General features: G+C 37.2%; 1 protein-coding gene and 1 pseudogene across 2 annotated transcripts; one reads left to right on the top strand and one right to left on the bottom strand.

Annotated features, from left to right (window-relative positions):
- Positions 1-54561: 54561 nt before the first annotated feature.
- Positions 54562-55074, bottom strand: LOC100985528 (nucleoporin Nup43-like; annotated as a pseudogene).
- A 41704-nt stretch (positions 55075-96778) lies between these two features.
- TET2 (tet methylcytosine dioxygenase 2) lies at positions 96779-229881 on the top strand. 2 transcript variants are annotated; one of them, XM_003829967.4, is made up of 11 exons: positions 96779-97107; positions 140426-140571; positions 183906-187360; positions 191366-191456; positions 192858-192951; positions 193594-193802; positions 209566-209716; positions 211703-211792; positions 219685-219822; positions 222664-223018; positions 225140-229881. In XM_003829967.4, the coding sequence occupies exons 3-11, from the start codon at positions 183952-183954 to the stop codon at positions 226609-226611; spliced, it is 6009 nt and encodes a 2002-aa protein (XP_003830015.2). In that variant the 5' UTR covers positions 96779-97107; positions 140426-140571; positions 183906-183951; the 3' UTR covers positions 226612-229881. The 2 variants fall into 2 exon arrangements, with proteins under 2 accessions (XP_003830015.2, XP_034814857.2); XM_034958966.3 differs by lacking the exon at positions 140426-140571 and having other exon boundaries at positions 96789-97107.
- Positions 229882-288358: the final 58477 nt, after the last annotated feature.

A 288358-nucleotide genomic window follows, 5' to 3' on the forward strand; every position in this document is an offset into this window, starting at 1 on the left:
GCAGGTGGATCACTTGAGCTCAGGAATTCGAGACCAGACTGGACAACATGGCAAAACCCTGCCTCTACAAAAAAAATTAGCCGGGTGGTGGTGCCTGCCTGTAGTCCTAGCTACTTGGGAGGCTGAGGCAAGAGGATCATTTGAGCCTGGGAGGTGGAGGTTACAGTGAGCTATGATCTCACCACTGTATTCCAGACCGGGTGACAGAGTAAGAGCCTGACACAAGTAAAAGCAAAACAAAGCAAAAAGATAATGAGAAAATCTTAAAAACAGCCAAATAAAAAAAAACACTTTTTTAAAAAGAAAGAATAATAAGAATGATATCTAAATTCTTGATAAAAACTGTGGAAGCCCAGAAGCAGCGCAATATTTTCAAAGTACTGAAAGAAAATAACTGCCAAACTAAAAGTCTATGCACTGTGAAAATATACTTCAAAGGTGAAAATACATTTCAATTGAGAAAAGAAACAAAAAAAATCCAAAAAGTTTGTTCCCAGCAGACTCACACTATAATAACTATTAAAGAAATTTTTCAGGCAGGAACAAAAAATAAATAAATATAAAATAAAAACATGGAAATGCAGAGAAGAATGAAAAGCAATAGAAAGGTGGAAATGTGGATAAATCTAAATGAATGTTGACATACAAAGTATAATATTAATAGTTTCTTGGGCTATAAATACATGTAATATTAAAATAAATGATAATGATTACACAAGAGAAGATGGGTGCAGTGGCTCATGCCTATAATCCTAGCACTTTGGGAGGCCAAGGCGGGCAGATCACTTGAGCTCAGGAGTGTGAGACCAGTCTAGGCAACATGGCGAAACCTCGTCTCAAAAAAAAAAAAAAACATTATACAAGAGGGCAGAGTGTAATACAAGATGGTCAGCTAGAAGTAGCTATGATGCATGCTACTACCAGAGAGGAATTAAAGGGGCGAGTAAATATAGCACATTCAACAGAAATATCCAGATATTCACACTGGGACTGATCAGGGGAACAACTCGACCCACAGAAAATGAAAAGCAGGGCAGGGCGACAGTGCACCTGGGAGCGACTCAGAGCCTAGAGAACCCCCTCCCCTAACCAAGGGAAGGGGTAAGGAAATGTAAGACTCCAGGAAACCATGCTTCTCCCACGGATCTTTGCAACCATTGGATCAGGAGATCCCCTTGTGAGCCCACTCCACGAGGGCCTTGGGTCCGATGCATGGAGCTGTGTGGAGTCTCAGCAGAGCAGCTAGTCAGGCATGCAGACAGACCCAGGAGCTTTACATACTCTGGCGCTGGATCCCTGACAAAGGTGAATACAACTCAGCCAAGGCAAGAGGTCCATACATACCCCTGGGAAAGGGGCTGAATCCAGGGGGCCAAGTAACATCCGTCTGCAGGTTCCACTTCCATGGCCCCTCACAAGAAAAGATCTACTGGCTTGAAGTTCCAGCTAACCACTGGCAACAGGGTAAAGCCTGCCTGAGATGGGACAGAACCCCCAAGGGGAAGGGTGGGCCACCATTCTTGCTGTTTGGACGACTCAGCCACTCTAGCCTGTGGGTTTTGGAGAGTCCAAATGGCTGGGATGAGGAAGCACCCCCTGTACTGCAGCACAGCTGCTTTACCAAACGTGGCCTGACTACTTCTTTAAGTAGTACCCCAATCCATTTCTCCTCACTGGGCAGGACCTCCTAGCTGGGGTCTCCAGCCACCCCCACTGGTATTCTAGGACAGAGCTCTGATCTCTCTCTGGGACAGAGTTCCCAAGAGGAGGAGCAGGTTGCCACCTTTGTTGTTTGGGCAACTCAGCCATTCCAGCCTGTGGGATTTGGAGAGTCCAAACCGACAAGGGCAGAGGCAGTTTGCCAGCATCGCACCACTGTTTTGTTGAGGAGTGACCAGATTGCTTCCTTAAACAGGACCCTGATTGATTCCTCCACAGTGGGCAGTTACTCCCAACCAAGGCCTCCGGCCACCACTGCCCAAATTCTATAAACAGAGTTCTGATTTATCCCTGGGACAGAGTGGCTGTGGGGAGATGTGGGCCACCACCTTTGTTGTTTTGGCTACTCAGCTGGTCCAGCTTATGGGCATTGGAGAGCCAAATCGATCAGGAGCCAAAGGGATCCCCAATACAGTACAGCTGCTCTACCAAAATGTAGCGAACCACTTCTTTCACTGGGTCTCTAATTCCGTTCCTCCTGACTGGGTGAGATCTCCCAACCAGGGTCCCCTGCCACCTCCTACAGATGCATTTGGGCCAGCCAACAGGTCAATACCCCTAGGACAGAGCTCCCAGAGGAAGGAGCAGGCTGCCATCTTTGCTGTTTTGAAGACTTCACTGGTAATACCTTTAGGTATTGGAAAAACTGAGGTGACTGGGGCCTAGAGTGGACCCCCAGCAAACTACAGCAGTCCTACAGAAGACAAACAAGAACAACAACGACAAAAACCCACAGAAACCCCATTCACACCCCATCAGCAACCTCAAAGAGTGAAGGTAGATAAGGCCACAAATGAGAAAGATTCAGTGAAAAAACGCCAAAAACTCAAAAAGCCAGAATTCCCCCTTTCTTCCAAATGACCACAACACCTCTCCAGCAAGGGTTTGGAACTGGGCTGGGGCTGAGATAGCTGAAATGACAGAAGTAGGCTTTAGAATGTGGGTGAAAACAAACTTGACTCAGCTAAAGGAGGACATTGTAATCCAATTCAAGGAAGCTACGAATCATGACAAAACAATGCAGAAGCTGACAGCCAAAATAACCAGTATACAGAGGAATATAAATAGCATCATAGAGCTGAGAAACACACTACAAGAACTCCACAATGCAGTCACAAGTATTAATAACAGAATAGACCAACTGAAGGAAAAAATCTCAGATCTTGAAGCCCATATTTCTGAAAAAAAGACAAGCAGACAAGAATGGAAAAAAAAGAGTGAAAAGAAATGAACAAAACTTATAAGAAATATGGGATTATGTAAAGAGACCAAATCTATGACTGATTGGGCTACCTGAAAGAGGGAAAATGGAAGCAATTTGGAAAATATTTAAGGGTATCATCCAGGAAAACCTCCAAAACCAAGTTAGACAGGCCAACATTCAAATTCAATAAATGCAGAATACCCCAGTAAGATACTCCACAGGAAGATCATCCTCAAGAAACATAATCATCAAATTCTCTAAGGTTAAAATTAAAGTAAAAATGTTAAGGGCAGCCAGAGAGAAAGGCCAGGTCACCTACAAAGGAAGCCCTAACACTAACATTGGACCTCAGTGGAAACCCTACACCCAGAAGATATTGAGAGCCAAAATTCAAAATTCTTAGAGGAAACAAATTCCAACCCAGAACTTCATATCCGGCCAAACTAAGCTTCATAGATGAAGGAAAAATAAGATCCTTTTCAGACAAGAAAATGCTGAGGGAATTATTTACCACCAGACCTGCCTTTCAAGAGCTCCTGAAGGAAGCACTAAATATGAAAATGAAAAATCATTACCAGCCACTACAAAACACTGAAGTATACAGACCAGTGATACTCTGAAGCAACCACATAAACAAGTCTACAAAATAACAAGCTAGAATCATGATGACAGTATCAAAACCACACATAACAATACCAACCTTAAATGTACATGGGCAAAATTCCCAGTTAAAAGACATACAGTGGCAAGGTGGATTAAAAAAACAAGACCCATCAACATGTTGTCTTCAAGAGACCCATCTCACATGCAAAGACACATATAGGCTCAGATAAAATGGATGGAGGAAATTTTACCAAGCAACTGAAAAACAGAAAAAAGCAGGAATTGCAATCCTAGTTTCCAACAAAACAGATTTTAAACCTTTTTAAAAAGACAACGAAGAGCATTACGTAATGATAAAGGGTTCAATTCAATAAAAAGAGCTAATTATCCTAAATATATATGCACCCGATACGAGAGCAACTAGATTCATAAAGTAAGCTCTTAGAGACCTTCAGAGAGACTTAGACTCCCACACAATAATAGTGGAACACTCTAACACCCCACTCATAATATTAGATAGATAATCAAGACAGAAAATTAACAGAGATATTTAAGATCTGAATTCAGCTCTGAATCAGGTGGTCCTGATAGATATCTACAGAACCCTCCACCCAAAACAATAGAATATACCTTCACATTGCCACATGGCACTTACTCTAAAATTGATCACATATTCAGAAATAAAGCACTCCTTAGCAAATATAAAAGAACTGAAATCATAACAGACTCTTGGACCACAGCACAATCAAATTAGAACTCAAGATTTAAAAATTCACTCAAAACCATACAACTACATGGAAATTGAACAACCTGCTCCTGAATAATGAAATTAAGGCATAAATCAAGAAGTTATTTGAAACTAATGAGAACAAAAATACTATGTACCAGAATCTCTGGGATGCAGCCAAAACAGTGTTAAGAGGGAAATTTATAGCACTAAATGCCTACATCAAAAAGCCAGAAAGATCTCAAGTTAACAACCTCACATCACAACTAAAAGAACTAGAGAATCAAGAACAAACAAATCCCAAAGCTAGCAGAAGACAAGAAATAACCAAGATCAGAGCTGAACTGAGGGAGATATAAGAGACACCCTTAAAAAGATCAACAAATCCAGGAGCTGGTTTTTTTCAAAATAATAAAATAGACTACTAGCTAGACTAATAAAGATGAAAACAGAGAAGATTCAAATAAACAATCAGAAATGATAAGGGGGATATTGCCACTGATTCCACAGAAATACAAACAACCATTAGAGAATATTACAAACACCTCTATACACATAAACTAGAAAATATAGAAGAAATGGATTAATTCCTGGGCATATACACCCTCTCAACATAGAACCAGGAAGCAATTGAATCCCTGAATAGACCAATAATGGGTTCTGAAATTGAGGTAGTAATAAATAGCCTACCAACCAAAAAGAAAAAGCTGAGGAGCAGACAGATTCACAGCTGAATTCCACTAGAGGTACAAAGAAGAGCTGGTACCACTTCTACTGAAATTATTCCAAAAAATTGAAAAGGAGTGACTCCTCCCTAACTCATTCTATAAGGCCAGCATCATCCTGATACCAAAACCTGGCAGAGATACAACAACAACAAAAAATTCAGGTCAATATCCTTGATGAACACTGATGAAAAAATCTTTGACAAAATACTGGCAATCCAAATCCAGCAGCACATCAAAAAGCTTATCCACCACAATCAAGTTGGCTTCATCCCCAGGATGTAAGGCTGGTTCAACATACACAATAAATAAATGTAATTCATCACATAAACAGAACTAAAGATGAAAACCACTTGATTATCTCAATAGATGCAGACAAGACTGTCATTAAAATTTAATATCCCTTCATGTTAAAAGCTCTCAATAAACTAGGTATTGAAGGAACATACCTCAAAATAATAAGAGCCATCTACGACAAACCCACAGCCAATGTCATACTGAATGGGCAAAAGCTGGAAGCCTTCCCCTTGAAAACTGGCACAAGACATGTTTGCCCTCTCTCACCACTCCTATTCAACATAGTATTGGAAGTTCTGGCCAGGGCAATCAGGCAAGAGAAACAAATAAAACAATTGAAATAGGAAAAGAGGAAGTCAAATTATCTTTGTTTGTAGATGACATAATCTTATAACTAAGAAACTCCATCATCTCAGCCCAAAATCTTCTTAAGCTGATAAGCAATTTCAGCAAGTCTCAGGATATAAAATCAATGTGCAAAAATCGCTAGCATTCCTATACATCAATAACAGGCATGCCGAGAGCCAAATCATGAATGAACTCCCATTCACAATTGTTACAAAAAGAATAAAATACCTAGGAATACAGCTAACAAAAGACATGAAGGATCTCTTCAAGGAGAACAACAAACCACTGCTCAAAAAAATCAGAGATGACACAAACAAATGAAAAAACATTCCATGTTTATGGATAGGTAGAATCAATGCCATGAAAATGGCCATACTTCTGAGAGCAATTTATAGATTCAATGCTATTCCCATCAAACTACCATTGACTTTTTTCACAGAAGTAGAAAAAAATAAAATTTATGGAACCAAAAAAGGACCTGAATAGTCAAGGCAATCGTAAGCAAAAAGAACAAAGCTGGAGGCATCACACTACCCAACTTCAAACTACACTATAGGGCTACAGTAACCAAAAGAGCACGGTAGTGGTACAAGAACAGATGCATAGACCAATGGAACAGAATAAATAACCCAGAAATAACACTGCATACCTACCACCATCTGATATCTAACCTTTGACAAACCTGACAAAATCCAGCAATAGGGAAAGAACTTTCTATTCAATAAATGGTGCTGGCATAATTGGCTAGGTATAGGCAGAAAATTAAAACTGGACCCCTTCCTTACACCATATACATAAATCAAGCAAAGATGAATAAAAGACTTAAATATAAAATACAAAACTATAAAAATAACCTAGAAAAAAACTCAGGCAATACCCTTCCGGAAGCAGGTATGGGCAAAGATTTCATGATGAAGATGCCAAAAGCAATTTCAACAAAAGCAAAAATTGGCAAACAAGATCTAATTAAACTAAAGAGCTTCTGCACAGCAAAAGAAACTATCAACAGAGTAAACAGACAACCTACAAAATGGGGGAAAATTTTTGCAAACTATGCATCTGACAAAGATCTAATATCCAGCATCTGTAAGGAACTCAAATTTACAAGAAAAAAGCAAACAATGCCATTTAAAAGTGGACAAAGGATACGAACAGACACTTATGAAATTAAGACGTACATGTGACCAACACACATATGAAAAAAAGCTCAACACCACTGATCACTAGAGAAATACAAATTGAAACTACAATGAGATACCATCTCACACCACTCAATGGCTATTATTAGAAAGTCCAAAAACAATAGATGCTGGCAAAGTTGTAGAGAAAAAGAAATGATTTTTACACTGTTGGTGGGAGTATAAATCAGTTCAACCATTGTGGAAGACAGTATGAGGATTTCTCAAAGACCTAGAGGCAGAAATACCATTTGACCCAGCAATCCTTTTGCTGAGTATATACCCAAAGGAATATAGATCAGTCTACTATAAAGACACATGCATACTGTATGTTCATTGCAGCACTGTTCACAATAGCAAAGACGTGGGATCAACCTATTATATGTCCATCAATGATAGACTGGATAAAGAAAACATGGTACACATACACCATGGAATACTATGTAGCCATAAAAAGAAGCAAGATAATGTCCTTTGCGAGGACATGGATGGAGCTGGAGGCCGTTATCCTTAGCAAACTAAGAAAGAAAATCAAATACTGCATGTTCTCACTAAATGATGAGAACACATGGACACATGGTGGGGAACCACAGACACTGGGGCCTGTTGGAGGGTAGGGGTTAGGAAGAGGAAGAAGGTCAGGATGAATAGCTAATGGATTCTGGGTTTAATATCTGGGTGAGCAGATAATCTGTGCAGCAAACCACCACATTCACCTATGTAACAAGCTGCATGTTCTGCATATGTACCTCTGAACTTAAAATAAAAGTTGGAAATTTAAAAGAAGAAGAAAAGGACTAAAAAGCCATGATTCTAAGTGTTTACCTTGAAAAATAGAAAAAAAAATGAAAAAACCCCAGATAAGACTTTTTTAAATTGAAAACAAATGTAAAATATAGAAAATCGACAATTGCCAAAGATAAAATTCATAAAAGTTAGCTTCTGGGCTTTGGTAATTTTTTTAAATTGCTGGTTATGTGAGTGGGTTTACTTTGTGAAAAATCATCAGTCTCTGCACTATGTTTTATACACCTTTATGTGTAAAAAGTTTACTTAAAAAATAATAATTTTGAAACATGGTCAGGAATTCTTCTTTCCAAGCTGCATCTGCCGTTTGGTAACATCTTTCCAGCACTTTGAAAGAGAGCATAATGAGATACTCAAATTCTGTCTTTGCAGATCCTCTCCTGTTTCACCATTCTTCTTCCAAGTCTCCCATAGCCTCATATCTTCATTACCCAAGGCCAGCTTTCCTGAACTCATCCTCTAGGGACTCTGACTGAAAAATCCCTACAGCATGCCAATATGCCTCACTGCTACAGGAGTAAGACTTTCTAAGATTTGCCCATTTTTTTTCCTTCACTGAAATGTACTTATCTCATAACATTAGGCCAAAAGCAAAAAAGTTCTGTGATCAAAGAAGTTGAGGGAACACAGAATATTTTATCCCCATCCTGAGGTTCATAAAACACATATAGTTTATTAAAATGCCCAATGAGTCCTGCAGTAGATAAACTTATCTTTATTTACTCCAACATTTTCAAAATGAACTTTACCATAGAAGTCTTTTTTTCACAGCCTGGCATGGTGACTTACGCCTGTAATCCCAGCACTTTGGGAGGCCAAGGCAGGCGGATCATCTGAGGTCAGGAGTTTGAGAACAGCCTGGCCAACAAAGTGAAACCCCATCTCTATTAAAAATACAAAAATTAGCCAGGCATGGTGGCAGGCACCTGTAGTCCCAGCTGCTCGGGAGGCTGAGGCAGGAGAATCACTTGAACCCGGGAGCCAGAGGTTACAGTGAGCCTAGTTCACACCATTGCACTCCAGCCTGGGTGACCAGAGCAAGACTAAGTCTCAAAAAAAAAAAAAAAAAGTCTTTTTTCACATCATCACATCATAAAGCCTTTTCATTTATTCAAATATTTATAGAGCGCCTAGTATGCCAAATACTAATTTCTGTGCTGGTGATAAATCCATGATCTCCTGGAGTTTAAGCTCTCAGTAACGACGGCAGAAAGTAAAGACTAAATTCATACATGATTTCAGGTAATAATAAACATTATGAATAAAAATTAAGCAGGGTGTGGTGATTAAACAATGACAACTGAGGTTGGAGTATAGGAATCCACAAAACAAAACTTTGGAAATTCTGCCTTAGTGTGTAACCATGTGCTAACTGAAGTAACAAAGTCCCTTTGGAGAAGGTTTGCGAAAACCTTCAACACTCTCTCTTCAATTAGTGTGTGTGAAAAAGTACAAGGATACTTATTACCTGATCTTGAAGACCAGTGCTATTGATAGGGACTTCTGGCCAGCTAGGAGAGAAGGTAGTGTTGTGCAAGACGTTCAAGAGACTCGGGGCCCCTACAATTATACTTTGTAGATGGAACTTACTCAATGCACTCCTAAGGCAATTGCCCCTTCCTAGAAAATTGGAGAAGTGTAATGGTTGCGCAGTTTCCTGAACACACAGATCTCAGCTGCTTAATTTATTTTACAGTGTTTTTTATTAGCCTATAGTTGACTACTATAATTTTTCCTTTCTACAGACATGGAAACTGGATTTCCAGGTTTCATGCTGTTCCTCACATAATAAATCAGGTCAATCTATGAATTCTTTTGTTCACTATTTCACAATACCTATTTGATATCGGCTGTCTGTGTAGCTCTGTCTCAGGTATGCAAAAATAAATGTGACCCAGAGGAACTTACGAGCATATTATAGTCAGAAGGTCAGGTACTTTCCCTTTGTGTTTCCCAGCCTCTGTCTTAAGAAATCAGTAAAGCCCTCACAAACAGATGTAATTCATTTGTTTATGACTTTCCCAGGCCACACAGAACACAATAAACAGAGTATATATATGCCTGAGATATATTTAGAGTCTTCACCCAAGAAGGCTTTGGATGGTTTTTAAATACTGAGGGTAATGATAAATACAATAATTTTTTGCCAATCAATAGAAGTACGATATTACAAAAACAGAACTTCTCCTTATTCTTCTCACTGGGAAGGATTTGCTCAGCAGCATAACTTTTAACACTCTTACGACTTAAAAGAAGATACTCAAAACTGGTTAGGGCAGATAAAGCATCGATTCTAATCCACCACCTGAAGTCATATGACTCATCTGAAGCAGAAGTGGAAAAAAAAAAATCTAGACCAGGAATCTCAAATTATCACAGGCAGCAAAGAAAGTCAAAATGATTGTACTGATGAGTCATCCGCCATCTGCTTCTCTTCCAGAAAATGTAAGTCAAGGTACAGATAAGCAGGAGTAAACCAACATCAAGAAAATGCAAACCACAATGTTCTTCTAGAATGATAGAAGGAAATATGAAGTGTATTAAAAGCTAACACAAGGAGATTAGATTGACTCAGAACCTCACTGAGCAGGCTGGGAAGATAATAGGTTTTGTAAGACCCAATACCTGCAGTAAATGATATGGGAAAGGGAAGGAGGCCTATACTATGGCTAAAAAGGGAACTGAAAGCCAAGAGACTCAATAGGTGAGTTCCAGTTTACCAATTTATTCTTCCCACTCCATTTGCTGACTCAAGTTGCAATACAGAAGATAGGAAATCTCATCTTCCTAACAAGAAGACTCCATTCCTATGAGGAAAAATAAGCCGAGAGTCCACTTGAAATCTCTTCTTGATACCTCCACATCCATCATCCCTCTCTTACGATCCACTTTTGGCTACCTTACTAGAACAGAGAACTGTTCTGTGGAATTATTCATTCCATTGCTCTTGTTTTATATTGATAGTTTAGCACTCATCTTACTGTATTACAGGGCATTATTTGTACTTTGTCTCTTTAATATATATAAATTCCTTCAGTCATGTGTCATAGCAATAGCTAATTAATACTCATTATTTTATCCTACCAATCTTTATTGAGCACCTACTATGCGCCAAACACTGTTCTTGGGGCTTATGATATATTAAAAAACAAACTATGATCTCTGCCTTTGTGAAGCTTACATTCAAGTGGGAGGGAGGAATAGAAAATAAACATCATAAGTAGATATGCTAGTATGTTTGAAGATGATAAACATCACTGAAAAGAAAAACAGTAGAATAAGAAAGATCAGTAATGCCAGAAGGTAGTGTTGGGGAAGGGGTAGTTTGCGGCACTAAAGAGGACAGTCAGAGTGGGCTTTATTGAGAAGGTGAGATTTGCCCAGACTTGAAGGAGGTGATGGAGTTAGTCAAGTGAATTTTGAGAACAGATGTATTACACTTTCTTCTTCAAGCTCCATCAAGGACTTTCAGCCAGTGCTACCTTGAGACTCAGGAGATTTGGTAAGTTCACCAAGCTGCCAGAACACTTGTTTTTGGCTCACATAATATATTCAGTGAGTAAGACTTTAGTCATTTTGTTACTATTGTGTGACATGGGAGACTGAGAACAGGAACAGAGAAAGGAGAAGCAGCACAGCACTCAAGAGTGGGGTGGGAATGGGGAGAAGAGGGACCTCCACTCTCATCTGAATCAAGAAAGATTCTGGAAATCTTGTGGGTAGAATGAAGTCAGCCCTTCCTGTTTCCTAAATGTCCTTCCTTGTGATGAGTTTTAATTATCTAAACCTGTCATAAAACTCTACAGAGTCTCTTTGTTGTCTTTAAAGGCTTCTTTTTGCTGGCTCTTTTTATTCATTCTTTGTTTCTGTGGTGACCAAAAGGATCAATCTCAGCTATATTTTCTGGAGAGGCCCAGGAGAGGGAATTCCAGTTTTGTTGTTCAGTTTCAGCCCTGTACTAGTTTTATAAAATTATATCTATTTTGGGGGGCTCTTTCAAAGAAAGTGTAACTAATCAAGATATATTTGAAACTGTACTCATTCAATTAAAAATGCTTATTAAGCGATTGACAGGTTTCAGGCACTGACTGTGTATTAAGCATACAAAGATAAGGAAGATATGGTTATACTAGAAGTAAAAACCTATCCTTAATAATATTCTGGGGCAGCCGGGTGCAGTGGCTTACACCTGTAATCCCAGCACTTTGGGAGGCCGAGGTGGGCAGATCACAAAGTCAGGAGTTCGAGACCAGCCTGACCAACATGGTGAAACCCCGTCTCTACTAAAAAAAATACAAAAATTAGCCGAGCATGGTGGCATGCACCTGCAATCCCAGCTACTCAGGAGGCTGAGGCAGGAGAATTGCTTGAACCCAGGAGGTAGAGGTTGCAGTGAGCTGAGATCACACCACTGCATTCCAGCCTGGGCAACAGAGGAAGACTCCATCTAAAAAAAAAATAAAAATAAAAATAAAAAATATATGTATAAAATATTCTGGGGCATTGCATACCACAGGCCAGAACAAAATGACCCCAAGTTATAGGAAAACAATAAAACAGATTTGTCATACTCTAGAAATAATTCGGTCAAAAGTACTAAACATTTTTTCAATGAAACAAGAAAAGTCATGTTCTTACTGATGACTATTTTACTACTGTGATTGTCTTTTATGTAAAACTTTTAAACCCTAGCAACATTAGCCATTCCTCCTGGTTCCTGTTAATAAGTCTGTGCTTCACTGAACATCCTAATCACCCACATTTACCATCACTTTACCATGAAAGAGGAAGAGAATGGTGACTTCACAAAAGTCAATAAAGAAGAAGTGGAAACAGTGAAGTGAGGGGAAGCCTCAAGGCAGCAACTAAGAACAACCTATAAGCACAGAGAATAATAGTGGTCAGGTTTTTAAAGACCACAGGACCTCTGGGAGTGACTCATTTGGAGAGCATACTATTTCTGCCTTTGACTCCACAGTGAGCTCTGCCCATACGGTGTTGGTGGTGTTATTTTATGTAAGATGTAGCTCAGTTGCCAAAGAAGTACATGTTTTCCTCAGCCCTATATGACTTAAAGATCCCTCTAAAACTCAAATTAACACATAACGTGTAAATCACATATACACAGTGTTTAGTGTCATATCATAAAATGTTTTTGCATCAATGAGCTAGTTGTTACTGCTTCTGCAGTAACATCTTCTGCAGAGGGAACTGCAGATATGTGAGTATAGGAGAAAATAAACATATCCCTCACAGTCTGCTTTCTTTGTTTAATTCATTCGCTAGACTCATCATTCTAAGGAGGATTTTGTGCTGCTCTTGTTTTGCTGCTGGGCCTATCCTGTTTCCATTCCCAAATCAAGTATTCCTGGAATTTAAGGTATCACTTTACCAGCCTGACCACAAGTTCCCCATTGTTTCCTCTGCTCTGCTCATGCCCTGGAATAATGCCTCTCCCTGGATACTAAATTTACTGACCCTGCCTAGGACCCAGAGAAGATTGATGAGTCCTCAGCCCGTGCATGTCTTCAAAAAGGTAAGACAGACCAGCAAAGCAGTAAAATGACAGACCCATTGTTTGAGCCCAACGCTGGGACTTCCCCTTTTGTATAAGCTGAGTCACATTTTTCCTGTTGTCAACTTGAAGCCTGTTCGTTGATGTACGATAGGACTATCTTGCTGATATATAAAGCCAGGCAGACAGGTTTCCTTGCATTTGTTTGCCTTACCTTGGACCCTTACCAATTAGAAACTGTCCACTGGCCAAAAGAGATAAGACATGGTTTATTAAAGCTCAGATACTACATTGAATGAAATAATTTCTGACAATTTTCTTCTGTTAAAGTGCTATCCGAGGTTCCTGCCTTGTGCAATCTTACTGATTTTGACAGAGGTCTTTTGGGATGTATATGTGCATTTTATTCTTGATATCTGTTCAGTTGACACGTTTTAAAACCACAGATATATTTGATTGGTTGGCAAATTGTGAAAACAGGAAGTCAAATAATGGAATCAACTGTGAAACAACCATAACAAGTGAAGCTTTTCTGCTTAAGTGCCAAGATGGGAATACTGTTATGAGTAACAAACAAAATGAAATGATAATGTCAATATAATTCCAACAGGAAGAGTGAGCATCTGGACTGCCCTAATCATCATATTTCCAGTGCTTTATAACCAATGAAATGGTTTTTACATTTTACTCTCCAATATTGTTGCTAGGCGTGATAAAAAAAATCTCCAAAATTGAGAGAGGGATGTGGTGACATTTTCTAGCTAGGAAATATTTGAGATTTTTTCTTTTTAGTCGGACAATCACCACTTGCATTGGACTTCAAAAAAAATACCTTGCTGGGGCCAGGCGCAGTGGCTCATGCCTATAATCCCAGCACTTTGGGAGGCTGAGGTGGGTGGATCACCTGAGGTCAGGAGTTCGAGACCAGCCTGGTCAACATGGTGAAACCCCATCTCTACTTAAAATACAAAAATTAGCTGCGTGTGGTGGCGGGCGCCTGTCGTCCCAGCTACTTGGGAGGTTGAGGCAGGAAAATCACTTGAACCTGGAAGGCGGAGGTTGCAGTGAGCCGAGATCACGCCATTGCACTCCAGCCTGGGTGACAAGAGTGAAACTCCATCTCAAAAAAAAAAAAAAAAAAAATCTACTGATTGCTTACTCCAGAACAGGCACTGCTGTAAACACTAGGGTTATGAAGGTCATGGCAAATTACCTTCTTGCTTATAAGCATTTGCACATTACACCAAGACTTTTCTTCTAATGCCTCAAGGTTTCCAAGTACCAGTTCTCCTGTGATAGTCATTCTTCCATGGTGAATTTTCAAAAGGTTATCAAGCAGTGTAAATAAAAAATATCCTCAAATCAATAGATATGAGGAACATAGGCAAATATTAGAATAAAATGAAAGAGACGATTTTTAGACAAAGACCAGGAAATACGATCTCACTAGTATGTATTAAGTTTATAAAACTTATTACTTCAAAAATTTCAGAAACATAAACGAATTTTAAAGACACCTGAATAAACTTGAGGCAGGACAGCTGTTAGCAGTAGAATGAGGGAAGGGTGGAGCATGTACCATGCCACAGATGGGAAATCCTGTTCTTCCATCTTCCATCTTCTGAGAATTTCTATATGAAATATGTTATGGAAATGATGGCATGTGCTATCTATTCAGACAATTGAGTTTTTAAAGTATGATCAATATTTCTCAAGGTCTGCCTCTGCCAGAAAAGAATTTAAAATATTACAATGGGACATTTTAATGTGATCTTGTTGGAGGGAGAATTAATGAGGACTTGGCACAATTGATTGTTAGAAGATTAAGTCACAATGCATATATTAATCTATTTAACCTTCAAACACTGTTTTAAGAGACTGTTTTAGGAGAAAGTACTTTTGAGCCAGTTGGATATTTCAGTCAACCTTAATTATATTCAGAAATCTAACCCTAGAAATGTAAATTTAAAGGTGGAAGAACAGAAAGACAAACTACTCTAAAGCTCTCATCTTACAGATGAAGCACAAACAAATTAAATGAAATCCAGAGGTTACAGCATTTATACAGGGATGAAGCCAAGCCCAAACCTAGGTCACCTGGATACCAAGGCTTGTCTCAGGTCTCTGCATGGACAAGGAGATGAAATAAAACTGCATCCAGAATTATCCAATTAGCCTGTATCTCTTATTGTGAAATGATTCCATTTGGGTACAGAATCAGTCACTAATTGAAAAAAACACTGCATTGACTTTCAACTGATGAATCTGCCCTAAGAGGTGTTACACTTGTCATCATACCCATAGAGTATTACAGCACTGCTTACCAACTCTGTACTAATCAAACAATCATTTTTATTGTTTCATAAAGGTGAAAAGTAAAGAAAAACTCTTAGTGAAAAAGCCCTCCCAAAGAGAAATCCAGGGAAAATAGCAATAATAATGCAAAATATTCAACTATATAATTTCCAAGACTTTCACTTCACTGTGTAGTCAAGTAACACTATTATTCATTTCACAGCTATAGATCAATTTGCTCATGTGTGAAACCTATGAAATACAACCATTTTCTCTTCAGATGAGTAATCCTGGTTTGAGTTACCCATACAATTTCATAAAAATACATTATTCCAGATGGACTCCAGTTGCTGGGCAGATGGAAATGCTTAAGTAAAAGACTAAAAACTTCATTATCCTAAATTAGGTAGTCAGAGAGAAAAAGTATGAATATAACTATAACCCAAATAATTTTTAAGTTTTATGAATATTTTTAAAAATTCTACTTTCAGGAGAAAAGAACTTGAAAAATAATTGCATATATTTAAGTATTTAAAAAGTATATACTTTTACAGTCAAGTTTTTAATCAATTAGTTGTAGCTACCATAATTATATTTCTCATAGTCACTTTCCATTTTTACATACTGAGCCAACCTGTCCATAAGCCAAGCTCAGGTTTATCTCATTCCTTCAGTTGATTGGACAAGATTTCCCCACAGGCACAGGTGCAATTTCTGTGAGCATCACTGCTGTGACTGTGATGGTTAATGTGGGAGTCTTGTCTACCTTCCCACATAGCTTACCTGTGCTCATTGTCATTGCATATGACATTTCTGGATGTACATTTCTATCTAATGAGAGACTGCTGCTCAGCCCATTCATATTTATGCTTTGGCCAGTCTGACAGAAGTTAGTCATAATGGGCAGGACAATTGGTGTCCCATGGTCAAGAGCTCCGTCCCTAGCAGGATCTAATATTGTTCCAGGAGCTTCTTTGGACCTCTAAAAACTTCACTGAAATGACAGGTCTCTAAAACATCATGAGGTTTATCTCCCACACTCAGGCATTGCCACCTCTTACTGCAAAGGAATGAGCCACCTCTGTAAACTTTGAACATTCAGGGATGTATACAGAGCCAAAATCCTCTGGGGGAATCTACCCATTATGTCTTCATCCCATGTTTTAAGATCCTAGGTTTTCATCCATGGTCTGCCTTGGCTGAGCATCTAAGTATCTCTGATGCTCTGGAATTCTACTTGTCAAATCCTGGAGTCTGTTTTTCAGCTGTTCATTATTCCACTGCAGGGGAAAAGAGACCCTTCTTAAATCACCAGAGAGGTTCTCTAACTCTTGCCCTTAGCATTAGTTTGTTAATCGTTCTCTGTTTCTCATTATCCCATTGCAGAGCATCAATATAACAGTAATGCCCAGCCAACACTCTGTCCTTGTGCTCCCCACTGCCATCTCTCTTTCAAATCCTTGAATCATTAGGACTGCAAGGGTATTTTCCATTGGGATGCTTCCTCAAGTCACCCCTGATGAATTGTTCAGCGATTGGATTTTCACTTTGTGCCAGGGACTATCTAGGCCCCACATTCCTCTCATGATGCAGTCCTCCTTGCCTGCCGAGAAATGAGTGAGCCAGGCCCCAAGCTCCATCTTGCCACTTGACTTATCAGAACATGTTTGGTTTCTACCATGTCAACTCAGGTCAACCCAGGAGGAGCTAACAAAACAGGATTACACATGTAAGATATATATTGGGGGAAACTCCTGTGAAAGATGAAGAAGGAAGGGGCAGGAGTAGAGAGGGCCTTCAGACCACAGTGAAGAATTGGCTTCTGTAAAAAGAGAAACAGAATGTTTGTAATCCTGGTCCAGACCATCTCTAACTCTGTAACTCTCCTATTTCCACATCTTTTGACCACAAAGTTGTTAGAAGAACTGGAGATCGATGTACATGGGAAGGCCCAGCTCAAGCTCTGTGCAGAGTGGGTCCTTAGCAACTGTTACGTTATGCGTTCACTGCACAGAACAGGGGAGTAATAAGCAGAGTCCTGGGTTTCCTTCAAAGAAATGCAGTGACCCTTATTTCATGTGTAGACAGGTAGATATGGAGGCTGCCCCTCTCTGCATCTACAACAAGCCCTGTTTCTCATTAGAGTCAACGTTGAACACTATGTTTTAAATAACACAAGGAAGAAAACAGGATGCACTTATCTCCTTAGACATGACCTCAAAATGTATTCTTCTTTATAACTGTTATTACTAACTAAAATACATCCTTCCTATTCTTTCTTTGGAAAGAAGAAAAATAAGGCTTGTGATGGAAGGTAGGATAAAGCCAGCACGTATTGAGTGCTGATATGTGCCAGGTACTACTTTAGGTACTTTATGAATGTTTTCTTTCTTCATCCTTACACTCTTTGGAGTTAGAATTATCCACACCTTACATAAGAAAACAATCAAGGTTATGGAAATTAAATAATTTGTCCATAGTATTGCAGTTAATTATCAGAAATGACTATTGACTCTGAAACTTTGTATATTTCAGTTTTGCAAAAATCTTATCTGTGAGGTGGACTTTAATTCAAGAATTATAGAAATGTTTTGGTTGAAATAATTTTTTTAATAAAAAAGAATTTTTTCCTATGTTATGTATTTAAAATCTATAATGAATTTTGGCCCTATCTCTGTTAAAACCACATTGTTTTAAATACTTAGTTGCTCATAAATCTATTTCTCCTCATTATAAACCCTTGAGGGAGACTATTATATCTAATTCATCTCATCCTAACCAACTAAAATTAGGCCTAAATGTCATATGCACTCAATTTATGTATGCTGAGCCAAATAGGATAATTCAAACAACTCAGTTCACTTTTCTGCTAATTCTCCACTTACTCTGATACAGCAAATTAGAATGATAGACAGGAAAACATATCCTCTTCTTTATTCCATGGGACCCATATCATAGTGGACAGCCTCTCTCAAAAAAGCCTTAGAACTCTTCTATTTGTTGAGAACCCATAGTTGTTTAACTAGCTTGTCCTGGCTGAAAGATAGATGTGGATTATAAGAATCAACAGGAAATCCTCATTGCAGGTACACATCTCCTAAATTTCCCCACTATGCAGAGAGATGGCCAATTATTATAGAAGCATAATTACTATAGAAGTTGTAGCTACCATAATTATATTCTCATAGTCACTTTCCATTTTTACATACTGAGCCAACCTGACCATAAGCCAAGTTCAGGTTTATTCCATTCCTTCAGTTGATTGTACTGGATTTCCCCACAGGCATAGGTGCAATTTCTGTGAGCATCACTGGCCAACATGGTGAAACCCTGTCTCCACTAAAAGTACAAAAATTAGCTGGGCATGGTGGCCCGTGCCTGTAATCCCAGCTACTGGGGAGGCTGAGGCAGAAGAATTGCTTGAACCCAAGAGGCAGAGGTTGCAGTGAGCCAAGATTGCGCCACTGCACTCCAGCCTGGTTGACAGAGTGGTGAGACTCCATCTAAAAAAAAAAAAAAAAAAAAAAAAAAAAAAAAAAAAAAAAAGATAAAAGATAAATGTAGAGTACTTGTGATTTGGGGAAAAGATCATGAAAGGTAACCTTACAAAACGTGACCTTTACAGCAACTTTCAAAGTTTATGTTATGGTGAAGAGCATAGGCTTTGGACACAAACCAGCCTTAGTTTGAATCCTGTCTGTGACACTGAGCTGTGTGACCTTGGACAAGTTACTTAGCCTCTCTAGTCACAGTTTTCTTGTGTGTAAAACAGAGATAATAATAGTGCTGTTTGAGAATTAAAAGGAAGACAAAATGTAAAGCACTTAGCACATGGCCAGCAGATGATAAATACTCATTAAACAGGAATTTACTGTCATTATTATTTTCCTGTGCATGCAACTAGCTGCTTCATGTGTCTGAGCTGAATGATAACAACATTGGAATTCACAATTTTAATAGATCTTTGCATTCCCACAGCATCTTTTATCTCAGAGGACCAAAGTTCTGGAAAATATTAATTCTCGTCTGTTATGTTTGTACTAGTAAAGGCAGGAGCACATACAATGGCCTAGTTATTAAAAAGAACTATGATATAAAGCGCTAACTCCACATGCACAAAGTTATACATAAAACCTTAACAGAATCTAGGTCTCTCATCTTGCATTCCTCATTAATTGTATCAGATTGTTTCCAGTGGCTAAATATTATTTATTGGCAGTGTAAGTCAATGCTGCTGATATATTACTCTTTTGGGGAGTGTTTGTTTTTTGAAAACTGCTCTCAAATTTTCTAAATGTGAATTTAAAAGTCTGTCAGTCTATGTGCCGATAACACAAGACAGATTGTAAATGTAGCGGGATGCAGTCAAGTCAAACAAATCCAGTGAGAGCGCCAGAAGTCTTTATTAGGACTGCTCCTGTTCACAGGCTTTGCTAATGATGGAACAATTGTTTGTGCTGATTTGTAGCTGGCATTGATATGCCGGCAGCAACACTTTCATCTAAAATCCAGCTCCAAATTTTTTTAATACTGTCAATGAATTTGCTGTGTCTGCAAAGAGCAACTCCAAAGAACCTTTCTAAATAATAAGAAATGGGAATATTCAAGCAGTCTTTAATTCTAAATCCAGAGTGTTAGTTGAAATATACAACAATTTTTCTCTTTGTCATTGTTTTGTCATCTACTGGGATGCCTGCATCTCAACAACTTGTATGAATTAATAACTAAACATAGCTTTAAAATGCTGAAATTGGCAGATGTTGAAGGGAAGTAAATGCTGAACTGCAGAAGGATATTCCAAGATTCCAAACTTATCTAACATTTTCTTCACAAAATAAAAAAATGCAAATGTGCTCTGACTGCTGTTCACATTTACTGTGGGGACCAGTTTTTTTTTTTTTTAATCAAACAGCACCTGCCTCTCTATTCAGAGATGTCTGCGTGTGGGGATAAGTGCAAACAACAAAGGCTTCGGCTGTGGCAGAGGCTGCATCATTTTCTTGGAACTTGCCATTATGTTTCAGGTCAGAGATTGAGGTTTGGTGCAGGGAATGGAGCTTTTAATATCAGGTGAATGGATTTTTATAAGAGGTTGGGAAGCTTTGGGTCTTAAAGAGAAAAATGGTGCTTTAAAAATAGCCATATTTCTTTTGTACTGTAATTATCAGTGCATGACCAATCATTTTTTATTCTGTCTGTGTGGGCGAAAGGAAATATCCTCTACCCATCTCTGTGGGCTGGCCATTTGAATAAGTCAAAATGTTCCCATATTTAATCAGTTTATTGAGAATATATAATTTAGCTAGAAAATTGATCCTGAAACATCACTTTTAAGGGAGCATGAAAAATGATACAAATTCATCAATTTTTTAAGAAGTCATTGTCGTATGTTTGCTGCTTAAACAGGTAATGTGGAGTAAATCAGTGATTTTTTCATAATTTCTATTGAGAAAAGGTTCACATTGTGTAAGCGACAAAATGTCTGAAATAGGAATAATCAGCCTTTAAAAAAATAGAATGGTAAAAATATGAAGAAACAGAAGAATAACTTCAGCTGATCCCAGCTCTAACATTGATGGAGAAAGCCCAGGCAAATCACTTAATTCCTCTTGAGTTTCCATTTCTGCATCTATAAAGTGTAAATGGTAAAATGTTCCCTTCCAGGACTGTTGTGGACAGGAAATGAGAAAATGTTTGTGACATACTTTGCAAATGGTAAAACATTTTAAGAGCATCAGGAAGAAAAGGAGAAGTAAACGGGATGATAATAATAATTACAATATGTAACAATTATAATGACAATTATAATATTAAATATAATTATTATTATTAATGAAAATACTAAATCCTGCCCAGAAGTGCTAGAAATTGGTAAATCCTCAGACCATGTCTTCATTATGTTCTTAACTGGAGGAAAAGGAGACATACATACTCTGTAATCCCACATGAAAAAGTGAAGTCTATTATAACTGAAGTGGACTGCAGACTACATTAACACCTGTTCTTTGAAAGAAACTCTTAAATTAAAGTTACAGCTTTCTGAGAGCTTTTTTCAAAAGCAAGTGTAGGCTAAGAGTATCCTATTCTTGAAATGGCTTGTTAGGGTTTCAGACAACCTTTGCCCACAAAACAGGGGAGTCACATTAACTTGCTAAGGTTGCATTTCTCTTTCGTTAGATCAGTCACTCACATGTTATGTAGGGTTACATGAAGTCATCAATCAATGACAAGCATTCATTATCACATGTTTGCTCCAAAATACAAAGCTTTAAACTGTTCCAGGAATAAAAATTTTTTAATAGCATCCTTTAAAAGTTGCAGGAATTATGGATAGAAAACTATTGTACATTTTTGCTACTGAAACCAACATCCCAAGAAAATAAAATACACTTTTAATAGTAGATGCTCGAAATATACAACTTCCCACACTCACTTTCTGGGTAATAAGTTGTGTGCCGAGAAGGTAAGGCAGTTGGTGGTTGCTTATGAAGAATTTATGCACTACAGCTCATCTAGTTAGAGATGAGAGAAAGATGCAACTAGCATATATAGGTTGCCAATTCTTCCTCCTCCTCTAGTAGTTGTATATTATCTGCCTAGATAAGCTAGAAATATATTTCCCCAAATTTCTTTCCCTATATAGTCCTGGGTTAGTGTTGGCCACAAGAGGAGTTTAGATGAAATTTGGGAGGGGAAATGTACCAACAGCCATTATGCTCAAAAGATCATTGTTGCTCAAGGCAGGGAGGAACAGACAAAACGAGAAACTGGCAGTTTTGTTTCATTCTGCTCATCCTGACCCATGTCCCTAGCTGAATGCCTGTGCAGCCAAACAATAGCAACATTAGGTTACCAGCAAACCCTTTGCAGCTGAACTCAGAGGCACTAGCCACAAAGATCCAGCAACCTTCATCAGACTTCTAGCCCAGTACTATTTATTATTTTTTAATTTTTGTGGGTACATAGTAAGTATATGTATTTATAGGGTACATGAGATGTTTTGATACAGGCATGTAATGTGAAATAAGCACAACGTGGAAAATGGGATATCCCCCTCAAGCATTTATCCTTTGCGTTACAAACAATCCAAATTACATCCTTTAAGTTATTTAAAAATATACAATTACTATTGACTATAGTCACCCTGTTGTGCTATCAAATTGTGTTTTTATTCTTTCTATTTTTTTAATCCATTATCCATTCCCACCTCCCCCCTGCACTGCTCTCACATCCCTCACCCACCTCCACCAACTATCCTTCCCTGCCTCTGGTAACCATCCTTCTTCTCTCTATGTCCATGAGTTCAATTGTTTTGATTTTTAGATCCCACAAATAAGTGAGAACATGGAATGTTTGTCTTTCTGTGCCTGGATTACTTAACATAATGATCTCCAGTTCCATCCATGTTTTTGCAAATGACTGGAACCTAGTACTATTTCTGCTTCTACTCTAGCAGTTGGACATGCATGGCTTCCTGCAAACTCTAACTCTTTAACTTGCTTACCCACTCTAGACCTGGTTGAAGTCAGGTCCACTTATCAACACAAGTCATTTGAAGGTATTTGGTATAAGGGGAAAACATGGGCTTCAAAGTCTTACAAATCTATTTATTCATCCTCTTTCCTCTTCTATCTGTATGACTTTAACCTCCTTAAGCCATATCAACCTTCAAAATAAATGGTAAGAAATCTTGCCTTGGTCCTAAGTGAAAAAAAAAAATTCTTTCATGAGAATCTTAATCCTAAATTAGTCTTCATGTAAATTTGAGGCTAGAATGCACTCTACCTGTATAAGCCATAAAAACCCCAAGCTCAGAATTGAAAGTGACCCATGGTGGTTAGTGCATCCGAGGCACAGGAAAAGAGAAAATACAGCAACTTTTCAAAGGAGAGCTCCTTAAACCCAGGACACAAAGTATTTCCAAATAAATTTCTAAGAAACATGAGATTACCATAAAATTTTTTTAAATAACCCAAAGAAACTAGTCACCATTAGCAAGAGTCAGCAGAAACAATAAATAAGAGAATCTGACCTTCAGATCTGCAATTTTTGTGATATTATCTATATTTAAATTTTAAAGAATGTATTTAAATTTCTTAAAGAAGTATAAGAGATTGTCAATATTTCAGCAGATTTGATAAAGGAATAGAACATGAAGAAACAGAAATAATAATCATTGAAAACTCAATGGACAGGTTAAGCTATAGGTTATAAATGACCAAAGAAAGACCTCAAGCTTTGATCCAGAATGCAGCACAAAGGGACAGAATATGAACAAGAGGTTAAAGGACATAAAGAACAGAGGGAGAAGTTCTAATATATATGTAATCAGTGCTTTAATAGGAGAAAATTGAGGCAGACAGACAGGTGACATTCCAAGAGATAATGGTTGAGATTCTTCCAGAAGTGAAAGGTAGCAATCCTTACACTCAAGAAACCCAACTAATCACATGAGCTAAAATGAGAAAATAAAAGTTTTATTTGGCAACAAATGTAATGGCAATATATTTAATAATATTTGGTTTAGGTAACAAGATACATTTTTTATTTTATTTATTTATTTTATTATATTATTATTATTATTATTATTTTGAGACGGAGTTTTGCTCTTGTTGCCCAGGCTGGAGTGCAATGGCATGATCTCAGCTCACTGCAACCTCTGCCTCCCAGGTTCAAACAGTTCTTCTGCTTCAGCCTCCCAAGTAGCTGGGATTACAGGCGTGCGCCACCACGCCCAGCAAATTTTTTGTATTTTTAGTAGAGACGGGTTTTCACCATGCTGGCCAGGCTGGTCTCAAACTCTGGACCTCAGGTGATCCACCTGCCTCGGCCCCCCAAAGTGCTGGGATTACAGGCATGAGCCACCATGCCTAGCAGTAGCAATGTATATTAAAAGATGGAATGAAATTTTAATTTCTAAGAAGTCACCAAAAAAGGACGAGGCAAATGCAAATGAGGCACTCACTCTTAGCGATGTGCAAGTGCAGGGCTGGGGCTCTCAGGAACCTGACAGTGAGGGCCTGCCTTAAATTTTGCAACCTGAGTCTCTCACGTGCCTCACTCTTGTCCTGATTCTTAGAGACAAAAATCTGCGTCTGTGATCTAATATGCAGAATTGTCTAATTAAATATACTTTTAAAATATAGTGAGCTGTTGTATGAAATTTATGCCTATCTTTAATCTACTATGTTGTGATCCTATTTACATTTGGTATAATGCAACCATTGCAAATGTAGTTTGTTGAATTTAACAATGTAACCACCTCAATAACCAAGATACAGAACATCTCCATCAGCCAAAAAATGTCCCTTGTAGTATTTTGCTCTTACCCGCCCCCACCCCTGATCCTTGGAAACCACTGACCTGCTTTCTGTCATTATAATTTGGATTGACTTTTGCAGTTTTATATAAATGGAATCATAGAGTATTTACATTTTGTTTTTAAATAATAAGATACTAAAAATATCTAAAACAGCAATTCTCTAAAAATGTCACATAACAGATATGGGTTATCTTTAGTTGCAAGAAGCAAAAAAACTTACTTATTCGATATATTTATGGGGTTTTTCCATTCACACTATTTTTTTAAGTATTCGAGAGATTTTAGTGAGCAATATAAAAACTGTGACTCGGCAGGGCGTGATGGCTCACACCCGTAATCCCAGCACTTTGGGAGGCCGAGGTGGGTGGATCACCTGAGGTTGGGAGTTCGAGATCAGCCTGACCAACATGGAGAAACCCCACCTCTACTAAAAATACAAAATTAGCTGGGTGTGGTGGCACATGCCTGTAATCCCAGCTACTCGAGAAGCTGAGGCAGGAGAATTGCTTGAACCCCGGAGGTGGAGATTGCGGTGAGCCGAGATCACGCCATTGCACACCAGCCTGGGCAACAAGAGCGAAACTCTCTCAAAAAAAAAAAAAAATTGCAACTCAATACAACAATATTGCATAAGACAACTTGAAACAAATTAGCAGAATTATCATTTTTTACACTCTTAGTTAACTTGCATTTAGCATCAGCTTTTGTTTTTATCAAAGGTTTCATCATGGATTTAAGTTAAATTCTAAAGATACATAAAAATAAAAAGAATCTTTCACTCTACAGTAATTAAACTCAACACCAGGGCTAGAGGTATTCAACTGAATGACCAAATCATAAATACAATTATCTTATATCAAATGATTCCTGTGCATGGCCACTCAATACATTTTATAAGACTCAAAGTGTTCCGTGTGAAAGAAAGAAATAATCATACCATCACTTAATTTAAACATTTTTAAAACAAAAATTAAATATTCACTTAATTTTCTATGACCCTCTGTTTTTTAATGGAGATGTATTACCTTTGAAGATTTTTTTATAACATGTTTTCATAAACATGCCATCCAAATAAAGAATTTTTAAAGCATACTAGAAATCAAAACAGATACCATTGCTATTTTTAAAGAACCCCCTGTGACATTTTCACAAACCTTTGAGGATTTTCAAACCACAGTTTGGGAAGGAAAAATTAATGTGTGTTTACAGACCACTCATGGGTCCCTAATTACTGTGTGTCAGCAAATAAAATAGTCTCTTTTGTTAGTTACCTTCTTTGAAGTCTCTGTATTATTTGATGCCATTTATCAGACCACTCCTTCTTCCTCATAATTTTTTATTTCAAGCCAACATTGTATTATTGCTACTCCAACCTGTCTGGCTGATCTGTCTCTGCTCCTTCAGAAGCTTCCCTCCTTTCTCCATGGCTTTTCTTACCACTTCATGCTTTCTTTCATTTGCTTAATCCTCCGTACTGATCCTGGGCATGTTGTCCCAGTTCTGCTTCATCTTGCAGGCTGCATTTCCTGGGTCCCCTATTAGCTAGCTTCATTGACCAAAGGCAAGGACTAGAGAGAGAAAGGAGGCACTGGCAGGAGACACTGAGGGAAGGATAAAGGATGGGAAGAGCCAGGATATTTCTCTCCCTCCCTCCCTCTCTCTGCTTTGGGTACCATGTCTGATGTCTTGACTGGAGCTGGATGCCTCAAGATAGCTTCACTCACATGTCTGACAATTTTTTCTGGCTGTTGGCTTGATTCTCCTCCATAGGACCTTTTGTCTTTTAGTAGGCTAGACTGGGCTTCTTCACAGCATGGTGGTCTAAGGGTTTTATGAGGCAAGACTAGAACTGCAAGACCTCTTACGTAGGGGATCCAGAACTTACACAATGTCCCATCCACCACATTCTGTTAGTCAAAGCAAATCACAACGCCAGGCCTTATTCAAAGGGATAGAAAAACAGACTTTGTTTATTGATGAGAAGAGCAGCAATATGACATTACAAAAGACATGAAAACAAGGGGATGTAGTTCATTGGAAGCCATTATTATAACAATCTACCTCGCTGAGTCCCTGAGTTCCAGAAACAGCACCTCTCTCCTAAACACAGTGTATACTATTCCTAATCTCTGGGTTGTTCCCCATTTGTCTCTTTTGCTCCCTTGTCACCTGTTTAACCAACTCCTTGCATTAGATTGCTTCTGGTTTCCTAGTTTGACTGTAAATGTGCATCTACTTTCTTACTTTAACAGTGATAACTCTTAAATCTGGATCTGAGTTCTAGATTTTAAAGTTCTAGAGTTCTGATTTCTAGATCTAAATCCTATTCTAAATTTCCAAAGGCCTTAGGGTATTTCCACTTTAATTTTTTCTTCTTCATCTCAAACCCAGCATATTCAAAACTGAATTCAGAATTCTCTCCCCTGGACAATGACTCTTCTCAATTTCTCTATACTCTAAACCAGGGGCCAGATGACTATAGTAAGCAGCCAAGTCCATCACTGCTAATTTTATTGGAACACAGCCAAGCTCATTCATTTTTGTATTGTCTACGTCTCTTTCACTCTACAATGGCAGAACCGAGTAGTTGCAACAGAAACTGTGTGACCTGTAAAGTTCAAAATACTTACACATCTGGCCCTTTACAGAAGGATTTCCCGACCCCTGTTTTAAGGCTCTGATCCTGTCTTTTTCTTCTGTATGTACAATCAGGGACCAAAGGTTATCAATTCAGTCCACATTCTTCATTTCTAAATTATTTCCATATTCTTTTATCTGTCTCTCCCTGCTTCCATCCTAATCTATTCTGCATATTTCAACTAAATTGATTGTTGCAAAATACCATTTTAATTCTGTCACTCATCTACTAACAATTCCACAGTGACTTGTTTTTATTACAAGTCACTGATCATTGCAAATTCAGCATCCTTCAACCAACTCACCTCACTTTACCCAACAAAATCTAATTTGCACTTTCCCCAAGCCATCTTCTCCAATCAGGTGCATCTTCTCTTTCTTCTCTTACTTGACTTCAGAACCTCTGAATGTAGAAATTCTGTTTCATTGCTTATAGCTCTAGCACCAGGCACAGTGGCTGGCATATGGTAAACAGGGAATACTACTGATTTTTTTTCTACTTCTGTCACTTTATTTATATGCTGCCTCTACTTAGTACATTCTTTCCTTGCTTTCCTATCTATCCAACCCTCTCTACTGTCTCTAGTCTCATATTTTCTCTAAACTGTTCTAAGCTTAATGATCAATTTTTTATTCAAATTCCTGACACTAAAAATTTATATCATCCATCTCTTCACTGCCTCAATGCACAGGGAGATATAGAATTAGCCACAATATTGATTCTTGAGACAGTAAGAACATGCCATCTATTTATGCACAATTTCTAACATCCTTTCCCATACCTCACACTATCCTTTGAGGTATTTCTTCTTTGGGATTTGTCCAAAGTTACAAGGCTTCATAATTATTAGGAGCCAAAGTGACAATCTAGATTCTAAATTTATACATTCTAAATTTATAAGGCTTTCTAGGAAATTTCAGATGAATTGTATGATAGAAGGTTTTATTCTAGAATCTTGTAAATTGAGATATACGATATTTCAGATGTGGCAAGAAGAAAGAGTTGAGAGAAGTATATAAAAATACTTATTCACAGGTTATTACTCAGAAGAGAAAAAGTTCACTTACACAGAATCTAAAAGTTACAACCTGTATTTTCAGTGTTTGTGAACAAAATTCTGCAACAATACAGATATCCCAGGAAACCAGCTCTTATGACAGTTGTGTGCTGGAGCAATTTCCTACCCAGCTTAAGGGGACAGATTGTTAAATATTCAAGAATTTTACAAACCAAGTGTCAAACCATTGGCAACTTGAAATCACCCATCATATGGGTATTTTCATCAAAATTGGCAAATGCAGTAAATCAAGGTTTTTTTCTTAACAGTTTTCCAGCACATCACTGATATATCTATATCCATATCCATATCTATATATATATATATCTATAGCTATATATATATAGATATGGATATGGATATAGACACACGCAAAATATGAGGAAGAGAGAGACAGAGCACAATTATAGTTACAAGAGGAATAATGATTGATAAAAACACACATTAGTGTAGACTTTTCTGTATTCCAGGCCATGTTCTAAGCACTTAGCATATATTCAGGTGTGCTACAGCCAGCTAGTACTAGCTTACAAAAGCCAATGGTACACATCTCTTTCCCAACTCCATGTTCAGTGGCCTCACACTGGTAGCTTGAAATCAGCCATAGTGGGAGTATTTACACCACAGAAATCATTAAATACTGTAAATCAGGAATTTTTATGCAGACAGCCAGTTGTTAAACATTCACCAGCACATCACTGTTCTTTAGCCAGACTTTTATAAGACAGCATATTCACTTTTGGCCTCCAAAATACATTATTCAGTACAGTTTGATAAACAAGAAACCTGTGCCTAAGCAGAGGAAAGGGAAGAAAACATATGAGATTAGAAAAAGTGAGGGAAGACTTTGAGTTTGGTACAACTAGTCTGTGATAATAGAAGGGCTAGGAAATAAACACATTACCTTCCTTCTACCATAGTAGCTTCTGGGAAAGGTTGGCACTATGTGCTTTCCATCATGCTGGCTGTCTTAGCACATTTTGTGCTACTATAACAGAATACCTAAGACTGGGTAATTTACCGTGAACAGAAATTGATTGGCTCACAATTCTGGAGGCTGCAAGTCCAAGATTGAGGTTCTGGCATTTTGCAAGGGTCTTCTTGCTGACTCATCCCATGGTGGAGGGCAGAACAGCAAGAGAAGAAAAGAGAAGGGGAGGGAGAGGGAGAGATAAGGGAAAAAAGAGAGAGAAAAAGAGAAGGGGGCCGAACTTACCCTTTTATAATAAACCCACTTCCAAGACAGTACCATTAATGTACTCATGAGGGTCAGAGACCTCATTGCCTAGTCACGTCTTAAACGTCTCACCTCTTGACACTGTTACAATGACAATTAAACTTCAACATGAGTTTTAGAGGAGACATATATTCAAGCCATGACACTGGCCCTCCCCATATAAACCAGAATTGCGAATAGTTCAATCATTTGACTTCAGTTTCTTGAGAACCGCTGACTCTTTTGATCAGATAACAAACACTCTTTGCCATCAATAAGTAGGTGCTTCCTAAACCCAGCACTTTGAATTTGGCCAAGTTCAAAGTGCAAATAAAGTAGGGGAAAAGGTGGGACAGAGACAAGGGGAGGAGAGAACCACAGTAAGGAAAGAAATTAAGGATAGCACCTAGAATGGGATGAGTTTCTAGAGTTAAGTTTTCACTATAACTAGGGCTTCCTTGATGTTTTGAAATCAAAAGTGATGCCTGCATTTGCCAGTCTTCCTTCCGTCCCCAGCAATTCTCAGTATGTCTGTGAGAGAAATCTGGGCCAGTGCATGCAAGGACAATTATGACAAGCTTCTTCTGTCATAGTTTTGCAAAAGGAGAAAACTTCTACATGTCTAGGCCTCAGAAACAAAAGTTAATTTTCAATTCAAGTTTACATTTCCTTTAGGGGAAGAGCTGTCCAGTGAATTAGATAATTTTCAAAATTTCCTAGCAGAAATAAAAATCCAAGTTAAAGAAGGAAAATGAAAACAATTACAAATGGTAAGTTATCTGCCATGAACAACAACTGCTGGGTCTTGAAAGTAGGAGAGGGAGGTGTACGGCTTAATTAGGAAGTGTCCTCCCAGAATACCAATGGTCTCCCAGCTACTCTGCTTAGTCTGCCACAGACCATTGCCTTTCTTCATAAATCTAAATTAGCATCTGCAGCCACTTTCCTAGAAATGAAGATTTTAGCTCAGTGCTTCATTTTGAACACCCACTGGTCTTGAACTAAATTTAAATCATGAATGGAGTATTATTTAAAGGTTGATGATCTTCACACAGCATCACTTTAGCAATGAAACTAAAACCCCCTGAACTAAATTCTGCTTTATAGCCAACAGTGCCATGGTTAGGTTCCAGTTTAATAAAATTGTCTTGCTTTTGTAACTTTAAATGCCTTTAGACATTTTTTTCAACATGCTATTGGAATGTATACAACATTGAGCATGAAGTGATTAAACAATAAAACCTTGAGCTAATTTGCAGGTGGGGTGGATAATAGAGTCCCATGGGAAGTGCCATGGTCCTTCCCAAATTGAGGGAGGAAAGGTAGAGTCTCTTTTCATCTCTAACTTCAAACAAGACCAACTCTTTTGTCCCCAAGGGGATTTTAAGCCTCCATTCCAAAGGAAACACTGATTCCACTGAGAAGATTCAGGGTCCAGTGCGATCGCAAAACTTAACTTCTTTGTTATGCTTGTGAAAGCTAGAAGTAGAGTCTGTTAGTCTGTTCTTTCACTAGTATAAAGAAAACCTGAGACTGGATAATTTATAAGAAAAGAGGTTTAATTGGCTCACAGTTCTGCAGGCTGTACAGGAAGCATGGCTAGTGAGGCCTCAGGAAATCTACAATCATGGTTGAAGGCAAAGGAGGAAGCAGGCGTGTCTTCACATGGCCACAGCAGGAGAAAGAGAGATGGGGAGAAGGTGCTATACACATTTAAACAAACAGATCTCATGAGAACTCACTTAATATCATGAGAATAGCACCAAGGGGGATGGTATTAAACCATTAGAAACTGCACCCATGATCCAATCACCTCCCACCAGGCCCCACTTCCAACACTGGGGATTACAATTTGACATGAGGTTTGGGCAGGGACACAGACCCAAACCATAACACAGGAGTTATGCGTGGAAGGGTGTGGTTGGGAAAGGACAGGTAATCTTATTGTTAGACAGACCCAAATCTGCAGAGCCCAGAGATGGTACAGACCTTTTATGTTTCAGTCTATAAGCATTGGCCCTAAGGAATAGCCAAGGCAGTTTCTTGTTGTGCTGGGTCCCGGAAAGAAGCTGTACATCCTACAGACTTTTCAGCTAAAGTTGGGCATCTAGAATGTGATTTTTTTTTATTATACATTAAGTTTTAGGACACATGTGCACAACATGCAGTTTTGTTACATGTATATACATGTGCCATGTTGGTGTGCTGCACCCATTAACTCGTCATTTAATATTAGGTATATCTCCTAATGCTATCCCTCCCCCCTCCCCCCACCCCACAACAGGCCTGGGTGTGTGATGTTCCCCTTCCTGTATCCATGTGTTCTCATTGTTCAATTCCCACCTATGAGTGAGAACATGAGGTGTTTGGTTTTTTGTCCTTGCGATAGTTTGCTGAGAATGATGGTTTCCAGCTTCATCCATGTCCCTACAAAGGACATGAACTCATCTTTTTTATACCTGCATAGTATTCCATGGTGTATATGTGCCACATTTTCTTAATCCAGTCTATCATTGTTAGACATTTAGGTTGGTTCCAAGTCTTTGCTATTGTGAAGAGTGCCACAATAAACATACGTGTGCATGTGTCTTCATAGCAGCATGATTTATAATCCTTTGGGTATATACCCAGTAATGGGATGGCTGGGTCAAACAGTAATTCTAGTTCTAGATCCCTGAGGAATTGCCACACTGAATTCCACAATGGTTGAACGAGTTTACAGTACCACCAACAATGTAAAAGTGTTCCTATTTCTCCACATCCTCTCCAGCACCTGTTGTTTCCTGACTTTTTAATGATCGCCATTCTAACTGGTGTGAGATGGTATCTCATTGTGGTTTTGATTTGCATTTCCCTGATGGCCAATGATGATGAGCATTTTTTCATGTGTCTTTCAGCTGCATAAATGTCTTCTTTTGAGAAGTGTCTGTTCATAACCTTCGCCCACTTTTTGATGGGGTTGTTTGTTTTTTTCTTGTAAATTTGTTTGAGTTCATTGTAGATTCTGGATATTAGCCCTTTGTCAGATGAGTAGATTGCAACAATTTTCTCCCATTCTGTAGGTTGCCTGTTCACTCTGATAGTAGTTTCTTTTGCTGTGCAGAAGCTCTTTAGTTTAATTAGATCCCATTTCTCAATTTTGACTTCTGTTGCCATTGCTTTTTGTGTTTAGACATGAAGTCCTTGCCCATGCCTATATCCTGAATGGTATTTCTAGGTTTTCTCCTAGCATTTTCATGGTTTTAGGTCTAACATTTAAATCTTTAATCCATCTTGAATTAATTTTAGTATAAGGTGTAAGGAAGGGATCCAGTTTCAGCTTTCTACATATGGCTAGCCAGTTTTCCCAGCACCATTTATTAAATAGGGAATCCTTCCCCATTTCTTGTTTTTCTCAGGTTTGTCAAAGATCAGATAGTTGTAGATATGTGGCATTATTTCTGAGGGCTCTGTTGTGTTCCATTGATCTATATCTCTGTTTTGGTAGCAGTACCATGCTGTTTTGGTTACTGTAGCCTTGTAGTATAGTTTGAAGTCAGGTAGCATGATGCCTCCAGCTTTGTTCTTTTGGCTTAGGATTGACTTGGTGATGTGGGCTCTTTTTTGGTTCCATATGAACTTTAAATTAGTTTTTTCCAATTCTGTGAAGAAAGTCTTTGGTAGCTTGATGGGGATGGCATTGAATCTATAAATTACCTTGGGCAGTATGGCCATTTTCATGATATTGATTCTTCCTATCCATGAGCATGGAATGTTCTTCCATTTGTTTGTATCCTCTTTTATTTCATTGAGCAGTGGTTTGTAGTTCTCCTTGAAGAGGTCCTTCACATCCCATGTAAGTTGGACTCCTAGGTATTTTATTCTCTTTGAAGCAATTGTGAATGGGAGTTCACTCATGATTTGTCTCTCTGTTTGTCTGTTATTGGTGTACAAGAATGCTTGCACATTGATTCTGTATCCTGAGACTTTGCTGAAGTTGCTTATCAGCTTAAGGAGATTTTGGGCTGAGACGATGGGGTTTTCTAGATATACAATCATGTCATCTGCAAACAGGGACAATTTGACTTCCTCTTTTCCTAATTGAATATGCTTTATTTCTTTCTTCTGCCTGATTCCCTGGCCAGAACTTCCAATACTATGTTGAATAGGAGTGGTGAGAGAGGGCATCCCTGTCTTGTGCCAGTTTTCAAAGGGAATGCTTCCAGTTTTTGCCCATTCAGTATGATATTGGCCGTGGGTTTTTCACAAATAGCTCTTATTATTTTGAGATACATCCCATCAGTACCTAATTTATTGAGAGTTTTTAGCATGAAGGGCTGTTGAATTTTGTCAAAGGCATTTTCTGCATCTATTGAGATAATCATGTGGTTTTTGTCATTGGTTCTGTTTATATGCTGGATTACATTTATTGATTTGCATATGTTGAACCAGCCTTGCATCCCAGGGATGAAGCCCACTTGATCATGGTGGATAAGCTTTTTGATGTGCTGCTGGATTCGGTTTGCCAGTATTTTACTGAGGATTTTTGCATCGATGTTCATCAGGGATATTGGTCTAAAATTCTCTTTTTTTGTTTTTCTCTGCCAGGCTTTGGTATCAGCATGATGCTGGCCTCATAAAATGAGTTAGGGAGGATTCCCTCTTTTTCTGTTGATTGGAGTAGTTTCAGATGGAATGGTACCAGCTCCTTCTTGTACCTCTGGTAGAATTCGGCTGTGAATCCGTCTGGTCCTGGACTTTTTTTGGTTGGTAAGCTATTAATTATGGCCTCGATTTCAGAGCCTGTTTTTGGTCTATTCAGAGATTCAACTTCTTCCTAGTTTAGTCTTGGGAGAGTGTGTGTGTTGAGGATTTTATCCATTTCTTCCAGATTATCTAGTTTATTTGCGAAGAGGTACTTATAGTATTCTCTGATGGTAGTTTGTATTTCTGTGGGATCGGTGGTTATATCCCCTTTATCATTTTTTATTGCGTCTATTTGATTCTTCTCTCTTTTCTTCTTAGTCTTGCTAGCAGTCTATCAATTTTGTTGATCTTTTCAAAAAACCAGCTCCTGGATTCATTGATTTTTTGAAGGGTTTTTTGTGTCTCTATTTCCTTCAGTTCTGCTCTGATCTTAGTTATTTCTTGCTTTTTGCTAGCTTTTGAATGTGTTTGCTCTTGCTTCTCTAGTTCTTTTAATTGTGTTGTTAGGGTGTCAATTTTAGATCTTTCCTGCTTTCTCTTGTGGGCATTTAGTGCTATAAATTTCCCTCTACACACTGCTTTGAATGTGTCCCAGAGATTCTGGTATATTGTGTCTTTGTTCTCATTGGTTTTCAAAGAACATCTTTATTTCTGCCTTCATTTCGTTATGTACCCAGTAGTCATTCAGGAGCAGGTTGTTCAGTTCCCATGTAGTTGAGCAGTTTTGAGTGAGTTTCTTAATCCTGAGTTCCAGTTTGATTGCACTGTGGTCTTAGAGACAGTTGGTTATAATTTCTGTTCTTTTACATTTGCTGAGGAGTGCTTTACTTCCAACTATGTGGTCAATTTTGGAATAGGTGTGGTGTGGTGCTGAAAAGAATGTATATTCTGTTGATTTGTAGTGGAGAGTTCTGTAGATGTCTATTAGGTCCGCTTGGTGCAGAGCTGAGTTCAATTCCTGAATATCCTTGTTAACTTTCTGACTCGTTGATCTGTCTAATGTTGACAGTGGGATATTAAAGTCTCCCATTATTATTGTGTGGGAATCTAAGTCTCTTTGTAGAGTGTGATATTTTTGATGTATTATTATGCTTTTGAGGGGTGGGAGAGAAGGAAGAGGACCTATAAAAAGAAAAATCCCACCCTGTCAACCTAGGGAAGAGTCAGAATTACCTAGAGGAGTTAAAGGGGACTTAACAGAGCAAGGTTCTACTTCATTTTTGTTTTTCCTCCCCACTTGAAAATATAGACAACTCAAGTCTCTTTAATGCACAAGTCAAAGGTAATGGTGCTGAAACAAGAAGCAAGCATCTCAACTCATGGTAGAACTTGAGCTAAGAACAATGGGGCAGACAAACAGAGAGTGTTCACCTGGCAAGTGTATGCCAACCTTCCACATGGTCTTGAGATGTGAGGCCACCATGGGTAACTTAAATGTCCACTTGAACGATTCCAGCATCTTCCATATTGGGTATTAACAAGATCAGCTTTTCCTCTAATATCTGATAGTATCTAATATTCTAAAAGTGCAGAATTCATCACTGGACGACATGGATACATTCTGAAAAATGCATCACTGGGCAATTTTGTCATTGTGCCAACCTATTATAGGAACCTAGATGGTTTAGCCTACTACACAAATAGGCTATATGGTATAGCCTATTCTCCTAGGCTACAAACCTGTACAGCATGTTACTGTACTGAGTACTGTAGGCAGTTGTAACAAGATGGTAAGTATTTGTGCATCTAAACATAGAAAAGGTACAGTAAAACTATAGTATAAAAGATAAATGATAGTGCACCTATATAGGGCATTTACCATGAATGGAGCTTGCAGGACTGAAAATTGCTCTGGGTGAGTCAGTGAGTGAGTGATGAGTGAATACAAAGGTCTAGGACGTTAATTACTATACAGTTCTGTAGACTTTATAAACACTGAACACTTAGGCTACACTAAATTTATTTCAAAATTTCTTCAGTAATAATCTTAGCTTATTGTAAATTTTTTACTACATAAACATTTTAATTTTTCCAACTTTTTGACTCTTTTTTAATAATATAGCTTAAAACACATTATACAGCTATACAGAAATATTTTTTATATCCTTAGAATTGTTTTTTACTTTTTGAAATTTTTGTGTTAAAAACTAGAACATAAACACCCATATTAGCCTAGGCCTACAGAATAATCAATATCTCTGTTTTCTATCTTCACATCTTGTACCACTGGAAAGTCTTCACAAGCAATAAACACACATAGAGCTGTCACCTTCTATGACAAGAATGTCTTCTCTGGAATACCTCCTGAAGAACCTGGCTGGGGATCTTCTTGAGGAGGTGTCACTCTTCAGAAAGATGTTCATGATGGTTTGTTTGGTTTCTTCCTGGTTTTCATTACAGATTTGCTTGGAAGCAGATAATGCACCATGAACATTCCTCTCTATAAATGAAAATCTTTCAGTGTTAGGGCCCATGTTTTCAAACTTTTTAAGGAGATTTTAAGCTCTGCAAAAGCTTCTGCTAAACCCTTTGCTGCGAATATTCTTGGAGGTTCTTCTTTTTCTTCTCCTTCAGTTTCCTTTTCTCTTGCCTCTTCTTCAGCTATGCATTTCTGTTCCAGTTCCAATTCATTAGTTAGTTCCTCAAGAACCACCTGCAGGAGCTCCTCGATATCATCCTCATCCATATCCAGGTTAAAGTTGTTTGCCATCTCAACCACAGACTTGTTAATTTTTGTAACCTCATACTTAACAATTTCTTTGAAATCACAGGCAAACCTTTTGAGTGTCTTCTTCCAGATGCCATGCACACACTTTTTGGTAACATCACCTGAAGCCCAAGCAGGGTTCTTGATGCAGTCATAGGTATTGTAACCCTTCCATCAGTATTTTCTCAGTGTCTAGTTGCAGCAGCATCCTGGGCAAATGTCTTCCTTAAGTAGTAGACCTTAAAAGCTGTTATAACTTCTTGACCCCTTCATTGAATCAAAAAGGTGGTTTTTAGAAGGGAAAAGATCACTTTGATATTGGAATAAAGATCATCAATAAAAGGAAAATGTGTGGGAGCATTATCAACAATAAGCAAAATCTTTAAAAGTGTTTTTTCCAGACAGTACTTCTCCATGTCACTGGCATAGCAATTCAGGAAGGCATCTTGGAAAGGGAAACGGGTCACCCATGAGTTCTTATTGCTATTATAGTACACTGGCAGCATGTGCTTATTGATATTCTTAAAGGCCTTGAGTTCCCATTGTGACAAATCACAAAGAGTTTCAATTTTTAACCTGCTACACTGCCCCCAAGAAAGACTGTTATCCTGTCCTTAAAAACCTTGAAACCTGGTATTGACTTGGCCTCTTCATAGATCAAAGTTTTTTCAGGCATCTGTTTCTAGAATAGGAGGTTTCATCCGTATTGAAGATTTGTTCTGGCAAGTAATTTTTCTCTACAATTTGTTTATCTAGAGTTTCCAAAATTTTTTCAGCTTCCTTCACATCAACAGCCTCAGACTCACCTCTCACTTTCACATTATTTAATGAATAACAATTATTGAATCATTTAAACTACCCAGAACTAACAGTAAATTCAACATCATAGTCAGGTCTAGCCATTTCTTTCAACATCACAAGCTTTTTGTTTTGGTTGTGATCATCAAGATGCTGAGAGGGATATGCTTCTGTGTCTGGTCTTCAATTCAGGTCAGTAGAAGTTTCTTTCTCCATATCTGATAAATGCCCTTCTTGAATTTGTGTTAGTTTTGTTGCCTTTAATGAAACAGATGCTTTAACACCTTCCATCATTTTGCTCTTGTCCTTCAATATGGTAGCCATGGTCCAATGGGACATGCCTGACTGACAGGCAGTAACCACCACTGATTTTCCACCTTTGTAGTCCTTCATCATTTTTAATTTCATTTCCAGGTCATTTACTCAATGTGGCTTCTTACTGACACCATTCACCATGGATTTTGTACACTTGGGGCCATGATGAACAAAACACAAGATTAAGTCAAGGATAAGAGAAAATGATGCAATCAGGAGATGCAGTAAACATAAGATGTATGAGGCTGCTAATAGCATAACACGATATACTATTTTACAGTAATAAGCAGAATGAGTACAGTCTAAAATAATAAAAAATATTGTAATACATTAGCCAGTAATATAGTCATTTATTATCATTATCAATTATTATGTACTGTACATAATGGTATAGGCTATGCTTTTATATGACTGGCAATGCAGTAGGTTTGTTTACACCAGTATCACCACAAACACATGAGTAATGTGGCATGTTAGGGCTTTATGGCTACAACATCACTAGGTGATAGGAATTTTTCAGCTCCATTATAATCTTATGAGACCACTGTCTTATACGCAGCCTATTGTTGACCAAAACATTGTCATGCAACATATTACTATATATTGTATCAAATGTTGAAGAACTAATGTACAGCATGGAATGTTCAAAAATATATGAAAAGTAGCTACTATGACCTCGGAAGCTGAGGAGAATTTCAGGGATGCTCAGACAATTCTGGACTTCAGAGAAATAGACATCCCATTCTGTCAGAAACAGAACAAAGGTAGATTTCTTGCTGATATCCTGAAGATTGTTAGGAGAGGAAAATGAGACCAAGAAGAGTTATAGCCAGGCTCTACAAATGTCTCTGGCATCAACAAATCAATATATAATTTGAGAAACCCAATGTAATATATGACTAATCATCAAAAATCTGTTATATTTCTAAATACATTACTGTGTGTATGTGTGTGTGTGTGCATGTGTTTACAGAAACCCTGAAACAGAATGGAGACAAAGGTATTACTGCTGCTATCAATCAATTAATAAAAACAGTATGAAAAGTCCATTACTATCTGTACTTCAGTTTCATGTGCTGGATAGAAAGAAAGAAATATTCATGAGTCAATTGCTGTATTTTCATCCATGATATCATCTTTGATCGTCATCCGAAAATAGCCAAAAGTGATCATTATAATCACAAAACAATTCCATAGGGTTCTGTAAAGTTTAAAACAGTTTCTTATGTGTTATTTAATTGCATAATAGCACTGTGAGAAACACAGGCTATCAGAGCAGAAATAGCAGCCCTATGAAGAAAGAGGAATGATGAAAAAGAAAGAAAGGAAGGAGAGAAATGTGAAGAGGGGAGGAAAAAAAGAAGGACGGAGAGGAAAAGCTGCCTATCCATCACTTGTTATAATTGGATACCAATCTTAATCTTCATGTCTCCTAACAAGTCTTCCAAGGGTCAAGATCCACATAGTTCTTTTTACTCTCCAGTAATAATTGCTTTACAAATTGTAAGTAATATTATTATCATCATCACCAATCTTAGCTAGAAAGTTTTCTTATAAACTCATATATAAAGTTGGGGAAGCTTCAGAATAAACAGAGCACAGTGAAGCACAAAGTTGAGGTTAAAAAAGCAAGCAACAAGCACTAGCTTTCTCTATAGTCATCATCTTTCTCCCTGACGCGCTGTGTAGCTAAGTAGTAAGCTTACATTAAAAACGGGATTGTAGAGTGAGTTTGCCTGAGAATGCCTCTCCAAGACCAGCCTAGGAAGTGCAAATCCCTCCCATTTTGTCCTCAGTTCAACTCCCAAGATTCCCAACCTCGGTGTGTGAGTCACATTGCAATTGCCTACGATATGCATCTGCACGGATTCCTTCTGCTTCAGCAGGGAATTTCAAGCTCCTGCCTGCCTATAATGAAGAAGAAAATTAGTGCGACAACGTGTCCGGATGCTGAAAAGCTGGCAGCCAGCAAAACAGTAGTGCATTTGGCTAATTTTCTTTTCCAGGGCTTTTTACTGTAAAGAAAATTGGCCTCCATGGATTAAAAATATTTCAACATTTGCATCCCTTTCTTGAGTCTGATCTCTTTGTTTCCATTTTAATATGCCGTGGGAAGTTTCCTGTGAAAATGTAAACAAGCTTTGTGTTTATTTTAATCACTTTTTCCTCCTGTTTTCGGGCTGTAGACAACCCCAGCCCTTACTCAAATTCTGGTGGTTAGAGTAGAACACAACCAAGTTGTAACCCAAGCCTGTCCTTTTGTAAGAGGAAGTGGTGGGATAAATAAAAGGAAGGCATTTCCTAAAGTAGCTGAGAGTCCTATTAACTGGCTAAAGAACTAACTCCTCAATGAAGAATTAGTCAACTGAACTAGTTTAAGAAAACCTTTGAGGTGAATAATTCACAGCTTTGGAACATAAATACCTACCCAAGAAGGAATCTTTCCTTTTCCTGTTAATCCTGAATATCGTATCTCTACTTTGCTTCTGGAATCACCTTGAAAGTGTTGCCATCTTCAGTGTTTCTACTCCCTCTCATCTGATTGATTAACCCACTATAGTCTAGCTTCTATTCTTACTACCTTACTGAAATTTACAAAGACAGATGTCAACAATGATCTACTTTTTGTATAAGTAATACATTATGATCAATACAGTGAATGTTTCTACTACCTATTTTACTGGATTTCTCTGTTGTATCTGAAGATGTAAACCACTCTCCTTTGAGAATTTTGTCTTCTTTTGTTTTCCATGGCATCGTGGAAACCTGATTCCTTTTCGACATTGCAGATCATCAATCCTTAGTCTTCTTCACTGAATTATCTTCCATTGTCCTCTTGAAATAGGAGTTATATTTTATAATCTCATTCATTCTCATCTTTTCAATATCACCTCTATATAATTTTCCCATTTATATGTCTAGCCTAGACTTCCTTCCTAAATCCTTACATCTTGATCTGCACGCTTTGATTCTAGCAGTGCTATTGTGAACAATTCCAAACCACCTCCTGCTGCCAAAATCTCACCTCAAGTGCTTGCTTCTCTTGTCTTTTCCTGTTGCGACTCAAGTCCTTTTATAATGTCATAGAAGCATTTTTGCCCACTTAAACAAGAGCAGCTCACAAGACGGAAGTCAGAAGGTAAATGTTTCAGACTCCCACCTTTCAGATGGGTAATTCTTGGAGGCTTTCTTTGTTTTTCTCAAAAGTCCCTTGTTGCCTAGAGCACTGACCTCAATAAAGTACCCTTACACTGGCTCTTCCTTTTTCCCTATTTCACTTTCCCTCTGTGACCACTCAGGTTTTGTGAGATCACTTGCCAAACCAACTACTTATGGCCAAATACCTTTTTTTAATAGATTTTATTTTTTAGACCACTTTTAGTTTCACATCAAAAGGGAGCAGAAGATACAGAGAGCTCACATATATAATGCTTGTCCTCACATATGTACAGTCTCCCCCATTATCAACATCCTGCCCCACAGTTGAACATTTGTTACAATCCATGAACCTACATTAAAACATCATTGTCACCCAAGGCCTATCGTTTACACTAGGATTTACTCTTGGTGATGTATATTATTATAGGTTTAGACAAATTTATAATGACATGTGTCTACCATTATAGTGTCATACAGAGTTATTTCACTGGCCTGAAAATCCTCTGTGCTCCTCGACCTATTCATCTCTTCCTCCCCATAACCCCTGGCAACCAGTGATCTTTTTACTGTCTTCATAGTGTTGAATTTTTCAGAACGTCATATAGTTGAAATCCTGTAGTATATAGGCTTTTAAGATTGGCTTCTTTCACCTCATAATATGCATTTTAAGTTTCCCTCATGTCTTTTCATAGCTTGATAGCTCATTTCTCTTTGGTGCTGAATAATATTTCAATGTCTACATGTACCACAGTTTATCCACTCACCTACTGAAGGACATCTTACTTGCTTCCAAGTTTTGGTAATTATGAATAATCAGGCCACAAAAATCTGTGTGCCCCTCATGTGTTTCCCCCATGCTGTTCTCGTGATAGTGAGGGAGTTCTCACAACAGCTCATGATTTTAAGTTTGACACTTCCACACTCTTTCTCTCTCTCTCTCTCTCTCCTGCCGCCATATAAGAAGTGCCTTGCTTCCCCTTTGCCTTCTGCCACGACTGTAGGTCTCTTGAGGCCACCCCAGCCATGCAGAACTATGAATCAATTAAACCTCTTTTGTTTATAAATTACCCAGTCTCAGGTAGTTTCTTTATAGCAATGTGAAAATGAACTAATGCAAATACCAAGGATAATTGCTGGATCATATGTATGATAAGAGTATATTTAGTTTTTTTAAAAATAAAATTGAGACAGGGTCTCACCATGTTGCCCAGTCTGGTCTCAAATTCCTGGGTTCAAGTAATCCTCCCACCTTGGCCTCCCAAAGTGCTGGAATTACATGCATGAGCCACAGTGCCTTCCTGGCCTATTTACTTTTATAAGAAACTGCCAAACTGTCTTCCGAAGTGGCTGTATCATTTTGCATTCCCACCAGCAATAAATGAGCATTCCTGTTGCTCCACATTCTCACAAGCATTTGATGTTGTCAGTGTTTTTGATTTTTGGTTATTCTCATTGATGTGTAGTGCCATCTCATTGTCATTTTAATTTGCATTTCCTGAATGAGGTGGATTATCTTTTTATTGTTTATTTACCATCCATATATCTTATTTGGTGAAGTGTCTGTTGGGGTTTTGGGCCTATTTTTCAATGGTACCCAAGTTCTTATTTTAGGCATTGCTTTAAGGGAAACCAAAAGATAATTGGTACCAGCAATGATCCTGCAAAACAGAAGAATGAGATCCTATAACTAGATTGTTTACATTTAGATGATACCAATAATTGAATGACTGGTAGTAAACAGGATGGTGATAAGACCTAACATGCAGTACCATTCAATTATTAAGACCAGCCTATCCAGCATGGTGAAACCCCATCTCTACTAAAAATGCAAAAATTAGTGGGGCATGATAGTGCACCCCTCTAATCCCAGCTACTCGGGAGGCTGAGGTGGGAGAACTGCTTGAATCTGGGAGGCGGAGGCTGCAGTGAGCCGAGATCACGTCACTGCATTCCAGCCTGGGAAAGAGCAAGACCCCACCTCAAAAAAAACAACAACAACAACACACAACTCTCATCTGTAGTGGATGTGACAAATACAGAGGAAAAGAAAGGTATTGCATTCATTGATATTGGGCAATAGTAATTATAAGGATTATGGAATTCAATGGCTTTCATTAAATGCCTTAAATGTCTTGAAAAAATATGAGTATGAAATAAAAATAATATGTCGGGTTCAGCTATGTCCTGTGAAGTGCACCCTGTGAAGATCAGAAGACCTCAATGGATGGGTAAAAAGAGACCTTCAACTCCTACAATCAAAGGGTAGTTCTATGCTGAAAGTCAGGTCAAATGTTTAAACCTTGTGAAGACACTGAATGTGCAGCCTTGAAAAATCTTCAAAGCTGAAGACACAGCCATAATAGGGGAGTAGTAAAATCCTAAAACCTGATATGGGGATATTTGTAGATTCATTACACCAGCATGGCACATGTATACATATGTAACTAACGTGCACATTGTGCACATGTACCCTAAAACTTAAAGCATAATAATAATAATAATAATAATAATAATAATAATAAAAAGAAAAAAAAAGATTGAACCCTAAGTTCTCCTGGATCCTCCAGACTGGCATAAGCAGCCACTGCCCCTGCCAGAGAGGAGTCCTTCTTACCTGGAGATATTGTCCAGATCTCACCTGAAGCAGATGCCTAGCAAGGTGATGTTTCTTCCTCCATATCCACTATTGCCTTTCCTTCTAGCTTCCAAACCAATAATTAAAGTCACATATCAGGGTACACTAAGTGGGGAAATACAATCCCTCTTCCAGAAAGAAATAGCTTATTCACATTTTGTATTACTGGCTTATATGTTCTGGCAGAAATTGGTAAAATATGTGTGGGAGTGGATTTTGAGGGTTAAGCTGGGCAGACAGTATATAAATCTGAATAAGGGAGAGGTTGTTGACATTGGAGTATTCTTTCATGACTCAGGATTTAATGCCTTGGCAAGAACACCTGGATCCACTCCTAATACAGAACTGGGATCCCTCTTTGAAACTTAGTCACATTTATGGCCCATAGTAATAATGGTGGAGATGCTGAAACTGTGTTGGCAGAGTATTGGAGAAAGATTTAGAAGTGGGAGAAAAACTCACTCTGACTGTGTTCTTCGGAAGAACCCAGAAGATACGCCTTTACTAACAAAATAAAGAATAAACTTTATGGGAGAGTAGCCAGTTATATCTTTGAAAATTTCAGTGGTAGCTCTTCTCTGTAGGACAGGGTAGATAGAAGGAAATGATGTCATGGTGGAACTCATTTCCTCTCTATCAATGGCAATGTAAAATTCCAAAGCATCAGATACGAGGTTGCAACACTTAACAGTCATAGGCAAGGTGGAAATAATAACCATAATAGGCAGCAAATCTACAATGACCATCAGGAGTCAATCAAGAGTGAGGCAGATGGGCTGCTGACTACAGACAAAAATCAATGGCTGGTAAACAGAAGACTGATCTCAGCTGCTACACTGGAAAATCACAATTATTCATCAAGTTTCAAGCTTTAAGATCTGATCCAATTCTCAAAAAAAGAGTCATTAAAGAGGATAATGTTCACTGCAAGGAAAGATCCCTAAAGGTCCCCTTAAGGAAGGTATATTGTATATACTGCTACAGCAAATATATACAGTAAACATGCTCCAAATTCATTATCTGAAGAAACTGACCACTTACCAGACTAAGTTATGCACTGGGGAAAGAGGAGGACTCTGACCTTTCAAGGACTATTAGATATATTCCTAAGCTGACAAAAATACAAAGAGACATGCTATGTTGTCATACCTCACTACCTCAATTAGAGTGGGGCTTTTGAAGGTCAGATGAATCCTCTCCAAAGACTATCTCACAATGAGTTTGCATACCCATTCTGTTGTTATTTCCCCTGTGCCTGAGTGTACAATTGGGATGAATATGATTAGCAGCTAACAAACACTCACTCACATGGTTCCTTGAGCTGTCCAATGAGAGCAATTATTATATGAAAGGCCAAGGATAAGGCTTTGAAGTTACCCTTACCCACTTAAGATAGTAAATCAGAATACCATGCTCAATGAAAATCCAAGCTTAATGCTACAATCAAGATGTAAAGGCACAGGTATTGTGGTCATCGTCATATCATTGTCTGGTTGACATCATTACAGATAATAGCTGATTACCATGAAAATACCAAATGAGACCCACAATTGCACATCTGTGTCAGATGTGGTATGTTGACTAGAACTGATCAACATCACTTGTTGATCAGGCAGTGGCAGTTGGTATGTAGCTATTAATCTGATTAATATGTTCTTTTCAATCCTCATCAATAATGAAGATGAAATAAATTCACATTTATGTGGAAAGGACAGCAATGCACATTCACTGCCTTGTCCCCAGGCTATGTTATTTATCCTGTTCTCTGTCTAAATGTAGTACAAAGGGAACTAGATCATCTTGACATTCTAGAGAAAATTATGCTGGTCTACTATATTGATGAAATTATAATGAACAGGAAATGGTGAGTAGCTCTGTTACCATTGTCAAATCATACATTCCAATGAGTCAGAGATAAAAGCTACAAAGATTGAGGGGCTGCCACATACTTTGAAGATTTTTAGGAAGCCAATAGCCTGGCACATATTTGAACATGTTCTCGTGTACTCCAAGAAAAAAGACAAGCTATTGCACCTTGCAACCTTGCAACTAAGAAAAAGACACATTCAGTCGTGCAACAGATGCTGTCAGTGTTTTGCACAGAACATCTTATTATTTTCCATTTCTTTGCTTATAGGTCTGACTTCTAATTGCCAGCACTGTAATTTTTTGCTCGAAAGCTCCCTTTCTGACCACCAGACTATGGAGAAGGCCAGAAATGCCCAATAATTAATTCCTCCCAAGATTAATCCTCAATTAGTGACTAATAACAGTTGGTGGATACTTCCTAAGTACTGCGTTTCACAAAGTCTATAAGAGTTCCTAAGAAGGATTAAGCTCTAGTTGCCCTCAGTGATAACTTGCTTGAAAATTTTATCTTTATGAGATGCAACTCACATAGTGCTCAGAGAGGAATTTATAGTTGTAAACACCTATACCTAAAAATGAAGAAAGAACTCAAATCAATAATCTGAACCTCTTCCATATGAAACCAAAATAAAAAAGAGCAAATTAAACCCAAAACCAGAAGAGGGAAGGAAATAATGATAATTAGAACATAAATAAACAAAATAGAGAATAGAAAAGCAACACAACAAAACCAAAGCTTGGTTCTCTGAAAAGATCAATAAAATTGAGAAATCTTTAGCTAAAAAAAGAGAATTACTGAAACAGGGAATGAAAGAGGAAACATAACTACTGACCATAGAGAAATAAAAAGTAATCTAAAGAAATACAGTGAACAAATGTATACCAACAAATTAGATAACTTAAATAAAATCTACAACTTCTTAGAAGGATACAAGGCCGGGTATATGCCTGGTGGCTCATGCCTGTAATCTCAGTACTTAGGGAGGCAAACGTAGATGGATCACTTGAGCTCAGGAATTCAAGTCCAGCCTAGGCAACATGGCTGTCTGTCTCTATACAAAATACAAAAATTAGCCAGGCATGGTGGTGCATGACTGTCATCCCAATTACTCAGGAGGCTGAGGTGGGAGGTTCACTTGAGCCTGGGAGGTCAAGGCTTCAGTAAGCCAACATCACACCACATACTCCAGCCTAGGGGACACTATGAGACCCTGTCTTAAAAAAAAAAAAAAAAAAACACAAATGACTGAAATTGCATCAAGAAATAGATTGAACAGACTTATAATAAGTACAAAAAAATTGGTTAGAAATGTGGAAACTTCCCTCCATGAACAACCCGGATGTAAGCGTGGGCAATGTTGCAAAACCTCATCTCTGAAAAAAAAAAAAAAAAAAAATCAGCCGGGTGTGGTGGCAAGTGCTTGTAGTCCCAGCTGCTTGGGAGGCTGAGGTGGGAGGATTAACTGAGCCAAGAAAGGTCAAGGCTATGTGATCAGGGCACTGCACTCCAGTCTGGGCGACAGAGTGATACTCTGTCTCAAAAAAAAGAAAAGCCTAGATTCAGATGGCTTCACTGGTGAATTCTACCAAATATTTAAGGAAAAATTAACACAAATCCTTTACAAATCTTCTAGTAATATAAAAGAAAGGAGCATTTTCCATCTCATTCTATGAGGCCGGTTTTACCTTAATAGCAAAACTAGACAAAGACAATAAAAACTATAAATAAAGACATAAAAATTCTCTATAAAATACTAGCAAACCAATACTAGAATCAATAAAAAAGATTATAGACCATGAACAAATAAGATTTATTCCAGGAATACAAGGTTGTTTTGATATCCAAAAAATCAATTAATGTAATATCCAATATTAATAGAACAAAAAACAAAATCATATCATCTCAACAGATACAGAAAATGCATTTGACAAAAATCTAATACTCTTTCATGATGAAAAAGAAATACTCAATAAACTAGGAATAGACGGGAACTTCCTCAATCTGATAAAGAATATCTGTGAAAAACTTCATCTAACATTATACTTCATGGTAAGACACTAAACTTTTTCCCCTTAAGATCAGGAACAAGACAAGGATGCTGACTTTTGCCTCTTCTACTCAACATTGTACTGGAGGTTGCAGCCAAGGCAATTAGGCCAGAAAAAAAAATGTATACAAATTGGAAAAAAAGAAGTAAAACTACCTCTATTTTGGGGTAATATGATTTTGCATATAGAAAATCATAAGGAAATTTAAAACTAGCAGAAATAATAAAGTCGAAGATTATATGGTATAAGGTCAGTGTGCAAAATCAATTGTAACTGTGTACACTTGTAATAAATATGAAAATGAAATTAAGAAAACAATTCCACTTATAATAGCATTAAAAAGAATAAAATACTTAGAACTAAATCTAACAGAAGTGCAAAAAATGTATACTGAAAACTAGAAAATACTGTTGAAATAAATTGAAGAAGAATAAATAAATATCAAGACATCTCACGTTCATAGATCTGAAGACTTAGTATTGTTAAAAAGGAAGTATTTCCCAAATGTATCTGTATACTCAGCAAAATATCTATTAAAATCCCAGACAACTCCTCTGCAAAAATTGGATATGATTCAAAAATGTATACAAAAATTGAAGAGATCCAGAATAGACAAAATAATCTGAAAACAAAAGAACAAAATTGGAGAACTCATACTTCCCAATTTCAAATATAATCATAAAGCTAAAGTAATCAAGACAGTGTGTTGCTGATGTAAGACTAGAAATATAAATAAATAAAATGAAATAGACATTCCTGAAATAAACTCTCACATATAAACTCAATTGATTTTCATCAAAAGTGTCAAGAAACAGCAATGGGAAAAGAACAATCTTTTCAACAAATGGTGCTGGGATAACTGAATAACCAAAAAGAATCCAAAAATTGAATTTGGACTCAGACTTTTTACCATATATAAAAATCAAGTCAAAATGAATTATAGACCTAAATATGATAGTCAAAACTATAAAACTCTTAGAAGAAAATTTATTTGAGAAGATCCTCATGACCTTGACTTAGGCAATGATTTATTTGACCCAAACCACAAATGACAAAAAATGATAATGATAAATTGGACTTTATCGAACTAGCAAACTTTTGCTCTTTGAGTGCTACTATCACACAAATAAAAAGACAGCTCTGATGGTTAATTTTATAAGACATTTTTCTAGATCATGGTACTCTGTTGTTTGGTCAAACATCAATCTGGATGCTGTTGTGAAGGTATTTTTTAGATATGATTGATATTTAAAGCAGTAGACTTTAAGGAAAGCAGATTTATCCTTCATAAAGCAGGTGGGCTTTATCCAATCAACAGAAGTCCTTAAGAGAAAAGGGTCCTGGGAAAATGAAGAAATTTTGTTTCTAGACTACATTCCTATTCAAGACTGCAACATCAACTCCTGACAGAATTTTCAACCTGTCAGCCTGCCTTACAGATTTCAGACTTACCAGCCCACACAATCATATGGATCATTTTATAAAACAATCTCTCCCTCGGCCGGGAGCAGTGGCTCACATCTGTCATCCCAGCACTTTGCGAGGCAGAGGCAGCCGGATCACGAGGTCAGGAGATCAAGACCATCCTGGCCAACATGGTGAAACCCCGTTTCTACTAAAAGTAAAAATAAAAAATTAGCTGGGTGTGGTGGCGCGTGACTGTAGTCCCAGCTACTCAGGAGGCTGAGGCAGGAGAATCGCTTGAACCTGGGCGTTGGAGGTTGCAGTGAGCCAAGATCACCATTGCACTCCAGCCTGGCGACAGGGCGAGACTGTGTCTCAAAAAAAAATAAAATTAAATTAAAAAATAAAAAAAAAACTCTCCCTTTCTGTTTCAACCTCTCTCTCCAGATATGTGTGTATGTATACATAATGCTAGAATATACTGCAAGTTTGATTCCAGACTACAGCAATAGAGCAAATATCACAAATAAAGCAAATCACATGAATATTATGGCAGACATATTCTCCAGTATATATAAAAGTTATGTTTACATTCTACTTTGGTCTATTGAGCAGTAATGTTATATATCAAACATGTACATACTTTAATTTTAAAATAGTGCTTAAAAGTTCTAACAATCATCTGAGCCCTCAGGAAGTCATAATCTTTGCTGGGGAAGGGTCTTGCCTCCATGTTGATCACTGCTAACTGATCAGGGTGGTGGTTGCTGAGGATTGGGGAGGTGGTGGCAATTTCTTAAAATAAGACAACAATGAAGTTTGCTGCATTAATTGACTCCTCCTTTCACAAAAGATTGCTCTGTTGCATGTGATGCTGTTTGATAGCATTTCCATTTCCCTACAATAGAAGCTCTTTCAAAATTGGAGTCAACTCTCTCAAGTCCTGCTGCTGCTTTATCAACTAACTTTATGTAAAATTCTAAGTCCTTTGTTGTCATTTCAACAGTTTACAGCGTCTCCACCAGAAGTATATTCCACGTCAAGCAACCACTTTCTTTGCTCATCTACAAACAACAGTCCTTCATTCATTCAAGTTTTACCATGAGATTACAGCAATTCATCCACTGAAGTGGAATCTTCAGAATCCACTAATTCTAGTTCTCTTGCGGCTTCAACCACATCTGCAGTTACATTCTCCACTGAAGTCTTCAACTCCTAAAAGTCATCCTTGAGAGTTGGCATCAACTTCTTCCAAACTCCTTTTAATGTTGCTATTTTGACCTCCTCCTGTAAACAACAAATTTTCTTAATGACATCTAGAATGGTGAGCTCTTTCCAGAGGATTTTCAATTTATATTGTCCAGATTCATCAGAGGAATCACTATCTATAGTAGCTATATGCTAACAAAATGTGTTTCTTAAATAAGACTTGAAAGTGAAAATTACTCCTTGATCCAGGGGTTGCAGAATGAATGTTGTGTTAACAGGCATGAAAACATTATTCTCCTTGCACATCTCTCTCAGAGATCTTGGGTGACCATGTGCATTGTCAATGAGCCGTAATATTTTGAAATAAACCTCTTGAGTAGCAGGTTTCAACAGTGGGCTAAAAATATTCAGTAAACGGCCGGGCATGTTGGCTCATGCCCAAAGTGCCTGTAATTCCAGCACTTTGGGAAGCCAAGGCAGGTGGATCACCTGAGGTCTGGAGTTCAAGACCAGCCTGATCAACATGGTGAAACCCTGTCTCTACCAAAAATACAAAAATTAGCTGGTCATGGTGGCACATCCTGTAATCCTAGCTACTTGGGAGGCTGAGGCAGGAGAATTGCTTGAATCTAGGAGGTTGAGGTTGCAGTGAGCCAAGATCACACCATTGAATTCCAGCCTGGGCAACAAGAGTGAAACTCCTTCTAAAAGGAAAAAAAAAAAAGTCAGTAAACCATGCAGTAAACAGATAGGCTGTCATCCAGGCTTTATTGTTCCATTTATAGAGCACAGGCAGAGTAGATTTAGCATAATTCTAAAAGGCCCTAGGATTTTCAGAATGGTAAATGAGCTTTGGCTTCAACTTGATGTCACCAGTTGCATGAGCCCCTAACTAAAAAGACAGCCTGTCCTTTGAAGCTTTGAAACCATGCGTTGACTTCTTCCTGGCTATGAAAGTTCTAGATGGTATCTTCTTCCAATGTAAGGCTGTTTCATATACACTGAAAATCTGTTGTTTAGTGGAGTCAACTTCATCAATTATCTTAGCTAGATGTTCTGGATAACTTGTTGCAACTTCTACATTAGCACTTGCTGCTTCACCTTATACTTTTATGTTATGAAGATGGCTTCTTTCCTTTAACCTCATGAACCAACCTCTGCTAGCTTCCAACTTTTCTTTCTTTTCAAAGAAAATAAACTTCAGATGTACTAAATAATTAAATTCCAAATGTAATCATTGTATGTAAAAAACGAAACCATAGAATAGAAGGAATTGCTGTTTAACATTTATATAAACCTAGGATAGGGACAGCATGATGCCAGGAAAAGGAATTGTAATGAAAGAAATTGATTGTTTTTACCACAAAATGCAAACTTCTATAAAAAGCACCACCAGTAAATCCAAAAATAAATTGAAAAACACTTGTATCATATAACCAAAGGCAAAAATCTTCTTATATAAAAAGATACTGTAAATTAATAAGAACATTCCAAACTACCTCAAAAAGTGAAAATGGCTAAAGATAAGCAAGTTTTTGTGTGTGTTTTTTTGCTTGTTTGTTTTTGAGACAGAGTCTTGCTCTGTCGCCCAGGCTGGAGTGCAGTGGTGCAATCTCAGCTCACTGCAACCTCCGCATCCCAGTTCAAGAGATTCTCCTGCCTCAGCCTCCCAGATAAGCAAGTTTTAAAAGAAATACAGATTAAATAGACATTATAGCATTAATCATAACAGTGAGAAGCTAGAAACATGAAATAATCAATAATAGGCAAACAACTGAAATAAATGATACACATACCTATACCTTAGAATATTAAGTAGCAGTTCTTCAAAATGATAATAGAAAAAAATGTGTTTACCAAATGTACAAGAAAAAACAAACCCATTATAAAGTGGGCAAAGGACACAAACAGACACTTCTCAAAAGAAGACATTCATGTGGGCAACGAACATATAAAAAAAAGCTCAACATCACTGATCATTAGAGAAATGCAAATCGAAACTGCAATGAGATACCATCTCAGGCCAGTCAGAATGGTGATTATTTAAAAGTCAAGAAACAACAGATGCTGGTGAGGTTGCAGAGAAATAGGAACACTTTTACACTGTTGGTGGGAGTGTAAATTAGTTCAACCATTGTGAAAGACAGTGTGGCAATTCCTCAAAGACCTAGAGGGAGAAATACCATTTGACCCAGCAATCCCATTACCGGGTACACATCCAAAGGAATATAAATAATTCTATCATAAAGATACATGTGCACATATGTTCATTGCAACACTATTCACCATAGCAAAAACATAGAATCAACCCAAATGCCCATCAATGATAGACTGGATAAAGAAAATGTGGTACATATACACCATGGAATACTATGCACTCATAAAAAGGAACAAGATCCTGTCTTTTGCAGGGACATGGATGGAACTGGAAACTGTTATCCTCAGCAAACTAACACAGGAACAGAAAACCAAACACTGCATGTTCTCACTTATAAGTGGGAGCTGAATGATGAGAACACATGGACACATTGGGGGAACAACACACACTGGGGCCTGTCAGGGGGGTAGAGGGGGAGGGAGAGCACCAGGAATAACAGCTAATGGATGCTGGGCTTAATTCCTGGGCGATGGTTTGATCTGTGCAGCAAACCACCATGGCACACGTTTACCCATGTCACAGACTTGCACATCCTGAAAATGTACCCCAAAACTTAAAATAAAAGTGGAAGAAAAAAAAAGATTAGAGTTTGTTCAATGTGTAAAACCAATTAAAAAATAATCTATATCTTAAAAAAAAGTGTTTACTGCTAGGGAATGTGCATTCCCAACAATAGCATGGATGTTTTCATTTTTTATAAAAAATTATATATATTGACAGATAGGAATATGAAAATAATATTGTCTATTTGAAATTGTATTTAAAATTTTCTTTTGACTGTATTTGCTTTTTCTGCAATGAATTGCTTTCATAGTAAAAAAAGTCTTTTAAAAATTAGTCCCAGCAATAAAACCATAGACAGATAAAAAATCCAGCAATCCCTGAGCGTAAGGTGGCATTTTAAAAATTGAAAATATTTATTTGGACAGAAAAGCAAAACTTTATCATAATTATGAATATTGTAATTATAAAGTAAATGAACACTTCAATCATGTAACAGTTGTGATTTATTATTAAGGTTTTAGGTCTATAATACATTTAAAATTTAATGAACTTTGGAAAGACAATATCATAAAATTGTCTTAAAACACTACGTTAAGTAATTATTAACATTGCAGATAAGGATAAAGATGGCAAAATTCTTTACTCTTACCACATCATCATATAATTATCACATTTGTTATCAAATTTTAGTTTGGAAGTCAGTCCACTTATCAATATCAAATTCTACTTTGTTGCACAATGTCCAGTTTAGCAATTTTCAACTATGTTGTGAAATTCAAGAAAAATAAAGTTGGGTCTAAGCAGTTGACAAGAGTTCTGCTCGAAAACCTATTCTTACAAAAGAACTTGTCAAAACATTTTTATCTTTAAAAATTTTTGAATGCAACTATTAATGTTTCACTTTTGCTCTACTCAATTTTGCCTGAAAAAGTTTATTAAAATTATTAAGGAAATAAAGTGTAGAAGGATTATAGAAAATATTTTCAATAAAAAGAATAATCATTAACACTGGTAATTGCCACTAGGAAGGAGTATACATACTGATAAAAATTATAGAAACCTGTTGGTTGTTCCCATAACTACCACTGATGTTAAGTCCCACAACATCAAAAATGAAGAAATAGTTCCATGAGCTGTCAGTAATTGTCTGAAGGCAATGTATTATTCATCAGCACCAGAATCCCTCTGAAGTTCTTCCACATGTTCTCAGTTTTTTACCATTGTTCATCTATCAGATACTGCAACTGTTCTGGGAATATCCAACTAACAAAAGCCAAAGTTGGGCATTGACACTAACGGTCGCTTACTGATGTTTCCCCTGCAAATCTCACATTTTCTGATAATAAAATTTTGCACAAAAGGTAGAATTCAAAAGGCCGATTATACATTTATCTAAAATCTTATAATTACAGTAGTTTCATGAAAAAAGTTGTCCAGTAGTATAAATTGCTTCTGCATCAGTTCCACAAACAAGACAAGGACCAAAAACATCCAAACGGTTCACAGGCAGGGTTGAGAAGTAACCTTGTGATTTCAATTTGGTCTTTTGTAGGATCAGTGCTGAGCCAAGAACTTTGAGAGACTGGTGAACATTAGCTTGGTTACTAATGCTATGGGACAAAAAAGTTCTAGCTCTTCCTCCTTGGTGAAAGAGTGATGGTACAACTGTGGAAACATCCCAGTGCCAGAGGAATTCATCTTCAGAACAATAAATGGAGGATCTGGGTTGGATGGGTGAAAGTGAACTTCCTACATTTTAGCTTTGTAAGCCTTCAGCACAGATACAGGCATAGTACCTTGTCTAACATTCCAAATACTCAACATTCCATCCTGGCCACCAGTAGCTACAACATGCTGTTTGATGAGATTTCTATCAACACAATGGACTGGCACTCAGTCACCAGTCATGACAATATCTGAGAAGGCTCATTTCCTTGTTGTGTGCAATCCCACATTTTTAACTATCCAATCGAATTTACAGTAAGAATCTCTCAGGAGTTCGAAGAACGATTACAGCATGGAGTATACTACTATCTGCATTGCCTACAGTTCTTACAGCTTCCTTGTGATAAGCTTTGAGGAGATTTATTCAACCATTGTCTCCAACATTAATGATTTCTGGGCTGTTGCACACAACACCTGTACATGGTGCCCTGCTACACAAAGGACTTTCTGGGCCTATGTGGTAGTGAGCTGTAGTTCACCACTGGTTGACTGAAAGAGTCTGGTTATTCAGATGATGAAGGAAAACTGATACACCTCCTGTTGATGAAGCAGCTACAATTCTTTCCTGGTCAGACAACTGTCAATCCATTATATCACCATGATGTCTAATATCACGCAATAATTGATTGTCTCCTTCAAACCCTCTATCAGAGTCCAAGTTTCCAAAATCTCCCATAGACCGCAGTGAAACATAATTTTCCCCATTGTCCTAAGAGCCCATAGTGAACATCTCTGCAGTCTTCAAGTGCCCCAGAGGACTGGTCACCAGCAGGTTTTGCAGATTTTCTGAGACACAAACAGCATACAGCAGGTACAGCAAGAAGCAAGCACTGCTTCCAACTTCTCTTCTGCAGCTTCCTCACCTCTCTCAGTCTTTGTAGAATTGAAGAGAGTTAGGGTCTTGCTCTGGATTAGGCTTTGGCTTAAGGGAATGTTGTGGATGGCTTGGTCTTCTATCCAGACCAACTAGAACTTTCTCCACATCAGCATTAAGGCTGTCTCCTTTTTTTATTATTTTTCATGTGTTCACTGAAGCAGCACTTTTAATTTCCTTCAAGAACTTTTCCTTTGCATTCACAACTTGGCTAACTCTTTGGCACAGTGGCCTAGCTTTCAGCCTATCATTGTTTTTGACCTTCCTCTCTCAGCAAACTTAATTATTTCTAGCTTTTAATTTGAAAAGAGAGGCGTGCAACTCTTCCTTTCACTTGAACACTTAGAGGCCATTATAGGGCTATTTCAATATTATTGTGTTTCAGGGAATAGGGAGGCCTGAGGAGAGTGAGGGAGATGGGGGAATGGGTGGTTAGTGGAGCAATCAGAACATACACAACCTTTATTGATTAAGTTTGCCATCTTTTATGGGTATGGTTCATATAGCCCCCCAAAAATTACAATGCTATCATCAAAGATCACTTATCACAGATTACTATAACAGATATAATAATAATAATAATAATAAAGTTTTAAATATTGTGAGAATTACCAAAATGTGACACAGAGACACAAAGGGAGCATATTGCTGTTGGAAAAATGGCATTAATAGAATTGCTTGCGGCAGGGTTGCCACACACCTTCACCTTGTGAAAAATGAAAGCTCTGTTCAGTATAATAAAGCAAAGCACAATAAATGGAGGTATGCCTCTGTGTGTGTCTGTGTGTGTGTGTATGTGTGTGTCCTATTGGTTTCCTTTCTCTGGAAGACACTAATATAACAACCTAAATAATAGAAGAAAATATTTGTAAATTATTAAAGGTGGCTTTTATCTAGAATATATTTTTAAAGTCTTACAACTCAATGATAAAAAGACATCCTAATTTTTAAAATTTTTTAATATACTTTAAATTCTAGGGTACACGTGCACAATGTGCAGGTTTGTTACATAAGTATACATGTGCCATGTTGGTTTGCTGCACCCATCAACTCGTCATTTACAATAGGTATTTCTCCTAATACTATCCCTCTCCCAGCCCCCCACCTCCTGACAGGCCTCGGTGTATGATGTTCCCCGCCCTGTGTCCAAGTGTTCTCATTGTTCAGTTCCCACCTGAGTGAGAATATGTGGTGTTTGGTTTTCTGTCCTTGTGATAGTTTGCTAAGAATGATTGTTCTAACTTCATCCATGTCCCTACAAAGGACATGAACTCATCCTTTTTTAGGCTGCATAGTATTCTATGGTGTATCTGTGCCACATTTTCTTGATCCAGTCTATCACTGATGGACATTTGGGTTGGTTGCAAGTCTTTGCTATTGTGAATAGTGCCACAATAAACATATGTGTGCATGAAGACATACTAATTTTTTAAATGAGCAAAGGGTTAAATATACATTTCTCCACAGAATATATATGAACCACCAACAAGGACATGAAAAGTACATTATTAGTAGTAATTAGGAAAATGCAAAGCAAAACCACAATATAACACTTCACATTAACTAGGATGACTAAATTCAAGAAGACAGCAATAACAAATATTGGCGAGAATGTGGAGAAATTGTAACACTCATATATGTTGATGTGAATGTAAAATGATGCGACCATTTTGGCAAATAGTTTGGCAGTTGACTGTTTACTGTCAAATATGGAGTTATTATATTATCCAGCCATTCCATTCCTTGGTATGTACCCATGAGAAGTGAAGACATGTCCACATAAAAATTGGTACATAAATGTTTATAGTAGCATTATTTGTATTAGCCCAAAACTGGAAACAACCAAAATGTCCATCAACTAATGAATTGATAACTAATACATGGTATATCCATACAATAGAACATTGTTTGAAAATTAAAAGGTGAAAGCAGTTACTGTCTGCTGCTAATGTTTCCACAAGAAAAAGTCTCTTCACACTTTCTGTCTGTCTGATTGTAGCAGCCTGAGATTGAATAGAGGAATACAGGGGGGAAAACCCAGAAAGAGAATTTTTACAGCTCAGGAATAATCTTGTAAACACTAAAGAGCCTGTTTTACTACAAAGAAAAACCTAAAATTTGGTTTACATGAGAAGTGTTGGGAAATAGCTCCTCCTGTCCTAACCTAGCTGGTTACATTTGTAAGAACTTAAAGGCTAAAGCTAATTAAAAGCAAGCCAATAATAAAAAGAAAAGGAAGAACATAAAAAGGAATGAAATTCCAATACATCTTACAACTTGAATAAAACTTGAAAGCATTATGTGAAGTGAAAGAAGTCGGTAACAAAAAACAAATATTGCATGATTCCATTCATATGAGATGTCCATAACAGTCAAATCTATAGAGACAGAGAGTTGATTAGTGGTTACTAACAACTGGGTTGAACAGTGAAGAGAGAAGTGTAAGGAAGGGTGAATGACTGGTAATAGGTATCAAGTTTCTTTTTGGGGTGATGAAAATGTTCTAAAGTTACATTATAGTGACCTCATTCCATCTTACTTGCCATCTATCTTCATAAATAGCCCTGTTTGTGTTTTTGCCAGTTTCCTCCCTCCCCAGCTTCTACTTTGATCTTTCTATTCCTCTTGTTTCTTCTAGTCTTGCATCACAATCCAAGCTCCAAGCACAAAAACAAATTATCTGTTCCCAACCTCTTTGAATCAGAAGCATTAGCAATTATATGAACCATCATTTGCCTTGGGTCCACCAAACCAGCCCCAATTCCTGTGGCCAAATCTGCGGATACAGTTATTTGGAGTTTGGAATTTATACCTTCACAACTCTATGGTTAGGTTCTGTGAATTGCAGAGAGTCTAATCAACTCATGATGTAGCTAAAAATATACCATCCAAGAACTGAGTTACAAGTCCCTGTTATCTTTCAGTCTGACTTACTGGAGACTCTGAAGGAGGGAAACCAGAGGAACAGCAGCTTTTACATCCAGGAAGATGGTGCTCATGACAACAGCCATCCATACATAGTTGTCCAGAAAGCATGTTGCCAGTGTGAGCTAAAATTTCTTTCCTAAATACCCAAAATGGCACATCTATCCTTCATTTGCCCTGGTAGAAGAGCTTACGTAACCAGAGAAATGGTTCTAGTTTCCTGTTTCAGAACTTTGGAAAAAGCTTCTTAGAAAATATGAGGAACAAGGACTTATTTTCTGTCTTAGTATGCTGTTCTATGGGATGATAGATGTAATCTGTGTTTCTTAATCCTTGTTCCCACTTTTGATGCCAAACAAAGTAACCATGGTTGACACCGAATGTGGACTTTTGAGGCTGTCTGACTCCTCCTAAGAGGCTGACTCTACCTCTTCCTCTTTATTTGCTGGTTATTTTAATATGACTATAGAATCTGTTCTAACTAGATAATAAATAAGAGAGCGGAAGGAACAAGGACATAAATTTGCAAAAACTAAAAAAATATGAAGTGCACAAGGAAATTGATTGAAGCCACCAATGCCAGGGAATAAATCCTATGCTACTTCACCATCAGTGTGCCAGCAGGGTATTGATTTCTGGATGCACGATGGGGAAATTAGTGCCGGCTCCAGTACGGTTGTGCAGCAGTAACAGCTCAAGGAGTATCTGGGGAGACCTTAATGACTAAGAGAGCTTTGGGAACTTTCTCTGGGAATTTTAAAAATAAAAGTAGTATAATTCTTCATTAAATTCTAAGTAGTTGAAATATCTGCTTTTGGAAAAGCCATAAATATAAAAAAGTCTCATTTGATCCAGAAAAAGTTCCCAGGATTGAGATATAATTCCTTAGAAGTCAGCCAAGAGTGAGGAGAACAAGCTTTGTACTTTTAAATAAACTATCTCCCATGGGCCCTAAATGGACACAGCATCTGCAGTCCCCAAAAATGTACATACTTGATAGAGAACAATATATTACATATATTTCATAAATGCATAGAAAGTTTTAGAAACAATTAGATTAAAAACAGACTGTGTTCCAAAATGCCTTTGTATGTCAGTCAATTGGAATTAGAAAACTTTTTCCCCACTAAATCCATAGTTCATGTTCCCAGGTGAATCCTAGAAATTCTACTTAAACCATATGCAGTTGAAAATGTGGACTAAGTCCCAAGTTCTTTGGGTTCTAAGCTACTGTGACCTCTGAGGGTAGGGACCAGAAAAAGAGAAGCTTTCACAGTAGCCCAGGAATATGGTTCCTATGGCAGCAGACATAGATAGATAGATAGATAGATAGATAGATAGATAGATAGATAGATAGATAGATAAACAGGTTAATGAATGGATGTACAGCAAAGTATACATGCTATCCAAATCCCAACATGACATGTTGAACCTAAATTTTTTCTATTTTATTTTTTAAAAAATTAACGTAATGCAATTTTAAATAAAATTGCTGCATATTCAGAGTTTCCTTTTTCCATTTCAATGCTTATTTTCCTTTATAAAACTAAAATGCAGATCTTTTATCCAGTAGCACTTTTATCTGTGGCCCAAGGACCCCACCAATAATTTAACACATATCATCCTTTAAACGTAAAAACAGCTGGGTGCAGTGGCTCATGCCTATAATTCCAACATTTTGGGAGGCCAAGACGGGAGGATTGCTTGAGCCCCTCAGTTCAAGACCAGCCTGGGCAACAAAAATGTTGCCTGTCTTTACCAAAAGTTTTAAGAAATTAACCAGGCATGGTGGCACACATCTGTGGTCTCAGCTACTTGAGAGGCTGAGGAGGTCGAGGCTACAGTGAAACAGATTTGCACCACTGCACTCCAACCTGGGCAACAGTGTGACCCTGTCTCAAATGATAATAATAATAATTAGCCTTAGCCTACCTTTTCCTTACAAAGGTTTTTACTGCTGTCTCTTTTATCACCTTTCCCTTGAAAGTTCCTGACAACTTGAAACCACTTATTTGCATGTAGTGAACTGCTTAATACTTGTGTTAGGGTATATCACAGACCTCTGCCTCAGAAAACAAAGTCACATTTTTATGCTCTTCAACAATAAATCCTCTAAGCAAAAATGTGGCATTGCCTTACATGTTTAGATTCATACATAAGATTCCCTACATAATTTGTGGTATAATGGACATGGGATATAAGATTCTGGAATTTTATGCAGCATCTAGAAGACCCAAAAAGAATGTTTAGGATTTCTCTTTCCTATCATTCTCATCTTTCTTTCTCTGTCCAAGTCTTTCCCCCAGAACACTTGCTCAGCCAGGCATTCTTCCTGAGTTGCCCTCTTACACTTCATTTTGCAAGCAGGACATGTTATTGAGATAAGGCTTTGGCTGACTTACATTCCGGCCAAACTGTAATTACCTGCCGTGTAGCCTGCTTCCCAAAACAGTAGGGGAAATTTTATTGGAGATGCCAGTCATTTTTGTACAAGTAGCCACCCCAACATGTTAGTGACCATTTCATTCTCCATATTGTCAGAAAAATCTGTGTATTAGTGTCAAACTTAATTCAAGGTGCACCTTAAGTCCTCAGTACCTCGCCAGTCTCAGGAGGCCCTTTATGCCTCTTTCCATCTTGAGGTAATCTTCATTTTTAGCCTACACAAAGCTGAGAAAGAGACAAATAGGGGGACAATTTTGTGAAAGTCAACCCAAATCTTCCAATTTTTTAAGTATCATTTCCTATTTGCCATTAATTCAATAGAGGGTCACTCACTATGGTGTTATACATTATTCACCAAGTATATTATATTACAATTCTTCCTTTTAGAGGTTTCTGAAACAGTCAGGACTTAGATGATCACCTGAAAATTTAATCCTTTGTTAGGTCAACCCTGATTGATAATTCAGATCATATGTCATACACGTGGCCAAAATTTCCATTTTCTATTTTCTACTTAGTTATGGACTATAGTATAGTTATATCTAGCCTTAATGACCTTTTGAAAAAAATTCCTTTGTAGCAATAGCCATATAGACATTGTTAGTACTTTAATGAAAATGATGACCAAATTCATCATAAATGAGGCATGCAGAGTTTAATTTAGTGCTATTTTCCATTTTTCTTTTTTGTATTTTTTTTAAGAGATGTCTCATTATGTTGCCCAGGCTGGTCTCTAACTCCTGGGCTCAAGCAATCCTCCCACCTCAGTCTCCTAAAGTGCTGGGATTCTGGGCATGAGGAACCATGTTTAGTCTTTTCTATTTTTAAAAGAAGGGTGTTCGTTGGTTGAAAATATCTGGCCCCTAGCAGATACTAGTAACTTAGTTCTGTATAGAGAAAAATGATTTCATAATCATAGACGATATAAACTATGGACAACCATCTTGCCAATTCACATTGGCAAGAAGAAACAATGTGATCAACCAATGTAACTGTGAATAAAATTTCTGGGGAAGTCTCACCAGAAGTGGCAATCCTATTAGAATGGAAGATATGGCACCTTTGTGAAATGGGGAAATTTTCAATATGAGGCAAAGTTAGTTTGGGATGTCTATTTGCATTTATTTACTGGGTAACAATAAATAAAACATTCAAACCAATTTGTGCCTCAGTTTCCATATTTGTGAAAGAAAAAGAATGGCCTTTGTGTTTGAAACTCTTAAAATCAAGAGAGACAGTGTATCACAGTGGTTAGGTGCACAGCCCTGTGCATTCTGATTCTTCCTGTTACTAAATGACCTTAGAAAAGTTACTCAAACTCTTTGTGCCTCCAGTTTTGCGTTTGTAAAAAGGGATGATAATATATCAACTTTTAGGGATATTGTGAAGATTAAATTAATGAATGCATGTAAAATGCTTAGAACAATGTCAGGTACAAAGCAATAATTCAATGTATGTTAGGTCTGCAGCAACAGTCATCAAAGCAAGACTATCTTTTTAAACCAGATGCTATACCTAATGAGGTGTTCTTAATTCTTTGTTGTCACATATTTCCAAGTGCTTTCCAATGAGTTCTCCTATATCTCTGAATATTATTTCCAGGAAAATATTAAATTGAAACACAGTGAGAGCAAAGAATATATGCTGAACTGAAAATCAGGATATGGGATCACTTGAATTTTCCCCACCAATTGTGACATTAGTAACTTGGGCTCTCGGTTTCCTCATCTGAAAAATAATGGAAGTAAATTAAGTATGTCTAAAGCCCCTTTAGCTTTAACATTCTTTCAAATAAGACTGTATTTGGTCTTATTATCCTGAAATAATTGGAATGACATTTTACAATAGCCATTCTCAATATGCATATTTGCTTAGGTATGTTAAGCTCTTTTTTTTTCTTTTAAACCTCAAATTCAAGGTTTGTGTCAACTAAAATAGACAAAATCTTATGAATGTTGAACCAGGAATGTGACAAAATGCATTTTTCCACCATAGAGTCAAAGTAAGCATAATATACTTTATCTAAATGAACACATTTTAGTAAAAGTAAAGTTCTGATTTAGGGCAACTTGGAAAATGAGAATTTCAGTTAAGACCTGCCTAAAGGAAAGGAAGCTGAGGAAATGAGCGAGAGAACAAGTATAATTCTTAAAGGAGAATTTAAGTTACACTTTGGAAAATACTTGTAAAAACAGAGTTGTCTTTGCAGGGAGCACATCATCTTGAGGGGAAGTGCTACAAAGTTAGAAAAAAGACAAATAACACCAAGCAAATTACAATTTTTAAAAATAGTATTATCTCAAGGAAACAGATGAGAGCCTACAGGGAAGGGGAAAAGTTAGTAAGAAAAGAAAATAATAAAAAATATAAAACAAAAAGTTGTCCCAAAAATCTGATGAAAGAGAAAAATAAGGAAATAGCACAGAGATATGAGAGGAAAAAGACATAAAAGAATGACATACATGGAGTCATAGTGTCAAAAATACATTAATCTGACAGTCAGAAAGACAGCTTCCATATTCCAAAAAATAAGGTGGGGGTGGAGGTGGGTTGGCATAAGGAAGAGCCTAGAATGTTCAAAAATATGAAAGACAAAAAAGCTAGGAAACTGTTCTGATTAAAGGAGACTAAAGATAATACATAACCCTTGATAGAATCCTAGATTGTGGAAAAAAAAAAAAAAAAGACATGGGGACAATCAGGGACATTTGGATATGGATGGATTGTATATTAAATAATAGTATGTTAATGATAAATAGTCTGAGTGGCAATGGTATTGTAGTTATATGTATACATACATATATATAGTATGTAGGTTATATATAGATGTCTTATTATAAGGAAATAGAGATATATGCTGTGGTATTTAGGGGTAAGATGTCTGCAACTTACTCTCAGCCTTTTCAGGGGGAAAAAACGTAGTATAAGGAAAAGGAGACAAAGTAAATATGGCAAAATGTTGACAATTCATGAATGTAGAGGGAGAATCTACAATGTTCATTGTCCTATTCTTGTAATCTGCCTGTAGGATTGCAGTTTTCAAAATAAAAAGTTTCTCAAAATTAAAAATAACAAAATCTTGCAATAAATAAATTCCAAAGCTGTTTTAAAAAAGCAAAAAAAAAATTATGTAGCATAAGCTACCTTGCTCAACCCTTGTCCATCATCCTTCTCCACTACAACTTCGTCAAAGAGAGAGTGTGTAAAACCAAATTATTACTAATTATTGATTAGTTCTGCAAATAAGAACCCTGAATTCTTTAGAGGTTAGTGCTCTTCTTATCATTAGAACCACAACAGTTCTCTACTGCCAGTCTGGACAGAAGCAGTTACTTTGTGGTATCTATTGGGTAACATTGAGAGGAAGAAATGGGAACCTCTAAATGCAAATTAAGCCTGTGGTTAAAAAAAAAATTAATTAAATAAAAAAATAAGCTAACACAGGAGAACTTTTTTTGTCTCACTAAGATAGTTGTGTAATATCTTGAGTGGACAAGCAAGGAGGGGTAATTTAACAGATATAGCAATGTGTCTTGTGTGTTAGGCATATATGGTGGAGAATAGACTGGTTTTGGTAGTCTATCTCTAAAAAGAGAAGTATAGGTAACTGAATGTGTTTTAATTATTTGAAAGATTTACTTCTCTAACAATCTAAAAACTGAAAACCTTTAAAAGGAACCCTCCCTAAAAGAGGAGGATTTTTTCTTAACGAGGAAGCATTCTATCATTACATTCAGTTTAAAATTACAATGAACAACTCTGGCAAATATGAAAAGGGATGATGCTCCTATACATTGGTGGTTTCAGCATAAATTGGTACAATATTCCTGGTAAATAATTTGGCAACAGGTTTCAAGAGTCACAAAAATATTCTTATCTTTTGATCACTTTTTATCTTAAGAAAAAAAAGAAAACAAAAGAGAAGAGTAAGAGAAAGGGAAAGGGAGGTGAGAGGAATGAAGAAAGGGGGATGGAGGGAGAGAAGGAGGGCAGGCAAGCTGTGTATAGATGGTCATTTCAGAATATTTATAGTTTAAAAAAGAGAAAGGAAGAAAGATGTTCAGCAATAATGACATATTTATATAATGCATATCAACATAAGCACGTATAATATCTTTCAAGCCTTAAGACTGAACAGGAAGAAAAATGCTAACATAGGGATGAGTGGAGTATATATAATTAAAAATGGCATCCATTTGATGATTCATCTATGTAAAGTCATGTAAGCATAAGGAGAAGGTAATTTGTTTGATTATGAACAGGACGGAGTGAGGTTTATCCTTTTTTTTTTTTTTTTTTTTTTTTCCAGAGAGTCTTACTCTGTCGCCTGGGCTGGAGTGCAGTGGCGTGATCTCGGCTCTCTGCAACCTCCACCTCCTGGGTTCAAGCAATTCTCCTGCCTCCATCTCCCAAGTAGCTGGGATTACAGACACCCACCACTACGTCTAGCTAATTTTTTATATTTATAGTAGAGAAGGGGTTTCACCATGTTAGCCAGGCTGGTCTCGAACTCCTGACCTCATGATTCACCCGCCTCAGTCTCACGAAGTGCTGGGATTACAGGCGTGAGCCACCTCACCCAGCCGGTTTATCCTTTTAAAGTCCCCATTGCTATTGTTACAAGAGTAGAGTTTAGTTAATTGCTTTCTATTTATGACAGGGCATGGAGTGCAGCAAAGTCTACCAAATTGAATACAGTTTTGGAGTGTCGACAAAATATGAATTTCCTTTTCACTTCTGCAGACTATCCATATGAAATTATATTTAATCTGTATAACTAACTCCTCAGTCTATTCCGCTGTAATAAAGCATCTTTTCAAGAAATGAAAATAATATCTACATGATTAGAAAAGCTGTTTATGCCAATTTGATGAAGCATTTATTTTAGGTTTGCACCTATATAGTGTGGTTTTGGAACTGGCAACACTTCTATTTCCATCTGTCATTTAAAGCAAGCTTGGTTTAGAAGAGCCACATAGTGTGCTAAAGGTTAGAACAAAGACTCTAGAGCTAGGTCAATCTGGGTTTGAATCCCTTACATGCCTTCTAGTTGAGTATCCTTGGACAAATTTCTTAATATCTCTCTGCACTTCCATTTTCTCATCTGTAAAGTGGGTAGAAAAATTATGCCTACTTTATAGGGATATCATGAAGATTAAATGAGTTGATGCATATGAAGTTCTTAATACAGTACCTGGCATGCAGTGATGTTAGCTGATCATCAGGGATTATTGGTTCTTTTTAACCCACTGCTTTTATACAATGAACAGTTAGGTCTAAGGGTGATCAAATTAAAGCACATCTTTTAATATTGTGGGGCTTGGGTCTATATTTAGACTCATTTCCAGAATAGTCTCATGGCCAGAATTTAGACGCAGCCAGAATAGTCAATGGCTAATATTTTTTGAGGACATCTTCAGTGCCATAGTTCTATCATCACATATTATATTAAACGATGTAATATTAGTGTTGTGGGGATATTTTTTCAGGAAAATTATGTAAATTTATGTCCAGATACATTACTTTTTGAATTTCATAGAACATATATGATTGAAGGGAAGCTGAAGAGTAAGTTTTGGTTTTCTTGAAACCACTACTGAAAAGAGTTCACCTCCATAATGCCTCTTGCTATATTCCCATTATTCAAGGTCTATCTAGACTGCCCCAGAAGATTTTCAGACATTTTAGGTAATCTACACTTCTTGGTTTTTCTAGAGAAGTCAATCGGGGAATCATGGGAATTAATCTAAACTTATTACAGGAATTATTCTAATTTTCTAATCCAGGAAGGTGAGAATGGACCAGGAAAACTTCTCAGTAAGAAGCAGAAAGAATTTGATGCTAAGAAAGAAGATAAGTACACAGATTGCATTCTGTTTTTATTTACCGAGCAGTCCTGAACATTTGTAATGCACAAAGCTGTATACAGGCACAGTATAGAAACAAGTGGCACCATCTTTGCTCTCAAGTAGCTTATACTTCACATGACAAAAAGATATGCATGCACAAATATATAGCAAACGAGGAAATGCATACAAAATATCGTCCTATCGAAGCATGATTTTGAATAAGCTTTAAATCCTAAAAGATTCATTCCAGCAAGTATTAATAGTATTTTGGTTCTCATTAGTTCTACCAATAACTTGGGTCTTGAACTTTCAACACTTCATTAACTGAAAGAAGAGGCTGGGGTAATCACTGTTGCAATAGCATGACTGCTATTTTTTTTTCTCTTGCAGCCACCAACTGATAGCTACAAAACTGCACTTCCTAGAGACATGTTGAGAGAGGTTCAAGGCTCAACAGAACTTACCCTTTTGCTGTCAGAGGTACAATTAGATGCTTGATGTAGCTCCCAGGTTAATTACAAAGTGAGCATTACATTAGATTAATAAATGCTGAGGTTGATGCCCTTGCAATGAGGGAAGACAGTACCGAATAATTCAGCTCACATTTTCTGGTCGGCACTTATCAATGTTAGTTATTTGGCAGGTCAGCCTGACCTGGGTTATGTCACAAAAAGCCACATGGGGCAGCTGTGGAAGCAAATCAGTGATCCTAGCTCAAGGGTTGTACAAAGCATTTTGTGCACATTTAACAAGTTCAAGTACCATACAATACATGCTGGTTTTTCCCTGGGATTAAAAGTAAATACGTTTTTCCACTTTTTAATTGGCCAAATATTTTATTGAAACATTTAATTGAAAGTAATCTCCAAAAGTATTTCCAAGTTCCAGAAATTTGAACAGTACGCTGATAGAATAAAGGAGGCTATTACTGTAAAACTTCTTTCAGTATATATAACCTATATCCACAGTACATCAGAAAGCAACTCTGCTTGAGCATATAAAAAGTGATGTCTAAGTAGGAAAAAATTTGGCACTAGGCCAGGTGTGGTGGCTCACACCTGTAATTCCAGCACTTTGGGAGGCAGAGGCGGGTGGATCACTTGAAGTCAGGAGTTTGAGACCAGCCTGGCCAACATGGTGAAACCTCGTCTCTACGAAAATAACCCAAAAATTAACCAGGTGTGGTAGTGAGAACCTGTAATTCCAGCTACTCAGGAGGCTGAGACATGAGAATCGCTTGAACCTGGGAGGCAGAGGTTGCATTAAGCCGAGATCATGCCACTATACTCCAGCCTAGGCGACAGAGCAAGACTGTCTTTAAATTTTTTTTTTAATTGGCACTTTATTTTATTATAACAATAGAAATGACAGTACAAAAGTTCATCTTTTCTGAATAGAACAATGACTAGCATATTGTAAGGTCTTGATAAATATTCCTTGAATAAATCTTTGGCTAGCCTGAGAAAGTAGAATTCATTTGGCATTTATACCTAATATTAATTTCCTGATGATTTACACAAATATTTTAGGGTCAAGTTTTGAAACCCCAATAACCTAATTCCTTACTATTCCACAGTGTGGTCCACAGACAAGCACCAATATCACCTGGGAGCTTGTGAGATCTGCAAAATCTCAGGCCTAATTAATCAGACCTGCTGAATCAGAATTTGCACATTAAAGTTTGATAAAATCTCTTTCAAAACAGGTGAAATAAGGCCGGGCACGGTGGCTCATGCCTGTAATCCCAGCACTTTGGGAAGCCGAGGTGGGTGGATCACTTGAGATCGGGAGTTCGAGACAAGCCTGACCAACATGGTGAAACCCTGCCTCTACTAAATACAAAAAATTAGCCGGGCGTGGTGGCGGGTGCCTGTACTCCCAGCTACTCGGGAGGCTGAGGCAGGAGAATTGCTTGAACCTGGGAGGCAGAGGTTGCAGTGAGCCAAGATCGCTCCATTGCACTCCAGCCTGGGCAACAAGAGCAAAACTCTGTCTCAAAAATAAATAAATAAATAATAAAACAGGTGAAATAGTCCTAAAGTTAAGATCAAAGCCCTCTTTAAATAGAGAAACACAAGGGAAGTAGATCTTAAAATATGGTAATGGAACCAGAAAGGATGTTTGGAAAGTGCAAAATATTACTTACATATGTGATGTGGCAGATATATACTGTCAAACGTTCATACCCAAGTAATTATTGTGACCTTGAGTGAGTTCCTCAACCTCTCTTGCAGTTATTTGTAAAAGAAAAAAGGCAAGTTCGAAAACTTCTAGTTCTAATGTGACTTTCCTCTTGTCTTCAAGTGCTTTGGGTCTTATTTCCCACAAATTAACAAAAGCATCCCTTTCACCCTACGTCATACCAGTTTGGCCACTGTGTGTGCCTCTTGTCCTAATTTTTACCTAGCCCTCACCCTACACTACTCTGCCACACACCTGAGACATATGCTATAGGCATTCTGGATATACTTTTAGCCCATTAAATGTGAAAACAGCGTTTATTCTGGAAAGCTCTCTTCGTTTCAGATAAATCAGAAAGACATTTACTCATATATATTATACATATATCACCTGATTAATTGGGCAAAATGAAATGAATAACCCTTTTAATATCCCCTTTTCAACACATATTCCCTTCTGTTATACTTCTAACTATCGTTGGGGAAACAGGAGAGATGTCTTCTTTTTTCTCTGCTCTGTAAAAATTTTTAAAGAAATCTTTCATAAAGATCTCTTTTGTATTTTTTAGTTTTATATATTTGTTCTACTAACTTAATAAGGTATTTTAATGGAGATTCCGTAGAAAAACAATTGCTAGCAGAGCTTTAAAGACAGTTTAAGTACTTATATCCCTAGAGTAGAGGAATATTGTATGACATGATTTAAGAAAACCATTGCTAATGAACATAGTCATCAGCAGATTTTGACTTAAGGGGCACTGAAAAATCCTCTAATCTTATCTTCTCTTCCAAAATATACTATCTGCTGGGACCTTCTATTTGCATAGTACGAAGACAAAGAATTACTAAGCCATATGGCTTCAAGATAATCCTGATGTGGTAACTTAAAAGATGTCATCAAAGTCTTGCCACACCTCTCATCAGGAGGTGAAATCTATTTCCACTCCCCTTGAATCTAGACTGGCCCTGTCACAGACTTTGACAAATAGATTGTGGCAAAAGTGATTATGGAACTTCTAAGAGTAGGCCTTCAGAGATCTATATGCTTTCTCCCTCTTGGAATGCTCTCTATTGGAAGTGAGCAACCATGCAAGAAATAACAACTACCCTGAGTCCACCATGCAGGGAGGAAGCCTGAACTAACCTCATGGAGAGAGAGAGTGTGTGAAGGAGTACAGAAGGGCCATACCTGTGAGTAAAACTTTCTTGGAACTTCCATTTCAGCTCCACCACCAGATAAGCACAACTGAGCGAATGACACCAACCAGTGCCAAGAGAAGCAGGACTACCCAACTACACTTTGCCTAAATTCCTGATTCACAGAATTATAAGCAAATAAAATGATTGTTTAAAGCACTAAGTTTTGGGTTCATTTGTTATGCGGCAATGAAGAATCAAAACACCTGGAATCCAGTTACCTTCTCTTTTATTATCCACATGGTCTCTCTCCTGTAGTGTCGCTGTTTTTCCTGACTAGCTTTCTCATCCTGCTGTTACACCCTTACTAGGAATTTCTCTCAGAAATATCCAGTTAAAATTCCGGAAGGGAATAAGCTGGTTGGCTTTGCTCATTGTCTCACTTTTCTTGGGCAGAACCTTTTGTACCAATCCATTTCATCAGCATTTTTATGGGTGAATCTTAGCTGACCAGGTACCGACTCTCGTCAAATTACTGTCTGACTCTACACAAGAAATATACAAAGAGCCTGGTGCTGCTTTCCTGAGCAGGACAGTTCATAGGGACATTGAGCATGGTTGGCATCTAACCTGGTTATTCTGAAGATTTCATGATTAAATTCTCAGTCCTATGAATTAACCAATTGTCCAGTGTTAAAATACAGACACCCCCTGCACACATGAAACTGCTCATCAATTGTTTAAACTTTAATATATGTAAAAGGTGTCCAGTAGGATCTAGCTGAATCTGAGCATTAATGCTGGAAAAGGAGGAGGAGGCCTGAGATCTTTGGCTGCTTGGTAGAGTAAAGGTGGTAGAAAGAAGTCAACAAGAACTTAAAGGAAAGATCAAAGGACAGTGAAAGAACATTTTTCCTAGTTTTGCCTAGAGCAGGCTTTTGATTAAAGGTAGAGTGCTGACTCTCTAAAGATAGATATCTAAAAGGATTCTTCTAGATACATGAGAGCACAGGAAAGATTGTGCAAGGGCATAAATATGAGCATACTATAGTGATTAAGACCATGTGACATTAAAGGAAGAGGAAGATGGAAAAAAAGATACATGAAGAATATAAACAAGAGGTTGGTGCCTAGAAAAAGAGGAAGATAGTAGAAAGTTTGGGAAGTATAGAAAGTATAAGATCCTTTAGGAGTTGTTCTTTATATACTACTATTTGCTAAACTTCAATGTTTAAAATTCAGCATTTGTAGAGCAAGCGTAGGTATACAGCTATAATTAAATTCTAATATGTAATGGTCTGTATACTTCCAGAAGTTTTCAGAGTTTTGAATTGATATTCCATTATAAATTTTTTAGGAATTCACCATTTGTAATGTACATGTCTAGCAATAATTCTTTCCCTCAGCCCCACCCCGCAGATCTTTATATGTCTGGTAATTTCTCATCATTCAGGCTTTCGTTGAAACGGAAATGCCTCAGAAAGCCTTTTGCTTTCTTAACCATCCTTGGCAAGAAGAATTCCATGATGGACCCTCCAGGTTCCTAGCCTTGATATACACACATCTCTCAGTTATTCAGTAAAACACACTAAAGTAGCTGTTGCTGTAAAGGAAGTATGGAGATGAAATCAAGGTCCCAAATCTATTGACCTTTAAATAAAGAGATTAACCGGGTGGAACTGACCAAGTCATATGAGCCCTTTAAAATAAGTTTTCTCAACCACAGTGAGATACGACCTCATAGCTCTTACAATGGCTATATCACTGGGCATGGTGGCTCACGCCTATAATCCCTGCACTTTGGGAGGCAGAGGAGGGTGGATTACTTGAGGTCAGGTGTTTGAGACCAGCCTGGCCAACATGCTGAAAGCCCGTCTCTACTAAAAATACAAAAATTAACCTGGCATGGTGGAGGGCATCTGTAATCCCAGCAACTCAGCTAAGGCAGAATAATTGCTTAAACCCAAGAGATGGATGTTGCAGTGAGCCAAAACCACACCACAACCCTTCAGCCTGGGCAACAGAGTGAGACTCCATCTTAAAAAAAAAAAAAAAAAAAAGACAAGCGATAACAAGTTCAGCTAATTTAATGTATAGCATGCCAATTATAATTAATAACAATGTAACATATACTTGGAAATTGCTAAAAGAGTCGATTTCAATGTCCTCACCCCAAACAAATAATATATGAGGTAGTAGATATGTTAATTAGCTTAATTTTGTCATTTTACAATGTGTACATATATCAAAATATATTGTACACCATAAATATATACAATTTTTATTTATTCATTTAAAAATAAGTAAAAATAAAAATGGGGCTTATACTTTAAGAAATTGATTTTGGCCAGGCACAGTGGCTCACGCCTGTAATCCCAGCACTTTGGGAGGCCGAGGTGGGTGGATCACCTGAGTTCTGGAGTTCGAGACCAGCTTAGCCAACATGGTGAAACCCCATCTCTGATGAAAATATAAAAAATGAGCTGGGTGTGGTGGAAGGCTCCTATAATCCCAGCTACCTGAGAGGCTGAGGCAGGAGAATCACTTGAAGCGGGGTGGTGGAGGTTGCAGTGAGTCGAGATCGCATCATTGCACGCCAGCCTGGGCAACAAGAGCAAAACTCTGCTCAAAAAAAGAAAAAAGAAAAAAAAACTTGATTTTATCTGGCTGTTTGAAGAAGTCAGAGATGTGAAGTTTGTGAAGGTTATCACATGCCATTGCTGACAAAGATGGAGGAATTCAAGGAAGGTGGCAGGCTACTGGAGCCCAGGGTAGCCCTTGGCTAACAGCCAGCAAGGAGCAAGGATCTCAGTCCTACAACTACAAGGAACTGGATTCTGCCAGTAACAGCAATGAGCTTGGAAGCAGAGTTTTTATTTCAGCCTTGTGAGACCCTGAGCAGAGAACCCAGCAATACCATGCCAGACTTCTGATCTACAAAGCAGTATATAATAAATGAGTGTTTTTTAAATGGCGGAGTTCATGATAATTTGTTACATAGCAACAGAAAACTAATTTACCATCCTAATCTAAAATAAGACCCCATAATCACACTCCAGTCATTATTATACATTAGTTTGTTTTTCTTTCTTCAAAAATATATATAATAATTTATGTATTATATATAAAACATAAAATTAATATTTATTTGCTTGCTTGCTTGCTAAATATCTCTTCCCTAATATTATATTAGACAATAAGCTTAGTGAGGGAACGTAAAAGGTACCCAATCAATATTTACTTAAAAAAAGATAAATGCCTACATTTAAACAAATATTTTTCAAAAAAAGGTTAATCAAATCTCAGAGATACCATCCCCCCAAAAAAATTTTTTAAATATGTCTTCTAGGCCAGGCGCAGTGGCTCATACCTGTAATCCCAGCACTTGGGGAGGCTGAGGTGGAAGGACTTCCTGAGTCCAGGAGTTCAAGACCAACCTACGCAACATGTTGAGACTCCATCTCATAAAATAAATTTGTTTTTTAAAGTGTCTTCTACTTGTCAGGCCTGCTATAGTTGTCCCTTAAAGACCTACATATACTTCCATAATGTATGAATTTCAATTTATACTCGGAGCTTAGCAAAATGGAACACACATAAAAGTTAGAAGTTACAATTGGAAAGGACTCAGCTGATTATGTATTCCACCCTCAATGCTGTTTAAAAAGAAAAAATATATATGAGTCTTCATGTAATATGGAATGTCCTGACAAGTTTCCTAACAAATTATTTCACAGACCAACAACAGAAATCGCCAAGAAAAATGTCCACTTACTTAGGGTAAATCTTTCTAGGTTTAATGTTCTTTATTAACATCTCTGTTGTTCTCTCCTGGGTTACTCACCCTCCTTCTCCAACCTTTTCTGTGCTCCAGAAGCTGGCCTGTAATTAACTATATCAACAGACTCCCACATCCTCTACTTTCTAGTAGATTTAGTCTAGTCCTGTCCAGGAGAAATTGTGTGATATGGTATGATATTATGTGATATGGTATGATATTATGTGATATGGTATGATATATGTATAAATAGTTTTTTAATTTTAATAATTTTCTAAAAATTTAAATTTTCTAATAGTTATGATTTAAATTAAAAAGCAGGTAAAAATAATATGTGTATATCAATATATGTAATATATTGATATATACATATTTAATATGTGTTAATGTTTAATAATAATGTATATCAAATATATATGTCCATACTATTGATACCATTTTTATTTAACATAAAATTATTAAGGTGATATTTTACATTCTTTTTTCATACTAAGTCTTCAACATTTGGGATGTATTTTACACCTAAAACCACATTTCAGTAGACACCTGTGACCAGGCTATCGTATCAGGCAGTGCAGTGTAGCCCAGAAGAAGCCCTGTCAATGGATCACAGAGAGGGCCAAGAATAAATGTGGGATATTTCTTCCCCTGATTCCTTTGCTGTGGCATCACCTCAGACTGGCACTGTCCTCCATCCTAACATCATAATTCCTTTCAAGGTGGGATAAACTACACATCTCTTTCCTCCTGGGTTCTGGTAACCATTTTCTCACCTTTCCCCTTGAGCCTAGGGGTGATAATAGCATTCCCCTTTGTGATTCCTATAAACATTTTCCAAACATCTGTAATATTTCTATATAAAACCCTTCTCAAATTATCATAATGTGAATATGCCCTCTATTTCCTCCTGGGACCCTTTCTGATTCGTGGCTCTTTTGTTGGGATTTTTCTAAAACCTTTGAGGGCTGTATTCCCGATATTTCAAGAATGACCAATTCTGAGTATATACTCATCAAATGATAGCGTGGTATACCTAACAAGTATGCTAATAAGCAGAATAATTAAATAGAATTTGATAAACTAAAAAATTGCTTAATGTAATTTATAAAGGTACAAAACAGGAGTATATATTCTCTATTCAATGACAATTGTTAAAAAAAATAGCTGCATGGAAAAGTTGCAAGGTTTTTAATAGAAGCTTTAAATATATATATATGTATTTTTTTTAATGGAGTTTCGCTCTTGTCACCCCGGCTGGAGTGCAATGGCGCGATCTTGGCTCACTGTAACCTCCGCCTCCCGGGTTCAAGCAATTCTCCTGCGTCAGCCTCCTGCGTAGCTGAGACTACAGGCGCCCACAACCACGCCCAGCTAATTTTTTGTATTTTTAGTAGAGATGAGGTTTCACCGTGTTGGCCAGTCTGGTCTCGAACTCCTGACCTCAGGTGATCCACCCATCTTGGCCTCCCAAAGTGCCAGGATTACAAACGAGATCTTATATTTTATGGATAAAAGTATCTACTTCCAAAAAGGATGTGGAAAAAAATAAAATAAAAACATTCATTTATCTCACATAGATATTGACTCTATTTGTCTTATATAGATATATTCTAATTTTTTTTTTCTTGAGGCAGAGTTTCACTCTTGTTGCCCAGGCTAGAGTGCAATGGCACAATCTCAGCTCTGCCTCCCGGGGTCAAGCGATTCTCCTGCCTCAGCCTCCCGAGTAGCTGGGATTACAGGCATGTGCCACCATGCCACGCTAATTTTGTATTTTTAGTAAAGATGGGGTTTCTCCATGTTGGTCAGGCTGGTCTCGAACTCCCGACCTCAGGTGATCCACCTGCCTCGGCCTCCCAAAGTGCTGGGATTACAGACATGAGCCACCACGCCCGGCCTATTTTAATTTTTTAGACAAAGGGTCTCAGTCTGTCATCCACAATGGTGTGCAGTGGCATGGCCTTGGCTCACTTCAAGTGATTCTCCCACCTTAACCTCCCAAAGTATTGGGACTACAGGCACATGCCACCATGCCCAGCTACTTTTTCAATTTTTCATAAAGACATGGTCTCAGTATGTTTCCCAGCTCATCTCGAACTCCTGGGCTCAAGCAATCCTACAACTTCAGCCTCCCAAAGTGCTGGGATTATAGGCATGAGCCACCACTCCCAGCATAGTCTTATATTATTGATTTCTAAGGTGTATCTATATTGAGAAGGATTGTTAACTAGTTCCAAGAAGGAAATTATACATAAATATCTTTTTCAGTTGTAATCTTTGGCATTTTTAAAATAAGAAAACTTACTCTGTTTCCCTCTGTGGAAGAAGAGAAGTTGATCCAATTGTGTAGCCTAATCCCTCACGTAAGCTGTTTAGGGACAGTTTCTGAACTCACTTTTGGCCCAAGGGAAATGGCATGTCTCTTTTATCACAAACTCTAATCATAATTTTATTTTTTTATGAAACAGAAAATTCAATTGTTTACACTTCTCTAAAGAAAACCAGACATTTCAGTAAAATATTTGCCTTTGAGGTTGTTTTTCTTGGCTAAAGGAGTTGTCCATGAAACAGATGGAAAAATCTATGCTAAAATGAAAAGTAATTGGAGTATAAGTTGACCTTAACCTAATGTGATAAGAACATTTCTTTTCTAAAAAGTAATACGATTATCTTTCTTAGGGATCAGTAAATAGTAACCGCACTATTGAAAAATATATTTGAATGAGATTCTGGGAAGCACAGTAGAAACAAAAGCACTTACAAAATCAGTTTTCTAAGCTAAACTCCATTTGTCTCACTGAAGCCAGCCAATCCCCTCCATGTTTTGAAATAGTTGGCAGGTGTCCCTAGGACCATGACATTATGAGTATGTGAGGGTAAACTTATGCTTAGATAGTGGTTAAAATAGAATGGGGAGTAGAGAGATTACTTTCTAAGCTGGAGTCTTCACTAATATATATGTGGATTCACATGAAGAAACTTAGATTTTTAAGGACAATCACTTGTAAAACCACAAGAGGGTTACCCCAAACCTTGGTCACTTATAACTAGCCACATAAGCCGGCTTTTGAATATTAGACTCTGTCAAACAGTAAATTAGGCTTCATGCTTATGAGCCTCTGCTTCTGCTCAAAGGAAAACATTAATCTAGATTAGTAAGCAATTAGATTGTTGAATAAGCTGTCTCAAGAATATTTCTACGCTACATTTACAATCCATTTTTTCTAAAAACGGGTACAATGAATTACCTGAAATACTCTCTGAGAATTGTTTATGCAAATATCTCTTGGTCAATCATTCAGCAATGACCCAGATTTTTAGATCACTCTTCCTCAGTAAAATGTCTTGAGAATTACAGAGAAAAAAAAAGACATTGTTACAGAGAAGGAAATCTTGTGGCAAGAAGCATTTGGGGCTGAAAGGTAAGTAATAAACCAAAATATACATGGGTTAGTATCCTGACACTAAAAGATTATGATGGGAAGCCAAGATAGGCATTATAGCATCAGAACTTTCTAGGTTTTTCTCATGATAATGAAATTATGTGATTTTTACAACCGATTTCATAAATATTAGACCTAATGTTGATAATTAAATTATGTGGTTTAACACATATTTCTATAAATATGAGACCTCAATTTTCTAGGACCTCAGAAGAATAGAAAAGCTTGAATGCAATAAAATGGAGGAGACAATTTTTTATCTTTAATATGAGCTTACTTTATATCTGCAATAATGCATCAGTAAAAGATATATGAAACTCCCAGGAATAATCATATCAATAGAGATTTATTCTAAGGAGTAAATTATTCTCAGTTATACATTGAGATGGAATTGTTTCTAATAACTCTGGGGAAAAAATGTATTTAAAGGAGTTGTGTCATCTGCTTAAAGAAGTTTGGTGACTTTTCCAAAAACTAAGAGATAACTAGAAAGTGGTAAACTGGTGGTAACATTGTTTGGAAAACAAAATGCAACTTTCTTTTAAGGTAAAAATTATGTCTGAATTTTTTTCAAGATTATACAAAAAGTCACTAAAAACTGACTCATTTTCTCAAAATTATATTTCCTAAAAGTCTTCAATAAGAAAGATATTTTATTATTGGATCATGTTACACAATTATCTCTCATAGCAAATGTAAGCAGAGTTAGATTTGGTCTCATTACAAACATTTGGTACAAACATAGGTACAACTGACTAGCTGACTGAGTATTCTTATTTATGACTTTTAGAGAGTTAGATGGTGTTCATTCAAGATTAATTACTCAAAATTTGTTCTTTAAAAATCTCAAATCTGATCACATCCCAACCCTGCTTACATCCATTTCATGACATCCCATTGTTGTTGGGTTAAAGACTCTTTAGGTTGGGAAGGACATAAACCCAACAAAAAGTAGATTGCCCCCCAAAAAAGGGGAAGTGGAAGACGGATTGACTAGCATAGTGAAAACTTGCATAAATAGGTCATCTTCATGTTTAGCTAGAAAAATGAGCTCAAATGATATCACCAGGATTCCATCTCACTCTGCATTTCCCAGCTCTCATTTGGTCTATTTTAGCTCTGTTGTCAGGTAGGTTCTTCATTCATGATAGATGCTAGAAACTCTAAGCTTACATTTTATGTTTGCAACATCCCAACAAAGAACTGAGTCTCATTTTCTCTGATTTAACTGATTTAGCTATGATCCTGTGATTCAGATATCTACAATAAATCAATCACTAACATCACAGGGATACAATGTTCTGACTATCCAGGGCTGTGTCAATGTTGGCCTTGAGGCTAGACGTGAAGTCAAATTCACCTAGTCACGTGTAATAAACGTAGGGAGAGGAATAGTTCCTCTGGGAAAATCAGGCATGAACCTAGGAGAAATGGATTCTGAATAGGCCAAAATTACATATTTATTCCAGTTTACCTCTTGGCTGCACAAACTCATGTATCTATATCTTTACCTAAAAATTCAAAAAAACCCAAGCCTACATTAAACAGTAATATCATATGTAATCAAAAAAATGTATCAGCATCACTTCAGTTTTATTCAGTTGCTGCATCCAGCCTGAGTCCAGATTCTACTGTTATTGTGCCTTTCTCATGGTCCAAAAACCTATCTTTAAATGATACATTTGACCGTCTCCAAGAAATCTAATATGCATTTATTTGGAGGAAACAAAATAACTATCATAAAAACTCCTACTTGAAAAAGGGGATTTGGGTGGGAGGTGGCAGAAAATGATCACCGTTCTTTAGCATATATACTATCCTGCTAGACAGGAGCAGCAACAACCCCTTGTCCTGGTCTTGAGGCAAATTCCTTGGTCAGTCCTTCAGTCTGCTTTTGGCTCTGTCTTTTGGGATGCCGTTGTTGCTTGTCCTTTATGGTCACAGCTGCCAAAGGCACTGGGGATACCCACTTTCTGGTTATCATACCCTACTGATAGTGCTGTTTCTGTTGGTATAGATTTAGGATCTTGACTGAGTATTGCCTCAGGGGTTGAGCAATCATAGCACTCAGTTTACGGGTATTTGCATTTCTCTGGAAACCTCTGTTCCTTAAAAGTTTACTAAACTCTACAATCTGTTTCAAGTAAATTCAGTTTGTTTACAACAAAACTGAGTTAGTATTGCATTCTAATCCTTGATTCCAAATTCCAAATTTGTTGTTTCTGTCTTCTAAGTCTCAGTGCTCTGTCTCCCCAGGTAGGCAGAATTCCTAGTTTCACTCATAGCTTCCAATTTTATTCTATTCTCCCTGCCTTTGCTAACACTAAATTTAGATGAGAGTGAAGCAGAAATGCTGCTGACTTTTGGCTGGCTTGTCTATCAGGACAAGGGCCGAAAGGGCTGCTCTTAGTGTTTTCACTGCTTCCAGAGAAGCCAGCTTTTAATGCAGCTGTTTCTTGCATGTAGGACATCATTAAACTCTACAAAAAGGAACAAACACATTTCTGGGGCTTTTTTTCATATACATCCTTTAATCTTCGGCCTCAGTGGACACATGGTCTGAGCCCCAAGATATAAAAGACAGGTTAATCAACATCTGTGTCAATTTCTCAGCTAAAGAAAGAAGGGTCCTCATTGCCTCTTTACTACCTGAATTGAGCCAATTCCACATTTAAGGGTCTGTTACTTACAATGCTTCAAATCTTGCAACATTTAAAAAATATACAAATCAGGACTCTTTCAGATCTAAGTGACTAAAAAAACCTCAAACAGGCTTGTTTGGTGAGAGAAATTTTCTGGTTCATAAAACTAAAAAGTTATGGAGTAGATCTGCTCAATGACGTCAACTTGACTTACCTCTTATCTCTCTGCTCCTCTATCCTCTGTGTTGTCTACGCCACAGAAAAGGCATTTCCTTTGAGAAAATGAGTTTTTTCCTTCTGGCTGCTAGTAGTATTAGGTTTACATCCCATCACATCAGCATCCCCAGCACAAAGGGAATACTTTTCCCCAACAACACAAGCAGAAGGCCCAGAACTAACTTTATTGGTTCTTATTGGCCTAGCTTGGGTTGTATGTTTTCCTTTCTTAGTAATTTCTATGGTGAGAGGAGGATTATTCTCCAACTGGCCAAGGCTGGATTAACACATGTCCAGATTTAGGCCGGGCGCAGTGGCTCATGCCTGTAATCCCAGCACTTTGGGATACTGATGGTGAGAATCACTTAAAGTCAGGAGTTTGAGACCAGCCTGGAGTTTCATCAACATGGTAAAACCCTATCTCTACTAAAAATACAAAAATTAGCCAGGTGTGGTGGCGCATTCCTGTAATCCCAGCTACTCAGGAGGCTGAGGCACGAGAACCTAGGAGGTGGAGATTGCAGTGAGACAAGATTACACCACTGCACTCCAGCCTGGGCTACAGAAAAATACCCTCTTCCCCCCGCAAAAAAATGCCCAGCTTTGAAGCTGAAGATAGAGAACCTGAGCCTTGTGGTTTGAAGGTTGGCTTTCCAAGGATAAATCATAGTGTTATAACTTGACAAAAGAGGGGATAGATCTTGAGTAGGTAAAACAATAATAATTTTTTTAAAGACTCAATGTGTCATATAAGGCCGTGGATGATCTGACCCCTGCCTGTCTTATCTGCCTTATCTGATTGTAGTCTCCTGCTTACCCTTTGGGCTCCACCCCACTGGCCTTATGTCATTTCCCATTCTGCTTGTGGACATTCACATGGGCAATTTCCTCTGCAAAAAGCAAAGCTCCTTTCTTCAGGTTTCATTGGATTGGTTCATTCCTACAAATTTTTCAAAGGTCAGCCCAACTATCACTTCCTCAAGGAAACGTTAGGTTGACTCATAAACTGGCTTGTATCCCTCCTGTTATCATCCCCCAAAGTCTCTAAACCTTTCATTTATATCTCTTACCATAATTGTAATTTAAGTTCCTAATTGGGTAATTTTAGCTCCATGAGGACAAAATTTCTCTGTAAATTTAAAAATATGGTATTACTGAATGGATAAATGAAGGCATGAGATAATGGGAAAGGTGAAGGAGTACATAGGTGCTGAAAGTTATTACTTTGTTTTTCCCATCGATCTATTTCTGGATCTAGTTTTTCATCAGCTCTCTCTTTCTTTTGTATATCAATACCAGTATCTCCCACTGTGGGTTGTTCACTATGGTGTAACAGAGAAAATTAGTTGTAAAACATAACACTGCTATGAGGGTAATTTGAAGCAAAACATTGTCTATTTCAGAAAATGAGCACTTTACACTGGTGCTCATCATCTGAAATGGATAAACCTAGGTGAAATGCTAGTTCAGTGATTTACCAGCTCTTCTGAGACAGAGTCTGGCTCTGTCACCCAGGCTACAGTGCAGTGGTGCAATCTTGGCTCACAGCTCACTGCAACTTCCACCTCCTGAGTTCAAGTGATTCTCCTGTCTCAGTCTCCCAAGTACCTCAGATTACAGGTGTGTGCCACCACACCCAGCTAATTTTTTTGTATTTTCAGTAGAGATGGGATTTGCTATGTTGGCCTGGCTGGTCTTGAACTCCTTGCCTCAAGTGATCCACCTGCCTTGGCCTCCCAAAGTGCTGGGATTACAGGCATGAACCACTGTGCCTGGCCATTTACTAGCTCTTTGATTGCAGGAATTTATTTATTTTCTCTGAGCTATTACTTATCTGTAAGCTGAGGATAATAATATCCACCTTGCATAATTCTTACAAGACTATGAAGGCAATACAGTCATACCTCAGAGATCTTGTGGGTTCAGTACCAGACCATAGCAATAGAGCAAATATCACAATAAAGTGAGTCACATAATTTTTTTTGTTTCCCAGAGGATATAAAAGTTAAGTTTACACTATACCATAGTGTACGAAGTGTGCAATAGAATTATATCTTTTAATTTTTGAATATTGCTAAAAAATGCTAACAATCATCTGAACCTTCTGAAAGCCATGATCTTTTTGCTGGCAGAGGGTCTTGCCTCAATGTTGATGGCTGTTGACTGATCAGGGTGGGGGTTGCTGAAGGGTGGGGTGGCTATGTGTGGCAATTTCTTAAAATAAGAAAACAATGAAGTTTGCCACATTGATTGACTCTTTCTTTCACAAAGGTTTCTGTGTAGCATGTGATGCCGTTTGATAGCATGTTACCCACAGAACTTCTTTCAAAATTAGAGTTAATCCTCTCAAACCCTGCTGCTACTTCATACACTCAGTTTACATAATATTCTAAATCCTTTGTTGTCATTTCAACAGTGTTTATAGTGTCTTCACCAGGAGCAGATTCCATGTCAAGAAACCACTTTCTTTGCTCATCTACAAGTAACAACTCTTTAGCCATTCAAGTTTTACTGTGAGATTGCAGCAATGCAGTCACATCTTCAGACTCTCCACTAATTCTAGTTCTTTTGCTGCTTCCACCATGTCTGCAGTTACTTTATACTGAAATCTTCAACTCCTAAAAGTCATCCTTGAGAGTTGGCATCAACTGCTTCCAAACTCCTGTTAATGTTGCTATTTTGACCTCCTTTTGTGAATCACAAATATTCTTAATGGCATCTAGAATGGTGAGATCTTTCCAGAAGATTTTCAATTTACATTGTCTGGATTCAACAGAGGAATCGCTATCTATGGTAGCTATACGCTAACAAAATGTGTTCCTTAAATAATAAGACTTGAAAGTCAAAGTTACTCCTTGATCTAGGGGTTGCAGAAAGAATGTTGTGTTAACAGGCATAAAAACAACATTATTCTCCTTGCACAAGTCTCCCAGAGCTCTTGGGTCACCAAGTGCATTGTCAAAGAGCAGTAATATTTTGAAATAAATCTCCTTTTTTTGGATAGTAGGTTTCAACAGTGGGCTAAAAATATTCAGTAAACCATGTAGTAAACAGATAGGTGGCCATCCATGCTTTATTGTTCCATTTATAGAGCACAGGTAGAGTAAATTTGGCATGATTCTAAAGGGCCCTAGAATTTTCAGAATGGTAAATTGGCATTGGCTTCAACCTAAAGTCACCAGCTGCATGAGCCCCTAAGAAAAGAGTTGACCTGTCCTTTGAAGCTTTGAAGCCATGCATTGACTTCTTGTCCCTAGCTATGAAAGTCCTGGATGATGTCTTCTTCCAATACAAGGCTGTTTTGTCTCCATTGAAAAATCTATTGTTTAGTGGAGCCACCTCCATCATTTATTTTAGCTAGATCTTCTGGACAACTGCTACAGTTTCTCCATCAGCACTTGCTGCTTCATTTTGTTCTTTTTTTTTTTTTTTTTTTTTTTTGAGACGGAGTCTTGCTCTGTCACCCAGGCTGGAGTGCAATGGCACAATCTCAGCTCACTGCAACCTCTGCCTCCCGGGTTCAAGCTATTCTCCTGCCTCAGCCTCCTGAGTAGCTGGGACTACAGGCACATGCCACCACGCCCTGCTAATTTTTGTATTTTTAATAGAGATGGGGTTTCACCATGTTGGCCAGGATGGTTTCGATCTCTTTACCTCGTGATCCGCCGGCCTTGGCCTCCCAAAATGCTGGGATTACAGGCATGAGCCACCACGCCCGGCTGTCATTTTGTTCTTTTATGTTAAGGAGATGGTGTTTTTCCTCAAACTTCATGAACCAACTTCTGCTAGCTTTCAACTTTTCTTCTGCAACTTCCTTACCACTCTCACAGACTTCACAGAGTTGAGGATTGTTACAGCCTTGCTCCAGAGTAAGTTTTGGCTTAAGGGAATGTTGTGGCTGGTTTGATCTTCTATCCAGACCAATAAACCTTCCTCCCATGTGAACAATAAGGCCATTTTGCTTTCTTATCATTTGTGTGTTCACTGAAGTAGCATTTTTAATTTCCTTCAATAATGTTTTCTTTTTTTGCATTCACAACTTGGCTAACTGATGTGAAAGGCCCAGCTTTCAGCCTATCTTGGCTTTTGACATGCCTTCCTCACTAAACTGAATCACTTCTAGCTTTTAATTTAGAGTGAGCTGTGCAACTCTTCCCCTTGAACATTTAGTGGCCATTGTAGGGTTATTACTTGACCTATATTTCAACATTGGTATGGTCTAGGGAATATGGAGGACCCAGGAGAAAAAGAGATAGGGAACAGCCAGTCAGCAGAGCAGGCAGAACACTTATTGCAATTAAGTTTGCCATCTTACGTGGGTACAGTGTTGCAACCAAAATAATTACAATAGTAACATCAAAGATCACTGATCACAGATAATTACAACAGATACAATCATAATGAAACTTAGAATATTATAAGAATTATAAAAATGTGAAACAGAGAAACAAAGTGAGCCCATGCTTTTGGAAAATGTACCAATAGGCTTGTTCAACTCAGGTTGCCACAAACCTTCGATTTGTAAAAAATGCAGTATCTGTGATGTGCAATAAAATGAGGCACAATAAAACAAGATATGCCTACATATTCTTTGGGCCCAGCACAAGCAATATTCTTATGATGATTCTTGGATCACAGAACTGTCACTGCAGTGGCAAGCATAGATTTAAAACCGTAACCATCATTGTACATCACCCAGATGAAGATCCTTTTGCCAGTGTAAGAAACATGGCGGCCAGGCGCCGTGGCTCATGCCTGTAATCCCAGCACTTTGGGAGGCTGAAGGGGGCCGGATCATCTGAGGTCAGGAGTTCAAGACCAGCCTGGCCAACATGGTGAAATCCCATCTCTACTAAAAATACAAAAATTAGCCAGGCATAGTGACAGGCGCCTATAATCCCAGTTACTCGGGAGGCTGAGGCAGGAGAATTGCTTGAACCCAGGAGGTGGAGGTTGCAGTGAGCCAAGATCGTGCCATTGCACTCTAGCCTGGGGACAAGAGTGAGACTTCGTCTCAAAAAAAAAAAGAAAGAAAAAACATGGCATGGGAGGGGGAGGGCACAATGAAATCAACTATTTTAGCCTATGTCAGTAACTATGGAGACTATACACCAATTCTGGAGAGGCATGTGGTGAAAATTCCCTCAGGTTTTGGGATTTAATCTATAAACTTACCTGAACCATAAAAAGAAAACTTTACACTGAGTCAATTGGCTCTGGAAAACCAAAGAATTTCTGTGACTTGCTTTATTATGATACTCTTTTTATTTTAGTGGTCTGGAACCAAACCCATGGTATCTCTCATACTTTCTTATCAGACAGAAGAAATGTATTGAAACCATCCTCTTTTATTGCTTAAGGCAGAAGGGGGTGAGGTTTGATGGGTTTAGTCCTTTGTAAGACCTCTCCTCTACCTCAGTTTGTCAGTAGAGTGATTTTTTAAAAGACCCAATTTTTCAGGGACCTTATTCAATATATTATCTTTTCTTTCCTTTAACTATGCACCTCAGTTTGCTCTCTCCCATTAGCATTTAGACATGCTCAATTCTTTCCCATCTTAAAAAATTCCTTTCTCAATCTCACATCCCCCTGTAGCTACTCTGCTATCTCCTTCCTCCTCTCTGTAGCGAACATTCTTTAAATAGTCATCTGCACTCACTGTCTCTACATCCTCACTTCCTGTTTAGCATTCAACCTCAGGCAATCTGGCTTCTGTCACCACTGCTCTTCTACTAAAACTCATTTTGCCAAGGATTGCAATGAATGCACCACCATCCAAGGGATACTTCTTATTACTTGTCTCAGGTGATAGTTCAGTATGTGGCCCTGCTAATGCTCTGTCATGAAGCATTTCCTTAATTTGGCTCCCATAAAACCACACACATCTGGGTTTCTCCTTTAGGGGCTCCTCCTCTTTCTCTCGAACCTCGAGAGTGGTGTTCCTCCGTTTCTCTTCTGGAGTTCCACTTTTCTTCTCCCTCAGTGTATGAGATTATTTTCCTCAACTGCCATCTTTATGCTGATGATTCACAAATTTCTAACTCCAGTCTGGATCATTTTTCTGAATTTCGGGCTCAGATACCCAGCTACTCACTGTGTATCTCATAATGGATGTCCTTCCAGTGCCTGAAACTTAACTTGTTCATCGTGATTTCTTCTTCCCACAACCCCCAAACTCCTACTCCCAGGTCCTTCTATCTTCTTTTTATCTCCAGTGAAAGCCACTACCAACCATTTTGTCGGCCAGGTCAGAAACCTGGCTGACATCCTCAATCCTGCCTCTGCCTCACCCTGCTCCAAGGTAGTTACTGTGCTCCATTCCTGCTACTTCTGTTAATACCTCTGGATCTACCCATTTCTATCTTCTCTATTATTGCCTAATTTCTCATCTAGACCACTCTAATTTTTCTACTCTCTCCTCATAGGTGTCCTAGCCTCTGTTATTGTGTTCTCTCAATCCATTTTCCCCACAGCAACTACAAAAATATTTTCAAAGCCCAAATCTAATCATTTTCTTCTCTTTTCAAATCGATTATTGATTTCTCAGTCCACTTAAGCCACAATCCAAAACCCTTACCATGATTTAAAGTAACCCTCATAATCTGATCCCTGCAAACTGCTGCATCCCAATAGTATGAACTCTTCCTCTTTACTTTCTGTAAGGCTTTTGGAATTAATTTTATTTCGTCAAACATGTCATGCTCTCTTATGTCTCTAATATAGATACAGTCGTTTATCTAAAGCAAGCACTTTTCTCTGACTTACCACTTGGCCTGAATAATTCCTATTCATCCTTTAGATCTCAGTTCAAATGTTACTTCCATGGAAAGATCTCCCTGAACCTACAAGGATGAATATTAAGCACCCTTCCTATTGCATCCTGGCATACTTTTATTCACATAACTCAAAATATAGAACAAGGCTGGGAAAATAGAGCATGAGAAATGCCACTACTAATGTGAAACAAGAATGAAGAACAAATATGTCATTCTTTCTTTTTTTTTTTTTTTTTAGAAAAAGACATTTATTCAGCGTCACGATCTGACTATTACATTTAGCAATCAAAGCATGGGTGCAAAAAAAATCTACATTAAAACCCTTTGTTGGAATGCTTTACACTTTCCACAGAACAGGAACTAAAATACCCTGTTACACAATTAGTCACAAATACAGTCCTCGAGTTTTTTGCCCATACACATGAGTATTTGTCTAAAACATGTCTTCTTTGTAGCAGCTAGGCCCTGCCACCACTGTGCTTGGCTGAGTTCACAAATCTGTTGTAACCTGTAGCTTCCCTGTCATTCTTATAACACACTTGTGAGAGACGTTCTATGACAGTATTTCCATCTACTTCTGATCCTTCTGTATTTTGGGGATTTCCTGGGCAGATCTCCATGATGACACAGTTTACTCTGTTTGATTTTGGTCACACACTGATTAAACTGTCTCTCTAGAATGTAGAAATCAAAACACAAATGACACATTAGTCTCTTAATGTATCACCATAAACTATGATAAATTAGAAATTCACATTTGAGCAACCATTTATGTAATGGAAATGAGAATAACAAGCCTTCATTTCTACAGTTTTTTTTTTAACAAAAAAAATTCTGTAAATGTGTCCTGACTAGGTTAGATTTTATTCATCTCAAATTCTGTGGTAAGCTCCTCCCTCCTCTCAATTCATGGCACATACCTTTCAGGAGCAAAGCAATTCAAAAGTCCCAACTAAAAGTGGGACCTATAACTATTTCCTTTGTCACCCCACAGCTATGATTTTGAATTTTATAAATTACTACAAAAATTCACATCTTTCCCATTGGCTCCCATCAATAAGTCTCTCAAAAGTAAAAATGTATGCTACCAAGTAAAGTAATTATTGTTTCCAAAAGCTAATGATTCTATAATAAATACATTCTACATTTGCCCTTTTTCTAAAGATATTGGATATGCAATAAGCATTATTGCTCGGTAAGCAGCCTTGTTGGAGAACATTATTATTTACCAGAATTATATGAAATTTTTCTTTTCATGAAATAGTTTAGAGCAAAATGTTTCACTCATTCCAGATTGTATGCATCAAGTTTCATTCTGAGTTTTTGTTTCATTAGAAAATATGTGAATTTGAAACTCTAAACTAAATCCACCAAGCCCCATCCCTCCAGCCTTAATCAATAAAAAGGGGAATTGTTTCAATAAATTTCAAAATAAAAAAAAAAACTTTTCATAAAACTTTCAGTTTATAAACTTCTGGTCTAATGATTTTTTCTCATTACTCACACACACACACACACACACACACACACACACACACACACACACACACAAACTTCTCTCCCTCTAGCTCTTTCTCTCTCCTCTCTCTCCCCTTCATCCAAACATCTTTCTCAGTTGCTTTGAAGGGGAGACAGCAAGGAAGAGCTCCAAACATTTTGTCTTTCATGCCTTTGAATAACTTATTCTTTCCCTTAGAAATGCTTTTAGGGAACAGATTAACTTTCATCTCACATTTGGAATAAACAGAATTACTATCACAGTGGATGGCCTACTTAAAAAAAATACACAAAGCACTCTCTTCCTAAATGTTTCCTTTACTGTAGCATTCTCCTCTATCTGTGTGAGCACAGGCAAGGAATGAAAATGTATCAACCTATGATACAATGTCACAAGTTGGTAAGAGCTTCTTTTCTGCTTTCAGGAAAGAATTAAAGTTGGCTATTTCCCTTTAGTTTGTGGAAAGAATACTGAAGAAAACTTGAATTTGAGAATTTATCACTTGCTGTGTCACCCTGGGCAAGTTCTTAATCTCTCTGACACGTTCCTTCATGTATTAAACACATGTTCCCTGGTGTTAAAAAAATAAAATTCAATAAAATGGAAATTATAATGGTCTTACCTGTTTTCAAGATTACTGTAAATACTAAATGACATAATGCATTTTAAAGGTTTTTTGTAGGTTTTCAGTAGTGGAGGCTAGACTACAATCTTGGATCCTATCGTATACTTATTGCCTAAGTTTAACACTTCCAATAAGTGTGTTTTTGGAGTTTCTCTTTCTAAATTTTTTGAATATCTATTTTTGACCTCACACTACCTTTACCTTTAACAGCAATTCTCACTTATCAAAATTATGACTTTACTGTTTCACCAATTTTAAATTTAGAGACTCTCTCGTTCTTGTTCACTAGTAGACAGTGCCTATTGACATTGTGTTACTAAAGGGGTTTCAGAAAATTTTCTTCATTAAAATATATCATCATCACCCTAGGATCAGCATGCACCTGACCACTAATCCATGCTAAAGAAACCCTTCTTCAATAGTTCTGTCTTGCATCTTCCTATCCAGTCAAACTAGGGCCAGTGTTCATAAGATTTCAGAGAACCTCAATGAAATGCTCCTTTGGGATTTGTTTTTGCTATTCTGATGTGTGTGTGTGTGTGTGTGTGTGTGTGTGTGTGTGTGTATGTGTCTGTGTGTGTGTGTTTTCACCTTCTACCCTAGCCTGTCAGAAACCCCTGTTTTGTGGTCCCTGCTTGGATATAATTTATTCTCTTGAGTATACAAGTCATTGTGAAATGCAGAACAATTGCCTGGCAACCAACCCATGTTCACTTTAGTGGTATGCCTAATTACTAACAGATCAAGGTTTTCTGCCAAATCATAATAACATTGTACTCTGAGATATAACACAAGAAAACAAATTAAACAGAGGTTGGTAGTGCAGAGCTTCGCAGGAAACTACTTAGCCTCTCATGCTTGCACAGGCTTTGAGTTGGATCTGAGTCAGAGCTCAATTTTCCCACACATCTCCAGAAAATATGAAAACACACTTTAGAAGATTTGAAGAAAATTGGATATCAACTAATAGCTACCTTACTTCCTTTTTAATTTGCCTTCTCCATATAGGGTGTCTGTCGGAAAGGGAATAATTTAACTTACTGGGGCCTAAACATTGTTTAATCTCTATAGGTCTTCCTTCCAGGAAGAATTGTACTAACTGTTAGCATGATGCCAAATAATAACACTCATAAACTATTGCATGACTATTATTTTGGAAAAAGAAAAAAAATCATATTCAACTGGTCTAATTGCCAAGATTATAGGAATGGCTTAAAAACCTTAAAATTTCTGACACAACTCCATCAGTAGAATTTTCCCATGAGAATAACAACAACAACAAAACAGAATATTCTTCACACATGGAACTCAGGCCATGTCCAGTACTTCTTTCTCCCCACTGCTTCAGGGCATTGTTCCTGTCACTTACATTTCCCCCTAATCATTCTTATTCACTACTGATGATCTGAGTCATTCTTCAGCTGCTAATTATGTCTTCCTCAATTTTTTGACCTATCACAAGAGAATTCAGAAATATTTAATCAATATGAAATATCAAAAGAGTTAAAGGCAGCTTTGCAGGATCTTTGCAAAGGAAAGAGTTCCACTATACTATAGAGAGATATATAAAGTCTGTTCTTTGTCATAGGATGTTCTATGAATGATAATATTGTGTGCCTGTTAACTATTCATAATAGGTGTAAACACTAAATGTTTTTATTGCGTTCTCACACATTAAGCCATCCCAGTGATTTTCAAGCACAGTTTGTACATCACATTGTGAATCATTCAAAAAGTATTGTTACTCCTGCCCCATCCCAGACCTCCTTAATCAGAATCTCCAAAAGGCCTGCGGGGGTAGAGGAGGGTAACCTAGTCATGCATATTTTTCAAAAGCTCCCTAAATTAGTTTTTGTTTTCCTAATTGAAAGATTTGGTGGTATCCCATTCTGAGCATTTTATTAATATCACCAAAGACCCGTCCGATTAATGATTTCAGTAGATGGCGCTCTTTCCACCTGCCAGCTTCCTTGCTTGGCGGAATGAACCCTAAGCCATTCATAAAAGTCAAGGGCAGGTCAAAGGTGCAATTCCGCGCCAATATTGAAAACATACACTAGAACTTACCTTTGCAAACCAATTGTTAGTCAGTTAAGACACATGTTAAAGTGGTTGTGGGGAAGGGGTACAGTATCACATTTGCTTATTACATGAATGTAATTATTCTTCTGAAGAGTTCAAGAATGTCAACTCCCTGGCACAAAATTGGAAACTAAAGAAACAGAGTAGAAAGCAATGATTTTTTTTTTATAAAGTAGAGATTTGGACAAAAGAGGTTTTTTTTTTAAAATATGAGAAAGATATAGGAAATACTGATGTTACTGCTATACAACATACTGTGTGAAAAACTTATGATGGGGCAAACATAGATGTCTGTATCTGCTAAATTGGGAGACAGCACCAGGTAGCCTGCAAGATCATCAGCTTTAGAGTCAGCTAACCCTGATTGAGACAATTCTTCCCGCTATTTTATAGCAACCAAGTTACTTAGCCCTTAATTCTCAACAAGATATTACCTACTTTACTTGGTTATAATAAGCATTAAATTAAAAGAGATAATGAATGTAAAACAATTATTTCAATGCTTGGTGCATAGCCAGTATTTAACCAATAAACTTACTTTTGGAGTGCTAAGTAAATGTAGGTGCTGAGTTTTTAATTGTTTAAGTAGCAAAGGATAATAGAAAATTAACATGAGGTTTTGAAGGGAAGATTCCTTTACCAGTCAGTGCTAATAATGGTGAGAAAAAAATTAGAGGAGGATAAGCAGGAAAAAAACAGAAGGTTAGCTTTGGTATAATAAAAAAGGCCTAAACCTTAATTCACAAAATTTAGATTTGTAAGGTGCTCTCTATTTACAGGATGTCTGACCCTAAGTAAATCAATTAATCTCATCTTTAATATTTATATGATGGAAATTACATTAAATAAATCACTTAACCTCACCTTTAATATTTATATGATGGAAATTACATTAAATGCCATTTTTAATATGACATCATTTTGCATATTAAGTCATAATAATACACATAAAATGCCAAAAAACTAGAGTCCTATAAAATGGTGCTGAGGTAATTATTAATAGTTAAATTTTATTGATTACTGAAATTCATCAATAAAGTTAAAAATTATTCTTTCAAAATAAAATGAGATACTAAGTGAGTTAGTAAATTTGGATGAGGACAAAAAGAGTAGTTACTGGATTGTGAAGTCAGAATTTATGAAAAGAAAAAGTATTCCCTAAAATTGTAAGAGATTGGTATTAGCAATATTTGCAATAATTGTGGAGGAATTTCCATGATGTTGTCCCACTAATGATTCTAATATTCTTTCATTTTCTTTTTGAGACAGAGTCTTGCACTATCACCCAGGCTGGAGTTCAGTGGTACAATCATGGCTCACGTGGCTCACAGTCTTGAATTCCTGGGCTTAAGTGATCCTCCTCAGTAATATTCTTTCTATAATGCCTTTGCCAATACTTTTCAGTTTATCTTATATTCTACTTTGCCCCCATTAAATTAGTACACACATTGGATAGTTCCTGATTTCATTAATTTAATATTATATAATTTGTATTTTTTCTTTAAAATTTTCAAATTATATAAAGAAAAATTAACCAAATAAAATCAGATTAGGAAAAAAGTAACTAGAAATCATAAGAGATTCTATCGAGATTCTCATCATATTATAATCCCTGGGTTTAGACAATAATTTTTATTAATAATAATTTATATTAATAAGCTAAAATATTATATCTCAATATGTCATCTATTGGAGACTGTTAAAACTTAGTATTCTGTGTTAAATACGTACCTACATATAATGTGCAGTAATGTAACCAAACAAAATAAATAAGAAAGCTTTTTAACCGCAGTGACTGCTATGCTGTTTGATGGTCAATTGTCTTTTAAGCATACAGAGAATCTTTATCATGTTATACTTCAGAAACATGTTTTTGGAGATGGGAAACAACAGGCCATGATTTTATGTTTTTGTTAAACCACTATAATTCTTTCAAAGCAGTGTATATCACAACTATTTCTCTGTGTTGAAGAGAGTATCAAGTCCTTAAAGAAAAATGTAATCCCAGCACTTTGGGAGGCTGAGGTGGGAGGAGCACGAGGTCAGGAGTTGGAGAGCAGACAGGAGAATTGCTTGAATCCGGGAGGCGGAGGTTGCGGTGAGCAGAGATCGTGCCACTCACTCCGTCCTGGGTGACAGAGTGAGACTCCGTTTCAAAAAAAAAAAAAAAAGAAAGAAAGAAAGAACATTTTCTATTCTGCAGGTGGGAGGAAATGAAGAATGCACCTATTATTTTTGTGTTAGTACAACATAAAAAAAATTTGCATTGTAAAGCAAACTACCAGCATCAGCTCTTTAATGGACAGCAGCAGACAGGAAACTGCCTCCACCCTAAGAGACTTAAAGACTGAGCAACTGAGTTAGATAGCAGGTGCGCAGGCCAATCAAGTCAATTTTCTAACACAGAGTAGCATGTTGTGGAACTTGTTCTATTAGTCTTTTTTCTCTGTTAAGGAAGCAAGGATCTCTCTGTATGGAAGCAGTGCTGCTATTTCTAGTTTGAGGAAAAAAATGGTAAAGAATTTGATAATTGTTGTTAAAACAGCAAATTATATTTTAAACATAGATTGTCCACACCTATAGGAGGAGGAATCTCAAGAATGCACACAATTAATAAAAGCTGGTTCTGAATTACCCATACAAGTGCGCACTGCGTTCAGTAAACAACTGATTATGCAAACTATATCCTTTCTTTCCCAGAAATAGCAGAAGGAAGTTTTTCAAATCAAAAAAAAAAAAAATCTAACTAAAATATTTTATACGTGAAGGCCTGCAGAATTTTACTTCCTTTTGCTGTTGAAAAATCACAATAGCCAAGAGGAGTAATGTATTTTATTTTAAATTTTAAAAAGTCATGATGGTTAAGGGTAGAGTGGAGGTGCAGAGAAAGAAGTTGGCAAGAAAATGTTCAGGGCCTGTTGTAAAACCAACTGCAAGCCAAACATGATTCCAAATAGGCAAGAACACCCTGTTACAACAGAGAGCAGTTTTCAAAGAAGAAATGAGAGGGAGGTGACCTGAAAGATCATTTCCCAGTTATAACTAAAGGAACCTACGGATACTTTTATATTAAACACATGCTAATATAATATTTTCCACATATTATTAAATGTAAGAAGATATATAATTATATACTTCTATAGTCAGAAACAAAATAACTCCTAGAAGTAAATGGTTTGTTACTGTAGTAGTAGTAACTACCTGGGCACTTACCTAGTGCTCTTATTAAAAACTCACCACAACCCTGCTGTCTTACAGGTTGTTGAACAGATTGAAAGAAACCGATACCGACAGAGTTAAGTAAAATGCACAAGGTCACACTGGAAAAGATAGAGTTAAGAGTCACTCAGCTCTGTAAAACTCCAAAGCCCATGTTTCAACAACTCTGCAATACTGTGCACTGTATAAATGTATGTTGTGGTCTTGAGAGAACTTTATTTCCTAGACTTGAAAAATACATCACAAGCCGGGCGCGGTGGCTCACGCCTGTAATCCCAGCACTCTGGGAGGTCAGGAGTTCCAGACCAGCCTGGCCAATATGGTGAAACCCCGTCTCTATTAAAAATACAAAAAATAGCTGGGCGTGGTGGCGCACACCTGTAGTCCCAGCTACTCGGGAGGCTGAGGCAGAAGAATCGCTTGAACCCGGAAGGCCGAGGTTGCAGTGAGCCGAGATCGCGCCACTGCACTCCAGCCTGGGTGACAGAGAGAGGCTGTCTCAAGAAAGAAAGAAAAGGAAAGAAAAGAAAGATAGAAAGAAATAAAGATCACAAAGAACTTTCAAACAGCTTAGATTTTAAAGTGCATTAACAATTTCCAAGACCTAAGTGACACTTTAGTGTACAGCTAGAAAACATGGAATGTCATTCCCACCTGAAATGTTTAAGGGAAAATGTACTATTTTCCTTAGTTTGTGCAAAATCTGAAATCTGAGTCAACTTTGTTTCAAAATGGAATAAACAAAGTTTGATTGGACCCACTAAACATTCTTCTTAGCAACAATGCGACACTTGCAAGGAGTTCCCTTTTTTACACTCTTCAAAGAGGAAATATTCCGATTTCGTAAAATTAGGGCTTCGCTTTTAAAAAAATTACAGACCAAAAAAAGTGTGGTTACACAATATAACTAGTATTGACTTAAGGGTACTGTGATCACCATGCAGTGATCCCATAAAAGATGTGACCAAAATACCCACTTAAAATTTGAACGTCAGTCATGTAAGAACATGTAAAAGATGAAGGGAATATTTCAAAAACGACTATCTGACGTAATATGATACTTACTATGACCCATATGGGCTTTGTTCTTCATCTCATCTTCAAATAAAAAGTTGATGATTAGAAAAAGGAGCATTAGAAGGGGAAGTAACACTACTCGGCAATAGAGAAAAACTCCGGTCAAAGGAAGAGCATAGTTACAGAGCTCCGAATGTCAGGGAAAATCAAGCATCCGTCATTCGGAATTAGCTCTGTATCGGTCGGTTTCTTCATTACTTAATTGTACGGGGGGGGAAACTACTTCAAAGTAGAGGCTCTTACGAGAGGCAACTTAAGCATTTGAAAGTGCAGGTTTATTTCCTCCTAGCGAGAAGTAGGGGGTCACTAGTGAGAAACCCATCTTCAATCTGTGAGACGCCCCCTTCTACTCAGCCCACGTGGCTAAAGTAAACAGAAGGTGGGCCGGGGCGTGGAGAAACAGAACTCGGTCAATTTCCCAGTTTGTCGGGTCTTTAAAAATACAGGCCCCTAAAGCACTAAGGGCATGCCCTCGGTGAAACAGGGGAGCGCTTCTGCTGAATGAGATTAAAGCGACGGAAAAGGGAAAAGAGAGCGCGGGCAAGGGGATCTAAAGGGAAATAGAGACGCGGGCCTCTGAGGGTAAGGTGGGCGCAAGCGGAGGTGTGGTGCGGGGAGAGGTGCCAGTGGGTGGAGGCGGGGGCCAGAGCGAGGGCACGTGCGGGTACACTCCGGAGGAGGTGGGTGCGCGCGGGGGCGTGTGCGCGGGACCTCGAAGTGGTGGAGTGCAGACCAGCAAAAAGTTTCAAAGGGAAATCTTAGATGTCACGTCCTTGTCCAGGCACCCGTGCCATCCCAACCTCCCACCTCGCCCCCAACCTTCGCGCTTGCTCTGCGTCTTCTCCCAGGGGTGGAGACCCGCCGAGGTCCCCGGGGTTCCCGAGGGCTGCACCCTTCCCCGCGCTCGCCAGCCCTGGCCCCTACTCCGCGCTCGTCCGGGCGCACCACTCCCCCCGCGCCACTGCACGGCGTGAGGGCAGCCCAGGTCTCCACTGCGCGCCCCGCTGTACGGCCCCAGGTGCCGCCGGCCTTTGTGCTGGACGCCCGGTGCGGGGGGCTAATTCCCTGGGAGCCGGGGCTGAGGGCCCCAGGGCGGCGGCGCAGGCCGGGGCGGAGCGGGAGGAGGCCGGGGCGGAGCAGGAGGAGGCCCGGGCGGAGGAGGAGAGCCGGCGGTAGCGGCAGTGGCAGCGGCGAGAGCTCGGGCGGCCGCCGCCGCCTCCTCGCGAGCGCCGCGCGCCCAGGTCCCGCTCGCATGCAAGTCACGTCCGCCCCCTCGGCGCGGCCGCCCCGAGACGCCGGCCCCGCTGAGTGATGAGAACAGACGTCAAACTGCCTTATGAATATTGATGCGGAGGCTAGGCTGCTTTCGTAGAGAAGCAGAAGGAAGCAAGATGGCTGCCCTTTAGGATTTGTTAGAAAGGAGACCCGACTGCAACTGCTGGATTGCTGCAAGGCTGAGGGACGAGAACGAGGTCAGAGCGCTTCTCTTATGCCGCGAAACTCTCCCTTTCTTCTCCCCTTCGCTTTTTCTCGGGCTTCCAGGGACTGGGGAGCAAACCCTGTAGTGTCACCCACAAATACCAAGAGGGAAGAGGGAAGCTTCACAAATTACTGGAGCCTCTTCAACATGGCTGACAAATATAGTTTTAATTCCCTCTACCCCTTTTAAACCTGTAGTTCTGTGTTCTCTTCTCTCCTCCTAATGCTCGTCCCCTCATCTCCCAGAAAACTTACCTTTGTGCCTCCGACGAGCCGGTTTCCCGGCCTTTTTTAATCCTCAGAAAAGTGATTTTTAAATTTGCTTTCCTTTCTAAAATAGTTCAGCTTTGGGGGCACTACTTTTCCCTTTAATCCTCTTCCCCTGTTTCTTTCGTGTAAGTGAAACGAGTCTCCCGTTTATCCTGAACAACCTCAGAGAGAACACTGATAGGGTGTTTTTCGACCCTTTTATCAGCTGTAGGGTCTGGGTCTGGGTCTGGGTTTGTGTCTGCCTCCTCCTACCTTCTTATCCCCCTTTAGGGGGCTGTACGAAGTGAATGTCACAGGGAGTGGAATTGGAGTACACTGAGTGGGGTTTTTTTTTTCCTTAAGTCCGCGCGTTTTGTTAGCGGCGCTGAGTGAAAGAGGAAAGAATAGTTTCTCTGGTTCCCCAAACAAGACCAGAACTCACTTTTCTCAAGGTACATAAGTCAGCGCTGGGCTGAGCCTTCCAGCCTGGGGAATGTATGTAAGAGAATTTATGGACAAATCTGTGTCCCGGCTTTGTGCTTCTCCCGAATCAGCTTCGTTTGGTTCCTTGGTAAGTGACAGGCAGACACAAAGGCAGGCGCAGGCCCGGGGAGGGGGCGGGAGGGGGTGGGGAGCGCAGCGTTGAGAGTTGCAAGACTGCAAGGTCAGGGGCGCCTAAAGAAATGAAACCCAATCCCAGCAAAGAAGTGAAGAGCAGATTTATAACAGTCCCATCCAAATTTCTCTTTTGGCTTCTCTCTTTGGTCTTTCATCTCTCTGCCTTTCTCTCTGTGTCTCCTCTCTACTCTTTTCTTCTCTCTCTCTCATACACATACACACACACACACACACCTCACTAGCATCTTGCTGAATCTTTTCACTGGGACTGCTTGTCTAGTTTTATTAAGCTAATAGGGTTTGTATGGAGAGTTTTCTACCTATGACATAATGAAGTGTGGCCTGGATAGCCTCCTGGAAAGGCCAAAAATGAAATATAAGTGTTATTTGCTGGTTATTCCCCTCATGATATACTTTTAATTACATTGAGGGAGTTCTCCCTTCTTCATCTAATGTTTAAGAATTGAGAAAAGGCTTATTTTCCAGCGGTAAAATTTAGTGCATAAAATTTAGTGAAATATTTATATATTTACGTGTCTAGGGAGTGGAATACATTCATGAATTTAATATCTCAAATCACACATTGTGCTTTTTCCCCTTCAGTCAGGGATTATAATGGGAAACCCAAATTCAAAGATATTCATCAACAAATGATCCATCATAGGAATATAAGATTGTATCTTAAGGGAAGTTGGGATTCACAGAGAAAAGACATTGGTTTGGTTTGGTGTGATACTGTGGGTATTGTTGCCTGGCTAATGAAATCATTACATTTGCATTTTAATGGAAAGTTGAAATACTAAGGGGAGTTATGTTCTTTTACATGTTTATATGTGTGCTTAATAATGTTTGGAATAGAATATAGATTTAAACACAATAAATATTGATTTTTTTAAATGTTAATAAGCAGAGAACTGTTAATGAAGTGTTGGATAATCAAGCTGAAGTTTAGAAGACAATTTATAGGATTAAAAAATGAATAGAAGGAAAAACACAATAATAGATATTTCTCCATAAGTCGAATTTCCAAAACTATTTGTCCTCGACAGTTCACTTTGTAACTTTCTATTTTGATCTTTGTTAATTTAATGTAGTTTGCTTTAATCATTGATACGTGGGGTTCTTTCACATGATTACAAGGGAGAAGCATTACTCATCTCTGTGGAATAGAAACGGTTCATTGGTTAGTTCTTATTTGCCCTAAAATTAAAAAAAAATTAGGATTTTACCATTAATGCTGTTCATGGTGAACTATCGAGAAAACTATGGTTGATTATTCCAGCAATTCAGAATTAAAAACAATTCCTTTTGCTAACAAACTAATATTTACTTTTTGGGGACAACTTTTCAAATGTTGTGGTATATACTGTCTTCAGGCTACTCAACTAATAATAGATACAACATTTTCCATTCAATAAATAAGGATAACTACATTGGTTAATAATTTTGAATACAACTATGAAGGCTTGTTTTTTCCTGTCATCAAATTTAGATTCTTGTTATTTTGTGCATCCTACTTTTATGCTGAAAATAGCTGCTAATTAATACTGTATAAAGTATTTCAGTGATTATAAGGAAGAGATGTGTATGTTAGTCACTTTATCCTTTGTTGGAAAAGAGAAATTATTTTAATAAGTATGGGGTAGTTTACAATAAAAGACATAACCTCAGTTCTTTCTTTACCATATATGTGATCATACTACCTAGGTGCTCCAAAAATTCCATAGGACTGTCTTGGGTTATTGAATTTTAGGAACATGATAATGGACAATAACAAGATAGATAGCTTTTCTTAACTATGACATTGTTTTGCTTATTTTCTTATTGAACTAATCATTAATGAGAAATTAAGTTGCAGTGAGAGAAGTCCCTTGCTTTGTTTAAATTGTCATATTTGCCAAACTCTTCTTAAGGCTTTAATTAGGTCTGATGTGCCAGTTTATGCCAGAAGCCGGAGGAATTGATATGATTTTGAGGCAGTGGCACATGGTCCTACCAGACATTGGCAAGTGAACATCACTTCCAGAACAAGTGAAGTGCACCTGCCAAGGAGTTGTTATGAAAGAATTCCAAAGTCCTTATTGGGCACTGGTCTTGTATTAGGTAACAACAACTGGAGTTAATGTTTTAGTTTCACTTGTTGAAGTTAAAAGTTCCCTATCAATTCTTCTAAGACTCCACCCCCAAACAATGTTGTAAGTCAAATGTCACTATTGAAATGTATTTCCTTAATTACTGACCTCATTAAGAAGCCCTTCTTATGATTCATAGGCACACCTCACAGAAACTCTATTTTCCATCCTGCCCAAAGTCTGAGTAGGTAAATTCTTATGAATTCTTATGAAATTACCTTGAAATAAAATATCTTCAAAAGTTATGGATGCTAGACATTGTATAATGTCAATATTTTAGAATATCTAATATTTAGAAAATCTTAGATCTACTTTTTATGCTTTAATTGCTTCTAATGCAAGTTAAATTGTTTTTGTTGTTATTGTTTTAATAGAATTTCATAGTCTTATCTAGCAATTTCTAATTGCTGGAAAGAGTCATCTTTGTTATATAAATAACCATGTAGACTGTTTTAATGTAATTGTTTCCTACCTTGGGAACAGGCTAAAACTTTGGACCAGCTGTCAGTATTTGTTCATCAGAATAACACTTTGTCAATGATTATTCTACCATTGCACAGTAGTTCTTAAGGATAGTAATGCCAGCAGCAATAGAATATCTCCCAAGCCAACTTTACAATTGGAGCCTTCACTGTGGGAAAGACCAGTTGCCAAGTAGAGCTGGTGGTTATCTGGGAAACTGTGCTGAAGAACACAACCACAAATGATTTTGCCAAATATACAGTATTTACTTGGTCTAGATCTCCAATTTCTATTTCTACTCACTGCCAAAACTGAGTGAATACTGTGACATTATTGAAGGAGGTTATGCAGTACATCTGTTGGTTTGGTGTATAGTAGGAGAGAAGGGTTCCAGGAGGGAAAGGGGAAAGTGAGAGCATGTGAATCACTGTGACTACAATCCAAAAAGAATTATGTATGTCTGCTATTTCCAGCATTATTTTTGTCCTATATTGTACGTTGCAGAGACTTGCTGACTTAAAATAGATATATAATCTTTTTCTCAAAAGAACAGATATTTGGTTGTCCATTCCAAATAACAAATTTTGGATGGGCATGGTGACTCATGCCTGTAATCCTAGCACTTTGGGAGGCCAAGGTGAGAGATCACTTGAGGCCAGGAGTTTGAAACCACCCTGGGCAACACAGTCAGGCCCCAGTCTCTACAAAAAATTTAAAAAGTTAGTGGGGCATGGTGGTACATTCCTGTAGTCCCAGCTACTCAGGTGAATGAGGTAGGAGGATGGATTGAGCTCAAGTGTTCTAACTTATAGTGAGCTATGATCACACCACTGCGCTCCAGCCCAGGCAAGAGGGAGAGACCCTATCTCAAACAGCGACAACAACAAAACCAAACAAACAAAAAAGCACATTCTATCAGCTTTGATTTATGTTTTCATTTGTAATGACATGTAGTTAAATGTGTCATACTTCAAAAAGAAGAAACAGATAGTAGGTGGATTTTCAATATAATATATATTAGATATAGATAATATATATTTTCAATATATAATATATGTAAAAATAAATTCAGTGATAATATCATCCTACCTGCAGTTTTAAGAATTCAGAACTCAGGCCAGGTGTGGTGGCTCATTCTGGGAGGGGAAGGCAGGAGGATCACTTGAGGCCAGAAGTTCTAGACCAGCCTGGGCAACATAGTGAGATACCTGTCTCTATTCAATAAAAATAAAAATAAAAATAATTCAGAACTCAATGCTTTATACTCACTGAAAGTTGTTCCTCTAAACTGACTTGAAATCATGTTCCGAATAAACTGAGAATTAAAGTAAGAGACGAGGCCGGTTGTGGTGGCTCTTGCCTGTAATCCCAGCACTTTGGGACGCCAAGGCAGGTGGATGACCTGAGGTCAGGAGTTTGAGACCAGCCTGGCCAACATGGTGAAACCCTGTCTCTACTAAAAATACAAAAATTAGCCGGGCATGGTGGCACACACCAGTAATCCCAGCTACTCAGGAGGCTGAGGCCCGATAATCACTTGAGCCTGGGCATGGTGGCTCATGCCTATAATCCCAGCACTTTGGGAGGCCGAGGCAGGTGGATCACCTGACGTCAGGAATTCGAGACCAGTCTGGCCAACATGGTGAAACCCCATCTCCACTAAACATACAAAATTAGCTGGGTGTGGTGGCACATGCCTGTAGTCTCAGCTATTCTGGAGGCTGATACAGGAGAATTGCTTGAACCCTCCCGGGAGGCAGAGGCTGTGGTGAGCCGAGATGGCTCTGCTGCACTCCAGCCCGGGCGAGGCAGAGAGACTCTGCCTCAAAAAAAGAAAAATAATAATAATAAATAGGAGATGAATAAATTGGGATAAAGTGTTTTTGAAGGACAGTCTAGGATATAAAATGAACTGGTTGTTTGACTAAAAATACTACAAATGTTTCTTTCAAATTACATTTCTTTTTTGTCTATTGGAAGGTAGGCACTGATTTCTATGTCTTTCTATTCCCTAATAGAACCTACTGTTGACCTCTCAGTCAATATTTAATGGATGATATAGAACTAGTGAAAAACCATGCAATTTAACTAGAAAAAAAAAGTATAATCTATTTTCTTTTCCTTTTTCTTTCTTTTTTTTTTTTTTTTTTTTTTGAGACGGTATCTTGCTCTGTCACCTAGGCTGGAGTGCAGTGGCGTGATCTCGGCTCACTGCAACCTCTGCCTTCCAGGTTCAAGTGATTCTCTTTCTCAGCCCCCAGAGTAGCTGGGACTAGGAGCGTGCCCCACCACACCTGGCTAATTTTTCTATTTTTATTAGAGACAGGGTTTCACCATGTTGGCCAGGCTGATCTCGTACTCCTGGTCTCAGGTGATCTGCCTGCCCGGGTCTCCCAAAGTGCTGGGATTACAGGCATGAGCCACTGCACCTGGTCTAATCTATTTTCAATGTATAAGAGAAAAATAGTGTTAAGTGTCTTGGTGATGGTGGTGATGGTAGGAGTAATGGTGTGTTTTCCTTACATTTAATTTCTACAGGCTATGGCAATTGCCCTATAAAAGCCACCCATTTTAAGCACAAAAGTGAATGGTTTTTAGTAAACTTATATGGGATCATATATTTTTAATTGAAATATTTTTTGAGTTAATTATAGATTCATATGCCATTGTATGAAATAATACAGAGAGATTCCACGTATACTTGCTCAATTTCCCCCAGTGGCAACACTTTGCAAAACTATAATATCATATCACATCACATGCAAAACTATAATATCATATCACAACCATGATACTGACATTGATGTGGCCTACTAATCTTATTCAGATGTCCTCAGTTTAACTTGTACTCATTTGTGTGTGTTTTGTTTTATACCATTTAGTCACATGATCACATATTTTTAAACCTTTTTTTCTCAAAACAGAGAAGTTTAGCACAAAAGTTTAGCAATTTATCAATCTTGTGATTGTGCTGTTATGCCATATTAAAATGTGTGTCAGAATGTTTTTGTTTTCTTAAAAGTCCTTTTTTTGATAGAATGGCCTTTATGTTAAAAATATTTTAAGTTGTTTTGTGACAGTGTAAGTTGATGTCATTTAATTCTCATCACAACCCTAGAGATAGGTATTATTCTTATCCCTGTTTATGAGTGAGGAAACTGAAGCCCAGTGAGGTTAAATAACTTCCTTAAGTTCATACAGCCGATACATGGCTTAGGCTTAGCCAGCATTTGAGTTAAGCAGTCTGTCTCTAGTGCCAAATCTTTTAATCACTATATTATACTTCCTCATTATCATTGATAGCTGTAAAAGTGTATAATGTGGACTATGTAGAGAAAGTCATAAAAGGAGATTTAAAATGCATACAGTTGTTCACATGAAAACTTGTAGCCAAATGTTCATTACAGCATTATTAATAATGGTAAAAAATGGAAACAACCCAAATGTCTATCATGTCATGAGTGAATAAACAAATTGTGGTATATCCATACAGTGAAATATTATTAAGTAGTATAAAGGAATGGATTATTGATAAATGCTGTCACATAGGTGAATCTGAGAGGCACAAGAAAGGCCACATATGATATGCTTTCAATTTTAAGTAACGTCCAGAATAGGCAAATCTAAGGAGACAGAAAGTTGGCTAGTTATTACTAGGGGCTAGGGATGGGAGGGAGGTGACTCCTAATAAGTATGAGATTTCTTTTGGTGATGATGAAAATGTTCTATAATTAGATAGTAATGATTGCCCAACTCTTTGAATATGCTGAAACCCACTGAATTATATGCTTTAAAAGGATGAATTTATTGTATGTGAATTATATTTCAAAAAGCTGTTGTTATAAAAATGAATATAGTTGAGTTATTTGGTTTATGTTATGTCAGAAAATATCTTACATCTCATGCAAAAGAAATGCAGGAACTATTTGGATTGAATGAGGCTAAGCATATCTTTCTAGGAAGATGGCATCAAGGAGTTTTGTTATGCCTGTAATCCTGGCACTTTGGGAGGCCAAGGCGGGAGACCAGAAGTTTGAGATTAGTCTGGGCAACATCCTCTTATAGATGAGAAGGATACTTAATCACTCAAAAGTTGGCATTGTGTTTTGTGATAACAATAGCCTTTAGAGCTCATATGGGAAGATTCAATAGATAGTGATAGGTTATATGACTTGGTAAAGAGGGCTTAATGTATAGGTGCAAGAAACTTTCTCAGATGTCTTTAGTTACCTAGCCATTCAGTTCAGGAGATGTAACCCAAGTGTTAAAAGGAATGTGACTGGGTGCGGTGGCTCACACCTGTAATCCCAGCACTTTGCGAGGCGGAAGTGGGTGGGTCTCTTGAGCTCAGGAGTTGGAGACAAGCCTGGGCAACATGGCAAAACCCCATCCCTACAAAAAATGCACAAATTAGCTGGGTGTGGTGGCACATCCCTGTAGTTCCAGGTACTTGTGGGGCTGAGGCGGGAGGATGGCTCGAGCCTGGGAAGTTGAGGCTGCAGTGAGCCATGTTGGTGCCCCCACACTTCAGCCTGGGTGACAAAATGAGACCCTCTCTCTCAAAGAAAAAAAAAAAAAACTATAAAAATTGCTGTTCTTGTTTAAATTACTACAAAGTGCAGTTTAATCTAGAAATAATAACAAATTACTAGATTTGGGGGGTATTAATGTCTTATCTATATGAAAACAGAAGGGCAATGCAGGGCAGAGAATAAACTTCAAAACTTTGAGTTTGTTAACTGTTTATATCTCCACTTGTCATGTTTCAGATTTTAAAGTTAAAATGACAAAGTATCTCATAGGGTTTAAACAAGTGACTCTTTTCCTGTTAACTGATACTGTGGCATGTTGAAGATGTAAAATAAGGTTGAAAAGGAAATTGCTTTGCAGCAGTCTTCATAATGCCAGGACAAAGTGAGAAACAGGGTCAGAATGATGATGGCTCTCCATCTTTGCTACACATGGCTGCAAGTATTTACAAATACCAGCAGAACTTCTACAAACCACTTAAAGGTAAAATGAGTGCAGATTTTTAACACTAGTCCCTATGGAACTATGACTTGTAGTTTTGGACACACAGGGTGAATTACTTGGGGTTGATTGTATTTGAATTTCTAACCTTATGTAATTCTGGATACCAGACATTCTTGTTGTGCAATGCTTCTCTCCCTTTTTATTCTCATGAGAATGCTGGGTTGCAGCCAGTTGGATCCCATACCTTGGGACCATGACTGATAACTGGAGTGGAGAAAATTCACTGATCTGGAAAGGTTGAGCTTTAGGGTTCAGAGACTTATTTAAGGTACACATGTGATTGTACCCAATAAGGAAGTATATTGGCTTTATATAATTGTTATGATCACTTGTTCAATGAGTAACTATAGAATTTTACTTTTTAAGAGTATGATCATAGCATCTACTTGTAGGTTTGTTGAGTATGTTTGACAAGCCCAAGATAGATGCTCATGTTAGACCCATTAAGAAGTTGGTGTAGTGATGGTTATGGAAAGCAGTAAGATAGAATTTAGGTTCTGTTCTCCTTACTGGAGAAATGAGTAGCTTACTTGTCTTCACTCTCTCTTGTTTCTCTCAAAACTTTGTGAACCACCTCAGCTGACTATAAATTTTTGTACTAGTATCTCCATAATTTTAAAAAAGTTGTTCACAAGTTTGACTGTAGTACTTCATCTTTGCTTTTTAATGCACTTCCAAAAAATGTAAATCTGTTCTCGCATATTAGGAACATTTTGATTTGTTGTTTATTTTTAGCTTTGCTTTTTATAAGTAATTTATACAGAAGATACACCATATTCAAAAGAAGAAAAATGGGCTGTGAATTTTTGCTGATGTACTACTCTCTTCAAAGGGAATTGCCTATGTTCAGGCATAGAAATGCAGGCAATCTGACATTTAGGTATGCCATACAGAGTATTGATATTTTTAATTTGCTACTTTTAACATTTTGAGATTTGTCACAGTTTGTTCTGTGGGTGGGTAAAAGTAATGGTAATTTTAATTACAGTTGTCGTGCCTCATTAGCCATTGCTAAAACCTGTCTTACCAAATCACTTATTTTCTTGATGCAGTGTTAAATCTAGCTTCTATGTCCAGGTTATACATTAATGAGAACATTCACCCATCTCTCAAATGGGTTATTATAGTATTTTCTCCTGAAACAGATGATGCATAAAAAAAAAGTAAAAAAGCTTCAATAGGGATAATGAAAGCCAGATAACATAGCATGGTATATGAGTTATTCCTCCCGTTTTTCTTACCTGTCTGCACTAAGAAGGGCACCCATTAAAAAATACCATAATTATTAGTTGTGCTGCCTCTGAAGTAGAGCACCAGAATGTGAGAGTAATACAATGAGACCACACCCAGATTCTATCCATAACATACTGTCCTGGTCTTATTAATTTTTTTAACCTGTTTGTTCTTTTAGCACTTTTCCTGCTTTTGTTTGAAGTCTCTTGCTTTGAAGTTATAGAATTTTTATATTTGCCATTGGCTGTAAAGTTATCTCAGCTCTTTTATAACTTTTCATTATATTTGCATTAAAAGGATCACTTTGAGCACCCTGTAATTAATTCAGATGATTATTAGCTTTTTTGTTTGTTCTACTGTGCACTCTCCTATATACATTATAACAGAAGAAAAAACCATTTCTACAAATACAGTGTCTGATAGTTCATCAAATCAGAGTGAGCATCTTAAAAAGTGAATTATTAAAATATTAATTCATTTACATTCCTATTTTAATGTACCAAATGTAACTGATGAAAAGAAGAATACCATAAATGGGTACCTTTCAAAAATGAAGGAAAAAAAAATCTCACAACTAAAGATTCTTACCATATAAATTATTTATTTTAGTAAATAATTATTTTAGTACAAACAGATACATTTTAGCAGGAAAAAACATACTTTAAACCTTGTTTTACAGATTTTATCTTTCTTCCAATCTAGCCACCGAAATGGTTTTTTCTCCAGTGAAGTTATATTATCTACATAAGTTGAATTTAAAACAAGGTTGTATTTTAATTTTGCAGTTGTCTGCCACATTACGCTTGTGGAAAAACACTGGCAGAAAGCAAAGCTAATAGACATTTTGCTGTTGGCTCACCTTATTAATGGCTAAGATTTAATTATGTATTTCTACTGAAAAGCAAACTTGAAAAAGACGTTTGGTTACTAACTGTGGGAACTAAAAATTTTTATTTATTTTTATTTTTTATTTTTTGGTAGAGTCTCACTCTCTTGCCCAGGCTGGAGTGCAGTGGCATGATCTTGGCTCACTGCAGCCTCCTCCTTCTGGGTTCAAGCGATTCTCCTGTCTCAGCCTCCCGAGTAGCTGGGATTATAGGCACCAGCCACCATGCCTGGCTAATTTTTGCATTTTTAGTAGAAACAGCGTTTCGCCATGTAGGCTAGGCTGGTCTCGAACTCCTGACCTCTAGTGATCCACCCCCTTCTGCTTCCTAAAGTGCTGGGATTACAGGCATGAGCCATCGGCCTGGCCAACTTATTTACTGTTACAACTTACTTACTTTGAAACAACTTATTTACTGTTAAAAAATGTGGTTCTTATTTCAAATAAGATTTTATGGACATCAACTAATTTTTTAAACATATATTGTAATTTTAAAACATTTTTACCAACGTTTTTCAAGAGCATGGGAGATCTAGGGTATGGCATTTTAAAGTGACTTTAAAGACACTTCTTGGGTTTTGTTGAAGTCAGAATATTTTTTAAAATACAATGAGTTTAATTTACTACTGACGGTTTTTCTTTATTTAATTTTTTTTGCATTGTTATAATTAGTCATGCCTTAATCCTCAGGGTTTTTGGGAAACTATATTTAGGGGTTAAAAACTTAGTTATTGACATTGTAATTTTTCTCAGTATTGGTAAGAATTCAGGTGTTTAAGGAATGGAGTTTACTTGTTTTCTGTTCACAAACCCATTGTAAAAGATATAATGAATGTAGATGAAGGTGAAATCCGAGATAGGAAGAGAGGTAAAATACTCCTTTTTTTTCCTTCACCCAAGGAAAGCCATTGAATACTGAATGGGTCATGTTGTAATTTAATTGGGTGTAAATTATAACTTTGTAAATCATTTGCCTACTTAGTGTATATCTCTGGTTTTTATGTAATTCATCTCCTATAATATCTCAGTTTACACTGAAGTAAATAAGCAAGCAAGAATAAGTCCTGCAAATAGAGGAAGTAGAAAGTGCATTCAGAATGCATTGCTGAAATTGTAAAACTGATCCTAAATTGAATTAGGTAGAGCAGTTAATTTAGATTACAAGAAATGCAACAGGAAAAAAATATTACAGTTCTTCCTCTTTTTTGGAAAAAAAAAAAAAAGAAAAGACAAATAAGTCACCCTTAGTGATAATTCCTTGACATCTGTATGCTCATTTTTAGGGCCAAAAAATAGTAGGCTTCTCTTTGGAAATTGTAGACGCTTTCTCTCCTTCCAGTTACACGCGGTCACATCAACATTTGACACGTGGGTACCGTGCACGTGGCAGTATTTACAAACACCATCCTAGGATTCCAGAGACTCTTATGTAACAGTGGAGAGAGTAAGCTTTGAGTATCTGTGGGCGGAGGAATCAACACAGTTTAATTCATTGTCCGGGAGCCCTTGTCTGGCTCTGATAGGGTCATGAACCAAAGATCAAGGTGTTTAGGTCAGGATATTCCCTAACGCATGGTTTTCCTACCAAAGCCTCAAAAGCTGTGCCTAAATACAAGATTAATCTTTTTCTTTCTTTCTTTCTTTTTTTTTTTTTTTTTTTTTTTTTTGAGACGGAGTTTCGCTCTTGCTGCCAAGGCTGGAGTGCAATGGCGCCGCGATCTCGGCTCACTGCAACCTCCGCCTCACCGGTTCAAGCGATTCTCCAGCCTCAGACGCCCGAGTAGCTGGGATTATAGGCATGCGCCACCATGCCCGGCTAATTTTGTATTTTTAGTACAGACGGGGTTTCTCCATGTTGGTCAGCCTGGTGTTGAACTCCCGACTTAAGGTGATCCGCTTGCTTCGGCCCCCCAAAGTGCTGGGATTACAGGCTTGAGCCACCGCGCCCAGCTAAGATTAATCTTTTTATGCCCTGCAGCAAACAACTAGTCATGCCAAACCATTTTTGTGATTTGGGGAAACGTGAGCAGATGATGCTTTGGATCTGATTATAATTCACAGTGCTCTTGTAATTTACGTGAGATTTGCATACCTGCCTCCCAGCCTCACAAAATGCCTTTAAAAAATTACATCTTGGCCAGGATGGCTCACGCCTGTAATCCCGGCATTTTGGGAGGCCGAGGCGGGTGGCAAGAGATCGAGATCATCCTGGCGAACACGGTGAAAACCCGTCTTTGCTAAAAATACAAAAATTAGCTGGGCGTGGTGGCGGGCGCCTGTAATCCCAGCTACTTGGGAGACTGTGGCAGGAGAATCGCTTGACCCCGGGAGGCGGAGGTTGCAGTGAGCCGAGATCGCGCCACTGCACTCCAGCCTGGCGACAGAACGAGACTCCGTCTCAGAAAAAAAAAAAATCTTAATATTTGTATGCATCTTAAAAAGCAAGAGAATTCATGATTGACTTCCCAAACTAAACGGTCTGACCAGAAAACACTCAAGAAAACTCTTGGTTAATCATGCTCCTTAGTATACCATTATACCTGCCTCTCCCCTTTCCCCATCCTCTGTAAATTCTCTCAACCTTCCTTCATTTTTAATTTCATACCAAGATCTAGAGCTAAAACAACAACAACAAAGCTTTAAGTCTCTATATTTAGGGAATGTGCCTCCTATCCCAAATTGATTTTTAGAGCTTTTCATTTATTTTTATCAATACAAAGCAAGTCGAAATAAAAAAAAAAGGCATCAAAAATTTAAGTGTCTAACCACGTATATTTGGTATATGTGTACTGGTGCTATTTATTAGCTGTAAGCAGACTGGTTTGAATATTTAAAATATGAACAGAATTTGAGTTCTTTTTGTATTGCATCTAAGGATCATTTGAGATGGATGTCATCATTTATCATCCAAAATAGAAGCCTTCTTGCCTAACAAAGAATTGTAATTAGATCATCAAAGATGAAATTTATAGTAATTGAAAAGTTAGCTCATTTGACTGCTTCTTTCATAGAATATGTTTTTGTAATTACACTACCTTTCTAAAGATAGGAAAAATCAGAGTCTCTGAAATGTAATACTATAAATGAAATATATATTTTTTTAAATAAAGGATCTTTTCCCAAGAGCTAAACCAAGCACCAAATCTGTTTTTTTGGGGTTTTTTGGTTTGTTGGTTTGTTTGTATGTTTTTGACAGAGTCTCCCTCTGTCGCCCAGGCTGGAGTGAAGCGGAGCGATCTGGGCTCACCGCAACCTCCGCCTCCTGGATTCCAGCAATTCTCTGCCTCAGGCTTCGGAGTAGCTGGGATTACAGGCACTCGCCACCACGCCCGGCTAATTTTTGTATTTTTAGTAGAGACAGGGTTTTACCATCTTGGTCAGGCTGGTTTTGAACTCCTGACCTGGTGATCCACTCGCCTCAGCCTCCCAAAGTGCTGGGATTACAGGTGTTTTTCTTTAAGTAATACTTGGTATAAGAGAACTTTATATCTGGAATAATTTAAATATTATCTGACCGAATCTATTATTCACATATAGAAACTCAGGTTTTAGCCATTTAACATCTAAAGCTGTTCTCATTTAGAGGAAATTACCAAAAGAGTGACTCATTTAACTAACAATAAAATCTAAGGATAGATATTTTTTCATTCTGTTGCAGAGCAAAAGCAGCCTTCTGGATATGAAAAGATATTACTTCTTTAGTGTTTATTACTTATAATTTATTGTACATTTCTGATACACTGAATTAAGATGCGATGAGAGTAGGTTGTAGATTTTTAAAAGTTCTTATTTGCGTGATTTATCTACTTGCTTTTTTAGTGTCGGACTATAAATGATGTATTTCTCTCAATTATCCTCGGCCTAAATAGTAAAAGCTTGGGTGAAATTACTTATGAGTGTACTTTTCCTGCACAGAGCAGAGCCATTACTGAACACTCTCGAGCTTTAACAAAAATCATCCTATCTTATATTAGAATATTAATATTTTCCCTCTTTCTCAGACCTTTGTTTCACAGTAAATCATATATGGATATAAGCTGCAAGTGCTCAGAATTTGATTAAGGCTATAAGTTAATTTCTACTAAAAAAGGGATTCAAATAGAACTTTCATTTGGCTGTACTGTAGTTTCACTTGAAGGGGCAAGCATGCAATAAACATTGACTTATTCAGTGCATAGGCTGTCTTCATAAAGATGAGACTGAGTGACAGTTGTCTGTGTATTATAAAATATCAGAATGGTAGATTGAATCTGATGCATACCAAGGAGCAATGTGGAAATTTTAGGCTGTTCGTCTTTTTTCAGTTACTACTAAGTGTGTGTATGTGGTGTGTATGTGTTTTGAACTTTTCATATTTAAGCTGAATCCTCTTTGGTAGAAATGGTTAAATAGACTATAGTAAAAGTTTCTGTCTATAAATATAAAATGAAAAAATACTGATATCTTGCATTTTCCCTAATATATTGAAAGTGCACAGAATCCTTGGGGTCTTTTGTATAAACTGTTTTTATATGGTTCCTGTAGAAGACAGCTGAGGCACCAAACACACACACAAAACAAACAGCTTGCTTGGTGATGATAACATTCGTGCAAGGGAGTTCTCTCTTGCGTAGCAGTCCCAGGTTACCCTAATGCCTTCCCACATGGTCAAACACATGGAGCTTTCATATTTACACACAGCTCCAGAATTCTGAAGCCTGCAGTTGTTTATCAGTGGGATACAGGGAGAAAGAGTGGTGTCTATCTTACTAACTGTTTAATGACCTGGATCATGAATACTGATACAGAATAAGAAAGCACTGGCCTGACTGCAGGGGAAACATGGTAGATGCCTAAAGGAGGCTTTTCCCTGCCCCACATTGTTTATTTTAAACTATCATTACCACCTGAAAGGAGCTTTTCACTTTGAACTTAAAATAGTAGCTTTTAACCCTGACAAGCAAGTAGGCACTTTAGTATTCAGGAACTGAAGGTGACAAGCCCTGAGGAGTGTTACTCTCTTTCATAACCAAGCTGACTCAAACTCTTTAGAAGCTAGTATAGTAACTTAACCATCTCTAATAATGTTGCTGCATGCCTTCATAGAAACAGTTGGAGCAAGAGCTGCATTTTCTTTTTTTTAAGTGTTTATCTATTATTTACATTTTATTTTTGAAAACATGCCATTCCTATTACATATAGAAATACTTCCCAAAATCACTGTTTGTATAGAACTATTTTGCTTAACATTAGGATTCTATTGAAGAGCCTATATCTGCAATAATACGGGGAGAAAATCCCCTTTTGTGTGATAGATTAATGATAAAGAGAAAGAAAAGGTGAGAAGTAATTTTGGAAAATATGCAATGATAAACTAGTGGTATTTATTGAACTAAACACCAGCAGCTGTGCTTAGCATGGATAATTGCCTAAAAGGATGAGAAAAAAAAAGTAAAAATCAGGAGACTATAAATTTTTCAGTGAAGAATAAATTTTCTGTCACAAATTATGAACATTTTAAATATGTATTTTAAACTTTTTCCTACTTGTAACAAATTATCAGACTTTTTAATCTACCTTTTTTGAGCTTTTCATCTTTTTCCCTGAATTATAGATTTAATTCTGTGTATGTATGTGTGTGTTTGAATATATTTTTATATTTTAGATCTAGATTTGTAAACTAGAGCTGTTTCTAACTGCTTATAAGACATTGCCACCTGGATTGCCACCACCTTCACTCCAGCATTTCAATAAACAATTCATCAAAAACATAGTTTATTTTCAAACATAGAATCATGGATTGCTACAAGCTGAAAGGACTTTAGAGACTCAGTAACCCCATTCCTTGCATTTACAGATAAGAAAACGGAGGCATGGGAAAGTAAAGTCAGTTGCCTCAAATAGCATAACAAGCTATGTATATTTCTAATAATAGCTGCTATTGATTAAGTTCTTATGTTGGGTTAAGTACCATGCTAAGCACTTTCCAAAGATTATCTAATTCTTACATCATCTATATTTTTGTTGGTGCTATTACTTTCCCCACTTTACTAAGGAAGAAACCAAGACATGGGGTTAAATAACTTCCCTATAAATTTTGAATTATCTTTGGCATCATCTCCCTATTTGCAAATCTCCATTGTCTCTTTGTTCGTAATCAATGTAAATCAACTCTTAAACAGTTGGATGCCAACAAGCAGTCTGGTGTTTGGAGCTCGAAAGTTTCAAGAGAGTGTGTGTGTGTATGTGTGTGTGTGTGTGTGTGTTCCAGCTTTGTTGAGGTATAATTGACAAACAGTCGACAAAACTGTACATATTTAAGGGATACAGTGTGATGTTTTAATATACATTGTGAAGTGATTATTACTATCAAGCTAATTCACGTCCATCACCTCTCAGTCATTTTTTGTGTTTACGGTGAGAACACTTAAGAGCTACTCAAATGTAGTCAAGGATACCATACAGTACTAACTGTAGTCACCATGCTGTACATTAGATCTCCAGAATGTATTAAATATTCATCTGGCATAACTGAAACTGTGTATCCTTTGACAAACCTATTTCCCCTACTACCCAGCCCATGGCAACCACCATGTTACTCTCTGTTTTATGAGTTCGACTTCTTTAGATTCCACATATAAGTGAGATCATGCAATAGGAAGATCTAGTTTAGCATCCTGACTTTCCTTTTTATTAGCTGTGTATGTCATATTCAGGTTGCCTTAGCATTTGTGAATCTGCTTCTCTACCTGTAAAATGAGAACAACTAATAATTCTTATCTCATGGATTACTGAGAGGATCAGATGAAGTAACATAAATAAAACATCCAGCATGTTACTTGGCAAAATTGTAGTGATTGAATAAATATTTGTTTATTCTTCAAGCATGTGTTGAGCATCTATGTATCAGGCAAGAAGAGAGCCATCATCTTTACCCTTCTGGAATATACAGGCTCATAGGAAATAATCAATGCTTTGATCTTTTTTTAAAGCATAATGAGATGAAAATTATAGGACTCATAGACTGGTCAGTTGAGGAATTTCCCAGGATGCTTCCAGCCTCTGCTCAAAAGGTGTGAATTCCCAGTTGCCTGAATAGGCGCCAGAGTTGGCATAGCTTTCTCAGGATTGGGACCTGACAGGGAGATTGCACAAGTGTAACAGCACAGCCTCTGAAGATTGGCTCAAGGGGGAAGAGATGAAGGATTACTTCCATCCCTTTTATTGTTTCAATCAAGATATATATTATGAGCTCATAGTACCATCCTTTCATGATCATCCTTTATTGTCTTTATTAGATACAATGAAAAGATACAAGTTTGTCCATAGAAATATTGAATGATAGCAGGCATGATTTAAAAAGTACTAAGGACTATAGATATTACTGTTTTTCCTCTATTTTATATCATATTTTCAGGAAGAAGAGACAACATTTTGGCATACCTTGCTTAAAGATAGATGATAGCCGGGTGTGGTGGCTCAGACCTGTAATTCCAGCACTTTGGGAGGCCGAGGTGGGCAGATCACCTGAGGTCAGGAGTTTGAAACCAACCTGGCCAACGTAGAGAAACCCCGTCTCTACCAAAAAATACAAAAATTAGCCAGGCGTGGTCGTGGGCGCCTGTAATTCCAGCCACTCAGGAGACTGAGGCACGAGAATCACTTGAACCCAGGAGGCAGAGGTTGCAGTGAGCTGAGATCGTGCCATTGCACTCCAGCCTGGGTAACAGAGGGAGACTTCGTCTCCCCCCACCAAAAAAAAAACATAATTGTCTTGGTGTGCTAATCAGGAGCTTCCTGTGAGAGTGGAAATTCCTTACATGGCAGTGTCATGAAATTTTAGGCCCATGTGAAAGATGTTTTTGAGTGTCTCTTAAAATAGTTAACAGTTTAAAAATACATTATTTATGTGTCAGAAACTGCTTTCATTGAGATTGAAGTTTCTTTGAGAACTAGGATCATATCATGTATATCTATTGAATTTCCCACAATAATTATCATGCAAGCAAATGAATAGCAGACCCTCAATAACACTTACTGATGATTATTGCCATGTATAAGTTGGGATACTCTTGAGTACCTTTCTAAGTCTGCATTTAGGGAAATACAGAACACAAAATGAAATGTTTGGTTGGTTGCTTAGTTTCCACAGTGACTTTTCAAAATATATAGGAGCATGGTAACAAAACTATTTTAAATACTACAATCTTAAGTATGCCTTTATTATTCTTACCCACAATAATGCATTGCTTTAAAAAATTATTTATCAGTGTCAGACCATACCTTTCTGAGTCTCTACTATGTAAGATGTGAAAGTTAATATTCTTCGATTCCAGCTACTTTTCTTTTCCTGCCTTCTGTCAACTCCTGTGTTCCATATCATTACTTCTTATTGCTAAATTTATAATATTTATATTCTGGTTTGCATCTATAGTTAATTCTCTTGTGCTTCATTTCTCAGTGCTAATTGAAAAAGAAAACACATCACTTACAATGCCATGATTGTAATAAATAAAATTCACTGTAACACCTAGCAGTATGGTTGAACATGTAGAAAAGGAAAAAGTGATCCTGTGACACTAAAACTTAGCTTGTTCTAAGGATGCTACTTTAAGCATTAGGGTAAAATGGATTCCCTTTTGCTAAATTCTTTCAGTTCCTCAAAATTCTGCCACATTTTTGTTTCTTTCACATTTGGACTTAGATTTTCCTGTAAGCATTCAATTTTTCTTGAAAATTTTAATTGCATTTTTTTATTCTTGTTGACAGAAGAAACATTTTCATCATATCACAATTTTTTTTTCAGATTTCTTAATTATACCATTTGATGAATGAAATACACTTTCTTCTTGAAGTCTGATTTTTCTGTTCTAATTTAGAGTTTCTTCTCATTTTTCTCCTGGCTATGTCTATTATTGCTTTAGTCTCATGTCTTTGTATTTGATTATTATTTTTCTTTTTACTACTGTTTTTCTTCTTACAGAAAAAAAAGAAAAAACAACAGGGGTTTTTACAAATATTGTGCTGAGTCTTTACATGTCCAAAATGCCTTATATTTTTCCTTATAGTACATTCATAAATTATTGTGATTAGAACCATAAATTCAAAGTAATTTTCTCTCAGAGCTTGGGAAACATTGGTACATTGTTACCCTTCATCTAGTATTGCTTATGAGATAGATATCTGATGCCAGTCTGATTCTGTCTTTTTTAGATAACTTTTTCCCTATTCATATGTTTATTAGGATCTTTATCTTTTCACTTCTGAAATTCCTCCAGATATGGCTCTGTTAAAATGTATTCTTCTCAGCACTTGATGATTCCGTACAATCTGGAAACAACTGCCTTTATTTAGCTTAAGGTACTTTTCTTCCGTTGTACCTTTGATTATTTCTTCCTTCTTTTTTTCACCCTATCTTTATGAAACTCATGTTAATGGTGCATTAGAACTTGTGAACTGATTTTTCTTATTTATTAAATTCCATCACATATTTTTCATCTGTTTATCTCTGTATATTTTATTTTCTCAACTTTTGATATTTTTGTTAATTGAAATTTAATTTCCAAAAAGTCCATTTTCTATTCTCTGATTGATTCTTTTTAATGGTAGCCTATTTCGTGGCTCAAATCGTATAAAATGTGTTAAATTTTGTGGGAAAATTAGGCAAACAAAGAAAATTAAATTTTACCTAACTATATCTAAAAACAATACAACTAAACTTAAGAAAAGTGCATATATGTGTACACATATACATATGTGTGTATATGTGTACACATATGCTACATATACATGTATATGTAGTATATGTACATGTATATGTGTGTGTATGTATATACACATGTAGTATATCTATATACATGTATATGTACAAAGAAAAAATATATAATAGTTTCACTGTACTTTATTTGCTCCCCTTTTAAAAATAACAGTGCTAGAGTTCATGACTGACTAATTTTCAGAACTTGGTGTGTATGGTTGTTTATTAAGCCCTCAATAATAATGCTTTAGTATTACAGTGCCCAGGCATAGTCAGTGACTGTGCTAATAGTCCTAGCAGTAGCGGTTCATCCTGTACAGATCTAAGGTGTAACTATTTTCATTTCTGGGCCCTTGGAGATTCTTTGCTCGTCTTCATATCTTTTACCTATCTTGCTGTTCAATAACAGGTAATAGAAAAGGAGATAAAACTTAAATGTCATCATTTTCCACTGCTTAACAGTCTTTAAAAATAAATGTGAAACCCATAAGGACATAATCTTGCCTAGCTTTAAGGAATGAAGGAAACAGTAGAAACAACAGAGAGAAAAGGAATAACTGATCCTCCAACATGTTCTGTTGACTCTACCTGTAAAGTATATTCAGGATCTGACTATTTCACACCATTTCACCAATTTCCATCTCCATTCAAACCACCTTCATGTGTTACTTTGAAAAGTGCAGTTTCCCTGTCATGGGTTTCCCTGTTTCTAGCTTTGCTCCCCCTTCTTACCTCACCGTGGGTTTTTACCCAAACAAAAATTCTAGTGATCATTTAAAAATTAAGTCAGGTCATGCCTCTCCTCTGCTTAAAACCATTCATGGGTCTCTGTTTCACTCAGAATATAAGCCAAAGCCCTTTTCATGACCCACCAGTCCTCAAGTGAATTGGCTGCTATTTGTGTTTCTGATTCCATTTCTTGCCACTATTCTCCCTCATTCTATTCTAATTTCCTTGGTTTTCTTGCTGTCCTGGCAACAAGAAGAGCATCCTTTTTCCTCCAGGCCTTTGCACTTGCTGTTCCCTCTTCCTGGAGCACCCTTCCTTCAGAGAGCCACAGGTATTGTTTCTATCTTTCCTTCTAATCTCTCCTTGAGTGTTACTTTTTCAGAGATAAATTCCCTAACCATTCTATCTAACAGAACTCTGACTATTGACCTTGCTTTATTTTCTCTCTTTTTTTTAAATTTTATTTTTTTATTCCCATAGGTTATTGGGGAACAGGTGGTATTTGGTTACATGGGTAAGTTCTTTAGTGGTGATTTGTGAGATCTTGGTGCACCTATCACCCGAGCAGTATACACTTCACCCTATTTGTAGTCTTTTATTCCTCACCCCCTTCCCACCCTTTTCCCCTGAGTCCCTAGAGTCCATTGTGTCATTCTTATGCCTTTGCATCCTCATAGCATAGTTCCCACTTATGAGTGAGAACATATGATGCTTGGTTTTCCATTCCTGAGTTACTTCACTTAGAATAATAGTCTCCAGTCTTATCCAGGTCACTGCAAATGCCATTAATTCATTCCTTTTTTATGGCTGAGTAGTATTCCATCTTATAAATATACCACAGTTTCTTTATCTACTCACCGATTGATGAGCATTTGGGTTGGTTCCACATGTTTGCAATTGCAAATTGTGCTGCTATAAATGTGTGTGCAAGTATCTTTTTCATATAATGACTTTTTTCCACTGGGTAGATACCCAGTGGTGGGATTGCTGGATCAAATGGTAGTTGTACTTTTAGTTATTTAAGGAATCTCCACACTGTTTTCCATAGTGGCTGTACTAGTTTACATTCCCACCAGCAGTGTAGAAGTGTTCTCTGTTCACCATATCCATGCCAACGTCTACTATTTTTTGATTTTTTTATTGCCGTTCTTGCAGGAGTAAAGTATTGCATTGTGGTTTTGATTTGCATTTCCCTGATCATTAGTGATATTGAACATTTTTTCATATGTTTGTTGGTCATTTGTATATCTTTTTTTAAAATTGTCTATTCATGTCCTTAGCCCACTTTTTGATAGGATTGTTTGTTTTTTTCCTTGCTAATTTGTTGGAGTTCCTTGTAGATTCTAGATATTAGTCCTTTGCCGGATGCATAGATTGTGAAGATTTTCTCCCACTCTGTGGGTTGTCTGTTTACTCTGCTGACTGTTCCTATTGCTGTGCAGAGGCTTTTTTGTTTAATTAAGTCTCACCTATTTATCTTTGTTTTTGTTGCATTTGCTTTTGGGTTCTTGGTCATGAAGTCTTTACCTAAGCCAATGTCTAGAAGGGTTTTTCTGATGTTATCTTCTAGAATTTTTATAGTTTCAGGATGTAGATTTAAGTTTTTGATCCATCTTGAGTTGATTTTTATATAAGGTGAGAGATGAGGATCTAGTTTCATTCTTCTATATGTGGCTTACCAGCCATCCCAGCACCATTTGTTGAATAGGGTGTCCTTTCCCTACTAATTTATGTTTTTGTTTGCTTCATCAAAGGTCAGTTGGCTGTAAGTATGTGGGTTTCTTTCTTGGTTCTCTATCCTGTTCCATTGGTCTCTGTACCTATTTTTATACCAGTACCATGCTGTTTTGGTGTCTATGGCCTTCTAGTATAAAGTCAGGTAATGTGATTCTGCCCAATTTGTTCTTTGTGCTTAGTTTTGCTTTGGCTCTGTGGGTTCTTTTTTGTTTTCATATGAATTTTAAAATTGTTTTTCCTAATTTTGTGAAGAATGATGGTGGTATTTTGATGGGAATTGCATAGTTTATCAACCCTTGGCAAAGTGTTTCTGCTTTTCTTAAAAAATTTTTATTGTCTGCTTTCCCCAGTAGATGTGAGTTCTATGAGATGAGGAACATTGTTTGGGTCACTGACATGTATTGTCAGCATACCAAACAGTGGCTAGCACATGGTGAGCACTCAATAAATATTTGGTGAAAGTTGCAGTGAATGAAAATGGTTTCTAAAATGGCAATGACTATAGTCCCAGCTACTCTGAAGGCTGAGGCAGGAAGATTGCCTGAGTCTCAAAAGTTTGGGGTTGTAGTGCACTATGATTGTGCCTGTGAATAGCTGCTGCATTGTAGCCTGGTCAACACAGTGAGAACCCATCTCTTTAAAAAAATGGCAATGAAATAATCTTATTTTTACTGCTTTTCTCTTTAAGGCTGCCAGTGTTGTCTTTTCTCTGCTGATTTATCCTCATTGGAAATTGAAGATAGATAAAATATCCATTGATTATTTATAGGTGAAATTAGGCTTTTGGATCCATGAGGAATAGCTGAGACAATCTTCCAGGAGCTTCTGGAGCCGAGGAAACATTGGTCACTAAAATACCATTTATATTGGCAACTGTACTCTTTTCCGATGCTAGTGTTTCAATTACATTGTGCGTTTAAAAGGCTGTTGCGGCTACCTCAAAATATAAACATGATGTGCGACACTACTTGTTAGTTTTGAACAACTGATTTATAAATAGACTTAGGGTGCTCAAGCCTCCTGCAAGATGAGCACTGCCTGTGTTCTTCCTTCTGCTTGCTTTATTTCAGCTGTGTGTCTACCAACTTCCTCCTCCTTCTACACTAGGAGAAATTGCACTGTTTCCAATATCTTTAACATCTGCTATCATGATGAGAAAATATCTTTTCTGGATTTGAAATACCTTCTTCATTCATTTTTTTTAAATGGCGGAAATAAATTCATAGTGTTTTGAGTGCAGTTTTCTTCCTGCTGTTATTGCTGGCTCAATATCCAGGAGCATTTCAGTGTTATTTCTGAGCTCCATGATGGGAGTTCCATTTCTGTTTTATTCAAAGTGTTATCTCCAGTGTCTAGCACAGTGCCTGGCACATTATAAGCCTATGTTTATCTAGTGGATGTAGACCAATACTATTAAAGAATTATCATTGCAAAGATTTAGTGGCATGAAAAAATGATAATGATTAATGCTCTACTCCATGCTAAGGAAATGAAGTGCAAATTGTTCTTTATTTTTCTTCCAAGTATAGAGAACTTTCTGAAATTAAAGAAGCATTGATTAATAAGTTTTAATATATGTTATTGATCATAATAATATGTAATCATATAACCAAATAAGATAACACAGGCCATCTTTTGTTCTTTAAAAAATGACAGGAAGATTAGAATAAGAGAAAAAATTAGAAGTCAAAACAGTTTTCTTCAAACCAGTAGTGTAACTTACTGAGATATCTTCTGTAATCCTTAAATTCTGTATTGGTGCTACCAAGATGCAACTCTTGAGCTACAACTGCCTCTTGATAAAGGATGCTGGTCCCTGCTGCCAGTGTAATGTTTGCTCATTTACAGTGGAATGTACAATATAGTACCTGGGATGGTGAAGAAGGTGAAGCAACAAATTTAAAATAGCTGTGGGTAAACCTACAGAAACAGACTATTCTCTTTCTTCCAGATTGCATTATTCATTTTCATATGCCTGCCTTTATCTGCTTTGGAAGCCTATTTCCTAATCTTCCAAGATTTATCATCACCTTCATATGTCCATAGCATGCATTTCTCAGACAGGTAAGATAGAATTGGTATATATTTGGTATAGCAAAAAGTCAAGGTTGTCTTTAGATTATATCCTTGGTTTTTCATGTGGTACTGGGGAGAAAGCCTACTGTTTCTTCATCTATAAAATGAAGGACCTGGGCAAGATAACATTCTGTGAAATTTCACTGAACTTTGAGCTCAGCAAAGTAGGGATGCGTGTGTGTGTGTGTGTGTCTATTTGCAATGCATCACAGACCTTAAATAAATACAGTTGACCCTTGAATAACATGGAGGTTAAGAGCACCAACCCCCTGCACTGTCAAAAATCCACATGTAATTTTTGACTCCCCAAAAACTTAACTACTAATAGCCTGCTGTTGACTGGAAGCCCTGCTGATAACACACACAGTTGACTAACACATATTTTCTATGATATGTATTGTGTACTATATTCTTACAATAAACTAAGCTAGAGGAAAGAAACTGTTATTAAGAAAATCCTAAGGTAAAGATAATATATTTACTATTTATTAAATGGAAGTAGATCATCATAAAGATCTTCATCCTTTGTTGTCTTCACCTTGAGTATGCTGAGGAAGAGGAGGAAAAGGATGGGTTGGTCTTGCTGTTCCAGGGGTGGCAGAAGTGGAAGAAAATTCACATATAAGTAGATCCATGCAGTTCAAACCTGTATTGTTTAAGGTCAACGGTATTTGTTACATTGCATTTTGTAAGTGACCTTGTTAATTTTTTTCAATGAAAAAAATAGTGTTCCATTCAAATGCCTGTATGTTTATAAGAAACATTTCAGAACTATGAAAGTTGAATTCAAGGTTTCTTGCAGATTGTTTGTATACTTTCTGTAATGTTTGTCAGATAATGAGAATACTAATGGTCTTACAACTTGAAACTGATTAACTGATTAACTCTTTAAGCAACTTAAAAAGAAAATCTTTCAGTGAGGAAAGAGTATTCATCAGAAGTATTCTAGTAGATGACATATTTTTGGTAATGAAATTGATATGGGCAATTAACAGCTTTTTCCAAGTTGGCTCTGCTGCTACTCTCTTATTATACAATGATACTATTTTTCAGAGCAGAAAGCAAATTAGTTTTATTTTTATAAACCAAATTTTAAATATCCCTTCAGAGAATAGAAAATATGAAAAAGTATTTGCTTCTCAGACCTCTCAACAATATAAATTTTCTTCTTAAGAGGAAATTTATTCTTGCATGCCAACACAAAGGATAAAAAGTTTACCTGTCCTTAGTTTCTAAGAGGAAAATGTGCATAAAATTTCCATCTGCTGTGTGCCAGTTACCAAAACGATAAGTTCCAACTCAATCTTGGTTGGGTGTGGTGGCTCACGCCTGTGATCCCAGCACTTTGGGAGGCCGAGGTGTGCAGATCACGAGCTCAGGAGTTTGAGACCAGCCTGGCCAATATGGTGAAAACCCGTCTCTACTAAAAATACAAAAAAAAAAAAACTAGCCAGGCATGGTGGTGTGCGCCTGTAGTCCCAGCTACTTGGGAGGCTGAGGCAGGAGAATCGATTGAACCTAGGAGGTGGAGGTTGCAGTGAGCCAAGATTGCACCACTGCACTCCAGCCTGGGCAAAAGAGGGAGACTCTCTCTCAAACCAACAAAAAAGACTCAATCTTACTAAAAAACTGCAGAGAAGAATGAGTCATTTTAGTCAATAAAGGAAATAAAGAAATTCTAGTTTTGAAAATGACATAATTTGCTACAAGAATGCAAAGGTGATGACATGTTGAAAAAAGGGGTTTGCTCATTTGTTTTCTCTACTACTCAGCAAATGCAGGCCAGGAACCCATTTATTCAAATATTTATTACATGGTAAATTAAAACATTTATAAAATTAGGCTCATATTCTTAGAATTCCTGTTAACAAAGTGACATATAAACAAGATTATAATCTAATGGAGATTAATATTGGTTGAGAAAAATCTTGAGACTTCTTCAAGACTTCAGTTTAATAAAATATTGACTTAGGTAGAGATATGTGAGGAAATATATATTTTACCCATGCATGCAAAAATGATGTATGTATTTCTTAAAAGAGTAGGTAGCAATGACTTCAAAGGACCATAGCTATCCCTATCAACATATATATTAACAAAACAATTAGAAACATGAGCTTAGTTTGCTAATTATATTTCTACCCAAAGTCTCAATTTGTTCTGTAGCTATACTGTTCATATATAAGTAAAATTTTAGGGGTATCAGAGAGAGTTAGAAAAGAGCAAATACATGTATGAATTTGATAAGCCTATCCCTTAATTTGATAGATCTTAAAAGATATTTTATCACTGCATTCTTCCAAAGAAATGTATTTGTACATTGCAAAACAACCCTTTTTGAGAAGTAGACTATGATCACAGATTTTCTTGCCACTAGTATTTCCTAAGATTTATTTGGAATAGAAGATCGATATTTTTCTGGGATGACATATGGTTAAAAAGTAAAAAAACAAAACAGAACAAAAAACTCTTTAAAAACACGACAAGTAAAAAGCTGAATAAATTGGAAAATTAACGAATCTTCTTAGATCTGTCAGAAAAATGAGATTATAGGGCAAACCACTGCATCAAATATTAGAGAAGCAGGTAGATAGAAAGAATCACAACTTAGTGGGGCAAAAACCTACAAGGAAAATTTTTGTGGGAACCGGTGCCAGGTAGGAAAACATGAACTGTAATTGAAAAAATGTTCAGTGTGGGCGGTTGTTCAGTGTGGCAAGTCTGAGGGTTAAAAACTCCAGGAGGACTCACTTACGGAAGGGCCTGTACTTTTGTGAGTTTAACCTCTAGTAGTGTTCACAGTGACTACTGGAGAAAATTCCCTAAGGGGAGAAGAAAAGGAACCATCTTGAAATATGTCAGAGCATTTTGTTGGACTCAAGCCTGCCCTCAAGTGAAACTATTTTACCAGAGCCTAAACTTTTGGGATTTTATAAGAGCGTAACCTCCCAAAGGGAAGGGAAATACCTAAGTTCAGCCCCCTTTTAGCTTTCCACATAGGGAAAGGAAAATATATAACTCTGGACAACTCAAACCATCCTGTCCACGTTAGGGGGCCTAGAGGAACTGAGAAAACTGGTGAAGTTCATAGTCCATGGGTACAGTTTCACCAAAGAGGGTGACCAAATTATAAGGCTACAGAATGCTTCCCTTTCCCACACCTTTTACTATCATATTACTAAAAGCCTATTTGCAGCAGTTTCTTTTACTGAGTATATCATGTCTGTCATTCAACCAAAAAATTATAAGGCATGCTAAAAGGCAGGAAATGCAGTTTGAAGACACTGAATAAGCATCAGAAGCAGAGTCAAATATGGCAGTGACATTGGAATTATCAGACCAGAAACTTTATAAAAAACTATGGTTAATATGGTGAGGGATTAAAAAAATGACATACAAGAACAGATGGATAATGTAAATATAGAGACGGAAATTTTAGGAAAGAACCAAAGGGAAATGCCAAGTATCAAGCATAGTGTACAGAAATGATTAAAATGCCTTTGATAGGCTCATAAGTAGATTGAACATAGCCGAGGAAAAAATCTTTGAAGTTAAGGATATGATAATAGGAACTTCAAAACTAAAATGCAAAGAGAAAAAAGACTGTGAAAAAAACAGAAGAGATTATTCAAAAACTGCAGGAGAACTACAAAAGGTATAATGTACGTGTAATGGGCATACTAGAAAAAGAAAGAAAGGATTAGATGCAATATTTGAAGCAATAGTGTGTGAAAATCTCCCCCAATTAATGTCAGACACCAAACTACTTCTCCAGAGAGCTCAGAGAACACCAAGCAGGATAAATGTCCCAAAACTACTCATGGGCATATTATATTCAAACTTCAGAAAATCAAAGATTAAAAAAATATCGAAAGAATCCAGAAGGAAAAAACACCTATAGAGGAGCAAAAATAATAATTTTATCTGACATATCCTCATAAACCATACAAATAAGAGAGTAGAGTGAGACATTTAAGATGTAGAAAGAAAAATCCGGCAGTGTACGATTCTGGACCTTGCAAAATTGTCCTTCAGAAGTTAAGAAATAAAGTCTGTCTTAAAGAAACAAAAATTTCAGGAATTTGTTGCCAGTGGACCACCCTTGCAAAAAATGTTTAAAGTTCTTTAGAGAGAGATAAAATGATACAGGTTAGAAACTCAGATCCACATAAGGAAAATAAAATTAGGGATATAGTAGTATTCCCCAACTTGATAAAGAAAATACACAAAAAACCTACAGCTTACATCATACTTAATTTTTAGAAACTCAAAGCTTTCCTGCTAAGATCAAGAACAAGACAAAGGTGTCTCCTCTTACCACTTTGTTTCCTACTGGAAGTGCTACCTAATGCAATAAGACAAAGGAAAGAAAATGAAAAGCATACAGATTCCGGAGGAAGAAATCAAACTGTCTTTGTTCACAGATGACAGTTGTTTATATGGAATATCCAAAGGATCAGAAAAAAGAAAACTGGAACTAATCAGTGATTATTGTAAGGTTACAGAATACAAACTTAATATAAAGAAAGCCAATCACTTTCCTATATACCAGCAATAAACAAGTGTAATTTGAATTAAAAACACATTACCATTTACATTAGCACCCCAAGAAATGAAATACTTTTGTATAAATCTAACAGAATATGTACATGATCTATATGAAGAAAACTACAAAAGTGTAATGAAAAATACCAGTGAACTAAATAATGAAGAGATGTTACATGTTCATTGTCAAGATGTCAGTTCTTCCCAACTTGATCTATAGATTCAGTGCAATGCCATTAAAAAACACAGCACGATATTTTATGGATATCAACAAAAGGATTCTAAAGTTTATATGGAGAGGCAAAAGAGCAGAATAGCCAACTCAGTATTTGAGGAGAACAACAAAGTCAGAGGACTGACACTACCTGGCTTTAAAGCTTACTATAAAGCTCAGATAATCAATGTAGTGGGTACTGGTGAAAGAATATTCAAATAGACCAATGGAATAGAATAAAGAGCCCAAACAAACCCATGTAAATATAATCAAATGATCTTTGACAAGGGAGCAAAGGCAATACAATGGAGCAAAGATGGTCTTTTCAACAAATAATGCTGGAAAAACTACACATTAACATACAACAACAAAAATTTTTTAAATCCAAAATGAGTGTAAACACAGATCTTATACCCTTTGCAAAAATTAACTTGAATCATAGACCTAAATGTAAAATGCAGAACTATAAAACTCCCAGAAGATAACACAGGAAAAATCCTAGATGACTTTGGTATGGCAGTGACATTTTTTAGATACAGCTCCAAAGGCACGATACATGAAGGAAATGATTGATAAGCTGGACTTAACTAAAATTTAAAACTTCTGCTCTGTGAAAGACAATATTAAGAGAATGAGGAGACAAGCCACAGATGGAAAAATTATTTGCAAAAGATACTTCTCATAAAGGACTATTGTTCACAATGTGCAAACAACTCTTACAACTCAACAGTTTGAAAATGAACAACTCAACTTAAAAAATGAGCAAAAAACCTGAACAGACAACTCCCCAAAGAAGATACACAAGTGTCAAGAAAGCATAGGAAAAGATGGTAAACATTATAGTCATTAGGGTATTGAAAATTAAAACAACAATGAGATACCGCTACATACCTGTTAGAATGGCTGAAGTCAGAACACTGATGAAACCAAGTGCTGGTGAGAATGTGGAGCAACAGGAACCTTCATTCATTGCTGGTAAGAATTCAAAATGGCATAGTCACTTTGGAAGACAGTTTGGCAGTTTCTTACAAAATAAACATACTCTTCCCATATGATTCAGCAATAGCACTCCTTGGTATGGACTTGAAAACTTATGTCCTGGCCGGGCACAGTAGCTCACGCCTGTAATTGCAGCACTTTGGGAGGCCCAGGCAGGTGGATCATTTGAGGTCAGGAGTTCAAGACCAGCCTGGTGAAATCCCATGGTGAAACCCCATCTCTACTAAAGATACAAAAAAGTAGCTGGGTGTGGCAGTGTGCGCCTGTAATCTCAGCTACTAGGGAGGCTGAGGCAGGAGAATCACTTGAGCCCAGGAGGCGGAGGTTGCAGTGAGCTGAGATCGTGCCATTGCACTCCAGCCTGAGTGACAGAGCAAAACTCCATCTCAAAAAAAAAAAAAAGCAAAAACAAAAACAAACAAACAAAACTTATCTCCATATAAAAACCTGCACACATTGTTTAACAGCTTTACATAATTGCCAAAACTTGGGTGCAATCAAGATATCCTTTAATATTTGAGTGGATAAACTGTGGTACATCCAGATGTAAGAATATTATTCAGCACTAAGAAATGAGCTATCACATCATAAAACGACATGGATGAAACTTAAATGCATATTATAAAGTGAAAGAAGCTAATCCGAAAAGGCTAAATACTGTATGATTCCAACTATATGACATTCCGGAAAAGCCAAAATTATGGAGACAGTAAAAAGAGCAGTGTTTTCCAGAGGGAGGAATGTATAGGCAAATTTTTAGCGCAGTGAAATGAATCTATGTAATACTATAGTGGTGGATCCATGTCATTATACATTTGTCCAAACACGTAGGATGTAACCACCAATAGTGAACCCTAATGTAAACTATGGGCTTTGGGTATGAAAATGCATCAATGTAGGTTTATCAGTTGTAACAAATATACCACTCTGGTATGGGATGTTGATAATGGGGAAGGTTGTGGGTGTGTGGGGACAGGGGTATATGGGAACTTTCTACTGTTTTACTGTGAATCAATTTTACTGTAAAGTTTATTAATGTTAAAAAAATTTAATGCACATGTACCCTAAAACTTAAAGTATAATAATAATAAAATAAATTTAGGCAATCTGAAAAAATGTTAATAAAAAAGAAAATAAACTAGTTGAATGTATCTGTTCATTTTCATACTGCTATAGAGTACTGCCTAAGACTGAGTAATTTATAAAGGAAAGAGATTTAATTGACTCACAGTTTAGCATGGCTGGGGAGGTCTCAGGAAACTTAACAGTCATGGCAGGTGACTTCACAAAGTGGCAGGAAGGAGAAATGAACGCAGAAGCAACTACCAAACACTTATAAAACCATCAGATCTCATGAGAACTCACTCCCTATGATGAGAACAGCATGGGGGCAACTGCCCCCATGATCCAATTACTTCCACCTGGTCTCTGCCTTGACACATGGGTATTATGGAGATTATGGGGATTATAATTCAAGATGAGATTTGGGTGGGGACACAAAGCCTAACCATATCAGTGATAAAAGTATGTCTTTTCTTTTATGGGGTGCTATAGTGTTTCATTTCAAGTTGTCTTTTTGACCTCCATTTTCCAATTTCTGGTTAGGAAAAATAACTTTGTCTCCTCCTTAATTGACCCACAACCTTGTTTGCAATGAAGAATCAACACAAATCTTTCATTAAAAGAAATAGGGGAGGTGATAGGGGGATATCCATGAGTGTCCATGGGCATAATTCAGTTGCCTTCATTCAATGCCAACGATACTGCAAAGCCTACAAGGCAAATTCATGTACCTACAGACAGACTCCATCCTTTTTCTCAAAGTATTCAAGATAAAAAATCTTGTTTCATTTTATGTGAGGATTTTTTTCACCATCTATCCTCATAAAATGAAAAATATCCTCTTCATTTGGGAAATGAGTGCTTATAATAGAAAGTAATTTGTAGTCAGCTGTTACACTTAGATGATTTGTGTCACCTCTGACCTGCTTTCTGATAATGCATGACTTCATTCATGGCTCTCTAGGTGACCTGTGTACCCTGACCTGGCATAAACCTAGAGTATTAAGTCATTTCAGTGGCACATGTTTGAGGGAAGATTGACATCCCACTGGAAGACTATCTACAGTGAGATCCTCTAAAGCAGCTGCATTCCTAGTGAGGCATGATTAAGTTTATCCCACTATTAGGTTCTGGAGTATAACTTGTCATGCCCAAGAGGAAAGTTTTTCTAGCATGCAGAGTATCTGGTTTTTAATGGCTACTGAGCTGAAATAAAATGTGCCTACTAAGGGTTGTTCATTTGTCTGTCTCCCTTCTTTCACTGTTTTTTTTCTTGGAGGTTACAGTAGTTATGCCTTTCTGGTCAGCTGGCTGTTGACCTATCATAGAAATGACACTTTCACATCTTCAAGTGTAAGGAATTAGATGTTCCAGCCTTCACTTAGTTTCTCATCCAAAATCAATGACAAAACTTTCAGTATTGATTTCTCATGGCCTATGAACCTGAGTCAACTTGGCATAAAGGACTTTTCAGACAAGCTTCTCTAAATGCAGAGTCAGTGGCTTCTTTTTGCCAAACTCCACTTTGCTCAGTGATAACATTAAAATGGTGATTTGATTCATTCCTAGTCTAAAAATACTTTCTCATATTCCAAAATCTCAGTCATTAATACATGGAGGAAAATACAAATTATTACATGCCTGTGCTTCTCGGCTGTTGTAGATAGATAAAATATATACAATTGTGTTCTATAATTATTGAGTTCTTTTAAGTTTTATCTTTTTTTGTTTTACTAGGAAGCAAAATTATGTTTATTTCAGAGCTTATTTACTGCATTTAGAATCTCATGACACTTAAAAACCTTTCTAAAATGTAAATATTCTCCATGATCTCCATGGTCACAAACAGTATTTCACGTTCTAATTGATATTGCCATTTTATCATTTTTTTTTTTTTCTTGGAGACAGTCTCACTCTGTTGCCCAGGCTGGGATGCAGAAGCACGATCTTGCCTCACTGCAATCTCCACCTCCTGAGTTCAAGCGATTCTCCTGCCTCAGCCTGCCGGGTAGCTAGAATTACAGGCATGTGCCACCACACCTGGCTAATTCTGTATTTTTAGTAGAGACAGGGTTTCACGATGTTGGCCAGACTGGTCTTGAACTCCTGACCTCAGGTGATCCACCCACCGCAGCCTCCCAAAGTGCTGGAATTACAGGCGTGAGGCACTGCATCTGGCCCTTTTATCTTTCTTTTAACTCAAATCCTCAAATTTATCCCTCCATGTGAAGTTGCCTTCCCTAATTATGTACTGTCCTAGTTTAATCTTCATTCCTTGTTTTATAAAACCAAGTTTAAAAATAGTCTCTGATTCTATAAATCATCACTCTTATGCTCATTTATATTTCTATCTAGAATATTTTAAATCCTTTGTAACAAAGTTTCTACTATGCAGTCTACCTTTCTCAGCTACGATCTATATACTCCTTGGCCATGTCTTTTGTTATTGTGTGTGTTTGTCTTTGTGTGTGTCTGTATAGTAGTGGTTTGTAAATTCTCCATTTAGTCACAATATGCTTTTTGAGGATTTTCCTTTTCCTGGGAATTTCTTGATGATTTTTATTTTGTCATGTGATGAAGAATGTATGTCAAAGCACCACTGCAGAAATAGTGCTTTTCTATTTACTTGCACTCTTCCATCTTAGAAGAGCTGGTGATAGACAACCGACTCTTCTTTTATCTTGGTTTCTACAACACAGAGGTTGCTAAGCGACTTTAATCCCTTTTAACACAGGACAATCAACAACAAATTCCTGCTTTCTTTAGATTCAGATATTTCACTTAGAAAATCTAGCAAATAAAAAATGGTTTAAAACTTCTTTAAAATGTGTAATTCTGTACAATCTCCTACATCTGTAACCCCTGCCCCAAATATTTTTTACTTATGCTATTTCTTGAGCATTATGATATGCTTATTCATAGGCAATCAACTTGTAAGTAGCAATAGTGTAGCCCCTTCTAGGAAATCAAAGATGTGAAAATCCAGTTTAATGTGATAATGAGTTACTTTGATGAAAAATACTATGTCACAATTTGTTATAAAAATACTCATTTGGATTTCTGATTCACTTATATTACCCTCCAACCTTAAGTATGATTAAATTTATAGCTTTTTATACTACTTTCTTTATTTAGGGAGAAGTGTATTTAAATTCTGTTATCTCGGTTATTACTTGAAAGTTCAACCTCATACTTTCATTTTTATATAATTTTAATATTATGAAAATATTTTATGTAATTTTATGTATAATTCGAAAACATTTTTAAATATTGCATCTTTAAATTTTTATTTCTTTTATCAAATTTTCCCTATCATTTGTTCTCTGGCTACAACCAAAGTTAATAGTTACATTTTTTTCCAATGACAAATGGTAGATTTCCAAAGACTTGTAACAGTTGCTTAATACTTTTTTATCCCTTATTTAAGAATCATGCAAACAACCGGAGCTGATAGGCAGCAGGTGCACATGAGCGTGGCTGTGCTGATGGTTACTGAAAGATTTCCAAGGTAGCTAGTAATTCTGCTACCCTAAGCCACTATAGCTCCTTCCCCATTACTCCCTGGGTCTACCCACCATCCTGCAGCTAGAATAATAAATGGCATGTAGGTTCCTCTAGGATCCTCCTCCAGCACTATGTCTCATGCCTGGACATATGAGCTGTTAAATACTTTGATTATCACTCCTGTGTGGTAAGGGAGACGTCTATTTGTCGTAACTTGATGTTTCCTAAACTACTTTTAAGATTACCTTATGATAAAAGTAGACACTTGCAATTTTGCAGAATGCATAGTTTGTTTTTAACAAACCAGGTAAACATAACTGCAGAGTTTTCCTGTATGTTTTGAAATCTTTTAAAAAGTATTTTTTATTTGCCTTTCTATTAGAAATAGATTAGATAAAAATTTCCTTGTTTCAATTTTTAGAATGAAAATTAGAGAATATTGTTACTGAAGGAATTTTTTAAAAAATAGTGACGGATCAAATGTCAGCAGCTTTATACTATAGTGTAAAATTTTATTTTGTAGTTTGCCATCCCATTAAGCATTAGAATTTTTATAATTGATCCTTTGATGTTTATATTCATGATATTAATGTAATGTCTTTAAACCTTAGCTCATATAGGTCATATGACTTAAAGCATCCTTAGATGAAGATATTTGGGCTATAAATAATTTATGACATAAGTGATTTAAAAATTCATTCTTTCCATCCATTTTGAAGAAATTGTAAGGTAGGGTTCATGTATACCTAATACTTATCCCCCCAAAATACGAAAAATAAAATCATTTTTTAAATATCTGGGTTAATGCTATAGATTGGAAGCAGTTTTTAAAAAGCACTTAAAGTCTACCAGTTTATTGATCCTCAATCTGTGGCTGTTTTAAATGGATGCAATTAGCAGTTCAGTCTAAGAGAACCATGGTAGTAGACTCATTACTCCCCAGAAACCATTACATCATTTTGTAATATTAAATTACTAAATATAAGGAATAGAATATATATTGTAAAAATTGCTTTGGAATCAATAATAAGTATTGTGGCTATCAATTATAGTTATATATTACAATGTAAGGGATATCCTTTTATAAACTTAATATCACACAAGTAGACTTAGAATAATTCCATTAATATAATTTTGCTTGTGTTTTTATACCTATTCATTTCAATAACTCTTTTTCCTATATATATTTTTTATCTCAAATTCGATAGTATCTAAATCATGGAATCATAAAACCTTAAAGCTGGGTTGGAACAGAAATAATACAATTTAACATCTTATAGGCTCTCTAGTCCTCAGTTTCCCTAAGTGATCGGCTCAAGATCATGAATTTATGGAGGATTACAGTCAGAATTAGAACCCAAGATTAATTTATACTTTGTTATCTCCTCTACAGCCTACCCCCTTAGTTTGCCTGTGGGTTTATGGAAGTTACAGGAGAGACATTCTGAGATTCAGCTAAAAACCTAGCTCCCAATAGAATTATTGTCCTGTAGTCAGCCGCGCAAATACAATCACAAATACCTGAAGTTCCTTGTGTGAAGAAAAAGAAAATGACTATTAAAGCATCAAAATCAATGCAAGTTACCTTTCTTTGCCCCTTTCTTCCCCTTTCACTCCTTTCTTCTCCTATACTACTTGAAATTTCTAGCGGGGATCTCTAAAATGCCTGGATGTTAGGAATGGTAAGTCTATTGTAGAGAATTATATTTTCTATTTTAGTGGATGAAAAATAAACCATACTTAAGAGGCTTTTCAAAGTTAAGATTTTGAGCACACCCTTCATTGGCCCAGTCTCTGACCAGTGAGGTCAAGTATTAGCCAGTGTCAGAATGTTGTGAAAAGTTTGTGTTCCAGATGCAGAATTTTTTTTTTGCGTTTTCTGTGTGATGTTTATAGGGTATTTTCTTCTGAAATGTTTTCCATCTTGGTTTTTAAAAATATCTATTATTTTAAAAAATATTCCCTCATAACTTCTTTTTATTTTCGGAAACTATATAAATTGATCTGATAATCTATACACAATGCCTTGTGAATTTATACCTGTACCTCTCATGTTCCAGTGTTTGGTTCTTAAATAATCACTTTGTATAATGGAAATACTATGTTAAATTGTTTATAACTGGTGGTTGATATTTCAGCCTTGTTTGGCAATCGTAGTTATGTAAAGACTGTTGATTAGAAACAACCTCATATGGTGTATGCTTGTTTTTATCTTCATGGAATTTGTTCTGCAAACACTGAGTTCTTCACTGGGAGTCACCACTTTGTCTATGTTAGGAGGAGCAGGAAGTGAATACATTTAAGGTCTTTAATTTTCTTCTTAAAACTTTGACTACTGTAGTGGTTTTTTAAAGCATTAACAGGAGAATAGCCATCACTGCCAAGTAGCTGGCATTCTGAAATAGCACTTCCCTTTAGGCACTGTACAGTTGGAATCATTTACTTGCAGAGAGGTGTGTGTGTGTGTGTATTTATGTGTGTACTCATGTGTATAAGAATAGGAGAAACACTTTGTGGGCATATCCTGCTGAGGTGAGTAACGTGCTGATTAGTGAATTCCAGTCTCACCCCATTTAAACCTGGAGGAGAATCACATCAAGCACAGAAGCAGCCAAGGCAGCATTTCAACAGGAAGGAAACATCTATTACTGGGGCTTTGAAGAAACATGCCATGAAGGTGTACTAATATCACAAAGGGAAGGGAAGGACTAAATTCATCATGATAAACAAAGTCCCTTTTTTGTAACGGAAGTGTTTGATGATGTTTGATCAATGGTGGATCTATCTCTTGAAAGGAAAATGCATTTAAACCCCAAATGGAGGATTCTTATATAAGGTGCCTAGCTTGTAATGATATATTCATGTTTATAGGTAGAGTGACTGGTTTTTAGAGAAGAGGTTTTTTTTTTTCCTTCATTTTTTGAAAGAAAACTTGTCTGTCTCTAGGCTTTGAAATGTAGAATTATTTACCTTTCCCCAAAATGAAATGTTTCACTGAATCTCCTACAAGCTTGTGGAGGCCATGAAGCATGTTGAATAAGAGCACAGGCTCTGGAGGCCCTGCCACCCACAAAGGGTGTGCTAAGGTAAACAACTGATAGTATTTTGAAAATTAGATGACTTAGAATCCATTCAATAAATTTTAGCTATTTTTATTGTCTTTTTTTTTCTAAATCTATTTGGAAAATATTGCAGATAAAGTAGATAATACCTTCCTAAAACACAGTGAGACCAGGCTCAGTGGCTCATGCCTATAATCCCAGCACTTTTGGAGGCCGAGGTGTGCGGATCATGAGGTCAGGAGATCGAGACCATCCTGGCTAACACGGTGAAATCCCGTCTCTACTAAAAATACAAAAATTAGCCAGGCGTAGGGGCATGCGCCTGTAATCCCAGCTACTCAGGAGGCTGAGGCGGGAGAATGGCGTGAACTGGGGAGGCGGAGCTTGCAGTGAGCCAAGATCGCACCACTGCACTCCAGCCTGGGCTACAGAGCAAGACTCTGTCTCTAAAAAATAAAAAATAAAAATAGAACAGTGAATAGTTTATAAAGATAAAATAGAATAGGCTTCAATTTAGGGAACAAAGGAAAATATGTTTAGGAATGATATTATGCTCAAAATGATTGCAACTTTGATGGTGAAGTGTATTTTATTCAATTAAAAATGTAGATATGGCTGGGCGTGGTGGCTCACACCTGTAATCCCAGCACTTTGGAAGGTTGACGCAAGTGGATCACTTGAGGTTAGGAGTTTGAGACCTGCCTGGGCAACATAGTGAGACCTCATCTCTACAAAAAATAAACAAAAAATGTGCTGGGTGTGGTGGTACATGCCTGTAGTCCTAGCCACTTGGGAGACTGAGATGGAAGGATAGCTTGAGTCTGGGAGGTCAGTGCTGCAGTGAGCCGAGATCGTGCCACTGCACTTGAGCCTGGGTGACAGAGCAAGACCCTGTCTCAAGAAAACAAACAAACAAAAAAACAAAAACAACAGTAGATATGTGTGTGGGAATGAGAACATTTAAATGTGCTCATCCGCTTAGATTTTTCTTTAACCCCCTTCATGGCCCTTATCTTAACCTCTGTCTTCAGCACTACCCTTCATATGTTTGTTCTGTTTTATCTTCTAAGTGATTTTTTTACAACTCTCAATGTATCATGGCAGAAGGAAAACTCAATGTATAAGCTGACTGTATTTTGCATTTTCTTTTTTCTTTTTTTTTTTTTTTTTTTTGAGATGGAGTCTCACTCTGTCACCCAGGCTGGAGTGCAGTGGTGCGATCTCAGCTTATTGCAACCTCCGCCTCCTGGAGGCGATTCTCCCGCCTCAGCCTCCCCAGTAGCTGGGACTACAGGCTTGCACCACCATGCCTGGCTAATTTTTATATTTTTAGTAGAGATGGGGTTTCATCATGTTGTCTAGGCAGGTCTCGAACTCCTGACCTCAAGTGATCCACCTACCTTGGCCTCCCAAAGTGCTGGGATTGCAGGCATGAGCCACCGCGGCCTGGCTTCATGATCCAAAATAGCATCATTAAGCTTCTCTTTCAAAACATGTGTATAAGCCTGTGAGTCATCACTGTATTTATCAGAATATTATCATATTGGAGACTTTCCGAAGCTGAACAAAGCCAGAATTACTGGCTACTAAGGAACTATATTCTAGCAAGAGACTATTCTATTTGTTGGGGATCACCTCTTTTTACTAAAGGGGACTGTTTTGGGCATATAAAACTAGAATTCATGGTTTCTCCTTGATAGTTTGCCAGCTTGATTCCCAGTCAACCAGATAACTGCTGGTAGTGACACTCATGTCCTCTAGGACTCCCAATCTTGTGCCAGCTCAGAGAGGGAAATCCCCCTAGAACTGCTCACACCATTCCAAGAACCACAAGCATCACCTTGGTATAGTTAAAAATGTGATACCAACTCAAATTCTGATAAAAACAAGTTCTATAAAGCTTAATAAAGATATATTTTTTACTTTTTAAGTTTTGTTTTACTATTTTAAACAGAAAACAGAAGGTAAAAACTCCTCTGCCTTCCTCAGTATTTGGTTTGTCAGTTGCTGAACTCAGATTTAAGAGTCTAATCATATACAGGCAATAACCCTCTTCTAATCTTAATAATGTTTCTTTGATCATTTCTTTAAAAAGAAAAATGAAATAGCCTATTGACTCCAACCCTGACCTCCTGTACTTCACCTGCCTGATGAATATTTATTTGGAATACATAAGTTTTTTCAAATGCATCATGTCAAGAATTTGTCATTTCAGATTCCTTTCTAGAATTATCTATTTATCTGATTAATAGCATCATTCTTCCAGACAACCAAACTCAAAAGCTTTATCACTATAATTGAATTTCTTTTTTCTTCTTACATTTAAAATGTTACTAAATGCCATTCATTTCTTTATCAGTAATATTTCTGTTTGATCATTTTATTTCATTTATTCTGCCACCCTCTCATTCCAACTATTGCTTATACTTGAGTACTGCAATAAGCCAATATCTTGCATATGATTATTTATAACACCTAAATCTTCTACCACTTCACACTCACTGGGATGGATATAATTTTTAAAACATACAATAACAGGTGTTAGTGCGGATATGGAAAAATTGGAACCCTGACACATTGCTAGTGGAATGTAAAAAGGTGCAGCCACTTTGCAAAACAGTTCGGCAGTTCATCAAAAGATTAAGCATGGAATTACCATAAGACCCAGTAGTTTCGCTCTTAGGGATTCCACTCTCAAGAGAATTGAAAACATATGCCCATACAAAAACTTATAAACATTGTATATCCATGTTTGTTGCAGCGTTATTCACAATAGCCTAAAGGTAGAAGCAACCCAAATGCCTACAGATGGATGAATGGATAAACAGAATGTGGTATAGACATACAATGGACTATTATTCAACCTTAAAGAGGAAGAAAATTCTGACACATGCTAGAAAATGGATGGATCTTGTATACATTCTACTAAGTGGAATAAGCCAATCACACAAAGAAAAATATTATGATTCCACTTACGTGAGGTACTTAGAATAGTCAAATTAATAGAGGCATACAGTAGAATAATGATTGCCAGGGGTTGGGAGGAGGAGCAAATGGGAAGTTATTGTTTAATGAGTATAGAATTTCTGTTTAGGAAGATGAAAAAGTTCTGGAGATGGGTGGCAGTGATGGTTGCACAGCAATGTGAATGTACTTAATGCCACAGAATAGTATACTTAAATATGGTTTGAATGGCAAACTTTGTTACATATATTTTATCACAATTAAAAAGTTTGAAATGAATATCCAAAGAAGCATTATTTATGAGGCTATAAGTGGAAGTAACCCAAAAGTTCATCATTGATAGCTAAAGGAAACATGGCATGTCAAAACAGTAGAATATTAGTCATACAAAGGAATAAAGTACAGACACATGCTACAACACAGATGCACCTTAAAAACATTACACTAAGTGAAAGAAACCAGACATAAAAGGCCAAATTTTGTATGGTTTTATATATATAAAGTCGTTCAAAATAGGAAAACCCATAGAGACTGAAAGTTGATTAGTGGTCACCAAGGCCCGGGGGAGGAATGAATGAAAACTGGCTCCTAATGGGTACTGGGTTTTTTGGGGCGAGGGGGACAGAGTGATGAAAATATTGTAGAATTTGATAGTAATGATAGGTGAGAGTGGTATAATTTTTTTTAATATACTAAAACCCACTGACTCATATACTTTACAAGGATGTATTTTATGGTATGTGAATTATATCTCAAAACACCCCTTAAATCTTAACGTATGGCTTTTATGATGCCATGTTTCTAAAGAAGCAACGTGTCCCAGTCTCAGCTTACTATTTCTAGGCATGTGACTTTGAGAAAAAATTAAGAGACCTCCCTTCTTACTCTGTAAAATGGGAATAATAATAATGATGATAACAATAATAATAATGATCTTACCAGATTTTTTTGAGTGTTAAATGAGGTAACATGTAGTGCATCTAGCATAGTGTCTGGCATTTACCAAGAACCCCGGGAACCTGAGCTTCAGCTGCTTCTGATACTATTCCAGATACTATTTCAGGATATTCCAATACTGTTTCCATATATTCAGGACAATGGACCAACTCCTTTAGCCATTTTATCAAAACTCTTTAGATTCTGTTTCAAATCGGTCTTTCCAAAGTCTTCTTGTGCTCCTTTGTAGACACTCTTCAGAGAGAGCTTTTTAATCTCCTCCAATTTGCTGCAGCTGTATCTGTGCCTCAAAACAACGCTTTCTCCCCATTCCTCTTTTCTCTCTGCCCTTGGAACTCTGTGGACTTCTCTCATGTTTTTAACCTACTCCCTTATATCAGTGCATGTCATCTCCACTTATTTGTAGTACCCAATATTTTTACTACATCTTTGACCAATTAAGTCTTACTTGGGTTATGTTTTTAAAGTAGGTATCTTATTAGATGGTCCTTTTAAAGTATATGTCCAGTCTCTCCAGCTAAATTAAAACCCTTAAGCACAGAGACCACATGTTATAATGTTTTACCTTTTCCATAGCACTTAGCATGTTACCTTGACATGGCATGTACTGAATGAATGCTTGCTATTTATGAGTTTAGTTAGTGCCACATCTCATGAAGTACAGGGACTTAATGATTCTCAATCCTGACTTCATCTTACAGTCACCTGGAGAATAAAGTTTCCTCTTAGCTCAACAAGTCAGAATCTCTGAGCAAAATCCTCAACTTCTTACCTAGGTGATACTCTTGTAAGCCACACTGTGAACCACTGGATTCAACAGATGAAGTAATATAAGCCACTGGCTCTTAAACCTCGTTGATTATTGCAGTGAAGATGTGAAGACTAAAGATGCTTTGGGCATGGCAAAGTGTTCTACAGATATTAGAATTGTTATTATGGTACATTTGAGAGTGTCATTGCTTTGAGAAAGATCCTCTAAGTTTTTTAACAGCCACAGTGTAATGGAAATATCCAATTATAGGTATCCAAAACCTTTTAAACTCTTTATATCAGGTGTATATACCCTGTTCCTTTTTGCTAACTTAACAATGTTCAAACTCTGTCTTCTCTAGGCTGGCAAACATTCAGCAGCACACCCTCTCAAGATTGTTTACTTGCCTTTGCTCCTGTTGAGTTACAACGCTTGGAAGCAGGAGATGGGCTCAGCAGCAGCCAATAGGACATGATCCAGGAAGAGCAGTAAGGGACTGAGCTGCTGGTAAGACAGTGGAGACAGTTGACACTTGTTTGTCAAGTATGAATTTATTCCTAATTTAATGGTTAATCTCTCTCCCAAACTTCAACTCCAAGTTACCCTGCACCCTCTCAAATACTTTTCTTTATTGTCTATGCTTAGGACACATGGATTAGATTGTTAAGATTTGTGAATTTACTAAAGTTGTGTGCTGACTTATGTATAGCTGTATTTTTCTGGAGAAAGATTTGTATCAATTCTCAATGTCTATGGAGTTTTTAAAAAGAGGTAAGGATTATTCAAATGTAACTATAAACATAAGAAAATGTGATATCTATAACCAGTTGTTACAGTATTTATCGCCTCCATTTTGCTTCACTTGTAGCCACTTCGTCTCAATCTTGTTAAGGACCAAATAAATGGTATTTGTGGTTACTTGCTGATCTGAAAAGTGAGTACCTCCTGCACCTGGCTAGTCAGTCTTGTGACAATTTGGTGCCATAGAACTAGCAGAGAACTAAATTATGGAATGGCAGATCTCAGGAGCAGCTATGTGATTTTACATATGGTTTGTTTTTAATGGATAGAGACAGAGTCTGGCTATGTTGCCCAGGCTGCTCTGAAACTCCTGGGTTCAAGCCATCATCCTGCCTTAGCCTCTTAAGGAGCTGGGATTACAGGTGCATGCCCCCAGGCCAAGTTCATATGATTTTCTGAAAATACAAAAGAAAGAGGGAGACACAAAATACTTTTTAAATCATGTTTTTATAATTATCTTAATAAAAATCAATTTGCTCTGAATGCCATGACCTGCTGAGTGTCCCAACCTAAGGGTTGTCAGACCGTTTTCTCATATATGCATGTATAGAAGTAGGGAACTAATATATTTTTGTCTAAAATGTTTAAGATGAAGATGAGAATGAATTCTACAATATATAATTTTGCCTGAACTATATAAGACAGTTAAAATTATAGAGATATTGCAGGAGAGACTCTGGATTAGATAGAAAAAAGGAAGAATTAGGCTTTTTTTTTTTGTCTATAATCCTTTTAGTAGGTAATTCAGCTTCAGTTTCACTAAATCTTGTTTATGCATTCAGCATAACAAATCTTCTAATAAGCCTGTATAGCTCTAATCTCTGCCTTACTGCAGACACCTGAGGATATAAGTATCCACTCTGCCACTTGATACTTCTTAGAGACTGTTCTGGTGCTGAGAAATCCTTTCCAGTGTGTCCTCAGTTGAACTCCCATGATTCCTGGATGTTGCCATTTTCAAGACACAGGGCAAGCGCATCTGTCTAGATTACCTCTCTACCTTGGGAATTTTAAGTCACTCTGTGAGGGAAAGAGAACTCAGTATAGTAGTAACTCTCAGAATGAAAATTTTCCCCTTGCATGTTAATATTTTTAGAGTAATCATTGTCACTGAAAATAGACTTCCTCTTTCCCCTCTCATGCTGGAAAATCTTAGGTAATTATGAATAAAGTATTCTTTACTTTTCCCCTCCTCCCTTGATGATTGCTTTACCTCACTCTGTGAGAACTGTGACTACTCATTCTGCTCTTGTCTTTTACATGAGAACTGAGAGCGCATTTTTAAGATGGAATTTTCCTCCTTAATGAAGTCATAACATTAGTCAGAAGGTTTTCTCTTCTTGAACGTTAAGCCTGGGTAAGGAATAAAGTGCAGAAGTTTATGGAAAATTATAAGATAACTTAAAAAAAAAACGAAGACAACAAATTAAAATGTTAGCCATTGAGGGAAAATGTTTTACAGGCAGCTCTCTGAGGAGTTCTTCCCTCATATCTCCTCAAAAATCTTGTTTTGCATTTAATTTTTTACAGTTGGATAAGCTCAGCCCTTGACATATTTTCAATAGCAAATAAGCCTAGAGTTTATTTTTAGTACATTTATTAGGAATGTGTTCTTGGGAAAATTATTTAACCTCTGTAAGCCCTGCTTTATATGGCAAAGAAGAAAGTAGGTAATAATAGATAATAACAGGATTATTTTATGCATTACCTGTACATTGCCCAACATATAGTAAGTTCTCAATTTTGTATTGGTATTTGTTTTATTATTAACCACTTTTATTAATGTTGCTTTTAGTTTTTGAAATATGAATTCATTCAAAAATATTTCTTGAGCACCTGCCAAATACCAGGCACTCTTCTAGGAACTAGAGTGGCATTAATGAGTAAGAGACAAAAATCTCTTCCCATGTTGAGCTTAGAATCTATTAGAGTAAGAGACAGACACATACAAAATAAAATGTATAATATACTAATACCAAGAAGTGCTAAGTATAAAAATATAAAGCAGAAAAAGGAAATTGAGTGGCAGGGTTAGGTAGTAATTGAAGATATAGTAGTCAAGTAAGGCAGCTTCAAGAGAAGATTATGTCTTAAATAAAAATCTGATAAAGGTATAGAAACAAGCCATGAAGTTATCTGAAGGAATTGCAGGTAGTGGAGAACAGCCAAAAGACCTGGAGTAGTAAAAGGTTTTATGCAGAGTGATTTAAAAAGAATCACAGTATCTTATACATCAGTAAATATTTACACATACACTTAAGTAAGTGATATGGACAAGAACTTTGGAAGTTGAATAGCAAGGTCCATCTGGACTATAACAGAGGAGGCTTCACAAAGGAAGGTGACAGGGCATGGCCTGGATCCTGAAGGACAGGAAGAACTGGGATCGATAACAAAGAATGACATCCCAGTGGAGAGAAGTGGAGGGGAAACAGCATGAAATGGAGTGAAATAAGAATGTTGGCCTTTAGGGCAGGAATGGGCCAGGCAGAGGGCAAGTGGGAAGCAGGAAAAAGGCGACCTTGTATAGAGTTCATGTTGGCAAATAGAGAGAAGATGGGAAAGCATGGTAAGGCCAAATTTAGTAAAATCCTAAAGTCAAGCTAAAGATTATTGCATGCTATCCTGAAAATATTGGGGAATAATTAGAGCAGATGAGTAGAAAGGTGAATTCTTGTATTTAGCTATATCATTATTTTTACAAATTTAAACAAATAAGGAAATGGAGGCAGTAGTTGGAGTAATTTAGGAGATAAATTGAAAATGGATTTTGTTAAGAGAGAAGGGAAGATAGATTTTATATATTTTAAGGAAAAATGAGGATTTATTTGCTGACTGCACGTAAGAGATAAAAGAGAGGAGTCAAAGATTTCTCTAAAATTTTCAAAATGATTAATTATGTGTTGGTATTAAAAGAAATAGGGAAGTTGAGACATATGAGTTTGAATTCAGCATGAGTCAGTTAAGACAATCAGATGCAGATATTCTTAAGGCAACTAAAGTTCATTTGATATTTGTCATATAGGCTGAATTATGTTTCTAAGAGCTGTTTTTACTGTGCATTAAATCCGTCTAATACTAACATAGTACAAAAGTTGTATGCTATCCAAATTTTGTATTTTTATAACAAGTTGGAGAGACAGAGAATCAAAAAATTATTGATTTGGAACCATTAGACATCAGCTAGTCCAATTAGTTCATTTTGTGGAAGGAAAAAGGATACCCAGAGATGTTACATGACTTTATAGCCATGCCTTTAGCTATTATGTAACTTGGTCTAGCCCAGGTCTCCATACTGAGACTCTCCTCCTGCTAATAAAAAAATAATTAAAAAGTATTAGTGATTTGTATTTTGCCAGCTTGCTTGTGGAGAATAGGATTAGAAGGTTTGACTTGCCTGTTAGCACTCTCTTGTAGCCATTTTTCTAATTAACATAGACACATTTTATCCTTTCTCATGAAACAGATCTAACTTGTTTAGAAGCTTCAGTCTTCTTGATTTAATTAATCACTTTCTCCACCTTTAGTCATTGTTGAAGTTTCCTGATTTACAATGTTATCTTTTTATCTTTTCAGTAGTTTAAGGAGGAATGATATTTCTACTGTTGTACTATTTTTCTGTTTATCTTTCAGAAGAAAAATAGCTTTTCTTATTGGCCCAAAAAACCATCACCCTACAGGAAATAAATCACACTCTTTGCTTGATTTTCCTGATCTGGCTACTGATTTCTCTTCAAATTTAAGTCAATACTTAGACTTTAAGACTTCATTGTTACTTCCTTACAGGTCATTCTTATGAACTAAAATCCATAGTCATTGTTCTAGCAAGCCTGAGCAGTTTATTCTTTGAGTCACAGGATTATAAAAGAAAAAATAGACCTTAGAGATCATAATACAGTGCTCTTCAAACTGTACTCTTCAATTTTTCTACTACTCATCAGTTGTTTTTTATTCTAATAAAATATAATTACCTAGCAAGTGAGCAGACATGTATTTACAGTAGCTTTACAATTCTTTATACACTTCTTTACTCTCTCCATTACACATGCCACATGGTATGATACAAGTCATAACTCAACTATGTGAAAGCAAAACCACTCTTATACATGGTGTCTTGCATATATGTTAAGGCCCAGAGTGGTATCAGTAGTCTCTCTGTCCCAAGAGACTGAATTAAACAAGACTGTTGACATTCTTGTGGCATTTATCTGACAACCTTGGCAATCCCTAAATTCACAAATAGCTGTATAGCATTTTTTGCATTTAATGCATATCCACATATGATGTGTCCTTTGATTTTAGAACAAGTAAAGCATGCTAAAATAGACTGCACCTTATGAAAGTCATTTTCACTATTCTTGTGTTTCAGTTTCCTCATCAAAAGGTGAAATATCAGCTGCCTCTATTGATCTCAGGATCTTTTAAGTAGAAATGGAAGAGTCTTAGTGAAAACAGTTTGTATTCTGAAAGAAAATTGGATGTAAATACAGGCACTAAAAACGTTTATTCATCTTTACAGATGTTAATCTGACCATTTTTCTCAAAATGTGAAAATAGTATGGATTTTCTTAGCTCATTTAATATTGAAAGACTAGAAAAACAAGTAATGATGTTCTAGAAGAATCTATGATCATATAATTACAGTTGTCCTTCAGTATCTGTGGGAGATTGGTTCCAGGACCCCCCCATGGATATCAAAATCTGTGGATCCTCAAGTCTCTTATATAAAATAGTGCAGTATTTGCACATGATTTACATATACCCTCCCATATACTTTGAATCATCTCTCGGTTATTTATAATACTACAATGTCCATGCTATGTAAGTAGTTATTACACTGTATTGTTTAGGGAATAGTGACAAGAAAATTAATCTGTACATGTTCATTACAAACACAGCAATCCATTTTTTTTCTGAGTATTTTGATCTGTGATTGATTGAATCCACAGATGCTGGAATCCATGAATACCCATGGGGGGCTGACTATAATGTTGTCTATATGCGTAGCAATTTTGTAATTCTCAACCAAGGACACGTATAGTCCTTGAATCTTGGTAGGAGTCTTGGGGACTTTTCTTAAAATATTTTGGCCATCTTCTCAAGATCTTGACTCCTACCCCCACTTGTACATGTGCACATACTTGTGCACACTCACACACAATACCCTTCCTTAAGTCCTGCTCACCAGCTTGCTTCCTATTGCATTGAGAGCGTTCAACTTGTAGACCAAGAACTTCCACCATATTTTTCCACCTCTACCCCAAAACACAGTTTAGACATATCCATTCTTTTCATTCTTCAGAGTCATCTCACCACTTCCATAAATTATTTCCTAATTGTTCCCTCTGCCTCTGTTCTTTTTTTTTTTCTGATGATCAGTTCAAAGTACCTCTGTATGACCATTCTTAAGTGCAAATCTGACCATCTATACCCCCTTCTTAATATCCTTTCTTTTATGGATACCCATTTCAGACTTTATTAAAGGAGTGGAAGCTTCCCCCTCCCCACCTCACCACTTGAAGTTTTTGCAATTAGAATGGAGTTTATCTGGTTAATGCAAAAATAGATGTGATGTAGAATTCTTGGGGACACCTACTTATCCCCTTTTCAGAGTGGCCCTGAATAGCTCTGTGAACCCAGGAATCTGAAGAACTCAGAACAGAAAACCATCAGCCTACAGAAAGTAGATCAAACTCTATGCTTGATATTCCTGATCTGGCTCCTGGTTACTCTTCAAATTCCTCCTTACTATATTGTCCCTTCAGATATGTAAATCTTTACCGTGACATCATATTTTACACATTGAACCTTTGTACCGCTGTTCCTCTCCTGATGAACTTCCCTTTTCTCTTAACTACACAGCTCAGATTTCTCATAAGGGAAGCTTCATATTTGTTGTGGCACTGTTGTTCCTCAAACATCCTACTTACTGTAGTCATTTGTTTATGCTTGTCTCCTTTGCAGATTCTGAAATTCCTAGGGCAAAGGCTGCATCTTGTCTTCTTATTACTAATATTTTACACAGTATCTGGTTACATAGTAGGCATTCAATCATACAATTTAAAAGAAGAGGTTGACTTTGTGATCTTTTTCATATGCTTTATTTCCCTCTCCCCCTACTGGCAACTTCTTTCTACTTCTTAAAATAGATACAGCACTTGCCCATTAAGTGGAGGGAAGAGGTGTGGGAGTCGAGTAGTTGGAACTTCAAGTGTCAAAACATGATAATCTCATTTGCAAAGTTACATTATATCAGAGCTTGAACCTCAGAGATACTTAATTATAAGTAACACTTGTGGAACATTTGATACCTACATTTTTTTCACTAAAGTATCCTATCAAAATTAAATGTGTTGCAGTTGAGATTTGTGAGGTTTTAGCTATTTAGAGACTTTAGGGATATGTTTAGTGTTCTAATTCTAATAGTATTGATGAATATAAATGTTTCACTGTAGAAAGAGAAGTTTGAGAGCTGTTGTGAATGATATTTGATGTCTATTAGGTGATAATTTCTGATGACTAAACATGCTCAAGACCTTAGTGAGAAATACATGAATACAGAAAATATTTTGAAAATTATGAGAAGTTTATCATTGATTATAGATTTTCTTATCCAGCAGTTTTTGGTTGTGTTCTGTTTTTCTCTGTCAGAGAAGCAGAAAGTGGTCAGTGGACTTTAGAATGTAGGCTCTTGTAGGAGGCCATATGTTTGAGAGTGCTGTCCAGGTGCTTTGTGATGTGGCTGAGAATGGATGCAGGCTTGCAGGGAAAAACTAATACTGTAGATCTCCAGAGAGCATTTTAGGAAAGACTTCTAAGCTTTAGGTTCCCTGACCAAAGAGTAAAAAGTGATTCTTAATATCCATAGCTATAGAGGAAAGTAAATACACTTCCCACATCAAATTTAGAATTAAATATTTAGGCATTTCAAGTGTATTTCATTTAGAACAAAATAAAATCATATATTCATTAATGAAATATAAAACCAGATGGTCTCTGAAAGGTTTTTCCCTTTACTCACTTTCAGAGTAAGGCGAGGAAGAGTAGTTTTCTTTTTTAATTTATATTTTAATTGTCCCTTTCTGTTTTTCCAAAAGTTTTATTTTTTGAAAGTGAGTCACCTTTTAGACATTTGAAAAATTAGAATTACTATGATGTTTATTCTATTAGTAAGTCTTCCTAGAGTAGCAAGGTAGAAAAGCATCTCTGAATGCCTACATAGGAAGTATTTAATAAATGTTTTTTGGGCCAGGTGAGGTAGCTCACTCCTGTAATCCCAGCAATTTGGGAGGCCAAGGCGGGTGGATCACCTGAGGTCAAGAGTTTGAGACCAGCCTGACCAGTATGGTGAAACCCCATCTCTACTAAAAATACAAAATTACCTGGGGGTGGTGGTGCATGCCTATAATACCAGCTACTCGGGAGGCTGAGGCAGGGGAATCGCTTGAACTCAGGAGGTGGAGGTTGCAGTGAGCCGAGATCGTGCCATTGCACTCCAGCCTGAGCAACAAGAGTGAAACTCTGTCTCAATAAATAAATAAATAAATAAAATACATAAATAAATGCTTTTTGATTTAACGAAGGTGTCATTGTCCTATGAAAAGGAAAACTATCAAAATATATTTTTTAAAACTTAGCTTTTGATAATGATATGGAAGATATTTCTCTTAATTAACCTAAGTCAGAAACTAAAATATGTTATAAAATGCTAACATCAAATATTTGAGACCAGTTAAAGGAGACAGAAGGAAGTTATGGAGAAAGAAGCAGTAGCCAGAAAATAAGGGCAAGAAAATGTTTTCTAAATTTATGAGAATCAGAATGTTTACAAAATTGCTATTGTTATCATCTGGAAAAAATATGCCTTGTAGGCTGAAAAAATGAACATTCCCTTTCCATACCATGCAGGAACCTTCTTTACTGCATTCCTAAGAGGACTAGTCTAGCACCTAATTGGATACTTGTGGTAATATTTGGGAACTCACTGATCTGGTACATCAGTGTGGGAGTCGAGTAGTCAGAACTTCAAGTGTCAAAACATGATAGTCTCATTTGCGAAGTTACACTATATTAGAGCTTGAACCTCAGAGATACTTAATTATAATTAACACTTGCAGAACATTTGATACTTAAATTTTTTTTTCACTAAAGTGTCCTACCAAAATTAAATGTGTTGCAGTTGAGAGTTGTGAGGTTTTAGCTATTTGGAAACTTTAGGGATATGTTTAGTGTTCTAATTCCAATAGTATTGATGAACATAAATGTTTTACTGTAGAAAGAGAAGTTTGAGAGCAAGTTGAGCAAGAATCTGTCACTCTAGGTCTTCTACTCTTTATTAAAGAATGTTGGATTCATTTATAACTTACTGGTCCCTTAAATATTAAAGTTTGGTGTTTGGTATCTTAAACATGATTACATCCTTATAGGGCTCTCTTCTAATTGCCTGGATACTGCACATCTATTAATACAGTCTCAAAGCACACTTGCTTTTTTGATAGTAAGAGCATACGATTTAATCACATTGAAGCTAGTCCGCAAAGGTTTTTGTCTTTTTTTCAGGCAAGCAGCTGATGAATGAATCTCTACTATCCTTCACTTTATGACTGTGATTTTCTAAATAAATTTTGGAGATTTTAACTTACAATTTATTAATTTCCATCTTGTTTCTTCAAGTCCCTCCTTTAAGTCTAAGGAAATTTATGGAAATCTTTTTCCATACCATCAAGTGGCTTATTTCTTTTTAACTTTTTTTCCTTGAGTTCAGGAGTACATGTGCAGGTTTGTTGCATAGGCAACCTTGGGTCATGGGAGTTTGTTGTACAGGTTATTTCATCACCCAGGTATTAAGCCTAGTACCCATTAGTTATTTTTCCTGATCCTCTCCCTCCTCCCACCCTCCACCCTCTGATAGGCCCCAGTGTGTGTTGTTCCCCTCTGTGTCCATGTGTCCTCATCATTTAGCTCCCACTTATAAGTGAGAACATGCAGTATTTGGTTTTCTGTTCCTATGTTAGTTTGCTATGGATAATGGCCTCCAGCTCCATCCATGTCCATGCAAAAAAACATGATCTTATTCTCTTATATGGCTGCATGGTATTCCATGGTGTATATATAACACAGTTTTTTTAATCCAGTCTATTATTGGTGGGCATTTAGGTTGATTCCATGTCTTTGCTATTGTGAATAGGACTGCAGTGAAAATATGTGTGCATGTGTCTTTATAATAGAATAATTTTTTTTTTCCTTTGGTATATACCCAGTAGTGGGTTGCTGGGTTGAATAGTATTTCTGTCTTGAGGTCTTTGAGGAATCGCTACACTGTCTTCCACAATGGTTGAACTAATTTACATTCCCACCAATAGCATATAAGTGTTCCTTTTTCTCCGCAACCTCACTAACGTGTTATTTTTTGACTTTTTAATAATAGCCGTCCTGACTGGTGTGAGATGGTATGTCATTGTGGTTTTGATTTGCATTTCTCTAATGATCAGTGATGTTGAGCTTTATTTCATATGTTTGTTGGCCGCATGTATGTCTTCTTTTGTAAAGTGTCTGTTCATGTCCTTTGCCCACTTTTTCAATGAGGATGTTTGTTTGTTTGTTTTTCCTGTAAATTTAAGACCGTTATAGATGCTGGATACTAAACTTTTGTCAGATGCATAAATTGCAAAATTTTTCTCCCATTCTGTAGGTTGTCTGTTTTCTCTGTTGATAGTTTATTTTGCTATGAAGAATCTCTTTAGTTTAATTAGATCCCATTTGTGAATTTTTGCTATGAACTGGATCTGATATAAGCATATGTTTAATTTTAACTCCCAGGTCACACTGTTTTTTTTTGTTTGTTTTGTTTTTGTTTTTGTTTTTGTTTTTTTGGAGATGGAGTCTCACGCTGTCACCAGTCTGGAGTGTGGTGATACAATCTTGGCTCATTGCAACCTCCGCATTCCGGGTTCAAGCAATTCTCCTGCCTCAGCCTCCTGAGTAGCTGGGACTACAGGCACACACCACCATGCCCAGCTAATTTTTGTATTTTTAGTAAAGATGGGGTTTCACCATGTTGGCCAGGATGGTCTCTATCTCTTGACCTCGTGATCTGCCCACCTCAGCCTCCCAAAGTGCTGGATTACAGGCTTGAGCCACCACACCCGGCCCCAGGTCATACTTTTAATCAAAATGAGAAAAAAGATTGACTTCACTGGAATGCTTATGTCTTGTTTTATATTCAAGTTTTAAGTTTATGTTCTTGAGATTATTACATCTTGAGTTACTTGATAATACCACAGTTGAAATCCATGTTGTTGAATCCTTCAACCCCTTGAGGACTGAGAATTCCCTTTAATTATCTGTCTGAATCATTAAATACTTGTAAATCAAGAGTTCAATTTAGAAATGTTATACTTGATACATTTTTTAAAGCTGGATAAATTAACCTATTAAACAAAATTATCTCTTCTTCAAAAAAAGGCATCACTTCCCCCACAAATGTGTAATTTAGGAATTGTTTTCTATTGGAGTGGTTCACGCTTATATATTTTAGTTGCTCTAATGCAAGGTGTTTCCTAAAAAGTTTAAGGAAAGTATAACTTTATTTTCATGTATGATAGTAAATAATACAATAGGGGGTGCATTTGTGCTATGCTTGTTTCTGTTCCCATTTCAGTGCTCAATTACTGTAGCTTCTAATAAATAAAATTATCAGTTGCTAACATTTAAATCAAACAGTTCCACAAGTGGAAGTATTGCTTATTTGTGAGAGTTGTGTTTTTTTAAACTTAACCTTACTGAGGGGTTTTAAGGACTGCCAATTATAGATTGTACTAAGCAAAGTTCAAAGTAATAGAAGGTTACCAAGTTGAGGCTAGAATTCAATTAGTGCCAATACAGTTAAAATGGTATCATTAACAGAACATCTTCATCCAGGACCTTTTTTTTTTTTTTCAGACAGGGTTTCACTCCTGTTGCCCAGACTGCAGTGCAGTGGCTTGATTGAGTTGATTGAGGCTCACTGCAGCCTCAACTTCCCAGGCTCAGGTGATCCTCCCACCTCAGCTTCCAGAGTAGCTGAGACCACAGGGGCGTGCCACCACCCCTGGCTAATTTTTTGTATTTTTTGTAGAGACAGGGTTTTGCCATGTTGCCCAGGCTGTTCGCAAACTCCTGGCCTCAAGCAATCCACCTACCTCGGCTTCCCAAAGTGCTGGAATTATGGGAATGAGCTGCCACACCCAGCCCCTCCGGAATCTTTAGATTACCAACTTCTGTCTTCCAGGTTTTTATGTCCTTGGAAATTTATGCATATTTTTAGAGGTAAGACCCATCCTCATCTTCTTCCTAATCCTTGACATATTGTGAACACAGATATATATACAATTAAGTAGTTCCCTGAGTTACAAATATACTTAAATATACTTTAACTTATTATAGAAGGCTTACAAAAACTGTGGATAAGTAACATATATTTATCTCAGTTAATGAATAACTGATGCTGAAAATAATGTGAATGTCAAATTAGTTCTCTTTTTTTCTAGCCCTCACCTTTGAAAAGCCTGAGCCTCTGAGATGTGAGATGACTGCTGTAAAGTGAAGCAGCAAATTTCTAGAGGCTGGGTTCACCCTTCAGGTCCTCTAAATCCTAGGTCGCTTCCCACTACTACATACTACCCTAAAAAATCTGTAATTCACAAATTTATTTTTTAATCTTTTTCATAACTTATTAAATTTTTATTGAACAAATACAGGAAACAGTTTTAAATTACTCATTGCTCTTGAATACATTGGTGATTATTTTTCTTCTCTGAAATTCTGTTTTCCTTAAAGGCAGTCATTTTTTGGTCTCTTCTAAACGACACTTAGTATTTTTAGTAACATCATAACTTCAGTGGCCACAGTGAGCCCTCATTTTGCAACATAGGCCTACTTTTCATATCTGGCTTGCCTTTTATTATTTATAATTTAATGAAAAGAAAGTACCACTCTTTCCATAGTTTTGTAATAGAATTGCTGTCAACAAAGTAGTGGATGCACTATGTTATAAAGATTTCATTGTGAAAACATGAAATGGCTGTTAACTATACATCAGGCAAAATAAAAACAGGAAATATAAACATTTCCTGGAACAGGGCAGAGTATGAGTAAATAAGGTATCAAATATAATTGGATACCTGGCCAAATATTTTTAAATGTCTTAAGAAATGTCACTGGAAAGACTGGAGTACTTGGATTTGTCTCTTATTCTTATTTTGATTCCTAACACTGTGCTTGGCACATGGTAGGTAATTAATAAATGTGTGATGGATGAATAATGATTATCATTCAATTAGTGACTAAGAGAGTTGGAAAGGGCTATCAATTTCAAATTGGTTCCTTTAAGACATTTTTACGTAAGATTTGGGAGAAAAGTAAAAGAGCACCATATGATTATGCTTTACTAAGAGCTGCTTCCATTCCTACATTGACCATGTGGACTCATATTTGGCCTATATAATTACATTAGAATAAACAAAGCACCAAAAGTTGGAAAAGGAAGTAGTAGTAGGAGAGGGTTTTAAGCTATGTATTTACTGGGAAAAAAAGTCATGTTTTCTTTTTTAAAAATGTTCTAAACAATACTGTAATCAGTTGGGAATTGAATGTGCTTTGTGTCAGACAAAGGTCTTTGTATACAATACATTACATTTTGTATACCAATACATTACATTACACAGAAGGGAGTGCCTGGCTTTGTATACAATACATTACATTTTGTATACCAATACATTACATTACACAGAAGGGAGTGCCTGGCTTTGTATACAATACATTACATTTTGTATACCAATACATTACATTACACAGAAGGGAGTGCCTGGCTTTGGGAAACACATCTACCTAAACTCTTAACATAGCACGATGCTGCCATACAGTAGGTAATACCAAGACAAATCAGGGCCGTTATTAACAACCTTGAGGAAATGTCTTGGGAAATATTTAAATAATTTTTGTTTAATTATAATAAGGAATATACAGCCTCTGTGAAGTCATCCCAAACTCTTCGAGGCAAATTTAGTCTCCTCCCACCCCTGTTTTTTAATGTTTCTAAAGGGTGTTATGTATAATCTATTAGAAAACTGGCCAGGTGCAGTGGCTCATGCCTGTAATCGCAGCACTTTGGGAGGCCAAGGCGGGTAGATTACCTGAGGTCAGGAGTTTGAGACCAGCCTAGCCAATATGGCGAAACCCTCTCTACTAAAAATACAAAAATTAGCCAGGCGTAGTGGCAAGTGCCTGTAATCCCAGCTACTCAGGAGGCTGAGGCAGGAGAATCTCTTGAACCCGGGAGGCAGAGGTTGCAGTGAGTTGAGATCGCGTCACTGCATTCCAGCCTGGGCGACGGAGTGAGACTCCGTCTCAAAAAAAAAAAAAAAATATATATATATATATACACACACACACACACACACACACACACACACACATACATACATTAGAAAACTAATTACATTGTTTTCTTAAAATGTTTTAAGCATCTCTCTTCCTCAAGGACAAGAATCTTGAATCCTTAGTGCATATGAGGTACCTAATAGATATTTAAATGAATAATGAGCTACTATTGCCTAAAAATATTAGACATCATGTAATATCAGGCCTACAGTTGATAGAAAAAGTATTCTCAACTAAGAATAATTTACCAGTGGAGAAAACTGTTAGTTTTCCCTTCTTTTTCTTTGCTTTATAAAATTTAAATGACATTAAGAGTTACATTTCTTGGAAAATTGAATATCTGTGGGACAATGGGCTCTGGGTGTAATTGCAGGATAATTTGAAAAGTTTAAAGAATATTTTCCATAGGTATAAGTTTATTTAGGCTCTGTGTCTCCTCTTGAGATGACTTTAGCAGTATATATTTCCCTGGAACACCATGCACTCTAGGTTTTCTAATTTATTCGTTTAAAATACATGGCATTTTACTACGTAAATATTCTCTGTATCCGTAGGTACAGCACCTCTGTGTACACTAAGTGTATGTATTTTTTTTAAATTGCCTTAGTTTTGCTATTCACTAGATTATTTTCCAAGGAACCTACTCTTAGATTTATTAAGCCTACTATATATATTTTGTTATTAACTAATTCTCTTATTTTTAAAAATTACTTTTCCTTTCTTTGCTTAAATTTGCTTTGTTTTCCTAAATTAGTGATTTGGAATACTTAATTGTTTTTATTTTGTTTTGTTTTGTCAATAAAAGAGTTTTAAGACTCTAGTTATACTATAGCTATAGCCAATGCATTTTGAGAGGTGCTTACATATTACAATTATTTTCAGAAATTCCCTATTTCAAAGCTTTGCTTTCTTTGAACAAAGAGTTATTTAGGAAAAGAAAGGAATAAAAATCTCAACTTATTCTCCACATGACTAGCTTTATTATTTGCAGTATTCTGTTTTTTACTTCTTGTAATACTTCTTTATATTTTGTTGTGGAATTATGTCACCTAACAATATTTTCCTTAACTTCTTAATTTTAGCCTGTTTTCCAAGTTAATCATTTATCTGTTGTTTCAATGAATACCTAAGAAAATTTTCTTTGTCAGGATAAGGCACATGAGGTCTAAGATTTATTTCTAGAACAGTAAGCAAATCATTTCTGAAAGTGTGTTCTTCTACTATTAAGTAACATGTTTATTTTTGTCTTTTAGTTGAAGTCCCCCCCCAACCCAATAGGTACTATTCTGATTTGTTCTCCTATTCACACATTCTTGAAGGAGAGCTGATTTATCTGTACCCACAAAATTATAATATAATTTTCTCAGAGTGTTCAAAACATTGTCTTTTTTATTTTTCTTTTTTTTGAGTTTTTCACTCTTGTTGCCTAGGCTGGAGTGCAATGGCAGGATCTCAGCTCACTGCAACCTCCGCCTCCCGGTTTCAAGAGATTCTCCTGCCTCAGCCTCCCGAGTAGCTGGGATTATAGGCATGCACCACCACTCCTGGCTAATTTTTTTGTATTTTTAGTAGAGACGGAGTTTCTCCATGTTGGTCAGGCTGGTCTCGAACTCCCAACCTCAGGTGATCCACCTGCTTCAGCCTCCTAAAGTGCTAGGATTACAGGCGTGAGCCACCACACCCAGCCGAAAACATTATCTTAATGGAGCAAAACGTTATCACCGACAAACTTTTTTCTATTGAAAATACTGCTTAAAAGATCAGGTCATGCCCACCCCACACCCCACACCCCACACCCTTTGTATTTCTCTTTTACTTGTCTTGGCCTCTAGTTCAGATTTATAGTTTGGTAATGTCTGATTTTCTTTTTTAGTGCTTCAGCCCATCTGGTTGAGGAACAGCTCTATCCCACTGGGACCTCTCCCTTTCCTCATGAGTGATGCCAGGGTCCTGCTGCCCATAAGCATTCTGTTTGCTGAGTTGGTATATATTTCCTTTCCCCAGCTTCGCTGCCTTTGGCTGCTTTGTGATTAAGTAAGACATACCCATGTTTCCTAAAGCCTCCTTCGCCTTTAGTCCTTGATGCTGGGGACCTTTTGGTTGGGAAGACAGCTTCCTTATGTCAGGGTGAGCCTGCTACACAAGTATGTAACTCAGACAGTGACCTACTGTTGAGTTTCTGTTTAGTGTTTCTTTGTCTCCCTCAAATGGTACAAACGTGGAGGGCTTCAACTACAGTCTACCTCTCTCCTGTTGGTTTTGTCTATCACAACCCATGCCCTCCAAATAAGAGATGATGGAGCAGTCTACTTATTTTCCGTAGCACTCCACAACTGACTTTAAAAGAGGGACTGGGATTGGGCTCTTAGTGATGACTTTTAATGTGGATTCATCTGCATTTTCTCTAGAAATTCTTTAAACTCTCTGCCTCTCAGCTGGCACTATTCCATGGTATTTTAGTGCTAATGGGAGATCTTTTCTAATTTTTGTTTTTCTTTGACTGTTTAAATCATTTACTGGAAAGAGGGCTTAGATATCTGCTCATATGCTCCTGCTAGTCTACAAGTCCTCCAGCCTGATTTTGTTCATGAACATGATGGAAATAAGCTTCTTAAATGCCTTTAATATTGGATACTGCTTTCAAGGAAATTTAAAATAGCAAGCAGGCTTTCAAGAAGAGAGAATAAATTATCAGCCAGTCTCGCAAGAACAAAAATAAGCCAAGTCATATAAAACAAGTTTGGAGTAAACTTGTTTTTACATTTCAAATTCGAGTTGAACTCTTCAAGTGAAGCTTCAGAGATATAAAAAACTTTAACTGATAAAGATTCCAAACATTAATATATGGAAATGTATGAGCTCACTGAAAATTTTACATAAATTTTACTAGAAGAGGTGACTGACCAGTTGCTTTTATAAGATTCTCAAAAAGATCTCAAATCTTAGGGACTAATACTGTAAGTATATGGGGAAATTAAGACAAAGATTTACCATCTTGTGAGTTTCTAGTTTGGATAATGAACTTAATTTCACAAGAAATTGCTTTAGCACAAACATGAAAACCTTAAGCATGAGAACTCTCCTTTTGAAGTACAAAGGGAGACTAAAGTGAATAACTCAAACTGGAAATGTAGAAAATTGAATTTGCTATGATTTGAAGTCCTTTCAGAATAGCCAACAGATTTTAAACAAGAGTTTGTATTGCATACTTTCTTTGGGATATACATTGAAGGAGAAAGGAGGAGGGAGTTTTAAAAGACAAGTGGAAAGCCCTTTCTGCTTATTTTGGCTATGGCTTCCATTTCAGTGTCTGTGTTTAAGGGATCATAAAAGGAACTGGAAAGATTGGTCACAATGGCAACTCTGTACCTGTATGATTTCGGATGTGAAAAGAGTTTAGCGATTTCCTTGTTAACCTATACTGCTGTGGAAGTCATTCATTATGCAGTTAGGCATTAGCAGAATAAATAAAGTTCATAGCTCTAGGAACCAAATTTAATTTTATCACTCTTCTGATTTAGAATATTTTCATATGCTTTCATATGTCCTACAGACAATAAGAAGATAGAATCAATACTTGGTGATTGATAGGTTATTTTTTAAAAGGGAAGAAAGAATTAAACATCCATGGTTTCTTTTTAACTAACTGGGTGGATGATAGTATCCCTCACACCAGTGGGGAGTATAGATGACAGGTTTGGAGTGAAAGACAGTGAATTCCATTTTGGATAAGTTGAATTTGAAGTGCCTATGGAACATACAGGTACAGATGACTAGGAGACAATTGAAAATCCAAATTGTGAACTCTGCTGAAGATTAGAAGTACAGATCTGAGATTAAATTGCTACTTGAGTTCATGGGAATAAAATAGGTCATTCTGCAAATGGTTATCTCAATATCTTCCTGGTCATCTCTTGGGTCACCTTGCCGACTTTTCATTCTCTTTACAATCTCTAAATTCTCATGTTTTTAAGGCTCTCATCTTAGGCCAACTTATCTTGGGTCACCTTGCTAACTTTTCATTCTCTTTACAGTCTCTAAATTTGTGCTTTTAAGGCCCCATTCTCAAGCTGGCTTCTCTGTTTTGGTGGGAACTGGTAGCAAACATCCATTTGTAAACAACCCAAATGGCTAGCATTGAGCAGGACTCCCCAACATACTCCTCTGAATTACATTTTGAGTTATCTGAAGGATCAATATCTCAAACTAGGAAACTCTAGCTTTCTCATTTATTTTCATCATCTAATTATTTTTCTTGCCTTTAAGTATAAGGGATAGAGACTTGATTGATTTTTATGTACAACAAGTTAAAAAATTTAATTAGGCATCTTTGCCATTTAATCAGTTTATACTTCTTGAATCTTTTCCAGTCATCAAAGTTGCTGAGCATGCGCAGCTTTACTTACTAGCTTATAGCATGAAGAAGAGTAAAATAGGAGTGGATAAAGGCACAGTGGTAAGTAGTCAGTGTTTCCAATTAATCTCAAAGTTTAGGATTATTTAGCGTGAATTCTGTTCTTTGGTGTCTTCCTGCTTTTTGACGTGGTAACCTGCCATAACAAAAGGAAACAGCAGGAAACTTGGTACCAATTAAAACAGTCTTCTTCCCCCAAAGAACGAACTGTCAGCAAACAATCTCAAATTCAAAGTGATAAGTGTTTTAGAGTGAAACAAGGATAAAGAGACAAGGCTATTAAATTTTAACATCTGCTGGAACACAAAGCGCATACCAGTAGAATTAAGTTTGGCATTTAATAAGATATAATTTGCACATCAGAAATGAAATAGATGCCTCAAGGCATGGTATATATATATATATATGTTTGAGCAAGGGGCACTTCTAGCAAAACTGAATACACTGGTATAAATGTCTGCGTGAAAATTTTTTTATCCATTCACTTTTGGTGTGTATTCCAGCTGTGAGTTATTCAACCAGGCTCACTAAGTTTGAGTCTGATTAATAACATTTAAGGTCACATCTGATTAACAGTATTTGAAGTTTGAATTTGTTCTAAGATGACTCAAGCGCAATAACATTTTCTATATCAAAATGAATTTCCATCCAAATAGGGAGGAAATCTGAAATTTCTGTTCCAGTGTTGACTGAGATGCTCTAGATGAGCCTGGACTCAGAGCTCACCAACTGGATCTTTATGTTAAGTAGTCAGTGGGGTTGACTTCTAGGACTAGAGATCAAAATGTTCTACACCTCTTGATATAGGTCAGTGGCTGATGTAATGTGCTTCCAACAACTTTCTTTTAACTAAAACAGTACATATACCAAGTTGGTTTGTCACAATGGAAACAAAACAGAAATCTGACAACAGATTTCTCTAATTTTTTGTGTGTATGTTTCTGAATGGAGCTAAAATACATAATTTTACTCTTCCTTGGTGAAGATGCTTTTATAAAAGAGGACGTGTTTAAGAAAATTAAGAAATGTTGTAGGTAGCCATGAAAGAATTATTTTAAACAGAATTAGTATAGAGGTGTGAAGATCTACTGAAGGGTGATAAGTAAGTATGGAAGAGATGGTGTTCAGCATTGGGCTTCAGTATGAATAGGTAGAAGATGAGCAAGGCTTAGAGACAAGAAGTTCATTCAATAGGCTGTTGCGGTTATCCAGCAATGAGATGGTGACAGCATGAGCCATGGTAGTAAAAGTAAGGACATGGATAATTTGTGGGTTCTACAGACAATAAGAACATAGAACCGATAGGTTATTTTTTAAACGGGAAGAAAGAATTAAACATCCTTGGTTTCTTCTTAAGTAACTGGGTGGATGATAGTACCCCTCACACTGATGGGGAATGTAGATGACAGGTTTGGAGTGAAAGAATGAATTCCATTTTGGATAAGTAGAGTTTGAAGTGCCTATGGGACATACAGGTACAGATGACTAGGAGACGATTGAAAATCCAAATTGTGAACTCTGCTGAAAGTTAGAAGTATAGATCTGAGATTGAATTGCTACTTGAGTTCATGGGAATAAAATAGGTCATTCAGTAAATTGTTATCTCAATATCTTCCTGGCCATCTCTTGGGTCACCTTGTTGACTTTTCATTCTCTTTACAATCTCAAAATTCTAGTGTTTTTAAGGCCCCAATCTCAGGCTGGCTTCTCCAACTGTACTCTTACTTGGGATGATCTTATCTAGTCATGGGGCATTAAATACCATTGGTAGGTTAACACAGTTGACAGTTTTCTCCAGCTTAACTCTTGCTGATTTCCTGACTTGTACACTCAACTGCCTGCCTAATATCCCACTTTAATGATAATGTACATCTCAAACTGAGCTTATTCGAAATAGAAGCCTTAACTTTTCTGTCAGTCATATTGTTCCCATTTACCCATCCTAACAAATAGCACCATCATCAACCTTTTAGCTCAAGACAAAACTCTAGGCATTATCTTGCTTTCGTTCCTTTCATGTACTTTCTCACATCTAATCCATTACCAAGTTGTTCTGTTTCTGCCTTCAAAATGTGTCCTAAATTTATCCATTTCTCTGCTACTGCTATTCTCTAGTTCAGGACATTATATCCTTTCTCTTGTATTACTGCAGTCTCTAAACTTCATGTATCTATGTTTTATACTTTTAATTCATTGTCTATACAGCTACCAGAGTGATTTTTTAAAGGTCTAAATCAGTTCATGTCACTGCTTTATATATAATGCACCTATGGCTTCCCACTGGATTTAAATAATAATCTTAACACTCTACTCCTCCATGGCCTTTACATACTTCTAGCCGCACCTCAAAACACTCCTCTTGTTCACTGAGAACTAACTAGACCAGTTTCTCTTCTCCTCAGCTATATCATGCTAATTTATGCTTCAGTGCCTTTTGTACTTTTGTTCCCTCTAGCTGGATCATTCTTCCAGGTCATTCTATCATTGGCTTTTTCATTCAGTTCAGATAGATATCAGCAAATCAAGAGAGTCTTTCCTTACCTGCTCTATCTAAATAGTCCTGTTTTAGTCCTCTTTATCTCATCACTCAGATTTATTTCCCTCATAGCACTCATCAGTCTGAAATTGTTTGTTTATTTGGCTACTTGTTTGTCTAGATAAACTTCACTGGTGAAGGAATCCAGACTATCTTGTTCATCCCTACATCCCTAGAACCTAGAACAATATGTTAAAGATAAATAAATAAATAGATGAAAGAATGTTGAAGAGAAGAGGGTCCAGTCCAGCCCCCTGAGGTGACCAGCATTTAGGGAATAAGCCGAGGCAGAGGAGGGCCATTAAGAAGGAGCAATGAGAGATAGAGGAAAACTAAGAACAAGGTGTCCCTAAAGTGAGAGTGTCCTAACACAGGTCTAAATGAAAGGATAGTTCAGAAGAGGGCACTGCAGCTGGCTGAAAGAGAACAAGAAAGGCTGTAAGGTGGAGGTGAATTTTTAATTGAGCCGTGAAAGATAGGGAAATTCTGTATGAAGGAGTAAATGGAGGCATAGAGGCATAGAGGCAGAAGATGCATGCCTGTTTGGGGAATAGTCATCCCATTTGTCTTTCACATATCTCATTTAATACTTCTCATTTAATCCTTTTAGTGTTAATGTTGTCACTAGATTAAAAAACAAAGGCTCCATCAGGATCACACAGTAAACAGAAGAATATGGATTTAAATGGAGATCTATCTGACTGCAAAGACTACTTACTGTAACTTAAGTCATTGAGATTCCTTATGGGCACCTCATATTCACCCTGCATATAACAGTATCCCAATGTTGGAATGAGGTGCGAATAAGCAGGGTAACAATAGAAACAGATATTCTCACCTTGATTATTCCTTTGGTAGCTTCAAGGGAAATTGAGTTTGAGGATAAAGTAACTCTTCCCATGTCAGCACTTTATCTGTCCTGAAACATGAGAAATTCCAAATGTTCAAGCCATGCAGTTTTTATCTAGTCAGATGGTTGAGAAGTCCAGGTTACCCATAGTTGTAATGAATACCTCCTCTTTATCTTCTTAATGTTCTGCTTTGCCAAATGATCTATAAAGATTACTCAGTGTACCTTTCAGATTGAGGTCCAGCAGACTTTCAGAACATTACATTTAATTACAGAAATCCAACTAATAAAATAGTAAGCTCATGTTAGTTTCAGGTGTTGATTTGTTTTTAATGTAGTCAATAATGTTTACATATAATGACTGGCAACTTAACAGAGTTATAATACATTATTCACCTGTATTTGCCTTTATTTGTGTGTATACACACATATATACACGCTTTAAACTAGAGTAAAATCATTTATGCATACTAAATCAAATTTGAGAGTCCCCAGATTTTCAAATTGTGTATGGCTGGTCTGTATTTTCTAGGACTGTCCTTTCTGGTTTAAGTGAAATTAAAAATTGAATTAATGGTATTAGTCTCTTTTAATTTTCTATTTTTTTCATGATTAAAAAATATTAATTTCCAGCCAGGTGCGGTAGCTCACGCCTGTTATCCCAGCACTTTGGGAGGCTGAGGCGGGTAGATCACCTGAAGTCAGGAGTTCAAAACCAGCCTGGTCAACATGGTGAAACCCTGTCTCTACTAAAAATACGAAAATTAGCCAGGCATGGTGGCACGTGCCTGTAGTCCCAGATACTTGGATGGCTGAGGCAGGAGAATCACTTGAACCCAGGAGGCGGAGGTTGCAGTGAGCTGAGATTGTGCCAGTGCACTCTAGCCTGGTCGACAGAGTGAGAATCTGTCTCAGAGGAAAAAAAAAAATTAATTTTCCCCATTCCCCCACCCACCCACCAAAAGACTCCATTGGAGTTTTATTTTACAAATGCATCTGCTCATCTACTTCTTTTTAAGTGCATAAACTAGTTTTACAAGCTTGAGTTTAAATCTTAACTCCTCAATTCTTTTTCTGACATAGAAATATACAGGTGCATTATGAAATAGCTAATAGTGACTATTTTCTAGGGCTGTAACTCAATATTTATAAGCATAATGATATAACCTGCTGAAGTTTGACACATCAGTATAGTTCTTTTGTTATTCTAAGTCATAAAGGCAGAATTTGGAAAAATTCACAGCTTTTCAAATATGCAGAAGAGGAAAAACTGAGAGGAAGCATACTAAAATTTCTTTAGCCAATTTTAATCAAGTTGAGTTTGAAACTTACAGGATTATGCTTCAAAGCTTGTAATGATCGTCACAAGTAGCCTTATTCAAAATGACACACTAATTTCTACCACATCTGTACTCTTCTCATTGTAAGATGTTACATATACCTATGCTTGACCAAATGGACTTCCTGCTATTTTAAGATATTTTTCTGTGTTTTAAGTCTTTCTACAAATTTTCTCAAGCATTTCCCTTTACCTAGGATGTTCTTCTTTCACTGCAAGTGAAGACATTCTAAAAATTCCTAAAGCACACTACCAAAAGCCCTTCATTTGGATGACTCACCTTCCTATGAGTCCCCATAGTTGCATGTCTGATGGCATTTATTTTAACTCTATGATCTACTTCTAAATTAGATAAAAGCTGTCAGAGAGGACTATGACCAATTGTCATTCTGTTTCCCATGGCACCTAGTACAGTACTCTGCTCACAGGCTCAATAAGTAATGAGTTGAACTACGTTTTTTTAAGGCAGAGTCTCCCTCTGTCGCCCAGGGTGGAGTACAGTGGTGCAATCTCTGCTCACTGCAACCTCTGCTGCTGGGTTCAAGTGATTCTCCTGTCTCAGACTCCCGAGTAGCTGGGACTATACCACCAGGCCACCATGCCTGGCTAACTTTTAGTAGAAACAAGGTTTCACCATGTTGGCCAGGCTGGTCTCCAACTCCTGGCCTCAAGTGATCCACCTGCCTTGGCCTCATAAAGTGCTAGGACAAAAGTTTGCCATTGTCATGATATGATATATATTGGTTTTTGTCCATGGTTTCTGGTTCATAGCTCCAATATCCCTTTTTACAGTCTTTTGTTAGAATGTAGGGTGTGTTGGACCTCGGGGCAGGCCTTAGAAAACAATCTCTCCTGCCTTCCTTTCACTTGCCCCCCGAGGGAGATTTTTTTTTTTTTTTTTTTGAGACAAGACTTCCCTGTGTCACCCAGGCTGGAGTGCAGTGGCGTGATCATAGCTCACCGCAGCCTCAGCCTCCTAGGTTCAAGCAATCCTCCCATCTCAGCCTCCCAAGTACCTGGGACTACAGGCACATGCCACCACACCTGGCTTTTTTTTTTTTTTTTGTAGAGAGGAGGTTTCGCCATGTTGCCCAGTCTGGCCTCCAGCTCCTGGGCTCAAGTGATCCACCCACCTTGGCTCAAACCACCACACCCAACCCTGAGGGAGATTCTAATCTTCCCCACCCTTCTGATTTTGAGTCTTAAAACCCCAGAGAAGGTCCCACCCTTTGCACTGGGGAAAGGAATGCGATGATCATGAAGCCTCCATAAAAACTCAGGAGGATTGAGTCTGGGGAGCTTCTGGATAGCTGAACCAGTGGAGGTTCCTGGAAGGTGGCTCATCCAGGGAGGACTTAGAAGCTCCGTGCACTTTCCTTATACTTCACCCTAAGCATCTCTTCATCTGTATCCTTTGATAAACCAGCAAATATAAGTAAGTGTTTCTTGAGTTATGTGAGCTGCTTGACCAAACGTATTGAACCCAAAGAGGGTGTTGTGGGAACCCCAACTCGAAGCTGGTTGGTCAGAAGTTCTGGAGGCCTGGATTTGTGACTTGTGTCTGTGGCAGGGGCATCTTGGGAACTGAGTGTTTAATCTACGGGGTCTGACACTGTCTCCGGGAATTAAATTGGAGGACACCCAGCTAGTGTCTGCTGCTTGTTATTGGGGAGAAACCCTCACACATTTGGTCACAAGAGAGAAGTTTTCTGTTTTGAATACTGTTGTGATGTGAGAGCAGAGGAAAAATGCATTTTGGAGAGGTTTTTTCCTACACAGCCATAGGCAGTGATAAGAATATGATGCTTTTTTCCAGAAAATGCTACATGAGACCTTTTTATAAAATCTAATTTTCTTCAACTGAGTAGCATTTAAACTAAAAAGAATAGGTTATTTCAGTGTCTCTCTGTAATAACATCTTACAATCACTTGTCAGACCATGAAATAATGTTCTAGAAAATCAGTGAAAGAGCTTTTTAACTTTGTGACATTTGACTTATATTTATTACCAAAAAGCCTGAATTATTATTCAACATTATAATTTTATTTAAAATTTAAATTAGAGATGAAATACTTGTAAATGTTTATAAGATTGGTAGCTGTGTGGGCTTCCAGAGTTAGAAATGCCTCTGAGAAAAGATTTAGAGTTTTGAAAGTATTTTGAAAAAAGAAACAGAAAGGAATACAACATTTTCCCAGCACTGCTTCAATAATGCAGTCTTCAGCATCATCTCAAAGCAATAACTGCAGTACAGATGAGATCAGCCAATTTTTTTTCCCCCTTATCTGCAGTGATTTTACCATCTCTTCATGCTACATCTTACCACAAAGAGAACATTGAAACATGGGAAAGAGTTTGCTTTGATTTCAACCAGAATACCAACTCATTTCTGGGGTTCTAAACCATAACCTTTTTTAGCAGAGCAGTGTAGAATTTTTATACAATACCATAAATGGTTGGCCTGAGTAACATTTTAACTGTAAGTCAATACCTTTGAAGAGACATGTCTGACAACTCAGAGTTCTATTTTCTCCATGTGTGACTAAAGTACCTTTTCTATTAAGAGATCAACCACCATTTCCTTCTACTCTTTGTTCTCCCCTTAAATAAAGTTAATTCAGCTTCAAAATATTTTATGATCTTGATTACGAACTGTGGGTCTTTAGAAGACAATGTAAAACATTTCCATGCTGTGAATATTATTAGAGCTAGTATACTTGGAGTTTGGCTAGTATTTCTGGGGGAAGTAGAAGAGGAGACATAGAGTGCAAATGAGTATTTTTAAAGCCACGCTGACTAAAACAAAAGGAATGTTTTATACATGTTTATTTCATAGTACTTCTTTGAAACAGGTCGGGGGGAGGAGAGTTAAAATATTGCTTTGAATTTTAATCAAAGTTCTTTCATGGAATTGTTGGTGCTTCTGGTAATAACAGTTCTATAATCTTTGTGAGTTAATCTGAAATGTTCTTTTTCTTCATCATAATTCAGTGCTTGTCTTAACTGGTGGACTTTTATTTTATGGTATCATGTTTATAAGATGGCAACTAAAATCAGATTTTTTATACTCCTAAAAGATGGATACGATAGAGGGGAAAGGGGGTAAGCTACAACTTTTAGGTTGTTGGTGATATTTGAAGTGTTTATTGCTTCTGATTTACATTTATATATTATATTCAAATATAAACTTTAAAAGTAATGATTTGCCACAGGTTAAAGCAGAACATTTATATGATATTTCCTAGATGTTTTCCTCTACAATCCTGTTTTTGTTCTATGAAAAATGCCATAAACTTGGATCATTCACTAATTAATTTGAAGCTGTTTTCAAACAAAAAGCTAGTTCATCTTTTAGCGGATTTAGTTATAATCGTGATAACAGATGTATAGCTAAGTCTGTTGGACAAACTGTTGGTCACATCAATCTTAAATGCATCATACAGCGTGACGTGAATTTATGATATTTCCTAGGTAATGTTAAGGTTATATGGAAATTTCTTTGCAGGTAGTTAAGTCTTATTTTGAATTCAAATGTTATTTTCAATACATACGTGGAAGTGTATTTTTTGTTTGTCCTAAATGTTTAGATTTTGTGAGTTTACAATTTTTTTGTGTGTTCTTTCTTTGTTCTTGCCCCTCCCTGCGTTCTCTATGAAGATACATGTCAGCACTATGCAACACTAAAATAACAATCAACCAAATTATATCCTATGAACAGACCTTTCTCTTCATTTCAAAGGCATAACTTGGATGGTCTGTTTAGCTCATGGTGAAAAAAAAAGTTATGATTTTGTATTTGGGCAAAGTACAGGTGAAGAGCGTGAATCATTAGAACAGCAATATAACTGGAAGAAGATAGTTTAGTTTTTACAAGTTAAATTTGAAGCTAAAGCAAAACTTGCATAGGTATGTGTCCTTTGCTCTTGAAAATGAACTCAGAACTCTACATCTGAGTGGTTATATGAATTTATACTCTCCTAGTCCACAGGTTCTCATCAGTGCCTCAAGATCTATGCACAGATTAAAATTACATAAGATATCATATACTACATCTGAATTAGGGTTTTCCAAAGTATGCTATTCCATGGAAATACTGTTTTTTCAGGGTGCTCCATAAACAATGATCCTGTGTTTCATTATGTCCAGGAAATGCCACACAGCACCTTTCCAGACATCCTATCATCATATTGAAGACTTTGAGGCCATGCATTAAAGAAAGTTTTAAATTAGAAAAAAAATAAGTTTTCTTACTTGAGCACAGAACTTTATTCTTTCTCAGGCTGGTCCTCCTTTTTTAAAATTACACGTTAATATCCCAAAGAACCAATCCCGTAGATAGATATCACATATGATAAGAATCTGTTTCAATGGTGTTGGTGTACATGTGTGTTCAGGTACCTACACATTAGGACACATCTCTAGTTTATTAATACTGCACTTATAAAGAGACATGATAGAGACATCAAGAAGACATCATTTTAGGGTGGACACCATTGCCTAGGACCTGCTTCTTAATGTCAAAAATTCAGAAACCCAATTTTATCTCTCCCACAGAGTTGACTGGAGTGAAGGAAATTGAGTTGTTTTAATTAAACTCACATGAGATTGATGTTTAAACAAAATTGTAAGTTTATCAATTAATAATCAAGAATTCCGATTTTTAATTTTCAAAATATTATTTATGTCCACTGTCCAGGGTACTTGCTTTAAGGGCACCCAATGATTCTTGAAGATGAAGAGTCTTAGGAATATTTATTTTCTAGACCTCAATGAAGAAAGCTTTTTAATCATCCTGCCCCATAGAAGAATTTATGTTCCTAGTGATGTGATCATATTGGCCAATCCAGTGTTTCTTTTCCAAGGACAGTACTGATAAGGAGCACCAAATCTACCTCTTTGTCCTGAACAGATCATCTCCATCTATTCATAGTTTGGCTCAGAAGTTGGACAAGGCTGCATTTTATATCTACTTCTTCCTCATGTCAGCTATGCCATGCCATTTCGTTCTTTTAGCTTCTGTTTACTTATGTGTAAAATGAGGTAAAAATTATACCCTTCAAACCGAAAGTGGTCTTCGTGATGACTTATTTAATTGAAGCCCCAGTAGATATTTATCATTGCCAGTTTTAGAGAATCATAGCATTTTAGAACACAAGACGACCTTAGATGTAATCATGTTCATTCCCCTCATATTATAAATTTTTAAAAATTGAGATGTGGGGTGGTTGTGACTTGCTCACAAACCCACATTTAGAACCAAAACTCAGCGTTCTTGTTCTGACTGTGTCTATGTCCTGTAGGTATATGTCTTGTCTTCTCAATTAAATAATTAAAGATTCTTAAAGATAGAGACCATATTTTATGCAACTTCTGGATCCCATAAATTATGTTTCCAGAAGAACATTTTGTAATGAAAAATATATATAATGTCTATATTATATATATAGTCTATTACTATTTTGATAATCTAAAACATGCTATATAATTTTAGGTGATCTTAACCTATTTATCAGAGCTTTTCAGATCAAAGAAAATTAGAGTAATCATCACGTATGGGAACATTGATGTATTTTTCTGATGAACACATGGTTATATGATACTCTTTTAAAGCATCTATATAGTTGAAATTTGTCATTTTCCTAATATTTAACCCACGAGAAAATTTCTTTTACTCTTCTGATAGACTGAAGTTATTTTGTTTATGTTATGAAATAATGTTGGCAGCTTTTCATTAGAACTGATACATATTGAAATTTCTTAAATTGATAGCTCATGGATGTGCAGTTGGTTTAATGGCATCTCCATTATTAATCTTTAAGAAGATCTTCATCTTACTCTCAAAAATAACTGTAATATCCTACAAATTAACTAAAACATGATCATTGCTAGTTGTTCCAAAATAGGAAGAATAAAAATGACCAGATTGTTATGGTAACCAGTTGATTAAGACTAGATCAATATGAAAACGAATTTATTCAAGTCTGTACAAAACTTCTCCAAAACATAGATGGCATGCCTTTTGAGGCAATGGTAGGGAACAAAATATTTTTGAGAAGGAGCAGATTTTAGGGATACAGTACAGTACATAATTGCCAAAATGCTTGTGTTACAAGGATTCCTGGTACAGAGTTTTTAAATAAAATGCTAGGTATGTCATGTTTGTTTCACATTAATATTGTAGAGTCCCCTGGGGATGTGACAATTTAGTTGACCAACTCTAATATAGTTAATTTCTACCTTTTGATAGCTTTGTGGGGTTTTGTTTGTTTGTTTTTTGTTTTGCCATTCTTGATTTTAGGGCTGAAGATATGAGACAATGTATCAAACAGTAAAGAATTATGCATTGATTAAGATCATCTTGGTGAATTAGATTTTTATTATATAACTCGACTTTAAGACCTTGTTCAGATCTCACTATCTTTATGAGATTTACTCTCACTGTATAGTATTTAATAGGGCAACCACTTCCCGATACTCTTGATTCCCCGTTAGCTGCCCTATTATTTCTTTGTTTTTCCCTTAGCACTCAACATTTTCTTACCACACCACATAATTTACTTTCGTATTGTGTTTATTGTTTTTCTCCTCATTAGAATATCAGGTCCAAGAAGACAGGAGTATTTATCTCTTTTGTTCAGTGGTGTGTTACTGGTGACTACTAGAGTGCCTGACACGTAGAATATGTTCAATAAATATTCGTTGCATGAAAGAATGAATACCTTGACAGATTATTTTTATAACTCTACCAGTGTCATTATGTAACTACACTGAATGATTATGAGCCCTCCTAGAAATTACATAAAGTTCTTATATATTATTAGAACCCATTTGTTGGCCTTATGTAATGGTTCTATTGGAAAAATCATACCTCCGTATATAAAAATGAAAGTATTTTTTTTCTACAATTGCCCCTCATATATACTATTATAGTCTCCTTCACCCCATTCAGCCATTAGTGTCTTCTTGACCAGATAACATAATTTTTACAGCACCTTTTGGTTATTAGAACAATTTTATTTGTCTTTCAAACTCAGTCCTATTCATTTTAAAACTCCCAACTCAAGCCTGAGTCAGTGTTCTTCTCCCAGCACAAACTTAAACACTGGCTCCAACCCTTGGAGTTGAAAGTAGGGGAGCCTCACTCCTGATACCTCCCCTCCCCCTCTACCTTGAGCACCAGTGCCTAGGAGATTGGGCAGGACTGAGGAAGGATGAAAAGGAGCTCAGGGCTCCTTAAGCACCTGAACAAGACTGGAGGACTTTGGATGTTGCTATTTTTCTGCCTGGCATTGACTGGCTATTGGACGCCCTCTGTGAGGCAGGCATCCGAATACTGGCTTTCTTGACATATATGGAGCGTTCTTTAGAGAGGCCTACAAGGGCTCTCACTGCACAGTACCCTGATAGGAGAGATCTGTCCCTATTTCTTCTATCACCATAGCTACTTAAGCTTTGCCTGCTGAGTCCACCCCACAGTCTCTTTCTGCTGGGGCATCCTTGCCCTGGACAGATTCTTAGAGCATGACCAAGCCTAAACAACTTCTGCAATTTTTCTAAGTACACTTTTATTTAATTGAAAGTTTCAAGCACTGGATAATGTAAATGTATCCTAGACAGTGTTCCAGTAAGGACAACCAGCTCACAATTACCCATTCTAATAATGGGAGTCAACTGAAATAGAAAAATAATAGATTTTTAAAATAATTTATGAGAAACAAATAATATTTGTGACACGGTACATTTCTAATTATGTTTATCTTTATTATTATTATTATCGTTTCCTTCAGTACACACTAGTTTGGTGAGACTTGGAGAAAGGCCAGGAGTAAGCCCAAATTCAAGAAACAATTCCAGGATTAACAGATATGTGGATAATAGAGAATTGACAAAAGATCATGCTCATTTTACCAATGAGAAACTGGTTGGTTAACTTGGGTTGCAAACTGAAAGCAGATTTATACTAAACTGGCAGGTGTCTCCAGATCTTAAATGCAGATCTCTATCTCTGAGTTAATCTGCCTCTCATCTTCAATGGCATTCCTTTGAATTTTTCTCCCTCAAATAATCTATACATTATTAAATTTTGTTTATACTGCCATTTTAAGAAACACATTTTAAAACTTTAAACATGGGAATTAAATAGGCCCTACTGAGGATTATGAAAAACCTGACAAAACCTCCTATGCACATGATTTAGATTAGGAGCAGTGCACACGCTGTATGTATATGTGCAGCTACTTGTCCAATTAACACCTTTTCAGAAATAGAGGAACTTTCTCTGAGGACTTTGACATATTTGTGTGTTCAGCAGTCCTTTTTCTTTTATTTTTTATTTTTTATTTTTTTATTATTATACTTTAAGTTTTAGGGTACATGGGCACAATGTGCAGGTTAGTTACATATGTATACATGTGCCATGCTGGTGTGCTGCACCCACTAACTCATCATCTAGCATTAGGTGTATCTCCCAATGCTATCCCTCCCCCGTCCCCCCACCCCACAACAGTCCCCAGAGTGTGATGTTCCCCTTCCTGTGTCCATGTGTTCTCATTGTTCATTTCCCACCTATGAGTGAGAATATGTGGTGTTTGGTTTTTTGTTCTTGCGATAGTGTACTGAGAATGATGATTTCCAATTTCATCCATGTCCCTACAAAGGACATGAACTCATCATTTTTTATGGCTGCATAGTATTCCATGGTGTATATGTGCCACATTTTCTTAATCCAGTCTATCATTGTTGGACATTTGGGTTGGTTCCAAGTCTTTGCTATTGTGAATAGTGCCGCAATAAACATACGTGTGCATGTGTCTTTATAGCAGCATGATTTATAGTCCTTTGGGTATATACCCAGTAATGGGATGGCTGGGTCAAATGGTATTTCTAGTTCTAGATCCCTGAGGAATCGCCACGCTGACTTCCACAATGGTTGAACTAGTTTACAGTCCCACCAACAGTTTAAAAATGTTCCTATTTCTCCACATCCTCTCCAGCACTTGTTGTGTCCTCACTTTTTAATGATCGCCATTCTAACTGGTGTGAGATGATATCTCATTGTGGTTTTGATTTGCATTTCTCTGATGGCCAGTGATGGTGAGCAGTTTTTCATGTGTCTTTTGGCTGCATAAATGTCTTCTTTTGAGAAGTGTCTGTTCATGTCCTTTGCCCACTTTTTGATGGGGTTGTTTGTTTTTTTCTTGTAAATTTGTTTGAGTTCATTGTAGATTCTGGATATTAGCCCTTTGTCAGATGAGTAGGTTGCGAAAATTTTCTCCCATTTTGTGGGTTGCCTGTTCACTCTGATGGTAGTTCCTTTTGCTGTGCAGAAGCTTTTTAGTTTAATTAGATCCCATTTGTCAATTTTGGCTTTTGTTGCCATTGCTTTTGGTGTTTTAGACATGAAGTCCTTGCCCATGCCTATGTCCTGAATGGTATTGCCTAGGTTTTCTTCTAGGGTTTTTATGGTTTTAGGTCTAACGTTTAAGTCTTTAATCCATCTTGAATTGATTTTTGTATAAGGTGTAAGGAAGGGATCCAATTTCAGCTTTCCACATATGGCTAGCCAGTTTTCCCAGCACCATTTATTAAATAGGGAATCCTTTCCCCATTGCTTGTTTTTCTCAGGTTTGTCAAAGATCAGATAGTTGTAGATATGCGGCCTTATTTCTGAGGGCTCTGTTCTGTTCCATTGATCTATATCTCTGTTTTGGTACCGGTACCAGTACCATGCTCAGCAGTCCTTTTTCAAGAGATGTGAAGTACATCTTCACAGATTTTTAAATATTTAGATAGAAAGTTCTTACAGAATGAGAAATAAAAAGTTAGCTTTGCCTTAAAAATATTAATTCACCTTATATTCTCCATACTTAATCCATATAGGAAACATTATATTCCAGGTCTAACATGTAGCTTGGTTACATTAATTTTGCTGTTGAAAAATATATGTTTTGGATTATGTTTTTTAAATTTTAGCTTTAATATTTAAATATTAAATAATGTTAACTTTAACGAAGAATAGTTTTTAATTTTATAAGAAATGCCCTATAAAAAAACACTTTCTTTACCTCAAGAGTGAGACTTGGCAACCATACCAATATTACATAGTAATTTTAAAGTCAAACGAAATGGAGAGAACTGAATAGATACAGAAGATAAGAATTTAAACTAACATTTTGCTCAGGATTTTAGAACACTATCCAGAGGGAAATTTAGTAGACAATAATGAAGTCCATAGCATTGCACACATCTTGAAATAAGTGTATAATTGACACAAGCTATGTCCCATGTTGATAGGAAGAATCCAAAATAGTTTTGGAGAATAATGCCATCTATGCAGGAGGTGTGGCCATATACATCATCTTTACTCAGTGTTTTTCATGTCAGTAAGTATTTAATTCCTAACACTCTGAATTACTAATAGAGGTGAAGCCTGTCAGTGGAAGTGACAGAGAGATATACAGTGATTCCCGTAAGTTTGATCCTGAAACACAGTGCCTTTAGCAGATATAGTTCCCATAAGCAAGCAGTCTGAAGTATTTACCCTCAGTAATCTGAATGTATAAATAAACAGGATTCATGATGGTACAGTAATTTATATATACTTGTAGTATTAGGACATGCAAAACTTATTTTATGGAAAAAAATAATTTACTACCTTATAGTATGGCAACTATACAAATCTATAAATTGACTCTTTTGTCCCCTTGAAAAAAAGCTGACATAAAATTTAAATGATGTGTATTTTTTCTTAGAGCAATAAAAGATATACCCCCACCTAGAAAAGCAATAAACCAAAAAATAAAACAAAAAATCAAGCCCTCTTCACGAATTTGAGCATATCTACAGCTTTATGTGGTGAGAGATACAGCTACCATTCTTGAGTAATCCGAAGAGTCAAATGGTATGGAGCAAAATTACAATCCTAAATGCATATTGGTGAAATGAGATGCTGATCCATTTGCACACTAATGTGCTATTTTTAAGTCATGCATCATAGCATCTTCAAAGAGGCCCGTCATAATTATGATGGATTAGACTGCAGAGTCAGTCCTAGATGCAGTAATTGTTTCACAGATGCTGCCAATGCGACTAGAATTTATAATAAATTATTTTCAGAGAGGCGGGAGAAGGAACAAAATCAAAGGAAAACTGCTGTGGCTAAAACCTGTTTTGGTCTTAGGAAACCAAAATGTTAGCTAGTAGTCAAAAGGCCAGTATTTTCAACTGAGATAAACATGCTTCATTAATACATGCCTCTGACATAGAAGATAAAGGTTAACATAATTGACATATCAGCCAGTCTCTCTCTCTCTCTTTCTGTCTCGTAGCTTATGAAAATTTATTCTGTGGCATTAGCTGAAATTATTGAGTGGCCATATAATTGTTGCATGTTTCTATTTATGTTAAATTGCCTGGTTATAATTTGACCTTTAGAATTTCTGAAAAAATGGTGGTATTTATAGTAAATAGAAATATTCTTTTTGGTTCCTTGGAAGCCCATGCATTACAAAGAACATTAGATTATTGGAATAAAAGGATAGACATACATAATATGACTAGTGGGATCTAAATTATAACCGTTTAAAATTGTAATTTAATTAGTCTGTCATTTAGGCAAATGATAATTTCTAAAACTGCCTTTTTAGACTTAAAAAAATACCAAAGTTCTTATAACTTTAGCATTATATTTTGTTCATTCTTAAAGTTTAATTCACTTTGTTGCCTTTTTGGTAAACCTATGAAGAAATCTCATGCTGCACCATATAGTAAAAAATCGTGTGTGTGTGTGTGTGTGTGTCATTTGAATAATGAGCTATATGTTATATTTTGATAAGCAAAGATAAGTTTATAGTGAAGCAGATAAACATGCCATGTATTTTCCTAGGTTAAGGGTTCAATAATCAGAAGAGCTTCTACAACTCATTTGCCTTCTTACTAGTTTTTTTGAAATTGCACTCTATGAGTTTTTTATGTGCTGTTCTCTGTACTTGCTGACTACTGATGCACATTTCTCCTTAGGTTACTGGTTCTCCTCCCTCAGCAATGTTGTAGGTAGCTTTGATGAACATTCGTTGTCAGCCTTTTACCTTTGACTTAGTGTTTTTCTCTCATACTACGGCAAGAAGAAATGAAGTTAAATTTTACAAGAGTGACTTGGGTGGCTGATATGCCCACATTGACAGGGACAAGAGCTCTACTCTTCCCCTCTCCTGTATTCCGAGGGCACTTCAGTAGTCTCATTGCCTCAACATAACCACAGTTCAGGGCAGTAGAGGATGTATGCATCTTTGTGTTAGCTCCATGCCATGGCAACTGCACTGAGTGAGGATTCAACTCAGTGCAGCAGGACTGAAAAAATAAATGAACTAATGTGTCTTGAGGTCCAATTCTCTGAGTGACATTACCAGGGGAGATTCATAAATCATCCTCAAATATTCTAGAGAAAAATCATCAGCAGTCCAGCATTGCAAAGATAATCTGGGAAGGTGGCAAAGAAGGGATCAGAATAACTCTGTGGCAGCTTCAAATTCCATGTCCTAAAAGTTTACGTTTTCTTTCTTATTCTATCCCAAACCACATAAAGAAATGATTTGTTGGCAAAAGACATGCAAAATGCCCTTAATCATCTTAATAATTACAGACCTACAGATACGTAGCCAAAATACTTTGTTTTTTAATCCTAAACCTTAAAAAAAAAAGCTTAAATTGTTGGCTAAATGTGAATTTAATAACAAAACTTACTCCTTTAATTATGCACTTGTCTTAGTATTATGTGGTGGGAAGAGCTTTAGAGAGCTGCCAGAGTGCTTAGGCCTAGTCCCTGTGGGAGCCTCTGTTTTGGTGCTTCACCATGGGCAGATTCCTCAGTTTTCACATCTTTAAAATGAGAAAATGGTACTAGATCCTTGCTGCTACTCTGAAATGTTTATACATTTTTAGGACCATTGTTACATATTATTACTTATATTTCAGTGTCACCTTAGAATTTCTTAGCCGTGTAATATGGTTTGGTTGTTGGCTCCTCTAAATCTCCTGTTGAAATATAATCCCCAGTGTTGGAGGTGGGGGCCTGGTGGGAAGTGTTTGGATTATTGGGGCAGATCCCTCATGGCATGGTGCTGTCCTCCTGATAGTGAGTTCTCAAGAGATCTGGTTAAGGGTGTGTGGCACATCCCCCTCCCTGTCTCCTTCCCTCCCTCTCTCCTTCCCTCCCTCTTCCTCTCTCTTCCTCTCTCTTTTTCTCCCACTCCCACCATGTTAGATGCCTGCTCCCCTTTTGCTTTCTGCCATGATTCTAAGTTTTGTAAGGCCTCACCCAAAGCAGATGCCAGTGCTATGCCTCCTATACAGCCTGCAGAACCATGAGCCAATTAAACCTATTTTCTTATAAATTACCCAGACAGCTATTTCTTTATAGCAACTCAAAAACAGCCTAACATACCTTTCAAAAGGTTAAAATGCTATTTAGTCATTCCAGAAGCAAGATCTCTTTGTCCAGAATTCTGGAAATAAAGATGCCAAAATAATATGGCATGTATTTGATCTCAGGGAAGTTTCATTTTTTTCAAAAGGAGGAAAAAAGAGTAATATAATTTTTTAATATTTTGGTAGCTCTAACAGTGCTCAGAACCAGTTCTCAAGAGCACATTGTGAAACTTTCAGGAATTGCATGAGCTGTAGGTTGATAACATGATACCAGCTATAACCCATAAGAGCATCTCCTGAGGAATATGTTAAAAACTGTATTCATTCTTAAATTTTAACTAAATGCAATGAGTGAAGTATTGACATCGTGAAAATCATCCCTGGGTAAACAATTAGTCACTCCAGGTTTTCCCAAAGGTTCTTCTGTCTCTGTTCTTGTATATAAACTTCGTAACCAGTTTAACAACCCAAAAAAAGGCCTTAATTTTGATTGGCCAGCATCCTCTTAGGAAAGACATTGCCATCCTCTTGTAAAGTTGCTTCTCATTCTAAAATAAGAATTGTTTCCATCTAGGGAATGATTTTTATAGGTAGAATCTTATTTGGCATGGACTCTTTTGCATACAGTGAATTACAATGTGTAGACCTTCAATAGCAAGGTGTTTGAATATTTAGTTGCACAATAGAACAGTATCTTAATATTGTATACCATATTAATTTTGTGTTCTCTGGTGTAAGAAAAAATAGAAGGATGTTTAATTTCAACTAAAAAATCAATCATGATAATTCAAAATATTTCTGATGAGTCATTTATAAGAGCAGATATGAATTAAAATTATATTTTTGTTCTTAGTCTCTGAGAAGCAAAAATCACACAAATAATCTCTATAGCAAAAATTTATATTTATCTGAAAAACAGTTTAACTTTGAAAGACTTTTCTTTGCAATCATTTAAATTCGTAAAAAAAATTCATTAACTCTACTTTCACTGAATAGCAGGTGAATAGCAGGTAAATATCTACAAAAATTCATCTTTGAAGATTTTTTTATCTTACGCAAAAATTATTGACTTTATATAGACTTTTTATGCAAGCTTGAAAACACTGTGTAAATGACCCCATAAAAACTACAGCATGAAAGCTTTTTCAGTATTTCTACAATGAGCAAAATGCATAGGTCTTATTTCCTTCTCTTTTATTAAGCAAAATAATACTTTATCAACATCAGTATGCAAGCACTAAGAGCTTGAAAGAGTACTGTGCAAGTGGGTTACTGGATCATAATATTCCAGGGTATGTATATAAAAAGTGTGATTTAGCACATATTAAAGTAAAAGAAAATATTGCATTTTTCTCCTTCTAAAATGGCAGTTTATTAGTTTAAATTTCCTGAAATAAGATTTAAAGACCAATAACAAATTTTCCTCATTCTAACATATAACTTTCCTGCCCTTCTTATGAAAAAGTTAACCATTAAACTTTTCACACAAATGGTTGTATAAAGGACTTGCTGTCACAGACAAAATATTTCTGTATAATGTTTAAAAATGGCCATTGTGTTTAAAACTCCATATTGAAATACATTTCTTTTTTAGTCACCTTCATTTCTTAGTAGCTATTATTATACTCAAAGGATTTGCCCTTGACACTTTAAAGAATGTCCAAAATTATGTGGAATGGATTATAGTAAAAGATAATATATTAAATGCTTAAAATATTTCATACCTTAGAAAGTAGAAAAACATGTATTATGTACAGATCGTACAAATTTTATATAATTTATCATAAATGTACACATGTATATACATGTAAATACCTTCTGATTGCTCTGTATATGAATTGGTGTTTTACAGTTACCAAAAGAAAAGTGCCTTTTTTGGTAGTATCTGGACAGCTAATTGACTTTCTTTCTACAGGATTTATTTAGATTTATGTCTATGCTCCTTAATTTTTGAAAAGTGATAGTGTCCTGATTTTGGAGAAGCCACTCATATCAAAGACTACAAATCAATTTTCATGATTTTAAAACCTAAAGTTTCTTTATTAGGTGTTATTGATGATTAAAAGCCATTGTCTCACCCAAATTTTCTACTTGTTCAATAGAAACATAATGTAAGCCACATGGAATTTTACATTTTCTAGTACTCACATTAAAACAAGTGAAAAAGAAACAAATTGATGATATGTTTGATCTAACCCAACACATTTAAAATAGTTCAACATGTCTTAAATATTTTTTGAGTATTTTTGTGTTTTTTTAACACTAAATCTTTGAAATCCAAACTAAATGTTTTCATAGATACCACATCTCAATTTGGACTAGACACATTTTAAGGGCTCAATAGCTATATGTGACTAGTCACTGTTGGATGATGTATATCTAGACCATCTCTTAATTTATGGAAGGAAGTAAATCTAGCAGAAATAAAAACATCACTTTGTTTTCTTTGTCCAATATGAGTTATAACTTTATTTTTTTGAGACAGAGTCTCGCTCTGTTGCCAGGCTGGAGTGCAGTGGCGCGATCTCGGCTCACTGCAACCTCCGCCTCCCGGGTTCAAATGATTCTCCTGCCTCAGCCTCCCAAGTAACTGGGACTACAGGTGTGCGCCACCATGCCCAGCTAATTTTTGTATTTTTAGTAGTGGTGGGGTTTGACCACGTTGGCCAGGATGGTCTCGATCTCTTGACCTCGTGATCCGCCTGCCTCAGCCTCCCAAAGTGCTGGGACTACAGGCATGAGCCACCGTGCCTGGCCTTTTATTTTATTTATTAAGTAATACACATGCTTGGAAGTTATTTAAAAAAAAAAAAAGGAGTAGTTAAAAGTAATCCCCCTCCCAGTGCTTTTCTCCAGCTGCCCCATTCCTTTTCCTGGAGGCAAATTATTATGGCCAGTTCATTATATATTCTCCAGAGATGATTTTTTTTTATTTTACAAAGGTATAGGTTGTAGCATTCTTATATAAACTGTTGTGTAGCTTCCTTTATTCCATTTAATTACTGGGAGATACTTCCATCTGAAAATATAGAGATACTAATTTTAATAGCTACATGGTATTATATTGTGTGGCTGTACCATAAATTATTTAACATAACCCTTATTGATGTAGGTTGTTTCTAACCTTTTATTACTGCAAAAGATTGTGCCTACATCATTTAATGTATATATGAGCATATTTGTCAGATATATATATATATATATATATTTTTTTTTTTTTTTTGAGACAGTGTCTCACTCTGTCACGCAGGCTGGAGTGCAGCATCACAATCTCACCTCACTGCAGTGTCCACCTCCTGGGTTCAGGTGATTCTTCTTCCTCAGCCTCCCAAGTAACTGGGATTACAGGTGCCTACCACCACGCCCTGCTAATTTTTGTATCTTTTTAGTAGAGACGGGATTTCACCATGTTGGCCAGGTTGGTCTAGAACTCCTGGCCTCAGGTGATCCACCGGCCTCAGCCTCCCAAAGTGCTGGGATTATAGGCGTGAGCTACCACACCCAGCCTGTCAGATAAATTCTTAAAAGGGTCAAGGAAAGTGTTTCTGAAATTTTATACATATTGCCAAATTGTCATCCTACATGATATTTGTGGCAGTTTTGACTCTCAAAAGCCACATGAGAGAGTATCTGTTTTCCCACATGCTTGCCAAACATAGTATAGTATCAAGCTTACTGATCTTCACTAATTGGAGAAGAGAAAAAAACTGTACCTTGTTGCAGTTTTAATTTGCATTTCTTTTTATGAGCAATAGTAGATATCTTCTTAAATACTTAAGAGCCATTCACATTTCATTTTCTATGAACTGTCCATGTCCCTTGTCCATTTTTTAGTATGTGGTTATTCATCTATTTGTAGGCGTCCTATATGTTAAGAAAAGTTTTATACAACTTTTAACTCTTTACATGTTTATTTTGGCACATATAAATTTTAGCAAACTTTCCCATCTTTTATGACTTCTAGATTTTGTTTCACAAAAAAAGAACTTACCCAGTCATTAGATTTTTTTAAGTTTTCTCAGATTGTTTTTAACTTTTTGGGGGGTTTTATTTCCTGTATTCAAATATTAAATTCATCTAGAATTTATCTTAAAGTGTAAGGGAATGATCCCACTTTATCATTTTTTCAGGAGATTACCCAGTTGTTCTAATATCAAGTATGTCTTTGAAATCCCATCCTTACCTTGTAGCATATTTCTGTGGTTTGGGTCTGTTTTTGAACATTCTGTTTTATTCCATTGATCATATTAATATTATATGTGCAAACACAAACTATTTTAAGTATAGTAGCTTTGTTGCTTTTAAATATCTTTTAAGTTGGCTACTAGGCCCCATACAATTCTTTTTCAGAATATTCCTGGCTACCCAATTTGTTTATTTTTCCAAATGAACTTTGGAGTCAACTTCCTTAATTCCTCAAAATATTCTGCAAGTACTTTTAGTAAGAGTATATTAAGTGAATAATTTGACAACTATCTAAGAACATATTATAGCTTTTCCCTTGTTTTGTTTTTGTACTTATATATTAGTATAGTTTTAAAGTTATATTAAAATAGGTCTTCCACATTTTAAAAACTTATTCCTAGTGTATTAATTTCTTCTATTATAACTACAGTATTTTATTCCAGTAAAACTTCTGACTGGTTGATGCTCTTATAAATCAAGGCTATAAATTTTTCTTCAGCTACTTTGCTGAATTCTCACAAACTGTAACCATTTTTTACTTGATTCTCTAGGTTGACCTGTATATAATCTTTTTATCTGTAAACAATAACTTTAGCGTTGCTTTCAACATCTATATTCTTATTTCTTCTATTTCATTTTTCTTGTTTATCAAGAAATAGCTGTTTTAATAGAGTTGTTTTTCGCCCAAAAAGAAAATAGTCTTTTTTTTTCTACTTATGTCTTTAAAATAAATGTAATGAGAAAGACTGTGGGAAAATAAAGCAGACACCTTATACAATGGATTAATTTTTTTAGTGCCATTTCTTCTGGCTTTCTCCATTATTGGGACTCTGAAATCTTCATTAGTACTACTCTCAAAAATGTTCGAATGAATGCAATCAGATTCAAGGGTACAAGTGCAGGTTATATAGGTAAATTGCATGCCTTGGGGGTTTGGTGTACAGACTATTTTGTCACCCAGGTAATAAGCGTAGTACTTAATAGGTAGTTTTTTGATCCTCTCCCTTCTCCCATCCTCAAAGTATCCCTGCTGTCTGTTGTTCCCCCTCTTTGTGTCCATGTGTTCTTGCTGTTTAGCTGCCACTTAAGAGAACATGTGGTATTTTTCTGTTCCTTTGTTAGTTTGTTTAGGATAATGGCCTCCAGCTCCATCCATGTTGCTGCACAGAACATGATTTTGTGTTTTTTTATGGCTGTGTAGTATTCCATGGTGTATATGTAACACTTTCTTTATCCAGTCTACTACTTACGGACATTTAGGTTGATTCCATGTCTTCGCTATCATTAATAGTGCTGTGATGAACATACGTGTGCAATATGCCTTTATGGTAGAATGATTTATATCCCTTTGGGTAATATGCCGAATAATGGGATTGCTCGGTCAGATGGCAATTCTAAGTCCTCTGAGGAATTACCGCACTGCTTTCCACAACAGCTGAACTAGTTTACATTCCCACAAGCAATAAGGGGATAAGTGTTCCCTTTTCTCTGCAGGAATGATTAATTCTTTTAGAGAGTCAAAGATGGAATCCTAGGGAAGATGATATCTGAGGCAGGTTTAGAGTCATTGGGCAAATAAGGGGATTAAGAAGGCATTCTAGGCAGACAGAAAACCAAAGGCATGAAGCTCTGAAACAGCTTACTATGTTTGGATATTTATAAGCTGTTGTTATTGTTGGAGTATAAACTGTAAGAGAGAGTAGGAGGACAGAAAAAACAGCCTGTATGCGGGGGGAAGAAAACATTTAAACAGAAATCAAAAGATTTGGGCAGCCAGCCCCTCTAGAGAAAAACATAGAATCACCTAGAAAGGGTTTTTCATAAAGTACACTTTTCATCACCCCTATTCTGTCACCTGGAATACTGATAACACTGAAGGGAGTGTGCCTTATCTCTCAGGTGTATTTGGATGAAATAGTTTGAGAACCATGCAGGCAAGTTTAAGCCAGTGTGTTAAAGAGAATATGACATCAGATTTGCATTTTACAGTCTTCCTTTTGATAACAAAGGGAACCTTAAAGGGCTAGAGGGGAAGGGCAGACAGGGCTAGGGGAGGAGAACCCTTTTAAAAGCTACTGCAGGTGGGGTGCGGTGGCTCACACCTGTAATCCCAGCACTTTGGGAGGCCAAGGCAGGCAGATCACCTGAGGTCAGGAGTTCAAGACCAGCCTGGCCAACATAGTAAAACCCCGTCTCTACTAAAAATACAAAAATTAGCTAGGCATGGTAGCAGGCACCTGTAATCTCAGCTACGTGGGAGGCTGAGGCAGGAGAATCGCTTGAACCTGGGAGGCAGAGGTTGCAGTGAGCCAAGATCGTGCCGCTGCACTCCAGCCTGGGCAAGAGAGTGAGACTCCATCTCAAAAAAAAAAAAAAAAAAGCTACTGCAGTAGATCAGGAGGAGGCACAGTGATAAAGAGAAGATCTGAGCTATGAAGTGGCAGTCAAGATGATTAAAGGAATATATAGGAAGTACAGTTGATAGAACTTAGCAAGTGATTAGGTAAATGAAGTGCTGGAGAAAATAAAGGGGATATTTTTCAATTGTTTTTAGCATTTTGGCAAAAAATTATTTAGGAATGAAATTGATGCTAATAACTAAGAGTATGAACTTCCCACATTAGCTGGTAATTTTGATCACCCTTGTTCTCCATGACCATAAATATTTCAGAGTTGCTAGGAAAACAAGAATGTTTATTTCCTGAGTAGCTGTCAGTTGTCACTATGAAACATGAAAATAAATATCAGTTTGCTATGTCTAGGTATTCCGATATTTATGCACAATTATTCCTTAAGATATATTAGTATTTTTATATATAGATAGATAGATAGAAATAAACACATTTTAATTTTTGTTTCCATGCTCTTTAGAATTCAACTAGAGGGCAGCCTTGTGGATGGCCCCGAAGCAAGCCTGATGGAACAGGATAGAACCAACCATGTTGAGGGCAACAGACTAAGTCCATTCCTGATACCATCACCTCCCATTTGCCAGACAGAACCTCTGGCTACAAAGCTCCAGAATGGAAGCCCACTGCCTGAGAGAGCTCATCCAGAAGTAAATGGAGACACCAAGTGGCAGTCTTTCAAAAGTTATTATGGAATACCCTGTATGAAGGGAAACCAGAATAGTCGTGTGAGTCCTGACTTTACACAAGAAAGTAGAGGGTATTCCAAGTGTTTGCAAAATGGAGGAATAAAACGCACAGTTAGTGAACCTTCTCTCTCTGGGCTCCTTCAGATCAAGAAATTGAAACAAGACCAAAAGGCTAATGGAGAAAGACGTAACTTCGGGGTAAGCCAGGAAAGAAATCCAGGTGAAAGCAGTCAACCAAATGTCTCCGATTTGAGTGATAAGAAAGAATCTGTGAGTTCTGTAGCCCAAGAAAATGCAGTTAAAGATTTCACCAGTTTTTCAACACATAACTGCAGTGGGCCTGAAAATCCAGAGCTTCAGATTCTGAATGAGCAGGAGGGGAAAAGTGCTAATTACCATGACAAGAACATTGTATTACTTAAAAACAAGGCAGTGCTAATGCCTAATGGTGCTACAGTTTCTGCCTCTTCCATGGAACACACACATGGTGAACTCCTGGAAAAAACACTGTCTCAATATTATCCAGATTGTGTTTCCATTGCGGTGCAGAAAACCACATCTCACATAAATGCCATTAACAGTCAGGCTACTAATGAGTTGTCCTGTGAGATCACTCACCCATCGCATACCTCAGGGCAGATCAATTCCGCACAGACCTCTAACTCTGAGCTGCCTCCAAAGCCAGCTGCAGTGGTGACTGAGGCCTGTGATGCTGATGATGCTGATAATGCCAGTAAACCAGCTGCAATGCTAAATACCTGTTCCTTTCAGAAACCAGAACAACTACAACAACAAAAATCAGTTTTTGAGATATGCCCATCTCCTGCAGAAAATAACATCCAGGGAACCACAAAGCTAGCGTCTGGTGAAGAATTCTGTTCAGGTTCCAGCAGCAATTTGCAAGCTCCTGGTGGCAGCTCTGAACGGTATTTAAAGCAAAATGAAATGAATGGTGCTTACTTCAAGCAAAGCTCAGTGTTCACTAAGGATTCCTTTTCTGCCACTACCACACCACCACCACCATCACAATTGCTTCTTTCTCCCCCTCCTCCTCTTCCACAGGTTCCTCAGCTTCCTTCAGAAGGAAAAAGCACTCTGAATGGTGGAGTTTTAGAAGAACACCACCACTACCCCAACCAAAGTAACACAACACTTTTAAGGGAAGTGAAAATAGAGGGTAAACCTGAGGCACCACCTTCCCAGAGTCCTAATCCATCTACACGTGTATGCAGCCCTTCTCCGATGCTTTCTGAAAGGCCTCAGAATAATTGTGTGAACAAGAATGACATACAGACTGCAGGGACAATGACTGTTCCATTGTGTTCTGAGAAAACAAGACCAATGTCAGAACACCTCAAGCATAACTCACCAATTTTTGGTCGCAGTGGAGAGCTACAGGACAACTGCCAGCAGTTGATGAGAAACAAAGAGCAAGAGATTCTGAAGGGTCGAGACAAGGAGCAAACACGAGATCTTGTGCCCCCAACACAGCACTATCTGAAACCAGGATGGATTGAATTGAAGGCCCCTCATTTTCACCAAGCAGAATCCCATCTAAAACGTAATGAGGCATCACTGCCATCAATTCTTCAGTATCAACCCAATCTCTCCAATCAAATGACCTCCAAACAATACACTGGAAATTCCAACATGCCTGGGGGGCTCCCAAGGCAAGCTTACACCCAGAAAACAACACAGCTGGAGCACAAGTCACAAATGTACCAAGTTGAAATGAATCAAGGGCAGTCCCAAGGTACAGTGGACCAACATCTCCAGTTCCAAAAACCCTCACACCAGGTGCACTTCTCCAAAACAGACCATTTACCAAAAGCTCATGTGCAGTCACTGTGTGGCACTAGATTTCATTTTCAACAAAGAGCAGATTCCCAAACTGAAAAACTTATGTCCCCAGTGTTGAAACAGCACTTGAATCAACAGGCTTCAGAGACTGAGCCATTTTCAAACTCACACCTTTTGCAACATAAGCCTCATAAACAGGCAGCACAAACACAACCATCCCAGAATTCACATCTCCCTCAAAACCAGCAACAGCAGCAAAAATTACAAATAAAGAATAAAGAAGAAATACTCCAGACTTTTCCTCACCCCCAAAGCAACAATGATCAGCAAAGAGAAGGATCATTCTTTGGCCAGACTAAAGTGGAAGAATGTTTTCATGGTGAAAATCAGTATTCAAAATCAAGCGAGTTCGAGACTCATAATGTCCAAATGGGACTGGAGGAAGTACAGAATATAAATCGTAGAAATTCCCCTTATAGTCAGACCATGAAATCAAGTGCATGCAAAATACAGGTTTCTTGTTCAAACAATACACACCTAGTTTCAGAGAATAAAGAACAGACTACACATCCTGAACTTTTTGCAGGAAACAAGACCCAAAACTTGCATCACATGCAATATTTTCCAAATAATGTGATCCCAAAGCAAGATCTTCTTCACAGGTGCTTTCAAGAACAGGAGCAGAAGTCACAACAAGCTTCAGTTCTACAGGGATATAAAAATAGAAACCAAGATATGTCTGGTCAACAAGCTGCGCAACTTGCTCAGCAAAGGTACTTGATACATAACCATGCAAATGTTTTTCCTGTGCCTGACCAGGGAGGAAGTCACACTCAGACCCCTCCCCAGAAGGACATTCAAAAGCATGCTGCTCTAAGGTGGCATCTCTTACAGAAGCAAGAACAACAGCAAACACAGCAACCCCAAACTGAGTCTTGCCATAGTCAGATGCACAGGCCAATTAAGGTGGAACCTGGATGCAAGCCACATGCCTGTATGCACACAGCACCACCAGAAAACAAAACATGGAAAAAGGTAACTAAGCAAGAGAATCCACCTGCAAGCTGTGATAATGTGCAGCAAAAGAGCATCATTGAGACCATGGAGCAGCATCTGAAGCAGTTTCAGGCCAAGTCGTTATTTGACCATAAGGCTCTTACTCTCAAATCACAGAAGCAAGTAAAAGTTGAAATGTCAGGGCCAGTCACAGTTTTGACTAGACAAACCACTGCTGCAGAACTTGATAGCCACACCCCAGCTTTAGAGCAGCAAACAACTTCTTCAGAAAAGACACCAACCAAAAGAACAGCTGCTTCTGTTCTCAATAATTTTATAGAGTCACCTTCCAAATTACTAGATACTCCTATAAAAAATTTATTGGATACACCTGTCAAGACTCAATATGATTTCCCGTCTTGCAGATGTGTAGGTAAGTGCCAGAAATGTACTGAGACACATGGTGTTTATCCAGAATTAGCAAATTTATCTTCAGATATGGGATTTTCCTTCTTTTTTTAAATCTTGAGTCTGGCAGCAATTTGTAAAGGCTCATAAAAATCTGAAGCTTACATTTTTTGTCAAGTTACCGATGCTTGTGTCTTGTGAAAGAGAACTTCACTTACATGCAGTTTTTCCAAAAGAATTAAATAATCGTGCATGTTTATTTTTCCCTCTCTTCAGACCCTGTAAAATTTGAATGTATCTGTTTTAGATCAATTCGTCTATTTAGCTCTTTGTATATTATCTCCTGGAGAGACAGCTAGGCAGCAAAAAAAAAATCTATTAAAATGAGAAAATAATGACCATAGGCAGTCTGATGTACGAACTTTAAATATTTTTTAATTCAAGGTAAAATATACTAGTTTCACAAGATTTCTGGCTAATAGGGAAATTATTATCTTCAGTCTTCATGAGTTGGGGGAAATGATAATGCTGACACTCTTAGTGCTCCTAAAGTTTCCTTTTCTCCATTTATACATTTGGAATGTTGTGATTTATATTCATTTTGATTCCATTTTCTCTAAAATTTCATCTTTTTGATTAAAAAATATGATACAGGCATACCTCAGAGATATTGTGGGTTTGGCTCCATACCACAATAAAATGAATATTACAATAAAGTAAGTTGTAAGGACTTTTTGGTTTCTCACTGTATGTAAAAGTTATTTATATACTATACTGTAACATACTAAGTGTGCAATAGCATTGTGTCTAAAAAATATATACTTTAAAAATAATTTATTGTTAAAAAAATGCCAACAATTATCTGGGCCTTTAGTGAGTGCTAATCTTTTTTGCTGGTGGAGGGTCGTGCTTCAGTATTGATCGCTGTGGACTGATCATGGTGGTAGTTGCTGAAGGTTGCTGGGATGGCTGTGTGTGTGGCAATTTCTTAAAATAAGACAACAATGAAGTGCTGTATCAATTGATTTTTCCATTCACAAAAGATTTCTCTGTAGCATGCAATGCTGTTTGATAGCATTTAACCCACAGCAGAATTTCTTTGAAAATTGGACTCAGTCCTCTCAAACTGTGCTGCTGCTTTATCAACTAAGTTTTTGTAATATTCTAAATCCTTTGTTGTCATTTCAGCAGTTTACAGCATCTTCATTGGAAGTATATTCCATCTCAAACATTCTTTGTTCATCCATAAGAAGCAACTTCTTATCAAGTTTTTTCATGACGTTGCAGTAACTCAGCCCCATCTTCAGGCTCTACTTCTAATTCTGGTTCTCTTGCTACATCTCCCTCATCTGCAGTGACCTCCTCCACTGAAGTCTTGAACTCCTCAAAGTAATCCATGAGGGTTGGAATCAACTTCTAAACTCCTGTTAATGTTGATATATTGACCCCCTCCCATGAATTATGAATGTTCTTAATAACTTCTAAATGGTGATACCTTTCCAGAAGGCTTTCAATGTACTTTGCCCGGATCCATCAGAAGACTATCTTGGCAGCTGTAGACTAACAATATATTTCTTAAATGATAAGACTTGAAAGTCAAAAGTACTCCTTAATCCATAGGCTGCAGAATCAATGTTGTATTAACAGGCACGAAAACAGCATTAATCTTGTTCATCTCCATCGGAGCTCTTGGGTGACTAGGTGCCTTGAGCAGTAATATTTTGAAAGGAGGTTTTGGTTTTGTTTTTTGTTTTTTTGTTTTTTTTGTTGTTGTTGTTGTTTTTTAGCAGTAAGTCTCAACACTGGGCTTAAAATATTCAGTAAACTATGTTGTAAACAGATGTGTTATCATCCAGACTTTGTTGTTCCATTACTCTACACAAGCAGGGTACACTTAGCATAATTCTAAAGGGCCTTGGAATTTTCAGAATGGTAAATGAGTATGGGCTTCAACTTAAAATCATCAACTGCATTAGCCTGTAACAAGAGAGTCAGCCTGTCCTTTGAAGCAAGGCATTGACTTCTATCTATGAAAGTCTTAGATGGCACCTTCTTTCTATAGTAGGCTGTTTAGTACAGCCACCTTCATCAGTGATCTTAGCTAGATCTTCTGCATAACTTGCTGCAACTTCTACATCAGCACTTGCTGCCTCACCTTGTCCTTTTATGTTATAGAGACAGCTGTCTTCTTAAACTTTATAAACCAACTTCTGCTAGCTTCCAACTTCTCTTCTGCAGCTTCCTCATTCTCTTCATAGAACTGAAGGGAGTCAAGGCCTTGCTCTGGATTAAGCTTTGGCTTAAGGAATGTTGTGGCTGACGTGATCTTCTATCCAGACCACTAAAGTGCTCTCCATATCAGCAATAAGGCCGTTTTGCTTTCTTACCTTTCATGTGTTCACTGGAGTAATTTCCTTCAAGAATTTTTCCTTTACATTCACAACTTGGCTAACTGGCATGCAAGGCCTAGCTTTCAGCCTGTCTTGGCTTTTGACATGCCTTCCTCACTTAGCTCGTCATATCTAGCTTTTGATTTAAAGTGGCAGGCATACAACTCTTCCTTTCACTTGAACACTTAGAGGCCACTGTAGGGTTATTAATTGACCTAATTTCAATATTGTTGTGTTTTAGGGAATAGAGAGGCCCAGGGAGAGGGAGAGAGCCCAAACGGCTGGTTGATAGAGCAGGCAGAATGCACACAACATTTATCAGATTATGTTTGCACCATTTACCAGATTATGGGTACGGTTTGTGGCACCCCCCAAAAATTAGAATAGTAACATCAAAGATCACTGATCACAGATTGCCATAACATAAATAATAATAAACTTTAAAATACTGTGAGAATTACCAAAATGTGATACAGAGACATGAAGTGAGCACATGCTGTTGAAAAAAATGACACTGATAGACATACTTAACACGTGGGATTGCCACAAACCTTCAGTTTGTAAAAGTCACAGTAACTGTGACTCACAAAAGAGCAAAGCACAATAAAACGAGGTATGCCTGTATTTTTAAAAAAAGCTTTTTGTTAAAATTCAGGATATGTAATAGGTCTGTAGGAATAGTGAAATATTTTTGCTGATGGATGTAGATATATACGTGGATAGAGATGAAGATCTTAATTATAGCTATGCAGCATAGATTTAGTAAAAGACATTTGAAAAGACAAATGTTAAATTAGTGTGGCTAATGACCTACCCGTGCCATGTTTTCCCTCTTGCAATGAGATACCCCACACTGTGTAGGAGGATGGAGGGAGGACTCCTACTGTCCCTCTTTGCGTGTGGTTATTAAGTTGCCTCACTGGGCTAAAACACCACACATCTCATAGATAATATTTGGTAAGTTGTAATCGTCTTCACTCTTCTCTTATCACCCACCCCTATCTTCCCACTTTTCCATCTTTGTTGGTTTGCAACAGCCCCTTCTTTTTGCCTGACTCTCCAGGATTTTCTCTCATCATAAATTGTTCTAAAGTACATACTAATATGGGTCTGGATTGACTATTCTTATTTGCAAAACAGCAATTAAATGTTACAGGGAAGTAGGAAGAAAAAGGGGTATCCTTGACAATAAACCAAGCAATATTCTGGGGGTGGGATAGAGCAGGAAATTTTATTTTTAATCTTTTAAAATCCAAGTAACAGGTAGGCTTTCAGTTAGCTTTAAATGTTTTTTTTTTTCCAGCTCAAAAAATTGGATTGTAGTTGATACTACATATAATACATTCTAATTCCCTTACTGTATTCTTTGTTTAGTTTCATTTATTTGGTTTAAAATAATTTTTTATCCCATATCTGAAATGTAATATATTTTTATCCAACAACCAGCATGTACATATACTTAATTATGTGGCACATTTTCTAATAGATCAGTCCATCAATCTACTCATTTTAAACAAAAAAAATTTTTAAAGTCACTTTTAGAGCCCTTAATGTGTAGTTGGGGGTTAAGCTTTGTGGATGTAGCCTTTATATTTAGTATAATTGAGGTCTAAAATAATAATCTTCTATTATCTCAACAGAGCAAATTATTGAAAAAGATGAAGGTCCTTTTTATACCCATCTAGGAGCAGGTCCTAATGTGGCAGCTATTAGAGAAATCATGGAAGAAAGGTAATTAACGCAAAGGCACAGGGCAGATTAACGTTTATCCTTTTGTATATGTCAGAATTTTTCCAGCCTTCACACACAAAGCAGTAAACAATTGTAAATTGAGTAATTATTAGTAGGCTTAGCTATTCTAGGGTTGCCAACACTACACACTGTGCTATTCACCAGAGAGTCACAATATTTGACAGGACTAATAGTCTGCTAGCTGGCACAGGCTGCCCACTTTGCGATGGATGCCAGAAAACCCAGGCATGAACAGGAATCGGCCAGCCAGCCTGCCAGCCACAAGGTACTGGCACAGGCTCCAACGAGAGGTCCCACTCTGGCTTTCCCACCTGATAATAAAGTGTCAAAGCAGAAAGACTGGTAAAGTGTGGTATAAGAAAAGAACCACTGAATTAAATTCACCTAGTGTTGCAAATGAGTACTTATCTCTAAGTTTTCTTTTACCATAAAAAGAGAGCAAGTGTGATATGTTGAATAGAAAGAGAAACATACTATTTACAGCTGCCTTTTTTTTTTTTTTTCGCTATCAATCACAGGTATACAAGTACTTGCCTTTACTCCTGCATGTAGAAGACTCTTATGAGCGAGATAATGCAGAGAGGGCCTTTCATATAAATTTATACAGCTCTGAGCTGTTCTTCTTCTAGGGTGCCTTTTCATTAAGAGGTAGGCAGTATTATTATTAAAGTACTTAGGATACATTGGGGCAGCTAGGACATATTCAGTATCATTCTTGCTCCATTTCCAAATTATTCATTTCTAAATTAGCATGTAGAAGTTCACTAAATAATCATCTAGTGGCCTGGCAGAAATAGTGAATTTCCCTAAGTGCCTTTTTTTTTGTTTTTTGTTTTGTTTTTTAAACAAGCAGTAGGTGGTGCTTTGGTCATAAGGGAAGATATAGTCTATTTCTAGGACTATTCCATATTTTCAATGTGGCTGGATACTAATTATTTGCCAGCCTCCTTTTCTAAATTGTGAGACATTCTTGGAGGAACAGTTCTAACTAAAATCTATTATGACTCCCCAAGTTTTAAAATAGCTAAATTTAGTAAGGGAAAAAATAGTTTATGTTTTAGAAGACTGAACTTAGCAAACTAACCTGAATTTTGTGCTTTGTGAAATTTTATATCGAAATGAGCTTTCCCATTTTCACCCACATGTAATTTACAAAATAGTTCATTACAATTATCTGTACATTTTGATATTGAGGAAAAACAAGGCTTAAAAACCATTATCCAGTTTGCTTGGCGTAGACCTGTTTAAAAAATAATAAACCGTTCATTTCTCAGGATGTGGTCATAGAATAAAGTTATGCTCAAATGTTCAAATATTTTGATTGCCTCTTGAATTCATTTGCTAATTGTATGTGTGTGTGTTTCTGTGGGTTTCTTTAAGGTTTGGACAGAAGGGTAAAGCTATTAGGATTGAAAGAGTCATCTATACTGGTAAAGAAGGCAAAAGTTCTCAGGGATGTCCTATTGCTAAGTGGGTAAGTGTGACTTGATAAAGCCTTTGGTCTTAAATCTTGGGCATTTTGATTTGTAAATCTGACCCTGAGAATTGGGTTACCCAGATCAAAGACTCATGCCAGTTAAAAAGAACATTACCTGTATTTTTTATCATGTGTTATCTCTTAAGAAGAGGCAGATTAGTTCTAAAATCAACAAACTGTATTTAATTGAAATAATTTAGTGATGAGGAAGAGGTCCATTCTAGTGCCTGCTAAATGTATAATCCTTCTTAGAATGTGAAGTTGTCCTTAAACTTTTAAATACCTGCAGTTAATCTTTATATTGTCATTTATGAAAACCTTGAACTAAGACTTATGTATCTTTCGTCTAGCTCTGGTTTTAATGCAGGTAGCATTTAATTGTCCCCACTGTGCTGGGTATAGTCTGCTAAACATTAAGGAGTAGTTTTGCATCTCTCCTTGTTCTGATACTAGGGTCAAAGCCCACTTTTTATAGATGGGCAGCAAAAGGCAAATTGGACATGCTGATAAATGTTGCTCTAATTGGGATCTAAACATGATAAAATATACATACATAAGTGCCCTTATCTGCTGCAAGTGACCCTTGTTTTGTTTTGGTTGGGGTGGGGGGTGTTTGGGATGGAATGGTGATCCACGCAGGTGGTTCGCAGAAGCAGCAGTGAAGAGAAGCTACTGTGTTTGGTGCGGGAGCGAGCTGGCCACACCTGTGAGGCTGCAGTGATTGTGATTCTCATCCTGGTGTGGGAAGGAATCCCGCTGTCTCTGGCTGACAAACTCTACTCGGAGCTTACCGAGACGCTGAGGAAATACGGCACGCTCACCAGTCGCCGGTGTGCCTTGAATGAAGAGTAAGTGAAGCCCAGGGCCTCTCCCCTCTTTGCGGCCACTGATAGGAAAGCCCAATCTTTGGTTGGAAGGAAGAGAGTTCAGCGTGCGCTTTTACATTTATAAAATGGGCATCAAAATGCCTGTTTGGCAGTCATGTGATAAGAAGTTGTATTTGCTAATGTGAATAACTTGAGATGATTTCATTATCTGAATTGTACAGTTTAGCCATTAATTAGGAGCAGTCAGAGTGTCTGTAACCACATGGCCTCAGTTATACCATAAACTTGAAATTGTTTATGTGCTCACATGCTACAAGTGACAGCTCCTGTGTGCCTGGCCACTATATTAGTATGTATTGACTCCACTTCCATGTTGCAGTATCTGAAACAGAAAGTAAGTCTAATGAGAAACTTTGGGATTCCCAGGTCAAATACCTTCCGTATGTATGTAGCAAAAACAAAATACAAAGCCTAGAAGTTCTGTAGAAATAGAACTGATTTTTACTTTCATTCAAACTATTCATTATTTCCACAATAGTAATCAAAACTGCTTCCACTTTTACTGCTGCTAAATGATCAGGAAATTACTGGATATGGATATATATTATTTTCCAGGAATATAAGAATTTAGAATAGAACTGCAAGAGTATGCACTTAAATATATTTAGTGCATCCAGTTGCTAATGTTTTGTTTTAAACACCATCCACTTTGCACGAAGTCTAAACCTTCACTTGGAAAAAGCTTCATTTTTAATATTCCTCTACTGTGCTGATAATCCTGTATAACACTAAAAGATGAATGTTCACAGTGCTACACAGAAATCTTTTTTTTTTTTTTTTTTTTTTTGAGGTGGAGTTTCACTCTTGTTGCCCAGGCTGGAGTGCAATGGCGCGATCTTGGTTCACCGCGACCTCCACCTCCCAGGTTCAAGAGATTCTCCTGCCTCAGCCTCCCTAGTAGCTGGGATTACAGGCATGTGCCACCATGCCCGGCTAATTTTGTATTTTTAGTAGAGACAGGGTTTCTCCATGTTGGTCAGGCTGGTCTCGAACTCCCGACCTCAGGTGATCCGCCCGCCTCGGCCTGCCAAAGTGCCTTACAGGCATGAGCCACCGCACCTGGCCAGAAATCTTACAAGTTATTTTGCTCATGATTGGTTTTAAAATAATTTTAATTTTGCACTATTTCCTTTAGTGTCTTTTTCTCTGCATCCACCAAACTATAGAATCATTTGCTGAGCTTATAAGAAATGCTCATACTGCTCATTGCAACAGCTAGCCAAATTTGTCCTTTGCTGTTTAAAACTCTAACTAGCATGGTTTTACTAAATTTATATTAACACAGTTTCTCTCTCTGGGTTGTGGGGAGACAAATCAACTATAAATAATCTCTTTAGAAAAGTTACTCTTTCTATATGAAAGTGTGACTTGACTTTCTATGATAATTATGATCCAAAAATTTTTATGGTATGTACCTGACCACTTTTACAAATGATTAATTGGAAGGTAGAAATTGCTGATTCATAACATGTAACTTATAAACTTATGATGGACTACTTTAAGCGTAAATTTTTTTTTTTTTAAGACAGAGTTTCACTCTGTCACCCAGGCTGGAGTGCAATGGTGCCATCTCGGCTCACTGCAACCTCCATCTCCCGGGTTCAAGCAATTCTCCTGCTTCAGCCTCCCGAGTAGCTGGGATTACAGGCATGCACTACCACACCCAGCTAATTTTGTATTTTTAGTAGAGACAGGGTTTCTCCATGTTGATCAGGCTGGTCTGGAACTCCTGACCTCAGGTGATCCGCCCGCCTCAGCCTCCCAGAGTGCTGGGATTACAGGCATGAGCCACCGTGCCCAGCCTGAAATATTTTTTTAATCTACCCTGACTCCTCTTGCTCTTTAAAAATTTTTTAAAATGTATGTAGGTGCCTTTAATTAGAAAAAAAAATTAAAAATTAAGGCAACTTGGGCTTATATTGGTAATAGCATTTCTTTCAAGAACTCAGTAATACTGCATTGTCTTTAAAGCATAATATCTTTTAGACTTGACGGTTTGAAATTCTAAATCACTGAAGAACCTCTTGTGAAAATGATAGTTTTAAAATTTCTTTTCAAAAATAGTCCTATTGCAAAATGTTTGAATTTCTTGAAGTTTCCTGGAAACTATATTTCATTCATTGTAATGAATTTAATTTTCATTAACATAGATCTCTAATATTTTTCTCAGCTCACCACAACCTCCACCTCCTGGGTTCAAGTGATTCTCATGCCACAGCCTCCCAAGTAGCTAGAATTACAGGCACCCACTTGGCTCATTTTTGTCTTTTTAGTAGAGACAGGGTTTCACCATGTTGGCCAGATTGATCTCGAACTCCTGGCTTCAGGTAACCCACCCACCCTGGCCTCCCAAAGTGCTGGGATTACAGGTGTGGGCCACCATGCCCAGCCAGCTTTTCCATAATTCTTATAAATGCCAATGCCTGAAATGGAATCTGACATATAAAAAAATTACATGAAGAACTTTTATTATTTTGCATTTGAAAACCATGAAAAATAGTTGGACCAGAGTCTCAGAAAGCTTGTAGTTTGTTAGTTTAACTGCTCTAAATGTCAGGCAGATACAAAACTATTAAAAGACATGCTTCAAATATGAAGACAATTTAAAAGCACAGCTGTACACTTTTGCTTTTTGTCTAGTTTCAAGGTAAAGATGAATAATCATTTAGATAATGCTTAAGCTATGCTTATGCATACTTAGAGCAATTCTCCAAAATAAAAAATTTTAATACTTAAATACATGATTAAAATAGACACGTATCCAATGTCAATACAGACTTTACTCAGAAATAGCTTTTGAAGTTTCTTCTACCCCATAAATACATTTTATTTTATGGCTGGCAGAAATGAAAATTACAACTTTTTGCCAAGAACAGAGAATAGAATAATCTCAAATTGGGGCTGTAGACTCAGTTTTATGTTCAAAGCTGTGTGAACCTCATCACTGAGTTCTTACAAATCCCTGTGTCCACATGCTCCAAACCACCCACTGTGAGTTCAGAAAAGAACTCTGAGTGCATCTTTCAGTGGGAAAGTAAAAACTGATTTTTACATTTCCTTTGAGCCAAACCAGCTGTTTCTTCTTTAAAGATTTCCCTTTGAGATTTCCATTTTATGACTAAGTCTAACCAGTATTTTTTTGGCAAGTAAGAGTTGTGGGAGTGTATCTGTCATCATAAGGAAATCAAAGCCAGAAATGCCTTCTGCCATGGTGGGTGATGTTAAACATTTCAAGGAACTTTATATTATAAAAATTGTCAAACATAAAAGGAAAAGTGCAATATAATGAATTCCATGGACCCATCACACAGCATCAATATTTATCAACATTTTATCAATATTTTTTCATATATTTTTCCCACATCCACTCCCACTAGTGTTTGAAAGCAGAAGACAGATAACTTACCATCTTAACCTGTTAACATTTCAGGATGTATTTCTAACAGGTAAAGACTTTATCATTTAATATTCAGACTGTGTTTGTTCAAATTATCTGATTAGATTCTATTTCAGAAAACACACACATAAACAAAAATGATAGTGAGAAAAAGAAAGCCCTTCCACATGATTGACACTTCTGAGTAGTGTGATCCCAGTTCATGTCCATTGTCTGGGATAGCTGTTAAATAAAACTTCCTCTCATAAAATTCTCTCCATTTAGAAGATAAATTCTGTGATTCACAAGCCTCTTTTTATTTATAATAGCCCTTCCCCTTTTTTTATGAATTTGTTTTTTAAAGAAACTGTGATTTTCTCTGTAAAATTCCCCACATTCTGGATTTGGCCGATTTCATCTTGGTTCTTTTGTTTAACCTATTCCTCTATCCCCAGTATCTTCTGTGGACTGGTAGTTTGACTGGTTCTTTTTCTTTTCTTTTTTTTTTTTTTTTTTTTTTTTTGAGACAGGCTCTCGCTCTGTCGCTTAGGCTGGAGTGCAGTGGCCCAATCTCAGCTCACTGCAACCTCCACCTCCCAGGTTCAAGCTATTCTCATGCCTCAGCCTCCTGAGTAACTGGGACTGCAAGCATGCGCCACCTCATCCTGCTAATTTTTGTACTTTTAGTAGAGACGGGGTTTCGCCATGTTGGCCAGGCTGGTCTGGAACTCCTGGCCTCAAGTGATCCGCCCACCTTGGCCTCCCAAAGTGCTGGGATTACAGGCATGAGCTATCACGCCCAGCTGATTTTTAAGTAATATAAGTATGTGTGCATGTACAGTATACATTGGCAAAAACACTTCATAAGTAGTGCTAAAATCATCTTATTTATATACATCAGGAGACACATAATGTCTGTTTGTTTCCCATTTTAGTGATGTTAAGAGTGTTTAGCATGTTTAGTTGTCAGCCTGATCCATCATTATGTTCCTCATCAAACTTTCACCAGATAGTTTCACATCAATTGATGATCATTGCCTGTTTCTATTATTTTGTTTTCAAGTTGACAGTTTTCTCTCACTTGATGTTGTGTAAATTTAGTTATATAAAGTTAAATTATTTTGCTATTTTTTCTATGCTGTATACATTTGAATAACTGACCTAATTTTTACTTTAAAAATATTTTACAATTAGAAGTCCAAATAGTAAATCAAAGGTTAAGAATTTTTGCAGAAATCTGTTATATAGATGACATTTTAATATTTGCCCTTTATATCATTTACCATGAGCCAAATTTCAAGTCATATTAAAATGACTGTCATGTGCTAATTCTAACAATATTTGAAAGACCCCTATCAAAATAAAAATACCTTTTAGTAGCCACTTTATTAGAAAATCAACTTTAAGTTATTCCCCCATGTTTTTTTCTGAGATATAATTCACATACCATAAAATTTACCCTTTTAAAGTATACAATTCAGTTGTTTCAGTACATTCACAAAGCTATGCAAATGTCACCTCTACCTAGTTTCAGAACGTTTTCATCATTCCCAGAAGGAAACCCTGTATTTATTAGGCAGTCACTTCCCCTTCTCCCCTTCTTCCTTCCTCTAAGTGGCAACCACAAATAAACATTCAGTTTCTCTGGATTTACCTATTCTGGGCATTTTGTATTAGTGAAATCATGTATTTGGCCTTTCTGTCTGGCTTCTTTCATGTACCTCAACGTTTTCAAGTCTCATTCATTTTATTTTAAAAAAAAGTACCTTTTTTCTTTTTCTTTTCTTTTTTTTTTTTTGTCCACGTATATATTCACACCACATTTTTTGAGACAGAGTCTCGCTCTGTTGCCCAGGCTAGGGTGCAGTGGTGCAACCTCAGCTCACTGCAACCTCTGTCTCCCGGGTTCAAGTGATTCTCATGCCTCAGCCCCCAAGTAGTTGGGATTACAGTTGTGCACCACCACACCCAGCTAATTTTTGTATTTTTAGTAGAGACAGGGTTTCACCATGTTGGCTAGGCTGGTCTCAAACTCAGCCTCAAGTGATCCTTCTACCTTAGCCTCCTAAAGTGCTGGGATTACAAGCATGAGCCACTGTGCCCAGCCACATTTTCTTTTTCCATTTATTAGTTAATTGACATTTGGATCGTTTCTACTTTTTGGCGATTATAAATTATGCTGCAATGAACATCGGTGTACAAGTTTTTGTGTGAACATGTTTTCAGTTACCTTGGGATATACACCTAGGAGTGACATTGTTAGTAATATGGTAACTTTATGTTTAACTTTTTGAAGAACTGCCAAACTGTTTTCCAAAGTAGCTTTATCCTTTTACATTTCTGCCAACAATGTATGAAGGTTCCAGTGTATCTCCACATCCTCAAGAAAATGTTATTGTCTTTTTAATTGTAACCATCCAAGTGGGTATGAAGTTTATCTCGTGATTTTGATTTGCATTTTCCTAATGGCTGATATTGGGCATCTTTTCACGTGTGTATTGACCATGTATTTTTTTGAGAAAAGTCTACTTATATGTTTTTAATTGTATTATTTTTAGAGTTGTAAGAATATGTTATGTTGATACTTGAACTTTGTCAAATGCCTGGTTTGCAGATATTTTCTCCTATCCCACAGGTTGTCGCTTCACTTTGATAATGTCCTTAAAGTACAAAAGTTTTAAATTGATTTTGATGAAACTCAATTTCTTTTTAATTGGCAGCTTGTGCATTTGGGGTCATATTTAAGAAATCATTGCCTCATTCAAGATCTGAAAGATTTACACCTATGCTTTCTTCTCAGAGTATTATAACTTTAGTTCTTACATTTAGATTTTTAATTAATGTTGAGTTAATTTGATGGTGAGAGATAAGAGTCCAACTTCATTCCTTTGCAAGTAGCTGTCCAGTTTTCTCAGCACCATTTGTTGAAGAGACTGTTTTTTTCAATTAACTGACCAAGATGTATGGGTTTATTTCTGGACTCTTAATTCTGTTAATCTGCATGACTTTTCTTATGCCAGTACCACACTGTGCTGATTCCTGTAGTTTTGTAGTAAATTTTGAAATCAAGACAGGTAAGTCTTCCAACTTTGTACTTTTGCCTACCATGTTTCTTGGGTTTCCATATGCATTTTAAGATCAGCTTCTCCATTTGGTAGAGCTGGAGTCTTACTATATTACCCAAGCTGGTCTTGAACTCCTGGCTAAAGAGATCCTCCCGCCTAGGCTTCCCAGAGTGCTGGGGTTACAGGCATGAGCCACCACATCCAACCCCCTTCTGGGACTTTGACTGGGGTTCTGTTGAATCTGTTGGTCAATTTGGAGAGTATTGATATCTTAACATTAAAGCTTCCAATTTATGAACACAAGCTATTTTTCCATTTATTCTTAAATTTCTTTCAGTAATGTTTTGGATGAAACATGTACAAAGTCCTGCACTTTTTATTTTTTTTAAGACAGAGTCTTGCTCTGCTGCCCAGTCCAGAGTGCAGTGCTGCCATCTCAGCTCACTGCAACCTCCACCTCCGGGTTCAAGTGATTCTCCTGCCTCAGCTGGAACTACAGGTGCGCGCCACCATGACTGGCTAATTGTTTTGTGTTTTTGGTGGAGACAGGGTTTCACCGTGTTGGCCAGGCTGGTCTCAAACACCTGGCCTCAAGTGATCTGACTGCCTTGGCCTCCCAAAGTACTGGGATTACAGGCATGAGCCACCACGCCTGGCCTGTACTTCTGTTAAAATTTTTTCTATGTATTTTTTTTATCCTATTGCAAAATCAAATTTTTTGTTGATAATATATGGTCATAAATTTCATTTTTATATATTGGTCTCATATCCTACCAACTTGCTGAACTAGCTTATTAGCACTAACTTTTTTTGGTAGATTCCTTAGGATTTGCTACATACAAGATTATGTCATCTACAAGTAGAGATAGTTTTGTTTCTTCACTTCCAATCTGGGTGGCTTTATGTTTTTTTCTTGCCTGATTACCCAGTTAGAACTTCCAGAAAATGTCAGGTACAATTAACAACTGCAAACATCCTTGTCTTATTCATTTTAGAAAGAAATTTTTAGTTTTTCACCATTAAGTATGATACTAGTTGTAGGTTTTGTTTAAAAAAAGACTGTGTCAAGTTCAGAAGTTCCCTTCTGTTGCTAGTTTGTTGAATAATTTTATCATGAAAGGGTGTTGAACTTTTCTCAAATGCTGTGGCTACATCTAATGAAATGATCATGCGTTCTTCTCCTTTATTCTGTTAATATGGTATATTATATTGATTCATTTTTATACATTAGATTAACATTATATTTCTGGAATAAATCCCACTTGGCCTCAGTGTGTATTACTTTTTATATATTGCTGGAGTCTGTTTGCAGGTATTTCATTGAGGACTTTTGCATCTCTGTTAATAAGGTATACTGATCTTTAGTTCTCTTGTGATATCTTTGGTTTTGGTGTCAAGAGTAATTCTGAGTTCACAAAATGCATTGGGAAATGTTCCCTTCTCTATCTTTTGGAAGAGTTTACAAAGGATTGGTTTAACTCTTTTTTAAATGTTTGAGGAAATTCTCTACCCCTGGGCTTTCCTTTGTGGGAATTTTTAAACATTTTTAAAATAGATTATTTTTAAAGCAATTTTAGGGTAAAAGCACATTGAATGAAAGGCACAGAGCTTCCTTAAGTACATGCTGCCCCTGTATGTGCATAGCCTCCCTCATTATCAACATCCTTTACCAGAATGGTACATTTGTTGCAATCAATGAACCTGCATTGACAATTGTCACTGAAAGTTCATAGTTTAGAGTTCACCTTTGGTGTTATGCATTCTGTGAGTCGATCCATGTTTAATGATACTCATTCACCATTACAGTATCATTCAGAGTAATTTCACTGCCTTAAAAGTCCTCTGTACCCTACCTATTTTTCTCTCCTACCCCACTAACGCTTAGCAACCAATGATCTTTTTATCTCCATAATTTTGCCTATTCCAGAATGTCATATAGTTGGAATGATACAGTATATGTAGCCTTTTCAGACTGGTTTTTGTCACTTAGTAATAAGCTTTTAAATTTTGCACCATGTCATGATCGTTCATTTCTTTTCAGCATTGAATAATATTCCATTGTCTGGTTTATCACAGTTGATTTATCCATTCACATAGTGAAAGACATCTTAGTTGCTTGCAAGTTTTGACAATTATGAATAAAGCTGTTATAAAAGTATGTAGGTTTTTGTGTGGACAAAAGTTTTCAGCTCCTTTGAGTAAATAACACAGAGCACAGTAGCTTGATTGACAGTAAGAGTAAGAAATATTTTTTCTCAGTCTGTATCTTATTTTTTCATTCACTTGACAGTGCCATTTGCAGAACAGAAAGTTTTAATTTTAATGAAGTCTAGGTTATCAGTTAATTCATGAATAATGTTTTTGGTATTGTATCTAAAAAGTCAACACCAAACCCAAGGTCATCTATATGTTCTGTGTTATCTTCCAGAAATTTTATAGTTCTGCATTTTACATTTAGGGCTGTGACCCATTTTGCATTAATTTTGCAAAAGCTATAAAGACTATGTATAGATTCACTTGTTTGCATGTGGAGTTGTCCAGTTGTTCCCGTACCATTTCTTAAAGACTATCTTTGCTTTATTGTATTACCTTTGCTACTTTGTCAAAGATCAGTTGATTATAATTAAGTGGTCTGTTTCTGGACTCTTTATTCTGTTCCATTGATATATTTGTCTAGACTTTCACCAATGCCACACTATCTTGTTAACTTAGGCTTTAGAGTAAGTCTTGCAATCATGTAGTGTCAGTCCTCTGACATTGTTTTTCTCCTTCAGTATTGAGTTGGCTATTCTTTTGCCTATTACTAAGTAAAACAGTCTGAAAAGGCTATATATACGGTCATTTATTGGTCTTTTGCCTCTTGATATAAACTTTAAAATTAGTTTGTCAGTATCCTCAAAATCTTGCAGGAATTTTGATAGATTGCACTGCATTTCTAGATTGAGTTAGAAATACTGCCATCTTGACAATACACATCTTCCTATCCATGAACATGGAACATCTCTTTCTTGGATATCCTTCATTAGAATTTTGCATTTTCCCCATATAGACCATGTACATATTAGATTTATACATAAATATTTCATTTAGGGGGTGCTGATGATAATGTATTTTTATCTCAGATTCTGCTTGTACATTGCTGGTATGCAGAAAAGTGATCAACTTTTGTATATTAAACTTGTTTCCTGCAACCATGTTATATAATCACTTTAGATCCAGTTTTTTTTTTGGTCATTCTTTCGTATTTTCTAGGTGATCACGTCATCTAGAAAAGACAACTTCTTTCTAATCTGTATACCTTTTATTTTCTTGTCTTAATGTATTAGCTAGCATTTCCAGTATGATGTTGAAAGGCATTGGTGAGAGGCAACATACTTGCCTTGTTTCTGATCTCAGCAGGAAATCTTCAATTTTATGTTAGCTCTATGGTTTTGTAGATATTCTTTATCTACATTAAATATGTTAGCTGTATGGTTTTGTAGATATTCTTTATCAGGTTCAGGTAGTTCCCCTCTTTTCCTAGTTTACTGAGAGGCTTTTGAAAATCAATCAGTGTTGGATTTTGTAAATACTTTTTTTCCACCTATTGATATTACCATATGATTTTTCTTTAGCTTATTAACGAAATGGATTACATTAATTGATTTTCAAATTTTGAACTAGACTGGCATACCTGGAGCAAATCCCACATGGTTGTGATACATTATTTATGAATGCATTCATGGTCACGGTTGCTATTAGTCTGTAGTTATCTTTTATTGTAAAGACTTTGGTGTTGGTATTAAGGTAATGCTGCCCTCATAGAATAAGTTATGAAGTATTTTCTCTGCTTCTGTCTTAATTGAGATTGTAGAGAATTCATATAATTTCTTCCTTAAAACTTTGGTAGAAATCAGAATGAACCATCTGGGTCTGGTACTTTGTTTTGAAAAGTTATTGCTGATTCAATTTCTTTCATAGATATAGGCCTATTTAGATTATTATTTTGCATAAATATTGGTAGTTGTGTCCTTCAAGGAATTGGTCCATTTCACCTTGATTATTAAATGTGTGGGCACATTTGTTCATAATATTTCTTTATTATCCTTTGTTTTTGAGACAGGGTCTCACTCTGGTTGCCCAGGCTGGAGTGCAGTAGCATGATCTCAGCTCACTGCAGCCTTGACTTCCTGGGCTCAAGTGATTTACCCACCTCAGCCTCCCAAGTAGCTCGGACTACAGGCACATGCCACCATGCCTGGCTAATTTTTTTTATTATTATTAGAGATGGAGTTTTCCTGTGTTGCCCAGTGTGGTCTTGAACTCCTGGACTCAAGCAATCTGCCTGCCTCAGCCTCCAAAGAGTGATGGGATTGCAGGCATGAGCCATCACACCTAGCCTGATGGCAGAACTTTTTAAGAACAATAGAATGGTATATGGCATTTTCAAAAATTGTTTTCCCCTCCTCCTATGGAAGCATGAAGGGATTTTTCTCTAGTATTCATTGTGAGAACCTCATCTGGCTCCTGAATGTAGAAAACTCACAAAACTGTGAGGAACCTATTATGACTGGATGCCTTTGGAGTTGTTCACACTGAACCTCCAGCAATTCATCAATTATATTTCAGATTTTCCTATCCCAACACTGGTTCCTACAGAGGTTTCTGCTCCAGTAAGCTGTAATTCTTTTTATCCATCTATTTCCTTGGTTTTGAGGGCAGTGATTTTCCCTGTGACCTCATTTCTCTGACAGATCTAAGTAGTGTTAATTACATCTTTTAACCTGTTGTAGGTATATTCAGATTTTCTATTTCTTCTTCAGTCAATTTTAGTAGTTTGTGTTTTTCTAGAAGTTTGTTCTCTAGCTCTGCTTTAGCTCCATCCAGTAAAATATGAGTATGTCGAGTTTTCATTTACAACAAGGTATTTTCTAATTTCTATCATGTTTTTTTGATTCCTGACTGTATAGGAGTATATTTTTACCTATTACCCAAATTTGCTTGTTATTCATGTATAATTTTATCAGAAAACACACTTTGCACAATTTTTGCAGTGTTACATTTATTTAGACTTGTTTTATAACTTGACATACAGTCCATCCTGGAGAATGTTTCACGTGTGCTTGAGAAGAATGTGTATATTCAGCTGTTGGTGGGTGGCATGTTTTATAGATGTCTGTTAGACCTAGTTGGTTTATAGTGTTTTTTACAACTTCTGTTTCCTTTTTAATCTTCTATCTACTTTTAGCCATTATTGAAAGTGGATTAGTAAATTATCTATTTATTCCTTTAATTCTGCCATTTTTTGCTTCATGTATTTTGGTGCTCTGTTGCTTATTACATATATGTTTACATTTGTTACATCATTTTAATGGCTTGAACTTTTTATTATAAAATGTGTATATCTTGTAGATATCGTATAGTTAAATCTTTTTAAAAATTGATATTGCTAGTCTTTGCCTTTTAATTTTTCAATTTATATACATTTAACATAATTATTGATAAGGTAGGATTTGTCTGCCATTTTGTCTGTATCTTGTCTTTTTTTGTGTTCAATAGATATTTTCTAGTGTACTGTTTTAATTCCCTTGTCTTTTACTAAATTTTTTGATGTTATGTTCTTAATGGTTTCCCTGGGGATTACAACTAACTTATAACAGCTAGTCTGAAGTAATACCAATTTCATTACAATATAAGGAAACTTTGTTCCCATATAGCTACATTCCCTCTTTTTACTCTGTGCTATTATACAAATTACATTTTATTTATTTTATGCCCATTAACACAGATTATGTTTTTTCTTTTAAATCAGATTGATATTGTCATTTAAATCAAATATGAGAAAAAGTTACAAACAAAAGTACATATATGATTTCATATTTACCTATGTAATTATCTTTACTGGTGCTCTTTAAGTTCTTAGGTGTATTTGAGGTACTGTCTAGTGTCCTTTCCTTTCAGCCTGAAGTACACATTTAGTATTTTTTGTAGGACATGCCTGAAAACAATAAACTCTTATTTATCAGAGAATGTCCTAATTTATTATATAATACATTTCTGAAAGATAGTTTTGCAAAATACAGAATTCTTGGTTGGCAGTCTTTTTCTTGTGGTTCTATGTCATTCTACTGCCTTCTGGTCTTCATTGTTTCTGATCAGAGATCAGCTATTAATCTTATTGGGAATCCTGCATACATGATAATCATACAGTTTTCATGATTTTCTTGTGTTGGCTTTCAGCAGTTTGGTTATGATGTTTATATGTATGCATATCTTTGGGTTTATGTTACATGGAGTTAGTTGAGCTTCTTGGACATGTAGATTGATGTTGTTCATCAAATTTGAGAAGTTTTCGGCCATTATTTTTCAAATATTCTTCCTATTCTTTATTCTTCATCCTCTACTTTGGGGACCTGCATTATGTCTATGTTGGTATGCTTTATGGTCTTCCACAGATCTCTGAGGTTCTGTTTATGTTTTCATTTTTCAGACTGAATAATCTCAATTGACTTATCTTCAAGTCCCTTTTTCCCCTCCTTTTCAACTCTGCTATTGAACCCCTCTAATTTTTACTGCAGTTATTACACTTTCAGCTTTAGAATTCTATTTAATAATATCTTTTTCTTGAGTTTATCTCATGTATTTAATAAAATGCTGTAGTCTTACTTTAGTTATTTAAATACAGTTTTCTTTCATTATTTGGGCATACATGAAATAGCTGACTTAAAGTCTTTGTCCAGTGGCCTAACATCTGGACTTTTTCAGGAATAGCCTCTATTGACTACTTTATAGGGGCCATACTTTGTTTCTGTTTCTCTTAATTGTTTAGACATTTTAAACTAATGTAATGGCTGAGAGCAGTGGCTCGTGCCTGTAATCCCAGCACGTTGAGAGGCCAAAGCAGGAGCATCACTTAAGCCCAGGAGTTTAAGACTAGCCTGGGCAGCATAGTGAGACCCTGTCTCTACAAAAATAAAAATAAATAAAATAATATAATCTGGTAAATCTGAAAATCAGATTCTACCCCCTGCCCAGAATATGTTACTGTTTCTGGTGGTTGTTGTTTATTTCTTTTTCTTTTAACTACTCCTATAAAGTTTGTATTGTTTCTCATAGATAGCCATCGAAGTCTTTGCTTGGTTAACTTAGAGGTCAGCTAAGGATTAGACAGAATTCCTTAGGTGCCTGAGATCAATAAGTCAGTCTTTGACAAAGGGGTCTGTATGTGTGTTGGGGCATGCCTTCAACACTCAGCCAGGCTATTTGCAGCTCTGGATTAGCCTTTATTCCCTGCTTGTGCAGAGTCTCAAGGTTAGACTGTGGTGAGAGTTTAGGGCTTTCTGAGGTCTTTTGTGGGCCCTACATTTGCATGTGGCTTTCTAAATTCCCAGGAATATATTTTCAAAGCCTCCTGTGGATCATCTCATTTCCCAGGTAATTTACTTTTAAGCTTTTTTAGTTATCTTATGTTTTGCTCCAGTTATTAGCTACACCTGAGTCAGTGACAGTATTCAACAGCTGCCTATGATTATTTGACAAATACCTCTGTGGAAAAGGTGGTTAACACTAGGTGAACTCCAAGTTAGATAAAGTAAAGATAACCTTACTAGTGGGATCTTCCAGGAAACTACCAAATAGGTCAAATAATGTAAGGTCTCTGTGAATGGGACTTTAGAGTATATCCAACCAATCTAGAGTATATCCAACCAATCTGGCCTCCTCCAGTGGCAGCCTGGCTGCTGCTTTTCATAATAAATGTGGGCTGTTTTGATTTGAAGGCTACCATAGAGCTGTGGGGAAAGTTAAAATACCACAGAGCTCACTCTTCTCACTGAAATCCTGTCTTTTTTTCCCTTGAACAAATTCTCCCTATATTGCTGCAAGCTTTTTGCTAATTTCCAGATCTGAAAAAGCTGATTCTGACGATATTTATCAGTACTTTTATTGCTTTTATGGAGGATAAAATTTTCAGAGATCCTTATTCTGCCATTTTTGCTGACATGTGTAAAGTGATCATTTCTAATTGTAAAATTCCTTTTGCATTTATTAGCTGGAATATTTTACAGGACTTTTCCTCATCAACCGTTAGTTACCATTTAATATAGTTTGTAAGAATGATAGAATAAATGCATGGCAAGAATCTTTACTTCTCAAATTTCAGAGATTTTGATGGGAAATTATATTTAGAGACCACAATCAGTGTCTAGATGTGCTCCCTGCTATGGAGGTGTCATTACTTTTAGGCTTTTTTAAAGTAATTATTTTTTAGAAAGAAAATCTGAGATTAACTCAAATCATTAATTCATACTGTTTTTTCCTATTCATAGTTGACAGAGTATTATTATCTTTTGTTCTGCTTCTCTTGTACACTGAAATTCTTGGTTTTTGATATTAACAATTATTTATTTATATCACAATATACATACATTAATTTAAAAATAATTTACAGTGCTACCTGAATATTTTTTCTTGTAAGTTGTTTTATCTCTCTTTGCTTACTTGTATGTTTGTTTATTGTCATTAGAATATATCAAACTAGGGCTATAAAGCTGTAATACTATATTTTAGCCAGAAACTAGGACCTAGCACTCAAATGCCCATCAATGGTAGAATAATTCATTTGTCACATTTTTATAAGATGGAATATGGTACTCAATGAAAATGAATAAAGTACAACTACATGCAGTGATTTGGATGGATAGCCCAAACATAATGGAAAAAGCACACACAAATAAGCTTATATTATATAATTCCATATACCTATGTATATATCAAGTATAAAAGTAGGCAAAACAAGCCACTGATGGTGGCACACACCTATAGTTCCAGCTATTTGGGAGGCGGGAAGATCACTTGAGCCCAGAAGTTCAGGTTCAACCTGAGCAACATAGCAAGACCCCATCTGTAAAAAAGAAAGCATTATTAACATAAAAATAGGCAGAACTACTATATTCTTTGAGAAGTTACTGTTAGGGAGACAGACAGTGAGTGACTGAAAGGCAAAATGAGGGGAAATTCCAGGGGATAGTAAATATTTTGTTTCTTAGTGTGGGTTCTACTTAACTGGGTATTTTCCATTTGTAAACTGTAAAATTACGTGCACTTTTCTGTATGTGTATTACATTGCGATAAAATTGTTTTAAAGTCAATTGAAATAGTTCTGTGTGTGGTTATGCCACAGCTTAATACAGAGTTAGATTAGACTTCTTTTCAAACTCATTTTGCATATAGACACCTATAATATCAGCTGCACAGCCTATATAATGCTATCCATAGCAATGAATTTGGTCTTTTGATTTTTCAGGAGAACTTGCGCCTGTCAGGGGCTGGATCCAGAAACCTGTGGTGCCTCCTTCTCTTTTGGTTGTTCATGGAGCATGTACTACAATGGATGTAAGTTTGCCAGAAGCAAGATCCCAAGGAAGTTTAAGCTGCTTGGGGATGACCCAAAAGAGGTTTGTTTACTTCCTGATGTATAATCACTTTATTTTTCATAGAGAATTCATTAGCATAGATGAAGTGAACAATATGACATATCTTGGTAAGCTCTTATTAATCAAAGTTTTTCCCAAACTGTAGATACACACTATTTTTTAAGTTGGCATAATAATCATATTATGCCAAAATAATAGATAAAATTTGAGCAACAAAAACTTCCTCTTTGGTCTTTTATGTTAATTCCAAAGTTTTAAAGGGGTGTCACTTCATTGTTAAAACTAAATGAGAATTGGTGATGTTTTTCATATTTTGACTCTGAATTATGGAAGTTACATAAGTACTACATTCAGAAAAGACCATTTTTAGTCACATTTATGTGCAATGAGATACAAATAATTTAAAGTCACTGTAATGAATGCATTTAATAAAGTCACTGTAATGAATGCATTTAAGTAACTAAAACATTTAGATTTTAATATAACTCTGTAATGGAAATAAATGGACACTAATTTCTCACTGAAGTCATTGGTTTTTGTCTTGTCTCTAGAATACATATTTTTTAAAATATAATTTGCAAATTGATAAATTTAACAACTTTTGGGTGGCATGTAGTCTAGAGTATAGATACTTCTTGACTTATGAGGAGACTACATTCCTATAAATCCGTTGTAAAATGAAAATCCATTTAATACCCCCAATAAACCCATCCTAAAGTAAAAAAAAAAAAACAAGCCATTATAGGTCAGAGACTGTCTCTGTACTAATTGAATGATTAGAAAACCTCAGTATATTTAGCATTTAGCCATGACCACATTTTCAGTCATTCTATACACTTACAATTATCTTTTGAATTTCCAATACAATTAAAATATTTCCATACTATAGATATTATAACATTGATGAGTCCCTTTAAATGAAGAATGTGTTAACCTTATTAAGCTTTCACTTACTATTATAGTCACAGTTAATAAAGCAAGTGCAAAAACTCCTGAAATCACAGTATAAGTTTTTTAAAGGATGTTTTCAATAATTAAAGTTTCCTTAAATGTGCGAGACATCATTTCATAAGACAAGAATATGAATAACTTAATGAAAAGTACTGATTTTGCATGCTGTCATTTTAATTTTCTACAGATAACTTTTTTTTTAACCACTGTTTTATCAAGTGATAAATGTTTATCACTTTCACGAGGTTTCATGTAAACCAAATCCAGAGGATACCAAGTAACTTATTGCCTCTGTTGGGTAGGAGAGCTCTGTTCAGAAACCTCCTCACCTAAAATTTACATCTCTGCCAGGTGGTTATGTCTCACAACTTTTTTTTTTAGAGAAATATCAATCTGAAATGAAGACTTCTAAGTATAAATGGAGCAGCTAAATATGATCACCTACCATTTTTTAACAGTATATTACTTGGAAAATCTGTTCTTCATGAGCAGGGCAGGTCGGGGTGTAACTGAGCATTTCCCCTTTCAAGTAAATTCTGCAAAGGTTTTCATGTATCCTGCATTCTAGTTCTGAAGCATTTTATCCATATTTGAAGTATCCAGTAAATTTTAGTTGCTCTATGGAGAGATCATTCCAAATTATTTAAATACTATCTTTATAAACATAAAATGTAAAGATTAGAAATAGACAAATTAAGCTAAATAAGTTCTTTTAATAGTTCATCTTCCTTGGTAGCTAAAAAATGTGACCTCTTTAAGACCATATGGCTTAATTCCCCTAACCCTACTCCTGGCACAGGCTTGTGTGTATAAAATGCAAAATATCTGCATGCAGTTAGAAAATCAATCTTATGAAAAAAACAAATAGCTAGGTATTTACTAGCACATATGAAATTAAATGATAGTCATGTTTTAAAGATGCTTTATTTAGTAATAAAGGCACCATATATTGTGTTTGGGATTCAAAATGTAAGGGGAATAATCTAACTGATAGTCTCTTTTACATAGAGAAAATGGACTTAGAATTTAATATGTAGAATTATTCGCTTTATACAGGAAGAGAAACTGGAGTCTCATTTGCAAAACCTGTCCACTCTTATGGCACCAACATATAAGAAACTTGCACCTGATGCATATAATAATCAGGTAAGTTTAAATAATCATTGGCAGCAATTGTAACAACTTACTTGTTACTAATGACCTATGTCCAAAAATATTTTTGAAACAATGATTTTTAAATATTATTCTAACTTTTCCTCTTAATTGTTGAAACCACTGCAGTGTTCAGTTTCGAGTATATAAAAATTATACCATACAAAAGTACATTTTTTTTGTCTTTTAGCTGTAAAGACATGCGCTTTTAAAAGTCACAGGCTGTTCTATCTACTAATCTTGTTCTCATATGAATAATTTTGTTTCTGTAAACAGACTATGGAGATTACATCAAAATTATGTGGCCCAAGCTATAGGTTCTAACTACCTATTTTTACTGCAAGTCTATAAGTATAAATGAGTATTCATAAGAATTTATAGACGTACAAATATTCACATAAAGCTATGCATATACTAACATTGTAAGTATATATATTTGGGTCCAGATGTGTCAGATTTTGCCAGATCTTCCTTTTTTGTTTGACCTTGACTTCATACACCAAGTAAAAACATTTTTTTTTCCTATTTTACATGTGTATTCTAAACTATAGCTAGTTAAGACAGGTAGATGATTTGGTCAGAAATCTCTCATCATGAAGGCAAAAAACTAAAATCTTCACTGTTTCAGTAACATCAACAACAAAAGCATTAAGTGAAAGTCTATTACAAACTAAACACTGTGTTTAGTCACTGGGAACATAAAGGTGAGCAGTGCCATCTCTGTCTGTCTTTAAGAATTCCGTCTTTGCTGGGTACGGTGGCTCACACCTTTAATCCCAACACTTTGGGAGGCCAAGGCAGGTGGATCACCCGAGGTCAGGAGTTCTAGACCAGCCTGATCAACATGGAGGAACCCTGTCTCTACTAAAAATACAAAATTAGCTGGGTGTGGTGGCAGGCACCTGTAATCCCAGCTACTCGGAAGGCTAAGGCAGGAGAATAGCTTGAACCTGGGAGGTGGAGGTTGCAGTGAGCCGAAGTCAAACCATTGCACTCCAGCCTAGGCAACAAGAGCGAAACTCCATCTCAAAAAAAAAAAAAATTCATCTTTAACTGGGTGCGGTAGTTCATGCCTGTAATTCCAGCTACCCAGGAGACCAGGAGTCTGAGGCTGCGGTGAGCCATGATTGCATCACTGTGCTCCATCCTGGGTGACAAAGATGACCCAGATTCTAAAAAAAAAGCAAAAAACAAAAGAATTCCTTCTTTAGTAGAGACAGAGACATATAAAATAAATAGCAATTTTAGAATTACACAGTTCCAGCTGGAATAGAAGTATGTGCACATTTCTAAAAAAATTTTTTTAAAAACCCCAAAAGTAGACTAGATGTCACAAGCAGCCTTAGATGCTAAATAAAGATCTTTGAACTTTATTCTGTAGGTAACCATTGGGCTGTTTCAAGTGTGTATTGGGGATGGAAGGGTAAAGTGATGTAATTCATATTTTGAAAAATTTACTTAAAAGCCAAGTAAGGGAAATATAACTTAAATCTATGTAAGATTAGAGAGAGAAGAAAGCTATTGCAATCATTGGGCAAGAGATTTTAAGGACCTAAAGAAATGGCAGGAATTAAGTATGTACACTAACTAAGGTGGAGCTTAGAGAACTTGGTGACTAGATGTATAGATGAGAAAAGAATTTGGAGATACAACAAATTTCCAGTTTGGACAGGTAGTTCTATTAACTAGTATCAGAAATTGGTAAGAAATAGTAAGTTTTGGGATGGGGAGAAGATATCAAAATTTTGGACATGCTAGGCTTCTAGGTTAATTAGATGGAGAATCAGGAGAAAAATTCAGGCTAGCACTGTAGATTTGAGAGTCAGAATGCTGGCAGGACTTAAAGTTGAATACATAGGAATGAAAGGAGGTTTTCAAAGTAGAGATTATAAAGAGGACACAGGGCTGATGATGGGATTCTGGAGCCATCAATCATTTTAGGCATGAGTGGAGGAAGAGAAGCCAATGAAGTAAGAACTGGGGGAGGGAGTAGAAGAAATGTAGTAGGAAAAGTGAAAGAGGGAGATGGATGGATGGAGGAAAGCTGGAATGATGAGAAGACACCCAGAGCAGAGTATACAGGAGCAATAGGTATGGGGCTCTGGGATGGGTGCTCTGTCATTTACTTGATAATATTAAAGACTCTCGTGGGATTAGATTAGTTTACACAGCAGACATGGACAAGGGACTAATCCTAAAATGATTTAGCTACTCTTCTTTTCCACTGTGGACTTTAACAGTCCCAAACAAACTTTTTTTTTTGGTTCGAACAATAGAGGCAAATTAAATGATGATCTATTTGTAAGTTATTTTATGTCATAAATTATGTTTTTAGAAATGTGTATGAATATCTATGAAAAGTTTTTAAACACTATTAATAGTTGGATTAATACTGTTATTTTGTTTAGCTAGTATCACAAAGTATAAGGAGTGCTTTGATACTGTTGTAAAAGTTTAATTCTCAGCAAGAACTTCTGAAATAAATCAAGCTATAAAAATAAATAAGTGAATGAGTCTATGTTGCTAGATTTAAAGTTGGGTCATTTTCTATTAAATGAATTTTTAATAGGTGCTGTTAATCAAATGGCTTTACTTGAGGAAAGAGGCAGAATAACAAAGCATTGATGTTCTTTTTGCTCCCTTGATTCTTATTATGGACTGTCTCATACTTGAAACTATTTTATACATTTCCTAAAACTTAAGTACCCAAAATATGAAGCCATCAAATATGTTCAAGTTTTAATATTTATATATGAAACAATGTGTTGATGTAATGTCTAGATAAATTAAGTCAATTAATAGTTGTAAATGGATGAGATGCTTCTGAATGGATAAAATATTTTTATATTGCATGGTAGGTACTATTGGTAGTATTCATCCATGTATGTTAATATGCTTTAGAGATCAAAATAATAGCCATGTGATGTTTCCACACAGTACACGGGAAGACCATTTGATGTTATAGATGCTGTCATAAAACCTACTATTTGATCTTTACCTCCTTTCCCCAACTGAGTGTCTTATCTCTATTTCTCACATCTGAATATTCTTCCTTGCTTTATTCCTTGATTTCATGAAGTCTTATTGCTAAAGTTTAGTTGGCTCTCCACAGCATCTCTTCTGTCAGTCCCATGGAATTAGAGCTTCAGTTTTCTCAACTTAAATGTCCTTTCTTCATGTCTATCCAGTAGACATATATTTGGCTCTGTCTTTTCTATGCCTGCCTTACAATTTAACAGTAGACCTGAAATAGCAGGTGTCAATCTCAAAATCGTGTGCTGTTTATCATACATGAAGATGACATTTTAGACAAATGCTTCTAAGAGAGCTTTCTATGAAGATGGAAATATTCTCTATTTATGCTGTTCAGTGTAATAGGCACCAGCCACATGTGGTTATTATTTAACAGTTGATACGTGGCTAGTGTAATTGAGTTTAAATTAATGTAAAAATTAACAAAAACAGCCACATGTGGATAATGGTTACCATAGTGAACAGCACAACCTTAGACCATGAGAAAGTTATGCAAATAGAGATAAGACACTCAGTTGGGGAAAGGAGGTAAAGATCAAATAGTAGGTTTTATGACAGCATCTATAACATCAAATGGTCTTCCCGTGTACTGTGTGGAAACATTACATGGCTATTATTTTGATCTCTAAATGTCTTCCAGACATTTAGATGGATTTCCAGCAATTCATTCACAAAATCCTGCATGGTATTTTTTAGGAGATGGCATAAGTGTAATTTCTAGCTGATTGTATATCTGTTTTTGTTCAAGGAACAGAATAAAGCTAACTAGACCACAGCATGAACTGAACGGCCACAAAGCACACATCTATGTTAAAGAGTAGTTGGTACCTTCATTTTCCTTTGGCCAAAGTTTTATGAGGTTAGATAGACAAATACATATATGAATCCAACAGTAAATAATATGAAGCCACCACAAACTTTTATCCTAATGCAAGTTCATCTTCTAGCCATGATGGAGTAAACAGAGACTACATATGCCTTTACACATTTAAGAAAAAACTGACAAAATATATGAAACAATGGTTTTTAGACATAGAATAAGAAATTCAAGAGACAGTGGCACCAGAGAGAAAGGAAGTAAAAGGGTGAACCTATAAATACCCCAGTTTACTTCCTGAAGAGAGTATTAGGCTCCAGTGTAGCCAGTAGGAACCCAAACACACCCAGCATTATCTCTGTATTAAGGAGACAAAGTTCAAAATTTGGAGAGGCCAAGGTGACGAGAGTTCACTATTCAGAATATCAGAGAGGAGAGAGTGTTATTGAGAAGAGCTCCAGAGACCTGCGGAGGGTTCTGATCCAGTCTTCAGCTGAGTATTAAACAGCACATGCATGTGAAAAAACTGCCAAGGCTAGGTAGGGAAAGAACCATCAGAAGAAGCAGGCAGAATAATCCCTTGATCTCACACAGGACCTGGAATAGTTCTTGATCATACCAGCCAGACGGAGAAGACTTCATAATACTATTCATAATTGTATTGCCTTGGTAGTAGAAGTAAATTTGGCTGTTCTGACCTCATCTAAAAATGCTTAAAATGAAAACATAGCAGGACCAAACTGATTCTAAGTAATTTAACTGCATCACAGTACAAAAATTAAAAAAAAAAATCTACCAACAAGGTAAAATTTATAGTCTAGCATTCCATCAGAAAATACAAGGCATACAAAGAAAAAAGAAAATATAACCTTTACTGGGGAACAGGAAGAAATCAATAAAAATAGTCCCAGAACTGACATATGTGATACAATATGTAGATAAGTTCATTAAAATGGCTATCATATTTCATATGTTAAAATGCCAGAGGAAAGCATGAGAGTGATAAGGAAAGATCAGAAGATATTAAAATACCCTACAATGACCTTCTAGAAGTGAAAAATATATATCTAGATTAAAAATACACTAGGTGGAATTAACAGATTAAGGAACTTGAAGACATAGTAATAGAAATTTTTCAATATAAAGAAAAAACTGAAAAAAATGAATATATAAAAGACCTATTAGCCAATATTGTTACACTAATATATGTGTAATTGGAGTACCAGAAGGAGGTGGGAGACAGAAAAATATTTAAAGAAACAATGGCCAAATTTTTTTCAGATTTGTTCAAAACTGTGAACCCACAGATCTCAGCAGCTCAGCAAACCCCAGATTAAAAAACAAAGACATAAAAAAAGACTATCAAAAATTTATAATCAACTTGCTTACAATCTGTGATAAAGAGAAACTCAGAAAGGCAAATGGAGAAAAAAGGACATATTACACTAGGTGGGAAAAAATAAGACAGGAGACTTCATTCAGAAAAAGGCAAGAGAGAAAATGTAAGAGAAACATCTTTAACATACTAAAAGAAAAAAGACTCTCCACCCAGAAATATATAACCAATGAAAACAACTCTCAAAAAAGACAGCAAAATAAAGAATATTTTTTCAGACATACAAAAGCTGAAAGAATTCACCACCAGCAAACTAGCACTTTAAAAATGTTAAATGAAATCCTTCAGGAAGAAAGAACATGATACCAGACAGAAATCCAGATCAACATAATGAAATGAACAGTATCAAAAGTAGTAAACATGGTTAAAAGACTTTTTAAAAAATGATAACTTGCTATCTTAAAAATATATTCACAATGTATTATGAGGTTTATAACACGTAGAAGTAGCACAGAGGCTGAGGAATTGAAAGTATATTATTGTAAAGTACTTATACGATATGTGGACTGGGTATATTACTTGGCTGTAAACTGTGAGACGTTAGAGTACACTGTATACCTTAAACCACTAAAAAAAAAAAAAAAAGTATATAGCTAATCAGCCAGTAAAGACAGAAAAATGAAATCAATCCAAAAATGTTTTTAAAAATATATAGGACCAAAAAAAGATAAATATAAAAATAAAACAAATAGCAAGATGGTTTATTTAAACCCAACTGTATCAACAACCACATTAAATGTAAATGGTTTTAACACCCCTAATTATAAGGCAGAGCTTGTGATATTGAAAAAAAAGCAAAAACCAAGAAAACCACTTTAAATATAAAGATACAAATAAATTAAAAAGATATTTTTAACATAAAAAATGATGTTGAAAAGACATAACAGGAAAAAAATATGATTATTGCAGTAGGTGCAGAAAAACCATTTGATAATATTCAACATTCATAAAAGGAAACTTTCTCAACCTATTAAATACATAAATGGAAAGCCAAAAGCTAATGCTATACTTAGTGGTGAAAGACTAATACTTGACCCCTAAGATAAGGAACAAGACAACAATGTCCATTTTTAACCAACTGCTTCTATTCAACATCAAACTGTAAATTTTAGAAAGTGCAGTAAGGCAATAAATAAAGCAGTCAAGATTGGGCAGGAAAAAATAAAACTGTACTTATTTGCAGATGACATGTTTGTCTACATAAGAAGTCTCAAAAAATCTACCAGAAAATGAAATTAATATATGAATTTAGCAAAGTTGTGAAATACAAAATTCAAGTGTATTTTTATATACTAGCAATAAATAAATCAAAATAAACCATTAAAATAGCATCAAAATATAAAATTCTTAGACATACATTTGACAAAAATGTATAAGATTATATACTGGAAACTAAAACATTGCTGAGATAAATTATAGAAAACGTCAGTAACTGGAGAGATACACTGTGTTAATGGATCAAAAGACTAAATATTATTAAGATGTCAGTTCTCCCCAAACTAATCAATATGTTCAATACATGATGTTTCAAAACCTCAGCAGGTTTTTTGAAAGAATTGGACAAGATGGCTGTAAAATATATATACTTGGAAATGCAAAGGACTTGGAATAGTCAAATAATATTTTAAAAGAAGAGCAGAATTTGAGACTATATATTGCATGGTTTTCAGATTTACTGAAATCTATACTTGCTGCTGTCTGTCAAGACAGTTTGATATTGCCCAGGCGCAGTGGCTCACGCCTGTAATTCCAGCACTTTCGGAGGCCGAGGTGGGTGGATCACTTGAGGCCAGGAGTTTTGAGACCAGCCTGGCCAACATGGCAAAACTCTATCTCTAATAAAAATACAAAAACTTAGCGGGGCATGGTGGCGTGTGCTTATAGTCCCAGCTGCTTGGGAGGTTGAGGCCTGAGAATCGCTTGATTCCGGGAGGCAGAGGTTGCAGTGAGCCCAGATCGTGCCACTGCACTCCAGCCTGGGTGACAGAGCGAGACTCTGTCTCAATAAATAAATAAAATTTTTAAAAAGTTTGATATTGACATACCTACATACACACCATTATACACAAGTGGATCAGAATAGAGAATCCTTAAGTAGACCCAACATATATAATATGGTCAATTGATTTTTAACAAAGATGATTCAATTGGGAAGGGATAACCATTTTATCCAGTAGTATCTGAACAGTTGGAAAGCCATAAGGGAAAAAAGGTAATCTTGACCCTTAATTTCACACCATTTATAAAAATTAACTCCAAATAAATCCATTTATATGAAATTCTAGAAAATGAAAATCTGTAGTGATAGATTAGTAGTTGTCTGAGAACAAAGCAGGAAGCATGAATTATACAGGGGCATGAGGAAATTTTTAAGAGTAATGAATATGTACTTTATTTTGGTTGTGACAAATATATATCAAAACTCAAATAGCATACTTTATGGCCTCAATAACACTATAAAATAAAAATGTTACCATGTCAAGATATTTGCTCTATTTTGTGTCATTCCATTTTGTTTCTGGATATATATTTAAGTTCAAAACATTTTTTTAAAGTTCTAAATGGTCTAAATACTAGTGAGTTTTCGGTGTAAGAGTAAAACTAACTACTTTCCTATTCACACACACTTTTATTTTTCAGATTGAATATGAACACAGAGCACCAGAGTGCCGTCTGGGTCTGAAGGAAGGCCGTCCATTCTCAGGGGTCACTGCATGTTTGGACTTCTGTGCTCATGCCCACAGAGACTTGCACAACATGCAGAATGGCAGCACATTGGTAAGTTGGGCTGAGGACAGCTTAGCAGCTGTTGAGTCTGTTCTAACACTGCTAATAAAGACATACGCAAGACTGGGTAATTTAAAAAGGAAAGAGATTTAATTGACTCACAGTTCCACATGGCTGTGGAGGCCTCACAATCATAGCTGAAGGCAAATGAGGAGCAAAGTCACATCTTACATGGCGGCAGGCAAGAGAACATGTGCAGGGGAACTCCCCTTTATAAAATCATCAGATCTCATGAGACTTACTCTCCCGAGAACAGCATGGGAAAGATCCGCCCCCATGATTCAATTACCTCCCACTGGGTCCTTCCCAAAGCACATGGGAATTTTGGGAGCTACAATTCAAGATGAGATTTAGGTAGGGACACAGCCAGACCATATCAGCAGCATCTCATGTTGAGGAGCAGAACACTGGAATTTAGTAGCATTTGGTTAGAGTAATATGTTGTCTGCAGGTTTCACTGGACAGCAATATTTTCATGAATGAATTCCTGTTGCAAAGTGACCTGCTTTGGCATAACTAGCACTCTCGTGATAGGTTGGCACATTAGTTTCCTGTCAATTGTGTTGACAAGCACATGAGAATCATGGAAATCCTTGGTGTTAATCTAAACCAGTGACTATGCATTGCCAGTTACAGTTAACTTCCAGGAAAATCTCAAAATTCAGTGCCAGTTACCTGGTAGATTGTAATCAGTTAAGCAAAAAGCCATATACAAGCCATTCACCTTACAGAGAGAGAAGCATATTCACCTTACAGAGAGAGAAGCATAAATGAGAAACACATCATCATTGGTCACAGTAACTGTGGTAACCTATTGTAAAAGATTCACAGTGCAAAAGAGCCTGACTACATATTACAGTGGGTAAAATGGATCGGTCTTGTAATTGGAGGCAGTGGTGAGGGGAAAATAGATACATGTTATATATATATATATATATATATATATATATATATATATATATATATATTCTATACCAACAAAGGGTTCAGGGTATAATTTTGCATGTAAAGGGATGACCCAGAGTAGAGATAAAGAACAAAATATTCTGTTGAAAAAACTATGAATCAATCAACCTAATGAATTATCAACATGGATGTAGGTGTAGTTGAAGAAGATGGTCAGTGAGAATATGGAAATAGATATCAGGAATTAAAGTCATATTCTAGGGCAGAAAAGCATTCATGGAGGTATTAGATGATAGCTGAAGTAATTTGAAGAAGCTGGTGTGAAGTTTTTGTTGAGAAGCAGAGAAGGTATTAATTTAATGGTCTAGATCAGAGATTGGAAAACTCTTCTCTATAAAGGGCAAGATGGTAAATATTTTAGGGACTGCAGGCCACATAGGATTTCTGTCACATTGCTTGGTGGGGGTTTTTTTGTTTGTTTATTTTGTTTTTTAAAAACTCCTTGAAAATGTAAAAACCATTCTTAGTTTACTGGCCATACAAACACAAGCTGTGAGGCACATTAGCCATAGGTTCTGGTTTCCTAACTTCTGATCCAGAAGAACAAACACAAGGCCTACCAACCACCCCAACATCTAAAATCATCACTAATCATGTACTCAGCACCTGCTCATTATTAGGAGGCTACGCTAGTTTCTGAAAAGCAGAAGTAGTAAATGATAACTGGGGCTATAGTGCATCCTAATATAACCATGTTTCATTCCAGCAAGGTGACAGAGAGTAAGATGATGAGAAGGATGTTTAGAATCAAGAAGAATTTGCCTCTGATAGAGCATGGGTTCTGTGAAGTAAAATGGAAAGGAGCACTAGATAAGAACTGAATAGGGTTAAATATGTATGGGAAAAGTAACAAGGTGCTCAGAGACATGAATTTGAAGACTTCTGTGCAGGAAGTGACAGGCTCATTAATACCATCTCATGTTAAAGTTATTTCTAAAGTCAGTCCATTGTGATCACATTTCTCTCAAGAATATCTTCTAATTTTATTTTAGATCACATTAGATCACATTGTCTCCATTGATCAAAAACACTAAGTACTAAAAAGTTAGTATTTAAAAACCACAAATAATCTTTTACCAAAGCTAGTGTAATTGTGGTAACTAAAGCAAAAAGTACCATTTAATTATCAAGGCAACAGAGGTAGCTTTCCTCCCTCCACCCCTTACCCTTTTCAGAGTACCCACTTATATGGTCATATTTCAGAAAAGAAATGAAGAAAAGAGAAAGTTAGGTTTGACAGAGTACAAAGGAGGAGAGACAAGAGAGTGAAAATAGTATTAAGTTGCATATTACCTATATCAGCCAAATCTTTACATTTTCATGTTTTATATTTTTACTTCAGTTATCTTATGGAAATTTCTTAAACAGAGAGAGTTAGCGTCAGGTATGTGAAAAGACATGAAATTTGTGTTCAGAAGTATGAGATGAGGCAAATGTGATACTACCAAAAACAGAGGAAGTCATTTCGTAGAAAAAACTTTTAGCCTGTTTTTGAAGAGGCTTCACATCTAGCACATCTATTTTTGAAGTGTGAAAAGCAAGAGAGTGCTTCATTTTGGGGGAGTGTTGCTTCTTCCCATAGACAGAAACATATGTGAAGAACAAGGGTCACCACAGCTAACTGTTCCTGATAGACTCAGAGAAAGGGTGGGTGGGCAATGTCAATTTGTCTTATCTCCCTGTACCATTTTGATGCTATTTTCATTAATAACAGGTAGGATGGTTTTATGGTAATATATATGTCACTGATCTGGATCAACTAGGCCACCAACACAAATCTGAATACTGAGAGGAGAAAGATACACACACACACACATTTTCTTTGGGACCTGTAGTTGAGGCTGTAATGTCTTACTTCCCTACCAGGTATGCACTCTCACTAGAGAAGACAATCGAGAATTTGGAGGAAAACCTGAGGATGAGCAGCTTCACGTTCTGCCTTTATACAAAGTCTCTGACGTGGATGAGTTTGGGAGTGTGGAAGCTCAGGAGGAGAAAAAACGGAGTGGTGCCATTCAGGTACTGAGTTCTTTTCGGCGAAAAGTCAGGATGTTAGCAGAGCCAGTCAAGACTTGCCGACAAAGGAAACTAGAAGCCAAGAAAGCTGCAGCTGAAAAGCTTTCCTCCCTGGAGAACAGCTCAAATAAAAATGAAAAGGAAAAGTCAGCCCCATCACGTACAAAACAAACTGAAAATGCAAGCCAGGCTAAACAGTTGGCAGGTAAATTTAATGTAAAGCATTTGTAGATAAATGTGTTGTGTGGTATATTAAAAATGAAAATTATTTTGGTTTTGCCCCCATCAACTTGTAAGTTCTGGGGTACACATGCAGGATGTGCAGGTTTGTTATACAGGTAAACATGTGCCATGGTGATTTGCTGCACAGATCAACCCATTACCTAGGTATTAAGCCCAGCATCTTCCTGATGCACCCCTACCAATAGGCCCCAGTGTGTGTTGTCCCCACTCCCCCACCATGTGTCCATGTGCTCTTATTGTAAAATGAACATTGTTAATTTTGGAAAGTTATATCAATTATGGTCTTAGTTCTGTGCCAGAGTCTTCTCTAAAGTAGCAAGGGCCAGGCTTTGTTCTCAGAGATGGTAATGAGATATTGCACCATCAACATGGAAAACATGGAAAAGTCTGGATTTTATTCTATAATAAACAGCAACTTTTTTTAACAGGTAAGTGATACGATGAAATTCATTGTAATTTGGCAGTAGGCCAAATTAGTAGAGGAGCTAATAGTTTGGAGATAAACACAGTAAACCAGAACTGAGGTAACAAGACCTTGAATTTTGTTGGTTAGTAGCAAAGATATAGCAAAATGATGCAAATGAGCTCTTCCAAAATGGGAAAAAGAAAATACATTGGTGACAAAACACTGGAATGAAAGAGAAGAAAAGTTTAAAGATGACCCCAAAGTTTTAAACCTAAACTTAACCTACTGTTTTAGGTTTCTAAAACAGTACTATTTATTGAAATAAGTTTGAAAATATGATTGAGAGAGAGAGGGGAGAATGAAACATTTTTCCTTAGACATGTTGAGTCTGTGGTTTAGGAGGGGTTCTACATGTAGATTATCCTACAAAACTTTTACCCATCAAAATAGATTACAGCTGTAGTAATAACAATAGAACATTATTCATGAATACTAAGTTATTGTCTTTCCATAGCCTCCTGCTTTATGTCTGCAGTTTGTAAAAAGAAAAAAAATCCAAAATTTGGGATGGTATTGGCCTGGCCATTAACAAAAGCAAACCAGTTTGCTTAAAACTAGCCATCTTTGCTGCTTCATGAAGTCAAATTTCTCTACTGATTCATTTCCAAGCTCAGAGGAACTAAGTTAAATAATTTAGAATATGCTAAAGATGCTTGATAAGTGTTTATTGATTGGTTGACTTACACTAAGTAAATACTGTTCACTTAGGTTAGCTGTGAAATATAATCAGATAGAACCTTGTCTCTGCTCCCTTTTAACTGGCTTCTGCAGGTAATAATCCCTTCTGTTCTCAGAACTGCCATTGCAGTTTCATCTATTTGTTCTTAACTCATATGACTTTTTAAAGTGAGGTCAAAACAGAAGTATGACTTTTAAAAGTTTCATTTACAAAGCTGAAAGTTTCTTTAAAGTGTTATCGACAACTGTGTTAATTTCCTTTCTGGAAAGCCTGCTCATAAAGTAGCACTTGTTGATTATATAAGATGCTTTTTGTGTTTAAATACGTGTCATTCTTTTTTTCACAACATTCCCGAATCTTACATAATAAATCTTATTTTAATTATTTAGCAAATTCCATTGCATGCCAGGCAATGAAGAAGTAAAGTAAAATAAAACATTTTCCTTCCCATTTAGGAATTTACTTACCAGTGGGGGTGAAGCGAGGGCTAAAAACATAACTATAATACATTGTGAGTATTGCTTTATCAGATCTATCTTTGCAGTTGAGTATTACAAAAGCACTAGAAGATGAGGTCACAGTGGTCCCTTGAGGAAGGGATGACTACACCAAGGAAGGATAGGGAGAGAGGGAGGAAAAAGGAGGCACTTCAAGCAGAGGCATGTTCAGAAGTTCCAAAGAACATTTTGCTCTCAATGGAATGGCTTTGGATGTTTATTACATTTTTTTTTCACTAAGTTTTGTATTTCTAATGCCTTAGACAAAAAATTGTGCTGGACAATGATCAGAACCCTGACTTTGCTCTTATCTTTGCTTAATGGGTGTTGTATATTCCTAGTGGAGTTTCTTACCTACATTTAAGTATCCTCACTAGCCTTCATAAAATAATCATCAACATCAAAGATACCTGTTTCTGTTCTCTCTTACCCTGTCCACAGAACTTTTGCGACTTTCAGGACCAGTCATGCAGCAGTCCCAGCAGCCCCAGCCTCTACAGAAGCAGCCACCACAGCCCCAGCAGCAGCAGAGACCCCAGCAGCAGCAGCCACATCACCCTCAGACAGAGTCTGTCAACTCTTATTCTGCTTCTGGATCCACCAATCCATACATGAGACGGCCCAATCCAGTTAGTCCTTATCCAAACTCTTCACACACTTCAGATATCTATGGAAGCACCAGCCCTATGAACTTCTATTCCACCTCATCTCAAGCTGCAGGTTCATATTTGAATTCTTCTAATCCCATGAACCCTTACTCTGGGCTTTTGAATCAGAATACCCAATATCCATCATATCAATGCAATGGAAACCTATCAGTGGACAACTGCTCCCCATATCTGGGTTCCTATTCTCCCCAGTCTCAGCCGATGGATCTGTATAGGTATCCAAGCCAAGACCCTCTGTCTAAGCTCAGTCTACCACCCATCCATACACTTTACCAGCCAAGGTTTGGAAATAGCCAGAGTTTTACATCTAAATACTTAGGTTATGGAAACCAAAATATGCAGGGAGATGGTTTCAGCAGTTGTACCATTAGACCAAATGTACATCATGTAGGGAAATTGCCTCCTTATCCCCCTCATGAGATGGATGGCCACTTCATGGGAGCCACCTCTAGATTACCACCCAATCTGAGCAATCCAAACATGGACTATAAAAATGGTGAACATCATTCACCTTCTCACATAATCCATAACTACAGTGCAGCTCCGGGCATGTTCAACAGCTCTCTTCATGCCCTGCATCTCCAAAACAAGGAGAATGACATGCTTTCCCACACAGCTAATGGGTTATCAAAGATGCTTCCAGCTCTTAACCATGATAGAACTGCTTGTGTCCAAGGAGGCTTACACAAATTAAGTGATGCTAATGGTCAGGAAAAGCAGCCATTGGCACCAGTCCAGGGTGTGGCTTCTAGTGCAGAGGACAACGATGAGGTCTGGTCAGACAGCGAGCAGAGCTTTCTGGATCCTGACATTGGGGGAGTGGCCGTGGCTCCAACTCATGGGTCAATTCTCATTGAGTGTGCAAAGCGTGAGCTGCATGCCACAACCCCTTTAAAGAATCCCAATAGGAATCACCCCACCAGGATCTCCCTCGTCTTTTACCAGCATAAGAGCATGAATGAGCCAAAACATGGCTTGGCTCTTTGGGAAGCCAAAATGGCTGAAAAAGCCCGTGAGAAAGAGGAAGAGTGTGAAAAGTATGGCCCAGACTATGTGCCTCAGAAATCCCATGGCAAAAAAGTGAAACGGGAGCCTGCTGAGCCACATGAAACTTCAGGGCCCACTTACCTGCGTTTCATCAAGTCTCTTGCCGAAAGGACCATGTCCGTGACCACAGACTCCACAGTAACTACATCTCCATATGCCTTCACTCGGGTCACAGGGCCTTACAACAGATATATATGATATCACCCCCTTTTGTTGGTTACCTCACTTGAAAAGACCACAACCAACCTGTCAGTAGTATAGTTCTCATGACGTGGGCAGTGGGGAAAGGTCACAGTATTCATGACAAATGTGGTGGGAAAAACCTCAGCTCACCAGCAACAAAAGAGGTTATCTTACCATAGCACTTAATTTTCACTGGCTCCCAAGTGGTCACAGATGGCATCTAGGAAAAGACCAAAGCATTCTATGCAAAAAGAAGGTGGGGAAGAAAGTGTTCCGCAATTTACATTTTTAAACACTGGTTCTATTATTGGACGAGATGATATGTAAATGTGATTCCCCCCCCCTTACAACTCTACACATCTGTGACCACTTTTAATAATATTAAGTTTGCATAGTCATGGAACACAAATCAAACAAGTACTGTAGTATTACAGTGACAGGAATCTTAAAATACCATCTGGTGCTGAATATATGATGTACTGAAATACTGGAATTATGGCTTTTTGAAATGCAGTTTTTACTGTAATCTTAATATTAACTTTTATTTATCAAAATAGCTACAGGAAACATGAATAGCAGGAAAACACTGAATTTGTTTGGATGTTCTAAGAAATGGTGCTAAGAAAATGGTGTCTTTAATAGTTAAAAATTTAATGCCTTTATATCATCAAGATGCTATCAGTGTACTCCAGTGCCCTTGAATAATAGGGGTACCTTTTCATTCAAGTTTTTATCATAATTACCTATTCTTACACAAGCTTAGTTTTTAAAATGTGGACATTTTAAAGGCCTCTGGATTTTGCTCATCCAGTGAAGTCCTTGTAGGACAATAAACGTATATATGTACATATATACACAAACATGTATATGTGCACACACATGTATATGTATAAATATTTTAAATGGTGTTTTAGAAGCACTTTGTCTACCTAAGCTTTGACAACTTGAACAATGCTAAGGTACTGAGATGTTTAAAAAACAAGTTTACTTTCATTTTAGAATGCAAAGTTGATTTTTTTAAGGAAACAAAGAAAGCTTTTAAAATATTTTTGCTTTTAGCCATGCATCTGCTGATGAGCAATTGTGTCCATTTTTAACACAGCCAGTTAAATCCACCATGGGGCTTACTGGATTCAAGGGAATACGTTAGTCCACAAAACATGTTTTCTGGTGCTCATCTCACATGCTATACTGTAAAACAGTTTTATACAAAATTGTATGACAAGTTCATTGCTCAAAAATGTACAGTTTTAAGAATTTTCTATTAACTGCAGGTAATAATTAGCTGCATGCTGCAGACTCAACAAAGCTAGTTCACTGAAGCCTATGCTATTTTATGGATCATATGCTCTTCAGAGAACTGAATGGCAGTCTGCCTTTGTGTTGATAATTATGTACATTGTGACGTTGTCATTTCTTAGCTTAAGTGTCCTCTTTAACAAGAGGATTGAGCAGACTGATGCCTGCATAAGATGAATAAACAGGGTTAGTTCCATGTGAATCTGTCAGTTAAAAAGAAACAAAAACAGGCAGCTGGTTTGCTGTGGTGGTTTTAAATCATTAATTTGTATAAAGAAGTGAAAGAGTTGTATAGTAAATTAAATTGTAAACAAAACTTTTTTAATGCAATGCTTTAGTATTTTAGTACTGTAAAAAAATTAAATATATACATATATATATATATGAGTTTGAAGCAGAATTCACATCATGATGGTGCTACTCAGCCTGCTACAAATATATCATAATGTGAGCTAAGAATTCATTAAATGTTTGAGTGATGTTCCTACTTGTCATATACCTCAACACTAGTTTGGCAATAGGATATTGAACTGAGAGTGAAAGCATTGTGTACCATCATTTTTTTCCAAGTCCTTTTTTTTATTGTTAAAAAAAAAAAGCATACCTTTTTTCAATACTTGATTTCTTAGCAAGTATAACTTGAACTTCAACCTTTTTGTTCTAAAAATTCAGGGATATTTCAGCTCATGTTCTCCCTATGCCAACATGTCACCTGTGTTTATGTAAAATTGTTGTAGGTTAATAAATATATTCTTTGTCAGGGATTTAACCCTTTTATTTTGAATCCCTTCTATTTTACTTGTACATGTACTGATGTAACTAAAACTAATTTTGTAAATCTGTTGGCTCTTTTTATTGTAAAGAAAAGCATTTTAAAAGTTTGAGGAATCTTTTGACTGTTTCAAGCAGGAAAAAAAAATTACATGAAAATAGAATGCACTGAGTTGATAAAGGGAAAAATTGTAAGGCAGGAGTTTGGCAAGTGGCTGTTGGCCAGAGACTTACTTTTAACTCTCTAAATGAAGTTTTTTTGATCCTGTAATCACTGAAGGTACATACTCCATGTGGACTTCCCTTAAACAGGCAAACACCTACAGCTATGGTGTGCAATAGATTGTACAATTACATTTATTTTGGCCTAAATACATTTTTGCTTACTAGTATTTAAAATAAATTCTTAATCAGAGGAGGCCTTTGGGTTTTATTGGTCAAATCTTTGTAAGCTGGCTTTTGTCTTTTTAAAAAATTTCTTGAATTTGTGGTTGTGTCCAATTTGCAAACATTTCCAAAAATGTTTGCTTTGCTTACAAACCACATGATTTTAATGTTTTTTGTATACCATAATATCTAGCCCCAAACATTTGATTACTACATGTGCATTGGTGATTTTGATCATCCATTCTTAATATTTGATTTCTGTGTCACCTACTGTCATTTGTTAAACTGCTGGCCAACAAGAACAGGAAGTATAGTTTGGGGGGTTGGGGAAAGGTTACATAAGGAAGAGAAGAAATTGAGTGGCATATTGTAAATATCAGATCTATAATTGTAAATATAAAACCTGCCTCAGAATGAATGGAAAGCAGATCTACAGTTTGCTAATATAGGAATATCAGGTTGACTATATAGCCATACTTGAAAATGCTTCTGAGTGGTGTCAACTTTACTTGAATGAATTTTTCATCTTGATTGACGCACAGTGATGTACAGTTCACTTCTGAAGCTAGTGGTTAACTTGTGTAGGAAACTTTTGCAGTTTGACACTAAGATAACTTCTGTGTGCATTTTTCTATGCTTTTTTAAAAACTAGTTTCATTTCATTTTCATGAGATGTTTGGTTTATAAGATCTGAGGATGGTTATAAATACTGTAAGTATTGTAATGTTATGAATGCAGGTTATTTGAAAGCTGTTTATTATTATATCATTCCTGATAATGCTATGTGAGTGTTTTTAATAAAATTTATATTTATTTAATGCACTCTAAGTGTTGTCTTCCTGAAGTTTTTTTGGTGCTTGAATGACTGCCCCCTCAATGAAGAAAAGGGAATAAAAAATAATTTTTAAAGACACTTTTAAGATAGTTAGTCTTATGTTAAACTATATCTAAGATAATACCCAAATAATTAAGGCCGAAGTATTTCTCTGGTTAAATGGTGTAGATATTCACTCACTTTTCCTTCCAACTAACTTGTTAGTGTATTCACTTTGCATGTGTAGACAGTGTAAATCAGATAGAGAATAAAGCACCTCTAATCTTAGATTGCCCCCTCCAGTGTTTTGTGAAGGGTTTCAGTGGTATAGCAGGTGCACTAAGGTTGAATTCATATTGCTTAGAACTAAGGCCAACTCTGTTTTCAGACTTTCACCTTCCACTTCTTGCCTACTCTTTTTAAGGGAAGATACTTCTTCCTGTACATCAGAAAGGCAGGGTGGTAGGCTGGAGGAATGGGGAGAGGAGGCCTGGAAGGTATCAGACAAATATACTTGTCCTCATCTAGTCCCACATGGCTTCAAGGAGCTTGAGGCTAAATCATCCTCATCTCTACCCATTCTCTGCCATGTGAATCATCCCATACATAATATCAGTGCACTCCAGCTGAAACACTTCCTAGAACCACAAGATGCTAAACAATAGTTGTGGGAATCTTCCAGCCCTCCATTCCTTCCCAAATTGTCAGAGAAATCATTTTCATCATGCATGAAGTAAAGGAATTCCCTTTCTCACATTTCTCGCTGTTCAGCCTGGGCCAAATCTGATTCAAATAGTGCAACCCAGGAAATGACTACCATTTAGTAACCTCTGAGCTTATTGACTGGGAGATTCCTTCAGGACTCTGCAAGCCAGGATATTAAGAGAAGCCACAACAACACTGTTAAAACACAATGATCTAATGACTTGGCTTTTGTTTTAATTTCAACCCTCTGAGCACATTGTCAACCCTCATTTCACCATCCATCATCTGGCTGAACCTTGGGAACCTCCCACTCCACATTTGCAAGTCTCCACTGCCCAGGGCAGGGAGAATTTTAGACTCCACAAGCTCAAAAGCCTTTCCTGCTAGAGCCCCATTCTGCTAGGATCTCTACTAGTGGAGGCTGGTGATGCTAGCACACCATAAATGAACGTGTGGGAAGGCCTGCTGATTCTGAGCCTGCAGGTGGACTTGAACAGGGGAAACAGCTGGAAATGACAGATGAGCCAGCATTCACAAAGCTTTATTGGCCCCTTGCCTCTCCTGGAAAGACATAACAAGGTCAAACCTTTTCTTGTAGGCACACACAGCTGCCCTGTCACACAGTACCACCCGTTTCTTCCTCACTTTTTTTCAGTTGGTTTATCATAAAAATCCTTCCACTATGGGTAATTCTAGCTTATCTTTGAGTCCTGCCTGATTCCACTGCCCAGCTCTCATCAGCTGTGTAAGAGCCAGACTTAGTGAGGAAAGTCATTTTTCAACAAGGCACCACCTAATCCGTAGAGTGTGGAGAATTTTAGATTGATTTTGTTGGTTTAAAGGCCATCTGGAGGCGAGTATCAAAAAAAGAAAAAAGGGTGTGGGGAAGCATCTTTTCTTCCCTTAATTGATTTGAGGGAAGTGCTTGTTTCATGAAGACACTTGTTTATTAACTTCAATCACCCAACTTATCCGTAAGGAGTCAGGGACTTTATCTGCCCCACCCCCATTGCCCCCCTCCCCCAATACACTCAAAGTTGTTGAAAGGATGAAAAAGTGTTCACAAAAGATGCTTAGAATTAACTCATTTAGGTTATTTTGGTTTTACTAGGAGAATTGTTTCAAAGAACGAAGATGCTTTTGTTCCCATATATTAGAGGCTACCTGCCTAAATTCTCCTCTCTAACCAGGTAGTTTCTCACAAACTTCCTTGGTTTTCTCATCCAACATTCACTCTTTAAAAGAGCCACACTTTCCCTCACATATATACTCAATAAATACAGTTTTTTGGAGGGATTTCTTTTTATGCTGTTTCAATTTGGCATTTTACTCCCTAATGAGTTTTTTTTGGCACAAATGTATGAGGTATGTGAGAAAGTTTGTTACATATATATATACACACACATATATATACTATACATACACATATATATGTATCTATACACATGTATATCATATGTGTATCTATACACATGTATATCATATGTGTATCTATACACATGTATATCATGTGTATCTATACACATGTATGTCATGTATCTATACACATATATGTCATGTATCTGTACACATATATATCATATGTATCTATACACATATCATATATGTATCTATACACATATATCATATGTATCTATACACATATATCATATATACACATATATATCATATATCTATACACATATATATGTATCTATACACATATATATGTATACACATATGTATCATATATGTATCTATACACATATATATCATGTATCTATACACATATATATCATATATATCTATACACATATATATCATATATGTATCTATACACATATATATGTATCTATACACATATATATCATATGTATCTATACACATATCATATATCTATACACATATATCATATATCTATACACATATATATCATATATCTATACACATATATATCATATATCTATACACATATATATGTATCTATACACATATATATGTATCTATACACATATATTATATATGTATCTATACACATATATATTATATATGTATCTATACACATATATATTATATATGTATCTATACACATATATATTATATATGTATCTATACACATATATATTATATATGTATCTATACACATATATATGTATCTATACACATATATATTATATATCTATACACACATATATTATATATGTATCTATACACATATATTATATATGTATCTATACACATATATTCTATATGTATCTATACATATATATTATATATGTATCTATACATATATTATATATGTATCTATACACATATAATATATGTATCTATACACATATATAATATATGTATCTATACACATATATAATATATATGTATCTATACATATATATTATATGCATAGTGATGAAGTCAAGGTATTTAGGGTATCCATCACCAAGTACAACATTTTTCTTAAGTATAGTCACCCTACTCTATTAACTTTTTTTCGGAGATGGAGTCAAGACTCCACTCTGTCGCCCAAGCTAGAGTACAGTGGCACAATCTCAGGTCACTGCAACCTCCACCTCCTGGGTTCAAGTGATTCTCCCACCTCAGCCTCCCAAGTAGCTGGGACTACAGGTGCACGCCACCACGCCTGGGTAATTTTTTGTATTTTTAGTAGAGTCAGGGTTTCACCATGCTAGCCAGGCTGGTCTCAAACTCCTGACTTCAGGTGATCCGCCCACCTCAGCCTCCCAAAGTGCTGGGATTATAGGTTTGCACCACTGCACATGGCCAAATATTGACTTTATTCTATCTTACTATATATTTGTATACTTTAACCCAGTTCCCTTCATTCTCTCCTCTCCCCACAGTCACCCTTCCCAATCTCTGTTATCTGTCTTTCCACTCTCTACCTCCGTGTGATCAAATTTTTTAGCTCCCACAGATAACCCACATATAACATATGATATTTGTCTTATGCCTGGCTTATTTCACTTAAAATAATGACCCCTCAGTGCCATCTACGTTGCTGCAAGTGACAAGATTTCGTTCTTTTCTGTAGTTGCTCCATTATGTGTAGAAACCACATTTTCTTTATCTATTCATCCACTGATGGACATATAGGTTATCCCATGTCTTTACTGTTGTGAATAGTGCTGCCATAAATGTGCAGTGCAGAGATCCCTTTGATGTACTGACATCTTTCCTTTTAGGTCGTAGTAGGATTGCTGGATTGAATGATAGTTCTATTCTTAGTTTTTTAAGAAATTTCTATACTGTCTTCTATAGTGGCTGTAAAATTTACATTCCCACAAACAATGTAAAAAGAGTTCCCTTGGCCGGGTGCCGTGGCTCATGCCTGTAATTCCAGCACTTTGGGAGGCCGAGGTGGGCGGATCACGAGGTCAGGAGATCGAGACCATCCTGGCTCACACAGTGAAACCCTGTCTATATTAAAAATACAAAAAAAAATTAGCCAGGCATGGTAGCGGGCCCCTGTAGTCCCAGCTACTCGGGAGGCTGAGGCAGGAGAATGGCATGAACTCCGGAGGCAGAGATTGCAGTGAGCCGAGATCGAGCCACTGCACTCCAGCCTGGGCGAGAGCGAGACTCCATGTCAAAAAAAAAAAAAAAAAGTTCCCTTTTTTCTGCATCCTTGCCAACATGTGTTTATTTTGTTTTGTTTTGTTTTACTAATAGCTATTATGAATGGCAATAAGATGATATCTCATTGTGGATATGATTTACATTTCTCTGATTATTACTGAAATACATTACTGATTATTACTGATCATAAGCCTGTTTGCCATACAAATGGCAAATAATCAGTAATAATCTATATCAGTATAGATTGTATCATTCTGATTATTACTGATTATAAACCTGTTTGCCATCTGTACATCTTCTTTTGAGAAATGTCTATTCACTTACTTTGCCTACTTTTTAAAAAGATTTGTGCTTTTTTCCTGTTCCTTCTACATTATGATATAAGTCCCCTGTCAGATGAACAGTTTGTAAATATTTTCTCTCATTTAAAACAAGTTGTTCTCTCACTCTGTTGATTGTTTCCTTTGCTGTGCAGCAGCTTTTTAGTTTAATATAGTCTCATTTGGCTATTTTTGTCTTTGTTGGCTATGCTTTTGAAGGCTTAGTCATAAATTCTTTGCCTTGACCAATATCCAGGATTGTTTTCTCTAGGTTTTCTTTCTATTATTTTCACAGTTTTAGGTTTTACATTTACATCTTTAATTCATCTTGAGTTGATTTTTGTATATGGTGAGAGATCGGGTCTAGTTTCATTCTTCTGCATGTGGCTGTACAATTTTTCCGGCACCATTTATTGAACAGGGTGTCCTTTTTCTATTGTAAGTTCTTGTCAGCTTTGTCAAAAAACAGTTGACTATAAATATGTGGCTTTATTGCTGGATTCTCTATTCTGGTCCACTAGTCTATATATATATATATATATGTATGTATTTTTTTTTAACCAGTACCATACTGTTTTGGTTACTTGTAATATATTTTGAAGTTAGGTAACATGGTGCTTCCAGCTTTGTTCTTTTTGCTCAGGATTGCTTTGGCTATTTAGGCTCTTTGGGTTTCATATACATGTTAGTATTTTTCTAATTCTGTAAAGAAATAAAATGGTATTTTGATAGGAATCGTGTTGAATCTATAGATTGCCATGGCCAATGTGGTCATTTTAATATTAATTTTTCCAACCCATGAGCATGGATACTTTTCTATTTGTGTTGCCTTCAGTTTCTTTCATCAACGTTTTGTTCTTTTCCTTGTAGAGATCTTTTACCTCCTTGGTTAAATTTATTCCTAGGGTTTTTTTTTTGGTGGGGGAGGGGGAGCGGTTATCTATTGTAAATGGGATTTCTTTCTCAGCTACATGATTAGTGAATAGAAATGCTACTGATTTTTGTATCCTAATTTTGTGTCCTGCAACTTTAATTCATTTGTCAGATCTAAGAGTGTTTTTCATGGAGTCTCTAGGTTTGTCTAGATATAAGATCATCCGATTAGCAAAGAAGAACAATTGACTTCCTCTTTGCAAATTTGGATGCCTTTTCTCCTTCCTGATTGCTCAGGGAACACTTCCAGTATGAAGTTGAATAAGAGGGTAAAAGTGGTCATTTTTGCCTTGTTCCAGTTCTTAGTAAAGGCTTTCAACTTTTGCCAATTGGGTATGATGTTAGCTATGTGTTTGTCATATGTGGCCTTTATTGTTTTTAGGTGTGTTTTATGTCCAGTTTGAGTTTTCATCATGAATTGTTGAATTTTATCAAATGCTTTTTCTGCATCTATTAAGAAAATCATATGGTTTTTATCCTTCATTTTTTGTCGATATACCATGTTTATTGATTTACATATATTGAGCAATCCTTGCATCCCTGGGATAAATCTCACTTGGTTGTGGCGTATTATCTTTTTGTTCTGCTGTTGGATTTGATTTGCTAGTATTTTGTTGATGATTTTTGCCATCTATATTCATCAGAGATATTGGCCCTGTTTTCTTTTTCCTCGTATCCTTGTCTGATTTTTGGCATCAGGGTGATGCTGGCCTTGTTGAATGAGTTAGAATTCTCTCACCTTTAATTTTTTGGAATAGTTTCACAAAGATTGGTAGTAGAGATTTTTTGTACATTTGGTAGAATTTGGCTAAGGATCCATTCAGGAGACTTGTTATTACTGATTCAATTTTACTACTCATTGTTGATCTGTTCAGGTTTTCTATTTCTTTTTTATTCAATCTTAGTAAGATGAATGTTTCTAGGAATTTATTCATTTCATTTAGATTTTCCAGTTTGCTGTATATAGTTGTTTGTAATAGTCTCTGATAAATGTTTGTATTTCTGTGTTATCAGTTGTAATGTCTCCTTTTTCATCTGATTGTATTTGGATCTATGCTTCTTGGTTAGTCTACCTGGCAGTTTATCAATTTTGTTTATCTTTTTGAAGAAGCAACTTTTTGTTTTGTTGATCCTTTGTACTTTTCTCAGTCTAGACTTCATTTAGTTCTTCTCTGATTTTTATTATTTCTTTTCTTCTGCTAATTCTGGGTTTGATTTGTTCTTGCTTTTCTAGTTCTTTGAGGTACACTGTGAGATTGTTAATTTGTAATCTTTCTACTCTTGATGTAGACATTTACTGATATAAACTTCCCTCTTAGTACTGCTTTTGCTGTATCCCACAAGTTTTGGTATATTGTGTTTCCATTTTCATTTGTGTCAAAAAATGTAATTTGCATTTTAATTTCTTCAGAAGCATGTTAATTTTATAACTATAGCTTTCAAAGTTTTTAGTATTGATTTCTAGTTGTATCCCATTGTGGTCTGAGAAGATACTTGATATGATTTTGATTTTTTGACATTTGTTGAGACTTGGTTTGCAGCCTAACATATGGTCTATCTTGAAAAATGGTCCATTTGCTGATAAAAAGAATGTATATTCCACAGTTGTTGAATAGAATGTTCTCTAAATGTCTGTTAGGTCCATTTGGTCTGAAATCCAGTTTAAACTCAATGTTTGTTGATTTTCTGTCTAAATGATCTGTCTAATGCTGAGAATGGAATGTTTAAGTAACCCAGTATTAATATATTGCAGTCTATCTGTTCCTGTAGATGTAGTAATATTTGCTTTATGAATCTGGGTGCTCCAGTGTTGGGTGCATATATATGTAGAATTGTTATGTGTTCTGTCACTGAACTGATCCTTTATTGATATATAAAGCTTTAAAAAAACCTGTTATTGAATACAAATCAAAACCACAATGAGATATCATCTCATGCCAGTTAGAATGGCAATTATTAAAAAGTCAGGAAACAACAGATGCTGGCAAGGCTATGGAGAAATAGGAACACTTTTACACTGTTGGTGGGAATGTAAATTAGTTCAACCATTGTGGAAAACTGTGGCGATTCCTGAAGGATCTAGAACCAGAAATACCATTTGACCCTGCAATCCCATTACTAGTCATAAGGAATATAATCATTCCACTATAAAGACATATGCACACGTATGTTTATTGCAGCACTATTTACAATAGCAAAGACTTGGAATCAACCCAAATGCCCATCAGTGATAGACTGGATAAAGAAAATGTGGCACATATCCACCATGTAATACTACGCAGCCATGAAAAAGGATGAGTTCATGTCCTTTGTAGGGACATGGATGAAGCTGGAAACCATCATTCTCAGCAAACTAACACAGGAACAGAAAACCAAACACCACCTGCTCTCACTCATAAGTGAGAGCTGAACAATGAGAACACATGGACACAGGGAGGGGAACATCACACACTGGGGCCAGTCAGGGGGCGGGGTGAGGAAGAGCATTGAGACAAATGCCTAATGCATGTGGGGCTTAATATCTAGGTGACGGGTTGATGCGTGTGGCAGACCACTGTAGCACATGGGTACCTATGTGGCAAACCTGCATGTTCTGCACATGTATCACAGAAATTAAAGTAAAATAAAAATTTAAAAAAGAAAAAACTGTTCTTGACTTAATCTGTTTTATCTGATATAAGTATAGCTACTCCTGCTCACTTTCAGTTTCATTTTGCACAGAATAACTTTCTATCCCTTTGCTTTTTATCTATACGTCTTTATAGGTGAATTTTTTGTAAGAAGCATATAGTTGGATCCTGGTTTTTAAAAAATCAATTCAGCCATTCTACAACATTTAAGTGGACAATTTAATCTATTTATGTTAAAGATTATTATTGATATGGGAAGTATTGTTCCTATCATATTGCTAATTATTTTCTGGTTGTTTTGTATATTTTTCATTCCTGTCTTTTTCTCTTATTGTCATTGTGATCCTGGTAGATTTCTGTAGTGGTACCATTTGAATCCTTTCTCTTCCTCCTTTGTGTGATTTCTTTACCAGTAGGTTTTACACTTTCATGTGTTTATATGATGGTAAATGTCCTTTTGCTCTTAGGTTTAGGACTCCCTTAAGCATTTTTTGTAGAACTATTCTAGTGGTAAAATATTCCTCAGCATTTGCCTGTCTGGAAAAACTTTATAAAAGATATTTTGCTAGGTATAGTATTGTCTGGCAGGTTTTTTTTTTTTTTCTTTCAGCACTTTGAATATATCGTCCCATTCTCTTCTGGCCTGAAAGGTTTTTGTTGAGAAATTCACTGTTACTCTGATGGGATTTCTTTTATAAGTGACTAGGCACTTTTCCCTTGCTGCTTTTAGAACTTGCTGTTTATCTTTGACTTTAGTCTGGCTGTAATGTATTGTAGAGACCTTTTTGCCTTGTTCAGTCCAGGGATCACTGAGCCTCCTCTATCTGAATATCTAAATCTCTTGCTAGATCCAGGAGGTTTTCATATATTATCTTGTTAAATAAAGATAATATATGAAATAATAAACACAAACTATAAATATGTTTTCTAATATTTTGTTCCTTTTCCCTTGGGGATACCAATAATTTAAATATTTGACCACCTTTTGTCCAAAATGTAACTAAGGCTTTGCTCATTCTTTCCTATTTTTTCTTCATTATTGTCTGGCTAGATTGTTTCAAAAGACCTGTCTTCAAGTCTTAGGATTTTTTTCTTCTGACTAGTCTAGTCTATTGTTGAAGCTTTCAAATGTATTTTCTATTTCCTTTAATGAATTCTTCTAGAATTTTTTTTTTTTTTTTTGAGGGTGAGCAGGGATGCAGAAACAGTCTTGCTCTGTCACCCAAGCTGGAGTGTAGTGGCACGATATTGGCTCACTGAAACCCTGCCTTCCAGGTTCAAGAGATTCTCCTGCCTCAGCCTCCCAAACAGCTGGGACCACAGGTATACGACACCATGCCCAGCTAATTTTTGTAGTTTTTGTAGAGACAGGGTTTCACCATGTTGGCCAAGCTGGTCTCGAACTCCTGGCCTCAAGTGATCCATCCATCTCAGCCTTCCAAAGTGCTGGATTACAGGCATGAGCCACTGCACCCTGCCACTTCTAGAATTTCTATTGGGTTCTTTTTTCAAATATCTTTTTGAAAAGTTGTTCATATTCTGAATTGTTTTTCTAATTTCCTTGTATTATTTGTCAGAATGCTCTCATATCTCACTGATCTGCTTTAAAATCAATATTTTGAATTCTTTATCTGGAATTTCAAATATTTCTTTTAGATGAAGATCTTTTGCTGGAGAATTACTGTGTTCCTCTGGGGATGTTGTATTTTCTTGCTTTGTGTCTGTGTCTTTGCATTAATATCTGTGCATCTGGTTTAACAGTCACTTCTTCCTATTTTTAAATTTATTTTCATATGGGAGAATTTTTCCTGAAGATGTAGCTATGATGTTGGTTGAGTAAGGCACTTCAACTTTGATTCTGGGTGCATGCAGTAGGTAGTCTCCATATGATTTCTTTAGCTGTAAACAGTGTTATTGGTTTCTGTGATTTCTGCAATTGGTTAGGGAGTAGTTATTAGTGGAGGATACAGTGAGGTTGTACTGGGGACTAAGATGCCAGGTAGGCCAGTCTTAAGGCCCCAGTGGTGACAGTGGTGGGCTGAGCATGCCTGTCTTTGTGCTTCAAGATGATGTACCCGAGAACCTATGTTGGTTGTTACTGGTGGCCTGATTCTTGGGCCTCAAGGTAGCTTGCTCAGATGCCAGTAGTGGCAGGGGTAGAGGGGTTCTCAGGCTCCTAGATAGCTGGTGTGGCATGGGCAATAGCAGTAGCCGTGGCAAGATGATTTCTCTGGGTCCTAATCTGTGTGCATTGATATTGGCAGTAGCTGTGATGGGCTGGGCAGGCCTGTCTCCAGGTCCACAGTTGGTGCTTGCAGGTATATACCAGCTGAGGAGGTACAGGCTGTGAGTTAAGGCCCAACCTCAGGCCTGTAGGAGTACTGAGTTACATGAGGTGGTGGATTGGTTGGGCAATCCCCACATCCCCAGGCTATGTGCTCTATCTTGGATGGGGGAAGGGCAAAATGAGCTGGGCAGGCTTGTGCTCAGGTTCCCTAATGGTGATAGCAGCAACCAGCCATGATGGGCATGGGTGGACAATCCCCAGGCCTCAGGTGGAGTGCTCTGCTTGGTAAAGAGACAGTAGCAGCTGCACTGAGGACTTGCCTGGGTGGTCACAGTCTGGGCCAATGGGTGGGACACATGCAACCCCCACTCATACCCCAGTCTTAGTGGGGCTGGCCCCTCCAGCAGTGAAAGCCCATGCCTAGCTTACACCTTCTTGGTCGTAAGAGCAAGTCCCAAAGACAACTCACCCTGTTCATATCCTAATCTCCATCCTGGGGTTGCCCACTTCCTGGCAGCAGCAGCTGCAGTGCACACCTTGTTCACTTCCTATGCCAGGTGAGAAGGCACTCCCAGCTCACTCCCGAGTTGCATCAGCAACAGCCTGAGTTTCTGTAATGCCTCAGTCCTGGCACCACTGGGTCCTAAGGATAGTGTGTAGTCTGCTACAGGCTAGATTTGGAAATGGTTCCTTTTCATAGCTGCTTAGGTCTCAGAAAAGGTATGGGGCTCACTGCAAGATCCCTTCTTGGGGCAGTTTCATTCCGTGACATCCCTGCAGCTCCCTATGTTAGTTTCAGGGGTTGGGAGGGTCAAGGGGTTCTCCAACAGCCCAGATTCCACAGTTTTACAGTAGGGATGTGGAAGTCTCTCACTCACCCTTTCCCCGAGTTGGGAAGTCACTCCAGCTCCCAGTTGATCTGGGCCAGGCAGGCTTCTAATCAATTCTTAATTCACACAAAAATGAGAATTCTATTTAGTGAAATAGTAGTTATATAAAGTTACTTGACCTCCTATCTCACTCCCCCAAAAAGAATGAATTCTGATAATTCATGAAATTAAGGACTTATAGGCATATTCACTGAGCACTTGCTTTTATTACTTGCAAAAAAAATAGTAATGTCAATAGAAATTTGAGTGTTGTTGCTTGAAAACTGACTTGCCTGTGGTGCTCTCACATCCTTCTCTCATTGGGAGGCTCTTTATTTTGGTTTTAAGGAATGAAATGAAGCACAGAAAACAGTACACAGTTGATGCTCCACATATGTGGATTCAATCAACCATTGGGAATATTCGGGAAAAAAAATGAATGGTTGCATCTGTGCAGAATATGTAAAGACTTTTTTGTTATTTCCTAAATGATACTTTATAACAACTATATACATGGCATTCCTCTTATATTAGGTATTAGAAGTAGTCTAGAGACTATCTAAAGTATATGGGAGGGTGTGCGTAGGTTATATACAAATACTAAGCCATTTTATATGAAGGACTTGAACATCCCTGTATTTTTGGTATCTTTGGGGGATCAAGGAACCTCACGGATACACAAGGGACAACTGTAGCAGAAGTTACCTGGCTTTGGATTCAGACTTGAAGTTTTTTCAGTTGTGTACATTGAGCCTCATCTGAAAAAAAATCTGTATAATATGCACCCATCATAGGGTTATGGTGAAGATTAAATGCGAATGTAAAGCTTTAAGTGTGAAGTAGCAATAAATGTTTTTTTCTATTAATACAAAATTTTTTTTTCATCTCTCTTCCTCCCCTTTCTTCACATTAGGAAGTTTCTTCTACTGAGCACATCTTAGAGCTCTGCTGGCTGAGCCCTATAGCCCTTTCTCCCTTCTTCCCATAAGCAAGATCTCCGATTCCTCCTCTGACAAAACAGGTTTACATAGCAGCAAAAGAACACTTGATCATGAAGCATAACTAGGACTCCCAAATTAGAGAGAAGATAGTCACAAAGCAAGGAAATAATTCCCTGTCTGTAATCTCATAATGCCTTAAATTGCTCTTAGATGAGGTTACTGTCCCCCAGTGACTGTGGAAACTCTAGTAGTTGGAGAGACATCACAAGTTTCTAACTTATCAAATACATATCAAACACTAATAAAAACCCCAAACAATTTAAGAGCTAGCAGCAGAAAAAAAAAATCAAAGAGAAAAAAGTGAGGAAATGACAATATTTGTATTTTCATTTCATAAAATTAATGTTTATAATATCTGTGCCTGAAACAGATATATTATTTATTTATATTGTTTATTTATATAAACAGAATAAAGCATTTTTAAGGCAGAGTATGTTAAAAGGGACAGGACTAGAAGACAGGATATGCTTTTTTCCCCTACTGAACTGGGAAAGTGAAAGATCTAAACCAAGAGTTAAATGTTGGTCAAATCTATTAAATCGGCAAATAAAGCATTTTTAAATTAAAAAAAAAATAAAGGTAAAAGGAGAATTTGGCTGAATTTGGCAGAAGAGACCTGGCTAAAACTCCTGTCAATTAAGTTTCAATTTCCTCATGAGGCAAATAAACACAGTCCTTCCTGACTTTCTCCTGAGACCCACATCTATAATACAGAGGCTAGGAGGCCAGGTCCATGCCTCTTTCCTCCTAGGCTCAGAGTTCCTGAGTTAGCCTGTTGTGATGAAAGAACAAGACCTAAAGGAGTCTGCAAACACACAGTTTATGACGGCAAAGAGGCCCTGGCAAACTGTTCTATCACGTGGTGCACATGGATAGAAGACAGCTGTCTCTAAGTTAATACCAGCCTCACTTTTCCCCATTCTTCACCTAAATGCATATTCAATTAAAAATTTCTTAAAAGAGTCTCACATGACAGAGACAAATAGAGTGGTGATTAATAAAGCATAAGCATGGTTGACTGAGGGACCTGGGTCCAGACAGGGTTTCATCAACTACAAACTTGTTATTTATTAGCAAATTAGTAAACTTCTCTATGAGTTTGTCAGTAAAATGAGGATTATAACACCTACACCTCAGGAAACTTGAGAGAATTAAGTGAGATCACTCATGTATGTCAGTCCTTGGTATAGTTTCTGTCATTATGTGTTCCAAAAATGATAGTTATTGGAGTTTAATTTTCTATAAATCTGAGTTTCACTTGGCATTGATTAATTTCAAAGTAAAATGTTTTTATAAAGTTTGAAAATGTAACAAAGTTCAACTATACCCATTCAATAATATGGATGAATCTAATAAATATTTAGCAAAAGAAGCCATACACAAGAGTACATAGTGTATTATTTAGTGCATATGAAGTTCAAAATAGACAAAGCAAATCCATGTATTTTGAAAATCAGGGTAGCTACACTTCAGAGAAGATGGGGGTTGGTAGTGGGTAGTGACCGGCAGAGGGCTTGAGACGGAGGAATTTCTGATTTTAAAGTGCTGATAATATTCTTTTTCTGTATCTGGAAGCTGGTTACATGAGTGTATGCACTTGATGAAAGCTCACTGACCTTTATACTTATGATTGGTACTCTTTTCTGATATAGGTTAGACTTCATTATAAAGTTCACTAAATAAAGTTTTAAAAAGATAACAAAGTCATCACTTTTCCTACTATGGACAACTAGCTCCTCCCATTCATTCATGTTACAAATACTTATTAACTGCCTACTCTGTATGTTCCAGGCACAATTCGAGATGCATGAGGCACATCAGCAAATAAGAATCCTCCATTTGGACTGTTGTGGGGTGGGGGGAGGGGGGAGGGTTAGCATTAGGAGATATACCTAATGCTAAATGACAAGTTAATGGGTGCAGCACACCAGCATGGCACATGTATACATATGTAACTAACCTGCACATTGTGCACATATACCCTAAAACTTAAAGTATAATAATAATTTTTTAAAAAACTAAAAAAAAAAAAATACAGCCCCCCCCTCCAAAAAAAAAAAAAAAAAAGAATCCTCCATTTTCAGGAAGGGAAAAAAGAGGCAGAAAAAAACCTGGCTAAAACTCCTGTTAATTAAGTTTCAATTTCCTCATGAGGCAAATGAAGATGATAAATATCCTGTCTACTTTTCCAAGTATATTTATGTATTCTAAAACCTATCAGAAAAAGAAAAATCTTCTCCCCCAAGATCTCATAAACAACACACATTGATCTTGTGAGTAGTACCCTCTATGATTTCCTCATTGAGAGAATGAGGAAATGAGATTGAGAGAAAAGTATTTTTCTCACTGAGGCTCAGGCCTGTAGCCTCAGCTACTGGGGAGGCTGAGGAAAGAGGATTGCTTGAGTCCAGTTGTGGGCTGTAGTGCACTAGGCTGATCAGGTATTTGCACTAATTTGGCATCAATATGGTGACCTCTCACAAGCAGGGGACAATCAGGTTGCCTAAGGAGTGGTAAACTAGCCCAGGCCAGAACTGTAGCAGTTCAAAACTCCTGTGCTGATTAGCAGTGGGACGGAGTCCATGGATAATCACTGTACTCCAGCTGGGGCAACAGAGAAAGACCCTACCCTGTCTTTTTTTTTTTTTTTAAGATATTTTTCTCAACTCTAAATATAGCCCTCCAAGCCTTCTTTACTTTGCCTTCTAGTGGTAGTTTCTAGTTACTGTTAGTTTCAAAATCCAGAAATTTGGAATAGTACCTAAGAGCAATTTCAGTGGAGAGATCATTCAGAAATATCAGTTTCCATCAGGATCCCCCAAACTACTCATAAACTCCCCCAAAATGTCATAAAACCTCCAGCATGGCATCCAGGAGCAGAAAAAGAAAGTCATAAAATCTGAGTTTAGGAGTACTGTCAACAAAATTGCAGACTAGGAAGCTCCAAGTCTTCACTTCCCCATGGAAACACTTTTAAAAAAAGAAAAAAAAAAAAAAACAGAAAAAAAAAGAAGAAACTGCTGGCTAAATTAACCCTACAGAAGCTCTGGAAAAATAATCACAGGTCTATAGCAATCAAGCAAATGCAAAAATCAAGAAAAAGCTGTATTCAAAATGATAAAAAAAATCATACGCTGTTTTTATTTACCCTTGCCCTACCACCTCTCTGGCAAGGCAGTCTTGGTCTGGAAGAGGAAGCGTCCCAGTTTCCAGTTCCTTCCCATAAACTAGAGGGGCAGAGAAGATCTTATTTGCAAAGTTCTAACCTGTCTGGGGGCTACCTGAAGGTCTAGTCTGTTTTGCCTAACTTACATCTCAAATAAACAGAAGCAGTGGGTGCTGCTTATGAAAGCTACAGAGAGACTAAGACCAGCAGATGCCTGGAGCAAAAGGTTATGGGTAGAGACCTACAATAGGCCATGTAAGGTCCTAAGAAGCTAAAGGTGAGACTTTGGAAATGTAAAATATTCAAGAACCACCTTGTATATGGGGAAAATTGAGAAAGTCACACAAAGGCTCAGAATAGACCCATATGCAGAAAAGACTGGAGAAGAATTTGTTTTCCATTCAGGCTGGTCCCAAGGCCTAGAGAACACCCAGCTAATAAAAGAAGGACTACCCCTGCTCAGAGACAGTCCATAAAGACTGGGAGACATGGCTATTTTTCCAAATGCCCAATTTTTAAACAGTTTTTAACAAATTCACAAGGCATACAAGGAAACAGGAAAACATGTAAAACCCATTCCAAACAAGAAAATAAATTTCCAGAAATAAATTCCTTTCCCATCCTCCCCAAAACACAGATTTACTAGGTAAAGACTTTAAAATAACTGTGTTATTCAATGAAACAATCATACCAATTAAAAATGAACAAAGAACTTGAATAGACATTCTTCCAAAAAAGAAATACAAATGCCCAATAAGTATATGAGAAGATGCTCAACCTGACTAGTCACTTGGGAAATGCAAATAAAATCCATAATGATGGCCAGGCATGGTGGTTCATGCCTGTAACCCCAGCACTTTGGGAGGCCAAGGCAGGTGGATCATCTGAGGTCACGAGTTTGAGACCAGCTTGGCCAATGTGGTGAAACCCCATCTATACTAAAAATACAAAGATTTGCTGGGCGTGGTAGCGCATGCCTGTAATCCCAGCTACTAGGGAGGTTGAGGCAGGAGAATCACTTCCACCTGGAAGGCAGAGATGGCAGTGGGCTGTAACTGTGCCACTGCACTCCAGCCTGGTGACAGAGTGAGACTCTGTCTCAAAAAAATAAAAGAAATTCACAATGAGATGTCATTCTATCCCTGTTAAAATGGCAATTATAAAAAAAAAAGAAAGAAGAAAACAACAGGTATTAGTGATGATATGGGGAAATTGGAACCCTTGTGCATTAATGGTGGGAATGTTAAATGGCGCAGCCACTGTGGAAAGCAGTAAGACTGTTCCTCAAAAAATGAAACATAGAATTACCATATGACCCAGCAATTCTACTTCTAGGTATATATCCAAAATTATTAAAAAGCAGTGACTCAAACAGTCATGCTTGATATATACACCCATGTTCATAGTAGTATTGTTCACAATAGGTGGAAGAATCCCAAATGTCCATTGACAGATGAATGAATAAACAAAAAATAGTGTGTGTGTATATATATGTGTGTGTGTGTATATATATATACACACACACACATATATATACACACACATATATATATACACACACATATATATACACACACTAGAATATTATTCAAATTCTTCAAAGAGGAAGAAAATTATTCTAAAAGGAAGGAAATACATGCACATGCTACAACATGGATGAACCTTGAACACACTGTGTTAAATAAGTCAGACACAAAATGACTGATACGGTATAATTTCACCTATGCAAGGTAATTGGAGTAGTTGATAATTGGAGTAGTTGAATTCAGAGAGACAGAAAGTCGTATGGTGGTTGCCAGGGGCTGGGAGTAGGAAGAAATGGGGAGATACTGATTAATTGGTATGGTGTTTTAGTTTGGAAAATTTTTTTTAAAATACTGGAAATGGATGATGGTGATGGTCCATGGTTAAAATGGTAAATTGTGGTGTATACTTTACCACAATAATAAAAAAAAAAAACCTTGGTTTTTGGTGAAAATGGTAAATTATTGTGTATATTTTACTACAATTAAAAAACCTTAAATTTGCTAAAAGAGCTAAAGCAAAACATGGACAAAGAACTAAACAAAATCAGAAAAAAACAAGAATATGAAAAAGAAATTATAACTAAAATTCTCGAGCTGTAAACAATAACTGAATTGAAAAAGTCACTATTCAGAGGTGGCTGGCAAGATGGCTGAATAGGAACAATTCCGGTGTGCAGCTCCCAGCAAGATCAATGCAGAAAGCAGATGATATCTGCATTTCCAACTGAGATACCTGGCTCATCTCATTGAGACTGGTTAGACAATGGATGCAGCCCACAGAGGGTGAGCTGAAGCAGGGTGGGCGTTGCCTCACCCAGGAAGTGCAATGGGTTGAGGAACTCCCTCCCCTAGCCAAGGGAAGCCCTGAGGGACTGTACCACAAGGAACAGTGCACTACGGCCCAGATAGTACACGTTTCCCATGGTCTTTGCGACCTGCAGACCAGGATATTCCCTCAGGTGCCTACACCACCAGGGCCCTGGATTTCAAGCACAAAACTGAATGGCCATTTGGGCAAACACCAAGCTAGCTGCAGATGTATTTTTTCATACCCCAGTGGCACCTGGACCTCCAGTGGGACAGAACCGTTCACTCCCATGGAAAGGGAGCTGAAACCAGGGAGCCAAGTGGTCTAGCTCAGAGGATCCCACCCCCACAGAGCCCAGCAAGATAAGAGTCACTGGTTTGAAATTCTCGCTGCCAGCACAGTAGTCTGAAGTTGACCTGGGATGCTCAAGCTTGGTGGGGGGAGGGACATCCACCATTACTGAGGCTTGAGTAGGTGGTTTTCCCCTCACAGTGTAAACAAAGCTTCCAGAAGTTCGAACTGGGCAGAGCATACTGCAGCTCAACAAAGCCGCTGTAGCCAGACTGACTCTTTAGATTCCTTCTCTCTGGGCAGGGCATCTCTGAAAGAAAGGCAGCAGCACCAGTCAGGGGCTTATAGATAAAGGGGCTTATAGATAAAGTTCCCATCTCCCTGGGACAGAGCACCTGGAGGAAGGGGCGGCTGTTGGCACAGCTTCAGCAGACTTAAATATTCCTGCCTGCTGGCTCTGAAGAGAGCAGTGGATCTCCCAGCACAGCGCTCAAGCTCTGCTAAGGGACAGACTGCCTCCTCAAGTGGGTCCCTGACCCCCACGCCTCCTGACTGGGACACACCTCCTCAGCAACGGTCAACAGACACCTCATACAGGAGAAGTCCAGCTGGCATCTGGCGGGTGCCCCTCTGGGACAAAGCTTCCAGAGGAAGGAACTGGCAGCAATCTTTGCTGTTCTGCAGCCTCCACTGGTGATACCCTGGCAACAGGGTATGAAGTAGACCACCAGCAAACTCCAGCAGACCTGCAGCAGAGGGGCCTGTTAGAAGGAAAACTAACAAAGGAATAGCATCAAAATCAACAAAAAGTGGACCACCAGTGACCTCCAGCAGACCTGTGGCAGAAGGGCCTGTTAGAAGGAAAACTAACAAACAGGAAGGAAAAGCATCAACAAAAAGGACATCCACACAGAACCCTCATCCAAAGGTCTCCAACATCAAAAACCAAAGGTAGATAAATCCACAAGGATGAGAAGAAAAAAAAAAAAACAGCGCAAAAAGGCTGAAAATTCCAAAAACTGGAACGCCTCTTCTCTTCCAAAGGATCACAACTCCTCGCCAGCAAGGGAACAACACTGGACGGAGAATGAATGTAACGAATTGACAGAAGTAGGCTTCAGAAGGTGGGTAATAACAAACTTCTCTGAGCTAAAGGAGCATGTTCTAACCCAATGCAAGGAAGCCAAGAACCTTGAAAAAAGGTTAGACAAATTGCTAACTAGAATAACCAGTATAGAGAAGAATATAAATGAGCTGATGGAGCTGAAACACAGCACGAGAACTTTGTGAATCACTCACAAGTAACAATAGCTGAATCAATCAAGCAGAAGAAAGGATATCAGAGACTGAAAATCAACTTAATGAAATAAAATGTGAAGAGAAGATTAGAGAAAAAAGAATGAAGAGAAATGAACAATGCCTCCAAGAAATATGGCACTATATGAAAAGACCAAACCTATGTTTGACTGGTGTACCTGAAAGTGTCAGGGAGAAGGAAACTAAGTTGGAAAACACTCTGCAGGATATTATCCAGGAGAACTCCCCCAACCTAGCGAGACAGGCCAACATTCAAATTTAGGAAATACAGAGAACACCACAAAGATATGCCTCGAGAAGAGCAACCTCAAGACACAGAATCGTCAGATTCACCAAGATTGAAATGAAGGAAAAAATGTTAAGGGCAGCCAGAGAGAAAGGTTGGGTTACCCCCAAAGGGAAGTCCATCAGACTAACAGCAGATCTCTTGGCAGAAACCCTACAAACCAGAAGAAAGTGGGGGCCAATATTCAACATTCTTAAAGAAAAGAATTTTCAACCCAGAATTTCATATCAAGCCAAACTAAGTTTCATAAGTGAAGGAGAAATAAAATCCTTTACAGACAAGCAAATGGTGAGAGATTTTGTCATCACCAGGCCTGCCCTACAAGAGCTTCTGAAGGAAGCACTAAACATGGAAAGGAACAACTGGTACTAGCCACTGCAAAAACATGCCAAATTGTAAAGACCATTGACAATATGAAGAAACTGCATCAACTAATGGGCAAAATAACCAGCTAGCATCATAATGACAGGATCAAATTCACACATAACAATATTAACCTTAAATGTAAATGGGCTAAATGCCCAAATTAAAAGGCACAGACTGCCACATTGGATAAAGAGTCAAGACCCATTGGTGAGCTGTACTCAGGAGGCCAACCTCAAGTGCAAAGACACACATGGGCTCAAAATAAAGGGATGGAGGAATATTTACCAAGCAAATGGAAAGCAAAGAAAAAAAAAAGGCAGGGGTTGCAATTCTGGTCTCTGATAAAACAGACTTTAACCCAACAAATACCAAAAAACACAAACAAGGGCATCACATAATGGTAAAGGGATCAGTGCAACAAGAAGAGCTAACTATACTAAATATATATGCACCCAATACAGGAGCACCCAGATTCATAAAGCAAGTTCTTAGAGACCCACAAAGAGATTTAGACTCCCACACAGTAATACTGAGAGACTTTAATACTCTACTGTCAATATGAGATCAACAATACAGAAAATTAACAAGGATATTCAGGACTTGAACTCAGCTCTAGACCAAGTGGACCTAGTAGACATCTACAGAACTCTCCACCCCAAATCAAAAGAATATATGCACCCCTCTCAGCATCACATCACACTTATTCTAAAACTGACCACATAATTGGAAGTAAAGCACTCCTTAGCAAATGCAAAAAACCCCAGAAATCATAACAAACAGTCTCTCAGAACACAGTGCAATCAAATTAGAACTCGGGATTAAGAAACTCACTCATCTACATGGATACTGAACAACCTGCTCCTGAATGACTACTGGGTAAATAATGAAATTAAGGCAGAAATAAAGATGTTCTTTGAAACCAAGGAGAATAAAGACACAAAATACCAGAATCTCTGGAAAACAGGTAAAGCAGTGTTTAGAGGAAAATTTATAGAACTAAATGCCCACAGGAGAAAGCAGGAAAGATCTAAAATCAACACCATAACATCACAATTAAAAGAATTAGGGAAGCAAGAGCAAACAAATTCAAAAGCTAGCAGAAAACAAGAAATAACTAAGATCAGAGCAGAACTGAAGGAAACAGAGACACCAAAAACCCTTCAAAAAAAAAAAAACCAGTGAATCTGGGAACTGGTTTTTTTGAAAACATCAACAATATAGATAGACTGCTAGCTAGACTAATAAAGAAGAAAAGAGAGAAGAATCAAATAGACACAATAAAAAATGATAAAGGGGATATCAACACTGATCCCACAGAAATAACAACTAGCATCAGAGAATATTATAAACACCTCTATGCAAATAAACTAGAAAATCTAGAGGAAATGGATAAATTCCTGGACACATACACCCTCCCAAGACTAAACCAGGAAGAAGTCAAATCCCTGAATAGACCAATAACAAGTTTTAAAATTGAGGCAGTAATTAATAACCTACCAATGAAAAAAAGCCCAGGACCAGACATATTCACAGCTGAATTCTACCAGGGGTACAAAAAGGAGCTGGTACCATTCTTTCTGAAACTCTTTTAAACAAGAGAAAAAGAGAGACTTCTCCCTAACCAATTTAATGAGGCCAGCATCAGCCTGATACCAAAACCTGGCAGAGACACAACAAAAAAAGAAAATTTCTAGCCAATATCCCTAATGAACATCGATGTGAAAATCCTCAAGAAAATACTGGCAATTTGAATCCAGCAGCCCATCAAAAAGCTTATCCACCACGATCAAGTCGGCTTCATCCCTGGGATGCAAGGCTGTTCAACATACACAAATCATAAACATAATCCATCACATAAACAGAACCAAGATAAAAACCATGTGATTATCTCAATAGATGCACAAAAGGACTTCAATAAAATTCAACATCCCTTCATGCTAAAAAACTCTCAATAAACTAGGTATCAATAGAACTTATCTCAAAATAATAAAAGCTATTTATGACAAACTCACAACCAATATCATACTAACTGGGCAAAAGCTGGAAGCATTCACTTTGAAAACCAGCACAAGAGAAGGATACCCTCTCTCACCATTCCTATTCAACATATTATTGGAAGTTCTGGCCAGGGCAATCAGATAAGAAAAAGAAATAAAGAGAATTCAAATAGGAAGAGAAGAGAGGAAGTCAAATTGTCTCTGAGTGCAGATAACATGATTGTATATTTAGAAAACCCCATAGTCTCAGCTCAAAATCTCCTTAGGCTGATAAGCAATTTCAGCAAAATCTCAGGATACAAAATCAAGGTGCAAAATTCACAAACATTGCTATACACCAATAATAGACAAACAGAGAGCCAAATCATGAGTGAACTCCCATTCACAGTTGCTACAAAGAGAATAAAATATCTAGGAATACAACTTACAAGGGATGTGAACTATCTCTTCAAGAAGAGCTACAAACCACTGCTCAAGGAAATGAGAGGACACAAACAAATGGAAAAACATTCCATGCTCATGAATAGAAAGAATCAGTATCGTGAAAATGACCATACTGCCCAAGGTAATTTATAGATTCAATGCAATTCCCATCAAGCTACCATTGACTTTCTTCACAGAATTAGAAAAAAATTACTTTAAATTTCATATGGAACCAAAAAAGAGCCTGTATAGCCAAGACAATCCTCAGCCAAAAGAACAAAGCTGAAGGCATCACACTACTTGACTTCAAACTATACTACGAGGCTACTGTAACAAAAACAGCATGGTACTGGTACCAAAACAGATATATAGACCAATGGAACAGAACAGAGGCCTCAGAAATAATGCCACACATCTACAACCATCTGATCTTTGACAGCCTGACAAAAAGAAGCAATGGGGAAAGGATTCCCTATTTAATAAATGGTGTTGAGAAAACTGGCTAGCCACATGCAGAAAACTGAAACTGGACCCCTTCCTTACACCTTATATAAAAATTAGCTCAAGATGGATTAAAGACTTAAACATAAACCTAAAACCATAAAAACCCTAGAAGACAACCTAGGCAATACCATTCAGGACATAGGCATGGGTAAAGACTTCATGACTAAAACAGCAAAAGCAATGGCAACAAAAGCCAAAATTGACAAATGAGATCTAATTAAACCGAAAAGCTTCTGCACAGCAAAAGAAACTCTCATCAGAGTGAACAGGCAACCTACAGAATGGGAGAAAATTTTTGCAATCTATCCATCTGATAAAGGCTAATATCCAGAATCTACAAGGAACTTAATTTTACAAGAAAAAGACAAACAACCACATCAAAAAGTGGGCGAAGGATATGAACAGACACTTCTCAAAAGACAACATTTATGCGGCCAACAAACATATGAAAAAAAGTTCATCATCACTGGTCATTAAAGAAATGCAAATCAGGCCGGGCGCAGTGGCTCACGCCTGTACTCCCAGCACTTTGGGAGGCCGAGGCGGGCGGATCACGAGGTCAGGAGATCGAGACCATCCTGGCTAACACGGTGAAACCCCGTCTCTAATAAAAATACAAAAAATTAGCCGGGCATGGTGGCGGGCGCCTGTAGTCCCAGCTACTTGGGAGGCTGAGGCAGGAGAATGGCATGAACCCGGGAGGCGGAGCTTGCAGTGAGCCGAGATGGTGCCACTGCACTCCAGCCTGGGCAGCAGAACGAGACTCCGTCTCAAAAAAAAAAAAAAAAAACAAAAACAAAAACAAAAACAAAAAAAAAAGAAATGCAAATCAAAACCATAATGAGATACCATCTCATGCCAGTTAGAATGGCAATCATTAAAAAGTCAGGAAACAATATATGCTGGAGAGGATGTGGAGAAATAGAAATGTTTTTACACTGTTGGTGGGAGTGTAAATTAGTTCAACCATTGTGGAAGACAGTGTGGTGATTCCTCAAGGATCTAGAACCAGATATACCATTTGTCCTGGCATTCCCATTACTGGGTATATACACCAAAAGATTATAAATCATTCTACTATAAAGACACATGCACACGTTTATTGCAGCCCTATTCACAATAGCAAAGACTTGGAACCAACCCAAATGCCCATCAAGGATAGACTGGATAAAGAAAATGTGGCATATATACACCATGGAATACTATGCAGCCATAAAAAAGAATGAGTTCATGTCCTTTGCAGGACATGGATGAAGCTGGAAACCATCATTCTCAGCAAACTAACATAAGAACAGAAAACCAAACACCGCATATTCTCACTCATAAGTGGGAGTTGAAAAACGAGAACACATGATACATGGAGGGGAACATCACACACCAGGGCCTGTTGGGGGGTGGGGGGCTAGGGGATGGATAGCATTAGGAGAAATACCTAATGTAGATGATGACGGTTGATGGGTGCAGCAAACTACCGTGGCACATATATACCTATGTAACATACCTGCACGTTCTGCAATGTATCCCAGAACTTAAAGTATAATATTTTTTTGAAAAAGTCACTATTCAGGTTCAACATCAGATTTGAGCCAGCAGAAGAAAGAAACAGTGAACTTGAAGATACAACATTTAAAATTATCAAGTCTAAAAACAGAACAAAAGACAAGAAAAGTATACAGAGCCTAAGGAATTTATGGGATACCATCAAGCTGAACAATATAAGCTGTATGGAGTCTCTGAAGTGTGGGTGGTCAGAGACTTTCTTTGAAGAAATAATGGCCAGAAACTTTCTAAACTTGATGAAAGACACAAATATACATCCGATAAGCTTGAAAAATCTAATTAGGATAAACCCAAGAAAATATTTATTATGTACAAGGGAGTCCCAATATGATTATTAGCCAATTTCTCAGCAGAAACTTTGAAGGCTAGAAGGCACTGGAATGATATATTTAAAGTGCTGAAAGATAAAACTCAGATAAGAATTCTATATTTGGCAAAACCATGCCTCTAAAATGAGGGAGGAGTAAAGACATTCCCAGAAAAACAAAAAACTGAGGGAGTTTATAACCACTAGATCTGCCCAGCAAGAAATACTAGAGGGAGTCCTTTGCACTGAAGTAAAAAAAAATAGACAGTAACTCAAAGTTTTATGAATATATAAATATCTCTGGAGAAAGTAAACACATGGGCAAATATAAAAATCAATATTTTTATAAACTTGGTTTCTCATTCTACTTTTAATTCTCTACATGATTTAAAAGACAAATGCATAAAAATAGTTATAAATCTGTGGTTATAGGCATATAATGTATAAAGATGTAATTGGTGACATCAATAAAGTGAAGGAGAAAAAAGAACAGGATTTTTTGTAAGCAACTGAAGCTGAAGTGGTATAAATTCAAAAAAGATTGTTATAACTTTAGAATATTATATGTAGTCCCTATGGTGACCATAAAGAATATACAAAATGTACACAAAAGGAAATGAGAAGGGAATCAAAACTTGTCATGATAAGAAATCAACTAAGGCAGTAATGGAGAAAAAGAGGAGGAAAAAGCTAGAATGTATACAGCAACCAAATAAAATAGCAAAAGTAAGTCTTCGCCAATGCATAAGTACATTAAATGTAAATGGATTAAATTTTCCAATCAAAGGACATAGATTGGAAAACTGATTAAGTAAAGCAGGATACAATTTTATGAGATTCATTTTAGAGCTAAGAATACACATAGATTGAGGGTGAAATAATGAGAAAAGGTAATCCATGCAAACAGTAACCAAAAGAGAGCAAGGATGACCATATTTATATTAGACAAAGTCAACTTTTTCAGATGTACATAGAACATTCTTCAGAATAGAAATGTTAAGCAATTGAAGCTTAACAAAAAAGTCTTAATAAATGTTAAACATTTATTAACAAAAAACTCTTAACAAATGTTAAAAGGTTGATATCATACAAAGTATCCCTTACAATTATAATGGAATGAAACTAGAAATGAGTAGCAGAAGGAAAACTGGAAAATTCACACACATTGAAATTAAACAATATACTCAAACAGCCAATGGGTTAAAGAAGAAACTATAGAGAAACTGGAAAATATTTTGAGAGAAATGAAAACACAACCCCCCCACACTTATGGCATGTACAGAAAGCAGACCCAAGAGAAAAATGTATAGCTGTAAATGCTTACATTAAAAAGAAGGATGTCAAATTAACAATGTACTTTACACTTTTAGGAACTAAAAAAAGAAAAAACTAAACCCACAGCTAGAAGAAGGAAGGAAATAAAGATTACAACAAAGATAAAATACAGGATACAAAAAAAACACAAAAAAATTAAACCAAAAGTAAGCTCTTAGAAAAGATCAACAAAATGTTTAGCTAGAATGACTAAGAAAAAAAGCTCAAGTAACTAAAATCAGAAATGAAAGAGGATATTACTACCAATTTTACAGAAATAGAAAACGATTACATCAGGGATTGTCAGAGTTAGAGGTGAGGAAACAAATAGGGCACAGAAGATTTTTAGGGCAGTGAAACTACTTGGTATGACACTGTAATGGTGGATACAGGTATATATTTGTTTAAATCCATAGAATGTACAAATCGAGCGAACCCATGTGTAAACTGTGGGCTCTGCATAATTATGTGTCAATGTAGGTTCAGCCAAGCAAAATTGTCCTTTTCATGATAAAGATTCAAAATGATGCCCCTCAATGCTAACTCAATTAAGCATCTACAACAGGCCAGGCTTTGTGGTAGAACTACAAACAGCGTTGGAAATAATGGTAAGTTTCAGCCCCTACAGACTTCAAGTATAGCTGCAGGTTGAGAAAATCATATTCAATAAGTGCTCAGTTGCTTATGGTTTGCGATGACAGTGATGGTCAGTCCAAGTATTTTCAGGTCAAGGCACACAACTTTCCAAAGATTATGCTTTCATCTGCCATACAGGCTGTGATATTACTCACATATTTGCAGCTTAGGAAGTTCCCAAGAGGGCTTGAAGCAAGAGGCTTGCTATGGATATTACTAATCACTAACATTTAAGAGTACTGTGGGCTAAATATTGATTTCAGCATTTTACATGTATTTATTCTTTTAATCCTTATAACCACAATTTAAGGGAAGTACAATTTTTATCTCCATTTCATGCTTGAGAAAACTGAGACACAGAATATCAATAATTTTCTTAAAACAGAGCTAATAAGTGGCTCCAGAGCCTGGTAGAAAGCAAGGCAGATATGAGGAGTTCTATTCTATCAGGGCAATAGGATATTGGGCTGCCCAGTCAGAACAGTGAAAAGCCCAGTAGGCCAGCCTTTCCCCCAGCTGTCCAATTTTTTAATAGAGCTCCTGGTGGCAACATGTAGATTAGCCTTATTTAGACCTGTCAGCAAAGTCCTGGGGATCATGTCTGGGCCCCATTAATAAATGGCTAAGATACACTGCCTACCATTTCTCTGTTCCACAGAAAGGGGTCTGGGTCAGTGAGAAAGAGTGGGAAGGAAAAGTCAAAAACATCCTCAGTTCCAATGACACAGCTTAGGATGGTGAGTATATGTCACATACACATTAAAACCCCCCTAATTAGGTTGTCCACTTCTGACTCGGAAAAGCCTCAGTGGAAAACATTATACCATGATGCTACAATACCTGGGATTCTGCTCTGTTCAGCACTTCCAACCTTGAAGGACAAAAGCAAAAGAGTGTGGGTGCGGGTGGGTGTGTGTCTGGCTGCAAGCACATGCCAGCCACTGCTGTCACACAGCCTTGCCTATGCCTTGGTGTATTAAAGAGTGGTGAGTCACTCACACTTATGATAACCATTCATAACTAGAATTTTAGAAGAGGGGAAAACCCCAGGGCTGTACAGAATGACACGTGACACTCTCCAATGGAAGGACAGAAAGAGCAGAAGCCACTTGCTAAATCTAACCATGAGCTCTTTCAGAGAAAAGAGGGCCGTTCAGCTTTTCTGCGTCACTATTAATGTGAGCCAGCTGGAAACAGAAAGAATGACTCAAGAGAGTACTACCTATCCTGGAAATGGGGTCAAAGCAGGTATGGTGGGGGAACTGGTTGTGGGTGAGACTGAAGGAGGAAGAAAGAAAGATGAGATGTGTGTTTCCTCAAAGTTGATGCTCCTCTCAGTTATTTACTCTCCTCAAGGGTGTCATCGGTATTCTCGGAAGGTCTCAAAAGTGGCAGGGTTCCATCTACCTCAGATTTTTTTTTGCATATTTAATCTTTTATATTTAATATTTAAAAACAATTTTTACATCTTTCACCGCAGGAATTTCCAGTTTGTAAATTGGAAAGCGCTGGAAAGCTGGACCCACTCAGTAACAAGACAACTCCAATCAAAGCAGGTGTTTGCAGGCATCAAGGTCAAGCTGGGCTGGGACAGCCAAGGGCAGCCCAGAGGTCCTTCTCATAGCACTACCTTCTCATAGTACTACCCTGTCTTGAGCAAAGACCCTTGTGGGACCATCAGCAGGATTTGGACGACTAACAGAGGGCAAATTTCATGCTGCTTTGAGCCTAATGCCTCTTTGTTTTTACTGCATTTTTATTTACAAAGGGACTTGTGCAAAAAACATAGAGTAAGATTTCAAAGTTTTGGGGGGCAATGTGGGTTTGGCTACAAATTTTCAGAGGAACATAATACCAAAAACACAAGCTGTGGCCTTATTCTGAGTAATTTCAGAAGAAAATAAGCCCTTTTGGAAATGTATGCTCCTACATTTCTGATGTAGGTTGGAATGTGCTGGTTGCAGTGCTGGAGATACGGATTTACAATATGCATTGGAATTAGGCAAACCTGAATTCATGTCACACTTCTGCTATTTATTATTATTATTTTTTTCTATTATACTTTAAGTTCTAGGGTACATGTGCACAATGTGCAAGTTTGTTACATATGTATACATGTGCCATGTTGGTGTGCTGCACCCATTAACTCATCATTTACATTAGGTATATCTCCTAATGCTATCCCTCCCCCAGACCCCCACCCCACAACAGGCCCCCGTGTGTGATGTTCCCCTTCCTGTGTCCATGTGTTCTCATTGTTCAATTCCGACCTATGAGTGAGAACATGTGGTGTTTGGTTTTTTGTCCTTGTGATAGTTTGCTGAGAATGATGGTTTCCAGCTTCATCCATGTCCCTACAAAGGGACATGAACTCATCCATTTTTACGGCTGCATAGTATTCCATGGTGTGTGTGTACCACATTTTCTTAATCCAGTCTATCATTGTTGGACATTTGGGTTGGTTCCAAGTCTTTGCTATTGTGAATAGTGCCACCATAAACATACGTGTGCATGTGTCTTTATAGCAGCATGATTTATAATCCTTTGGGTATATACCCAGCAATGGGATGGCTGGGTCAAATGGTATCTCTAGTTCTAGATCCTTGAGGAATCACCACACTGTCTTCCACAATGGTTGAACTAGTTTACAGTCCCACCAACAGTGTCAAAGTGTTCCTATTTCTCCACATCCTCTCCAGCACCTGTTGTTTCCTGACTTATTAATGATCACCATTCTAACTGGTGTGAGATGGTATCTCATTGTGGTTTTGATTTTCATTTCTCTGATGGCCAGTGATGATGAACATTTTTTCGTGTGTCTGTTGGCTGCATAAATGTCTTCTTTTGAGAAGTGTCTGTTCATATCCTTCACCCACTTTTTGATGGGGTTGTTTTTTTCTTGTAAATTTGTTTGAGTTCTTTGTAGATTCTGGATATTAGCCCTTTGTCAGATGAGTAGATTGCAAAAATTTTCTCCCATTCTGTAGGTTGCCTGTTCACTCTGATGGTAGTTTCTTTTGCTGTGTGGAAGCTCTTTAGTTTAATTAGATCTCATTCATCAGTTCTGGCTTTTGTTGCCACTGATTTTGGTGTTTTAGACTTGAAGTCCTTGCCCATGCCTATGTCCTGAATGGTAATGCCTAGGTTTTCTTCTAGGGTTTTTATGGTTTTAGGTCGAACACTTAAGTCTTTAATCCATCTTGAATTAATTTTTATATAAGGTGTAAGGAAGGGATCCAGTTTCAGCTTTCTCCATATGGCTAGCCAGTTTTCCCTGCTTCATTTATTAAATAAGGAATCCTTTCCTCATTTCTTGTTTTTGTCAGATTTGTCAAAGATCAGATGGTTGTAGATGTGTGGTATTATTTCTGAGGGCTCTGTTCTGTTCCATTGGTCTATATCTCTGTTTTGGCACCAGTACCATGCTGTTTTGGTTATTGTAGCCTTGTAGTATAGTTTGAAGTCAGGTAGCATGATACCTCCAGCTTTGTTCTTTTGGCTTAGGATTGTCTTGGCAATGTGGGCTCTTTTTTGGTTCCATATGAACTTTAAAGTAGCTTTTTTTCCAATTCTGTGAAGAAAGTCATTGGTAGCTTGATGGGGATGGCATTGAATCTATAAATTACCTTGGGCAGTATGGCCATTTTCATGATATTGATTCTTCCTATCCATGAGCATGGAATGTTCTTCCATTTGTTTGTGTCCTCTTTTATTTTGTTGAGCAGTGGTTTGTAGTTCTCCTTGAAGAGGTCCTTCACATCCCTTGTAAGTTGGATTCCTAGGTATTTTATTCTCTTTGTAGCAATTGTGAATGGGAGTTCACTCATGATTTGGCTCTGTGTTTGTCTGTTATTGGTGTACAGGAATGCTCATGATTTTTGCACATTAATTTTGTATCCTGAGACTTTGCTGAAGTTGCTTATAGCTTAAGGAGATTTTGGGCTGATATGATGGGGTTTCCTAAATATACAATAATGTCATCTGCAAACAGGGACAATTTGACTTCCTCTTTTCCTAATTGAATGCCCTTTATTTCCTTCTCCTGCCTGATTGCCCTGGCCGGAACTTCCAACACTATGTTGAATAGGAATGATGAGAGAGGGCATCCCTGTCTTGTGCCAGTTTTCAAAGGGAATGCTTCCAGTTTTTGCCCATTCAGTATGATATTGGCTGTGGGTTTGTCATAAATAGCTCTTATTATTTTGAGATACATCCCATCAATACCTAATTTATTGAGAGTTTTTAGCATGAAGCGCTGTTGAATTTTATCAAAGGCCTTTTCTGCATCTATTGAGATAATCATGTGGTTTTTGTCTTTGGTTCTGTTTATATGCTGGATTACACTTATTGATTTGTGTATGTTGAACCAGCCTTGCATCCCAGGGATGAAGCCCACTTGATCATAGTGGGTAAGCTTTTTGATGTGCTGCTGGATTCAGTTTGCCAGTGTTTTATTGAGGATTTTTGCATCAATGTTCATCAGGGATATTGGTCTAAAATTCTCTTTTTCTGTTGTGTCTCTGCGAGGCTTTGGTATAAGGATGATGCTGGCCTCATAAAATGAGTTAGGGAGGATTCCCTCTTTTTCTGTTAATTGGAATAGTTTCAGAAGGAATGGTACCAGCTCCTCCTTGTACCTCTGGTAGAATTTGGCTGTGAATCCATCTGGTCCTGGACTTTTTTTGGTTTGTAGGCTATTAATTATTGCCTCAATTTTGGAGCCTGTTATTTGTCTATTCAGGGATTCAGCTTCTTCCTGGTTTAGTCTTGGGAGGGTGTATGTGTCCAGGAATTTATCCATTTCTCCTAGATTTTCTAGTTTATTTGCATAGAGGTATTTATAATATCCTCTGATGGTAGTTTGTATTTCTGTGGGATTGGTGGTGATATCCCCTTTGTCATTTTTTATTGCATCTATTTGATTCTTCTCTTTTTTCTTCTTTTTAGTCTCACTAGTGGTCTATCAATTTTGTTGATCTTTTCAAAAAACCAGCTCCTAGATTCATTGATTTGATTTTTTTGAAGGTGTTTTTGTGTCTCTATCTCCTTCAGTTCTACTCTGATCTTAGTTATCTCTTCCCTTCTGCTAGCTTTTGAATGTGTTTGCTCTTGCTTCTCTAGTTCTTTCAATTGTGATGTTAAGGTGTCAATTTTAGATCTTTCCTGCTTTCTCTTGTGGGCATTTAGTGCTATAAATTTCTCTCTACACACTGCTTTAAATGTGTCCCAGAGATTCTGGTATGTTGTGTCTTTGTTCTCATTGGTTTCAAAGAACATCTTTGTTTCTGCCTTCATTTCATTATGTACCCAGTAGTCATTCAGGAGCAGGTTGTTCTGTTTCCATGTAGTTGAGCAGTTTTGAATGAGTTTCTTAATTCTGAGTTCTAGTTTAATTGCACTGTGGTCTGAGAGACAGTTTGTTATAATTTCTGTTCTTTTACATTTGCTAAGGACTGCTTTACTTCCAACTATGTGGTCAATTTTAGAATAAGTGTGATGTGGTGCTGAGAAGAATGTATATTCTGTTGATTTGGGGTGGAGAGTTCTGTAGATGTCTATTAGGTGCCCTTGGTGCAGAGCTGAGTTCAATTCCTGGATATCCTTGTTAACTTCCTGTCTCGTTGATCTGTCTAATGTTGAGAGTGGGGTGTTAAAGTCTCCCATTATTAATGTGTGGGAGTCTAAGTCTCTTTGTAGGTCTCTAAGGACTTGCTTTATGAATCTGGGTGCTCCTGTATTGGGTGCATATATATTTAGGATAGTTAGCTCTTTTTGTTGAATTGATCCCTTTACCATTATGTAATGGCCTTCTTTGTCTCCTTTGATCTTTGTTGGCTTAAAGTCTGTTCTATCAGAGAATAGAATTGCAAGCCCTGCCTTTTTTTGTTTTCCATTGGCTTGTTAGATCTTCCTCCATCCCTTTATTTTGAGCCTATGTGTGTTTCTGCATGTGAGATGGGTCTCCTGAATACAGCACACTGATGGGTCTTGACTCTTTATCCAATTTTCCACTCTGTGTCTTTTAATTGGATCATTTAGCCCATTTACATTTCAGGTTAATATTGTTATGTGTGAATTTGATCCTATCATTATGATGTTAGCTGATTATTTTGCCCATTAGTTGATGCAGTTTCTTCATAGCATCGATGGTCTTTACAATTTGGCATGCTTTTGCAGTGGTTGGTACTGGTTTTTCCTTTCCATGTTTAGTGCTTCCTTCAAGAGTTCTTTTAGGGCAGGCCTGGTGGTGACAAAATCTCTCAGCATTTGTTTGTCTGTAAAGGATTTTATTTCTCCTTCGCTTATGAAGCTTAGTTTGGCTGGATATGAAATTCTGGGTTGAAAATTCTTTTAAGAATGTTGAATATCAGCCCCCACTCTCTCCTGGCTTGTAGAGTTTCTGTCGAGAGATCCGCTGTTAGTCTGATGGGCTTCCCTTTGTGGGTAACTCGACCTTTATCTCTGACTGCCCTTAATATTGTTTCCTTCATTTCAACTTTGGTGAATCTGACAATTATGTGTCTTGGAGTTGCTCTTCTCGAGAAGTGTGTTTGTGGCATTCTCTGTATTTCCTGAATTTGAATGTTGGCCTGCCTTGCTAGATTGGGGAAGTTCTACTGGATAATATCTTGCGGAGTGTTTTCCAACTTGGTTCCATTCTCCCCGTCACTTTCAGGTACACCAATCAGACATAGATTTGGTCTTTTCACATAGTCCCATATTTCTTGGAGGCTTTGTTTTTTTCTTTTTACTCTTTTTTCTCTAAACTTCTCTTCTCACTTCATTTCATTCATTTGATCTTCAATCACTGATACATTTTCTTCCAGTTGATTGAATCAGCTACTGAAGCTTGTGCATTCATCACGTAGTTCTTGTGCCATGGTTTTCAGCTCCATCAGGTCATTTAAGGACTTCTCTACACTGGTTATTCTAGTTAGCCAGTCATCTAATCTTTTTTAAGGTTTTTAGCTTCTTTGTGATGGGTTCGAACTTCCTCCTTTAGCTCGGAGAAATTTGATCATCTGAAGCCTTCTTCTCTCAACTCGTCAAAGTCATTCTCCATCCAGCTTTGTTCTGTTGCTGGTGAGGGGCTGCTGCACTCCTTTGAAGTGGGAGAGGTGCTCGGATTTTTAGAATTTTCAGTTTTTCTGCTCTGTTTTCTCCCCATCTTTGTGGTTTTATCTACCTTTGGTCTTTGATGATAGTGACGTACAGATGGGGTTTTGGTGTGGATGTCCTTTCTGTTTGTTAGTTTTCCTTCTAACAGTCAGGACCCTCAGCTGCAGGTCTGTTGGAGTTTGCTGGATGTCCACTCCAGACCCTGTTTGCCTGGGTATCAGCTGCAGAGGCTGCAGAACAGCGAATATTGCTGAACAGCAAATGTTGCTGTCTGATCGTTCCTCTAGAAGCTTCATCTCAGTGGGGTACCCGGCCGTGTGAGGTGTCAGTCTGCCCTTACTGGAGGGTGCTTCCCAGTTAAGCTACTCGGGGGTCACGGACACACTTGAGGAGGCAGTCTGTCTGTTCTCAGATCTCAAACTCCGTGCTGGGAGAACCACTACTCTCTTCAAAGCTGTCAGACAGGGACATTTAAGTCTGCAGAGGTTTCTGCTGCCTTTTGTTTGGCTATGCCCTGCCCCCAAAGGTGGAGTCTATAGAGGCAGGCAGGCCTCATTGAGCTGCGGTGGGCTCCACCCAGTTCGAGCTTCCTGGCTGCTTTGCTTCCCTACTCAAGCCTCAGCAATGACGGGCGCCCCTTCCCCAGCCTCACTGCCACCTTGCAGTTCAATCTCAGACTGCTGTGCTAGCAATGAGTGAGGCTCTGTTGGTGTGGGACCCTCTGAGCCATGCGCAGGATATAATCGCCTGGTGTGCCATTGGCTAAGACCTTTGGAAAAGTGCAGTATTAGGGTAGGAGTGACCCGATTTTCCAGGTGCTGTCTGTCACAGCTTCCCTTGGCTAGGAATGGGAATTCCCTGACCCCTTGCACTTCCTGGGTGAGGCGATGCCTACCCCTGCTTCAGCTCTTGCTGGGTGGGCTACAACCACTGTCCTGCCCCTACTGTCTGACAAGCCCCTGTGAGATGAACCCGGTACAGGGTTGGAAATGCAGAAATCACCCGTCTTCGGCATCACTCATGCTGGGAGCTGTAAACTGGAGCTGTTCCTATTCAGCCATCTTGGAACCACCCCCACTACCTCAGAGTTTTAAGAGACTTAGCCTAGGGAAAAAAAAAAAAAGCTTGCCCTCACAATCCAGTGTGTACGGCATTGACATCTGAAAATCAGTAGAGAAAAGCTGGGCTAGGCAAGAAAAATCCTCCTCTATCTCATACACATGGACTCATTATATCAGTTATGCCTTCCAGGATTAATGAGGGAACAAGGGAAGGAGAGACGGAAGAACAGAACTATTTTCCTTTCTCTACTAGTAAGTTAGAACATTTAAAACTTTGGAGCAGGGAAAGGGACTATTCCTATTCCTCTTTCTCTCCTAGTAAGTTAGAACATTTAAAACTTTGGAGCAGGGAAAGGGACTATTCCTATTCCTCTTTCTCTCCCCTCATCCTTCGCATCCCCCACCCTCATACTTGCTACTCTGTTAGAAAATGTTTCTACATCTGACTTGGCCAGTAAAAAGTTGTTGGGCAAACTACCTGTTTTGGTGATTAGAACCCCTGGAAAAAAAAATGTCACTTGCAGTCTTCTTGAGACTCAGGCGAGACACTACATAGTCTGCTGCATAAGGACAAGAGCCTAATATCAAAGGCAATGCAGTCGCTCTGCAGTCAGGCCTGGGTTCAAACTCCGGTTCTGCCATGTCTGAACTTGAACAATTTAACCTTTCTAAGCCTTAATGTCCTCAGTCTGAAAAATATTGTAATAGCTATCTTGCAGATTAATAGAATTAAATGATATGATGTATTTGAATGGCAACACATAGTAAAAGTGGCTCTTATTTTAGATATTTCTTTTCCAATGCCAAATAAAGCCTCCTACACCTTCCCGTCTGGCATTCCACCACATCAAAGCATAATCAGAACCAGATAAAAAGATTAGTCTAGACTTACAAGTCCCTGAATAGACCAATAATAAGTTCTGAAATTGAGGCAGTAACTAATAGCCTACCAACCAAAAAAAGCCCAGGACCACATGGATTCACGGTCAAATTCTACCAGAGTTATAAAGAGGAGCTGGTATCATTCCTTCTGAAACTATTCCAATGAATAGAAAAATAAGGACTCCTCCCTAACTCATTTAATGAGGCCAGCATCATCCTGATACCAAAACCAGGCAGAGACACAACAAAAAAGGAAAATTTCGGCCAATATCCCTGATGAACATCAATGCAAAAATCCTCAATAAAATACTAGCAAACCGAATCCAGCGCCACATCAAAAAGCTTATCCACCACAATCAAGTCAGCTTCATCCCTGGGATGCAACGCTGGTTCAACATATACAAGTCAATAAATATAATCTATCACATAAACAGAACCAATGATAAAAACCACCTGATTATCTCAATAGATGCAGAAAAGGCCTTCAATAAAATTCAACACCCTTTCATGCTAAAAACTCTCAATAAACTAGGTATTGATGGAACATATCTCAAAATAATAATAGCTATTTATGACAAATCCATAGCCAATATCATACTGAATAGGCAAAAGCTGGAAGCATTCACTTTGAAAACCAGCACAAGACAAGGATGCCCTCTCTCACCACTCATATTCAACATACTATTGGAAGTTCTGGCCAGAGCAATCAGGCAAGAGAAAGAAATAAAGGTTATTCAAATAGGAAGAGAGGAGAGCAAGTCAAATTGTCTGCTTGTAGATGACATGATTGTACATTTAGAAAATGCCATCATCTCAGCCCAAAAACTCCTTCAGCTAATAAGAAAATTCAACAGTCTCAGGATACAAAATCAATGTGCAAAAATCACAAGTACAAGCATTCCTATGCATCAACAGACAAGCACAGAGCCAAATCATGAGTGAACTCCCATTCATAATTGCTACAAAGAAAATAAAATACCTAGGAATACAACTTACAAGGGATGTGAAGGACCTCTTCAGGGAGAACTACAAACCACTGCTCAACGAAATAAGAGGACAAAAATGGAAAAACATTCCATGCTCATTGATGGGAAGAATCAGTATCATGAAAATAGCCATACTGACCAAAGTAATTTACAGATTCAATGCAATTCTCATCAAGCTACCAATGACTTTCTTCACAGAAAAAGAAAAAACTACTTTAAATTTCATATGGAACCAAAAAAGAGCCGATATAGCCAAGACAATCATAAGTAAAAAGAACAAAGCTGGAGGCCTCAGGCTACCTGACTTTAAACTGTACAACAAAGCTATAGTAACCAAAACAGCAATGTACTGGTACCAAAACAGATATATAGACCAATGGAACAGAACAGACGCCTCAGAACTAATGCCACACATCTACAACCATCTGATCTTTGACAAACCTGACAAAAACAAGCAATAGGGAAACGATTCCCTATTTAATAAATGGTGTTGGGAAAACTGGCTAGCTATACGCAGAAAACTAAAACTGGACCTCTTCCTTACATGCTATACAAAAATTAACTCAAGATGGGTTAAAGACCTAAATGTAAAACCCAAAACCTTAAAAACACTAGAAGAGGTCCAGTTTCTAGAAGAAAACCTAGGCAATATCATTCAGGACATAGGCATGGGCAAAAACTTCATAACTAAAACACCAAAAGCAATTGCAACAAATGCCCAAATCTACAAATGGGATCTAATCAAACCAAAGAGCTTCTGCACAGCAAAAGAAACCCTCATCAGAGTGAACAGGCCACCTACAGAATGGGAGAAAATTTTTGCAATCTACTCATCTGACAAAGGGCTAATATCCAGAATCTACAAAGAACTTAAATTTACAGGAAGAAAAAAAAACAACCCCATCAAAAAGTGGACAAAGGATATGAAGAGACACTTCTCAAAAGATGGCATATGTGGCCAACATACATATAAAAAAAGCTCACCATCACTAGTCATTAGGGAAATGCAAATTAAAACCACAATGAGATACCATCTCACACCAGTTAGAATGGTGATTAAAAAATAAGGAAACAACAGATGCTGGTGAGGCCATGGAAAAATAAGAATGCTTTTACACTGTCGGTGGGAGTGTAAATTAGTCCAACCATTGTGGAAGACAGTGTGGCGATTCCTCAAGGATCTAGAACCAGAAATACCATTTCAGCCAGCAATCCCGTTACTGGGTATTTACAAAGGATTATAAGTCATCCCACTATAAAGACACATGCACACGTTTATTGCAGCACTATTTACAATAGCAAAAACTTGGAACCAACCCAAATGCCCATCAATGATATACTGGATATAGAAAATGTGGCACATATATACCATGGTACACTATGCAGCCATAAAGAAGAATGGGTTCCCTTTGCAGGGACATGGATGAAGCTGGAAGCCATCATTCTCAGCAAACTAGCACAGGAACAGAAAACCAAACACTGCATGTTCTCACTCATAAGTAAGAGTTGAACAATGAGAACACATGGACACAGGGAGGGGAACATCACACACCAGGGCCTGTCGGGGGGTGGGGTGGTGGGCAAAGGGAGGGAGAGCATTATGACAAATACCTAATGCACGTGGGGCTTAAAACCTAGCCTGGTCTGCCCAGGCTCCTCCCTCCCTGTTACCACAGCTCTCCTCCATCCCCTGCAGGGAGTAGAGATGGGTTGGGGTCAGGCAAGTACGCTGGATGGCAGCCACACTAGCAACACTGTGGTGCATCTGGTGAGCAGCTGACCAGTCTGTATCTCAGAAGAGGAAGTCTCTCACTCGCTCATCCCTGATCCAAGAACCAATCTTCTAGTGACATGGAAGCTGAAAGATCCTTGGGTTTCTCCTGTCTTTCATGGGTTGTGGAATGTGCCCATAGGAAGGGGACATGCCTGGCTTGACCTTCCCAAACCCCACCCCCAACCAAGGCACAGCTCAGCAGTTTGGCTGCTGGTGGGAATTGGTACCTGACCTGCATGGCAGGTCATGGCCCCAGGTAAATATGAAGGTCTGTATTTGTCCACGGAATATCCTCATGCCCAGTGTCTATACTTGTTCCTCAAATATTGTCATGCCCAAGTGCCTGTGAAGAGAAAAGGATCCTATCTTCTTCTTTATAGTTTCCCTGAATCTGGTGTTTATCTTAGGCACTATTTGAAGGGGATGAGCCACCAAATTCAAATTGTGTAATTTCAGTGTTTCTGTATATGAGTTAGATGCTCTGATATTTGAATTTTAAACTAGCACTGCACAGTATAAATGAATGGTAAAACTCATGTTAATAAATTTTTAATTTTTTTAACTTAAAACATTAAATAGCAAATAGAACACACCAGGCCAAGTCAAGAGAGACCACGGAAGAAAGGAAGTTTATGTGAATCCTTATTGGACAATATATTCCTGCTTTTTGAACAAGACGCCTCAAATTTTCATGGTACACTGGGTCCCTCAAACTATGCAGCCTCCATGATTTGACTGATTTTCAATCAGCAAAGGAGTACCTTTTAAGTGTAGATATCCTTCTAAGATCTCCTTAGAATGTGTAGATTATACTTTTCTCCATGCCTTATAATACTTCACTTATCTCTATATTTCTGTATGTGTTTTTAAATTCTGCCCTTACTAAATTTTAAAATCTGTAGACAACAACTGTACCTTATTCATCTTTTATCTAATTCCTCTTAAATCTAGTACAATGGTCCAAATATGGAAGATTCTCAATTAAAATTGCTGCATGCCTGAAAATCACAAATAAGGAAATATGTAAAATGCCCATGTGGTTTGGATGTTTGTCCCCTCCAGATATCATGTTGAAATGTGATCCCCAGTATTGGAGGTGGGCCTGGTGGGAGGCATTTGGGTCAAAGGGCAGATCCCTCGTGAATGGCTTGGTGACACCCCCATGCTAATGAGTTAGTTCTTGCTCTTTTAGTTCATTTAGTGGTGGCTGGTTGTTTAAAGGAGCCTGGCACCTCTGCCCCCTCTCCCCGCCTTCTCTTGCCATGTGACATGCCTTCTCCCCCTTTACTTTCTGCCATGAGTAAAAGCTTCCTGAGGACTCACCAGCAGCTGAGTAGATGAGGATATAATGCTTGTATAGCCTACACAACTGTGAGCCAAATAAACCTCTTTTATGAATTACCCAGTCTCAGGTATTTCTTTATTGCAATGCAAAATGGATTAACAAAAATGCCTCCAAGGAGCTTGTCGTCATTATAGAAATAAGAACCCAGAAAAGAAATAAATCCAAACTTTCCATGTTCATGCCTGTTTCTTTCCTGAGCTTCAGGCTATAGTTCCAACTGCTTGCTGGATAAACATCTTCATCTGAATGCCCCATGGACATCTCAAATTCCAGCTTATCTTTATCTACCTTCACCTCATCACCTCCTTCACTCCTTTTGGGGTTTGCAGTAAATGGCTGCACCATTTCCCTTGTTACTCAAGCCAGAAATGTGACCACTGTGCCTCAATCTTTCTTCTTCCTACCTCCCATATCAATCTTTGAATCTATTCATCTTACCAGCTGTCTCTCTTGATATTTACTTTTAAAATCTCTTCATTTCCTCATATTGCCAACCACCTCTCCAACCCCCAGTTGAGGACATCCCCATCTATTGCCTGGACTATACTTGTCATTCAGTCTCTCTACTTTTATTATTTTCCCTCCTTATCCTTCCACTTACATTTAATTGATACAGGATATCTTGAAATATTTGACTGAAAAGTTTTCATTCTGTTTTATATTGGTAAATTGATAAAATAGTTATATTCAAAAACTGCTTTTATAATTCCTCAAAACCACAATGAGATCTCACTTTATACCTACCAAGGTGGCTATAATTTTAAAGTTTTTTAAATTAAAAAAAAAAAACAGGCCAGGCATGGTGGCTCACACTTGTAAACCTGGCACTTTGGAAGGCTGAGGCAGGTGGATCACTTGAGCCCAGGAGTTTGAGACCATCCTGGACAACATGGTAAAATCCTGTCTCTACAAAAAATAGAAAAATTAGCTTGGTGTGGTGGTGCATGCCTGTAGTCCTAGCTACTCAGGAGGCTGAGGTGGGAGGATCACTTGAGCCTGGGAGGTTGAGGCTGCAGTGAGCCATGACTGTGAAGAAAAAGAAGGGAAAGGGAAAGGGAAATAAAAAAAGAAAAAGGGAAAGAAAAAAAGAGAAGAGAAAGAGAAGGAAAAAAAGAAGAAAAAGAAAAAAGTGTTGGTAAGGATTTGAAGACTGAAACCCCTGTGCATTGCTTGTGAGAAAGTAAAATGGCACAGCTAGTGTGTAAAACCGTTTCACAGCTCCTCAAAAAAGGTAACTATAGAATTATGTGGGCTAGCAGTTTTACTCTTAGGTACATACCCAAAGGAATGAAAATGGACTCAACCAGATACTTGTATGCCAATGTTTGTTTGCAGCATTACTTACAATAGCCAAAAGATGGAAATAGTTCTAGTACCCATCAATAGATACATAGATAAAGAAAATCCAGTGTATCTAGGTATACAATGGAATATCACTCAGTCATAAAAAAGAATGAAAGTTCTGATACCTGCTACAACATGGATGAACCTCAAAAACATTATGCTATATGAAAGTAGCCAGGCACAAAAGGACAAATCCTATACAATTCCACTTATATGAAATAACAAAAACAGGCAAGATCATAGAGACAGAAAACAGATTAGAGATTTCCAGGGGCTGGGGTGAGAGGGAAGTAAAGAGTTATTGCTTAGTGGGTACAGAGTTTCTGTTTGGGTGATAAAAGAATATTGGAAGTAGATAGTGGAGATGGTTATACAACATAGTGAATGTAATTAATACTGCTGAAATATAAACTTTAAAATGGTTAAAATGCCCAATTTTGTGCTATATTTTACCACAATAAATAAAATTCTTTCCAGAAATAACGTTCATGCACATGAAAGCAAAAAAAAAATCCTTATTTATATGGATTATCTGAAATTTAAAATTATATTAGAATAATTGTTCTTGGTACATATTTATGTGTGATATTTACTTTCTTTGCTGTAAATTACACTATGTGAATGTTATTTTCCCCAAAAAATTAAAATTTTCATTAAATTATCTGAATTTTTTTATAGCTGAATTTTATGGTTAAAAAATTTGAAGTTGTTACACCTTTAATGGACTCTTCCCTGAAGTCCTCATTATGTTTCACTGAGAGAGCACTCTTATTATTTATTTATTTAGAGACAGAATCTCGCTCTGTCACCCAGATGGGAGTGCAGTGGCACGATCTCGGCTCACTGCAACCTCCGCCTCCCTGGTTCAAGCGATTCTCTTGCCTCAGCCTCCCAAGTAGCTGGGACTACAGGTCTGCGCCTCCATGCCCAGATAACTTTTGTATTTTTAGTAGAAATGGGGTTTCACCATGTTGGCCAGGCTGGTCTCAAACCCCTGACCTTGCAATCTGCCCACCTCGGCCTCCCAGTGCTGGGATTACAGGCGTGAACCACCATGCCCAGCAGAGAAAGCACTCTACACAGTATCTGGTAAGCCCATATCAAAATTGAATGTTGCATATTGAAATTATAGGTATTTCAGGTCAAAATTTTCACAGATACTATCTTTCTGCCATTCTTTAGAGTGCTTTTCTGCAATACATAATTTTACAAAACAAATTTGTTCAAAAAGTTGCCTCTATTTATGACCCTTCTGAATGCTACATCAAATTTAGATGCTAAATATCATAAATCTTTTCACGTCCTTCCGTCTTAGCAGTCTTAGCATAGAATACTGATTCATCCAGGTAAAAGCAGGAGCTCCATTAAAAGGTTATTCCCACAAATGGAAATATTGCAAGGCAAAATTTAGAACTTCAGAATTAGATATTACATATCACTTAAGGCCTCATTAGGTATTTCCATTATTCTCTTACATTGCAGAGATAAATTTGAATGTCTTCCTACTTCTAAGCTTTCCTTTGTCACCCCCAGTAAATATAATTTGCTAAATAATTTTTTTGGGTTTCCATTTATTAAAAACTTGCATTAAAAATTCTCAACTTATTTTAAACAAAACAGTCCAAGGAATTGTCCACAAAATTTTAAAACCACTGTAGGCCACTTAGGCTGATTTTCAGAGAGTCCTCCAAAGGCTTGGACATGTCTAAAATTCAACATAGTGTTGGAAGTTCTGGCCAGGGCAATAAGGCAGGAGAAGGAAATAAAGGGCATTCAATTAGGAAAAGAGGAAGTCAAATTGTCCCTGTTTGCAGATGACATGATTGTATATCTAGAAAACCCCATCACGTCAGCCCAAAATCTCCTTAAGCTGATAAGCAACTTCAGCAAAGTCTCAGGATACAAAATCAATGTGCAAAAATCACAAGCATTCTTATACACCAATAACAGACAAACAAAGAGTCAAATCATGAGTGAACTCCCATTCACAATTACTTCAAAGAGAATAAAATACCTAGGAATCCAACTTACAAGGGATGTGAAGGACCTCTTCAAGGAGAACTACAAACCACTGCTCAATGAAATAAAAGATGATACAAACAAATGGAAGAACATTCCATGCTCATGGGTAGGAAGAATCAATATCATGAAAATGGCCATACTGCCCAAGGTAATTTATAGATTCAATGCCATCCCCATCAAGCTACCAATGACTTTCTTCACAGAATTGGAAAAAACTGCTTTAAAGTTCATATGGAACCAAAAAAGAGCCCACATCACCAAGTCAATCCTAAGCCAAAAGAGCAAAGCTGGAGGCATCATGCTACCTGACTTCAAACTATACTACAAGGCTACAGTAACCAAAACAGCATGGTACTGGTACCACAACAGAGATATAGATCAATGGAACAGAACAGAGCCCTCAGAAATAACGCCTCTTATCTACAACTATCTGATCTTTGACAAACCTGAGAAAAACAAGCAATGGGGAAAGGATTCCCTATTTAATAAATGGTGCTGGGAAAATTGGCTAGCCATATGTAGAAAGCTGAAACTGGATACCTTCCTTACACCTTATACAAAAATTAATTCAAGATGGATTAAAGACTTAAATGTTAGACCTAAAACCATAAAAACCCTAGAAGAAAACCTAGGCAATACCATTCAGGACATAGGCACGGGCAAGGACTTCATGTCTAAAACACCAAAAGCAATGGCAACAAAAGCCAAAATTGACAAATGGAATCTAATTAAACTAAAGAGTTTCTGCACAGCAAAAGAAACTACCATCAGAGTGAACAGGCAACCTACAAAATGGAAGAAAATTTTTGCAACCTACTCATCTGACAAAGGGCTAATATCCAGAATCTACAATGAACTCAAACAAATTTACAAGAAAAAAACAAACAACCCCATCAAAAAGTGGGCAAAGGATATGAACAGACACTTCTCAAAACAAGACATTTATGCAGCCAACAGACACATGAAAAAATGCTCATCATCACTGGCCATCAGAGAAATGCAAATCAAAACCACAATGAGATACCATCTCACACCAGTTAGAATGGCAATCATTAAAAAGTCAGGAAACAACAGGTGCTGGAGAGGATGTGGAGAAATAGGAACACTTTTACACTGTTGGTGGGACTGTAAACTAGTTCAACCATTGTGGAAGTCAGTGTGGCGATTCCTCAGGGATCTAGAACTAGAAATACCGTTTGACCCAGCCATCCCATTACTGGGTATATACCCAAAGGACTACAAATCATGCTGCTATAAAGACACATGCACACATATGTTTATTGTGGCACTATTCACAATAGCAAAGACTTGGAACCAACCCAAATGTCCAACAATGATAGACTGGATTAAGAAAATGTGGCACATATACACCATGGAATACTATATGCAGCCATAAAAAATGATGAGTTCATATCCTTTGTAGGGACATGGATGAAATTGGAAATCATCTTTCTCAGTAAACTATCACAAGGACAAAAAACCAAACATCAAATGTTCTCACTCATAGATGGGAATTGAACAATGAGAACACATGGACACAGGAAGGGGAACATCACACTCTGGGGACTGTTGTGGGGTGGGGGTCTGGGGGAGGGATAGCATTAGGAGATATACCTAATGTAAATGATGAGTTAATGGGTGCAGCACACCAGCATGGCACATGTATACATGTGTAACTAACCTGCACATTGTGCACATGTACCCTAAAACTTAAACTATAATAATAATTTTAAAAAAAAGAAAAAAAAAAGGAAATTCTACAAAAACCAAAATAGACAAATGGGATCTGGGATCTAGTTAAACTAAAGAGCTTCTGCACAGGAAAAGAAACTACCATCAGAGTGAACAGGCAACCTACAGAATGGGAGAAAATTTTCGCAATCTACCCATCTGACAAAGGGCTAATATCCAGAATCTACGAAGAACTTAAATAAATTCACAAGAAAAAAATCAAACAACCCCATCAAAAACTGGGTGAAGGATATGAACAGACACTTCTCAAAAGAAGACATTTATACAGCCAACAGACACATGAAAAAATGCTCATCATCACTGGTCATCAGAGAAATGCAAATCAAAACCACAATGAGATACCATCTCACACCAGTTAGAATGGTGATCATTAAAAAGCCAGGAAACAACAGGTGCTGGAGAGGATGTGGAGAAATAGGAACACTTAACACTGTTGGTGGGAGTGTAAACTAGTTCAACCATTGTGGAAGACAGTGTGGCGATTCCTCAGGGATCTAGAACTAGAAATACCATTTGACCCAGCCATCCCATTACTGGGTATATACCCAAAGGATTATAAATCATGCTGCTATAAAGACACATGCACACGTATGTTTATTGTGGCACTATTCACAATAGCAAAGACTTGGAACCAATCCAAATGTCCATCAATGATAGATGGATTAAGAAAATGTGGCACATATACACCATGGAATACAGCCATAAAAAAGGATGAGTTCGTGTCCTTTGTAGGGACATAGATGAAGCTGGAAACCATCATTCTCAGCAAACTATTGCAAGGACAGAAAACCAAACACCACATGTTCTCACTCATAGATGGGAATTGAACAATGAGAACACTTGGACATAGGGTGGGGAACATCACACACCGGGGCCTGTTGTGGGGTGGGGGGAGGGGGGAGGGATAGTGTTAGGAGATATACCTAATGTAAATGAGGAGTTAATGGGTGCAGCACACCAACATGGCACATGTATACATATGTAACAACCGTGCATGTTGTGCACATGTACCCTGGAACTTAAAGTATAATAATAAAAAATAAAATAAAGTAAAAATAAATAAAATCCAATTGTTGATGAGAAGAGAAAAAAATAATTGTGCCATGAAAAAGTAGTTTTGTGTATTTAACATTATCAGCATGGTGAACTCGTATAGACTGTTTACATACTGATTTTTATATATTCAGAGTTCTAGCTACTCTGAATATATTAAAAATGTATTTAATTGGTAGAATAGCAGCTTGTTCAGTTGCATTTATAAAGTATGTATGCACCACAAGAAAATCCAAGTACATATATTTCAGCTCCATAGTTTCTTAAATTTACTATAAAAATAATGGTTTATACCATGCCTGTTGTCCTTCACCAAATTTGTATTTCTGTTATCACAAAATAATTCCTTGTACAAAGTTGAAATTTTAAACTAAATTTGCAATAGCAATCACAATAATGCCAACCAAATGAACTTCCAAAAAAAGTTTACTTTGGTTCCATGAATTATATATTTTTTAAAAAGGGAACATTATTGGAATTGGTTTCTACTATTTAAAGCATCTGATAATACCAGCATAAACTGGTATCATTTGACTCAGAATTTTTCTTCTATTAATGGAGCCAATATATTAAGAATTTTCACTTCACTTGGTAAGTTCACTAGAAAACTTGGAAATGAAGATGAGCAGAGTAGTTATTTGCTGTAATACAAAGTCATGTTTCATAGAGTAATAAGGAAATGCACTTTCTGCATCTGTACAAATTAAATTGTTACAGTTTTCTTATAAATATTAAATTTTGTAATAGATTTTTCAGCAGACTTTTCATTTGGTTAGTGATATCATTTTATGCAAGTTATCCAATCACCATGTACTTTCTCAAGAAACAATTCACTACTTAATTCTTCATTGAACATAGGTTTTTGACTATTTAAACTCATGGCTGCTGAAAGCATTTTTTGCTAAATAAAAGAGCACCATCAAACAATGAAACTAAGTAAATAATTGTAGACTTATACCCTCTAATAAATGGCAAACCCACTGTAGTAAATATTGAGATTTCTCTTTTTATGCTTTACAGAAAGACCACCCAACTTCTACTTCCTGCTCATTATTTCATGTACATTTAACCTTTACTGACCATGATGGTTTCCTGTGTCTCATAGACTGGCATAACTGGCTGGCACATCAGATAGAGAAGTTTCAAATACTTCTCCCACCACTGCCCAAAACTTAAAGGGCTCAGACATAGTTACCTACTGGGCTAGTTTATGGTAAGCACCCTGCATATTGTCCTTGAAAGGGAGATGCCTTTTAGAGTTAACCATATGATCAGGTGAGAATTCTGTTCACTGACAAACATCTCAAGTGCTACAAAAAGAGATCCTGGTAGAAGCCAGAAATACAGAGTTATTAATTTGTTAAAAATGAAAAATCTAAGACAAATGCTAAAAATAGATAAGACACTAGAACAGGCAACTTATTCCGTTTTGTTATCCAACTTATCTTTTCCCACTGAAGCCAGTGTGATGTTTTTGAAATGTAAATTTGATCTTGTCCTTATTAAATTCCTTCAATGGCTCCTTCTAAGCTAATGTTCAAAACCTTTGGGATAGCCTATGACGTTCTTCATGAAATGTACTTCCTCATCACTTGCCATCCCCACCTCACATAGTAGAGTTCACCTTCTCTGAATAAGGAGAAACGTAGTAGTACAGGGGGAACTAAATAAATTTCCTTAATAAGCTATCCTGCCATTATTTCCTTGCAAGATCTAAGATCTGCCTGTGGGCCTGGCTGACTCTTCCCCTTCCTTCAGGTATCAGGCCAAATGTAACTTCTTCAGGGAATACCTTCTGGACTGCAAGTCTGAGTAAGGAGTCTTTCCCATCTCTCCTTGCTGTGCTCCCCGCTCTTAACACTCACTGCTCTCTAGTGGAATTTAACCTGTGTTCTTTTCTGATCCTTCTGTTTTAACTAGTGTCCAAGAAAGCAGACATGTCTTACTTACCATTATACAACTATATAGTACACATAGTTAGCCCTTAAAATATTATTTACATACATGAATGACAATAAAAGACAGCATATAATCAGTGCCAAATTAGTAGTATACAGAGAGAATAACTGCTGTGAGTACAGAGGAGTAAGAGTACACTTTAGACCCACTAGATTTCACTAAAGATATATTTGGTCTAGATCCTAAGGAGCTCAAATAGGAAGGGTCAGTGTCAGAGTTAAGGTTAGGCTTAGATTTCAATAGGGTAGGGCCCAGTACATACGTAACGATTAGAGCAGCTTGCCTGCAGAGTATGTGAAAGGGCCTGGAACATAATGAAAAAGATCAGTGAGGCCCCATTGTAGAAGGTCTTGGATTCCAGTCTAAGACACTTACTTTACCTTGTAGGCATGGGGAAGTCACTAAAAATTTGTGGGTCAGCATTTTACAATACAGCTAACTAGATTTAGTTTGATAAAGAACAAACTGGAAATCCTGAAGCTCTACATTTCTAACAAATACTTCCTCAATTTAGACTCACAGCTGGGTCTGCCTTCCATAATCACAATGACACCCCCAGAATAAAAACTAGACAATGAATTTCTATAGATGCCCAGAAATTCCTAGGAGGCTGAAGAGTATCATCTTAGTCTTAAAAAAATGCACACAGTGTTAACAGCTCAGTAATTGGGAAGGGTCTTCAAATCATTCCAGTAATGGAGTTAGATATACCTCATGTTGGCAGTGGCATTCAAGCTAATTTCTCAAATATGAATTTGAAAACTCATTATATAGATGTACACAAGATGTTCTAATCTTTTTGCCCCTTATTCTGAAGGCTGTCAGAAACTGCTTACCAGTTGAATGGGATCCAGTGTAGAAATGTAGTGTGTGTAGACTGACACATACACACAGCACCAATGTGATTCAGACGTGAATTGACTTGGCACAAAGCTGTTGCCAGCCATGTTATTAAATGCACCGCTCTAGTAATGACTGTCCCACTTCCTGAGGCTTCATCCCACCTCCCACTAACCTTGCTGTCTTTCATTTTGAATTGAAGTACCCATTAAGGAATCCAGAAGGGCTCTTTCTCCATTAACACTAGCAACATTTTATCATATATTATCTGGTTGGTTGGCCATATGTATCTACCTTCCTACCCATAACACAAACACACATGTGGCAAATATGTCCTTACTAAGTACCAATGCAGATGACAATTTAAGAGGAGTTCACTTAGTCAATTCAAATGGCAAAGGGGATAAAAATGGTAAATTTCACAGTTCAGCAGTAAAACAATAGTACCCTGTTATTTAACCAACATGGACAACAATCCTGTCTTTAAAATATGCATCTGACCAGTTTCTCTTACACTTAAAGACTTTCACCTTCCAGAGACACAACCAATAATTTTGCTCATCCAGAGCCAATAATTTTGTCTTCCACACTCTAGGTTGACAATTTGTTCTTGAAATGAAGTTGTCAGTATTATGCTCATCAGTCATCACCAAAACTTGTCACAGCTAGGATGGTGTAGCTTAAATGTTTTTCATACTTTTAAGATAACAGCCTTTCTCCTAAACAAATTTTTGCTCTATTGCAATAAAAGAAAAACAAGTGCAGGAAAGTTTGCTTCTGAAAATGAATATGAATAATTCCTCAAAGCTGGCTTGCACATACCACCTTGTTTTCACCAGCTGTTTTCTATTTCCACTGTTAGGAACTGGGATTGTGGTTTATTTTAATGCAAAAGAGGTGTTGATTCCATTACAGGAGTGGTTCCCATATATTACGGCAGAATCAGCAGGAAAGCCTATTCTACTCTTTGAGTGGGATAAAAACACTCAGGACTTAGTCATTGAAGATGTCTCTTTTGCTGTGAGGATTCAAAATGTAAAAGATGAGCTACAGTTGGAAAAATTTAGTAGAAATACATCATGTACTATTACCTTTAGACTATCAAATTCCCAAAATAACAGACCTATCAGTCCACTGTAACTAAACTGGATGTCTGAGCATACCATCTTTCACTGAGTCTCCCACCAGCTACCTCCCCAGCACAGCTGGTTGGCACTGTTGCCCATTGCTCTCCTCTTGCAATGACTAAGGGAGACAATTAGGAGAATATAAGGTAAAACAAAAGCTTTTGTTGATATAAGATGATTTTTTAAAAATTATACAACTCATGCTACTTCTACCTCATCCTCTACACATAGGGGCTCTACATGTGAAAGCAGAAAATTATTAGCAGAGCAAATAATAAGCAGTAGTTAAGACATCAGAAACCACCCAGACAGCTCTGATCACTTTTGTTCTTTTTGGCAAATGGATTAAATTCCAATAGCCATAATGCCTATCTCCTATGTCCTCTTTAAGAAATCTATTTGATGCAAAGTACTCCATTAACCATTTTCAATTGTAGCATGCACAAGAGAGCTGGATGGTCTTCGAATACAGCCTCTGTAGGCAGGCTGCTTACAATACTCCTCCTTCCTTACATTCCTCCATCCTTTCTGGCTCTCTCTTTCATTTACTTCTTCTTGCTCTCCCTTTCCTAGGAGGGAGTTTTGTTTTCAATTAATGAAGAAAAACAGAGTTTCTAGCCCCTGATTGTCCTTCTCAGAGCATCTTTGGACAACAACAGCTGCTCGGCATCTGTGGGAAATTGTTTTCTTCAAGAGATTGGGGAGCATTGATTCAATTCAGTAGACAAGAGAAGTCAAAATTACCATTAGCTACATTAGTGCACTTACTTCTCCAGACTGTGAAAGGAATTGTGAGGCTCCTCACTCAGAGGCCACATGAAGGCAATGAAGGAAACCACAATTACCTCCCTGAAGATCTCTCACCAGGACTGTAATTGGGCATGCCACAGTACTCAGCGTTAGCTGCAGTGAACAGCCAGCCTGTCATTGCATGCACAGGAACCATCCTGGAACTAAAAGTCTTGATGACTTCTGAATCCATTTCTCATAATGTAATCAATAAAATGCTTCATCATGACCCATCAAATCCTGCAGACATTACTAAGAGGCACAAATGATGCCTTGCATTAGACTCTAACATCTCCACAAAGGAGAAAATGGAATTCTCTGATTTCACCACTTACTAAACCTATAGACAAGGGGAAAAAACCTACCCCCACTCCCAAGTTGGCACAACCTCCTACTACAGACCTATTTTATTTCATTTCATCTCCTTCCCAAACTAGCTTTTATTTGGGAGGCGCGTCATGTCAAATACATACTTCTTTAAAAATCTATGATTTACTGGTACCAAAATAGAGATATGGACCAATGGAACAGAACAGAGGCCTCAGAAATAATGCCACTTATCTACAACTATCTGATCTTTGACAAACCTGACAAAAACAAGAAATAGGGAAAGGATTCCCTATTTACTAAATGGTGCTGGGCAAGACAGGGATGCCCTCTCTCACCACTCCTATTCAACATAGTGTTGGAAGTTCTGGCCAGGGCAATAAGGCAGGAGAAGGAAATAAAGGGCATTCAATTAGGAAAAGAGGAAGTCAAATTGTTCCTGTTTGCAGATGACATGATTGTATATCTAGAAAACCCCATCATCTCAGCCCAAAATCTCCTTAAGCTGATAAGCAACTTCAGCAAAGTCTCAGGATACAAAATCAATGTGCAAAAATCACAAGCGTTCTTATGTACCAATAACAGACAAACAGAGAGCTAAATCATGAGTGAACTCCCATTCACAATTGCTACAAAGAGAATAAAATATCTAGGAATCCAACTTACAAGGGATGTGAAGAACCTCTTCAAGGAGAACTACAAACCACTGCTCAATGAAGAAAAAGAGGATACAAACAAATGGAAGAACATTCCATGCTCATAGGTAGGAAAAATCAATATCATGAAAATGGCCATACTGCCCAAGGTAATTTATAGATTCAATGCCATCCCCATCAAGCTACCAATGACTTTCTTTACAGAATTGGAAAAAACTACTTTAAAGTCCATATGGAATCAAAAAAGAGCCCGCATTGCCAAGTCAATCCTAAGCCAAAAGAACAAAGCTGGAGGCATCACGCTATCTGACTTCAAACTATACTACAAGGCTACAGTAACCAAAACAGCATGTTACTGGTACCAAAACGGAGATATAGACCAATGGAACAGAACAGAGTGCTCAGAAATAATGCCACATATCTACAACTATCTGATCTTTGACAAACCTGACAAAAACAAGAAATGGGGAAAGGATTCCTTATTTAATAAATGGTGCTGGGAAAACTGGCTAGCCATATGTAGAAGGCTGAAACTGGATCCCTTCCTTACACCTCATAAAAAAATTCAAGATGGATTAAAGACTTAAATGTTAGACCTAAAACCATAAAAACCCTAGAAGAAAACCTAGGCAATACCATTCAGGACATAGGCATGGGCAAGGACTTCATGTCTAAAACACCAAAAGCAATGGCAACAAAAGCCAAAATTGACAAATGGGATCTAATTAAACTAAAGAACTTCTGCACAGCAAAAGAAACTACCATCAGAGTGAACAGGCAACCTACAGAATGGGAGAAAATTTTTGCAACCTACACATCTGACAAAGGGCTAATATCCAGAATCTACAGTGAACTCAAACAAATTTACAAGAGAAAAACAAACAACCCCATCAAAAAGTGGGCAAAGGATATGAACAGACACTTCTCAAAACAAGACATTTATGCAGCCAACAGACACATGAAAAAATGCTCACCATCACTGGCCATCAGAGAAATGCAAATCAAAACCACAATGAGATACCATCTCACACCAGTTAGAATGGCGGTCATTAAAAAGTCAGGAAACAACAGGTGCTGGAGAGAATTTGGAGAAATAGGAACACTTTCACACTGTTGATGGGACTGTAAACTAGTTCAACCATTGTGGAAGTCAGTGTGGCGATTCCTCAGGGATCTAGAACTAGAAATACCATTTGACCCAGCCATCCCATTACTGGGTATATACCCAAAGGATTATAAATCATGCAGCTATAAAGACACATGCACATGTATGTTTATTGTGGCACTATTCACAATAGCAAAGACTTGGAACCAACCCTAATGGCCAACAACGATAGACTGGATTAAGAAAATGTGGCACATATACACCATGGAATACTATGCAGCCATAAAAAATTATGAGTTCATGTCCTTCGTACGGACACGGATGAAGCTGGAAACCATCATTCTCAGCAAACTATCACAAGGACAAAAAACCAAACACCGCATGTTCTCACTCATAGATAGGAATTGAACAATGAGAACACATGGACACAGGAAGGGGAACATCACACACTGGGGCCTGTTGTGGGGTGGGGGTCTGGGGGAGGGATAGCATTAGGAGATATACCTAATGTTAAATGACAAGTTAATGGGTGCAGCACACCAACATGGCACATTTATATACATGTAACAAACCTGCACGTTGTGTACATGTACCCTAAAACTTAAAGTATAATAAAAAAAAATCCATTCTGATTTTCTTTTAAATTGTTGCCACATTAAAGAATCAGCAACATTAAGTATATTATGCAGCACTGTGGCTCTTTATAGCTTAAGGAGAGAAAGTCCCACATTTCCAGTGCTTTCAATTTTTCACCTTCCCTTGTGAGATCCCATATTCTAAATTTCTTAAGTGCTCACTAAAGAGAGCCTGAATCTGAATCCCAGACCAAAAGACTGCTTAGAAATGCTTAATGAATTAGAAAGCATCATGAGTTTTTTTATCCAAAACTACAAGCTTGAAAAAGATAACTTAGATCACAGATCCAATCACATGGAGTTTCCTTAGAAACAGCAAACCATATTCCCTTGGAGAAAAGGGCTTAAAACCAGCAAAGGGTTGGTTATAACTCCTCCTCTGTAGTCACGACTGAGTTGACCAACAGTGGCAACTTTATAAAAGGAAATGAAGATGTAAACTGAGCACAGTGAGCCAGATTCTCCCTCAAGAATTTGAGCTGTAAGGCAGACTAAATAAAAAATATGATGACGGGTACAAGAATTGGAAGCAGCAGCATGTGGAATTGGGTCATGCAGCCATAATGGGCATGTGCTGATGAAACCATTTAGGTTTAGTAGGAGATATTGATAAACACTGATGAACATGCAGATTGGACAAAAGTCCCAGCCTGCCTGCCACTGGCATCCAAGAACACTGTCCCAAGGGCCTAGGAGTTGACATGCCCTGCCTGTGGCTTCTGGCTCACATGTGGACCATCAGAGGACCTAACAACAGGGCCAGAACACCTGCCACCTGCACTCAAGATTCCCCATCCACCACGGTCTGAACAGGCACACTATCTGGGGGCCTGAGAATAGGATTCCACTGCCTGGTGCCACCATCACCACCCACACAACCTACCAACTTCGGGACTGGCCTTGCTGGCCTGCTACTGCCACTGCTGCAAACCACACAAGCCACCTACCATATGACCCAGAAATCCCACTACTGGGGATTTATCCAAAGGAAAGGAAAGAAAAATCAGTATCTCAAAGGGATACCTGCACTCCTATGTTTTTTGCAGCACTATTCACAATAGCAACAATATGGAATCAACCTAAGTGTCCATCAATGTATGTACGAATAAAGAAAATGTTATATATACACACACACACACACAAACACACACACACACATATACAATGGAATATTATTTAGCCATAATAAAAAATGAAATCCTGTCGTTTGCAGCACCATGGATGGAACTGGTGGTCATTATGTTGTGTGAAATAGCCAGGCATAGAATAACAAATATTGCATGTATTCACTCATATGTGGGAACCAAAAGTTGATCTTATGGAAGTTGAGAGTAGGATGATAGTTACCAGAGGCTGGAAGGGTGTGTGGTTGGGAGGAAGGGATGAAGAGAAGTTGGTTAATGGGTACAAACATACTGTTAAGATAGAAAAGTAAGCTCTAGTGTTCGACAGCACAGTAGGGTGACTATAGTTAACAATATATTGTATATTTCAAAATATCTAGAAGATTTGAAATGTTACCAACATAAAAGTGTTCAATATAATAAATAACCTCACTTGATGTTTTCTATGCATGTATCAAAATATCACATGTGCCCTCTAAACATGTACAAATATTATGTAGCAGTTGAAAAAAAAAACACGTAGACTTAAAGGACAGAGGAAGCATCTTAACTTTTTGAATTTCCAGTTCTAGTTTCTGCATGACCTTGCTCTACTTTGTTTTCTATTCCTAAATGTATGCATTCTACTTTAAGTGGGCTTTTATTCCCTACAAGCAATAAATCTTTTTTTAAAAAATTGGATTATAACTGGCCCAAGTTACCAATTCATATAAGGACAACTTGTATACTAATTGAGAATGAAACTACTACAAAACTAGAGGTAGAAATATCCTTCACATAATTGGTGTTCCCCATTTTTAATGCACTAGGGAGTAAACAAAAGTCTAACCACATTTCCAATTTCTCCCTGTCACCACTTCCAAGCGTTCCAGTGTTGTGAAACTTCTGGACCATATAAATCATATACTATACATGTCTCTAAAGTGCCTGGATTAACAGTCATATTTAACTTTATTAGTTGAAGCTCTGGCACCTACTCCCGTGATTCCAACAAATCTTTTGAGAAAAAGTGAAGTCTTTTTTTTTTTTTTAAATCATTCCATTCATTTTTTCAACCCTTAGAAATCCTGCATGGTGGCTCATGCCTATAGTCCCAGCACTTTGGGAGGCCAAGGCAGGCCGTTCGCTTGAGCCCAGGAGTTTGAGGCCAAGGCAGGCAGACTGCTTGAGCCCAGGAGTTCAAGACCGGCCTGGGCAACATGGTGAAACCTCATCTTTACTAAAAATACAAAAAAATTAGCCAGGCAAGGTGGCATGTACCTGTAGTTCCAGCTACTTGTGAGGCTGAGGGAAAAGATCACCTGAGCTCAGGAAGCCGAGGCTGCAGTGAGCCATGATCACCACTGCACTACAGTCTGGGTGGCAGGAGTGAGACCCTGTCTCAAAAAGAAAGAAAACAAGTAAAAGAAATCTCACAAAGATGCTCAATCTCTCAAAAATTACCAACTTCTACTTTCATGGCCCATATTGAGAAGACTGACATAAGAAATTTTGGGTACAATCAAGATGGAACATTATCAAGCTTGGGGAAGCACTGATTTCATGTTTCTTCTTTTCCCACCTGCTAACACACATACCTATGTTCACTGTCTTTGCATCACGCCTCATTTGGCTGGTGAACCATTCCTACTCAAATGAACCCACCACTGTCTTGTTACTTGTCATGTCCTCTTTCAGTTTTTCTTAGTAGGAGGCCCTGCTTGTTTTATTCCTTCTCTGTAAACATCTTGCGTTTTCCCCCTTGGTGTTTCTCCAGCCCACTTTTGTATCCTTATTTGTATCCTTAATGTGATCGACATCTTCCATATTCCACGATGTCCAGGAAAATGAACTAGACTGAGACTGAAGGCACATGTATCAATCCCAGCTCTGCCACCAGTTGTATGATCTTATCCCTTACTTTTCTCATCTGTACAATGATGAAGTGTTGAAACAGATGATCTCCAAAAGCCTTCCTTCTTAAATTCTGTAACTCTATAACATTTCTTCCAAAAGGAAAAAGCTTTTTAAAATGTTTCTCCCATGACTATGTCTTATCTTTGTATCTCCAGTACTTCATACTGAATATTCGGAGGATGCCTAATAAACATCTGTTAAATGAGCCTATCACCCCTGGCACTGATTTGTGGCATGAGCTTCGGTAATGTTACATTTCATTATCACCAGTGCAACAAAATGGAAAAATGTACATTCTCCATAATTCCAGGTGGCAGAGGTGAGCAGAATAACCTGAAAAGACTATCCTCCGTAAAATAAGTCAAACTGATGAACTCTACCATATTTTCAACGGGTCTGCAGATCATGGAAGGGTTTTGTGTCAGAGGCATGGGCATTTAGAAGGTGGCAGAGTCTAAAGGTGCAGGCAAATGTTAGAAGACTGTGATGTCATCTCTTCCTACAACCCTTCACATTTTCAGTAACATTACCAAATTCACAAAATCATTGACTGGACTTTCATGGAAAATGACATAGTGAACGTCTTCACGTTGGCTGGTGTAGGCTGGATTGTAATGGTATCAACATGCTAAGATTGACGATGATTAGAGGTGACCATAAGAAAATGGAATTGGGAAGTCATAGAAGTTATGTGGTGAATTCACATACACAAAAAGTGGCATATTCAGCACTATTCACAATAACAAAGATAGGGGATCAACCCAAGTGTCCATCAATGGATGAATGAAGGAAATGTATTATATATACACACAATGCAACACTACTCAGACATAAAAAACGAATGAGTTGTCATTTGCAGCAACACGGATGGAACTGGGGGTTATTAAGTGTAATAAGCCAGGCACAGAAAGACAGATTTCTCATTTTCTTACTCATATGGGAGCTTACAAACTTGATCCCATGGATGTAGAAAGTAGGGTAATAGATATCAGGGTCTAGGGAGGATATATGGGTGGGAGGGGTGATGAAGAGAGTTTGGTCAATGAGTACAACATACAATGAGATAGAAGGTGCAAGTTCTGACATTCCATCGCAGAGCAGGGTGACTAAAGTTAGCAACAACATACTGTATATTTCAGTCTCTAGAAGAGAGAACTTGAAATGTTTACAACACAAATAAGTGATAGATATCCCAAATACCCTGACGTAATCATTGCGCATTCTATACATGCCACAAGAAAACCTAGCATATTGAGAATTTGAGCCCAAGTCACCTAAACCTTCAAGAAACTGAAATCCCAAGTGACATCTAGGTTACATGTCTCATTCCTTGCCAACAACTAGGGCCACAAATGCATAACTGGACTATTATAAATGTGATAAAATATAAGAAATTAATATATCAAAGTTACATGGAAATGGTAGGATGCTATAATTAGGCCAACACCAATTATAATGGAAATACTTCCTTTGAATAAGGCAGGATGTTTAGTGATACAGCTCATAAAAAAACAAGCCTTTGGGCTGGGCACAGTGGCTCGCGTCTGCAATCCCAGAACTTTAGAAGGCCAAGGCGGGTGGATTACCTGAGGTCAGGAGTTCAAGACCAGCCAGACCAACATGGTGAAACCCCATCTCTAATAAATACAAAAAATTAGCCAGGCGTGGTGGGGCATGCCTGTAATCCCAGCTACTTGGGAGGCTGAGGCAGGAGAATAGCTTGAACCTGGGAGGCAGAGGTTGCAGTGAACTGAGATTGCACTCCAGCCTGGGCAACAAGAGTGAAACTCCATTTCAAGCAAACAAACAAAAAACAAACAAAACCCACAAGCCTTCTCTGTGTACTAACTAAAAAAAAAATTTGCCTTAACAGGAT

This window comes from Pan paniscus, chromosome 3 (genome assembly GCF_029289425.2).
Source record: "Pan paniscus chromosome 3, NHGRI_mPanPan1-v2.0_pri, whole genome shotgun sequence".
In the NCBI taxonomy this organism is placed as follows: Eukaryota; Metazoa; Chordata; class Mammalia; order Primates; family Hominidae; genus Pan; species Pan paniscus.

Bases quoted from the DNA above. Each gene is read 5' to 3' on its own strand.
- TET2 (XM_003829967.4), top strand. From the start codon at position 183,952: ATGGAACAGGATAGAACCAACCATGTTGAGGGCAACAGACTAAGTCCA. The intron at 187,361-191,365 runs GTAAGTGCCAGA...TTATCTCAACAG, and splicing joins CCCGTCTTGCAGATGTGTAG to AGCAAATTATTGAAAAAGAT. The intron at 219,823-222,663 runs GTAAGTTGGGCT...CTTCCCTACCAG, and splicing joins TGCAGAATGGCAGCACATTG to GTATGCACTCTCACTAGAGA.